The sequence below is a fragment of the Ammospiza caudacuta genome, chromosome 8, assembly GCF_027887145.1.
Source record: "Ammospiza caudacuta isolate bAmmCau1 chromosome 8, bAmmCau1.pri, whole genome shotgun sequence".
NCBI classification, from domain to species: domain Eukaryota; kingdom Metazoa; phylum Chordata; class Aves; order Passeriformes; family Passerellidae; genus Ammospiza; species Ammospiza caudacuta.
Window position 1 is genome coordinate 23605493 of NC_080600.1, and position 288358 is coordinate 23893850.

The window sequence follows — 288358 nt, forward strand, 5'->3', positions numbered from 1 at the left end:
ATGTACACCTGTGAAAAAACACAAAGACTCGGCAAATACAGATAGCAGGTTCACTTGCTGGCTCGGACAGCATCTTAAGAAAGAACTATTTAAAAACACAAGAGGTGGTGTTATAATGAGGAAACCATGGAGAGCAGAAAGCTTATGATTATTGACAGAAGTTGATTAAGAAATGGATTATTGTCTGTTAGGATGTTGGAATATCTACTGCTACCATTATCCTACGTATCTTTATGTAAATTTCCTTTAATTGAGGTATTCATTTACAATCATTATTTTCATTGGTAATGTGCTTTATTTGCATTTGAAAGCAAAAAGAGGAAAAAAATTAAACACAACTGGCTGACCCCTACCATGTGAGAAAGGGTTTGCTTTCTGTCACTCTGACCCAAATGGATTAGGGCCAGGAAATAAAGGTCAAGCTCTTACCAGTACCCCCATGTGTCACATTTTTATTACATGGAGTTTCCAAGAAAAATATTCCAATTTGCGTCAGTAATTATTCGTTCTTTATGCATTATCATGTCAGTTTCTGAGTTTATTTTGAATTCAGAAATTACCTTTGAGTGCCAGGCCTATTAAAAAGCAACCCTTTGTGAAATACCCGTCAGCAGTTAGATGTGATAGATTTTGTAGCTGTACATGCTCTTTTCTCCCTTTTAAGAATTTCCCCTTCTACAGCAGTCCCCCCATCACTTGAGTCATAAACCACCAAGACCATGGTTGGATTATGCTCCTTTGTGGATTTGCAAGTAAGAAGATGTCTGAGGGCTGTAATTGCTAAACAGTGCACAGGGCAGGTGGGGCTGGAGCCACTCTCTCCGTGCTGTTGGACAGCACGAGGTACAAGCATGCAGCGCCGTACCCTGCGTGCTCCTCTAACACTGACCACAGTGAGAAGCGTGCCGTCAGGTTTTAGCCACCAGCCACATCAGAGAGCTCTCTGTCCTGTGGGAATTAGTCTGGGGCAGTGCTGCACCTCTGTAAGAGAGGAGGCAGAAAGGTGAGGGTCCCCTCCAGCCCAGGGCTGCCCAGCCCCACCACACTGCAGTGGGGAGACATCTGGGGGTGCCAGGGATTCCATGGGCACAGCTACAGCTCTGGATGCAGGGCTCCAAAGATAAGCTGCTAAAGTAGTTTCTGGTTTCGCAATTTTAATGATAACTTTTTAATCTGGTCATTATTTTCTTTGATTGCTAGTACCTTGACCTCTGGTGACAGCTGCTGCTTATGCCTGCTAAACTTTAATGCAGGCTACAGTAAAGAACATTATGATTATTTGAAAAGGCAGAGTGTAATGCATTTCAGATTAACAGTGAAAGAAAAGCTATTGAAGTTAGAGGTTCACTTTGCCATATCACTCTATGCTGCTTTCCTTATTATCAGTACAAAAAATGAAATGAGAATAGCACATCTTTTAATTTCCTTCTACTATTACCTCTTGATTTGCATTCAGAGCTCCCAGAAGAAATACTGCCGAATTCAGAAGTAGTCTATTTAAGCTGCATGGTGTTTAAAAATTGCTGGAAGAGGTTAAGGTGCTTTATATTATGCAGTTGACCTTACTAAGAAGCTGTGTTAACAATTTAGATTTATAAGTTTGTTAATTTTTTTTTCCCAAGCAAAATTCATTATCTCTTTTTGTACCCCTGAACGTTAAATCTTTTGATTTCACTCTAACTTATTTTGTAAGATTTTTAAATTATATTTAAACTTCTTGTACTTAAAAGGTTGCTTTGCCAGTGTCTCTGAAAAGAAACATTTTGTTTCTGTCTCTCTTTGTACCTGGTCTGAAGACACTGTGTGCCCTCACAATATTTTACCTAGGAAGAAAGAACCCAAACCCTCCATCTGCAGAGTCCTGCAAATACATTAGAATTCTTTTATCTGTCACTATTATATCTTTGCAGCCGAGTGGGTTTGAACAAGATGCCCATAGAAAATATTTTTAATTTTGCCTTTACCAAACAGTTGCAGCCTCCTGGTGTACAGGATTTAAGCTTCCCTGGATTTAACCTTTCTTTCCTGCTTTTGTCAGCACTGGGCCTGGTCATTGAGAAAAAGAAATCCTAACAAAATAACAATAGTGAAATGTGCCAGGGTAGGGAGAGCTGTACCCTGTGATTCTTTAGGCTCTGCAGCCCTAAACAGAGTTTGTGTTCTCTACTGCTGCATCAGTAGTAGAGAACACATGGCCAATGGTGGAGCCCTGTAATGCAGAACATTTTCAAAAATGCCCAAGGTGTCACCACCCTGGCTCAGTGGTCCCCAGCAGTGGATATATATTATGGACACTGCCTCCTGGTCATATCTCATCTGAAAACTCATACTACAGTTATGACTCCACCAGTAAATAAAACAGGACCAGGAGCTCTGGGCCCTGAGGCCAAGCAGCAGGGACCAGTCACTGCATGGCCTGTGACCCTCAGGCATACTCATCCTGATTAGGATTTAGAACAGGTTTATGTTCGTTCAGCCTGCAGTGTTGCAGTGAGGAGGGGGCTGTGCTGTAGTGTTTGTGCTGTTTATGCAAATGGTTGAGATGGAGGTGCAGAGCACCTTGGGTCCCACTGGAGGACTGCGGGGGCGGGACAAAGCCAGGACAGACAGCTCTGTAGTTTCCCCTGGAAATGGCCTGGCTGCATGATCCCCCATAAGTAATGGCTGGATCCTCTGCTGCAAAGATAGCTGGCATGGGCCAAAACCAGACCAAGTGGTGCACCTAAACCAGGATGGCCATGAGCAGAGCAGGGCTGGGGATTGCCCAGCGCCGTGCAGCCAGGCCTGCAGACCGTAGGAGAGTCAGCAGCAAGGCGGTGCCCTCAGTGAGGCAGGAACAAGCTGTGACTCGCAGCTGCCAGCACAGGGTGAAGTCAGGATGGATGTTTTGACATTTCAGTGTTTCTTGAGCTCCTATTCATTCTCCACTCTAGTGCAACCGTCGCTTAGACTTCCTACAGCTAGAGCAATATATTGGCAGCTGCCTTCCTGTTGTAAAGTCAACACAGGGAGCCTGGGACAGGTCCTAGAGCCAGAAGGTAGTTTTATTCATCTAATCTCTAGGTATTTAGACAGTGATTAGAACCATAGCAACTATCTGAGCCACTTGAATTAGTTAGATACAGAGATAGCAACACTTGTTATTTATACAGCACTCTTTATTGGAAAATTAAAAAATGTCAGATACCTGTTTCATTGAGTAGGTAAACTGCATTCATTTGTTGACATGGAGGTGCCATGAAACCTCTCTTTGTATCACTGGGATACAACTACACGATAGAGACTGTTGGCAACAAATACGTAAAACAGTTAGAAGTTCTAAGGAAAAAAAAAATAAACCAAGGGGATAAAAACATACTAAACAGATGAAGAATTAGTCTATACGCAGAGCCAAGCCAAAACTTGGCAGCTTTATAAACCATCTAACATAGAAATAAATGAAAGTCCAAACAATAGGAACAAACCTGGAACAAATAAAATCATGAACTCAGAAATGTTACCAATTGATTGCAAAGATAAAAATGCCTGTTGAATTCATTGTCTCCCTGTAGTTTGTTCTACTGCGTACTTTGCTTCTGGGAAGATTCTGCATCTGAAAAAGCCATATGAAGTATATTCATCAAACAGCAGAAATGGAAATAAATATTTCTCACTTGAAATGACAAGACACAAATTTGTCTCTATATTATTAGCTGGTTTTCCTCTGAATCATCTTGAACTTCTAGTCAGACAGCAAAGTTAAAATAAATTATTTCATCATGCTGCAGAATATTTCTTAACTGTGTAATTCTTTCCTTTGCAGAATGCAGGTACCAACAGATTGTGGTTCTGTGTCAGCATTTCCTCAGTGACTCTCAACTTTTGCAGAATTTATGTTTTGACTAAAAGAATGTAATTATTTTTATAGATAAAAAAATTTGTATGTGTATACTGATTCCACACAGTCCTGCTCAATGCCAAAAATAATATGCTCTGTGTCCAAAGCAAAATGTAGACTATATCAATGAGGTCATCTCTGAAGCTTAATTATGAGATAATAGTTGCAGCTTCTAATTTCAGGCTTAATAATTTTTATGACATCCAGCTTCACAGCGCAGGACCAGTGTGAATGCAATAGGAATCGTCATTCCCTTGGCATGCACTTGGCTGCCATCTGGGCTTGCCCAGCAGCAGTACAGCCATCCCCAGGAGCATTCAGGAGGGGAAAGGGCACATGTCAGACCCCCCTCCCCTCATGGCTGCAGGCCCTGAGAGACCTCCCCATGGTCATCGAACCCAGAGGTCTCTCAAGTGCCCTGTTAGCCAAGGTCTTGAGTTTGCCAACCTGAGGTAAAAACCTGCCCGAGATAAGATAACGTGTAGTGCTTACATTAGTGACTGAGAAGGACAAATTAGTTAGATAGCTAAAATTAAGAATATATCCCTCCTTTATTTAAACCATTCCAATTTAAATGTTTTCTCCTAAGAAACAAATGAGCCAACGAGGCGGTGGTGTTGCGTCACTGCCTGACCGTCATCACCGCGGCAGGGATGGATCTGACTGGCTTTAATCTCATCGTCCATCTCAGTGCACGAAGGCCAGCTGTGGGTTTGAGGCCCAGCAAATGACAAGCCAAGTTTGATATATCAGCCAATTAGCAGCATTGGTATTTATGCAGGACTGAAGCTGAAAGTGCAAATAAGGCCAGTGACTAAACCTTTCCAGCAATTACATTTAATAAGGTACTGCATGTTATTTACAGAAAAGATAGATCACACAACTTCTACATGTAAATGCACAGAGCGTGAAGACAAAAGCTGTACTCTCATAACATGCTAAACAAAAGAAATAAACCAGAATTATTTTGGCACAATAACTATTACATAAATAAATATTCTAGAACATAATGAATTGACATTTATTTACAGTCTATTGAAAGTGCAAACAATTGGCTGAAAATTAGGATATTTGTAAATGTGTAAGACCAGAAGATGTGTTAACCAGCCATGATTAATTCTAGCTGAAGTTTAAGGTTTTAATGTCCAGGAAAATATTCTCTTGAAATCCATTTGTGCATATTGTGCTCTTTTTGAACCAGTCCTTTGCTACCTTTAATGCTATTGATTTTAATGACCTTACTTTTTAACTGAATTTTGTAAAAACCTGATTGGTAATTTAAAAAGAAGGAAGTAAAATGTAAACACTGATTAAGCTATTTATCATTCAAATATTTTCAGTCCTGTCAGTTTTCTGAAATGGCCACACTGCTTGTAGTAGTAGACAGTATGATTAAGACTGGGAATTTTTCTTAGTATTTGTTGTATTTAAAATGGAAATATTTGTAAGTCTTCTCTGAATGGAACTGTACCTTGGACCGCTCTTGAACCTACATTATTTCATCAGATCCTTACATCCATCTTCTGTTGAGGTCAAGAGCAGCTGAGAAAGCTAAACTGACGATCAGTTTTGGTCCTGACCTGAAGTATAAATCATAAAATACAGGTTCTTAATTAGGGAGAAGAACTCACTACCTACCTTAGAACTGTTGTAAGTTTTTGTGCATTTCCCACTAACTATTCTATCTTTTGCCTTTATTTAAAATCTGTATGAGATATCACTTACTACACCTTAAGATGAATTAATAGTTCACAACATGGCCACCATACACCTACAGTGCATAAATTCTTCCTCAGCCAAAGTTCTCCAGCAGGCTGGAACATTGTGCGTTGCCTAAGACCTTATGGTATGTTTTTGCTTATTTTTGTAGTGGCAGTGCAGTAGCAGAGAAAGTGAAGTTCTTAACAAGTGACCTTGAGAGGATAAAAGATCGTTTCTCATCATTGCTTCAAATGTTTATGCTCGGCGCGGTTCCAGTCGGTGAGACATCTGTGATAAAGTTCTCTGGTTGTCAATCACATTTAATTGCCGCACGTAGCTCCGAACATCCTGATGGTTTTTATTAGTTAGGGCTGCATCAGGATCTGGTGAAAGAGAAATGATGTAGGATTGATACACATAAATGGACAAATGCCTGAACAAAATGCACAACTCCTTACCAGCTGTCACAGGAAAGACTAGATCCTGGCGAGTTAAAAAGGAAATATTTAGAAATTGCTCTCTTGGAAACCTTTTCTCCGCATCTGATGGTCTTTCTGGTTACTACCCCCACAAATTAACTTTTCTTTTGGACATCCTTGGCTACATTTACTAAAATTGATGGCCCTTGGTTATAGTTTGACATATCACCTTATCAGTCATTAGCTATATATTATACAGCTAACAAGTACAATTTAAAGCTGCTCATTTGCTTTTGAACCAGGAACTTTCACAGATTCAAAATTTTGTAACCGATTTTAGCCTCTTTTCATGCAATATTCTCATTTTAGATATTTGTATCAATGTAGTGCTTAGTGGCTGCCCCATTCAAGCCTCAGAATTCACTACCTGTATACATTTCTTAACCCCATTACACCTACTCCAGCAGCAGTTATGGAATACTACTGAGTTAAAGTCTAAGTATCTTCAGCCCCATAGGAACAGCTTACAGTGTAATGTAATATGTGTTAGGTAATTTAAATTCAACTAAAATATTATACTGAGACATCTACATTACATTATACATACACACACAAAACCCAAGGAATTTAGATCCAGTAGATCTAGATACTGACATTTTGTTATATCATGTATAATGAAAATCTGCTTCCATTTCTATGTATGTGGAGGTCTCACTTGTGCTTAATACACCAAAATTAAAGACACAAAGCCAGAAAAACCCAGATTATGGATGAAAAAAAATCTTTCTTAATTTCTACCGTTCTACAGAAATTTGTACAGATCTTCTACAGTTAAGCTTTGACTCATATGGAAAGAAACTATTTTTATAAAAATATAGTTTTATATTATTCTGTTGTTTGAGAAAGAGGAAGGGTACTGTGAGTCAAAATGGATGAAGTGCTGAGGAAATGCCCATGTGACTGAGACTGACAGTGGAGCTCAATGGGATGAGACCCACAGAGAAGCCTGTTTGACCATACAGCTCTGTCATCTTAAATGGCCTCAAGGAAGTTCTGGTAATTATACTGACAAACAGGTTTTAAATTCACCGCCTTATGCAGTTATGTCATTTACAAAGGTCATGTCTCCAGACTGGTTTCATATTAAAACAGCATTTATCCAAGCAACTATTTGTGTGCTGCTGCCTGCTAGACTTATTTCAACCACTTCTGAATCCAGTGTCTAATTTCAACTGGCTCTAATGTGACAGATGGGTAGAGACCTCGCAGATGTTTAGCTCTTTCACATGCATGGAAAAGAGATAGAGGAGAAGGGGTTTATTAGAGCTTCCTGAAGGATATTTCACCCTGTGAAACATCACAGGATCCAAACATGGAAGAATCACTGGAAAGCAGGCTCTTCAGTTCTGGTACACACAGAATTAGTTGTAATTACTGTAGCTACTGATGATAATGCTGACAGTACAGGTGTTGTAACACACTTACTGAAAGATTGGCTTCGGCAGAATTTCACTGTCCTGACAGTGTTGGCAATCATGCGCTGGAAGGAAAAGATGGGATGCAATCAGAGAACAAGCACTGTATTTCATCAGCATTCAAACGAAGCACCTCTGTGCCTGAGTGTGAAGACACATGCCAATAAAAGCAGTCATATGAATGAAAATATAATTTTAATGCTGCTACTTTAATGTATAGGGTGTGATTTGCATTTACACAGGCTTTAAATAAGCATGAGTATAATTTACATGCGCTCAGAGAACTCTTTCCCTTGCTTGAATGCTGTAAAAGGACCTAAGTAAGAATGAAAATCAGCCCCTTCAATGTGCATTTCTTTGATAACATCTTACCATATTGAAAAGTAAAAGGAATACCATGGAGTATATACACGTTAATTTAAAGACTATCAGCTCCTAACAGCAAGGCCATTTCTAGAATATATTCAGCAATTAAAGAGCTTTCACCTTTTATACAAACTTGAGTTTAAAATGCATTCTCCTGGAAGCTGACAGTGTAAAATTAAGCACATGAGGGTGATTCCACTGGCAGAATGCTCGGTTCACAGGTGAGAAGGCCACTGTCAGTACTGTGGCCTGCAGCCAGGTTTCATAAACAGACCTGTTACACAGTGTTACTTTGCACAAGTATATCTCACTCAACCTGAAAAGTGGATTCACTTTTGGTGGACCCTTCTACTGACCGTTCACCAAAAAAAAGCAGAAGTCACTTCAGTCCTTCTTGGCTGTGCTTCCTCTTCAGCAAAAAAACCTCCATCATTTCATTCAATTCAGTTTCAATCAATACACTTGCTGTGATAAACCAGATGTTATTTTACAACAGATTTTAAGAAAATAAATTAAGGTTATTCATACAGCAAAACATTAGTTCTGGACTGTAGAAATTTAACTGGTTTCTGTGATTAGCACCACAGAAATAATATACCCACCAGTATGGGGCAGAATTAGTTGTTCTACATAATGTCAAATAAACTGAAATTTCAGCAGTTAGCTAAATAGTTTGATTCAATCCCTGTAATAAGGACATTTGTTTCAGTTTCTTTTGTTTAAAAAAAGTAAAGGGAGGAAATGCTGCTCCCTATCAGACTCTAATGTCTGTGTTCCAACACAGGGACATCTTCTAACGCAGCCACTCTCACCAGGCTGCTTCAGACATTATGGAAAATTTGTGTGAGATTAACAAGCTAGTTAGCCATAAGCTCTCACAAAATGGAATTATATATCTCTTACTAGTGAACAAGAAAGCCTGGGGCATATGCTCCTCTAAATTCATTATAATCTTAAATGAAATCATAATTATAATCTTAAATGAAAATGTTACAAATTAACTAAGCTTGTGAAATCTCTTATTCCAGAATGGGAAGCACCAATGTAAGACATCCCTTACACACACAATGGATAATCTCACACAGTTTAATGTACCATCGAGCATACAAAAATGCGTTGGTTGGTCAGCGTAAGAAATGCTACTGATATATGATGTCCTAAATGTTTGTGGATTACACCTCGTATTAGCAAATGAAACTGATCTAAAATATGCTATTTCTAAAACACACTTTCCCAAATGACCTAGGGAATCCAGATCTGGATCTGCTATGTTGTTCCTAAAGTTACATGTATCTACATGTATAATTCAAGTAAGTGTAAATTTTATCCTAATGTAATTTTCATACCTCTTCAAGCCACTATTACTATGCAGATTCTCTAGGGGACTTACCTTGCAAACATCCTCACAGGTGCTTAGCATTAAGCATGTGAATAAACTCCACTAATTCAATGGAACCTCTTAAATACTCAGGGTAACTGGGCTGAGACCGAACATAATGCATGCAACAGTGTCGGTTTTTCAGTCTAACCCAATCAAATCTAAGTCAAAACAACACAAGCATATAAAAATGACTGTTTCACACTTCTGCAGCTTCATATTTGGCTCTGTAATGTGATGCTGTTATTTTGGTTTATACCAGTTCAAAAAATACTCATCTACAATAACTGTTTCAAGGAGAGATCATAAAGCTGAACTGCACCAGCCAACACAATGAAGTTTCAAGACTGTCTATCTTCAAAGGAAGCTTTGCTAAGAACACCTCATTTTCAGGAAGATAGCTAGTTTTGCTTGACATGCTTTCTAGATGGATTGTTAATACACACCCTAATTTTTCATACCCGTAAGTATTTAGGTTGTGAAGCCTCATCTCATAATTATCTTTGGAGTTATCATTATTTACCTTCATATGTGAAAACTTAGATTTATCCAAAAAAGTGTTCTTTGGAATAATTTTACTCTTTTTTCTCTTGTGGGGAGTTTGTTCTCAAAAAAAGCAGAACATCCAGAATAATTACTGTAATGCAGTACTGTACTGAAAGAAAAAATATGGGTATGTGGTGAAGGTTTTTAAAAAAGTTTTTGCTATTTTCAAATTTGCCGTTATGTGGGCCCTTCTAGGCAAGGAAAAATAGAAGTGGCAATGGACTTGTCTGACTTCTGGTTAAAGGCTGAACTGCCTGGCTTCCTTCAGTTGGCTGAAAGACTTCATTTTAAAGGGTTCCTTTGCCTTTTCCTGAGAATGATGTGATTCTATCTGTGCATTCAGAATTATCATGGCAATGATGAAATACAAACAAATGAGGAACTGAGTGTTAAGGCTGAATAAATGTGGTCCAAAGACAGCATCACAAGCCAATGGGGAGATTCTGAAGCATTATGTATCTTTGAAGAGCTCTTTTCACACTACTTTTTTTCCAAGTGTTGTTCTACTGTCTCATAATGTCTAAGCTCCTAACAGTTCCTTTTTGTAAGGTACAAAGTGAACAGAAAAACAGGTTATGAAACAAAGTGAAATTTCCATTCCCAAATCTCGTAGATAAGTTAGATTGTCTTCTATTGATGCAAGACAACTAGAAACATGGACAGAAAAAATGTTTAGATGGAAGTTTAATTGCCTGCTCCTTACAGTTTTTCTTCAAATAGAGGATTACCTCTAGTCAATGCCTGCAAAGATTAACCTCTGTTTACTCACAGTGCTAAGCAAGACCACTATCAAAAAGCTATACAAACCTAAATTTGGATCTTTCTGAAATAGAACCAACTGCATAATATAATAAATAATGGCTACTACCAGCATGCTGTGTATACACAACAATACCCTTTCAAGTTTTACAGTTTGGAATTGTGGCAGCAGGCCAGAGCATTATCTTCTAATCCATTCCAAACCCAAGTTGCTAAATATTATAAATATTCATATATGCTATTGAAAACTACTAAGGGCTTTAGTCACACACTTTTTGCATAATCTTTATGTTCCAAAAATTAAAGAATGTTTGCCCCCTTTTTTTGCATATGGATAAGAGTGTGAATTCCCTTTTGTTCATCTCCACAAAACCTGAAAACAAATATGCACAAATTCTCTAATCCTCTTTTCTCACCTGAAGGGTGAAGAGGCTCGACAAAAAGAAGTATCAGTGGTCAGGACCATGGCACTATCTTGTGCTGCCATGGCAGGTCAGCACTTCCAGAGCTTTTTCCTGACTTCTGCTCCCTCTACAGGTGTTATTCCTGACATAATGCTGGGTAATGTCATATGGACAAGGTGCCACAAAAAGTAATCTTTGTTCAGGCTCTCTGATGATTTAAGAAATAGCACTGATAAAGTTCCCAATTAATTGAATCTTCCCTTTGTCTATGAATACAAAATTCTGTACTAGCAGTCAGAGTGCAATTACGCAGCTGAGGTTATAAAGAAAAAAATCAGTAAGTGGTCAAGAGTATGAAATATTGCCTGTTCCTAAGGAGAGTCGTGCTCAGTACTTTCCTCACTTTCCTCTCTCTTCCTTCCCTGCCAAGACCTAATTCTAGGAAAGTACTTATAAATTTTTTCTAAATATTTAGTCATAAAAGCAGTGTCACTTAAATGGTGTATATTGCCATGTACCTTCCAAACTAAAACTACAGTATTTAAAAAGCTTTAAAAGGTTTGCTCCTCTGTAATAAATATGTCTTCAGTTATTACATAGATGAGTCTTCTGAAGGCTCATTTACAACTAACATGTACTATCAAATCACCAGGGGAGAAGAGATGTAGGTGGTTTGGTATCTTGTCATATATGCCAAACTAGAATTTACATCTGAGCAACACCATGGTGGAAACAGCTTCTTGCAGTGAGATAAGTAAAAGTCATTCAATACTTCTCTTAAACCATGTCTTGTTTGCTAGTGAAGACAAAGCCTTACACTACAATGACCAGTAATTTAGTAATTTAGTAATTTTGCCTACTTATTGAAAAATACATAAATAACATTTTCCAGACTGGATTTTAAGGCTTCATGCAATGGCATGAGTAAAGAGCACAAACACAGTGCAAATACAAAGACTAAGAGCATACCTATTTCTGACATGTTCAGTACTGTTTACCCACAACTGGTACAAACCAAATGGGTGTGTTTACAAACTTCCCTCTTTACCCATAGCTGTGACTTTGCCACATGTGGTTACTCTCTTCCCTGGCTAGGTGTCCCTGTCCTCCCACTCCTCACAGCCTCCTCCAGATAAGGCATCTGTGGGGATCAGAAGATGGGGAAGGGAAAGAAAGAGCAGGCAGTCACAAAGGCAGCAGCAGGTAAAGCTCAGCAATGCTCTGCAGAGTGATGTCCCCTTACTACTGCCAATACCACAGTTCTGTCACTCCACCACTGAAAAGATCAATAGATAGGAAAGAGTAGCAGGAAAAAATTGTCTCAGTCTTTTTCTTTGTTAGCTTGAGTTGCTAAAAAAGACTAGGCTAATGTGGCTCAACACCATCTGTCTGTTTTTCCCTTCTTCCCGAGATAATTTTGTTCAATTTGAAAAAAGAACCCAGAGTTTTCAAACACAAGAAAGCTCCTACCAATTTTCTGTGAAAACAGATGGCTGTGGACAAGAGAAAGATTGTGTAAGTGCCCTCCTGTCTCCTTCAGGAAAAAGGCTGTAGTGCAAGTTCCTATGCTATTACAAAAGCCTATTCACACAGAATTCCCCAGCCATGAAGAAACAACACATGCCCCAGCCACGAGGAGAGATCTGAGCAGAGCTCAAGCAGCCATGAAACACAAATGTTTAGGAAACCAGGCCTTGCCGTTTCTGGCACTCAGGGAGCTCCTGGCTCAGACACTGCCTGACAGCTTCTGCATGTTTTAGGATGCATCATTTAATATAAATAATAACAGAAACATTGCAAAACAGGAAAGATTTAAAGGAAGCTGCTTCAGCTGAAGAGATGCCACTAGATCAAACTTCTACTTTTGGCTGCCAGTTACAGGAATAAAGTTGTCAGCAGCACATCAGCTGTCGGGATCAGGGCTCTGTGGTGAGAATGCAGACGTGATGCCAGAGGCTGTTCTCAGTTTCATCACTATGCTTACATGGGAGTCGGTGGGACCCACCTCCTCCAGTGGCAAGTGGCACCACCAGTGGCAACTACCCAGATATTTTTATTCGTAAACTTTAGCAAGCATAAAAGTAAACAATCTTCCAAAGAACCAAGATGTTTCAGAAACATCAGTAAGAGTGGCTCCCAGCAACACTCTAAGGAATCTCCATCTGCTTATGACAGAACATCATGCAGCAGAACAAACAGACAGCAGCAACAAATGGCAGGACATGATTCCTATGAAAAAATCTGGTTCCTACTTTTCTCCTGAAAATGGCAGAGTAACATCACAAAAACTTGGGCTTATACTTATTTAAAAGAGAGGAGAATTTACCTGAGAGTTATCTGGCTGAGTGGTCTTGTCTTCACAGTTTAATATCTGGCAATTATGTGTGGATATGACAGTTTTAAGCTTAATGCAAGTAGGCGGCAGCGACTGAGGTTTAACAGTAGGCTTTTCTTCTTTGCTTGACCTGATGACACATGCAAAAAGCTAAAAACTGCCAGGTCCACAGTAGGATTTGAACGAATTATGTGGGTGGAATTTGAACACAGGTTGCTCTGAACAGCTACGGGTTGAGAAAGGCAGTAAAAGCACCTAGAAGCATGCAGAAGAGCTAGTGAAGAACAATAAAGAGACGAAAGATATACTTGCAGTAAGGCCTGGAGAAAAAGCAGAGTGAGCTTTTAGGTGGAATACCAACCAAAGAAAGGCTTAGAATACTAAAAAAGGAGAATGTTTCCCTTTCTGGTGAGTTGAGGAACATGAGACAGTACTGATTCCATTAAAAATATGCAGCATCAAAAATCTTCCCATTCCTCTCCTAATGAAAACTAACAAAACTCAGATTACTGGTACTACATTCTTGCAGTATTAAACGTTATTTAAAACTTTTCAGTGCTACTAGTAAACTCTTTTTCTGGGGGTAACATTCTTTTGAAGATAAGACAATGTGCAGACTAAGGTAAAGAGAGTAGACCTGCAGAAACTTAGATATAGATCCGTTTAAGCTGCTATAAAATTCGCTCTTGGCTTTGGGAGTGCCAAAATGTGGTACAGAGTGGTGCAGAACTATTCTTAAATGACAAGCCTGTGTTGAACTTCTGTCTATGGCAAGTGCTTACAGGAGAGCTCCTCCCTCAGGTAGTGGCTTTCACACAAAATGAGGCATAAAGAGCTTGAAGCACGGAGCTCTGAGGCCAGTGGATGTACTGGCTCTTCTGGCTCAGGAGGTGTAAACAGGCCAAGTGAGGTGGGGATGATGGAGCCAGCCACAGAACCATGGCTACAGCAATGCAGCTGCCATCCATTCTGGTTTGGAGGTGTTCCAACCAAGTCTGAGATCCCTTTTGTGTTCCCCAAAGTATTTACTATCTATACTGTTGTTTCTATACCTAATTAAAACAGGCAGTGCAGAAAAAAAGTCCTTTTCTGCAGGTAGCATGCTCAAGGCCTTTGGAAGGAGATGGCAACACAGTCTGCATATGCAATTACAGAATGCCATTATTGCAAAGTGAGGTCAGGCCCTCACTCAGGCATTAGCACTGCCATTTACTTACAAAATGTCTCATCTTAGTGAAGGGGTATTTTCAACCAAGGACAGAGGCTGTCCTGGAGCTACAGATTAAAATCTAAGAGAATTCATTCAGAGTGATGATCACTTTCCTGTGAAGTTTTTTAAAGAGCTTAAAGCACTCCGTTTTCCCCCTCTGCAGTTATCAGTGCTCAGAGGGTCAGACAAACGCCTGCACAGTGCAGTGGAAATAACTGGAGTTATGTAACTCCAGTGGAATGGAGTGGTTCTGATTACTGTACTACTAAGAACAAGCACATGTAGGTGCCAGAGGAAATATGCTCTAGCATGGCTGCTGAATGGCTGAGAGGAAACAGCCTCAAGTTGTGCCAGGGGAGGTTTAGATTGGATATGAGAAAAAATTTCTTCACTTTGAGGGTGGTCAGGCATTGGAATAGGCTGCCCAGGAAGGTGGTGGAATCACTATGCCTGGAAGCGTTCAAAGAGCATGTGGATGTGGTACTCAGGGACAAAGTTTACTGGGGAACCCAGTGGTGCTGGGCTAAGAGTTGGACTCAGGGATCTTGGAGATCTTTTCTAACCTTAGTGATCCTGTGATTCTACTATTGACTGCCAGAGCAGTAAGTCAGGTTTGGTTTTCCTATGCAGATGCCATAGCTGGGTTTGGCTATGCAGGTTCTCAGATACAGGTGTCATTAACCACACTAATGAGGAACATGATCTTAGCAACTAAGAAAACGTCTTCTCACTGCTGAGAAATTCAAGTTTCAGTTGAGACTTCTGCAATGGAAGGTTGCCTGCCTGCAGTTTTTGACAATGGTATTTGGAATTATAACAGCTTATGTGCAGGACTTATATCAGATTTGAGCATGATCTAGCCTTTTATCATTGATTTTCCTTTCCAGTAGGAAAGCAATCAAGCCACACACATCTCCTTTCATTAGTGAAGGGAAAGAAGAAATATATGTTGTGCAAGTTCTTTGCAATGCTTTTTTCATTCTCCAAGGAGCAATGCAGAACTATCCCAGCCTGAGGCAGTTCAGGCCTGTTTGAAGGAACAGCATTGAAAATCACAGGTTGGTCCCACACTGTTAAAAAGTGTCTCTAACAGCTCTGCTTCCTGTCCCTGATGCTCCCTCTCCTAGGAAATATTTTGGCTGTGCATGCCTCAGTGGGCAGTTTGTTCTCCACCTCTGTGAGGTTTTCCAGAAAACCAGAGGCCCCAGGCTCTGTGTACAATGCAGGCTATTTTTGCCAGGTCTTGGTCCTGCCTTCATTCTCCCTAGCCCTGAAAGTCACTGTTGAGAAGTTCACTCTTGAAGGGGTGAATAGGGAGGTATTTTTAAGTTTCCTTTCAAATACGTCATACATACCATTTTCTCGAAGTTTACTAGATTGTCAGTGAATGTCTTGTTTCCCTCATGAGTAAACGTCATGTCTGTATAGAAATAAAAAACACATAAAAGCCCATTTCTGAATCATGGCCATACAAAATAGCAGAATGTTTTATCTACCCTTACAAAAATTGTAGCAGCTGTAAAGTAAAAAATTTAGGTTTTAATGTGCAGCATTTCTAAGACTAATAAAATTGAGGTATGATATTCAGATGTACAAAAGCAGTTTGTCTTGTCTCTGTATCGTGCTTTTCATAATGGAAAAAGATCATACCTCACACTGAGATTGATTTTTGCTTCTTCTTGCTGCTACTCTTATCCTTCAGATATTTGACAAATAGCTCTCAAGTTAATGATTCTGGTAGCATCCAAGCTTACCTTTTATAAGCAGTGGCATGAAAGGAATTATTGGAGGGTCCAATTTAGCTACAGTCAGTCTGTAGGCCCTATGGTTTCTTGATGGATCCTTACAAAAAAAGAGAAATCAAATAATTACTAATATGTATTATTATATATATCAAGACACTATATACATTAATTTAGATGTCATGGTATTTATTAAAAACATTATTTTTTTCCTGTGACTTTAAAAGTGCATCTGCAAATTCAGACTCCTTTTATCATTCTCCCTGACTGGTTACACAATGAGAATGCAACCACTAAACACAAACATTTTTTCATGCCAAATACCTAGGTTAGATATGATTACAAAAACATTCTTCATAAAAGAAACAACATATTTTTTCCTCCCTCCTTACAGCTGCAGATCCAGTTTTTCATATGTTGTAGCAGTAAAATGTATTGCCTGGAAATATCCAGGTTGAGAAATAGCATTTCCCATATGTACTATTGGAAAACAAGTGATAAAGCTTTTCTGAGTTCCCAGATTAACTTTGAGTGGTACATAAGTTCTCTCAGAGTAAGTTCCTAAGAGTATAATTTATTAGTCATACATACTTGTTTTAGCAGCTCTAAAATGGGATCATAAACTTCTTAAAGTCAAACAAGGACATATAAAATGTTCTGAATCAAGGAATTCAAATCAGAAACTGAATTATCTCAGATTGTGCATAGAATAAGGGATCTATTGCTATTCACCATTAAGCTTTCAAACTCTGCATAGATCTTCTTGAACTTGCTTGGGAGTTTCTGTTAAGAAAAACAAAAATAGCAAACCTTAATTAAATCAGATCAGTGCAGTAATTTTACTGTAAATGCTAGTTCCTTCTACAACGCCCTAAGTCAGGAAAGTGCTCTTTTTTTGCCAGATATTTCTAACAATGTGCTAATCTAAAATACAACATGTTTCCTAGCAACCAGATTAAAAATAGAGACGGGACCAGCCATGAAACCTGGATCCTGATTTAAACCCTGACTTGAATTTAGTCCTTTGGGATGTTTAGATTCAGATTTTTGTTTGGCTCACATAGCAATCACTGAATTCAGAATGTAAGGGGAAATTCATGTGGATGCTTTCAGGACATCCCTGATTATAGCCTATCTGAAAATAAAATTTACACCCAGCTTGCATAGGGGCTGATCAGTTTAATTATTCATACCTATGATGAACTGCCCTTGCAAACATTCATATTCAGGCCTGGGCATTTCCAGGAGGTTTTTTTTGCTCATGCTGATGCATTTATTAGTAAAATTTTTGACATGCTCAGCAGCAAAGGTCCTCCATCACTTTCTGGGGTACAAATTAATGAAAATTTTTTCAGTCCACAATACCTACACAAATAAATAATGGTCACTTGATCATGCAATGATTGAGATGAGATGGGCTTTACTAAATACTTTCTTTCCCCCTCATGCATAGTATGTTACACAGATTAAATAACTTTACTCTAAAGACTATAAGATATGTTATAAATTGGTTTCAAAGATCACTGTAATTTTTCTTATGTACCATCAGAATATGTCAGTTATTTTTAGTAAGAAATTTCTCTGTATTTGCTGAGTTTTTTAGACTACTATTAGCAGTGGATAACATTAAAAATTAATAGAGACTTTATAGTGCAGAAATTATTTCTTGCAATACTTTCTACATTTGAAGTGTGTACCCTGGCAAGCTATTTACACTGTGCCACAGCAAGGGCCTAATTTTTAATGATGTGTGTCAACAACTGTGTGCCTAGTTTGCATATGCATGCAGATTAGGTATTTGTGAAGTAAGTGGTATAATTGGACATTTGCACCTGCAAATATCTAATTTCTGCATGCAACTAATGTAAATGCATGAAATATAGAAAAAATCAGGTCTTGGTATGTTTGTCTTTAAGTATTTTCTGTATATATCTGGCTAAAAATCAAATTGCAGAAATTCTCTTGTTAAAGCAACTGCTCTACAGAACCAGAGTGTGATAACATTTCCATGATCTCCACATGTACAAATGATCTGTGCCCCCCCTACCAGCTCAAACTTAGTGTTGATTTCAGATTGCTGTATGTAGTATATACATTCAATTCCTTCTTCTCTAGTCCTGTACTGTCTCAGCTCTCCCAGCTCCTCTCAGTAGCCACCAATAAAGGATCATTATTTTGAGAACCAGAAAATCTTTACCAGTAGCACTGATTTGATATGATAAATATACTTTTGAAAACAGGACTGGTGTACCCTCAGACATGTTAGTCTGATCTGTGTAAGAGCACATTTTTAAAGGTGTTCAAATTTTGCTTTCAGTTGCATCAATAACCACAGTCATGCTAATTATTTTAAATTTCTAATGAACAAAATGCATGCACATTTAAATCTGTACTGCTTTTGATATCCAGTATGTTCTCAGTGGTTACACTGTGCTGGACACTGCACCCTTTTTTATAACCTCATACAAAAGAGCAAAGCCACAGAAAAAGGTGGAAGCTCTGACAATGAAGACCAAACTGCCAGTAAGCCTGGAAATGCATGTCAGAGAGAAAACCAGAACTGGTCCCACATTTTAACAGGGCAACAGAGTCCCTGTGGAGATCAGAAAATAATATGTATAAACAGAGGATGAATTTAAGAGAATTATTAGTGGAGTGATCTCACTGAACCACCAGTAAAGAGAAGGCACACAGAGGATGGGCTGACCTAAGAGGTTAGCTGGCTAGCTTGCTCATCCTGTTGGGCAATAGGAGCCACTGTTGTCACTCTTGTTAACTCCTGTGAGTATTCAGCACATCCATGGGTGTACTATATTGTCTTACTAATAAATACTATCAGCCTTAGCTAAGGCTTATGGTCAGGAGCTGAATTAGTAGCTTTATCAATAATAAAGGCCCTATTCACATTTTTCCTAACTACAAGCACAAGTCCCTCTCAAGCTTCCTGGAATAGGATTTTAGCAAAGACTTACCTCCCACGTTAATGAGAGACGGCTCACAGCAACATTGCTCAGTCCCATAATAATAGCGAAAAAGGAATTCAGATTTTTGTATTCCTTGCAGCTGAAACACAAAGGGCCAGGTATTAAGTTGTATATATCAGTCAGAGCAGTACTTAAGACAACCTTAAGAGCTGAACCCAGGCATCTAGCTTAGAAGTAACTGAATTTAAGCAGTCCTGGCCAGCTTGCCTGCAGACACCTCTTCACCAATGTGCAAGCACTTCACCACACTCTGCAGGCTTCCTTCCCTTCCCTCCTAAAATGACCTCCCTTCTTCTACTTCACTGGGTGCCAGCTTCTGCAAGGAATTCTAGTCTTTCAACCAATTCTCCACCCAGATACACAGTCCTAAAACTGGGCTCAATTCAGTCCCAAGGGATACCAGAAACAGTGCAAACAACTGTTTATAACTTCATTTGCTGCAAAACTTGCTGACAGCTCCTGAACAGCTAATGAATGCTTGAAGCTCTCCTTAGGCAATCTTCATTGCAGTTTACAGGGCCACTGAGTCTTCTTAAAGGGAGGAGACCAGCTGTCTAGAGATGCCCCATGCAGGGACCTCTCCTGCAGTATAGGATTTCTATTCCTTATAGATTCTGGGACTTCTAGTATGTTTCAGGAAAAGAGCAGCCATTTGTTACCAGCTTCATTAAAGAGGTCCTGGTCAAAAGGAGATCCAGGTCCCACTCCATCTCTAATGCACAGAAGGATTTTGCTATCAGTCAGGAAAAACTGGAACATGTAATTGAGTGCTATGGAAGATCCAACATGCTATATGAAGGAGTAGATACAACCTGATGGGCACAGTCAACACAACTGCTCAGCTGGGTCTGTATCAGTGGCTCACTGACTCAATAGGAAAGGAAGAGATAAAACAAAGCCTATCAGGAAAAAAACTCACAAAACTGCACCTCACTGGGTTTTTGCAAATAATCTCTTATTTTTCTCAACTGATGTGCAAACAACATCCAATTTCAGCACCTCAATCTCTGTTTCTTCAGCTGTGAGTGGCTTTCCTTAGGAGTTGGTATTGAGACTGTTGGGGCTTAACATCTCTTTCAGTGTCATGGCCGGTGGGTTTGAGTGCACCCTCAGGAGGTTTGCTGATGACACTGAGCTGTGTGGTGCAGTTGGCACACTGGATAGAAGGGATGCCATCCAGAGAGACTTTGACAGGCTTGAGAGCTGGGACTCTGTGAACCTCATGAGATTCAACAAGGCCAAGTGTAAAGTCCTGTACCTAAACTGGGGCAATCCCAAGCACAAACACAGGCTGGCTGAAGAATGGATTGAGAGCAGCAGCCCTGGGGAGAAGAACCTGGGGGTGCTGGTGGACAAGACTCTTACATGAGCTGATAATATGTGCTTGCAGCCTCAAAAGCCAACAATGTCCTGCAGCAAAAGCACCATGGCCAGCAGGCCAAGGGAGGTGGCTCTCCCCTGCTGTTCTTGTGAGGCCCTACCTCCAGAGTTGGGTCCAGCCCTGGAACTCCAATATATGAAGGACATGGATCTGCCAGAGTGAGTGCAAAGGAGGGCACTAATGTGGTGAGACACTGAACAGCCTGCCCAGAGAAGTTGTGGCTGCCCCATTCCTGGAAGGGATCAAGACCAGGTTGGATGGGGCTTTAAGCAACCTGGTCTAGTGGAAGAATGGGCTGTTCCTGCCCATGACAAGGGGGTTGGAACTTGATGATCTTTACAGTCCTTTCCAACCCAAACTATTCTATGATTCTGTGATTTACCAAGAAAACTTTTAAAAGATTCAATCGATGATTCTCGTATTTTTAATTCATCATGGAAGCTCTTAGCTCCTCTGAGGTATCCTTAGCTTCAGACAAAATTAGTACAATCATCTCATCCTACTGACTTCATGATTGCCACATCATCCTATTCTCCATCATCCACACCATTCTATTCTTTCTGTACTTTCATTTTTCCAGATTTGGATGTATTGAGTGAGTGAGTCTTTGAGATCTCGGCCTCACTTGTGTCTGCACCGTGTGAACACTGAGCATGTGAATAAATGATCTCTCCCATATGCTGGTTTGTCTGTTGGGAGATTGATGCCCTCTCAGATCTTCTGGCAGAGCTGCTCACACAAATTCTCCCACATCAGATTAGTGTCAGTGAGCAAGGGTAGAATGGATAAACTCAAATGCTAAAGCTACACCAACTTAATCTACTAGTACAGGTCAGGGAGTGCCTCATTAGTGGATCTGAGGGGAGATAAAGATGAAAAGCAGGCAGGATAGGCTGTCAGTGATAACCTCTTCCCTAAGCACAAGTAAATCCATAAAGAGATATCTGTCCACAGCCCATGACAGGATTGGGAATAAATTATGGCAGGCTTAAATAATTAGTAACACACAGCACTAGTGCTCAAACAAAGTAGGCAGCTGTAACTGTATCTGCAATATTTAATTTGAATCCATCTTCATATTTAAAAGGAAATGTTTTGCCAAATACCCTGTTAAGGAATACAATTTGACATTGTCCCAGTTAAAATCCACATAGATATATGATATTCTACCTCAGGTACTCAGTAAATCCTACAGGGACTACTATAAATAGCTCAGTTCCAGATAAAGGACCCCTGTAAGGCACTAGAAACAATGCTCCATCACTCTACTACATATAAACTCCATGTAAAATGTCAAAAAGTGGATGCTCTAAAGCACCACAAAGCACCACCTAGAGCAGAGGTTCCTCTGCCTCACAGAATGGACTGTACCAGGAAAATGTCCTTGTTAGGATGAATAGCAAACACACACATACACTCTCTGGTCTCCAAAACAAACGTGTATGTGGTTAAAGTCTCTTTGTACTCACACAAGCATATTCATCTTGCCATTTTCTCTACAAACACAGTTCAGAGATTTCTCACAGGCTCCTTGGGCTTATAACATATGCACATGTACACAAAGAATGATTTTCAAAAACTGAATGAAAATGTCTGAGTACACTGATACACAAGAAGGCTGCTAAATAGCCTGTGGATATATCTACAAAGAGGAAATACACACAAACTGCATTTGCAGACATCCATAACAGTATGTGCAAGCACATCCCAGAGGGACTTTCTTTTACAATTAATATGGGAAGAACTCACTGTTGGAAATACAGTTAACTTCTCCCCTTTGTTTGAAAGTTTATTCCTACAATAGCTGGGGAAAAGAGATGAACCTGGTAACCTCTACATCCTTTTCCAGCAGATGCTGAGGCAAGACTGGCTCCTGGAACTGAAAGCACATGTGCACAGCACTTGGAGCCAGCACTTGGCCTTGTGCTTGCCTGCACAGACTGGGAGCACACATCAAGGGTGCATGGGGTGGCAGACACAAAATGATGTGCCTTCTGCAATGATATCTGCACCTCAAGCCACAGAACTGAAAAAAGCTTCTCAGTAGCAGTTATCTTTGAAAATGAGTACGTGCAAGGCATCTTGTTACCACCAGTCATGCCTAAGATTAATAGTGCAGCACTGAGCTGTTCTCCCTGAACACTTTTCTAATGAGTCTAGTACTTCTAGGTAGGGTAAAGTTCTCATTAGGTCTCAGGGATCTTCACAGGCAAAACTTCCTCAAAGATATTGCTTCAAGGTCTGGGCTTTTTCTCCTCTCTAACTTCGGTGCACTTTGTGTTTGTTTTAGTGCATGTGTAGCAGCTGTTACCATGGCAGCACTGCACAGAGGGCAGCAGCCTGGCAAAACTTCCCAGGGCCTTTCCAGCGGCTGGAATTAAACCTGCCCTCTTGGTTTGTACAGAGGAAAATCTTGTGCTTTGGATTTCTCTGCTTTTAGGAGACAAAGAGGACCCAGCAGAGCAGACTGCTTTTAGCTGTTTATTTTTAGCATTGTAGTGATACCAGAAACATGGAAGTAAACAGGAGGTTGTCAGGCTGTTGTAAATAGCACAAGATTAAACCCATGACTCGGAGGAATTCACAGTCTAGGGCAGTTTATTAAGGAGATATTTAACGGTAATTTTTAGGATACTTGATTTCAAGTGTTTATGGAAATTATTATTGTATCTTAATGACCACATTTCAACATTTTCTCATTTCATGCCTGAGATCAGGGCAGACCCCGACGTCTGTGTGGGTGCCACTGCCCTCTCCTGGGCACAGCCCGCCAGGCCGGCAGCTGCTTCCAACTCCTGGCTGTGCAGTGAGATAATGGAATATGTGGTGCGTGTATTTTTAGAAACTAGAGAGGTAAATTCTGTCCTCTGTTCTAAATATAAAACTGATCCTGCATGCCCACCATCAGCTTTTTTAAATCTTCACCCTTGACCAATTGTAATCCAACTGCAGGGCCCAAAGTAGATCCCAGAAGGAAGCTGGTACTTGCAGAGCAGGGTGTCCTGGAGGAAGGAGCCACACTGATCCCCAGTTTTGATGGGAACACAGAGTTCAGCTACGTGCAATTACTAACTGGGAGGAGAGCAGCATCCCAGCAGCAACAGTAATCTCTTCCTTTACACAACTCCATGTAATGATGCAAAAAAGTTAAAATCTTGGTTTAACTGCAAGTAACAACATCTCTGTTGGTAGACCTGCCTAAAGGCTTCTAGCTACAATGCCCAGAGCTATAGACAAACGCTACAAACCTCTGCAAACTGTTTTTCAGACATCAATAAATACACCATGAGCTGGAAAGGGAGAGTGTAACAATAATAAAAATCTGTACCTATGCAGGGCATGGATATACCCCTGCTCCCTCTGAAGTCAGTCACTGCTCTGCTCTTGACTCTTTAGGGAGTCAAGGCTGACATCTCTGGCATGAGGGTTGCAAACAGTTTAAATCTGGATAGCAATACAGGAAGACAAAAAGAATGCCTGCTATCCAGCCTCAGACCCAGCAGTTAGTAACAAGACAGGACATTCATATTTTGCATTTTAAAAGTATAGGAAAAAAAAAATCTCAGAATACAGAATCCTTGGGGTTGGAGGGGACCTCTGGAGATCATCCAGTCCTACCCCCCCTGCCAAGGCAGGGTTACCTGGACCAGGTGACATAGGAATGTGTCCAGGTGGGTTTTGAACTATGGACAGGGAGACTCAATGAACTCCCTAGGCAGCCTACTCCAGTGCTCTGCCACCCTCAACATGAAGTTACTCCTTGTGCTGAGGTGAAGTTTTAGTTTAAGGGCCTTGCTCCTCATCCTGTCACTGGGCACAGGACAAAGGGCCTGGAACTATTCTCTTGGCACCACCCTTGAAGATATTTGAATGTATGGATGAGATCTCCTCTCAGTCTACTTTTCTCTAGACTAAACAGGCCCTGCTCTCGCAGGCTCTCCTCCTATGAGGGATGCTCCAGACCTCATATGATCTCTGTGGCCTCCTTGTCTCCTTGTCTCTCTTGTGCTGAGGAGCCCAGAACTGGGCACAGCATTCCAGATGTGGCCTCACCAGAGATGAACAGAGTGGGAGGAACACCTCCCTTGACTTGCTGGCCACACTCTTCCTGATGCACCCAAGATCCCACTGGCCCTCCTGGTCCCCAGGACCCACTACTGGCTCATGGTCACCTTGTCATCTACCAACAGTTCTAGTCCCTCTCTGCAGAGCTACTCCTTAGCAGGTCAGCCCCCAACCTGTGCTGCTGCTTGGGGTTACTCTTCCTCAGGTGCAGGACCCTACTCTTTGTATCATCAGCAAACTTGCTGCAAATCCCACACAGAATGAAAGTCACATGAGTGTCATCATCTCCATGCTCTCCTTACATCTCTTTACTCTCCCCTCTTGGTTTTCCCAGTCAGGGAAATTATGAGAATGGTTCTCCTGAGCAGAACCAGAAACATTTCTGTTCTCAGGAAAATTAGGCTCAATTTTGTTAATATTCACTAATTCACAAACTAGTATTTGCTAATGTGTGGAAGGGTAAATGAAGGATTCTTCTAATGAACTGAAATATATTTTCTCACAAATTTGATGTGTAAACATGGCCCTAAGAGATCACAAATCAAGGAGCAATGGAAGAGTAGCACAAAAAAGAATATGTATTAACAAAGTTCTATACAGCCCTATAAGAAAACAGACAGAATTACCAAATACAGAATGTTTTAACCTCTACTCTGTGTGGCTGTCTGAAAAGAGAAAATAAAACCACATTGACTATACTGAACCTCACTTCCAGTTCCCACATGATTGCATACTTACTGGGCTGCTATCTTAATGTATTTCTTTAACAGCTGAACACGCTTGCTGAGTTGAGAGCAAAGACAAATCTCGGTGACCACCCAGAACTGAATTTCATTGAATCTTCTTAAAAACAAGTCCAGATTTGCTGTGGTCTTTTTAAAATTGTGCCTTCCAAAAGTGTGATAAATCAATTCCAGCTAGGAAAGAGAAAACAGTTTGGAATTCTTTTTGAAGTTGTGTTTCTTCAAGGAAAGAGACTAAGACTGACCAGGTAAGTATCCAGCCTGAATTTGCTCTGCAGTTGAGTTTACATTTATAGCAGCACAGATGACAAGGACTCAGGTTACAAATCCAGTATACAATAGCTGAGGCATAGTAAAAGTGTCACTACAGATTATATATAAACAGCTTAATACCTTAAAACAAACAAAAGTAATTCAACAAGCAGCACATATCCAGAAGTCGTCTAACTTTATTTTTCTATTTTGCCTATAAAATTAAGAATGTGTTATACTTTCAAAACTTGTAGGTGGCTTTATTGCAGAATTTTTGAAAATCAAGTTTAGAGAAGGTTTTGGAAATAATGCTCAAAGCTACAATGTGCAGTTAAAACACTTTTTAATAGATTCTAACCTGCTGAATAGATAGATCCTCATACCTCATGCACACAGTTGAAGAGCTCCCAGTCATAAATTGTCATCTGATGTGCTAAGTCTTTGGAACTCATCAGTTCAAATGTTCCTACTGTACCAGTAGATGGTCCTTCTTGTTCTGGCAATGGTGCCTACAAACAAGAAAATATTATAAATATAATTTAGACATATTGTTGGCGTTTTCATTCTATTATATTACTAACTTTTTTTTTTTCAGTGTGACCACTTTCCTAATCAAGTTTGTAGTAGTAAAACTGAAATTTGCTTTTAAACACAGGTATTGGGTAATGAGCAAAACCAGTATCCAGTATGCACAGGATAGTCAGGAAAAGCTCTTCAGAGACACTGTAAGAAAATAAACCAGACTGTTCTCAGTGTGTTATTTTTAACATTGTTCTAAAATTTGAATCTATAATACACGTTGTGCTAACTAAAGCATTTGTGTTTGTTTAGGAGCATAGGTCTTTCCAAAAAAGTTTTATGTTTCCTTTTTCACATGCACAAACAACTAGGCCACCAAGGACAAGCCAAATACTTTTACATATTCCTGATTCTAATGATGAGAATTGCTACATCTAGCATGCTTCAGAAATCTGCAGTGATTGCAAGATCTGCTGATCACTTATAAAATAAACCTCATACTTTCTCTTTGACAGTACACAAATTTGATGCACAATTTGTGATTGCAAAGTCCTGGCTAGGCTGTTTAAAATGATATAAACACAGTCTTATGTGAAAGAACCAAGTACAAACCATTTCTGAAAGGCATTTCCATGCCACCCAGCCAATGAGACGTGATCTATGATTCTGCACACAGGTGAAGTGTTAAACAGAGATTTAAAACACGGCTTGAGATAAGTCAGATGTGAAGCAGTCTGTGGTACATATCAGGGTGAAGTGTTTGAGCAGCACTGCTAAGACACTGCCAACCAGCCCCGGCACAGGGAGGGTGAAACACCGGCAGAGGCGCCGGGAAGGCGCGGGCCAGCGGCGCTGCTCCGGGAGAGGGCGGCAGAGCTCACACACGAGCATCCCGACCCGGAGCTCACCCCTTGGTCACACACGGGGTGATGGAGCACGAACTGACAACAGGCTGCTTCCCCAGCACAAACTCACTGGAGCCTGCCAGAATGACAGACCTTATTTAGATGCTGCAATATAAGAAATGAGCCTACTAAATGAATCCTGTTTTATATAAGAGCAAGGTACTAGCAAAAGAAATCTCTGACTGGATTAATACATCAAAACACTTTCTCAGTAGCACATAGTGTCTAGGGGTTTTACTGCTGTATGCATTCTTGTTTTGTACTCTAGGGAAAACTTTCCTTTCAATTATCATCGTCATACAAACCAACTAAAAAAACTTAACTAAATCACAAACATTATCACCTTAAAAGTTTCATCTATAATTTAAAAAAACAGTACAGAAGTATTCTCTAAAAAATCCAGAGCAGCCATTAATATTACAAAAAGCTGCAGATTGCTTTGAATTGGGATTTGCACAAACAGAAAATTTCTTTAGTTTATGACAACATATGAAATAAAAGTACAGCAGCTTTGTGTAGAAAATTCTAACTTGTGGAAATCTGTGGAAAGAGAACTGCCTACAGATTGAAAGATGTCTTTTTTCCCCCCATTTGGAGATGAACACAACATAGCTGTTACCATAACAAACACATATTTTCCTATGCTAGGAAAGAAGCACTTAGATGCAAACTCACAGCATATTTGAAAACTCATCTACCCAGAACAATTTTCACATGGGAATTGCCAAATGTAATGTGCATAAATGTTCATGAACAGGAAGAAGCCAGAAACTGGAATGTGAAAGGATTAAACTGGGAGGCAGCTAAGGCTGTAACATTTTTTGATTTGTTTATACCTCTTCGAAAAAATGCAGCTGATAAGGGGTTGTAATTTGCTATGCAATGCTGAGGACCATTTTTAAGGTGCTGAATTTACTTCTGTAATTCTTACTGAATTCAGTCTAGTTGATGAAAAGTAGCACATTGCAGCCCTACATCTTAGAGCTCCCTGCAGCACTTTGAGTACTTGATGCATGGTAAATAGCACAGGAAAAAGGTACAAAAAGCCAAGACAATTTGCTGCAAAAACTATGTGTACATAGACAATGCAGAGCCATAAATAAGTACCCAGCACAGTTTTACTGATGCAACACCCCTGCTTTACAGTAGCATGCCCCATGAGGGTATCTACTTGGCAGGATTAATTAACCTTAAGGGAACACCAGAATTTAATAAGCTGAACAAGAGGTATCTCTGCATGGAACTACATATGCTGGATGTGCATTCCCTGGTTACTAAATTGAAAGAGCAGCAAAGAATAGATTTTACCATATCCATAAAAGAAATCAGGCATACATACTAAGTGGCTTGTTAAAAGCATACAGGAGGCTGAAACAAGGCTAGGAGTAATAGAGTTCATGCTGACATGACTTGGCAATGACATTTGTTTTTAATGAAATAAAAGGAACAAAAAGTACAGTCAAATCAAACTCTATAAAAGCAGACCCCATGGAGTTTGCAAGAATGACTGTATAAACTGTAAGTACTTATGAGCAATTCCACCTAAGAAAAAAACAGACTTTCTACCATGAATATTTTCTGTGCTTCTACTTAGAATTATCTCAGATTTTGACACAGTATTTTGTGGGGATGAGAAATAAAACAAAATTAAGGAATTTACTGCTGGAATCAAATCTCCAGAATGCTTTAATTGATAACATTTTTCTTAGAAAATATATCTCTATGACTTTGAGGAGATAATTGTGTAATGAAGAATTACTGCATGTCTTGGTAACAATACTCAGCTCTTCCTAAATGCTCAGTGTGACAGGGAGAGTACTGGAACCAAGTTCTGTTATGTGGATCAGATGGATGGATTTCTGGTCTACTTTAGGGAATTAGAACATCAGCTTGTTTTATTTTCAGGGCTCACCCTACTGCAGTGTGACAAGCCCTTTATTGTGAATGCTTCTACTAGCTTTTATGTGAAGTGTGGAAATGCAAAGAGGGCCAAGTGTCCAAATAAGCCAAAGCCCTGATGTTCCTGAGCACTGCACACTTACATACCAGAGCATCGAACTGATCCCGAGGGCAGGCAAACAGCCGGCCATTAACGCTCAGAGTGGTGAACACCGAAACATCGTGAGGCTTGAGCACAACCTTTTCTGTAAAAATGAAACAAATTATTACTTATTACAATTACAGCAGGATTGATCTACCAGCTGCACACATCACACTTCTGGGAACAAATTTTGCCCAGTAATTCAAGTATTCAGGATACAGAATAGAAGACAACAAGATCCTCTTTACTGAAGAAATGTGGTAAGGTCAGCCCAAACCCGTCTCCTACAGAACCAGAATCCCAGTCCCAAACTGCACAGACAAGTCAAGAAGCCTGTGCTGCTATCACTAGACACTACCTGCAAAAATTAAGCCTCATTAGGGAGTCCAGTCATTTGTTGCTGAGCTGCAAGCATTTAGATAGATGTTCTTAAAAGAAATTGCTCTGGAAGGCAGTAACTGCTCAAGGAAGTGATGGCAATGAATTACAACATTTCTAAAGAGCATCACATCACAGGTAAAGAAAAGATAATAAAGTAAATTACAAAACAGTCTCTTCCAGAAGATGTTGGTGGTCAGCAAATCTGACAAAAAATTGCTTCAACTGCAAAAAGTAAAGCCGCCTGGTGTCAGTTCTCAGGAAGTGAGCCATTTTTGGCAGGCTCCACTGTTTGCAAAAATGCCTTCCAACACAGCTCCCTGACCCTCTGCAAACACTAGGTCTGTGTGTTTGGCACTAAGTTGCTCTTCAATGGTTTTCATGGACAGAGCAGCCAAAATGGTAGAGACCACTGCCAGAATGTTGGCCCTGTAGTGTTTTCCAACATTGCTGATTCCCGAGTTTAGTATGGATACCTCCTATTTCTGTTGCTAAAAAACTCTTACAACAGCAAAGAAAAATCAGGGTAGCCGTGCTCTGTAACATGCAGATACACAAGATTCTCCACTGGTCCTGTCTTCCCTGTGAGCTGCAGTCTGTGCCGGCAGTAGAGGAAGGACTTGCCTCCCATTAGGACTTGTGTAAGAGCTGAACATGTACACGGGTATAAAACCTTGACTGAATTTTGGGGTCTTTCAATCCCTCCAAAAATTCTGCTCCAGCTGAACTGAGGAGTGTTTAAGATGATGCAGGTACAGTACCTCCTCCTGAACTCATCTTTACTATGATGAGGCCTTCTCCAGAGCCCAGCTTGTCTGCTACTGCACTGATCACTTCCTTCACAGAAGAAGACACTGGCACACGGATAGTGGTGTAGGTTTGGTCTATGCAGTACACCTTGAACAGAACTAAAGAAAAAAACATTGCACAGTTTATTCCACGTGTAAAAACCACTCATTTACCATACAAATTACTCTCACTTCAGTAACCACTCCTCACAAAATGAAACAAAGAAACAATAAATCACTACACAGCCCCCCCCGTCCTCAGATGCTCTACAATTTCTACTACAGAAATCTCTGATTTCCCAGAGTTTTGGATTTTGGATTTTTAGTGTTCAGGACAGTGCCTGTCCTGTGAATGAGAAAGGTGCAGCCATATGAACTGAGCAGTTACTGCTGTCTGGACAGACACAAGAGATAGTATTTCCCTGGCAGCAGGAACTGTTTCTCTCTTTGTAGGCCTAGAAACACCACTATGGACAACAGAAGCTGCATGACTGGCAGGATGTCTGCTGTTCATATATAGTTAGTTCCAGCTTTAACATAGTTCTTCTAATGGTCTGATTTCTGCCACCAGCTTTCTCAGCTACATGACCTTGAATTTTGTTGCCTTGTTTTTACTGCTGCTCATTAGCAAGAGCTATCCTTTCATATCAAACATGTTGAAGAAGTAGCTGTTTTAGGTGAAGTTCCACAAAACAACCATTAAGAGTACCTTATCAGTAATCTGAAAATTACATTCTGATACAGTGATGTAAATTCTACCTTAATCTCTTCAGAGAATCAAACAACACCAATAGGGCAAACCAGCAGATTTTGGTTTTTAGGCTCGATTCTAGATCCACGGTCCATGGCGTGATTATCTGCTCCACTCCTACCTTGCAAAGAACAGCTGTACATGTTAGCTCATAGGGGAGGCAGAGGCTCAAACATGACCTTCAGCTTCCACTCTTTATTGCACTGCCATTCCCTGCAGTAGTATCTTATTGGTTCTTCTCTGTTTTGTTCATTCCTTATTTTAAAGGTTTTTACATCTTTCTCCAAGGAAGCAGTGTTGGATGACACAGGTAACTAAGGGAAAAGACCAGGAGCACCTCAAACCAACAACAGAGAATAGTGGGCTAGCAAAAGCAAAGGCCAAGCTCTAAAATTCTAGATAGGTACTTTCATTTATTTTTAAACCATTTTTTGAGACAAACAAATTTTTATAGATGCCAGTGACTCAAGAAAACTTAGCAGAGAAGAAACTCACCCTCATCACTGCCCCTGATAGGCTGGCGTTTCTGTGCTCTGTCATCACTTGTGTTGAACAGCTGCAGAAGAACTTTGTGCTGAAAATGAATCGTTCAGATTCACAGTAGTGCAAGAATAAACATGTGGTACACAGGAGCTACAGTACATCTCTTATCAATAGCAGGAAAAAGAGTAGCAATGCAAAATTTGACAATGTTAAAAGCTATCTCTCAATGTGGTTTTTAATATGTCCATGATTACTAAAGAGAAGATGCTTATGAATTTGCTGTGCTTAAGATTTTACTTGAGAAAATTAACAAATACATTTTCTTACCTTCTTTTGTGGTGCTTTAGGTTCTTCAGAACTATAAAAAGGTAAAGCATAGAATATACAATGAAATATTGCCTGGAAGATTTTGTGTACAAAATCACTTATAGAACATGGACCACTTGTCAAACTAGCATATAAATATAATCTTAGTTATTTATGAAAGGACTAGATTATACCACAGTTAATCTATGACCAAGGTAAAAAAAATATTACGCAAAGTTCATGTAAGCATGAAATAAGCTTCTGTCAATCTCTCAGTAAGGTTATGGTGTTTGCAAGAATGATGTGGAAAAGAGGGCCATATAAATTCATTCAAATAAGCCTGCATGCAAACTTTCAATTTCATATAACTGAGTGTCATTCACAAAGTGGCTTTTTAATAGATATAACCAATAAATTTTCTTCATCAATTTACTGAGAAAAAGGTTAGGGGAAGGAAAGAAGCAAAAACTATGCTTACATTTGCTTTACAATTTTCTCTAGCTCTGGAAGTTGCTCCTTTAGTGCTGCAATCATTCTGGTATCATCTGATACAGATACATAAAATTCCTGTAAATGACACAGAATAGTCTTTAAATAACTATAGGGGTAAATGAGCAGTACTCAGGAGAGAGGATTATGAGATGACATCTGATAGCTTAATGATTATAAAGAATGATAATCTGCATAGAGGAACACATGCTGGGCCCAACCCTCTATTACTTCTACTTGTTTATCTCCAGCTGATTTAAAGCAAGAGTTATACATGCAGAAGGGAAGCCTGATGAGGCTCCTTAGCTCACTCTGTAACCACCGGCTGCTTGTGTAAAACCTGCATTTTCACATTGTCAAGGAAAAGGACTAAAAAATCCACAAATAATCCAGCATGATAGGTTTTTTTATTCATTGCTGTTGTAGTCTTTAGGGCTTGATTGGCTCCTGAGTCACTGACTCTAATCCATTAAAGTATTACCCACTTTTAAACCTCCTCCATCCTCTTCCTATTACAGCTGCATAAAACTGTCCCCAAGAAGGATCTCTGTGCCTGCAATTAGTGATTGCTCTTTAAGTTCAGGACTAATGGAAGTCTATGTCATCTCCAAAGCTTGAAAAACTTTCCCATGTGGGTTTGTGGGGTGTCTACCACTCCTAAAGACCCTCTCTATTCGAATCCCTCTGCTAAATCTTAGATTCAGTTTTAAGCTCTTTAGGACAAGAACTTTCATTCAGCCAGTAACATATGGCATTCTGTTACATAAACACCATATATAATAAGAATGGCAATCCCAATCATTTAACATGGCATTGGCAGTGCATTCTTATCTTAGAAATCCAAGGATATGGCAGATACCACAAAGAATTTACAAGGGTTCTGAAGACAAATATCTTAAGTTCCAATAGCTGCAGCACAGCTTTCATTCAAATGAAAAGGACTTTTGGTTCTGTAGAGTGGCAGCCCTCCAGCTCCTTCCTGGCACACCTCAGGCAGGCATAAACAGCCCTCCAGTTCAGTCTGTAGGGCCCCTGAACCATTCAGAAGAAAATAGTAGAAAAAGCAAATTCAGCTACTGCTATAACACAAGCTACCCGTACAATGCTATGAAAGGGATCTGCAACACTATTTTCAGAGTTCCAGAGGCAGGCAATGGTTCAAACACTGTTGTGGTGCCTTCACTGTCTGCAGCCAAACCTGACAAAACATCATAAACTGAAATAAACTTTGCACCTTGAAATGATCTCTCTCATTTCAGTGATACAATGATTCCTTTATACCTCCAAAAAGGCCATTGCTGCTTCATCTTCTTGCAGTAAATCTCCATATAAAGCAGCCCACTGCAGAACCAGCCGAATGACTCGCCGTTTGTTGTTGAGGGCATAATCCATCTTCTCCTGCTCTGTACCCTGAGAAGGCTGGGCATGATAGGTGCCCCAGTGTCAAGGAAAACATTCAGTGATTGAAAATATCAAGCCCAGTATGAATTCACGAGCACTGACTTCCAACAAACCACTTTCAGGATGCTCAAACATAACTTTCCAAAATACACTGCTAAATTCTGACATCCACTAGCATAAGAATTTGCAAACTTTTCATGTTCATACTAAAAAGTAAAATGAAAGTGAATTTTCTGAAGAGCGCAGGAAGGATCACAGTTTCACCAGAGAGATGGTTGCTCTAGGAGAACAGAAGAGAAATGACACTTGGAACAACAAAGAGGATTAATCACGGAGACTGAAGAAGGATATTTCTCCTTGTTCCTTTGGAAACACTTGAAGAAAAAGAAAAATGTCACTTTGTGGTCATTAACAATTCCAATTTTCCATTGGTTAGGAAGACCACCAGAATGAACCACCAGTGCTATTCCTTTTGTTTTTACAAGGTATTGCAACTCAAAATGAACTCAGTCCCATTAAGGGAGGGGGACTTTGACATTTACAGCCTAAACTGACTATAGAAACACAGGGTAAAATAATAAATTTTGTAGTAGCCTCATTGTCATGAGGAAATCAGACATTTTCACTATGTCAAATAAAGTGTATTTCAAACACAATACTTTGTGAAAGTTATTTTGTGATGAACAATATGAAAAAATGGGAAACATTTCTATGACCTTTTTAAAGACAAAGTGTCAACATTACAAAACTACACAAATAGCTAAAAGGCCAAAAGTAACATTTAGTGAAAGGAAAAAAACCAAGAAAAAAAGTAAAAGCACAATGGGCAATAAATTGAGATAATTCGAGTCTTTAACCTGTGTGAAAATGAAGTATCTCCAGAAGAAACAGGATATGACAATTTGTGTGTCTATTTCTCACTGAAAAAAGGTTAACAATATATATTTCAACTGTTCAGATAAACTGAGAGCTGAGTGGAAAGTAAGCACCGAATGAGTGCAGTTACACCTTAAACTTTGCTTCCCAGTTACCAGATTTCTGATTCTGGACTGCCAAGAGTAATGCTATTCGCAGTTACATAGTAACATGTAACATTAAAACACTGACACTCTCCCTCACAGCCACGTCCAGCATCCTTGCATCCTTCCAAGATGAACTTTCAGTTGCTGTACCAAAATATTTTAAAATACTAATTAGAAAATAAAAATGTTAATGAGGAATACAAATTATATAAGGTATTTATTCTAAGCTTCTAATTTAGAAAAAAAAAATCTCTAACAATACTATTAATAAAATGCAATGGGGAAAAGTACCTATTAAATCACACTTTGAAACGATCCTGCGGCCCAAAGCCCTAGGGTGCTCATTTGACTGACAAACTTTCAGAAATCTGCATTTTAATTTTATTTGGAAAGGTTTAAAATTAGCAGAGAACTAAACATGACAGTACAATTAAGGCAGAAAGGCAGAAGGTCATAAGAAGTAAATAATTCATTCTAAGTTATGTGCTCCAATACCTTAGGGAGTAAGTTTAATATTCTACAGAGTCATTTTTCTCATGCCATATTTACCTTTCAAACACTATAATTATTTAATGTATTTTTACTTTCTTATTAACTGACTCACCACAGGCACTGGTAATTTTTCTGTATTTTTACTGCTCATTTACATTGATTTATCTTTTATGAACATTATCACAGGGAAATTCAATGAAAGGTTCTCACATTTTTATGTGATCTTCAGGATGCAGCTTCACTACAGACTGCAATCAGAAATAAACTGTGATGTACACTTGCAACAAGTGTCAGATAATTGCCAAATATTTATCAACACCAATATGGTTAGAGCTCAATATATACATATATTTCTAATTTTCCCTAGCATATGCTAAGAAATTGAAGCAATTCTGAAGGCTGTTCTTCCCTGTATAGGAAGACCCAGCTATAGCAGGAGCTGTGCAAGATCATTGCTACAACAGAATGCAAAATTTTTGGTGGCACGATGGTAAAGGAGAAACGTGCTGAAGAACTATCATCTACAGAGAGCAAAAGAGGAGTTTATTCTTTCCAAGTATTTGGACAGTGGTACTTTAAAGGTGCACTCTTGCACACATGATTACACACAGGCACTAACCCAAGGTCACTTTTGGAGTTGCTGCTCTATTTCAGGTTTTCTTTCAGGCCTTGTCCTGCCTCCATCTGACAAACTGTAGCTCTGAGAGTTTGTCCATTTCTATGCTGTGAAGAAGAGGGGAAAAGGGGGCCTTGGTCCAACACACAGGACTTAGATCTGATCCAGGATAGTAGAGCATGCTTTGCTTCCCTATAAAACAAAATTTGTTTTTTTTTTTTCATAATGCAGGATCTATTCTATAATGACTGAAAAAGCCTTGGTGTGCAGAAGGACAGGACAGAATAGGCATGGAATCCACAGCAAGCAATAATGTTACTTGGACAAAATCGTGCATCTGTCCATTCTGTTCAGGATTAAAATAACTTACAAATGACTGCTGTAAAAGAAGTATAATAATTTATACTCTGTACTATGCTTGAAAGCACTTCAGTGGTCAAGCTCTACTCATACTTGCATGCTGCCAGCTAAAATAGTATCCTAAGTGGGTGTAGGAAAATAGACTTGTTTTGATTCAAAATTGGGAGCTGAAGTAAAAAGTCACCGACTGAATCAACTTTTCTTCTTTTTCTGTTTTAATTTCCTCATTGAGCATAACTAATCTCTCCTTAGTCTCACAGCACTGGCGAACACTTTTGTAGCATGATTTTGCTCCAAAAAGATGAGCTTTGTTAGGAACCTTTCAACTCTAACAATAAATTTCAATGGTACAATCAACAAAGCACAGTTAGCTTTTCCATATTCAGAATGAACCAAATAAATAATAATTCAGCTCCAGGAAAGCTAACACTAAAGCAGTAGGATACCAGTTACTTCCAGCTCCTCTCTGAAAAGAATTAACACGATGCTTGCCATGACCCACTGAAGACCATGGTCTTAGCATCCTCTCCAGAACAGATTTCATCACAAGTATTTATCCTTAAGTGCGATTATCCTTAACTTTGATTACCATAAAAGCTTTTCCCCTCTAAAGAATGAGGTAATTTTACTTATGGGTCTGATTTTCCCAGTTGTTGGATAGAGGTATTCAATTATAACTGTGGAAAGAGAAGCCTGAATCTCAAATGGACTGACAGAATAATACGAGCTAAGTGAATCAGGACAAAAAACCCCAAACATTAAAAGTGTTGCCCTTTCTTCCCCCCTGAATGCTGTCAGCAACAGCATTTCATAATACTTTTGATATCCAAAACAATGTGATTTTGGAAATGTGTTTGTTTCAGGTGTGCGAACAATCTTCTGCAGACCAGTTTCATGGGTCCAAAGGTTTTCAAAACAATTACTCTCCTCGCTAGGAGTAACACAAATGGATTCTCAAGCTTTCCAGACAAGGACACAATGCTCTATTTTGTGGTTTCAGGAGGTGAGCTTTCCCAGATGTCACTCGCCCCACTGAGCTTGAAGGAAACCACTTTCACACCATTGCGATTCAAAACAAATAAATAGGGAGCTGAAGTTATTATACCCCTGTCAAAATTCTATAAAACAGAAAACATTATATGTTTATTTAATGTTCCCAGTCACTTGATAGCTTCAAGTCACTGTGCACAAGGAAAACTCTCTAGGTCCAACAGCTCCTCAAACTAAACAATCTGCCAGTAAGTGACAGATGGACATTTCACAGACTCCTGTGAAACATGCAGAGAGGATGAGAATCATCCCCAGCTCTCAATGCTCCCCACTATTAAGATTTCATCTCCTAGTATTCACATCCAATTGAAATTTCTTACAGTTTGTTTGCATATGCTATAGACTATTATTACAGATTATTACTACTTTTTCATAACAATTATGACAGTGCCTAGGAACTACTTACCCACTGCAAGTTCAGGCAGCCTCTTGCTAGAGGCAGTTCACAGTTTGCAATCTGTTCAGTGGACCACTGAAATCACTAAGCCATAATCCCAGTTAAAATGTAGATGCTGTAGTTCAGCAAAATCCAAAAAGACAGGGAGGATACAGGAAGAGTAACCCAAATTTTTATGTAAGTTCACATGTTTGGTGGAGGGACAGTACATTTATTTCCCTTGGAACAGCAATCAGCACAGGAAATAGAGAGTTTTCATGGTCTGTACTGTATCTCATCATGGGTAATACACTGTCCATTTCAGAGTTGTTGAGCTATGCACAGCTGCTGGTCAGACACTGAGAATCTACTCACAAGGCACAGCCTCCATGGGACAAGATGTACTTCCTGACAGAGGGAATCTTCACTTTCATCACTGACAGGTATAATGGCTAAAACAACTTTTCTCTTAAAAAAGGATATTGTGCCATCAAGGCTGGGCAGAGCTGACTATTTGGCATAAAAACACAGTGCATCATAATAAAATCATTTAAAACAGAATCTGTGAAAAAAAGAGAAATAATATAGTCAATTAAACCTCTGCAAACAGCTAGGGGATTGTCAAGGATGAGATTTCTTTCACCTGAATGATCTTATTAGCCCTCTGCAGATAATAAAGTGGTCTTTTTTCACTTTCTTTGTAGGCATTAGATACAAAAAAGGTTAAGGAACAAATATGAGCTAAAATATTAATCTTTTAGTCTTGTCTGCATGAATTTTATTGCATTAATTTTATTGTTAACAGGTATTTGTCCGGGATCAAAGAGAAATCTGGGACAGCAAAAAGCACCACATCTGTGCTGAAGTGAAATATTTGGGTATATTTCTCTGCAAGTGTGGAGTTCTATGCAAGGAAGAATTTGGCCTTTCACACCTGGGTACCTAAAAAGAGCTGTAACATTTGGCTTTAGGAGTTACAATACCAGGCAGCACACTTAGCATATCCCACACAGGAAAAGGCAAATAATTTCATTCTTTGCTGATTTCCTAGCACTGAGTAGAAGCCTAAAAGAGGTAAATGGACAGTCAAATTTCTGGGTTTATTTTGATTCAAAGGTATCACAGCTGCTACATTTACATTAAAATGTATATGAACAATATGACTGACATTTCTCTGGCAAAACCCATCACAGTATTTTTTCTGCTAAAATGACCTGTGGTAGTGCTGGTGCAAATCCCAGTTTGCCTAAACTTTGTATTTGTTACAACGAGAAGGATTTATAAAGCCTGGCTGCAGAGGCCAGAATGAGTTTGACAGGCTTATATGGAATCACTGAGAAACAGTGAACACAATACCCCAGGGTATTATTTCTACAGTGCAACTTCTGAGATAACAGAAACATTTACAAACATTGTAAGGAATGGCAGAAGAAATACGAACACAACTGTGCAATATAATATTACGTCATTGCTTCCACCTCCCATATGAAAGCATCTCTCAGTTGACAAAATTCACCTCTGGAAGGGCAGCACTTTTTCAATGTAAGACCCAGAGCAAATTGGTTTTTAAATACTCTTAAATTAAAGGAATGCATAAACAAAAAATTCCGTTTTCCAGCATTCTGTGATCCTATATCCTAAAACTAATTTACGAATTGTGACACATTATATTGTATTTGGATATAGGTACAATCTTGTCACTAGATGTTTTGACAAAAAGTTTTAAAATATTTTAAAAATAATTTGTTTTGAAAAATATATAATGCGTGCATACTGCAGATGGCAAACTTGTGATTATATGGCTGCAAGCATGAAGGAGAATACTCTGCTTGCAATTCTAGTAAACAGGTATCTATGAAAAGGATCGCTTTTATTTCTGTCTTTAAAGTAATGGAAACATATACTTTAAAAGGATTTCTGTAATTTTTCACTAATTCCACCATTTATGCACCACTATAGATGTTTCTCCAATACCGTGAGGTCAATCACAGATTAACTGGATTTAAGAACACTTTTGAATATGTACTTAGCAGACATCTATAGTGCAAAAAGAACTTGCAAAAGCAATGTTACGTAGTTTAATATGTAGGTCTGTGCATTACTTTATGAGAATTATGAGGATTTTTTGTGTCTGATTCTTCAAAAATTAAAGTACTTACTAAATTGTAAGTCTGCAAATATCTATATCCCTAGATGTAAATTCTCTGTTCTCTTTACACTAATGAAAAGCAGCCCACTAAGTGTAGATGCAGCAACCTGCATTCTTGGGACAGAGTTCATGCTGTGCCAAGTTCTCCATTGAGTAACAATTCTTTTCCCCCTGCATATAGGAAAATATCACAAACACAAAATTTAAACTGTGATATTTTAAATGTGATGTGAAGATTTGGGAATACTTATATTAGCACAATGTAATGTCTGGAGGTATCAAGCTATTTCACAGTGACCTCCAGAACAAGGGGTACCATTTCTCATGGGGTGCTCTGTCTAGGCCTTATGGTTGTGCCTAATTAAAGTCATAAGTGCTGGTCTGGCACCTTGGAGGATTCTGCTGTTCTACTATGACCTTAAAGGACAAACACAATAGAGCAGGCTTGGAAAAGTGGATTCCTATTTTTAATTCTGAATTTCCTTAACTCTCTTGGGGTTGTTTTAGAGCAGCAGACAGTTCTTCTGAGAAAAACCACCACTACAGGGGCTTTTCAAAGCAGTATTCCCACAGCAACTCCACCTTATAGGGTAATAGTAAAACAGCTTCTGCCATGTAGGTACCTGTTGCTTCATGTAAACTTGCTTCAAGGCGCATAGTTTCTAGAAAGTGCTCTAAAATTTTCTCTGGGGTTCCTGACATCACAATATACCTGAGGGAGAGAAAGGAGCAGTTAGCATCTCACAGCAAAAACAGCTAATCGAGAAATAATTGCGTACCAGCAAGAAGATCAGGACTGCTGTGCTGCTGTGTGCCAAGCTCCTGCTCTGACCAGAATCTCTGTGTGTTTAGGGCAAAACCCCTCACAATCTTTGCTGGCTTCCCCCCGTAAACCTTAACAGTAACGTTCTCCACCCTGCCCAGGGATGAGAGACAGCCCCCTCCCACACAAGCACTTCAGTATAACACCACCACAATCACACCACAATCAGCAGAGCTGCAATGGTCCAAACTCAGAGAAGTACAAGCAAAAATGCTCCTCCACTGAGAATAAGTATCTGAGTAACAACAGCAATTTGCAGTCATAAAAAGGTCTTAACTATAGTCTTAACAGTTTCAGACTCACTATGAGCCTGAAATAAGAACTAATGTGTATCAGTGTCAGAGCAATGAAACAATTTCCTTCAGCATCTCTGACACAGGTTGGTCTGGGAAGGTGGGGGCAGATAATGAAATAGCACACTGTATCCTCAAATTTGTGCAATGCCTTGCATAGCTGAAGTGTTTCAAGTAGATAAACTGAGAATTGTACCATTTCCTGCAATTAGTTTAGTGAGGTGAGAGAACTAGTGCAACAGCCAGGTTTTTCTGCTTCATGCAAAAACACTGGCAAGATTTTAAGTACCCACAGAATATCATATGATATTGGAAAACTTGTCCTGTCATCTTTTTTTTTCTCTTTTCTCATGGATCAGATTTCTTTATATTTCCCTTCATTCTTTCAATCTTTGCTTTTTTTTTTCTTTTTTTTTTCTTTTTGGAATTCAACTGATAAAGTATGAAACTTAAAAAAAATAAAAGAAAAAAAAGAAAGAAAAAAACCCTGAGAAGTGAAGATACTCTGCTCCTGCTGAGAAATAAGTGGTGGAGCTGAGCTCCTGGGAGCTCCTCCTCACTTTGAGCACTGACCGTCACAGTTCTTTTACCTGCCAACCTCTTTGGAAGAACTGTATTGATGTCCCAAGAACACAAACACTTGTTAAGCCAGTGCACATTCTCACAGAGACACTAACCAAGTATCTAAGTGAGTGAAGCAGAGAAATCACAGGTTGCTGTACTCTGAATATGAAAGTGGAAATGAACAGTGAAGTGACTTGCAGGGCTGCTGAATTCATGCTGCATGAGTGTGATCACCCATAAAGAGTTAGATAAGTGATAACTTCAGAGCCAGTCCTCCCAAGTGAAACTGGCACTGAGTGAAAGCACAGCTCAGGGAGCTGGGTAGGAGCTCTGTCTCCTCTGTAGAGAAGGCAGTGGAATCCAAACTGTAACCAAAGGATCTGCTCCCAAAATTAAGATTCTCCCAAGGCCAAGATGAGAAAATTAGCTCTTTCCTGAGAAGAGGTGCCTAATAAGCTCCTCTTTTGAGCAGTCATTTTCAAAAGTACTGAACACTCCACTAACACATTCCAGTAACACTTGATTTCTGGAAATCAAGAAACTGGTAATTTTGGTTTGGTCTCTCAAACATCAATGTAGCCACTTACTCTATTTCCTAAGGGAAAAAACATTGTCCTCAGACCCAGTGAACTGTGAAAATTTTAAACATAAAGACACTGCCAACAAAGAATTAACAAAGAATCCAACTGGTGAAAAGCAGACAGTGAACCTTCAGGGTAACTTCCTCTTTTGGGTAACTTATGTCTATTGGTCATACTTATCAGCAAAAGCTCTCTTGCTGGCACACTTATAGTACCCAAAACCTGACCAAATGAGTAAAATATTTACAGAAATGAAATTCTGAACTTTACCTGAAAATATTCCTGGTATGTAAGGCCTAACTTACTCACAAATATCTCTGGCTATTTTTATCAAATTCTGAAAAAGAAAATGTTAAATAATACAAGTAACACCGGTGCAAAGAGTTTGAAAGGAAGGCAGTGTTTCAAAATGTTCAAATGGAACTTTCACTTTTGGAAGCATGAAAAATGTGTCAGACCCAACAAAAAGGATTTAAACCTATGACCAAGTTGCTGTGCATTGCAGTTGCTGATGCAAATCCACTGGCTATGGTCAAGTTCCCCTCATTTGGGCAAAGAAAAACTTCTGTAAGAGTACACAGTTACCTGGTAGCATAGATTGTTTTTCTGGATGTTTTAATAGATCAAGTGAATAGAAAATAGAAAAAATAGAAGTTCCTGAAAAATGTGAAATGTCTATATAAAATGCAAGGAATGGCTCATGCAACCTTCACAGATCTTTATAAATCTTTGCATTTAGTCATGAAGTTAAAATAAGTATATGAAATCCCAGATGAGAAAAAACCTGTACCCAAAGTATTGCACAATAAATTGGCTCTTTTTTAAGAGAAAGTGAGGTTCAGGGTAAAGGATTCAAAACTTGTTGAAATTGTTTGAATGCTTCAGAAGAAAATTGTGTATCCATTTGCAAATAACCCATTTACAAAGCCTTTAGGGGTTTTACCAAGGTTTAGAATGGTAATAGCCTCACTCTACTCTTATCACAGTAGTATCCAAACAGAATTGTACTTTTTCCCTTTCAGTAAGAAAGGAAAATATAGTTAATATTGTTATTACAGTGCTAAACTATTCTGTAAGATAAGCTCTGCAACTTTCGTTGCATGAGATCTTTGTACTGTATATAGATTGTGCATAGCAAACTCTTCTTAGCATCTAGAGCTCAAAATACAAAATAAAGATACCTGCACTTAACAATAAAATAATGTATTTTCCTCTCATCTCTTACACGGTAACTCAGATTAAGAGGGTTTCATCAATCTCCATGCTTAGTCTATTTGGATGCTGTTTCTTGAGGTAAGTATTTACACTGAGATCTTCAGGGAATTATTGTGCAAAGACATAGAGCTGGTGTGCTGCTAGAAATGGATATATTACTGAGTATGGGACATGTGCTGATGACTAAAAAAAGAAAACCTTTATATGCACTGCAGTCTTCCACCGAAAGGGAATATGCTATTGTTTGGATAATAGTACCATTTTAAAAGGTTAATAATTGTCTGACATTTGCACTACTGAATGAAAACATACTTGTGCTGCGGCTGTGAATTTCCTTGATTAGAAATTCTGTTTCCTGCTGGGATCTTCTCCAACACCAAGACATCTTGGTCATGTTCTTTGAGTCTTACTGTATTTGCTTCCACATCCTGCAAGACAAGTTATTTTTAATAAATGTGACTGTACTTGATTTGCCTGATTAGTTACTCTTAACAAACTGCATGACTTTCAAACACAAAATACTTGTGTTGGTTCTTTCCCTCTGTATTTATTTGTCTTTATTCTGTTTTTCTCACAGGCAGAATCAAGAAGGAAGCACAGGCACCGAGGCAAGAAACAGAGAACTGTGGGAGAGATTAGAGCAAGAACTATATTAAAAATTTCCATTTTACGGAGATGTCAAATTTAAAAAAAAAAGTTTGCTGGAAAACAGTCTCTCCCCAACTTGCTGTATATAATGTCGTCTCTACCCCACTTATATGCAAATACTATTTTCTACAATCTGACTTTTCTCTAAAATAAAATAATAATAAAAAGAAGAAATTAGCATTTAAGAATAGAAATCTTAGCTCAGTAAACTGTTCATTTCTACTACCAACTCAGAGTAGAAAAAGAAAAAAGTTAAATATAATGTGCATTCAAAAAACACAGGTAAAAATTAGTAAGACCATGGGCTTGGATCTTCTTTGAATTATAGACCAAAGCTTAATCAGTTTTAAGTCTCCACAGCCAACCCAGCCTTACTCCCAAAGGGATCCTCTTTCCCTTTGGTACAGCAACCACAAGTCATTTTTATAGTGGAATACCCTTTCTGGACTGGTTTTATTGCTGCAATACTGGGCATATACAGGTTAAAATACAGGACAATGCTAGTTTTGACTTCCTCTACCATGAATGACCACAAAATAGCCTGAATTTACAGAATTAAGTTGGACTTTGGAACACATTTACCCCAAAATGAGCAACTGTCAAATTAGTCTGGGAATATCTTTCTAGAGTTCTCTGATAAAGGCATCTGTAACTTCTGCCATTTGCCACTTGATTCTGCCCTGAAACTCATGAATTTAATGTACCTGACCTGACACTGACCTATGTGGGAGAAGGGGTGATCTTGTTTTTTATTAATATTTGGACAGAATATCACTCAGAAATCCTGAACAGCATGAGGAAAAGCTGAGCAGGGCAAATGCTAGATTATAGAATGTGAGAGACAAGATTCCATTTGATCATATTTTCATGTCTGAGCTGGGAGCTGAGAGAGGAAAGGTGATGAACATATTCTTTATGTGACCTTCTAGATTGTCTCATCTCTGTTCCACGATTAGGCATACTACAAACAAGGTTAACAATATTAATATATTCATAGAAATGACAGCCTCTAGAAAAACTTGCAAGTTCTGATATCACACTGAGGGCTGCCCTTCCCACTCTTACCCTAAGGATCCTGTTGAAGTCCTCCTTATCTACTCTCAAGAAGTGGCAGTTGTCTTCCCGCAGAACAATGGATGCTGCTCTGGGAGCATCATTCACAAGTGCTAACTTGCCAAAATCATCTCCTTCGTGTAGAGTACATACCACACCCTGCACAGAGCAAAACATTTACATGCAGAAACCCATCATTACTCTGGATTCTATTGAAAATCCTTGTACAAACACTGGACTTCACAATCAAACACCAAAATAAATCTATTTGGCAGGAAATCAACAGCCAAAATAATGACTAGGAAACAATACTTGATAGCTGGTTATTACTATTACTAAAGAGAGGCAAGAACAGAAAAGAATCAGCTTGTTCCCTGAAATTGCATTCAGCTTGAAGGACTCGTCTCTTCTCAGCCTGCTGAAGACAGAAAGCTGTTGACTATTTTGTTTTTTATTTATAGACGCCCTAAAAAATAAAATCAAGTTTGCAGAATTAACATGGAGCATATCTCCAGCTGTTGTACATCAGCAGTGCTCTGTTTCCTCCAATTCCCAGTAACAGAGGATCTGGCCCACCCAGTGATGTAAAAAACATGGCTAAATATGTGTTACTGAGGAACAGACTTAACACTAGGGCCCCTGTGCTAGATTTTGGTGAAATGCTTTGTTTTCAAATGGAGGATTCTCCGTCACTGAATGAGTGAGGAGTGGGGTTTAAGATTCAAGGGATTCCTTTGTACCAATATCTTTTTTGTTTTGAAAAATCACTCTCATAAACAGGAAATTTCATAAAGATGCTTTTTGGTCTATGGCTTAAGTAAAATGAATAGCTGGCATAAATCTGGAAGAGCTTCAACCAACCTGAGAACCACCAGTCACAAAGCAGTACTTTTGTCTGACATGCATGAGAACAGTTATTCATCCAAATGCATGACAACACGGTGGTAAAGGGATGGGGCAAAACCCCCATGAGAGAGAAGTCTGGCAATCCACCAAATTCCAGCAAATTACTTTGTCCTAAAGATACTGATGTAACTCTGATGGATTACAGTCAGAAACTGAGTAATATATCCCAAAATTATGGAGCAATCTACTGGAAGTATAATCAGTAAAACCATTGGATCATTTCTTAATAAAATTACAATCTATTTGTTTTGTCAGACAAAGCAACTTCACTCTAAATTAAACTGTATTCCTTCAAAGTTTACTCTTACAATTTCGATAATAACAATCATACAAAATAGCTTCTGAAAAAAATACCTTGCCATAAATGACTACGTTTACTGATCCCTTTAGGATAATGTACCAAGAAGTACCTTCTTCTCCCTGATTAAATACTACAAGAGAGAAAAGATTTTATGGTTAGAATATAATTATTCAAAATATAAATGGGCCAGATTCTTCACCCAATAAAATTCAAGATAACTCTACAGTCATATAAATGTCTACCTTATAAAAGGGCATACTATGATTTTAAAAGCAACTGCCTTCAGAATTTAGAAAAACAATTCATACCCATATTGTTATGTTATAACACTGATGTGAAAGTTGCTTTTCTTTTCTATGACAGCTCCAATAACTACTTTATCAATATGTCAGGTCATCAATTACTATTAGCACACAGGTTGGATCCCACTAGTAGCACCATGTTCTAATCCAGTTCTCTAGTGACTGTAAAGTTAATATTCATTTGCTAAAATGTCTCCGTATTAACATGCCTGAGTAATCTACCATTTTTAATCCTTTATTTTGTGAAGGAAGATTTTTTTTTTTAAATACAGGATTATATTAAAATACATTTTAAATAGAGATTGGTCAAATAAAAAATTCTAGATAAAAACACACCCAAATTTTAAGTGATACATACACTCAGCCAAGGAAACAGAATTAATTTTGGTATTGTCCCTGCATTTGGTAACAGACTAAGCTATCACTTATTACCCTAGGTTTTGAACATGAAGTGACAATCAAGTTTGAAGAATGCATCCAAGTTTTTCTCTTGTCATTTAAGCATTAGGAATTTATATATTCACAGCACAGGTAAGAAAGAGATCTGACAGGATTCCATTTACTTACAGACTGTTCCTGCTTTGGGATGTGACTCAAAAATGAGGACACCTGCTAATTCCCGTTTTACCTTAAAATAGAAAGAGAAATTATAGTTATTATATGTATCTCATTCCTCCTGGTGATGAGGTCACATAACATAGCCCCGTTGTACTTTCCCTCCCTCCGCATCATTGATCAGTTGTTGGTCTGCTTCACTTGATCTCCTAATTCCTATTGATTGGCTTTACAGAGCTACAATTCCTGGCTCCAAATGGCTCAGACAAGGGCATCTTTAAGATATGGGTCTCCACATCTTTCTTTGTACACACACATGTGAAATGACCATCAATGATTAACAAGACAGGAAGTTTCAAATTGTAGTAGTTAATCTGTTACCGAAGATAGCTAGAGATTGTCAATTACTGCATGGAAATATTCCTGTTCTCTCCTGAGGAATCTGGTTCAGACTGACGTAAGTCTGTGCTTCTGCTGTGTCAAGCTGTGAGGCACAGCCATCTGGACTTGCTGAGTCCCCTCTCTGCCTGACAGCTCCCCAGGCAAAACATCTAGCTCAGTACCTCTTCCAGGAACAGGACACTGCCCTTGGTGTCAGCCAGCCTCCTGCTGGGTTTGTTTTGCCCTCGGTGTGATCAGCTCTGGCTGACTGGGCACTTGTCTCTAGTGAGACACTGCCTACAACTGCTTTTTGCCACTGTAAACACTGTGTTCTGCCACAAAATATCAGTAGCACTAGGAATCTTGTATGATCCTGAGTTCTTATGTGTTTTATGTTTCTCTTCATACAACCACAAGTCTCCAAGAACTTAGAGGCCAATTTCCAAGCAGCAGGATTCACTTATTTGGAGCATGTCAGCTGGTGACAAGCCATTTTTCAGAGGTACTACCATGTAACTTAATCATGCTAAATACAGATCAAAAGCTGGCCTCAACATCTATTTACTAGTAGTATTTTCACACCACTGTCTCGCTTGTTTAAATTAAAAAAAAAAAAAAAAAATTAGGCCACGAAGAAAGACTTGGGAAGGAACTCTCATCTTAAATTCTGGACACAATCCAAATGAGAATCTGATGGCTGCATCTCCTAAGATGGGTGTAAAAATTTGGGCACTGATGTACTTAAAGGCACCCACCCAACCTTGGTGCTCAGGCACCAAGGATAAACATATCACATCAGCCACCTCTCCTAGAACTCCTTCCTGACAATCAGGGGAAAGCACTCCCTTTTTGAAGCCTGGAGAAAAAGAGAGATAAATAGAGGTTTCTTAAAGTACACCGACCAGTGAACACAGAGGCATGCAATTTCTGTAACACTTAACTCACCAAACTCCTTTACAACTTCTGCTCAAAGGCAATGATACTTTCATAAAGCCAGAAAATACAACCCCATTAGCACTGTTCTGCACAAAGCAGAGAGCATTTCTATCCATTTATGTCCTCAGATGTCTTTTCAGTTGATTCAGTCACTGGCCTTTGCTGTGAATGAATTCACTTGATGAATCCCGAGGTTTGACTTGTTTTTAACACTGTGTTATATAATTCTTCTTCATTTGTACATTAACTTCACAGGCTTCTCTAGCAGGAATTAGTTCACCACCATGAGACTTGAGCTTTATCCATTTTAATTTCTATTGCTTGTGGCATATCAAGAAAACTTATTACTTTAGGAATTATGCCTTACTTAAATTAAACATTTAATTTCCTTTCAAGTTGATTGGTCATTAATCTTCTAGTTCATAGAAGCAATGCTATCTGTTGTTCCTCTGAAGATTTCCTCTAAGCTAGTCTTGGTTTCTGTCTTCTTCTTTAGTTCATGATGCACGTAATAAGCTGGCATTTCCATATTCTTACTAAAAACATGGAATCATCTGTACTTCAAAATGCCAAGTATTTTTTGCAGTTTGTATCACTTTCCATACTTGCTCCATATGGTACTTGCTGTGGTATCTGACCTCAAGTCTGATTTTCTTCTGAGCTGAAAATATTTTCTATTTCAAATTTTTTTGTTCTGGGTTATGTATTGAGAATTTTCTTCACTCCATCTCAATATCTGTTTATCCTGGGTAGTTTCTTTTGTTTAACTTTGAAAGGGTCATTTCCGGATCTTACAGTAGTCTTTCTTTAATTACTCTTTTCTGTACATTCCAGGGATTTTTAAGGCTTTTGGATGTTGAGGAATACATCTAGTGCAGGTACCTTGGTTTGCAAGCTGCAGTTTGTCTGCAGACTGAGCTCTGTGTGGGAGCCCAGAGAGACAAGAGGCCATGGACTGCCAGCCCTCTTCAGAGCAAACAGCACAAGCGGCACCAGCCACGTGAAGGCACACTGGGAACACAGCAGGAGCACAGGACACAGGAAGAAGGGTGAGACTTGTGAATGCTTGGATGGTGAGGGGATAAAAGCCCAGGGGTTTCTTTATTGGAGATCCCTCCTCAGAGGCACCAGCTTGAGCTGTTTCTGTGTTGCAGCACTGTGAATAAATCGTTTTATGGAGCAAGACATACAAGGCTCTGCTATGGGAAACCTGGGGTGGAAGCAGTGAGGAAACCTGGTCTGCTTGTGTGAGTGGGGGATGTGCAGGAGTCCAGCAGGACCTGCCAGGTCACTGGAGCTGCCCCCTGTGAAGGGGCTCCAGCCCCAGCAGTGACAGTCTCTGGTGCTGGGAGTGTGACTGCCAGAGTCTCACAAATGGTCAAACTGGGAAGTTTCCTTAACACCAATGTAATTCAGATATCAACTCTGAATGCCTACTCTTTTTTGACAAACATAGTTCAGGTTTTTATGTTTGCATGGAGTACTATCTTTCTGTAAGGCAGCTTCATAATTAGCTGCATCTGTCCAAGCTGAGAACAACTGAAAATAAGAGATTCTGAAGAAGGTATTGTCAAATATGGATCTACTTTCTGACTGGTTTCCTTCTTCTGAAAGCATCCACATCTTATTGCTACCAATTAAAGTGCTATTTAGCTCGTTTCAGTTGTCTGCACAGTGTATGATGAGACTTTAAACAGATGCATTCTCCTGTCCATTCCATTTATCCTTGATTCTCTGTGCTGTTCTTGACCACTTCAGGGAGAAAGTGTCTGATGAGATTTCTTTCACTCAATGGCAAACTCCAACCAGCAAGCACTGCACAGTGCACCTTCCTCCACCGTATAATTCCTCCTCCTAACTGGCTCAAGCCAAGACTCCCTACAGAAATCAATTCTGCAAAATTCAGTAGTACCAGTGCCTTCATTTACACAAAGATGCCAGACAGTGGCATCTGTGCCAAGTGAGGGGCTGTGTAGAAATACTTGAAGGGAATTATATCTGATACTAAATAGACAACCTACACCTGCACAGTGCTTGGGTGATTCTCACAGATGGAATAAATTCTTTGCATGGAAAGTATAAATGAAAATGGTTACAGGCTCTCTAGCTTTAATAAAGTCAAAAGTCAAACCAGAAGTAAAAATTAAGCCTCCCTTTAGGTGATGAGTTATAATTTTTAAAATTACTTACTGTGGTAGAAAGGTGAGATAAGGCCTTAATGTGGAGAAGTTCTTCATATATAAATTCTAAGTCATCTACAGTTCTCTGGCCAGGGCTATAGAGAGAAGATAAAAGGGATAATTCAATGCAATAAATGGTGAAATAAATACTGCACAGAAGGACAGAAAAACACAAAATGCTGCTGAACAGTCTAGTAAAGTGTACATCCTCACCAAACAGGGACTGAATGATGTTTCTGGCTGGAGGACTGAAACACACAAAGGATGGAAGCTCTGTGAATGCCACCTGAATGACACTGAGCAGCAGCCATGGCAACCACCTTAGAGAGATCCTGATTAGGCAGCTTTTCTGATTAAATCAAGTGTTCTATATATGTATAAAATGGTCACATAAATCAGAAATGGTACATAAAGATTTGTTCCTTTCAAAAGGACTCCTGAGCGTGGGGCATGCACTATTTTTCACAAGCATTACTAATTAGCTGTAGCAAACACATTTGTAGTGGTTTGTAAAGGAGGTGTGAACTTCTGCTGAACAAACTGGAGATGCAGCAGTGCATCTTGGAGAACAGCTAACGACTGCTCTACAGTTAATGCTGAGTGCTGCTGTTTAGCCACAAAGGTAAATAAGAACCACTCAGTAATTTCAGCTTCTCTCACTGAAAAATACAAGAAGCTTGTGCTAGAGAAGAATTATTCCTTCATCAATGCATTGATGAAGGAATAATTCTTCTCTAGCACAAGGAGTAGTAAGGAGGCTGGCACTGTAGCTGAAATAATTCCATTTCTGTAACCTACCCAAAATTTTCTGATTGCTAAGGAAGGGCACAAATACTGTGGGGACTGCACTGTGTCAGAGATGCTTTGGAGGATCTAATAAACAGCACACAGGAGGAGTTGTGGGAGCTTGACAGTAACTCCCAATCTTTTCTCACTCACAAGATTCTCTTCAGTTACAATATCTAATACAATATTATTTTCTAAAAGAACAATTTCTCCTGTCATATAATTTTAGACAGCACATTGGAATGACATACAGACACACAGGAAGAAAAATACCTTTAAAGCATTATTTCAAGCTATTTTTGTAGGACTAAGTCCTTCCAAACAATATGGTATAGATTTGTGAAAAGCAGATTACAAGTAATTAATTCAATGGGCCAAGAACAAAAGAAAAGAGCAACAAAGACATAAGGGAAACGATGAAAATGGGATTCAAGAGAGGAAATGGGATACAAGAAGTCCAGTCTGAGGGCAGGAGTTCCAAATGAGAAGGTTTACATGCTCCACCATTACAACAAGCACAGTTCTAAATCCTGCTGTCTGCAATGTCTGGTGTCAAAAGAATTAACAGCACAATTGAATCTTTGGACAGCTCTAAAAGAAAAACTACAATGATACAAGTTTTCCTCCTAAAATGTCAGTATTACAGGAGACTAGCACCTAGAGGATCAGGAAAGCCCTATGAAGAAATACTGTGCTCTACAGATTTTCTGCCTAGTCACCTCCTGATTCAACAGTCTGTCTACATCTTGTGTGAGACACAGGGAGTAGCCAGCTCTGTTACTCTGGAATTATACTGCATCTTTTTACAAAAGTAGCTGGATGGAGACTTCTTTTGGATGAAAGAAGTACTGAAGAAGTCACAGAAAATATAAGGAGAACTGACATCTCTGCTAAGCAAGCTTTATTTTTCTTCTGTTCTTCACTTACCAATGACATGCATTTATTATTACCCAAATTAAAGACAAATTTAGACTACAAATAATTTTGGATTAAATTACTCTTTTCTCATACAGAATCAAACTATTAAGGGAAAACCAGAAATTGGTTTGGTACTGCTATGCCCTCTAGTGACTCAAAATACTCCAGTTTCTGAATCTGGCTTGAAATTACAAGGCTGACCCTCCTAGTGATTTATGCAACCATCTTAATTAAGTACAGCATAAAACGAAGCCAGTACAAGCTAGCTAACAAAAAGTAAGGATTTTAACAAATAATAGGGAAGTAGCAACTTTAATTTTATTACATGCTTGCAAAACGAGTATGTCTTGGAGAATATAGTGTAACAAGTTAAGAAATTTCTACATTAAATCAAAAGATAAAAGGATGATGCGTTACTACATGAGATCTCAATCAAAAAGACAAAAGGACACACTCTTCTTTCAGCATGTCCATTTGCTTCCCATGCTAGCACATTGGAAGGACTGACAATCTGTAGCAGATATCTGTACCTAGTCTTTACTTCTGTTCCTGCAGATGTCACGTGGAGAGATATTAGGCATCACTGTGTCTTTAAAACCTGTGTGGTGACCCACTGATGTTGATTTGTAGGATCCTGCTGTGTAAAGACCTAGTTTCTGCAGGGGACACATTCTAACAGCAATAGCTGGTTATAGAGCGGATAATAAGTGGAATAGGTAGGGAACGAGGGTACACATTAATGGACAGAACTCAGGTGATATTAAGTGATCAATAAAAACTGTTCAGTGCTTGGAGAATTTACCAAGGTCAGAGACATCGAGCTTCTCTGTGACTAGGATGTTGACAACAACACAGTACTTTACCATTGATAAGCCACATACGTCAAAGCAGTATCATTGATTATTTTTATTGTACAGCTAACCAGAAAATTCTCAGATAATATGAACAAGGGAAAAGATCAGAGACCCCATAACATTGTGATTAAGTGTCAAATGCTCTCTATGAAGAAAAAATGTGCTAAGTGAAGCCACTAAGAACATATAACACAGATTTATTACTTCAGTCACACTGCTAACTTACTTTAGGCTAGGGCATTAAAAAGAGAATGTAATCCATAACATTATCTGAGCTAAATACTATTGTCGGAGCATTACAAGTCTTCCTTTAAAGACTCCTGTTATTATTGTGTTTAGCTTTGTATTATAGCATCCTATTAAATTAGGGTTTACTATCAGGACATATTTTCATACTGAAGGGGGGGGAAACACTTAGGGAGGAGCTGTATTAATTCTACAGTAATTTTTACAGGAACTTTAGCAAGGTCTGCACCTGTGCTACAGCCATTATAAGGAGCAGAGAGCTGTGTTTGCTACTCCACAAAAAGCTACTTTCACATTCAGTATATGTGTTTCCAAAGGAAAAAAAAAAAACACAATAGCAACAAGAGCCTGCCAAAAATTTCCCTGAGCTCTATTCTGTTTTTTAAACTATAGAACATTCTTTCACAGTTTGACAGTTAAAATGCTGCAGTTAATGTAATAAACAGAGACTTTTTTAAGTTGGCTGTCAAAACAAGTGACACTTTTTGTTAGAGATTTTCAGATTTTGAACAATAGAAAGTACCTTTCAAAGCAACAGCTTCATTATACAATCAAATTCTCCAAGTAATCTTCTCATCAAAGAATATTGTCTTATTTCTTTCAGGGTAATTATCTGAGTTCTGCAACCTCTCTGGAAATGGTTACTGTTATAAAATGCAGCTGTGTTGGCTTGAAAATTGTGGGTCCTGCTCAGGTCAGCTAGAGTCAGCATCTCTGAAGCCTTGACAATTCCTTTGAACTTTTGGCAGCTGTAACAGTGTCTAGTCAAAACTAGCAGGACTCTGAGGATTCATGGAGATTTTAACAGCTTTGCTACAGCTCAGTCCAGGGAGGATTTTCAACTAACAAAATCATTACGTATGTACACTGAATACTAGAACAGTAGTTAATATGGTCTCTGGCAGTACAAGGTTACTTCAGTGAGCAAAGGGCTGCAAAAATTATCCACTTTCAGCGATAGGGAAACATGTCAGATGATATCAGTCTTGAGAAAACCTCTTTCTCCTCACTATATTCCATGAAAAATCTCATATTAGTATTCTTTCAGGTGATGCTGTGCAAGTGACAATACAGAGAGAAGAGCAGTACTTTCCACAGCATCCTTCCAGCCTTTCAGTACTCTGTAAGCAGTCCAGATGATAATCAATATTTATCTTGCTATTGTAAACTTACACTCACTGTTCTGGAAGTCATGACAGAAAGCAAATGAAGCAGGCAGCCAAAACCCATGATAACCAAAAGGGAAATTCATAGAGACAACCTGCTCAGTTAGCTGAGGCACAGGACAGAGTGCAGAGAAGCAGGGTCCCAGCACACACCTTTGCTCAGACTCCAATGACTGGTGTCTGCTAGAGGTGCAAAAGCTCACATTTTCTGCTCAGTGGAGAAGGCACAGGACATGTCTGCGAGGGTACAAGATCTCAATTCCATGACTCCCTAAGGATGTATGCAAACACTCTGCTCTCACTCTGGCTTGTCCATGTATTTTGTGTGACAGGGAGCAAGTGCTCCTTTGGTTGTATTGACTAGATCTCTAATAAGGAGAAGAAATAAAATGTATACTTCAAACCTATTGCTGCATGACAGGGTTTCCTGTTTATATAAGCACAAGTGTTTGATGGCACTTTTTGAAATTCAATGCTTTTAGCAAGTTTTTGGAAAAGTGCTGTTGAAATGAGCTTGTGATCTAAACAGGAATGGAGCCTAGAAAGGATACAGATGGAAACAGAACAGGAACAAGCACTTGGGTTAGGTGATTCAAAAATCTTTTACTCTGAAAAGTGTTCTCACACTGTAAGCAGGGCCCACTCCTTTCCCATGGCAAAGACAAACTTTTACTCCCTGAGTACCTTCCTGTCTGAGTACCTGAATGGCCCCTTACTTCAGTGAAGGTGAGTTTAAGTTATTCCTTATTCTCAGTGTGTTCAATTAGCAGCAAAATATGTCTGCCATGGCCACTAAACCCTACCTGCTTAACGCGTGCCTTCAAGGGAGGGTCAAACAGAGTTTATACTGGCTTTGAAGTCACTATAAAGCTGTCTGAAAAAAGGCTGATAATCAATGTAGGTTTCTCTTGTTTCCATGTCACAAGGAAGACCCATAATATTAACTCATTATTCTGCTTACAGTTTCCTGAGAATCATCCTCATATGCGCATCTGGCCCAATCTGAGAGAGAAGCAGCATAGTATCCTGTAGCTCCTCATCACACTCCTTTTTCTCCTCCTCAGTTGGCAAAGGGGCATCTTCATGCTCATCATCCAAAAATCGATAAAATAAGTACTTGTCTTGAAAGTGGTGTTCCTGGTCCACTGAAAACAACACAGCACATCAAATACTGAATGCTCCTCCATGAAGCAAACCTTGTTTGCTGTGTAGTATCATGTTTGTTACAGATAGATTATTTAAGAAGGGAAAGAAAGCTACAGAAAAACTCTAAGAGCATGAAACTATTTCTCATGTATGCAGCTTGAAGGGTACACTTTTAAATTGTGTACTACAAATACTATGCAAAAGGCTTCCATATAAGTGTGTTTTGGGTGTGTATAAATACATGCATACACATGTATATGTTTTTTTATTAGTTCTGTTTTTTTATTGCTTGAAACTATTTCATTTAATCAAACAAATGACACTGGGAAAAATGGTTATATTATGAATTTCTAAAAGGTATTTTCTAGCGAAACAGTTTGCTCTACTTATTTAGACAGGCTGAAAAAAGGTAGCAAAAGCAACTAAACTCCTTGTGATGTACCAGAAATGTGTATTATCAAGGTATAATCCCAGGGGCAAGTCCATTGATCTGTGTCCTGGTGGAATAACTCAATGCATGAACTGCCAAGAGAAGACCTCTAAAGTAACATTATGATACTGCAAACCCCTGGTCTTCCAAAGTAAGTCAGAGTGATGTGTTGAGTTGGATACTGTGATGCAGCTTGCATTAGCTTTCCCCGGAGAGTTCAAGGGAATATATGGTAGGAATTCAAGTCAGAGCCCTTAGGGTAAGGCAGCAGTGGAAACAATCTGCCTTCTCCCTGACAGAAATGGAATTTTCTCCCTGGGATATGGGAACCACAACAGATGATAAATGCAAGTTTACTGTAATAGAGCTACTCTTCTACATTTAATAAAAATGTATATGCAAAGATTCAAATACGAATATTGCTTTAGAAACCCACTCTTTTTGAGGGCTGTAATATCCTGTTACCCACTAAACCCTGCCAAATGGAAACTGAAAGTCAATGTAAAATGCAATCAGAAAGCTAACATAAAATCACAGATTTCTGCACTGGAATATCTGGTGTGCTGAATCCCCTCCAAAACCAATGCAAATCATTCCAAAATTATGAATCTGAGCAAACACAAACACTCATATTCACTTCAAAATACTGCAAATCTTTGATGAAGGTTAGTTTAATGCATGGTAATACATCCCTTGGTTTTGGCCTGAGTGCTACCCAGTTTTAACAATATAAGCACAAGCCAGTGTACTCCTAAGTATAATTAGACTATCATTATCAATTGTTCATTTATGATGCAATATGATCATAAGTTAAAAAGCATACTGGCAAGATTCAAATAATACTGCCTGTGTGTTGCACTTGTACCTATGAATGAACAGGCAGCTCTGTGGCATTTATTTTAGGCTCATGATGCCTTTCTTTTTCATGAAAAAGAATACAGAGGTGTTGATGTCACACACTGCCCATATTTTCTTCAAGATAGTGATTTTCTTTATCTTACCATGGTTAAGAACACCTTCTTCCAGCAGTACTTGCCACATGCCAACAGCCTGGGTTCGTAAATGGACACAAGGACTTTGTTGCATCATCCAGTCAACTAGCTCTGTCCCCACACAGCACTGCCTGAAGGACAGATAAACAGACAGGAATGAAAAGGAAGCCTGCCAGGAGAGAGACTGCACACAGTAACTGCCAACAACAGTGATATCTTAAACCTGTACACAGTTAAATCTCCCTGCAGAAAACCCCATGTCACCATCTACATACACATGCTTGAAATACCAGTGAAGGTGTCCAGTTTTAAGAAGATCACCTTAGCAAAGAAATGTTTTGGGAAATGCAGAATTCAGAGGATCTATTTGAGCCTGTGACACCTGGTACAAAACCTACAGCACCAGTGCAACAACCTCCAACCCAGTACTCAAAAGAAACCTCTGGATACCATGGGATACCAAAAGCCTCATGCTTCTCAGAATGTTGCATGCAAGCAGAAATTTAATACTGTAAAAGTTATGCCAATGCAGCCTCCACAGGAACAGTGAGTGCTATGAGGGTGTTCCTGCATTTGTAATCAAATTTCTGTCACACTGTATTTAGAGACACTGGTTTTGGTACAGTGTTCTGAGGCTCTCTCATGTGAGGTCTTGGTAACCTTGCACCTCCTGACTGACCCAGAGGCAGAGAGCAGGTCTCAAGTTCTGGAGAACAGCCAAAAACGATTAAAAAAGAAAAAAGCCACAGGGTCACTTAGTAAATTCCTTATCCTTACACTCCCTAATTCAGCAGAACAGTAAGAGTTTTCCCAGTTCTGTGTAAGAGAAAATGGTGCAGTTGTTTGACCAGCACTGTTCTTCATTTATCATATATGCTCTTCTGTTATTCTAGACCAATCAGCAATGTCATATTGAGACATATTCTTGAATCAACTCACAAGTGCCAAATACCTTTGTATTTTAAATATATTTTGGACTGAAATATGGAAAAATCAATGTATTTATTTCAAATGAAGATCAGCAACATATTGATTTACTATTTAGAAAAAGACACACTCAGAGATTTAAAAATAATTTTTACTTAAAAATTCTCTGAATAATGAACTAGGTATTTGATTTAAACATTAAACTCTAAAACAAACAGATTATTTCTTAAGCCAATAGTAGGCAGATCCTGACACCTTGCAGGCAGATTTCTTTCTACACGTGCCATTGTTATCCCACTTCAGCAAGACTGTGCTGCCACCAGCAGGAAGACAAGAGAGTCTGACAAAACACTGGAAAAAAAATTAAATAGAACAGCAAATCTGCATCAGGAATGTTTCTCACCAGGTGAATTTTCAGAACACCACAGTGAGCAAGACTGCTGTAGCAATCAGTACAGGAACATAATATATTAATAAACTTTTCTGTTATCTCTTACTGATATACAAAGAGAACAGAATCTTCATTTTAACTTGGTACTACACATAATATTCCAGCTAACTATGCTATTAACTATGCTTTGGAAGAGTGTTTGTATGTGAACACTCTGTTCACAATCACAGACTCAATTTCCAGTCAAATTACTTCAGAAAGGATTTACCAGGCCCATTAAAGACTGCATAACATCCAACTCAAATAGCATCACAGAATAATTTCAGACCTTTTGAGACCTGCAAGTATGGTAAGGCATACATGACAAATCAGAGAATGGCAGGCATAAAAATTCAGAGACCTCCATACAATCAGCTCACACACCTGTAAGTCTTCAGATGGTATTTACGATCTCTTATCATGTGAGGAGCTCGGGACAGAATTGTATTTCGCAAAATCTTTCCAGCTCTAAGGATCTTTTCTGAAGGAACCTTGGTGATCATGGAAAAAAATAAAGACCAAGAAACACAGATTTTAAACTTTCTGGAATCTCTGTACTGCTTTCTGCAAAACAAAACACAAATGCTCTCCCTCCTGAATTAAAAATCCTCTTGCACAGAAGCTTACTTTTTAGAGCAATGTAGTATATATTTGGGATTTTAAATTTCACATACTTCTCACATCTAACAGAAAGTATCACTTCAGCTGATTCATATTACACTGTTGTAAATAGTTATTTCTATTTGTCTAGTGGCCTGGCTCTACAGCACACCTGTGTTCTATTACCTGTGTAATGGTTTTAGTAGGATGATGTGGGATGTGAGGATCAATAAGAGGTGTCTGAAAAATAAAATGAAATTAAATACATTTTTTAAGGTTGACCAGAAAAATAAAGACTAAAGGAAAAAAAATTAACAAAAAAGCTGTAATAACAAAGAATAATGTGGAAGTCCAAGCTCTGCCCAGGACATAGGAATATATAAAAAGCTTCTGAACACATCCTCCTAAAGGCAAACTTGGTTGTTGAGGCTCAGCAAATTAAAACAGTGACATGACATGTGAAGATGAATAACAAATCTGTGCTAAACTTTGTCAAGTACTAATGAAATGGGTAATGGCTGAACGTCACGTCAGATCTGAGCACACACAGGCACAGTTACCTCTTTGCCCCATACAACAGCGCTGCCCCGCACGCATCTGCTCTGCCATTCACCCCCCCACCACAGAAATTCTCTCCTTCTTCAGCACCTTTTTCTATTCAGCTCTTTTCTCCCTTACAGCACAGCACAAGAAACAGGAATGGAGATAGAGATCTTCTTCCTCTGTGTTTTCTAAATTATCACCAGGCTGAGCTGGCAACCCTTTTATAGCTGCTCTCTGAAATGCAGAGGCAGGCAGGCAACTCGCAGGGACCCAGGCAAGGACTGGGGCTGGCAACGAAAAAAGGAAAGAACAAAGCAAGTGGCTTGGTTCTACAAAGGGAGGAGTGAAAGGAAAGACCATCGGGGCTCTACAGGGGAGAAGGGGATGAGAGAAATGGGAAAACAGGCACATAACAAACAGGTGAAAGAGGGAGACAGGGAGCACATGGCACAACACAGAGGGAAAAGGAAAGCGGAAGGTTAAAGGACAGTAGAAACAGAGACAAAGGTGAGCAAGAGCAAACTTCAGCAGCCACGTGAGGATGATGGGCAGACCTTTGGCTTGTAGGGCCTGGTAGTTACAGCATGGACCAAACTCACTTTGAGTGTGAGATGTCAGGACATGACACAAGGGCTGGCTTTGGCCGGTGCTCAGGGCTGGCTGACAGCAATCAGGCTGAGTAGAGCCCTCCCTCAAGGGCAAGACTCTGCACCTCGGCCCACAGCAGCCACGGTGCCCGCGCAGCCCCGCGGCAAAGCCAAGGCAGCCGGGGCAGGATCAGTCAAACACACACCAGGCACTTCTGGGCTGAGGAATTGGTTTCCTTACACTGGGCATCTGGCCATTAGCTCCCATGGGATTTTAATGATGTGACACAGTCCTTGCACTTACCAAACAGGGCTAAGAGCTAAAAATGCAGCAGGAAACTATGGTGGGAAGGGGAAAAGCATATGACAGAAATCAATAATCTTAACATAGAGGCCTGTATATGGAAACCAATACAAAGTTCTTGTTTCTATTCATACCTTACAAGAAATCTCTGAAAAGGCATATCAGTACAATTAAAAAGGGATTCCTGATTTTCCTCATTTATTAAGTCAACAATTTTTTATAAACACATTTAAGTTCCAAACATTTCTCTTCAGCCAGAAGAGCAGTAGCACATCCCTCAATATTTCTTGGTTTCTGGAACTGTGTGGAATCTGCTCTAGATGGTCTACATTTGCAGTTAACATAGGCAAAGAATAGCAAAATCTTTTCAAAGATGCTTCTAATGAAAACAAAACCACAGAATAACACTCTCAAACAGGTACAATATCTTCAATCTAGCCTCCAGATTTTAATTCTAGTTAGGAATATACTTAGAGGAGAGATAAAATATATAAGACAAAAAATATAGGAGATTTTTAGAGCAACAGACTAGCAAAAACAAATGCACATTTTTGTTCTTTGGAGTTTCAATTAAGTTTAAAAAAAATGCATAAACTTATAGGTGAAAAATTTACCATGGATGAAGATTTTTTAATAAATCTCCCAACCTAATCAAAACAGAATATAAGACAGCATTTGGAAGGAATCTGATTCAACCCAAAAAGGTGAAAGCTAAGACACAGCACAAGAATCTCCAGAAAGCAGCAGGAAGGCTTATTCACTGACATCCTGACCAATACAGAAGGATCAGCTGCAAAGATTGAACATAACTTGGGTGAAGGTGATCATGAAATGATCCAGTGTCAGAACTTTACAGAAGGAAGAAAGAGCATCAAAGTGGACACAATGCACTAGGAAGAAAAGTTTCCATAAAAACAGAATACTGATAGCTATATTCCTGGAGTGGGTCATGGAGGAACAAGTGTGAGGTAAAAGGAATTAATGGGAGCTGGCAGTTACTTAAAGAAACCATATTAATCATACATACAATATATACTAGAACTTAACTAGAAGGTGAAGTAAAGACTTTGCTAAAGAAAGAGCTCTTCACTCATACACAGAAAGGAGAAAGTAGGGGGTCTAAAGCAAGTATAAATTGAATAACAAAAGACAGAATTAAAAAAGCAAAGGTATTAAATGAAACAGACCTGCCAAGAAATGTCAGGAGGTACAAAAATATTCCACAAGTACATTAGTAGTAAAACAAAGAAAACAAAGAGCGTTGAGCTGCTGTTTAACAGAGGGAAATCTATTTACAGGTGGTTCAGGAAGGCCAGAAACTTTTGATTTATTTTTAATCAACGTTCATTAGAAAGATCAGTGGCAGAGAGATGGTTAATATCCTGAGTAGTAGAGTGACAGGAGTAAAATCTCAACCTTGAATAAAACCCCAAGAACATAAATTAGTTGTTTTCAGATTGGCTTTGTAGAATTTCATGCAGGAAACTTGAAGAGCACGAAGAAACTTAGAGGGTTGCAACCATCTCGGAACCATCAACAGCCACTCTTGGGGTCTAAGGAAGGCAGCTGAAGACAGAAATATGGAAAAGGAGAAGCTGAAAAAATGCAGATATCAGCTTAAAGTCTTCCTAGAAAAAGTCAATTTGTAAGCACCTGGAAAAGAACAGGGAGATGAGTCACATGTGATGTATATTAACCAAGAACAGATCATGCCACACTGATCTAATTTCTTTTCATTATCGAGTAGCAACATTGATAGATTAGACAAGAAGTAGTAGATTTTCAACCCTTTAGTAAGGATTACCACTTTCTCATCAGATATTCTGTTCTGCAACAGTCAGATTAAATTCTTAAAAAACAGGTACAAAGTCAGCTGGAAAAGTGCATTTTGAAATCAATTACCAGTGAAGCAAAGTCAAACTGGCAGTCATACCAAAGGTCTGTTCAAAGCAGCATTCAAGAATATATCACATCTGATAACAATAAATATTGACATGGGATGAAGCAGAATACACCTTTATTGATTCTGCAGGAAACTTCAGGATGGGAGGCATTGCACATACATTACAGAATAGGTTTACAATATGAAACAGTTGTAGAATTGGTCTAAAAATGATGCCTTTATGTACAGAGTGATGACTACATTTCTGAAGCAGGTGGATCCGCTAAATAAAGACAGGGTATGGAACAAGTGTCTTAGTGCAGTACCACAGAAAAGGAAAAATGGTTTATAATGTTTTAAATATTTAAATATTAAACACAACTGATTAACCAATGCCATACTTGTGTAAAAGCAGCAAATACTGTGGTGGAATGTAGTAATATATTAGATATATAATGGTGTTTTGCTTTAGTCAGCCTAGGTAAGAAAAGCAGTGTGTCTCATCTGCCCATTTTACTCCAAAAGCATCTAAACCAGCTGGAAAGAATTTAGAGGAAAGCAACAAGAACAATCAGAAAGCACAACATAAATAATCAAAACTGTTATTAGCTAACGAAAAGGCAAATCTTAGCAGAGGTGTGATTAAAAAAGTCTTCTGATTTAAAAGACCTTTGAAAAGGAGAAAGAAGTGGCCCAGTCCATCATGCAGAGATCAGGGAATAATTTAAATTGCTCTAAGAAAGATTCAGTTTAGGCATCGCTGAAGCTTTCCTCGCAGTGTGGACAGTGAGTTGCCAGAGAAATCTGGTTCCTCAAGGATACACAAGGAATCTGTTAGGAGTGACACTGCTATAGTGTGCATGTGGCTTGGGGATGGACTCAATGCTTTCCTGAAGTAGTTTTTAGCCTCACTACATGGTACTGTGCAATTTGTGAGGACAGAGGTGATCAGTGACAGAGCTCCCGGGGCAGTGAGCCTGGACAATCTTTGCTCCCGAGGGACAATGACATCCAAAAGACATGCCCAGCAAAGAGCCCCCAAAGCTAGAGCCTTTCAAAACTGCTGCAGTGAGCTCTGGCTGCACTAGTGATTAGTTGAAATGCAATAAAATGGAAACACAGGGCTTGGACTGAGTTTGCTACAGAAAGGCAAGACATATTTCAAAGGCAGAGCGATGTAACATCAGTTAGTTATTAGGAGACAACAGGGTTCCAGCAACAACTTCCCAACAGAAAAAAAATGTATTCTGTAAGGGACAGACACAGATTGGCTAAAGACCAAGATTGTTTTGTGAATCTTTACAATCCTGGATCTTTCATTAAGGATTGCTTGGAAAGCACTTAAAAAAAAAAAAAAAGGGAACTCCCCCTTTAAAACAGCAGAGTGTGAGGAGAGTGTTTAATTGACTTAACACATCCTGGTATCTTTGAAGAATTAATGAGACTAAAGTACATACATGTGGAACAGAGGTCCTTGATGATCCCATTTTTCAGGACTTCTGAATAAGGGAAAATTTATCAGGCAAAGAGCTCATATAAGCAATCCAATTACAATAGTTTACAAACTATTATGCACCTCCTGGCCACAGGAGTGACCAGTCTAAGTGCTCTTAGCTTTCCTTCAGTGTGAGATAAAGCAACACAGCAACACCACACATAGTTTGCTGACCTTCCCTGTAGGGCAGGAGGTCATATGGGTCTAGAGGGTGGAGAAGGGAAAGCTGCTGGTGTTGGTAGGGGAAAGCAGAAAATTATTATGAGAAACTGTGGTAAAAAGGCTTTTTGCATTAACATTGAAAAACTCCTTATCTGTACATTTATGGATTCACATTTGAGCCATTCAAACAAACCCTTCACAAAGCCAATCACAAAACTCCCTATTTAAATTGGGGTGAAGCAGAGAAAGCAATAATTTTAGCCTCCATTCCTTTCAAGATTCAAATATTTATGCATGAGAGCAATATCACAGATTTAAATAGGACTATTCATGTGTATAATTTTATGCACACGTTTAATCTGTGGAGAAATAGGCCTTAGATTTCAAACTACAGGGCAAGGCCTGTCTTTATTTTAGTGTTTCTTACATCACTGAGCAATATGCAGACAAATAAATAATAAAACGAACAACAATAATAGTGACCTACTATGAGATCTGTATTTGTCAACTTATTTGATTCTGCTTAATAAAATCCAAGAACATCTCTTACAAAAATAGATATCTCTATTCCCCTTGTTAAATAGCTGTAAAGGGATGTCTCTGAACCTTTACATATGAATGAATACTTTAGATCTACAGCAATTTGGATCAGTAAAATCAAGTGATGAAGGGAACTTAATTTACTATTCTCAAATGCAAACATAGGATATGTGTATTGCAAAGAACTAAGGTGAAAAAAGTAAAAGCCAATGAATCAGGTTTTTTTTCACATGACCTCAGTGTAGCTCATCTCTGAACAGAGAACAAGTTTCAGTATTGACTGGAGTTAACTACAGCATGTTACCAGGGTGATCAGATAAACCTGTGCACTACTGTTGATCCCTTTATTTTCAGCTGGGGAACTGAAAAGAATTGCAAGTGACATCTGTTTTCCTGCTGGCTGCCAAGGGGATCCAGAACAAACAAAGGACAAAAGCCACACGCACATTGAAAGGTGTCAGCAGCAACAGCCACCTCACTAAGAGAGGTCTGTTTGGTTTACATCCTCAGTATTTACCACTATTGGTGATTTATGGTCTAATCCAAATCCTACTGAAATCACAAGGAAGTCCCTAATTGATTCAATGAATTTTGAGCCAAGCCCACAGCATCTGATTCTCCTAAGTGTTTCTCAGGGAGCAGAGCATCTTTAGCTCTTACTGGTTCCAAATGACTCCTGATGCCTTCTGACAACTGATGTTTTTGAATATCTTTGTATACATCTCCCAAAAGACTTCTAGTGCCCTACCTGGTACACATAGGAAGAAATAAAATATACAAAAAAAACCCCATTCCCACAATATTGGCAAAATCATAGCCAGCCAGCAGGATACAGCTGACAACAAGGCAGAGTCCCCACTGCCCCCCCACGCAACACCACCCACCTCACCATTCTTTCCCAAGCTTTTGGTAATGTCATCTATTTGTGCTGCTTCAGAATAAAGGCAGAGATAAGAGTTCCAAAGATGGTGTAGAGATGACTTTTTCCAATACAGGCCATTATTTCCAGCACTACAGAATAACCATATAACAGGGATAAAGTTGAGCATACAGTATCACAGCTTTTGGAGTGTATTTTCAGCTGGAAAGCAGTCTTGGATGGAGTATCTTGAAGTTAACTCCATTGGTCCTATTTCCAGCTGCAGTGAAGTGTCTATGCAGACTGCACCAACCTCTGCTAGGATACTACAGGGAAAACAATATCCTTATTGAATGCAGATTGCTGAACATGAGAGAAACAGCTGACCAAAGATCTCATCATAAAAAGGTCCTTTGGAAGACATTTTTGTCAAAATTTGAAGGAAAATGTAATCATTATTGTAGGAGTTCCCCTGAGAATAGCCCGGTTGGTCAGAGCATGGTGCTAATAACATCAAGGTTGCAGGCTTGTCTCCATATGGGCCATTCACTTAGGAGTTGGACTTAATCATCCTGGTGGGTCCCTTCCAACACAGAATATTCTGTGCTCTGTGACTATACTAACTCATACTGGATCTCTGGAATAGCCCTGTGTAGAATATGCTGATATATTGACCAATGCTTGTTATCAGAAAACAATCTATGTGATGACCCCTAACTCCTGAGGGTGAATGGTCCATAAGAAACCCTGGCATACATTCCCTGCCGTGGGGACTTCTGATGGCTGGGACATGAAACCAGCACTGAGCCCTGGGTCCCACCCAGACTGTCATATTTAATCACAGAGCCAATCACTGAATATTCTGAGTTGGAAGGGACCCACAAGTATCATCAAGTCCAACTCCTAGATGAATGGCCCATACAGGGAGATTCACCACACCCTCTCAGAAAACAGAAAAAGTGGAAATAGAAATGCAGTCATCACTCCTATCATGTAAACAATTGTAAACAATTCATTCTCCTCTTCACTCTCCCCACAAACATATGCAACAGCTGGGAGAACCAGCCTGTGCTTCACAAGATAGCACCAGCACTCAAAAAAGCAAAGTACCTGCTCACATCTCCTAATTGGAAAAGTCCGAAACTGACAATGGCTGACCTCATCCCAGGTCTGTAGGGAACTTCACAATTAACAAATACTTGGCAACTAACAAAGGACAAATTATCCAAAAAGATCACTTGTTTTAAAAGGACCGGTCTAGACAGTCTCAAATTGTACTACCAAAGGATCTTCAAGCCACCCATGCTCACGGAAGACAACTATTCTAATTTCTTAACAAACATCTGTAAACAGCAAAATGGGGAGAATGGAAAGGTACTAATGGATGAACACATAGTCACAGGATGTTTGCAAGATTAGGGAAGAAAATGATCAAATTTAAAAAATCTTCTGAGTTTCATAAAGCTTATAGCACCTGTAATCTAAAAACTGATAATCTAACTACAAACTATCTAAACCAAACAAAATAGGCTAGTAGAAATTGTCAGGGCCAGTGGTTAAAGACAGCCCAGTTTTATTCTGGTTTTTTTGACTGCATGACCTTACACAAATCACCTAATCACAGTGTGTTTCATTTTCCTCTTTCTGGAGAGAGGAATACTAATAATTTCTACCTTTGTAAAATGCTTTGAATACTGTCAGCAAATGAGCTACTATCAAAATATTCAGAGTAATGATGACTGGTTTAAAATCTATGTTCTTTAAATGTAATACAATACAATAGTGAAGACTATGCTGTATTTTAAAATACATTCTAAAATTGCTTTTCTGTAGTAATCTACATTTTTTTAATAGCATAAACAGGAAAATGTGTTCTTTAAATTCTTAATATGCAGTATAGCAAATTTATTTTAGGAAGTTAAATTGAATTCACATTATTAACACTTCTACAATGTTTCCTCGACAAACTATAAATGTCCTTCCTTTTAACACAAAATGATTCAGCCATTACCAAAAATGACACTTCACTGTGAATGTCAAAGGGAAAAAGAATATTGAAACAGACTATGACCAGTGCACAAAGCCCCCCAGAATATGGCTAATGATGTCTTATTTTCCCGTCATTTTTCTACTTCTCTGCTACAATGAAACAGCTGCTATAACTACACTGCCTGCATTGAATAAAATGTCAGAAAATGCTAACTCTGCTGTGAGCATTCCCAATATTCTGGGAGAGGTGTGACTACAGTTATCATAACGAGTTTCAAGCCAGTGTTGTCAGGGTTTCTCTCTGCTCCTGCATTTCTTTAACCTACAAAAGAATAAAACATTTTTTTGTCTCTCATGCAAACTACTGGTTTCTTTGCGTCCATGGTTTTAAAAGTATGCTTACCTGAAACTGCTTACTTCTTTAGAAACAAGTTATAATGACAAAGACTTTAAAAGTACAATAAATACCAGGCAGCAAGGTTTCCAGTTTTTAAGGCCTGTCTCTCATTCATGATCTAGGCACACAGCATCTATTCAAAAGACAACCTAAGGGATGATGAAGACATTTCTAGATAACTTTTTAACTTTGGCAAGCATACCTTCAAGATTCCCAGAAGGTATTCTGTCTAGAAAACAAGATTGGATGGGCTCTCCTAGATTTCAATTACATCCAGATGCCAGAAGTGCCTTCTGAGGATGAGGTAGTGAAATTTTAGGTTAAGTGATTTCATGTCAAATATAAGGGCACCAAAACCTGGAGGTTTGAATTATGAGTGAAACAGTGAACCTGTTAAAATTAGTGGCAAAATTCTTGACTTCAGCGTAGTCAAAACATTACCCAAGTGAGGCAAGAGGACTACTGCCTCCTGGGTGACAGCAGTTTATGTATTGTGTGATCCCCATTAGTCATTGCACCTCTGAGTGTCTCAACCTCTCCATGGTAAAATGGGGACAACACTGTCTACTCACAACGTCAGCAAATGATGAGAATAAGCAACTGAAAACACTGCTGAATGCTGCAACTGGAATCCTGGAAGTCTAGTGTCTACAAATTCATGCTGGGAAACTTAAAGTTATTTTGAACACAGAAAGGAAGAGTCATCAAAGTGAGACATTGAAGGGCTACCTCCTGAACTCCATGGGGAGGTCAGCAACAAGGTAAAGCCTCTGGCAAGTGGGCAAGAGAAGTTAATTTAAACCTGTTTTGTGCTTCTTCTGGTGACTTCATGTTCCTTATTCTCCAAGTTCATGACAGTGCATTGTGTCAAAGTACATGAAATGAAGAAACATTGAATGAGTGCAGCACATGAGTCTCAGAGTCCAGCTTCCCTATCTACTCCTCTTTCTTCTTTCTGTTATCTTCTTCAGAAATAATTTTTTCTTAAAAATACAACTGAGAAGGAATAATCTAACAACATCCACTACAACACCTTCTGATGTTCTACTTCTCTGGAGATTTTTATTGATCTATATTGATGTTTTCCATCTACATGGAATACATTTCCTAAAAAGGTAAAGGATTGTTTCTGCAGAATATGAAAATCAATAGAGGAAAGAAATCCCAAAATGATTGCTTGATCAGAACACATTTTACAATAAGCAAAAACATTCTTCTTTCAGCCAGATACTTCTCTACTTCAATGGTTTTAAGTCTTCTGTCATAAACATTAAAAAAACCCATCAAGCACTGGTTTAATTTACATATTTGTGTGTCAGTAGAAAAGATATGTATTCTGCTCTTGACAAATATCCACAAAACAACCTTCTTATCTTCCTTAAAACTTCTATTTCCCTTGGTGTCTACAAAAAGCTTGTCAAAGTGGTGGGTGTTGATGTGCTAAACCATGCTACCTACCCTATCTAATCCAAGTTTCTCAGGCTGTGTAGGAGAAGAGCTTTTTTTTCATTTTATGGTAAAATCCAATTGTGGTCTCACACATTAAACTAGCATGAAAAGAAACCATAACTGCTGTATTAGTTAATCAGTTCGTTCAGTGCTCTTTAGAGTGTCAGTAATTGCATTGATTAAAAACATACAAAGGCATTTGGAATCAAATTATTGATCTGAACAAGACAGATCAATATGCTGTTTTTCACATTAATTCCATAGTGCATTGGGAATAATCAGTAAATAAAATACTAATATTGACTTAATGTGCATCTGTGTGAACAGTAGATATTCTCTGATTAAACAGCAGATGAGTAATACTTTTAATTCCTGTCAATTACAACAAAATATTATTTTAAATGGAAAATAGTAAATATTTCATATTTGCAAGTTTGTCTTCTCTCTTTCTAATTTTCTACAGAGTTTGCTGCTGCCTAACTTGCTACTATATAAACCAGGCCTGTTCACATTTTTTCTTAATTTTGAATTTATCTCATCTTCCCTGATTAACAAGTGAGGAATAGACATTTCTAAACATACTCTGAGATGCTTCTGTTGCTAAATGAATCTTTATTGCAACTTGAGAAAAAAACTAGCTCCACAAATGCACACAGGACACTGCAGTAATTAACCCAAGATGGGTAAGGAGAGGCGAAATTACTCTACCTGACATTTTCCCCAGCTAACCACATCTCTTTACATCCCAATTCACCACAGCGTGTTTCTGAAAGAGATGACCTCTTTTTACCTCTCTCAGTATGTAGCCCAAGCTGTGTAAAATCTGTGATGTCTGGCTTTTAGAGATATCACAGAACTAGCCCCATCCTTGTGAAAAGAAAAGCGCCTATTGTATGTATTTTGTAATTTATCCCCTTTTCCCCATTTCTCTTCAATGTTGGCATTGATTTTCATATTATTGCTAAAAGTATTGTTTTCTCCAGCTGAAATTCTGTTCCTGCCATCTGTCAACAACTCATCCCCTTTCTAAACATAATCTCAAAATCTTATTTGGTTTCATTGACTCTTAAGTGACTCTTAGTGGGTTGTATAAAGGATAACAACTGTTGCATCACATTAAGCAAATAATGAAAATGAAGATTCAGTGAGAAAATGCTGCTCTAGAGAAAGCTACTATAAAGAGTGAGGATGGATAGAGCAGTACTGGAGGTTTGTGAAGACATAATCATAATTCTCCTGCTAAGGTACTGGCTTTTTCTCCATCCAGTTCATATTTAAAGTTATTAAACAAAAAGGTTATAAATAATTTTGTTTACTAAGATAAAAACAAGTGTGTCTGAGAAATCCTAATTAAAAGCAGTGTATCAATCTGTATCGGAAAAAAGCAGAGGTCTTTTTATTTTGGAGCCTAAATTAAATATTCTTTTGATTTCTTTACTATTCAACTCAGCTACATGTATTTGTATTTCCTCACTAACTGCTATCTTTAATTTTAAGACAGCTGCAACAGTGATGATAAAGTACACAAAGATCAAACACGTTCACAGTCTTGTGCCAAGCCTTCTTTCAGGAGGAAATTCACGAAGAGAATAAATAATGAAAGTCATAAATCATAAATACCTCAACAGCACTTTATCCTTAACCTCACGGGTGCTAAGAGTCCCAATTACATTTTCACCTCTGCTGTAGAGATGCGGCATTTTTGCCTCTGCAATTCTGACTTGGAATGGCTCTCAATGAGCCCCACAAACTGGACACTTGTGGTGCTATTTGTGTGCAGCCAGCACAACAGGCTTCTGCTCTTGACTAGCTAACACAAGAAAAAGAAGAAAATCATTGAACAGCTTTTTCCCACTATTTATTAACCTCTCAAATTTTTGTCATCCATATACAAGAAAAAACGATGCTGCTAAATGATCAGATCAGACACATTGATTACTTCTTACTGGCTCAGAACTATAATTGACTTTGTGGAATACCAATTTCCAGCATGCACTGCAGGACAGGCAGTCAAAATGCTCTGTGAGAGACAATATGAGTGACTAGAAAGAATCTGATTTTAAGATCACTGATCCAATTTTTCTGCCAAACTTGAGAAAATAATTACAAGATTCAAAAAAAATTCCTTTTGCTGTTTCAAATATAAGTGCCAAATGTGTTACTTGTATACGCTTGACTTGTCTGAAGACATGAACCTTGAAAGGGACTATCTTTTTTCTCAGTATAATTACCCACTCTTCCTGCCTTTCAACTGCAAGAGATAAATGGAGTACATGTGCATGTTTTTTAGGGGCTGGGACAGAATCTCAAAGAAAACACAGTCAAGAAGCAAGAGTCATCAAATGTGACTCCACAATACATATTCACAGACTGCCCTTGGCAGCACTGGCAGAGAAGGTAGCAGGCTGTGTTCTCATACAAGTGGAACTGAGTGTGATGCTCCTGTGGAAAGATGGTCCCACACCTAATTCACAGTAATGAGTACTTTACAATTGTAGTATTTTCTAGGAATTTCTGTTATTTTTTCCATTATTTAGGTTATTTATATAAACCACAACAGCAACACTCATTCAGCTAGGCAAGAGAAGTCTGAAAGAAAAATGTCTCTCTAGCCAAACAGCCTTCCCTGTGCTACCCCAAGTACCTCCACAACCCTTTTGTAAGGTTAGTCAGATCGGTCAGTACTTGATTACACTAATACACTGAAAGAGGTCAGCAGTGTGACTTAGATCCCCAACAAAATACAATTTTAACAAAGAATTACATATCACTTAGTTTTGCATATTTCTACTGATTTCTGAACTTCCTCTTTCCACTCCCAGTGTATTTTAGGAATATCGCACCAAGGACTGATCACAATAAGCTCCTATAAGAAAATTTATTAGAAACATACAAACAACCATGAATGTCATGCCTTATGATGTGCAAAGTAATCCAGCATATTTCTGTCTGACAGTCACTCTATTTTTTCTCTGACTGAAAGCTCTTTGTAGCAGAGTACTCCATCCCTGCTTTGCCTCAAAGCACCCAAAACAAACAACAATTTCATGGCTTTGGAATGCACAAAAACTGCAATAGAGTCTGAATAAAAATAAAAATAAAAATGAAGGGCAACATAAGTGGAGAGCATAAAAATAACAATGATTACACTTTAAGGGGGCTCTTCATTCAAAAAATACTGTGGAGATTAATATATATTAATATTCAGATGCAAAAGTCATGAATCTAAAAACTCACACAAGTTAGCTCAGGCACTGACTTGAGTATTTGGATTATTCTGCTGGTAACAGAGGAAGTCTCTCTCTTTCCCATACTGCTCATTTTTCAGCTTTTCATTCCTCCCTTATGATAAAACCCACACTACTCCGACTTGGATCTTGCAGGTAGTTTCACTGACTCAGAAAGCCATTGCAGCTCTCAAAGCTTTTCCAAGCTCAGTGTTCCAGTCCTGAGTCAAGGGCAGTAGCTGCTTCTGCAATGTTTTACAGCGGTGACAGAAAAAGGGAGGCTTCCTCTTTAGGAGCTGACAATTCAACTGTACTATGTTATTGGACACTATTTTTCCCATTATTCATCTTCTTCCAAGAAATAAATGTAGCAATTGTTTACATTTTAAGACTGAAACATACCTACATATATTTGGTACTCTGACATTACTACTCTTAGAAAAAAAGGATGAAATTTAAAATAGAATATTCCTTTAGGTCCTACAGCTTGAAAAATTCTGCCCTTTTTTCCAAACAGTTTAATTCATCCACCAAGAGAGGTCTTGCCTCCATCTCTTACCACTCCCACTATCATCATAGGCAATGCTATTTACTGTTAGAACCCCCACAATGAAAACTCCTCAATGAAAGAAACAGACAGAACGACCAAAATTTTTTCATCCAAATTCATGAAAGGGCTTCAGGAATCCTTGAAATCAATTAAGTATGGACTGAAGAGAATTAAGTGGTCTTGCCATGTACACAGGCAAATACACAGCAACCTGAACTAAGGATTTTCTTTCTCCACAGTGCCACGCTACTCATTCCTGTATAGTACTAGATCAATGAGAACCACTCCCCACATCCCCAGGTTTCATACTGGGGTTACTCTGGCTAGTTCTGTATTGGTCTGCTCAGTCATATGATTAGGCACAGCAGAAGAAACCATTTCCAGTACAAATTGTCATTAGGACCTCCAGAATTCGGGGTACACAACAAAACCATGAATCACAGATATTTCATAGGTTATCAGGGAGTTGATTAACGTAAAAGAACATGGGGTGTTGCAAGCTTTCCTTTGAGGTATTGCTATTCACAAAGACACTCAGAAGGGAAGTCTACAGCGCTGTATCATCTACTTGGCTGAAACTGGAGATATCCAACTTTCCCTGGCAGTTCTGCAACAATTTATGCTAAGTCTACTTAGGAAAGTCATCAGACTTACTGACAATTTTGTTTAAAGAGCTCTGCTGACATATAAAGAACTTCACATTTTTCATTATGAAGTTCCTTACTAACATACAAAAAATGTATTTTTCACAGACTCCTACTCATCTCAAATTCCTGTCTTTGTATTTCCCCAGCCATAAGCTGTCATTGTGTGACTCATTGCCAGGGCCTATATGCAGAGCCACTGCACTAGCCAAATTGTTAGAGGCTGTGATAATAATTGAACCCTAAACACTTTCACCTAGAGAAAAATGAAGAACTTGAACAGACTTCTAGGCAAATTACTTTTATATATGTAAAACTGGTGCCAAAATATCAGAGTAACCCTTAAAATTAATGGGTACAGTTAGGACTGCACAAAGACATTATTTAGAAATATTTGCATGTAGTGCTTTCATGAAATCACTTCAACAACAGAAAACAAAAGGGAATTATTTTTTAATCCTATGCAAATATTGTACAGGAGAACTGTCCTGTGCAGAACCCAAGTGAGAACAGAAAATAATGCACATGTATCACTGGGCAGCTACATAAACCCTCCACACAGAAAGTAAGTCACCCTTTAACACAGTTTTCATGTGTATGCTGGAGATAATACAACTTTCAAACAAACATCTTGCAATTGCACTTTGATAGAACAATACCTGCTTTCCTGCTCTCTCTCTTTTTTTATTTTTTGGCTCCCAATTTCATGAGCATGTGAAATATTTCCCTTAGAATTCTGCTAATACTCTATCAAAATCCGCATTTAACAATACACTGAATAGCTCAATAGGCTTTCCCTTTGACAATGGTCATCCAGGAAAAGTAAACTGAAATACAGGGAGATCAGAAGCAAAATGATTGTGTTTATTTCTAGGCAATGTTGAAATTGCAATACTTTGAAGATTAACTCTTGATTATGGCCTTCTCTGTCCACTCTAAGATCTTTACAATATAATTGCACTAAATGCATTAAGAATTAATAAAAAGAAAAAATACTGTTTTCACAATCACCCCCATTATTTAAACACATGAAAATCAACAGAGTACCTATATCTTATTGAAAATTCAGTAAAGGAAAGGAATCTCTATTTTACCACATCATATTAGCCAGGAAAGCAGACAGATGAAAAGGTGACTTTCACAGAAGTATTGCAGCACAATCTATAGGAGCAATGGCATACAAAATACCTGAAAATAAATCACTTCCAATAAGCTTCTAGTCTAGAGGATTTGGACACATTTCATGAAAAACATAAAGGGGATTTTTCAACCTGTAAGTTTCACAAACTCAATCCGTTTGTTTTTCAAATATTACTTCGTGCACAAGGGGGAGCTCCTGCAACTCTATATCAAAATAAAAACCTGCAGGCAATATAGGGAACATAAAGGAAATACGGCATGAACGATTTCAGAAAAGAATACATATTCTTCACCCAGTAGCAACAACTACTGTATGAATTTGCACTTTATCTGCTTTTGTCTTCTGTGTTCAGCATGGATTCCTCAGTACAAAGGAGATGAAAAGCATTTCCGCCTTAAAGGATGTATGCTCTCAATGAAGAGGGAGCAAACTCATCTATGTTTTAAACAGTCACTGAGGTGAAGTTGTACAAAAAGAAAGGTAGCATGGATTTTGAGGTAAGGTGTTGTTTTAATGTAGTATATCACAGCAAAAATGTATGGGAGCAGGTAATCAAAGTCTCTACTGTAACAAACACAGATAAGAGAACTTCATTAACACTGCTCAGTCAGCCCCCATTCTTGAAATACTCTGCTTTTGAGCACTTAATTTTTTAGCCTTCCTTTCAAGCAGAATTTTGTGTGGCATCTTAAGGATGTAGGAGTTCTTTCAGCAAACTGCAATATCAAGATTCCGTTAGGGAAAAGAATATAAAACTTCATCTTGGATCATTAGAAATTTTTTACTATCTACTACTTGAATAAATAACTTACAAATCATAAACTTCTCTTCTTTCTGTATATCATTTCTACGCTTTCAGGCATCCACAATTTGCAAAGGAGTTTAAGACATTTGATGATAGCAAAAAATTGCATTCAGCACCACAATCCACAAGAGAGTGGAGATTCATGCTCTCAGTGGGGCTGTGCCCTCTGTCCTTATCCACTTTAATTCCTTTATCTCCACAACTCGTTCCTCCAGCACCTTCTTCTTTCAAACTGCCTTATATCTCCAGAGCAGATGGGCTACTTCTTGTTCCTACTTGGGTACCAGTAAAGGGTCTAAAAGAACAGGGGAGACAACTCTGGCTCTCAATCATTGTCTGACTTTGTAACAGTCAAATATTGCTCTAGCAACTAAAAGAAGTCCTGGAGAGAAACCCCACATGGTTAGGCACGGAGACAGGAAAGCCCAAGCAACCCACCAGCAAACACAAATGTGGGAATTCTGTGCATGAAACACCCAAAGCCTGAGTGCACAAGTTTGCAGTGAAACTGCACCAAGCCTCTGGTGAGCCAGTTACAACTGACATTTTTCAATGTTTAACAATAAGGTTATTTTCTAGGGGCTCACAAATGGTACTCCTTACTGGATGAAGAAGCCCCAAAAGCCAAGCTTCTAGTCCAAAGGACAGGATTCCCAGTGGATAACTGGAAAAAGCTATTTAGTATGTGCTATGTATTTTCTTCCAGCTCAATGTCAGACAGGTTTGACCCATTTCAATTTAAAAATCAGCCAGGAGCATACTCTCAGCATGGTGAATTCAGCATAAACAGTGAAAAAGTGGCCAAATTGTAAGAAGACAGTCCTGTAGTGGGGAGCATCATGCAACCCTGCTGCCAGCTCTGCTGGTAATATATGGCAGCAGGACCACTAACTATTCTGTCTGCATGCTGGAACCAGGCCTCCCCTGCGTTCTAAGTACTCTTCTGTATCTTTTCCAAAAACGTATTTGAAATTATTATTGATTTTGTAATTTTGTCTTTAGGGTTGCATTCACCTCACATATGCAACTTGACCCCATGGGAATTTTCAAAAACTAGAGTGAGAGAGCCCAGTCTGTCCTAGTTAAAAAGACTGATGCTCTGTCATTTTCCCTTATGTAAGACAGCATTAAATTGACTTTGTTTCCATTCCCCAAAATATAACTAGGGACAGTAATATACTCCCTCTCAGTATTTTATGCTCAATTTAACTGCTATATTGCATTAAATGATGTGCAATAATGTAACCCCAAATGCAAATGAATTCACATTTGGTAAAAAGAATCTCTTTGTTGCTTTCTCCTAATAGAAATTTTTTTTGTAGATTTTAATGAACTAGAAAAACCAAACATCCCCATATGGTGAGAAAATTCCAAAGCATCTATTAAAAGAAAAATCTTATGTTACTCATCAAATACTAATAGATGTGACAGGAGAAAAAAATTAAGCTATGAAGATGAAACTCAAATAATTAGCAATTATGGAAAAACATCTACTAGAGTACTTGTAAAAGACTCACCACAGGCTAAAAAAGAAAAACATGCATTTCATATTTCCAGAGTGGAATACATTAAGCTTCATCTGAAGGAAATTATTTACAGTTATAAACTTCCCTGGAAAATGAAAACAACACATACACACTTTGAAATAAATGCATCATGATCAGAAGTATTGAAGACGTTATCTCTTTCTGCCTAAGAGTGCAATGTCTTTTTACCATATGAAAGATTTTGAGGAACTTTCTCTGGATGTCAGAAGGTTCCTCGTTGAGTCCATTTTTGAACACTACAGAGTAGTCTGCAGGCCTCTCTGAGCTGTATTTGCTGCCTGCCTCACAGGTACATTCTGGCCATCTAAAGCAGTCTAAAGATGTCCTGAAAGCATTTCTCTTCCCCTGGATGAATGCCCTTCCCTGATGCACTAGCCATTTTGGGAGTCATGCATCATGCTAAAAATAAGCAAAATATGCAACATCTAGAAATACAGCACTGTTTTCCGGTATCTTGATTTTTTGTTTTGAAAAGCTGCCAACAACTCTGGGAATTTGGCCCTGGAATTCCAGTAACTCCCTCATGGTTCACCAGACTGCAGGGCATGAAGGGCGACAGACATTTTGTGTAAGCACTGTAACAGTTGCACAGTTTAGAACTGCAGGAATGAGGTTTGCATGCAGTAAACAAAATACTCACACATATTTATCTCTGCTGCATTTACCTTTCACTGAACATAATTAAAGAGAGCTGCGGTCATATGGAGAAAACAAAGACCTAGAATTCATGGACCATTTCTGTGCTGCATAGCTGCTTCTGCCACATTTGCTATGGGACTGTCTGAGCGCCTCCAGGATGAAACAAGGTGACAAGTATTTGTCACATACTTACTCACTCAGCTTCTCTCCAGAGAAATGTGTACAGTGTGGGAGGGAGAAGGATGTCTGTTTTATACATGGCTTGAAAAGAAAGATAATATGGTTTGCAAAGGACTTTGTTCTTGTAAAAGTCACTGAGCAGTTTGAGCCTGCCCTAGCCAAGCTCTGTCTCCTACCCAAGAAATTATTTTGTACAGGAAGAGCCCTGTTGTGCTAGAAAAGCCCAGCTATTGGCAAAAGTATTAATCATTAAATTTTGTCCAATTTATAAAATACTTTGTACCTGAAAGCGTTTACCACCCTCAGCTGAACATCACTTCCCATTACTGCGGGGATATTATCTTCTAGGGGAGACAGATGTTTTTATCTTTTTACCTTTACCTGTTACTTCTATCTGCTTCAGAAAACACACACATCTTTTAGTTTGAATTTTCCGCCTGGTGCTTTCCTTGGGGAATCCAGCAAGATCCCTGACCTGACTTAATTCCAAGTGTACCACTGAAATGCCAATAACCTAAAGAGGCACTTAGACATAATTCATAACTGTTACATAAAATTCTTACAGAATCCAAGGTGCTAAGTATCGAAGAACAATTACTCAATGCATGGAAAAATATTTATGTTCCTACAGGAAAAGGTTGTGTCCAGAACTAGTACAGCTAGTGAATAAGGCTCTAGGAAAAGGAACTGCATACTGTTACATGTATACATTAAATAAAAGCTAAATGTGACAATTAAAAAAGGTCAGTACTCTTGAGGAAACAAGACAGACAGAGACAGGGAGAGGTGGAAGTAGTTTTTTTTGCATTATGGAAACACATAAAATATTCCTTGTCTTCATCTGCTGCTGTCAAGAGATGCTTTTTGTGCAACAAAAATACCTTTAACCTTTTAAAGACATCACACAAATGCATCCAATTAAACTCCCAGCATCTGTTTATTATTCCAACTTTTCTATTCCTGCCCTACAGAAATTCTAGAAGTTATCAATCTTTACAGCAATGCCTGACACTATTTCTTCCCACTATTAATCTATATATATACTCTATCCCACTATTGAAACTGGCACAGAAATATTCATGAGTTCTTTCATGTGGGTCCTCATCTAGAGAGGCTGAAGGCACAGAACTATTTTACAAAGGAGAGCTGGGATGTAAAGCTGCTCTCTGAACATAGGAGAAAATTCACCCTGAGCAAAGGGCCAGAACAATGCCTATGCATCAATTCAGACTCAGGTACACCTTAAAATAGGATTTGATAATGAATTTTACGATCCACTGGTCTTGTCATAGCACTGCTTTTCTTCCTTATCCTCAGCACCCTTCCAACAAAGGCCAAGAAACCATACTGTAACACAAACTTGGGTAGCAGTACACTTTGTAATAATCCTGAACCAGCTGCTTTTTTCAGTTAAATGATACAACATCTGAGGCATTCTTATAATTTGTATACTGTACTCAAATGCATCAACCACATGCTTGCATTTGCACTCACTAATTTTCAATTGAATGCTGAATACTTTTACATTTTTCATAACCAAATTCTACCCCTCAAAAAAAAAAAAAGGCACAAAATTGTGATTTACCTTATTACAGTTTTTAGAAACTTGGCAAAGAGCACTGTTTGACATACTGTCTTTATCTGGCATTCCTAAAAAAAGAATACAGAAAATAAATACATACTGTACATTCTTTGAGTGACAGTGAAAATATTTATTAGTAGAACAGCAAATTTGAGGGTTCAATACTTTGAGAACACACACATTAATCTGCAATTTTTAAAGAGCAAAACATTTATTTAGAAAAAAGTTTCTTGTACTGAACACAAAAAAGACAAAAAGCTAACTTGGGTCAAAATTTTTAAACAGCTTGTTAAGCACAGTTCTTTTCCAAAATTTAGTATCTGAAGCATGTATACAGGAGTTATTTATGCTTTTTCGTTTAACATTATCTGTATCTCAGTACCTGGCAGTCAAATGTGACACTGAGCTTGCGTTAATCAGCATAACTATGCTATTCTATACTATTATCCTGCAAAGAAAACATATTGAACATCTAACATAGGAGAAGGAATTTGCAGATGCAATTGCCAGCCATCAGATATTGTCCTGCCTGGCATCCAGAGAATCCCTGGCAAATAAATTTTACATAAGTCAAGAATTCCAAAGGCTGCCCTTGGATTCATGTCTAGAGCACTCTCCCACAGCTTGACATGTTCTCATGAGGCAGAGACATACCAAAAATTATTTAGCTATGTAATAAAGATAAGAGAGCATCATGTTTACTGCAAGCTTAAGCACTAACCTGGATTCTCCAGCAAGTTGTATAGCCCATCCTAACTAAGAAAAATTGAGACAGTTTGTTATATTTATTTTACTGCAGGACTCATGGGCATGTTCCATGGTTCATGTAACACAAGTAGTAAAATGCTTCATGACATCATTCAGTATGTTTTCATCAACAGGCCTGGGTCACAATGCAGATTTTGGTGCAGCTCTGTGTACACTTGTACACAGCTGGGAAGGCAGTTGTGCAGGTTCCAAAGCGTCTTCTACTACATGCAGTATTAATGCAGTTGTAATACCAAATGGAATTAATTTTTTAAAGTTCAATACCCAAGCCTGGAGAATCTCCATCTTCCCCTTTATTTCCTTTTCTCATTTGCTTGCCCACCACCTCATATCTAATATCTCATACTTACTGTCATTGTTGGAGCCAGTTTCCATAACACCATAAGGAGGAGTGAGAAGTCCAGACATATACTGTCGATATTTCTGAAAGACAGCAATGGCACACTCAGTCAGGTACAGATGTAAAAAGCCAATCAAGGAATATGTGCTATTTATTCTTGTGTGTCCTGCCTTGTGCTTCTCACACACACATGAGATATGAGACAATCAAACATGTCTTTACTCTTAACACTACAAGGTCTGCTTTCTTGACTGAAGTACACACTGCTGTTATTTCAAAGTTGTGCTAAACCAGTTCCCTCTTTCATCTTCCCCAAAGCATGACTTTAAGGTTTCTAATAAATCAATGTTTTACTTAGCTGTGTGATTTCCCACAGATTGTTTTAAAGCTCATTTCAAATTACACTACCTATCTGAATCCAAGCTAGAAAGCTTCTTTATTATAGGAATGGAGATGAGCTAAGGATTCATAAAAATCATGTACAACAACAGTTTTGGTGTCAGATTTGGAATATACAGGATGTAGAGTGAAAACTCTAAACATTTAAACCCAAGACACTAAGTTTGGTATTCAGAAACTACAAGGCTATGAAACACACAGACCTCACACCTCATATTATGAATATCTTCACACAAAAAATTAGCAGCTGAAACTTTGTTACTGTAAAAATAACATCCCTTATACCACCATAAGCTATGTAATTGTAACTGATGTCAGCACCTGGTACTTTTCTTCAGTGAATGCTGATGACATGATCAGTAAGGTTCAAAACTCTGTCTAAGGCTTAAGAAATTCACAGAAGCAACAAAACTAACACCAAAGGAAAAAAATTGTCCTTTTATCAAATACAAATCATTTGGCAATTAAGAAACACATTTTTGTTTCAAATCACACTATGTTACTGTCATGATTAAGGATAAAAAATTATAATTCCCTTTTGGAACTGCCAGAAAATACGCTCATGCAATAGGGGTTCTGATGTTCAGCATAAATAAAATTCTTCATACAGTCTTTTGGGTGTGCAGTGAGCTCAACATGAACAATCAACCAGCTGAAATCCATGTAGGTGTCATCTAAGCACACACAATAATTGAGACAGTGCAATAGTGCAATTTTAATTTAAAAGTTTTATCCTTTGCTCTATGGAGATGTTTGGATGTATTCACTTTAAAAATGTTGCCTGTTGAATTTTAACAATGCTTGATTTATCCCTCATACATTTATTTTTCTTGGAAATGGAAATGAAAATATCATTAATTCTAGCACTAGAGACTGAATGTCTTGCATTCTAAACAATAACAAAAGCTACAAAGATTACATTAATCTTAATAATCCAATCCTATTTTTAGACATGCTATTACATCCTAAAGCTTAGTAACATATTATTTAAATCTCACCCATAATCCAGCTGAATACTCGTAAAAGCAAATCTATGCTATATCCCTAGTCAGTCACACAAAACAAATGCTATTTCATTTGAGGAAACTCTCCTGTTTTCTTTCTCAGACCATTCAGTTCCCATATTCTGCATCCAGACCCATGCCTGAACTCAATGAGAGGAAGAACATAAGAAATAATTATTTTCTCAGTTCAACTAGTAAATCACACACATAACCAAGGGAAAAAGTAATTTTCGTTGGCCAAAAGAAAAAAAAAAACAAAAAACAAAAAACAAACCAAAACAAGAAAACAAAAACCAAAACATAACCAAAAGTGTTTCCCAAAGATTTGAAATAACATTTTATTCAAATAGTAGATAAATGTTTTGTTCCACCTTCTACTGAATTTGATCTCAAAATGTAATTTATAGATGTAAAATTGGAATTTTCATTTGGGACAAGATAAAAACAAATTGTATAAGATGTTTTTCTCTTCTTCTTCATCATCATTTAGCTGATAATAATTTCTTTGTTCTGTTTTTCCCAAAATAGTATTTTCCCAGAAATACATTACTAGTCCACATTTAAGCCACTTCTACAAGGAGCTTAAACTGTGGGAAGAGAGTAGTTTTTTCTTTTATTTCCTATATCATGTCCACAGCCATCATACACTGCATGGCATTTTTTTTCTGATTAATTCTCTGATATTTTTCCTGATTATTCTTCTTATGAGACACAACATAAAACATAGCATACAATTTCCAAAAGATATGAGGGCCCATCTTCAGAAAAAAACCCTACAGGTAGAGTAAGCCAGAATTAGATACATAACTTTAGAGGAGGCATCTAATCCCATTCAGGCACAACTCATGCTCAGGACACCAAAGTTCACAGGAGCAGACTCCCGATACATAACGCAGGAATTCGGTATCGCTCCCAAGGATGTCCCCTCTGTCACCTCCTGCATGAGGGTCCCACCCTGCCCTGGCACCAGTCCACTTATGAGTCTGATACAGCAAACCCTGTGAGCAGTGCTGCCTGTGAAGGAGCTCAAGCAGCATTAGCAGAAGAAGAAATAATTCAAGGCATGCCCTCAGAAAGCTCAGTTGTTCATACTCCTCCAGGGCACCTCCGCAAAAATGAAACTTTCTTCTATATCTGGGTATCTCTGGAGGGAAGGCTGATTCAACTGCCTACACATGGTCTCTCATGAGGATATCTCAGTGGGTGTGGGCTGACATAAAAGGTATAATTTATGCCTAAACTTGTGTCACCACATCAGCCAAATTAAATGTCAAGGGAAACTTATTTCGAGAAGTCAGGGAAACACTGTTTGCTGGGAAACCTAAGCATGCAAAGACAGACCTAAGTAATTGCATAAAGATTTGCCAGTATCAGATGGAATAATAAAGTTCCAGGCATGAGATCAGCGAAAGCTGAGATAATGAGACCTATCTTGTTACTATATTGTCTGTAAATGAAAGTAAAATTCAGTAAATAAAATTATATTCATAGGCGGTATTTAAAATCATCCTGAAGATTAACAGACAAGATATTTACAAAAGGCTTTTGAAAATATCTTCCACAGGTAGTATGAAGTCTGGAAAGGCTTTCCGTATGAAAGACAGGAACAATTATCAAATCATCATACGCTTGTTTATTACCAGAAGTCTTCAAGTTTTGTAAATCCGACATGACAGCAGTTTTTAAAGCTACATTCAATGACCTATTCACTCTGTCTTCAGATTTCTACCAATTTATAAACTCTATCATGCAACAGCAGAAATAACAGACAATTCCTACATCTAATCTGACAGCATGAGTAATAAAGACAGTATTTTTTTTCCAGTTGCTGACTGCCTCATACCCATGTAGTGGTGAAAATTAACACATTTTGACCTTTTCAACCACTGCTATGGCCTAAAGCAAAGAAGACTGGTGACAAGAAACAGTTGGGGAGAGAAGAAAAGGAAGAAACAGAATCACCCACTTGCCCTGCTGGGAAGGTGCTGTGAGGGAATGGCTTCTGAGGCCACTCGCTGTCAGGTTTCTCAGTGTGTTTCTTTGCATGCTCAAATTAAGGCTTTATTTGTAGTTAGCTGCAGTTTGTCTCGTAGGCTTTCAGGAGTACAATAGGTTTTCTTCAACCCAGCGAACATAATTAGGTATATTTTTATACGCTAACGTTTAGAAAGGCAATTACTATAATTGTGATGCAAGCTATCTCTAAATTCCTGAAAAACACTTCTAGCATACATAAGATATATAAAATATGTCTTTGGTCTTTGTGGTTAGTCCTTTCTCTTCTGCTGCTAATAGTGAAGAGCTAATACCTGTTTACAAACATTCCAGAATAAGCCAGGTACATGCAAAGAATATAGATGAGCCTTTGTTATCCATGTTCACTGTGTAGCAAAACCCCAGGCACTCTAACAGGAAAGACACAGGACTGATGAAGGGAAGAGCCCCTGGGCATAAAGATTTCAACACAGTTTCTACAGCAAATACTCCCCAAGGGCAGCAGTTCTGCAGTTGGCCAATAAGGGCTGTGCACTAAGGACCCAGGCAGTGATGGTCTGTAGCACTAGGAACTCGGGCTTCTGATGCTTCCCCACACCATGGTCAATCTACAGATCCAAGGAATCTGTGGCCAGATACTAGGAATTAAGTTTCTTGTACTGGGGACAGTTTTATAGCCCTCAAAAGGTGCTTGGTTCAATACATGATCTTATTTTTTCCTTCTTTCACCTCTAGTCACAATCTCAATCACAGTGTCATTTTTTACCATTTCTACTGCCTCCTTTTCCGCCTACCCCTAACTTTGAACAGAGAAGGTGACAAAGCAAAGCCTGCCTAACTTGCAAACTTGGGAGTAACACAAAATAATTAATTTCAGATACAGAAGTCCTAAGCCAAACATCAAGGTGACCTTTCCATGCATTTTTCAAAACCTTGTGTAATTATTTCATCAGATGCTCTTATTGTGACTATTGCCTGAGGTCTGCAAAACTCCTGTACTAGCTGTCAATACTTCTGCAATGGTTTCTCTTGGGGAATATATGCTGTAGCTTGACAATGTGAGCCAGCTTCTCTGTTTTCTTTTGACAATAAATAATTGATCACTGATGCTCTCAGTACAACTCTATTCTTCCTCTATGCTGGCAGTGAACCACGTCCCTCATGAGCATTACTCACAAGGGCATGCCACTCCCGTGGTGCACTGATTCTCCTCTTTTCTCCAGAACAATGAGGAGAGAAGCCCCTGACAGAAAGAGCCCATGAAGATTGTTGGGCCTTCTTTTAACTCATCAAATCAAATGGAGATTGCAAAATCCAGACTTTTGCCCTTAGAGTTCATACTCTGGTCTTCACTGAACTGATGGGTAAAATCTCAGGTCATCTGCCTGCTGTTTGTGTCATCCAACAAAAAGTGCCTCATGTTCCTAGAGATTTTCACCCAAAAAAATCACCCTAGACTGATTATCACACTGATAGTTGTTCTTCATCCCAATCTTGTTAAAAGGGGAAAACAAACAGCACCCTTGCTTTTGCCCAAAAGTATGCGCTGAGTTCCCCAACAGACTCAGCCTAATTCTGACTTCAGATACTGTCTTCTTCGTATGTTTACAAATTACCAAGTGTATTTCCTCTAAGCAAGTTCAATCAGAAAATTTCCATGCATTTCAGGTCAATGCCACTTAACTGGCTATCACAAAAAGACCTAACCTATGGCTGTTTAATACTAGATAAAAAAATCATTGTTTGAAGCTGGTGCTTTACTCTAGAACACCAAGTATCCTGACTATTGCTAAATGTCTGCCTTTGTCATTAACAGAATATAAACATTTGCTGTCATCAACAGCACTGGTAAGAGAACAGAACTGAAGTATTTCTGAAGGAAATTATTAAGACTTATTAGGAAAATACAATGCTACAATAGGAAAAATGTATTTTATTTCATGGAAAAATAGAAAATAAGCCATGTGAAGATCTCACCACAACTTACTGAACAGAAACAGATTGTTTTGTATACGTCACTCTATCAAGTCATTAAAATGTGATAGACAAGGTCTGAAATAGCAGAAGTGAAGCACTACTTGGTCATGTTCAGCTAAAATAACTACAGGAAATGCCTGTACCAAAACTGCTGAGTCCTGATCCCAGAATAGGTACAGCTTATGTAACAGCAGATGAATCTGCATCTTTTCCACTTATTTACCATCTTCACAATGTTTCTGCACAGCTCTAATCAACTACACTTTATTTTACACCATCTCTTTATTTTGGAGACATGTATTTTCCTGTCACATTTTCACCTAAATCAATTTATCATGCTTGAAAAGCTCTGTGTGCAGTATTTGCTTTATCACAGCACCCCCTTGATATTTCGTCAAGAAGGAAAATGCACCCAACTGTCTGAAATCATGCCAAATAGCAGACTTGGCTACCAGATAGAAAGCCAAAGATAAGACTGTACCACAAAAAATCTCATCCAAGGAAATTAGAGTATGAGCACTGAATAAGCAAATTATACAGCCTATTCTGTTCCATCTAATTTAAATATAGAAATGCCATCGTACAGCTCTCCAATTCTGTCTCCTAGAGAAATCCACTCAGGAAATGCACTTGGGTGGTGACAGGACTTGGCTGGGAGGGGTGGGAAAGATTGCATACACTTAGAAGAGGACAAAAAAACCAAATTAAGAACAAAGAGTCCATCTGATTTATGTGTTTTATTTTACTTCAACTCTGTAAACATAAAGTAGATAATATATTTACAGGAGAAAATACTTAACTGTCTTTAACATCAGGTTCAAGTTTTTGAAAGGGGATGAAAAAGCTTTATACATTTCCATATTTATTTTTTCACTGTGATATCTTTAAAATCAAATGACTATGTCACCAACAGTCCTTCAAATTTAATATAAGTTCACAAAATAAAGATCTGCTCTCCTTTCTTCCTCTTCCATTATCACATGTAGGAGAGAAGCATCAAATCATACCTAAACTGGAATCAGCTGAACAACACAGTGACAGAACAGAACCTCATTCCTCTTCAAACTGTTCTGCAACACTAAGAATTGTAAACCTGCATCTTTATTAGCAAAGCCAGCAGATACATCTCAAGAACGAAGAGCGGAACAACTCAGAAAAATGTGCTGTTTTACCATAATTTTTCTTACCACTACGGCCAACGTTTAAACTTACATTAACAGGACTTAGATGAAGCCAAGTCTAGAATCATCTTTTGGGTCAAGCACAAGAGGAAGAACAATTTCCTAATATTCCAGGTACAAAATAATTCCTTTTACCTGCAGACAGCCACACCTCTTATTTTCACATACACTATTATAATGAGAAAAGAAACAATGATGTGTTCTTTCAGATGATCTCAGTTTGCCAGACAGGTAACAGGAGACTCACAAATACAGGATGATGCTGGCTTTGTTCAGTTCCTCACCTGGGCAGCTACAGGCTGCCTCCTGCAGTTTTTCCTCTACATTGTGTGCACCCCTGACTGATCTTCAGCAGTTTTCTGGAGCAGAGCCTCAGCTGAGACAAAAAGTCATATCTCAAAGAGAGATATGGGGAAAGTGCTTTGACAGAACGGTAAATTCTGTAATTGTGGCAACATAAGCATATTCTGATATCTTCTGATAACATATCTTAGCCAACTATCACACTGGAAAAGCAAGGATTGTGTGTATTTAGCAAGCTGGAAGTCAGCAAGAACCTCTAAACCAAGTTGCTGTTTCACCCTGAGACTGCCACCTTGAAAGCACAGAAGGCCTGATACATATGACCTAGATATCTTGGCATGAATGTAATGAAACAGACTTCATCTGAAAAAATTAATGAGAAACTAGGTGTGTGCTTCTGAGATAGAGAAAAACTGGAAACCTCCCACTACAGGCTGTGTTCTGACAGTGGGCTGAAGTCACACTTCTCTGTAGTAAAATTCTCTAAGTTCACTACAAGGTCTCTGCAGTAGCTAAGTCTTAAAAATAGGTTTTAAGTGCAACTGAAATGACACAGTGGCCTTATGATGACACTGTGCACAGCAGTGGCTTTATTCATGGTTATAAACAGTTTCTTTTCTTCCCTCCCATTACAAATATTTTTAAAAGGAGATTTGAAACAAAGAAAAAGCTGGTGAGCTGATCTGTAACTCTGCTTTTCACATTTATAACCTCTGAACACAGACGTATGTTCATCTAGAAATTTTTCTGGAAGGAATTTTTTTCATCTGGAAGGAAACTCTGGGTTAAATATTAATTCCTCTGCAATCAATATAAACCTCTAAAGTAGTTCAGTGGGGTCAATCTAACATTCCTTTTGCTTCTCACAGAAATAAGCACACATCAATGTCCAATACTCATCTAACATCAAAGGCTTCCTTTTCATGGATAATTCTCCAAACTGACTGTTTCTATTCAATTGTGCATAACAATAACGAGGATATTTAATAAGTGTAAATAAGTAAACAAACAATTTCCCTTGTAAGATTAATCTTTCTTCAAAGCTTTTTAAATATTATTTTGATTACAGAGTGAGCTGCTGTAAAAGCAGTTTGTACAGCTCACTCAGGAGCACTGCAGAGAAATCAAAGCAAGTAAAATACAAAATAAGAGAGAAAACTGTAAAGACAAAGTAACAATTATATTTCAGGAAGTATGACTGAACACAGGTGATTTCTTCCAGTGAAAAGCATGTATTCTGACAGAAAATCACTCACAATCACACTGGTATCACCCAACAGGAACCCAAAATACATGGGCCTCCAATTCACCCAGCAGTCCTTGCAAAGGCACCACTGCAATTACCTTATCAGCATAATCTCTCAAAGGCCAAACTACTCCTCAAATCTGGAATCCCCTTCATGCACACTGTATTATAATATATGCGGGAATTCACAATAATTTTTCAGCTATTTTGTAATACAGTGTTTAGTTGCACTGTTTTACATCCACATTTACAGTCCAACATGTCATGGCTCTCAGGTCTGAAGTTCCCTACAAAAGACCTCTTCACAGCCTAATCTCTTTTTGTACAACAGCATCTCTTCTGAAGATTTCAAAATGTATTAAATGGGAATGACTAATTTTTATCAAACTGAAGTGCAAACATTGGTAACAGTGATTCAGCTGTGCCATAACATAAGGATTAAGTAAACTGCATTAACAAACTGCAATGCAACAGCCTTATTTGGATGGGGCATTTTTTCAGGCTTTTCCTACAGACTGACATCAGTGCAAGTGATTTCCTCAAGTGACAGACAATTTATTTTGCTGTCAGTGCTGCAGCTCTGACCTGGAGTCCTGCTGTGACTGTTTGTTGTACAACTCTTTCCTTAGGCAAAAAGTAAAGTAACAGTATTCCCCTTCAGCTTAGCCCTAGAAACATTTTCAAACTTCATGACAGGAGGGGACAGTGAGGAATGGAAGCACACAAGAATGGGAAAGAAGTAAAAAAGTCCCACTGGAAGTTAAATATTAGAGAGGAAAGAAAAAGTAACAAGAAATAAGAAGGAAAGGATTGAAAATGGGCAGAGTGCAGGAGGGGAGTGCAATATATAGCCTAAATAGACTCCTTCAACCCACTGGAGTTGTCACAAGGAACGAAGAGACTACTTCAAGGAAGAGGGCACACTATGAAAAAAAGGATAAAAAAAGAGAGAATGTGATGCAGCTTATAGATATGTGTAATAAAAAAATTCCCTCCTCTCTTTTTTCCACTGAAAAGCAATTCACAGAGTGACAGAAACAACTAGGTTGGAAAAGACCTTTGAGATCCTCAAGCCCAACCTATGACCCAACACCACATCGTCAACCAGGCCATGGCACTGAGCACTACACCAAATCTTTCCTAAATACCTCCAGGGACAGTGACTCCATCACTTCTCTGTGCAGCCTGTTCCAGTGCTCAGTAACCTTTTTTGTGAAGAATTTCTTCTTAATGTCCAACCTAAACATCCCCTGGTACAGCTTAAGACTGTGTGTTCTGGTCCTATCTGTTGATGTCTTAGAAACAGGTATACAATTCCATGACAGGCAGAAGCCTGGCTCCTTAAATTTGGCTGGTGTTGAGATAGTTTAGGTTTAAAGATTATGCAGATTGAGATGAAGAGCACACAAATCAACAAGTCTGTGCCAATTCTCCAATCACAAGCTTTTTTCTATTTTTTACTCTATTTTCCATAGGGAGGCATGCTAAATGTTTGCAATATTTTTCATTATGTCGCTCTGGGATGTAAATTATAAAGGAAAATTAGAAGAAAATATAATATGTGAGTTTTAAAGGATTAAAACAGTAAACACTAGGCAGAATCCAAACTGCTCTGTGATTCCAAAGAGTGACTTGGCTAAAGAAACGATGAAACATTCTCACAGATTAATTCAGTTGTGTAAAAAAAAATCCAAATTCTTCTAGTCACCATTTAAAAATTACTCAAATTCTGGATTTTTTCCAATTGAGTTGGACATCAAGTATATAGCCTACTTTTACTATCTGACACTTCTGTGAGGGGAGAAATTTTGTATTAAAAAGCATTGTAAATATTTTATTAAAGTATTGTAAGCATTAAGTAAATAAAAGTATTTGAATACTTTATTAAATATTTGTATTACCTGATTTTGGTTTTTATTTATTTCATTTTCTGACGGGGTGTTTCCCTCACAGTACAATATATAACCACAAAAAAATGGTAAACTTGATTTTCATTCCCCATTATCAGTTTTTATCCTAACTACCTACAATCTGCCATGTTATTCATTATCAAGATTAGAGCAGCATTTGAGATATGCAGTGGGACTCAGTATTGAAGATGCACTGTAGAATTTCTTAAGTGAAAAAAATACTAAGGAGATTTTAAGGCTGAATACATGACGAAAAGAGAGAAATGAAACAAGAGGAACATGAGAAAAATGGAGACACAAGATAATGAAGGGTAAACTACAGAACTGAACCGAATAATAATCTTTCCAGAAAAAGAGAGTATACAGAGAATAACATTACATCAGTCTCCTTTGTCAAATAGAGTCCTGAAATCAGCTTAACTGGGGGTTCAGCTTTGCTAAGTTCTACACACAAAATAAAAGGTCAGATCCTGTCTCCCTCCTCCCAGATAGAAATGTCAACAGTGCAGCTAGGGGCAGGATGGAAGCAGGCAAGTGACACCGCACAAAAGATGCAGAATGGCACAATTTAACTGAACTCAAGATGAGAATGTTTCACCAGAGATTTTTCTTCACATAAAGCGAGTATGATTACATCAGAGCATGAGCTAACTGAGAACAAGAAGTTCACAGCTTTGGCATTCACTGTAGGACAGACCTCCAAAGGCTGAAACAAAAATGCCTTAGGAAACTCTTTCCCATCTATTTATTACACTCTTGCACTGAAGCTGTACCACCACAAAGGGATGCAACTAATAAAAAAAACAGAGCCAACCCTGTCCCAGACAGAGTTTTAACTAGATATAATCAGATTCAGAGACACAGCTGTTAAGCTTACATAGGACTACACAAATGATGATTATGATGATGATGAGGATGGAAGACTGCAAACAATCACCTAGAAGAGAAAGAGCAAAGGGGTTGCTGAAGACTCACTAACAGATCTTTAAAGTTAGCCACATACTATCAGTGTAACAACACAGCAGTTCTCCAAGGAAATTTAGGAAGCATATTCCCCATCAGAGGGGCAATGAGTAAAGCTGATTCTTGCACTAAGACAACTTCTGTCAAACTACTAAAAGATGTCCTGAGTGAAAAATCTGTGCCATTTAGGTTGTCATTCTGAAAGATCTGGCTTTTACAAGTGTATTCTAAAACTTACATTTGGTTTTATAAGTTATCTATTCAATAGACAACTTACTAGGAACTGATATAATTTTCTGAACTTTTATATTTCCATTCCAATGGAGCAAACAGCCATTTCTTCTGGGTTTCCCCTTGCACCTGGCTAAAAATAATTTCATTAGCATATTGAAATCTCAACCAAACCACCAGATGGACAGATTTCATTAAATCAGGGCACACAGTAATAGATTATCAATTTTGGAAGTAAAACATCGTTCTAGTCCACTGTTTTCAACTGTTCACTTCTTATATATATTTGTATTTCCTGCTCATACTTTATGGAAGTGTGTTTCATTTGTTTATTTAAAGGATGAAAAAACATTATTAAACACATCAGGCAGTGCTGGGGAGGCCCCAACACCTGCTTCTCATGAGCCCTGGCAGTTCTTTTTCTGAACCAATTGGAAATTATGTATTACAAGGAATAATATTTACACAAAGCAAACAGCAGTACTAGATAAATACACAGTAAAATAATGCTCATAAATCAGGTTAGCTACAGCAATAGAGATGTAATTCAGGAGATGTTTTCAGAGTGTATACTAGTAGCAGAAGGATGATGGTGGCCAGTAAAGCTGTTTCAAGCTACCAGAAGATGAAAGCCAAAAGTGACAAGACTTTGTACTCAACTGACACTCTTTGTTGGAGCAGCAGTCCCAGCAGACAATTTGATTGCCTTTTCTCTAACTTTCACAGAGCTGTTTTATCTAGCTCTCTTACTATAGCCCCTAAACAGTAAAAAGAACAGTGACACACATGCATACAAAGAACTCCTAAAGTAGTTCTGTCTATAGCAGAAAATGCTACTAAGAGTTTGACCCAAATCAACTCTGAATTTATCCGTATCTTTTAGAAACTTCTGAAAGATAAAAGATTTATCCCCTTAAAACTATAATTCTCTGTGTCACATGTTAGGCTTTGCTTACTAATGAGAATTAGTATGATTGATGTCTTCCTTTACTGTTCTCTCATGCTTTGCAGTAGAATGGTCAAACCTCTGTAGCTATGGCATCTAGAGCCAGTTTTGTGGTGGCCCCTGGCCACACATCCCAGGCCATACTCTCTTCCTGCATGGACAGGTGGCAGAGTTCAGTGTGCAGACACTGGAACAGCAGCACAAGACACTTGGCTATTAAGCAGTACAGTGGTCAAAAAACTGCTCCTCAGTACCTGACAGGAAAAAAACTGTAGGGCAAATAAAAGGAACCTCTAGTCCAGGCATGGCCAGGTGGGCCCTAGGGTTATCCACTAGGGGCTCTTCAACTTAATCACTGTATTTAGTGCATCACCACACTTGTGAACCCAGCCCAGCAGAATACTACTGAATTAAGTGTTTAGTATTTGTAAAACGCTTCAAGATACACATACACGTAGTATTATTCTGACATTGCATTCCTTCAGGAACAAATACCACTGTCCATAACTGGGCTGGTATCTCTTTAAATCTAGACCATTAGAGCTCTCCTGAGAACCCCATCAGTGTACAAAGAACCACTCATTTGATTATTGTACAATACAAAACCCCCTGCATATATCCACAATGATTATATATTCAGTACAATCCCTTTAATGTCAGCACATCAAAAGTGTTTCCGTTGAGATTTTGCATTCATTTTCACATTCAAGTGAGTTTTGTCTTGCCTTCTCATCTCCTATACTTGATCTCTCTCTTTAAACTTGGCATTTCTAGCAACCTCTCCCTGCTAGGTCTTAAAAGTAGATTCTTTTCTCTGCTCAATAAGCAAGAGAAGAGTATATAATTTCCTACTTTATGTACAACATCTGGCACTGTAGAAAGAACTAGTGCAAGTCTTACAAAGGCAGCAGAAAAAAATAGCTGAGAATCCTCCTATATAGAAAACAACTCAGCAGCACTGGCTATAACACCTATTAAATATTATATGAAAGGTTAGTAGACTTCCTGGGAGACCATAGTAAAGTATGTAGGATTTGACTGCTGTATAGCAACAGAGCACTGAGAGAGGGCATTTCATCAAACACTAATACCAATCTCAATCTGTTTTTCCCTACATTAAATAAAAAATGTCAAAATAAATATGGCAGGAGTTTATGCTTCCACACGTTAATATTATGGGCGATAGCCTACACAAAGCATCTGCAACAAAATAACCTTCCCTATTTAACCAGCAAGTGAGCTGAAGGTACAAAATTTCCCAAAGCACCAGAATGACTTAACCGTGCTGCATTTAGAGCAATAACTTAGACACTGCAGAAACTACACACCAATGATGTTCAGTGAACCCAGGAACATAATTTAGAGATATTAAGCATTCAGAAACAGCTACCTAAGTACTGTGCCTCTTAAGAATCCCACTAGAAGCATATGACAACTTGGGGCTACCATGTGAGGTTAGGATCTATCTTTAACAGTACTCCAACTCCAAGAAGAGGATGATTAAACAAGGATGACCTCCTATTTCAACACAATCCTAAAAAGTAGAACCATGATGGTGAAGTTCACCTTTGCAATGACATGGCAAGGACAACTGGGACAGTGCCAGGAGTGATCTTACAGTAGCATTAGAAGCTTCATGTACTTGTCCAAGGTATTTCACTCAGTTGTCCAAACAGAAAGCAGACTGGTCAAACATGGGCCCAGTGAGGCAAGAAGAAAACTTGTTTCCCTGATTACACACTGGTAGACAGTCCTTCCTCATGGACTGTGAAGAACAAAAGTAAGATCAGAAGGTATTTGTCTTCCAGTGATTTTTAATTGCTTGAACTTTTCCTGTTAATAAAGCAATGTTGCTTTCAAAACCTTTTCATAAAATTCTAGCTCTTCAGTCATTTAACACTCATCTGTCACATGCTCCTTAAAGATGCAAAGCCTTCAGGAGGAGCCTGGGGAGGAAGTATCTGAGATAATGTCAGTGTCTGAATCCAGAACTAATCAGTCCACAGAGCCTTGATAATTGTCAGATTCTTTTACAGCCCATCTGCTAAAGCACTGCCTAAAAAGGAATCAAATACCTACAAAAGCCTGTCCAACATGTTTGCGGAAATAATAGCCAAAATTAACTTGGAATGTTGCCATGCACTTACATAAGGTCAGGCACAATGTGGTGACTTGTCAGTACTGATATTTATTCAAGTGGAATAAAGTGCTATTCATGAGCTAAAAGCCAACCCAATGTTTTATTCAGAGTTAAAATGCTTTTTCCAAAGAGGATGGCTTTTCCAAAGTAGTAAGTGCTGGGCCAATTCTGTTTTGTTTAATGTCAGTGGCAGCTTCTGAAACAGCAGCCATAACTTCAACCATTATGCTGGGCTATTCAGGGCAACTCCAGTCTGGCAAGCCAGCACTGTCTCCCAAGGACAGGAGTATGGCTAAGGGTGAGCAAGCTGGCACAAAAACAGCAACTTGGCTGCAAAAGTAACTAGAGCAGACAAGGCTCTCCTGGCTATATGGGAAACCACCAAAGAAAGACTGGGAGGAATTTCAATAGTTACAATTGCATTGTAACTAAAAAAATTCTTGTCCAGGAGCATCATAGGGACTGTATATTCATCACAGGCCTCCATTTTGCCCAAATCCAGCACAGCATACCTGTAGTAGTAACCAGTAACACTTTGGTTAGACCAATAATTTAATCTACCATGTGCATTTTTTTAATACATTCTTACTGAGCTATTGCTATTGTTCCACTACAATTAAAATTACAAGGGTACGTGATACATACAGCTGATACTGAGCACCAATTGTTAATGTTAAAGAAGTACTATTGCATAGGTCTCATTACCAGGCCATATGATCAACCCTATAAATTTCCAGGAGAACCAGCCCTACAAAGCAACAACAACCAGCCCAAGGGGCATTGCTATGCAACAGTAAGAGCTGGCCAAAACACTTTTGTGATGTGTTTTCCAAAATCTATCTATCTGAAAATCACTGAAAAACTAAGTCCCTCCCTTCTGTGTCCTTTTAAGATGTGACAGAAATCCCCAATTATTAGTAAAGCCAAAGCTACTACTTAAAATCAGGAAGTCCTGAGAGAGTAGAGGAATGAACCCATTGAGACTTTCATGTTAGCTATAGAAGTCATTGCAGCTTCACCTTTTTCTAACCTTGAAATTAAGAATAAAAGTTTTTACAAAACATTTTTAAATGTTTTTTTTCTCCCTAACATTGTAATTCCTACTTCAACAAATATCTCACATGCTAAGCTTTCATTAGGTACAGCTCTATCTAATGTACTTCTCAAGGAGTTCAAGTCAGTAATGGATGTAGTTATTCAATGCCACCCTCTTAGATCCTTTTTCCTCCCTCCTGTAGTCAATACTCATCAGCACCTAATTACCCGTATTCCCAGCTTTACAACTTTGTAGCAGACAGCGATGATATTGAGTGGCAACACACAATGTTAGCCTGTTTAGACCTCTTTTCTTAGAATTCCATTTCTGAAGAACCAGCACAAATCCCAATTGCATCCAAGCCCTTCACACCTTCCCATGCAGCCCACGGCCACAACACAAAACATTCCACACAACAACAGCCTGAGCCCTGCCAGCCACTGGCTCCTACTCCTGTGCCCAACATGTCATCTTCTTGGCCAGGTCTGCAGAGGTTGGGAACGGGGCCCTACCATGAACCGGGATCAGTGAACAGATTTGGGACTTTTAGGAACTGCCACACAGCCAAGAAAGAACAGCCAGAAAGGGACATGGCAAGTGTTGAGACAAAATTTGCCTCTGCCCTGTAACATGAGAAACTATCTACACTTTCCTGCAGTAAACCAGTTAGACATTTATAAAAGTAACCAAAGTATACTACAAACCTCTAAAAAGCAACACAGCACTTGGTTTTGTTTTCCACTGTTACATAAAGTTGTTTTTACATCTCAGAAATAAAATTTTAGCAGCCTTTCAAAGGAAACAAAGATGCATATGTAGGTACATACCGCATACATTCTACTCCATACTGCATTTTGGAGTACCTCACTGAACTGATTTAATTAACATCAGCCAGAAAAGAAAAATATAACATGAAGGTGACTCAAGACCTATCTGTATGATCTTTCTTCTAATTAAAAATAATTTTTCCACCGAAAGAAAAGCTCAAATGACAGTTGACTGCTGTCTGCCCTGAATTTTCATGCAATGTCTCATTGTCTCCAACTGTATGAAGATGAATGTCCAGAATAATCAATCATGCCCAACTGTATGTCTTTCAGATCATGGAGCACATTAAAAAAAACCAAAACCAAACAACCAAACAGTGACTGCAGTTGCCACCCATAGTGCTCTGCCTGGCTGCATGGCTGGGAGAATCCAGGTACAAGAGGTTGCCCAGATAGCTCACCAAGCTTCCTAGTTTGGAAGAGAGTCCTTGGGAGATAACAACAGCCCTTCGGTCTTTATTCTTTCATTTTACAATATCTTCTGCTGTTCTGTTTCTAATAAAAAGTCAGCAAACAACTAATGAGACAAGAAAATTAGTGAAAGACCTTCACAGGAGCCCCACACTGACCTAAGAGGCACAGTCAAAGGGTGTTTCTGGAGCCCTCTTGAGAATTATCTTAATTGTCATGAACTGTAACATTGGATCACACTACTTACAGAGGCAAAGGTAGCAATATCAAACTCATAGACACCAAATGGAATAGTCTCTTCTCTTTAAAAAGCACTATCAAGACTTTCAAACTCCAAAATAAAGTGAACAGATCCAAGCTGTGCTTCTTTCCACTTCCTGATACCCTCCTCCATGGTATTTGCTGCAGCAGACTGATAAGTGCTCCTAACAGTGCTACAGTATCTAGGTAACTGTACACTGAGTCTACCCATTACTTTCCCTCTTCATATGGACTGTCCTAGAGCATCCTCTAGAGCATATAGTAATATCTAAATATTAGGTTGTCTTTCTGATCCATCAGAGTTTAAAACTGGACAGGCATTGGGTCTCAAAATCTGAGAGTAGATTTCATCAGCAGCCATTCACTGGAATTTAAAAAGAATGCAGCAAACAAACAGAGGCAGGCAAAAAGAACAGTGCAGCGGCTGCATGGGTCACAGGTGCTCCCACCACGGAATGACCACAAATCCAGCCTCCTGGTTTTGATATGGAGCTGTCCAAGTGAGGACCTGGGGTTTTATTCCATGATTTAGAGCATGTCCTCTTACTTATTTCCAGAGAAGAAATTTAAACTGAATCTGTGGATGCATGTAAGGATTTAGTAATCTTCAGACTATCTCTAAGGATAAAAGTGGTAATGAATGTATCTAAAAATCATCTACCTCCTTGTCCTCCTCTGCAACTCCCCCTGAAGCACTAACTGAATAATTTGCCAATTAAAAACTAGACAGTACACAAGTTTGCCAGCCATTCATTTGTAAAAAGACACAGGGCACCCATTTTAATGCTGCAGTCACATTTTAATCAAATATTAATCTTCAGAGGTCTTTGAAGGGAGGAGATATGTTCTCTTTGACAAGCCAATTCTTAAAATAACTTTTTTTTGCTTTAGCACTTAAAAGGTCAAATGAGAATGCAGCAGGAAAGTCATGGACTAAACAGCACTTTCAACAAAAAGGACTTAGCAACATCAAGCAATTGTCAGAAAGCACAAGCTGAGGGGGATGGGACAGTAAGCAGGACATGCATTAACTTTTAAAGTTTGCCATTGTCCAATTGTTTTTGGATATTGTGCATGACAGTGCAGGTCATCCACTGGAGCAGGAACCTTCAGACTAGGGGCTGCAATAGCTCAATGCCGCCTTGAAGCCGAAGTTCCATGAGGAAATGTGACTTGATCTAATTTTGGAATCTGGAAAAAAGACAAACATCAGGAAGGAAGTTTAAAAAAAGTTTAAGTCCTTTCAAAGAAAGAGGAAACTCAAACCAGATAAATTCAAATAGCAATAAGTCACCATCAAGATGCTGTGATGTCTCTTTGAGAACAGCACGTAAGAATTGCTTGTACCTCTCTGAAATATTTGAGCCAGGGAGGAGGAAGTCACTACAATCTTTGGATGGGTTTAACCCAATGGTTTCCAGTTGTCTCTGTATGTACTGGTAGTTCAGACCTTCATTTGTGTACAACACACACAGCTCTGCTATGTGTTCACAGAGCTCCACACTTTCCATTTCAGACACTCCTATCTGTAGAATAACTTTGTAACAGAAGGCTGGAATACTTCAGACCCCACAGACATTTAAAGCTAACAGACAGGAGATCTGTCAAGAAAAAAGAATCTTAACAGAGGAAACTACTTCCAGCTTTCTGAGATAAAGAGATAAACTCCTAACTCCACATGAATTCTTCATACTGTGCGTGCACTGTCACTGAGAACAATTCTCTGTAGGGGCCTGCAGGACTGCTTTGGTCAATGGGGGGTACTTGATACAGCCTCACCCAAAATATCACTGAACAACAGGATCAGAAGATCAGTCAGTTCCTGTGATTCACCTGGTAAACACAAATCTCTGAGGGACTTGTTTGCTGAATCAATTATCACTTAACATGTTCCATATTTAAAAAATATTGGATCAGAGAAGAATGAAGCACTAAAATGGTTTAATTTATATTACAGGGTTTTTCATATGGGTGATGGATGCATGTTGACGTCATAATGACGCCAGAGAGCAAATGTTTCCTTCCATTCTCACTTTGTCTCTCCTCTCCTCTTCCTCTTTCCCCTCCTCCCCCCCTCCCACCCCTCTTTTTCTCTGAAAACCCTGTATAGGACTTATTTTGAGCCAGAGGAAAGGGGAAAGATAGGCACAGCAAAGAGGGCTACTACCCTCCTTCCCTCATCTCCTCCTGCACAGTGACAAGTCAAACTGTAACAGCAAATTCAGAGAAGGAAAAGGAAGAACATAAACCATTTTTAAAACACCCATTCTGAAATCTTAGAATTATCAAACATAATTGAATGGGAAAGAATTCTAGCTAGTCTTTTTAAAAGAAGAAAGAACACTGGGTTTAGGCTCTACTCCCACTATGGGTATGAAACAGGCACAAGAGTCAATGAGATTTAACATATACAAGTAGAGGGAAAAGTCCATAAACTGATCTTCTACCATACTGCCGTTACGGAACTTCAAGTACAATTTCTCCTACAAATACATTCCATAAACTTCAAACCTTTTGGTATACCCAAAGACAGTATATCCTCTCTTGCTTTAATATGCTTCAACATTCCTGTGATCAATACTGAATTCATAAAGTAAACAAGGTCCAGCTGGATAAATAAGGAGAACAAACACACCTTAGGAAGTGGTTATTTATCCTTAATCAACCCTCAAATAACATTATATCTTGTTTCTTGGAATCAATGTAGTGCTGGAATTTCATATTTCAGCAATACAAATCCATGCCTTCACCACAAGTGCTAATTATAGAGTTCAGCTGCTGCTTCTTCTCTAAGCAATTTAGCAGTGTTCTCACACAGGCTATGAGTGCTGCCAACTCACCTATATTTCCAGCTGAGTAAAGTATCTCACGCTCCCGACTGGGGTGCTGTGCAGTGCTGCTGTATGGCCTTTCAGGGAAAGCAGCAGTGAAGCCCATCAGTAGTCATATTTCTGCACCACCAAACTCCTGCGCAACCATGGTGCAGTCATTCTGTTAATTTTCCCTCTGACATGTGCATGTCAGTGCTAAATCTCTGCATCTGTAAAACACTTTTGGATCCCTGACAAAGAAGGACTCTATGCAAAAGGTCAGATGAATAACTTTCTTCGTGAGAAAAACATTTTAAGATCATTTAAACAGACATCGAAGTCTAGCAATCCGGAAATTCTCACATCTGCTGTTTGCTACCTAAACTCTGTGCTGCTTAGAGTCATGTGTGCCCACATGATCTGCTAAGCTGGGGGCTGTCTCTTGCTCCTGAACTTTTTCCTCCTGCACTTTACAATCAGTCCAGGAATGCTTTCATTTTCAGTGCTGAGTACATGAGCATGCATGTAAACAGTATATGATGGAAGTTAGTTTACACTGGTTTATATTATATAGTTGGTTTATATTCTTCTAATTTATAACTATTCTGTCCTTTATTAGCATTTCTTCAGGAAATGAAATAAACTCATTAAAATTTCAGGACTTTTTTTTTTTTTCAAAACCAACTCAGAAACTAGATCTTTAGGTTTTGGTCCTTAGAATTTAGACTGCACTTTGCCTTATATGGCAACCACAGAGTAAGGGAACCATATATTCAATTTTCATTTTCTCTAGACATGAAAATAGGTATACTGATTATCTTTAGAAAGTATCTATATCAATTTTACTTTCCCGGAGCATATATAGAGAGCATACCTCATAAAGGCTATAGTGTTTTCAAGAGCTATTTGAAGGCTTCCTGCGAGTAGCAAGCGAAACATTAACTCTCTGGAAAGACATGAAGGTTACAAGCTGAAACTCTGATGAACACTTCAGTGACACGCATTTGAAAATATAAGTAATCATTATAAGAATAAAATAACTCATCAAATCCACAGGTCAGCCAGCTTCCTGTTTCTTTGTTATAACAGGAACAGTGGCATCAGCACTGGGCATTACAGGAGAACTAATGACTAGCTGTAATTAATGGCCCTGGGCTATGCCTGAGGCAACCCACTCCTCCCATCTACTCAGTAATCCCAGGAGATCCTCTAGTCTCCTTTGGAACACTAACATCCAGTTTTTAATAAAATTCTTTCTACACCAAATTTTTGTGCTTACATTATTTGGAGGACTTTATGTACATATAAGAATACAGTCAATTAGGGAGAGCATATTGGAGTGAAAAGCAGGACCAGTGCCTTCAAGACTGAGCTCAATGGGAACAAATGTTCTCAGATAGTAAAGAATACAAGTGGGCTTGTATTTCTGATCACTTGCTCTCTATATCTGAAGCGAGAGCTATACTGCATTAACAGCTTCCTGTTACTCTTACAGTAAGAACTGTTTCTGCTCTTTCAGAAAGTCTTTTCTTCTCCCCTGCTCAACTGCCTTGTTTTGCAACACCTCACTCCACTACTAGTACTATCATCACTGCTGTAAAAATGTAACAGAATCTTTTGGTTAGGTGCTGGCATTTTAAAAACTGGTTATAATGCAGGTACAATGAGGATAATAATCATTTTAGTCACCACTGCCATGAAGTTATTAGCACAGTACAGATCTTAATTTGAAGTTAAAAAAAAAAAAGCAGTGATATGTCATGTGTTATTTTATTCTCTGCCACAGTCTCTCTTCAGTTACTTTTTTTAAATCCACACCCACAAATTCCCTTTGCAAACATTCACTGACTGCCTTTTGGCACAGACAGCAAACACATTACAGGCTTTGAGCAAAAAAAAAGGAATTGACCAATCTTCTCAGGTGTACTGTAAAACTGCAATGGAGCCTTCAAATCTGGACCCTGGATATTCTCTTCCCTAGAAAAGCCTTGCACTGAAGAATAATCCATTTGACTGAGATACAATCTGGAATAATGCCATGCACTACAGAAGTTATTCTTGACATACCTCAGTTTCATGCGTTGCTAGTTATCTCTGACTGCCGAGCACCACATACAAAGTCTCAGCAAGCTCAGCTCCACACTTATATTCAAATATTCTCTACTATCAGCCTACCAATAAATTAACAGTCAGCAATACTCTCATCACATAGTACAAAAAAATTTGTCTCGTGTGTTTAAGCTTTCAGCTTGTTTGGATGTCAAACACTTTTGCTCAAATTTTCCATCAAATGCATGCAAGGGATGTCCCAGTAAGGTCTGTCTGGTCTGTGCATATGATCTAATTGAAAAGGACAAAGCTCTGACTCCTGTAGCCAAATGATGAAAATTCTCATTATTACATTCAATTTTTTTAAGACATTGAAAAATCTAACCAGGATTTGTGTCTTCCTTTGACAACAGAGATCCAGTATCAGAACATGGTACTGACTGTAACATTTTATGAATTATATATAAACACAGCAAAAGTAGTAACAGGCATGGACCAGACATATTTGCTACCTTGTTGTTTCAGAATTGTCCACAGATTACTTCAATATTAAAGCATATCCATACCACAGTCCTCTTCACTGTAAAATGGAGCTGGCAATTTTATCATCACTTATCATGGCCTGGGGAAAATTATGCATTTGTGTACAATTATCAGTTTTTCATGGCCTTTCACTGTCTGCAGATATATTTTTCTAGTGATGGTGGTGCTCCTGAGATGGTTAATTAACTTCCCCTCAAAAACAGATAAAAACTGAAATGACAGAGTTTCTGGCAAGAGAATTTCTGGCAGACGAAGCAAAGTAGGAAATGCAGTTCCTGATATAAAACAGCCCACTCTGTATCATCTGAGAGAAGGCTTGCTGCATGGGTATTTCTCAAATGAAAAATTGCCAGGGTTTAAAACAACTGAAGCTTTCCTGTTATGAGAATTATGTGCTTTACAGATCATGATAAATCCTGACTAAAATATAAGAGAGTCAGTATTTCAAACCATTTTTTTCCTTCATTGAGGTTACATTTACAGTTCAGTGAGTAGACTTGGATTACAAGGTCCTTTTTCACTTGAAGAGACTATTTGTATATATTGCATGAGCAGCATTCAAGCACTGAACAAAAAATTTGGGAAGTGTCTTCCTAAAGAAATTACTCAGTCCCTCAAGAATTTTCCTTCTATTATCCATCACACCTTTCTTTCTGCTTCCTTCCTTCCTCCCACCACTCATCATCTGTCCCAGAAAAATCATGCCAGGTTATTCAATGGCCTTGTTATCATAAGTAGTTGTTATGGTACATTGGTATGCTGAGAAATGGGGTTTGTATGGTTTGTGGTGAAAAGTGCAACCTGATTCTCCATCCCTTCTGCTGAAGTTAAACTGGAGTCATTGAGGAAATATAAAAGTGGGATAGAAACCTGGACTTTTAAAAAGATCACTGGCAGCCCAGTACTGTTGACTGGGAACAAAGAACAACAACCCCATACTACTTTCCCTGCTGAAGCTGGAAAGCTAACTGGGACACAGCCCAAGTGTAGTGTGAGAAGTCACATTATAACTTCTCCCACGGCCTTAATCTCTGTCACTGATGGTAAAGGTGAAGTCTACATTTTATTGCTCACTTTTTCTTTCAATAATTGCTCCCTCCATCTTGTAGTTATTTGTTTAGATTTTTACTGCATAAAAATCCTGGCATTGCCACTATGGGCTCTGAGCCATCTGAGCAATCTTCTTTAAATACACTAACACATCATCCATATGGTTATCCAATATGTAACTATTTACTTTCCAGGATAATCAGAGGCAATAAAAACTGTTAAAAGCTTCACAAAACGTCACAAAATACTGACACCCTAATTAGGACTCTGTGATTTTCACTGAATAGCAGAGTTTTAGGCATCTGTCCAAATTATCCCCTTTTTGAACACACCTTCATTATTATGTTTTTCTTTAAAAAGACTGAAAGATCAGATGAGTGGCTGTCCTTAGGAGCTACCGATTTGAGATCACTGTAGTGTGTGCCCCAGTAGTCTGATATCATGCAGTTCACTATGCTCTGGAAGATATCCACTTCATAGACAACATTTAGAAAGCTTGAAAAGACTATCTGAAAACTAGAAGAAGAGATACTAAGAAAACTCTTTTCAAGTATGATCCTCATCAGTAGCTTATAATTTTTAATGGTTTTCAACAGAGGTTCCAAAATTTTGTAGAGGACCCAATCAAGGTATAGTTTGTTTTTCATAAAAGCTGTAACTGGTACTATTTCTTTTAAAGTCAATTTACAGATAATTTTTTTTCCCCTTTCACAGATTCCATGTTTCGCTAGAAGACAATGATATTTGCATGAGAGATCACTTTGTTGAGACAGCTACCTATGTATTCTCTTCACAGCATGTGCTACACTGTCTGAGGTCAAAGTCACTTAAAATCTTGTAAGCATACTTCTGGCAGCACCTGATGCTGTTGATCAGTGCTGCTTTATACACTGTAGCTTGTGAGCTAACATTTTATGCCAGAAGTTGGTTGTGAGCATTCCAGATGCAATTCCATGGATGGATTAGTGATTATGTAACTTGTGGAACAAATCAATGAGCTCTTAGGTCTGCATGCAAATAGCGAGATGGAAGCTTTTAACGCATGCTTTAAAGACCTGCAGTTCTTAGGTCTCTTGGGATACTCGCAAAATTGTGCCTCTTTTTTTATCAGAAGTGACTAAACCCAAAAAGGACTAGGAGGAGCAGGAGGATGGAAAGCCATGTAATTTCTTTTCCTGGCCACAGATTTCATAAGCTTTGGGATGGGGACACAATATACTCATTGCACCAGTACAGAAATTGACTCTCTGCTATCATGGAACTTGAAAGGCCTCTTCCTGGGGCAATACAGTTTCCTTTTGCCACCAACAGAGATAACAGAGGTCAGACTTTCAACTTCAAATGGAAGATGTATTATTCTGTAGACAGAAAATGAAGAAATTATATTCAACCATCCCAGTTTGAGTCCCTATGACTGTCTGTTTCCCAGGACAGCCTGTTGTTTGGGTGTCATGCCACCATAGGACTCATGCTGCTTTAAGGTTTCAGGCCCTGCCTTGGCAGCTTTGGTTGGCAGGAGATTTTTCACTGAACTCAAATGTAACAAGAATATTTTTATGCTGTTTTCCTAAATATCATAAGTAGTAGCAAATTCAGTATGCTGAAATTGGCATCAGGAGCTCCCTGCAGCTCTGAAAGTGCAGGTATTAGTGTCCATTAGCACATTTTAAAGCACAAGAAACTACTTAGCATAAATTTATTGACTAAAACTGAAGGTGAAAATGAAGACCTTGTTGGAGTCCAGTGAAAGAGCTTTACAAGTAACAGTGAAACAGGGTAACAGACTGACAAACACAGAATTTCACTCTGGAGGAGGAGGTTGAGACTTGTCTTGTCCAATGGAAAGTTCATCACAGCCATATTCAGCCCACAATAGACTTTTGTCTCTTCAACTGAAAATGAAACTTTAAAAAAGCAGTTACCTAATTCCAATTTTGTCATATGCACTGCAATTAATTTAGCATCTAATTTAAGTGTGACCACATTATGAAATTTCACAGAAACACATGGAAGCAAATGTTTGTTTTAAGATCACAACATCAACACAACTATAGAGCATCTTAGCAGATATAAGAATTCTAACTCTTCAGAATAACTTCAAAACAAGGGAAACTACTTGTTTGGTTATTTTCATCAACCTGAATAATCTCCTGCTGTTCCAATGAACACAGATGACAGAAAAAAAGGATGCCTTTATTTCACCAACAGAAGCCTAGCTCCATTAAGAGGAGCCAGACTGATTATATTACTCTGTCACGTGTAAAGAGAGTATTTCAAAGAACAAAACATAGGAATCTCTGCCATGAAGTTGACAACTTAAGACCACATTGGGTACACTAGAACAGACATAACAAGATCAAAGAAATCACCATTCGTCTTTGCTTCCTGTTGCTGTACAGCTTTCCTCTCTTTTTATTATTTTCTAAGTCAGACTGCTAAAGCTGTGAGTTCCCAATGGATCCCCTGCTTCAGGAGCTAAGTACAACTGAGGGCCTGTATGATCATCCATATGCACATTTGTATAAAAATAAACTCTCTACTTGGTCCATGTTTCATCTGCCAGTTGGCTAGGTTGTTTATTTATTCTGCTGGGAAGAATGAGCACCCTTTTTGCAACACAGCTTTACCTTCCCTCTTCTCTATTTCCATCCATCAGTCCTGTAGGAAAGTTGCAACTACTAACAGGTAAACCTTTTGTTTTGGCTAAGATCTAAAAAAAAACACCTGTGCTACAAAATCTGAAACTGGCCCATACGCTGACTATTTGAGGTCTGTGAAGTGGATAACAGCCACACAACTATCCCTGCATTTTTCAATTGCCACAAAAATAAACCATTTGAAGACACACTCATACAGGCTGCTTCTAAGCCTCCTGCCAACTATATTTGGGCACAGTTACAATGCTATAAAATAAATAGATGTTGCTCTGTATGTTTATACCTACTTTCTCAAGTGCCTTTCACACCTCCTTTAACATATTTTTAATTAGTTTATTTAAAGCCACTTTCTTTCTCTAGAAACAAGTAAATAAATACAGAAATATTAGTGGATTTTCATAAATGCTTCCAAATTTCCCTTGCTTTCAGACTGCACAGCAAGACCTGCTTTGGGTTTCCCTGCCTTTTTGCCTAAAGCCATGAGAGACAGCCTGAGATTCCACATCAATAGCTTTTACTACACATTTTTTTCTCTTGAGGCAAAGCATCACCTTAACATCTGAACAGCAAAATTCCACCTTTCCTTTTTATTTTCCCATGCATTATTTAAACATGCTGCTTTGAATTCTACAATTAGGATACTCCTGGGTAGTTACAATCAACGTCTTTAACGTCAGGTACAGCAGGAAATGTGTACTCTCCAGGATAGTTTCACACATTTGTTTGCTGTACAGTAGCCTCAATTTAAATATGATAATCTAATTCAGTAAAAATGAACCGAAATCAGATTTACTGCAAAAAGTTTTAAAATTTAATTTTCAGACTAGCAATCAATGCTTATTCAGTTTTCATCTTATCCCTGCCTTCCCTTTTTGCAGATGCTTAAATGACACTAAATTAAACAATTGCACAAATTTTTAAAAATGCAGGAAAATTACCATCTGCACTAAATTCATGAATAAAAAGGTCCAGATAAATCAGTCTTTGTAAGCACTTTTCTTAACAGAAAAAAATTTATAGAAAGCAAAAATTCTTACAGTAAAAATAAATTTTTTTAAGATAATTTTGAAACATAAGATGACAGAAATTATAAAGGGAGATCTCACTATCATCTCATTCAAAACCTTCCTCAATTCCCAGAATATGACTTAGAGGATTAAATATTAAAACATCTTCAAAGAAATAACTATGTTGAGACGCACAGCAATAAGCCCATTACTATTCACAGACATAAACAGTATCCAAGTATTATCTGCTTAGTATTAAGCTCCATTGCAATTTCCCTAAATCTATGCAAAATAAAAATATACTCTAGTAAACAACAACAATTGCAACAGAATGAAACCAACAAAAAAGGAATCTTAAACTTACATTGATGTGTTATTATAGGTCGTGCACAGCAAGTAGCCCTAAGGATACATTTTAGGTTTTTTATCCATGCTCCGTTCTTGTTGCTGATGTGACCACTTAGGCACATGGTCAAGTTGCAATCAGCTTCTCTCTCAGTGATGTATGAGAGCTGTGCTGATTTATCTCGTCCTTCTGCAGCAGATTAGCACTAATGTTTCTGCTTCTGTATCCTACCTCTCTTCAGCGCAGACCCTGCATTATCATTGGCAATCCGAATTAAAGAGCCAGTGAACGTAGCACAATTTCTTTTCTTTCTGAAACCATTGCAAAGCAGGTAGTCCCACACAAATAGAATATTTTATCCACTGAGCCTATTTTTTAACACTTTTGGCAAGAGCAGTAATCAGAGATGCAGTAGAATGGTTCCAGTAAGTGTGCTATAGTCTTCTAGTGATTTATTCTGTTAAAGGAATATTCTGCTATGCAGAGGGCCCTAGGCAAGAGATGTAATGCAGCGACATTTCAGCCAAAACCATGGGATCTTCACTTTGTAACACAAAGGCATTGTGCTATACACAGTGAAACTCTAGTTTATCCCAAAGAAGTGGACAATGTGAAATTAATTCACACAAACAGGGTTTAGGAGAAAAAAAAGCAAGTTAAGTGCCTTCTATGTTAAAGGTACTTAATATATAAATTGATTAAGTTAAAAATTATTTCATTGCCTTACAGTGTATTCATTTATTACAAAATCTTTCTTTTTGCCTTAGGATTGATATATTTTACACTATGGGATTGGTAAATTCAACTATTAAAAGTATTACAAAGAACATGACTAAATCTTTTTGTTACTATTTTCACTTTGCAGTAAACACCTACTATTTTAGCAGTAAAATACAATTGTTAATTCATTATCTTTTCAATTCAAGACACCATGAGACACAGCTGTTTAAATTTTTATAAGGACTTTGACAAATATTTAGGAAAAAAATGGATGTCTTAGACCATCTTGTCTTGAAAATGTGAGCATTCTGACAAGTCTGCTCACTGTCAAAATGACTCACATCACTGCTGTTCCTAGCTGCTACTCTTTCTGATCATATAAGTATTTCTCCCTGCTTTTAAGAACCAAATGCCATACCTGAATATTAAACAAGAAATGTGTGCTGCTTGAACACTAGCAATATTTGAACAGCAGAAAAATTCTAGCTATTCATAAAGACCTATTCAATGTCTATTGTCAGTATTCATTTTTAAAAAACATTATATGGACTGTTGTACCCTAACCAGGAAAGAAAGTGAAACTGAATCAACTCATTACTTTATAAAAAATGCTAAAACAGAAGACTATTTTTGCTCTAATATGGAAGTCTAATGTGGTCACATCCATTTCAAAGTGCTTTCTGGATTACACATATACCTGCCACAGGAGCACACAACCTTGAAGACAGAATGTAACAAAGACCTAAGAACAAGCATTAGCAGAGTATTTGTTCAAAGGCAGCTTTAGATCTTGGTGTGGGACTGCATGAGACTACTTCAAGCCTCCCCAGCTTTCCTCCTCTTTTTGGTATGTTGTTGATAGGGAATGAAACGCATGACTAAAGAAGGGCATCTAGAAAAAGTGACAATCTCCTGAGGGAAGGTATGTGAAAAAAGAGCTTCAAGGCATCCCCAGCACTGAGTGGGCAGCACCTGGCCATTTCATTTGCTGTACTGCAAAAAAGGTACTTAGCCTTTAGCCTGAAATCTTTAAATCTGGCGTACAAACAGCATTGCAGCTTCTACTGCAGATGCACATAGAATCATTCTACAAAAATCAACTCCACTTCAAACACTACCATTTATATTGAGCCCAAACTCCTATCAGAAGTTTGTCTGGAACCTCATCATTCTGATGGTTAGAAAGAAATTTCTGATGTACACTTAAACACTCAAGCTGCTTAGTACCCATCTGATCCTGAGCAGCACCATGCTTTAACAGTTTACACCCCCTGAATGGTGGTCTTGTCTACTTATAGGCACCAACCAAATTCCAGATCAGCTTTCACACCAACAAGACTAACCCAGACATGTGCTTTTATCATATAAAACAAACAGTCCATCTCCCTTACCACTGCAGTCCTTCTCATCACTTCTCCCAGTTTTGAGTTCATGTCTTCTGAACCCTGGAGAGCAGAACAATATACTGTGTCCCACTTGGACTCAACACAAGAGTTCATTTTGGTAGACCAAATAAACTGTGGTTTTAATACATGGCCCAATAACATGTAAGCCTCCTGCTACCTTATCTTCAGCTAAAAGCTATGTATTTATCTATAATGAAATTCTGACATATATGAACATATTGGGGTGTGTTAATATGTATTTTCTCTGCTATACTACATGAGACCATGAAGTTGGAATTTACATATGTCAGTGCTGGTTGGTGTTAAGTGCTTATGGATGTAACATTACTGCTGCCCCCCCTGCCAAACTCCCAATTTTTACTGATACAACATATTGGTTTGATAACGTAACTTCCAGTTCTGTGAAAAAAGTTGATTCCACAACTATTCAGCAAGGAGAGGAAAGAATAGCCATTGTATCACCGTTTGCCACTAAAAAGCATCATCTGCTCTTTCCAGGCTCCAGTGGTTTCCTTAAGTGTTACACACAAGCTATGGAAACAACACACTAATACTCCAAACATGCAAATGGATTATATGTATTTCTACAGGAAATTACTCAAGGCAATTGAGAGTGTAAAGTCAAACAAATTATCATCTATAATTGAAAACATGCAAGTAACTTTTAATTAAACATCACTCCTCTACTGAAAAAAAAACACACTAGAACTCTACTAAAAGGGAAGATAGCTAATAAGGAGGGGGAAGTGGAGGGGAAGGAATGAACAAAACACTGTTTTGTGAAGAGGCTGTCGTTCACAAAAAAAAATTTGCAAAGCAGACTTTTAAATGCATTTCTAACTTATTATTGATTCAAACCCCACATCAATTTCAAGCAAGGCAGGCAAATACAAAGTACCCCTCCATCTCCCTGTAGCAACTACTTGCTGACCAGTTTCACAGATTGTTTTTTGTGAGTTTTCATTCCCACATTAAAAAGCAGAAACTTCATACTAGTAATATTAATTATTTTGTTACATAAGAAGGGAAAATACAACTCATGGTCTCCTCCAGGATACCACAACCACTTATTATATTTTATTCCATAAAAATTAACTCAATTCTTATCCAAAGACTTTGTCCAGTTAATGGATACCAGGAAAGGAAATTCACCTGCCATTTTGAAATGATACTCAGATTAACAGTATGGATACCCACGTATAATAAATGTCTTGGAGAACTCTTGTGTTAGGAAAATATGTATTCCTACTGTTGCTGGGGCTGGAAGCAACAGCAGTACTTCCTTTGCCCCACATCTTCCCATAACTTTAGTGCGCAAAGTTGACAAGAATCCACTCAAGTATCAATACTTAATGGGCTGATTGATAGCATATATCAGTCCTGAAGTTGAATATTCAGAAAGTGTAAAAGGCGGAAAAATCCACATTCTCTTGTTAAAACAGGAAAAGTCTGTCTCTTAGAATAAAATTACACCAAGTATCTTTTGTATATGAGGACAGATGCAGATAACACCCTCTATAAGGCAACTCCAAGTGGCAGATGTATGCAAATACATCAGAAAGAAACAAAAATGAAAGTTTTGATGTGAATTTCTATTATAATCTCAAAGCATATAGTCTTTCAGCCATACCACAGCAACAGCATAAGTAAATGCCCCAGATATTACAGGCTCAGACTGAAGTGTAGCTCTTCCTTGATAACACATTATGTAAAATGGGTACAGGAATTAACTCTGCTGCTGCATCAGTGTATTCAGACATATCTGCTTAATTGCCTACACTTCTACTACATTTCACTCCTTTAGCTCTGCAGAGCAAATGTGCTAAGAAATACTAAGTGACAGCATAGTTGTCACCACCTTTAACAGTGCAAGAATTATTTCCTTACTTCTTCATGATTGCTGGTTACCTAGTAAGACCAAAATGCCACAGATAAACCTAAGGAGAAACACCCAATAAACCCTTAAGCAGAGCTCAACAAAGCTTCCATTAAATGCTAGCAGGAACAGAAGTGACAAATGCAGAAAGAAAAACCGTATTAATAAATCTGTGGAAGGGATAGATACCAGAATACTGAGAAACGACAGCAGAAAGAAAAAAGGCATTTGAAAAATGTTTCATCCTTCCAGAGAGGATATAGGCTTGAAGGGTATTGGCAGAAAGGAAGAAAAAAGAAAATAAGTCTGTACTGAGCTTTTAATCTTTTCTTAATTGTACTGAGAGTCTCCAGCATTATCCCCAGAGAGAATTAAGTATAAAAGACTAAGTTACTCAAACAAGTTCCTTTATAACAAATCCTTTCAGAACAGCATGACTTCTTTGAAGGACTCAGTTTCTGAAAGATTAGGTCACACAAAAATCATATTTTAATGAGTATTTTTATTATACTAAAACAAAATTGTACCTGATTCCACTAACCCGCGCTCAGGAATATGTGGATAGGGTTCTGTGGTAATAAACAGAATAGAGCTTGTTTGTCTGTTTTGGTTAATACTTCAAGAAAGGAAGGATTCGTAGTCAAAAAATATATTTTTCAAAGGTCAAGAGAGTGGTGGTATGCAAAATATAACAGAAACTACTTGGGAAATGGTCAGAGGTTAAAATGTCATCAGGTTGAACTATATCAGTTCAGTATTAGATACAGGATAGCAAGGTTTCACTTTAAATGCTTATTATTTATCACCCTCAAACAGCTGTTATATAAGCCTGGCTTAAAGCTATGTACAGCATCTAGAAAGAAAACAGTATTTTATCAATGTAACTTGAAATTAACAGAAGTAAAGTTCATTCAGAAGATTTAATGTGTAAACTTTTAATTGTGAGTTTCAGGTTTCTTTCAACTTCTTCACTTGTGATTTAACTGAGAAGGTATTTTAAGCAGAGTTCAGAGCAAATACACACTAATGGTCGTATGTAATCAGGCATGGGATAAAGGATAAAGAAACCAAGCTATAAGCACTACACCAGACTGATGGTATGAATCCACATATTCTGCTAAACCACTGATTTCAACAACAGCCTGTAATAGAAATACTAGATGAAAACACAAATTTTATGAACATCTAATTAATGAGATAGTTCAAAAATACATGGAACACATGCCTTAAAAGGCACCACATCTTGTGTGATGTTCTTCAATATTTGTGGCATAAACAACTATTCACCAAACAAAAAATATTTATCCATAAGCAGACTTGCTTCCATAAATCCCCTTGAGATTTAAACATTTCTGAGGGTCAGGAGGACCTTTCACATTCCTGGTGAACAGATTTCTAGGAACTTTTTGGCTCACTGAATGAATGGAATTTGAGCAATACCCACTAACCATGAGAACTGTAACTGGAGTTTTACTGCTCAAATTGAAATGAGGATTGATTCAAGAGCAAGCACATGGACTATTTGGGTTTTTTTTAAATCTCTTTCTTTTCTTGATATCTGGGACTGGCCATAATCAGCAAAGATGACAGGCTGAGCCCTGTAATTCTTATTCTCTGCCAGAGGAGAGATACTCCATATTTAGGTCTTAGTTTTCTATATCTTCCTTTTTAAGCGTACCTGAGGGATGCCGAGAGTTCGCAAGGCTTTGATATGACTTCCCTCAGTACTGGGCTGACCATTGTGTTAAGCCCCCCTGAAGTACTTAGGCACAAAATCATTTGAGGGATTCCAGCCTCTTGCTCTCACATTGTATCAGCTGTATCAGGGGGTAGAAACTGCTACAGAAGGGATAAGGCTAAAGAGAATTGAACACTACCGTCATCAGCCCATGCTGCATATTATACAAGGAGAAAAAAGCAATTAGTAATTACCTGGGTTGAAATCTCACAATGCTCATTGATTTCAATATGGTAGTATTTCACCATGGATGAAAAGAAGGGAGGAACCAGGCTAAGGTTTCTAATAATCACTGAATTCTGATTATGACCAGGAAAAGGTATTTATGAGCACTGTACTATCTAATGCAAGCAAAGAGCACTCTTCTTTTGAACCCATTTATTAATCCATATGCCTAAACTATTCATAATGTCTGGGGTTTAGCTTCTTTTAAGTTGCAGAATACCCATTCAAGGGAGTACTCACTAAAAATAAAATTTACATTCCACTGAATAGGACCTGTATGTTTCATTACTCTTGCTACATGAAAGTGAACATTTTTAAAATATTTTGTAAAAATATTTTTTAACTACACCACACTGTGGGATTAAAAAGGAATAAGACATACTATGATACAACAGCCTTGCTTTCAGCTTGTGCTAATCTGTTTTAAGATCATCCACTACCACAAAACTCCTTGTCAAAGATCGCTAATTTTTTTTAATGCTGCCAGGTTTCAGCTAATGGATTTTTAAAATGTAGATATTAAAACATATCCATTGATCCAAGAAATGGTATCAGATAATTTGCCTCACCCATAATATAGTACAAAGCAGAAAGCAGCCATTGAAATGCAGAATGCAAGCACGCACTCTGTGTAGCAATGCCTTGGAGGAACCTATCACTTGTATCAATTGCCATAAAGCAACAAAAATCTCAAGCTTCTAAGGGCTTGCAATTTCTCTCAATAACCTGCAAACTAAGAGTAATAATAGATAAACCTCTATTGTAAGGAAGAAAAAGTACAATTCATCTGAAAAGAGACAAAGGACATAGATAACACCAACCAGAAGGTCAGAAAGGGTCCATCTCTGAAATAACCCATTCAAATACAACAGCACACTGAAGGGATGGTCTGTGTTAAATCCAGAGGTTGAGAAGCGTAAGCAAAGCCCTATGCAGCTGATCACTTTGGTATGCACTTCAAGGCTGGAAAGGGAAACTGCCAACCACAAAGAGCTAGAACAAAGGTCCAGGCAATCTGACACAGAAGTTTGACAAGGCAAATCTAAATTTGCATTGTAGCATCTACATACACAATACATATTAGATACAGAGCAGATTATATATGCACACATATCTGAAAAAACATAATTCTGTTAGGCTTTTTTTTCTCTCTGTGACAGAGGAGAATGAGACATATTTGAGAGCAAAAAGTATGTCTGGGAAAAAAGCCAGAATCAATTTTATAAGCTTCAAATGTTATGATTCTTCTAAAAGACATTTTTACTTAATAAAAATGAACTAATGAAAGATCAGAAGTTTTTTCCTGAAGTATTATTCATAGACTCCCAGTTGTGTTTTGCAATATATGTTTTTGCCATTTAGCACATCATGCTTAGAGATACCACATTTAATAATACAATCTGCTGAGGATGAAAAACATTTTCTTTGCTAATAAAAAAGCTGGTTATAGAAAGTGCAAGTTTGGCAGTAAAGCTTCCAAGAAAAATTGCAGCCTGAAAAACACCTGCAGACTTTAAGTGTATACATTTCAGTTTGTCAGATGATTTTCTGTAATTTAAATATTTTAAGAATCAATCAAAATACTTTCTTTTCTTGGAAATCAGATGAATTAACTTTACATCTAACCATGATAAAATATGGGAAAACCAATAAAGGCATTACTTAACAGGGAGACTGACATGTTTCTGGATGTTTCAATTCTTTTTTATCCAAGAAACAACCTCAAATAAGTCAAGCTTTCTGCAATATTATTTAAGATCTTTTGAAGTGCTAATGAACATATAAGCATTTATATGGAATGAAGATAGGAATGACAACATATTTTTGCACAGTGTCTGGTATAATGGGATTCAACAAAGGGTTCAAACAGATGGTCATTATTACAATGATACAGAACAGCACTTGCAGAAATGACATGGTAGGATGGCTCAAGAGAAGCCAAATCTACACAGTCCTATTCCACTTCTGCACGGTGATCAGGGACAGAATCACAAAATGCTGCCTTTGATATAGATTCAGAATAAATCAGGAGACGAAATACAAATCAGTTGTAGGGATGACACACAAGAACATGCACCAGGAAAGTTTGCTGCAGAGAGACATGAAGAAGGATCAAGACCTTTCCAACCAGCATTTTCAGTTGCTTAAGAGGCATCTGAAGCACCACTGACTGTCACCTTAAACCAAGAATAACAACAAAGAAAGAGACACTCTGAGTTAAAACTAACTAGGTCTTCTCCAAGAATTCTGCCTCATGGACAATATTGAATATCATAATAATAACACAGTAAAGAATCTGAAACAGAGCAGACAATTACCAGTTATGAATTTTTCAGTCACAATGTCATTATTTAGCAAAGGACTTATCACAGCAAGACTCTCCCAAAATGCTTTTACACTTTCATCAGTACATATCACGCCAAGGGAAATGCTGCATAACTGAAGTGAAAAATCTTGTTCCTAGAAAAGCTTTTCCATTGCCCATGGCCAGGAAGGTTACCTTAGGATATAGACTGTCATAAATACTGTTCACAAAATCTGTATCTATTCTTAAAATATGAAGTGTTTAATATAACCAAACAAAAGCAGCAGTCATCATGGTGCTATGCTGACAAACATGGCTGGCTCTGATGTATGTTTGGCTCCTGAGGGTTAAATGCTGTTTCATGCTCATTAAAATCTGCTCTACCAGAGAGAGCATCACTCGTTAAAATTAGAAATGTCTGAAAAAGCAAAACAAAAGGATGAAAACTAAAACCATATTATGAAGATGATCAAAACCAATGTAACTGCAGTACTAAAGGCCAGAATCTGCTCCCATGTAGCTCCTCATGTAATAAATCAGTTGTGTTGTATTCATTTGAAATATGTTCAATTCATACCAGCAAAACTGGGAGCACTATCTGGCACTTTTTCTTGGTATAATAACAATTCTGGAATCTTTCCCTGCTACTCACTTGCATGCTTTCTCAGTATTAACACAATGTATGAAGGTGGGATGTTAGCTATTTTCACAGCTTTGCTCACATCTAGCCAATTCTGTGTTTACTGTCATATTCTAAAACAGGGCACAGGGATTTTTTTTATATTCTTCCTCCTTCCATGTGTTCCTATAGAAAAAAAATCTTGCCTAACATCACTTCATTTTTCAGTGTCTCTCACACTAGCTCTGTGTCTTTGCATAAAAATTTGTATTTGTTATCAGCTGAGATTAGCAGAAAACATAAGGCAACAGATTCCACACACTTGGGTCCTTCTGATGCCTTAAGACTTAGCTTTTATATTTTTCAGATCAGTACTGCTTTAGTATATAACTCTAAAACTCCACAGACTCTCAGCTACTGTTCTCCCATTTTATTCAGACAAACCAATTTCTCTCTAGACCTGAAATTCAAGGACACCTCACTTTCTCAGGCACCAAAAAATGTAAACAACAGTGAAGTAGAGGGCAAACTGGGGGAATGTGACTCCATTACCTGAAGCTGTAACTGGATAATTAACTTCTGATATGCAAATAGATCAAATTTATACCCATCCAAAAAACCCGTGATAGTTGTCCATCTTGGCTGTAGTCTCTGCGAGCCTCCTGCACTGCCCAAGGTTCAGCCTTTGAAGGCCTTTCAATAAATACCTACCTTTAACTCTGCCTAGCCTCTGTTCTAGGTAGCCTCTCCAGGCATCACTTCCACAACTCTCTTCTGTCTTGTATTCTGTATCTGATAACATGGAATAATTCTTCCTTATTCTGACAAGATGACTATTTGGGAGGTTGGTGAACACAGTATTCTGGGTACATTGAAAATGCAGGCTACCACAATTTGACCACTTTCACGTTTCTCAAATAAAATCCCATTAGAGAGACAAATCATCAAGGAATCATTTGAGCAGTCAATGGAGAGAGTGACATGAAGCGGGTAAAGACAGCTGAGTGTTCCATGACCACCTTTTTATACTTTTGTGGGTCTCCAAGCACTTCACTATTTTAAATCACATGATCACCCATCCTGCAAAGCTAAATATTCTGTATTTTATTAGCTGTAGTTTTATACCTCTACTATGTTTGCCTATGGGAAATCAGTAAATGAGGGCAGAGACTTCTGCAATTGATTACTGGGCAATAAACGGGCAGAGTGGTACACCATAAATCAAGGTGATAGTTTAGGGGCTGGACATTAATCTGATTTTTTCTTTGATTCTCCTCTTCCAATATTTCATTTCTCAGATCAAATTTAATCTCTCACTCAAATGAACTGGAAAGAATTTCTGGTTTGTAGTACTCATTGGTGAAAAGGTATATTAGAAAGTACTGACATTTATGTGAGATTCCTAACACGCCTTAAACACACTGAAGTGTTCAGGAGCCTGCCAGAGAAAGAACATTGTCATTGAACAATGCAACATGAATTTTCCAACAGCTTAAGGCAAGGCAAAGGCCACCTCTGAACTGCTGCCTATTGCATTACACAAGGTTACATGCAGTAACCTCCTTTGACAAACAATGCACTTACAATATGACCAAACCGATAAAAATTAAAATCCTTCCATATTTGTTTTCAATGTATTTTTACGTGCCTTCATAATTCCTACTGCTATAATTCCAGGACATAAAATGAGGCATAAAATGATTTTATACCTTGATATGAGAGGTGTGATTAGATATACCTTAAAGTGACAAACTGATATTCCATACAAATATACGGAGAGCTGTGGTCCCAATTCTGATGAACTCAAGCATTATTCAGAAACCCCACAGAATAGTGCTATAGCATCCCCTTTCATACATGTACTTCCTACATGGCATTCCAATGAAATGGCATGTAAAACTTCTGTTCTGACAGACCTGGTTTTAAACTAGCTCATTAAAACCTAGTGCTCACAGTGCTCAGAAAACAAAGGGGGTAAGATAGCTGCTTCTCCCAAAGCTATCATTACAGAGCAGTTCAGTCTGCTGAGGGCTACTGAATTAACAGCAGATGGGCAAAAGCAAGCAGCAAGTTATCAAGTTATCACTACAGTTTATCAGTTTACAAGATGTGTAAGGGCTGCTGAATAGGAATTAAAAAAAAAAAATTATTCTGACCTTACTGACCTTATGGGGGCCAAGTCTCCCTCTCTCCAAAGTCACTGCATGCTGAAGTAATAGCTGTTCTTCATTACTCAACTGTTTCTCAAGGCATGTTCAGTAACTTCTAACACAGTCCACACAAAAGGAAATCGGTTATTTGTATGTTATCCAAGGAAGGCTGAGTAATACACCACAGTAGGAAAGACCTCCAAAAATAAGTCACCTCTCAGCAGATTCACTCCCTTCCTGTCTGGGTTTGAATCAGTTTACAAATGCATGAAAAGACAAAGCTCAAGGATGAATTACGGAGAACTGTAATGATCACACTGCTCAAATGCACTCATTTCCCTCCGACTCTGTTTAAAAGAATCCAGTTATTAGGGGTGGAGCAAGGTAGTGCTCAACAGGATGTGCGTGACCAGAGCTCCCCATGCGTAGCCTTCTATTTTCATGTCTATTTTTGGATGTATTTTCCTTTGTGCTTTGAAGCTGTTTTTTGGGCGAGGTAGCTAGCACCACAATCACTTTACATGCTGAGGAAGGAAAGCAAGCCCTCATCAACACAAACTGTAGTTTTTCCTACAGATCCATAGAGTATCTTGGAAGTCTACAGCGTTGTAACAGTAACGAATTACTTTTTTCACGTTTTTAGTGCTCTTCAGACACCAAAGCCAAGGACATTCGGTGCACAAAGGAACAATCACCAGCGATTCCCATAACCTACTAGCTCTTTATCAGGAAACAGTGTTCAGCTGTGTGAGAATTCAGTGTGAGATTTCATCATCTTTAATCCGCTGTAACAGCGTTGATAGACAACGAGTCTCCAAGGATGAGTAAGCAGAGAAGATCAACAGATGTTCCCCAACAGGATGCTACTTTAACAGACACAGTCATTAGATAAAAGACTGGCTCATTTTAACTGGTAATTGTTGTTATCAGGACAATGTCATTTGTTTTGACCAGCATCCCCTGACTGATAGAAATGAAGGTCACAGAAAATCTTTCTGCACTTAAAGGGCTGACTGAATATAGGGCTGCATGTATTACAGAAGGCACCTTACTGTATTTTTACAAAGAATATCCTATCTTTTACTTAAAAAATATTTAAATTTAAAAAGCTGGCAGACTAATACTAATTAAAAACAAAAAAAGGTCAGTTTAGTAGTAGCTATCTCTTTTTCTTTCAGGTATAGACCCAACTACACTAGTACTCATGGAAATTAATACCTTTGCTGTATATTGCGCATTAAGTACATCAGTAAAACATATCTAATCTGGGAATCATTATACCAATACCATTGCTGCTTAGAGCAATACAGCTAATACAGGATAAGTTACTTTTCAATTTAAACAAAACTCAGAGAAGTCTGCAAATTCACAATACGAAGTTTCAGAGATACTGAAAATTCTTTCTAAACTTAGAAATAATTAAAATAGATAAACTTTCTCTCAAAATCTAGTTTCAGGATGTACACTAAAAGTTTCATAAGCAGCATAATGGATATGTAATTGTCTTTCAAAGAACTGCATTGATATAAAAATATTGGCTGCAAATGTGAACTTCATCAGTAGGCTTCAGTATTAACAAATTTTTAGTGTTAAGAAGGACATTTCATAGCTTTTACTCCTAGCACTTCAGATTAGTTGTACAGAAAATTAAAGCCAATACTGAATCTATTTCTGTTGTTTCATTTTCCAAGATTACCTTCACAATCTAAAAACAAGAAAAAATACTTAAAATTGCAGTATTGGATTTTCTTTCCTCTGAAGGAATAACTCTGTTATTTGGTTAAAGGAGTTTTGATTAGTTATTTCTCTCAAAAGAAGGAAATAAATTTCCCCAAAAATTAATTTCTTGGGGAAAACCAAACAAATTAAAAATATCATATATTGTATTTTTACACTTCTATTATTAATTATTAAAATTCTACACACATAAAATCAGTAACCATTTTAAGAATACTAACCCTACAATTTATTTAGGCTGTTCTTATACTGCAGTATTACATTATTTTGGCAATATTTTACTTTTTTTTTTTTCTGGATAAACTACTTCTTTCATGAATTAAATTCTCATTATGTGGACAGTTGAAATTTGCCCACAGTAGATTTTACAATATCTGGATTGTAATGAACCAACAATTGCCTTTCCCCATTTTTCCATGGTACCATATGTATTAAATATCTGTGATCCACTCTTGACTTTGTGTGGGTTTTCACTAAACACAATTAAAAACAGAATGACATGTAACAATAACAGTTTCCTCATACAGACTTTATCACAGCAAAGATAAATGAACCTTAGGATAAAGCAGAAAGAACAACGCAGCATCAAAAACATAAAATGTCTCCCTTTAGAAAAGTATTTACCTTTCTTCAGGTAACAACAATACTAACAATAATATAGAACTGGTGCTACTGTTGGGAAATTTTTCTTACATAATTTTCTATCGACTTTAAACATTGTCTCTTTATCACACGCTAGCTGCAGTTTATGCAGACTCTGGGATTAGCAGGTTGCAAGGAAATAAGTATTACCTTGAAAAAATGAACAACTTTATTATATCTGAGACCAACCAGCAAAGTTGTATTTCATTGAACAATTTTCCACTCACTGAGAGCACAGGGATAGCCTCCTTGAAAGAACACACAACAAAATATATGAGAAGTTCACTGTAAAATGGCACAAAAGGCAAAGAAGCACCACAATCCAAACTGTGGTCTCTGACTGACACCTGCAGCATTTGTGATGTGTTCTACAGCTCAATTTCATAAAGGCTGCAACACACAAGGTGTATGCTAAAGCTGCCTGTGATCACTCCAGTACTTCTAACACATATCATCTTCCACAAAAGCATCTATCATCAAAAAATTCAGCAAATTCATCAAAAGTGCTAGAAGTTAAACTGTATTACAGTTATTAAAGAGCAAATTATGTTGAAATTATTTTAAAAACAACTTTAAATATAAAATTCAAAAATTTTTAGAAGGGAACCTCCACGTCTCCAATAATCCTGGTAAGAGAACAACAATCTCTGAAAGCTTAGCAGGAAATTTCATATGCATGAGAGAAATGACTGTGCTTATACCAATTAAAAGTGAATTTTTACAAAAATGTTACCAGAGAAACCTGAAATTGGATTTATTCCACCCATCATTATCTTGTAAAGCACTATCCACATTATCAAATTTCTGACTACTGACAAATGCTGCATATGTTAAAACAGATGAGACCACTGGCATATTTCATCTTTTCATGCCAAGGCTTAAAACTACAATGCAGCTGCTGTAGCAAAAAAAAACCCCTGTGAACTGCAAAAAAATATTGCCTTGTCAGATTCTTCAAATTAACTGCAAAACTTCAGTAACTGTAGAAATTGCCAAAACATTTTAATTTCATTGTAGAACCTGCCAAAAAACAGTACAAATCCTGGCTATGCAATTCAAAGAACGATTATCTGATACTGTCAGGGCATTCAGTGGCAAGCATGTTTCACTCACACAGTGGTCTTCCACGGCTTGGTAATGCTGCACCATTAACTGTGCTCAAGGTAACATATTGTCAGGCAGGTGATGAAAGTGCCATTTCCTCCATCAATGTAGATAGTTGGGGATCTGACGTTTTTTCTGATACTGACTTCAGAACTGCTTCAGGACAATTATTTGCAGTATAATACTGCTCTTTCATAGGAAAACAAATAAAAAAAATCCATCCATCCACAGTTAGAAGCTGAACTAAAATGTTAAAACCAGCACCTATTTCTTAAATATAATTAGTGTCCCTAGACCTGCAGCTTTAGGACACTGTCACACTATCTGGCAGCTCTGCACAACACCTACAGTCACCATTTCAAACAAGCTGGAAGTACAAATTGGCAATGGTGTAGGCCAGGCCAACAGGATGCCTTCCAGTTCCCCCAACACTTTTCAAACCAAAAGCAGTGCTTGCAAAATTGCAAACAGATTCAAGTTCAGTAACTTTCTGCAGCAACACGTTAATGAAGTTTTCTCTGCATGGATACCAAAGTAGACACACTACAGAATGAAGAACCTCAGCAGTATGTTTTCCACAAAGGAAAGTTTTAAGGGAATTCACATGTAATCAGTAAGTCAATTTTTAAGTGATCTTGATCCATCTGCAAATTCTAAACCCCTTACAGCTGGTGATGAGACAGGAGAAAATGAGAATAATTTAAAATTTCAGAGTATAATAAAAATAGACTGTCCTCATAAAAGCTGGCAATAAAAGCAAAATTAAGGCTAAGAGAGCAACACCTGCAGTATATAAATAAATTCTACCAGAAATTCTACCACCTAAGTTATTTCATTACAAGAGGCCTATAAGAAAGAAATACAGGAGTATGTAATCATACATTATATGAAGCACGAAAGAGAAATGAAAACTTTCCTTTTTTTCCAAACTAATTTAAAATAATTATACTTTGCTTATGATATAAATGTCATCATACTATGCGGTGATCCATCCTGGAGAGGATGGGCTGTGGGCCAACCATGCAGCAAATAACATTAGACCCTGGACACTACAAAGCTAAGATGAGAAATCTCTAGTAAGGTTATGGTGAGAAGTGAAGGAGAAGAAAAAGATGATGGGAACATTACGCAGATTAAGTTATTCCTTATAAGGTTATGTTCTGAACCCTGCCGTCTGATTAGTTAATCTTGTGCTCCACATAAGGTATTGTTTCTGTTTCTCTCTGTTCATTGGTTCCCTGCCCTCAGATAATGTCTATATAAGGCTGTGTTCATACCTTTTGGGGGTCTTCTAAAGGAGCTATGTACATCTGTGCTGTTTATGCTTTGTGTTGTGACCTTGCGTGCCTCCTTTTATCTCCATTAAAGCTTCCCATTTCTAGCCCCTTAGTCATTCCCATCCCTTGTTTTATTTTATTGCCACACTCCCAGCTGATTCCATCCCGGGGCTGCACATGCCAGCAGCAACAAGGGCTCATCCAACATGAGATGCAACAATACTATATTACAAATGCTTTCAAAGTCAAGTCATTTTTTTCTGCATTAACTGCAAATAAATCTGAACTTACCTCCCAAAGTGCTTTGAAGTCCTTCTGCTCAATTCGAAGGAGTTCACTATGTTCCCTGGTAACAATGGTAGCATGGCGAGGAGTGTTATCCAGAATGGACTCTCCAAAGGCAGTTCCTATTCCAAGAGTGCATATCGTCACAGCATCCTTTGATTCAAAAAAAAGGACACATTAAATGTTTCAGGATGTTTTGAGAGTTTTTGTGTCTTATTTTTAATAGCACTGCCTTGAGATCCTTTTGCAATCTACTTAGAAAGAAATTTAATTTAAGCATCATCAACAAAAAAATCAATATTCTTTTAAAACAATATGGGAAGTTTTAACATAGAAACAAGTGGGACTTCTATTCTCTATATTTCTATATCTATTTCTATATCAGTTGAATTAGACATTTCTAAATGCAAATCTGAGAACACAAGAATCACTTTCATCTTTACAGAAACCTGTGATCTCTGTTAATCTACCTCTAAACACCGCTGATGATGAGATCTTTAGAAATGTCAGAGATGATGAGAAGGCAACTAGAATCAGAAACGCAATCTTGGAAAAGAAACTTCTGTCCTTCACAAGCTACTCTCATGAGAAAGAAAATTCACCTGTTATGTTTTCTGTTCTGAAAATGTAACTTTCAATTATAATATCCTCTTGTATTTATATTGCGTTTCTCTATTATACAAGCAATGCGCTTGTACTGTTGCACCAACTTTTGGCCCTTCTGCTGAAAATGCCAGCAAATCTTTCAATTGTTAATGGATGCTTCTCAATCAACTACCAGACCAAAAAAAAAAAAACTTTTCACATAAATCAGGGATTTCAAGAAAACTATCAAATTTCAAACAACCTGGAAAAAACGGATCCATGTACAGAGCCATAAGAAGGTCCCAAACAAGCAGCAAAGTCCACTTCAAAGGAGTCTATATGAGCACATGCCATTCTAAATGATGTCTAAATGAATCTCCCTTGGCCAGGAACTCCTCTGTAGTAGTTCCAATAAAAATTTTGAGCTACTGCAGACCAAACAAGTAGCCATTAAACAACTTGCTTGAATCAAGATCTTTAGATACATGTTCTATTTTCAGCTCAAAAGTTGCTTTGTTCCTCATCACAGGCTTGAAGCTGAACACTCACATGTCTTTTTTCTGAGATGAGCCTTATCTGATGGTCTGTTAAGTAATTTTAAAAATTAGCCACAGCATAAAAAATTTAAAATCATACAAACTGTACTTAACAAAGGAAAAATATTGCATATGCACACAGAGAATTACAAATAAACATATAAAAACACATGCTACCTTTACTTGATACAACATGAGAAGTCTAGTTTAATTCTAAAATGTAGGATTCATGCAAAATCAAAGCAGAAACGTTTGTTATCCTCGTGGCTGATAATCCAGGAGAGATGCATGAATGTGTTTCAGCACCATTTTCTGTTTTCAGAATTGCCCTGCTTTTCTTTCATGCATGGAATAAGTCATAATAGGCAAATATTATTAATATAAAGTTAGTAGCTTTGTAATTGCAATACACAGACAAAAGCCCATAATAGTCCAGTTCCCTGAACCATAGCAAATTGCTCTTACACAGATGTTACCATATAAAATTGTGTTCAGGAAAACAAAATCACTTATGTCTCAGAGAAGATCTAGGAAAAATTTACCAACTGTCAGAAATAAATTTTCAAGGAAGGAAAATAAGAACAGATTTTCTTTAACAGAAAGAATAGTCAGGAATGAGCACCTTGGCACCTAAATAGAACCCTCTACAAACAGACTGTAATACAGTTTATACACTGAAATCTGCCTTCCCAAGCTTACATTTCAGAGCTGAAACACTCTATGCATGGTACAATACTCACAATGGCATTCAAAGGATCTACAAAGAAAATGAGGTTACTGCTCATACAAAATTTGATCTCCAGATATACAATACTTTATTCTCAATCCTATTCAAGAAAGTTCAGATAAAAGAGCTCTGTTCAGGACAGGACAGCCAAACAGCCTGGCCTAAAAGAAACTTTTCCTGTAGGTAGATCATATATATTGTTTACATCTTCTAACTTCTCACTCACTCCCCTCCTTTCAAAAAATAAAACTCATTTTAAACATTTCACCTTCTCTGACTGTTTACAACCCTAAAGAATAATCTTTAATGACAGAACAGACATGAGAAGCAAAAAGGATAATTGTTGGTTAAGAAACTATAAGATAACTTCTGATGAGGCATTTAAGCTTAAGAAATAAATTAAAACTGTGGAGTGTTAGGTCAAGAGGCTGGAATGGTCCTATCTACATTCATTAAAGGAAAATCCAGGCTTCCATCCAATGCCTTGTTAAGGATGACCTTAACAAGAGGCTAGATGGAGCTAAAGAATAAAGTAGCTATTTATTAAAAGGGCTCCATGGACACACCTTGGGCAGTACAAGAGCCCAGCCAGGACTACACCCAAAAAGAACCAAAATGGTCACAAAATGGACAACCAGTCACAAGGTCTCTCACTTTTATAAGTTCTAGTCCATTGGCATATTGGAGGTATTTGTCCAGTTATAGCTTTAAGTTATGAAGTCCCATCCTTCTAGTTTTCCTCTCTTCAGTCCACCTTGTTTATGCTCTCGGGCCTGAAATTTGGATCAGTTGTCCTTGGTCCCAAGCTAGAGGAGGAATTGTTTTTTCTAGCTACTCTGTGAAGAGAGCTTACCATCCCTTAATATGAAGCTCAGAACTACACACTAAAGCAGTACAGACTCTGAAAAATATAAAAGCTAAAACCTAATGCATCACATCAAGTTATCAAGTTCTTTCAGATTTTTTCCCCAGCCATCACAGTTCTCCACAGAAATGCAGTTTCACAGCCCACTGGGGTGCAGACCTATATGCCTTCTTCGAGGCTTCAGAGCCCCATTTTCTCGCTACCCCTTGTTTATACATCTCCAGCCTCCTGGGGAATCAGGTGTGTTTCCTATTATGCCTGTTAACCTTACACTCAAGAATCTCCTGCTGTTCAGTGAAGACTTCAGGAGGACTGCTGGCAGCTCAAAACTCCCTGTTTTCTGTTCCCCTCTGCAATCCCAGAAGCAGCAGGGTGTTCTAGTGGCTGGTAACCAGCTAACATTCACACAGCTATTTAAAAGGCAGTATTAGAGACTTAGAAAGATGAGATTGCTGCCATTTCTATCTGTCCTCTGTACACACTATAAAACAGTAGCATTCAAATCAGAGGCTGCTTGTGTATTCAGTTTCACTGACTCTTACTGCCACATGAGACACATGCAGGGAATGCATTCTTAAGCCTTTCCCTCACCCCCCCCCATCAATCCAAAATATTATTGAATTTGCCACACCATTTTAATGGAATGGATGAGAATCAGAAAGAAGGCTCTGCTTTATTCCCTTCCCCATCATCTCAAGGATCATCCTGTATCCCTCCTCCTTGACTTGTGACCTTCAGTTTCTCAACCTGGCAAACAGAATTTTTGTGTGTAAATAATATCCCGGTGTCGGAAAGAGAAATTAAGAAAACAGAGAAAGACATTACTAGTCCTAGACTCAAAGGGATTGGGGACATTCCTTTGAAAGTTTAGCTTGATCAACATTTTGAGTTTATAAGGGAGCTGATGTAGCTAGATTGTTTTTGATTTCATCATTTTCTTACACCTTGCATCTTTATCTCATCTGTCAATCTGTATCACTCTAGAACGTCGTACTATCTCTATGTTTAACAGGAGTTTTGCCAAAGCTGGCATTTTGAGACGCTTGCTTATTATTACTTTGACACAGTTCAGTTTGTCCTCAGTAAAAATTTCCTTTTATAACAGAGAAACCAAGGATATACATGAAAGTAAACTATGAAGTAATTTTTCTGTTCCCTTACCCTCACTTCAGCGTTCCAGCCATTCAGACAAGAAGTCCATATCAAAATATTTCTAACAATAACACAGAAATACCTTCTGAACACACTAAAACTGCAATTTGCAAACATGTTAAGCCACCCTCTTTACACAAGACAAGGTTATTTACTTAAAGAAGGCATTATGCTTCTACAAAAACTGTGAGCAGCTTCTCTTTAAGTACCTAATTAAAATATGTATGGTTCAGATTAACTGTACTGTAATACTACATTCAAAAAAGCTACCTGCAATGTCTTAGATGTTTTCCTACATCACCTGACAGAAAAAGTGAAATTATTTTTCTATATTAACTTCCAATAAGCAAAGTTCAAAATCAAAATTAGCACAACCACAACACAGGAGCTCAGCATGAGCCAACACACTGCTGCTCAGCTTAGTACATTAGTTCAGCTAATCTCTGTGTTACAATGGGTAAAGCAGTTCTCATGTTCAAACTAAATAATTTTAAACTAGCTTAGGCATATTTATACTACTAACTACAGTACAAACCTATGTCACAACTTCACAAAGGTTATCTCCAAAATACATAATGACATTTACATGCTGAAAGCAGTATTGGACTACTGTGTTTAAATCCCTTTCCTTGCTGCCACTTCATCTTATCAGACACCTCCTTTGTCCTCAGTTTCAAAGAGCTGTGAAATTCTTCCATTTCTTACATGAACATCTGAACCTCTTTCTTTACAGTCATTCTTCTCAGCAACCCCACTAACTTATTTGGCTTTTCATCCCCAGCCCTCTGCATCTTCTTACAGCTGACACTGCTGTACCATCCAAGCACTCACATCTCCTCCTTTACAGCTTTTATAAAACAGGCTAATTGTTTTTTAAGTCAATGCTCTATGTTAAATTTGGTCTGTTTTTAAAAACTGACCAGCATAAAAAACTCCATCATAACATAGGCAAGATAAGCTGGCAAAACGTGCCGGCACACATTATAATTCAGCTGGCAAAATAGAGAAAAAAACCCCAGAAGATCAAATTGCTATTTGGTCTTTGTCTTTTTCCTTTTCATTCCATCATAGATTATCAGAAAAACCTTTGGGGTAAAAGGCTCTGAATCTGATTCAGAAAATCACAGTGTTGCAGAATCTGACAACATCATAACACTGATGTCATAATGCATTTATTCCCAGCTTTATTCTGAGACATCGCCAACAGTCATCCTTAGACTGTCCAGCTTCAAAACAGAGTTCAAAAATGAAACATACACAAGGCAATTTGTCAGCAATGTATTTAAGACAACACCAAACCAGGAATATCCCTAAGAGAAACTTCTATTACTAAATATCTCAACATTGGGTAGACAACAGTGCCAAATAAAAATGAAAGTCAGAATCTGATCATAACTGAGGGCAAAGACCTCTTTCTGATATATTCTATAGAGGCTGACTTTTCTGTTTATTTTGAAGGTAACTTAACAATATTTTTCTATGACTTTTAAGAACTGTATTTATCAGGGTGTTTGTTACAAACAAGTTGAGGCAAGACCAAAGCAGTTCATTACAGTTACCTCTGGAATTCACAGTGAGACGTTTTCACCCTAGAAAAAGTCCTCTTCGATCTCTTCTTGATTGTTGAATGCTCAGAAAAAATCCATTAATAGTTTTCACAGACAGCAGACTCCACTCAGGATGTACTGGATGAGTAATCCTGTCAAATCCCTGTAGCCATTCCAACGGCATATGAAATTACCAGCACATTTTACCAGCTCGGTGGGACAAAACTAACATTAACAGCAAAATTTTCTCTGGCCAAACTCTTTAAACAGGTGTGTATGTTAAATAGCCGAACACGATTTACGAAGCGTCCATTGCAGCACTGAACACTGCCCGCGCCCGGGTTTGCTCTGTGTTCCAACGCTGCCCTCTCGTGACAGAACACAGCTTTGCAGGCAGAAAGGATTTTTGCAAACCAGTGGGAAAGCGAGGCTTTATGAGGTCCTAAATATCTGTGTCTGTCTCTATTAAAGTCCTTAAAACAACAGATGTAAAAGTTCCTGTTATTATAATATCAAATAATAGCTAACGTCAATATTTCTATTTACATGAATTCTCAACTTGGTCATAATCAGTATTACTGATATTTTCTGAGAGAAATCACAGGTGTCTACATTAGTAAGCTACTGTGCAACAAGAATGTGTATGAATTAATACCTCACTAGCTACACTGAAGTCTTGATCCATTAGTACCTTGAGATTTAATTTCTAGTGCAAGACATTTCCCTACATGACTCTGTAGGAACAAAGACTATTAAGACATTTTTAGTAGGGACCAGGTGCACAATAACTTACTGCACTTCTCATGGGAGAAAGCTATCAATCACCAAAAGTGACTGCACAGAGAAGTAGCACATGGTAGCTGGTACACAATGCATTAATTCCTAGGCTTGATAAAATTTAAGTTTCCCAAGCACACAGATAACACGCCTAGCAAAATGGGACTCATATTTTTAATCAAGAGAATTGATTTTCTGTATTTACATTAACACTGTAGGCATCATCATATAATCATAGGCTAATTCAAGCTGCAAGAAAACTCAGGAGTTCATATAAAACCTCCTGTTTATCTGAAGTATTAAACAGTGTCCATAAAATTTCACATTTTAACCAACAGGAACCTAAATACCAAGTTAGCTTTCCTTCTACTAGGAAAGACAGAATAATCCTGTACTTTTACATGAGTCTACAAACTTCTAAACTCAGGTAAACACCAGCATCTGTCCTGCTCTGCTGGAAGTTTCTCATTAGCATCAGTGCCATTTATGGTATAATAGTAACAGCAGAGCAATTAGTCATTATTATGACTTTGCAAAGGACCTTTGCTCCTGGGTGATGTGATTGGAAAATGTGCTCCAAGTACCCCTATGCCTTAAGCACTGGTCATCCATCCCCAGCTGGGAGCACAACGCTGTCAACTGAGTGTGCCAGGGCTGCCCTGACAGCAATACAACACTGTATTGTTGTACAAATATATACAAACCCATCATCTGGGTTTGTAGTGAGCACAGTAGGCAGGGAGTGCTAGCAAGTATTTCAGTTTCAAGAATGGCTGGTACCAGGCCAACAAAAAAGTACAGGCAAGACTGTACAGGAACTACATCTAGGAGCTACAGGCAGGAAAGTGAGAAGGAGACCAAGAATGGACAAGGAGGGGCATGGTATAAACCCCAAGCTGGAGCAAAACCAGAGAAAATGTTGGACTCAAATAGTATTTAGGAGTCCCCACACATGAAAGTTATTCAGACAGGAATGGTAAATGCATGGGCTGCCATGTTTTTGGCAGTGAGGCTATATTCTAGGACAGCTAGGCAGTGGTAAGAATTCAGTTCATTGTTCACGTGAGAAGGAAATGTGAGGTAAGAAATAACTGCAGAATATAATTTCTAGAACTAGAATCACATGAATTGTAATTCAACAGCTTCCTACTGGCAGGAAAATGAACTTAACCTGAACAAGCAGAAAAAAATATTTACATTATATTCATTAAGAAACTAAAGTGTTCCACACTCCATCTAATGGAACAAATCAACACTCCAAAGAGATTCTTAATTTAACATCCAGATTGTGCAGATGTGTTACTTTCTGAGTAAAGAGCATTGATTCTTCACAACAGTGTAGTGCCATCTTTTGGCAAACACTGGAAAATCCTGATTGCTTTAGACATCCACAGAAAAGGGTCTCATAAGAGCCCAGTACTGTTCCAAATTGTGACAATACCAGTGACAGCCAGGCCATGCCAAGAATTGCTCAAATTAAGCTAATTATACTCTCAATCAATCTCTACTTAGTACAGTGAAGAGGCTGCTAAAAATAATATGAAAGAAGTTCCTTTTGCATCTACCATTCTACTGCAGGAAATAGAGAGACCCAGTACTCACACACTGCCCTGACTTGCATTCTGACCCAATTGCAATGGTGATGCGATGCTCAACAAAGCGAAAAAAATCCAATTTCTGCTATGAGCAAAAAACTTTCCTCAATCAGCCAAACTTTGGGCAAAGAATACAGCACCACAAACCCCCCCTACACATGCTCTTTTCAGTCCAGGTGGGGAAAATGGGTAGCAGTCTCTGTAAGGTCCTGGATAGCTATACTAATGCAAAGGCACAACGAGTCCCTTATCAGAGGTACAACCCCATGGGACATCATGGGACAATCACTGGTCTCAAACATGGGGGCAGGGAAGGGACAAGATGCCTTCCCAGAAGACTAAGCTCACAGCAACAGGTGCATGACATTAGACAACATGGATGGGAGACTCTAAAAGTATCTCATCCCGTTAGATTTTTATTTACTCTAAATTTTATAAATCCAGGAGCACCATGATACTGAGAAACCACTTTAAATTTGGGGAGAATTTGACTTGTTCATCTGTTTCTTAACACTGACTAGGTATTACCTACAGGCTTCTTGTCCAACATGGCAGCAGTTCCAATAGTCTGCTATTACTACACCACTTCCCCATTCCTGCAGTGGAGACTGCATTACGCTGTTATTAGACTGCATTGCTAGTGGGTTCACTTTGAACTTCCTGAAGAAGAACTGAATTAAATATTTCTAGAGAATGAATTAACAACTCTCCAATCTAGCACTACTGGAAAAGACAGAGGAGACTTGTCTCGCATTGAAAGCTAGATCATTTTCAGAGCATTACTCTTCAGTTTCTTGTAATCAATGGTATGATTTGCCTTCCTTAGACTAAGGACAACTAAGACTAAAAGAGACTCAGAGAAACATATACATCCTTGTGATATGACAAAATGTCTGTATAGAATGTGTTGTTACCTACCTCACCATAAATTTTATTCTTTCTTTGTACTACTGACCAGATGGTTGCATTTTACCTGGTGGTTGCTTGTATCAGACACCTTCACATCCAGTGATCCTGTCAGGACAGCATACCAATTCGTCCCAATATCACCCTGACGGAATACTGGAGAGATGACATCTTGTCAATAAGAGTTATCTTAGCAACAGTAATAAACATTTTCTCACATATTACTGCAATACTGCAGTCACTGCTGGCACCATCCAATTTGCTATATGAGATTACTTATTTACAATTACAGTAATACTTCCAGTGACACTGGAAAGCACATATTTTAGTAAACTAGTCAATACACTATGGAAACAATGAAAGCATAGAACTGCTTCACTCTTCTCCCCAGTTTGCTTCTGTTCTACTGTTCTCTTAGTTAATTAACCAACCAAAGAAACAAAACAAACAAGAAAGTTTTTCAGAACAATGTCCCTTTGAAATTCACAATCATCCAGTGCAGACACAGCTACCAATGAATTGAACAGCGACTGCAAGACTTTGATGTCCAGGCATTCCAACTGTGTGATTACAGAGCATCAAAATCCCTCTTACTCTAAGTAAATTTCAGTGCTGCATGCCAGATTTACCTGAGGTGTTTCTGAGACTTTACTAATACCACAGGTTTTCATCAGCTATTCCCCTGGTATGCATTCCCATCACAAGACTAACACTTATTTCCATCTCAGCTTCACAGACCAAGCACAGGTGTGCACCTACATCAGGCCCACGGGCTGCCAGTGCAGGCACAGAGCTGCTGCACCTCTCAGCAGTTTGCAGCTCTGCAGGTCTGGCTTGTGCCAGGGAGCCTGGAAACCACACACTATCAGTGATGTGCTGCTGACACACCTTTGCCCCTGGCAGCACAAAGCACTGGCAAAAGCAATCAATAACACATTTACAGGAGAAGAATGAGGCTTAAGTCCAATGACTGGCTTGTAATCTTTCAACAGAACAGTGGTAGAGTCCTACATCCTGCTGTATGCCCTGTTACCATAGATTCACTACACACTGTGTTTGTAGAGCAAGCAGCACTTTAGTCCTGCCTTGCCCCATGACTGTGACTGTAAGCATTCCACTGATTCTGCTCTCATGAATCTCCCACAGACAATCACAGTCTAACCCGCAAGTTTATCTACATAAAATACATAATCCTATGAAACTGTCTTACATGTGATTCCTTTTTCCAGATTTTCATAATATCCACAGAGACATATCTGCTGGAGAAGGTTTGGATGAAATTTCTCAAAAGCTTTTACTTCTTTCAGTCGTGTGACTATTATATCTACATCTTCACTAGAACGTTCCAAAGGCCTGCAAGAAAACAAAACACAAGGGCTTAATCAGAGAAATATCTCCACCTGCATGCACTGAACTTAAAAATGTTTGCATTAAATATCACACCATAATATAAACAAATTAAAATGCATTTTACGACTACATAATAAACTCCTTCCAAGACATCCTAACAACTGCCCTTTATCAACTTGAACATGATTCTTATAATTTCAACACAGGCAGCATCCAGAAGCCCACACAGCACCAAAGTCTCAATGCAGCATCACTGTACAAGTATATATGATGATACAGTCCTAATACTAAAGATCTTAGAATAATTAATAGCTTTAGGTTTGTAAGAAAACATAACAAACAGATATCCAAACACACAAGAGGTCCATGGAATCAGTGCCCAAAACAAATGTTCTCTATGTGGCTAAATGGAAAGCATTAGATACCAACAGTAACTCTTACATCCAGGCTTCTCTTCTGCATTTTACTGACTATAAACTGACTTTCCTCTTCTCACTTTCAAGGAAGAAGGAAACCTTTAATACGCATATTGTCTTCCATGAAGTGTCTGTATCTTAATGTTGGACAAATTAAATATGCATGCAAGAATCTTAATTTTTCATCAGTAACACTCATGAATTTTAATTCCAATATTTAAAATATTTTAAACATTTGACAGCAACACCTTTTAAAAAAAGCAAGATTTCAAGGAAAATAAAATTGCAGAACGCTCTACAACAAAGCAGCATGTAGACCAGCAGTTGAGCAGGTTCAGCATACTACTACATATTTATGAAAATAAAGTGAATTAGCTCCATAACACACTTTAAATGTGATTATCAAATATTATGAATCAGCAGATAAGCCAAACACTAGCTGACAGCATTAGAAAAAGAATTATAACAGACTACATGCAAACCACTAAGGACAGAAAGAAACAGAATTTTCCTAGGACGTCATACTCAATCAGATGAAGAAATTATTCATGTATAAAGACATAACAGAAAGAGAGATAACTGCTAGTAATCATTAAGCTTATTACTCACTCAAATGTTGCTAGTTAATTTTTCTGACAAAAATGTCCTTTCCACCAATGGATGGGCTTATAATGAACAGAAGTCAGATAGCTACAATGAGCGAAGGCTAAGTTCACAAATACATATCTTTATTCACCTTATTGTTATATTAACAGTGTAAGCACTCCCTCCAACAAGATTTTTTAAAGATTCCTCTTTGAAATCAAAGACTTTAAGGAATCCAAATCTTTGTCTCTGAAGAAACCCAGATGCTACTTGCATTGAATCTCAGTATCTCATCTTTCTTATTAAATTATGTCAAGGAGTGATTAAATCTCTATTCTTGTTTATACTCCAATTTACCCTTATTAACTACAGATGAGAATAATAATTCTCTGGTGTATGCACTTGCTTCTACATCACAGTGACATTCTCTTACCACTTCAAACTACAATCAACTACAATAGCTCTCTTTTGAAATATTTCATGTAAGATTTTCACCCATTTCTTTTTTTCTCGACTGTGCGCTAGCTGGCAAGTATTAATAAGCATTAACTCTCTTGTAAAAATCCTTTTAAGAAGATTAGGAGGTGCAGCTTGCAGGCAGATTCAAAATCTACTTATACAAGATCCCTACCCAACTACACTAACTCTTGAAACACTAACTACCTTAATTTACAGACTCTCAAAAAAACCAGCAAAACCCAACAACTCAAAAAGGTGAGATCATTCTCACCAGTTCAAGATTCAGTTGTTGGTTGATTCAAAATCATCCAGTTCAAGATTCAGCTGTTTGGTTAAGATAATTAATTCTTATTCATAAAAATTAACAAGGATTCAACTTGTCTGACAACAAGATGCCTTTGGATTTTTTTCAGAGGTCCTGGGAAATGTCCTCAGTGTTAAGGAGTAAGGAATTACCAACAGGTTTCCCAAGGTGAGGTGGCCCTTAGGAGCACATGAAATTCTGTCTGTGGACAATTTCAGACTGCAGTGTAATAGTAGTATTAGTAGCGCTCAAACTCATTTCTACTAAGTGTTCATAATCTATAGCAATGAATCTGGTTTCAAAAGCCAAGTATTAGTTACTGAGAAAAATGTACCATGGCAGCATTAACTGCTTTTCCACAGGACTGCAAAACTCAGGCAAAGTTTGACCATTTTCTACAAAGCATCTTTTAATAAAATTATCATCATGGTAACTTACAATTATCATTAACTTGACATTAATTATCATTAACTTAACATTAATCTATTTATGATGCCAAATTTTGTTTTCTGTTTCCTAAGTACAAGCTCCCTAACCTGGAACATAAACAGTCTGGACAGAACAACATAAATTTATTTCTTCATCATAGCTATCTTACTGTAAACTTGTTTTTGTAAAGCATAGTTTGGAGTAATACTTAAACAGCTAGTGTTATAATACAGTCCTTAGACAATTAATGACTCAATCTATTAATAGAAAAGTACTACTGCTGGCAGATGGAGAATTATTCAAGCTTTATTTTCACTGCAATCACACTTTAAAAAGTCAATTGTATTAATCCAAAAAGGAACCATTCCCCAGAACACAAAGATATGCTACAAAAGTCAATCCCAAGGAATATCCCTACACTCCCAACATGGCTCCAAAAGCTCCTGGAAAGACCTTTCCAGATACCTCATCAGATTACCTATAGACAGCTCTCTGTGATCACCACTGTTGTTCAATCTCACCGAGCTTGGCCCTCCTCTGCTGAACTCCTGCTGCTGCAGATTTATTTCTGTTCTGCTCTGTTATATTGATGCTGATGCTACTGAAGTATCCCTTCACTGCTGATGCTGCAGAGTTACAATCTCATATCCATGAGCAAACAAAGTCAAAAAACACATTTCAGTGGGTCTTCAGCTACCACTTCATTTTCTGCTAAAGCAGAAAATTGTCCTGTACCCAGTTCTGAAATCTCAAGACCAATGTATGGAATTAGGATCATAGGTTAATCTAAAAATATGAACAAATATATTAAATCAATTAAGTTTCTCCAGCTCTCATTTGATAGATGTATGAGCTGGAGTAAAAGCATTTTAAGGCAAGTGAAGCATCTCCCCCCTAGACCACCCCACTCAAAATAAATTTTAAGTCAAACTGTGCGGACATCTCATTTCACTGCAGCCAAAGCCAAGGGGGCACTTTAAAAGTTGCAAAGCAAAGCTACCAAATAAATTATTAGGAAAGGATGAAAAGCAAGAGTAATTTATTTTCACCACCCTACAAGCCTTTCTGCTTTGTTTGACCCCAAAATGCCTTCTTATTTATATTACTAATTTGCCTCTTCAGAGCATGGCAAGTTATTAGCTGGCAGTAATGTTTTCACATAAGACATCATCTATCTTCTGCTTCTTCAATACAACACCCCAGCATACATATACAAGTGATAGCATCAATGCTAGTTACATATTTCTATTAAATTATGTCAATAAGAGATTGATTTTACCCCTCCTTATTTGGATGTGAAGATTTCAGGAGCATATTTTATAGAGACAAAACAATTTTCTTGACAATGTCTGCTTGACTAGCTATGAAAGGCAATTATTAAGAAAATCTGCCCCAAGTCTATCCTCATAAGGCTGTTAAGCTCAACATGAGTGCTGGCAGCCCTGAAAGCCAGCCACATCCTGGGCAGGATCAAAAGCAGCATGGCCAGCAGGTCCAGGGAGACGATTCTCCCCTTCTGCTCTGCTCTCACGAGACCCCATGTGGAGCCCTGCACTCAGCTCTGCAACCCCCAACATAATAAGGACATGAACATGCTGAAGCAAGTCCAGAAGAGAAGCATGAAGGTGACGAGAGGGCTGGAGCTCCTCTCCTATGAACATAGGCTGAGAGAGAAGGCTCCAAGGAGATTTTAGAGCACCTTCCAGTACCTAAAGGGGCCTACAAGAAAGCTGGAGAAGGACAAGACATGTAGTGACAGGTCAATGGGCAATGGCTTTAAACTGCAAGAGGGTAGGCTGAAATTGGATATTAGGAATACATTTCAAATTCTGAGGGTGCTGAGGCACAGGAACAGAGACACTATGGATGCTCCATCCCTCGCAATGTTCAAGGCCAGGTTGGCCAGGGCCCTGAGCAACCTGGTCCAGTGGAAGCTGCCCCTGCCCATGGCAAGAGGGGTTGGAATGAGACAATCTAAGGTCCCCTCCAACCCAAGCCATTCTATAATTCTTCTTGAATTTTTAAATGTAAACTACTCAAGTTCAAAGTTCAAATACAGATAGAGGATAACTGTTACAATTCTTCACATACACAACCTGGGCAAAGTATTTCTGCTCACATGTAATATACATAGCTCTATAAAAGAACCTATTTTGATTAATTATTTTTAAGATTAAGTATTTGAATGTTTATGTAGGATGTTACGAAAGACTTGTTAACCTAGAAGAAAGAAACAAGTTGGAGTTTTTTAATTTGCTTTTGTTAACTTAATCTAGCTATAAACTATTACTTTCTGTTACCATATGTCCTTTTCTTTAGGTTCTTTCTCATAGTGGGTTTGACATTTGAGAAAAAAAAAAAAAAACGAACAGATGTGGTTTTACCTTCTTTGACAAGATGCCTCTAGCAGTTTAAAATGTTTATTTCTATTAAATGTGTTCAAAAACCTGAATCGTGCTCCAACTGAATGAAAGCATTGAATTCCCTTCCCTTGATCTTGTTAACTTTTTAAAACAGCAGTATTTCAATTCAGACAGCAATGAACAGCCCACGAAAGATGAGCAGATGGATCTATTTCTTCCACTGTTGAGACTGTAGAAAACAGCTAAAACACTAGAACAGACAAGTAAAACTAGTTCATCGCTGGGTTAAAACCAAAGCATCAATGCAAAGATGCAAAGGCAAACTCTATGAGCTGGAAAGTACCAGTAACCTCTACCATGGGCTATTTAATGAATTAATAGTACTTTAAAATATATTCAGCTGTGAAACATGAGCAAGTAGACAGCACCAAGGAATGTCAATTAAAACCAGATCATTTCGGTACTTTCTCCTGTCCTTTCTTCTGCCCTTTCCTGACATGCAGAAAAACAATGCTGTAGGACGCAGAAAAATACCAGCACCAACACAGCATCTTCCCTTAGCGAGAGCAGTTCAATACTGCAACCCTCTCCTCCACACAATGCTGTAAGGAACTTTGACTTTTCATTTCTCTTTGAGAAAGGAAAGTTTAAGAGTGGAATACCAGGGATCTATCAAAGCATTTTAGACCTTTAGTAAGCCACTTAAATGCTAACAATAAATGAAGTTACTTTTAATCTGAAGTACTTTCCACATAAGGGTTTACTTCAATGGCAACAAAAGATAATTAACTTCCACCAAGAGTACTTTTCACTTTTTACAGTGGTATTACCAAATCTGTTTTCAACACTCACAATTCAGATGCTCTTTCCCTTGTCATGGGAAAAGCCTCATCATGAGGCTTTTAAACAATAATCACATTACTATTCTTTTCTCTTGAATGTCATTTTAAGAGATTTTGGGATTCCAACTCTCATCTCCTCTGACAAAGAGGAAAAAGAATTTTAGTTAAAAACTGTTTCCTAGGATTCTTACACACCTAAATAATTCTGGAGTTTAGATTTAAAAAAAAAAAAAAGGCAACACAAAATTGCCTGTGCTTAGTTTTCAGTTAATTACTACTGTCACCTACACTCAGAATCCCTGGGACAATCTCTCAGATCCTGTACATAAGGTACAAGAAACACTGTAGATAATCCTGCTCTACACAGGTACGGAATGGCCAGCCAGTTAAATGCAGACTGACTGGCTGCCAGCCGCAGGCAGACAGAATTTGTTAGAGTGGAGTTCTGTCTTCTTTAGTGAGGACAAAAGGAAGGCAAATATAGGGGACTCTCCTTTACCTACCTCATTATCATATTTATCAATTAAATCATTTTGATCAATACACTGAAAAATTATTGGAGAGTTAAACAGAGCAATCAAGTGTGCTCATTTCTTTACATACCCTCATGTATCAATTATACATCCTTCCAAAAGATCAATTCTTAGATCTGTATATACAGTGGAATGGCAAAAGATGTATTTATTAACTGGTTATATTCATAAAGATTTCTCTCAAGTTAAAAAGACACTACCTGAACAATATAGATCTAGTAGCAATTAGACTCTTTTCCACCTTCATTTGCTGTCTACAAAGACAGAATAATTCAAGAGAAATCAAAATACAGAATTACACTCCTTACTTTGCGAGAATCTTTATGTATTACAGATGCTTTGTAATCAAGATGTGACTAAATCTTATTGAATTAAACATCCAAATTTCATAAACATAAACTGGAGCTCAGGGCAGTTAAAATTCCATTTGATAGAAGTAAATCCAGATGAAATTACATTAACCAGCACTGCAGCTTCATAATAAACATTGAAAGCACTTTAATATGAAGACAGACTCTGAGATACACTGCAAATGAAATCTGTAATTGAACAATATGCAAGTGATGATATCCCTCAATTCAAACTCTGGCCACCACTATTCACCAACACCACCATGCCAAATGCACCTTTCCTGATTTAGGATCTGCATTGTAACAGCTAGTGGAAATTTAAAATTTACAGCAATAATGAAATAAGTTTTACAGATTTACATTTGCATGCATTTTGACAACTGACAAATTCAAAGATGAAAGGGAAAGTCAGTTCAGGAAACATTCATGGATATTGATAAAGCTGCAGAAATAGAAACTGATCATGCCAAATACAGAGCAGAAAATACAGCACAAAGGAAGTATCATTAGAATTATGAGCTTTGTTAAATGCAGCAAATTGTAAGATGCAGACAAAAACAGATGTCATGCTAGATAAGAAAAATACTTGTAATTGGAAAATATCTGGTGAACACCTGACTTTGAGGGCACAATTTCAATTCGCTGGTTTGCTGTTTTTTTAATGCCTTTTGCTGGAATATAGAGTTTTGTTATAAAAGAAATTTAATCTGCTCAGAGTATAGGATTTTAGAGATCAAATCCTAATAACACGTCAGAAAGAAGTCAGGCAACGAGAGTTTAAACATGTTTCCAGTATCATCTGATGAAAGAGAAAACCTATAGGTGTACATGTAGCATACCAATCATGCAGCCACTTCACAAGACTACCAAGTAAATTTGAATGTATCATGTCCTAACTGTCCAATGTGCACATACTGCCTTGCTCTGCTGGCTATGACAATGTTTACACACACTGTGTGTAACTTACTGCAATCACACGTAATAAATGGAAGCCGATACTGCAAATTGTAAACCAGAGAGCAAAAATAAAACAGCTTGCTTAAAATACAACTCCAGCTCTCAGTAGGATTTAATTCACATATCTGATGAAATGCACAGACCTACAAACAATTATTTTGGTTTTTCTAAGAAAACATGGAAAGGAAAAGGCTTTTTTATTATTCATCAAAGACTGCACCTTTGCACTGAACTAGAAAATGAGGCGCATGATGTGGAAAGATAACTCTGTTATTCATCGCTCTCAGAAGACTGCACCCTCACAGGAGTGCTGGAAAACACTTGGGCTGTGTCTGTACAGCTCTGAGTTTCCACATCCACTGCAGTGCCTTCTGCTGCTATATCCCCACACAGACTCAATCCAAGCACATACCAGCTTAGTCACACAGCACACAGAGAGAAAACACGAAGCACAAAAGCCAACCGGAACTGCAGTGCATGTCCATGATTTTGTTCAGATGCAAACTACATGAAAATGGGGATATTCCTATGGATTTGTAACAAATAAAAAGCAAGGGAGGAATTTATATAGAAGACAGTGTAAGTTTCACCAATTGCACAAAAATATATTTTAAAATAAAATAGCGTCATAATGCAACTGTATTCATAATATTGCCTGATTATAAATTTATATCCCGTTATCTTTGACATAACTAAAGATTATAGTGGATGACAAGCATTTTCTCTATTTTTTCTACAACAATTCTCTCAGAATATCAATTCTTTATTCTAGCCTATTGTATGTTCACAAGGGATCCCTTGTTTACTCTAAGCAAACAAAGCTTGTATCTCAAATATATGTTACACTGAACTAAAAAACCAAATCCTGATTCAAATATGTTGCTGTTATGTAGCTTCAATCTGAATTTACATTCAAATCTGTGGGAGGAACAGGTCTGAGATACTACCCAGTATGTACTATTTCAGATTTTTTAAACATAAATGATGCAAGACTAACAAGAATGACAAGGTTATAAAGACTCAGTATGTACCAGAAGTCCTTGAAAAGCCCATTCCTATTTAAATAATCTATAAGTCATTAGGCAAAGATCATAACATTCTTAGCACAACAGGCCAGTGAAGTTACATGCTTTGCCCCGTGATCCACTCCTCCAGTCTGTTAAGGCACTGAAGGTTACATTTAATTCAGAGAAACACCAGCTGCCATAGCCAGGTATGAAATCCTGGGATCTCTAGCAGTTGTGCATGCTGTACATCCCTAATAGCTTGTATCTGAATCCAATTAAAACTACTAAGTGAATTCATAAATGGGACCAGATTTAGAGAAATAATAGTTACATAAAAAATACTTTGTCTACCATTCAGTAAAGACACCATCAACATGTAAATTTCCTGTTCAGATGGTTTTTTGTGTAAAAGAACACATGAGAATAGAGAAGATATTCTTCCTAAGTTAACTGTACACACATGCATAAATCAGTGATCCTCTTTAAATTATGTGCAGACATACAGCAGAAAAGTGCTAAGATTAGAGGGGTACTTCTGCTGCCTAAGAAATCAGCGTAAGGCAACTATTACTTCAAATGTAAAAGGACTGGTTTTCTCAAGAGAAAAATTACTCATATGTCCAGGTATAACCAGGATGTACAGTTGCTCACTGTTGATCTCTCCTGCAAAAATTAAATATTCTTGATAGAGCACAGTGTTCTGAAATTTTCCTTACCTTTACACTTGTAACTTTATATATAAATACTGTCCCATGTATTTGATTTTTAAGTGTGGATCTTTGACTTGTGGCCAGTAACTACACACGGAAGATGCATGGACAAAGCACTGGTTGTCCCAGCCCACAGTACCCTACATAGTAATAACATTTCTTCTGTAACATTTTGGCAGTTCTCCATTTTTATATGCGCTCTAATTTTAAATGTTAGTAGTTCCACTTTGACACATGATTTGGGGAAAAACCTGAACAACAAACAAAAAATACATTCATTTCTATACATGATGTATTTTGCTATTTCCATTTTGATTTTTTTCCACATAATTATATTGCATAATCCATATTTTAATTTATTTCAATTATCTTTGTTGAGGGTCACTTAACTTTCTAAAGCATACCAGTTTTAGAACTGTTTTTCTCCTGGAAATATATTAATTGACTTGAACATATTAAAACTCTATTTATTATTTCGTAAAAACACATGGTACTCTATAGAGAATTTACTCATTAAATGATCCCATATTCACAGAATTCACACTTGGGATAGAAAATGCTATACAATTTTTAAAAGGTTTAAAATACATAGACATTGATAATAATTCAAATTACTGCACTGGTAAGATTATCTATAGAAAATAAATACACTTTAGAAACACAAGTGTGTAAGTTAATTAAAAACACTATGTTTTTACGTGGAAAAACAGAATAAAATGCATATGTGTACTAGCTATAATCACAAAGCAGAGCATAGCAGAGATGAGGAAAAAACCTACAATCGTTCATGTTATGGGTTTCTCCTACATATAGGCTGCCTTCTGGGAAAGGGTAAGGCATAATTCTTAAGAACACTTGGAACTGATTCCTTCCACTCCATAAGTTGGTGCTACTAGCTTACTCCAAGTAACAAAAAGTGAAAGTTTCACCTTAATAGCTCTAATGAAATTTGTGTTACAGAAAGGGTCAGCTTATTAATTATGACAGAGAGATTTCTAAGTTAAATGTCAGACATATGCTTACTAAATACATTGTCTACTCCCCAAGGCTACGTACGTCATTAAGCCCTGAATTTGAGTTCACAGTTTGAATCCCAGAGTGTACTGCATGTAGGAAAACAGAAACAAAAGGATCACCAATCTAAAAGTACTGGGACTCATACTCTCCTTCACATCCGCTCGACGTCAGTTTACAGAGAGGCCTCACTTTGGCTCTTAGCTAGATTACCATCAACAGTTCTGCTTGTATTTACTTTATGAGTGCTTTCAACGTTTATAAACGTTATTTGATCTCTAAGAGGTCACGTGTTGCAGAGGAGGATCAGTGTCTGTGGCAGGTGTCTAGAGTGTCTAACCCAGAAGTTCCATTGACTTACGGTTTGCTACCTGGACTGTTAAGGAAAACCTAATAGTAAGTGCAGTCCTACAAGACTAATAGTTACCGGAAAAGGGGAGAAACTATGAGAAGGGGAAGGTCCCCTCTATGTGCACAAAGGGTTCTCCCCACAGCACAGCCCCAAATTATGCCACCTGTCAAAAGCTGGCTCAGGATGCTCAGCTAACTGCCATGCACCACGCAAGGGAATTCTCTCTGATAGCTTTCTTTTGAGCTCCACAGGTTATCTGTGGTCTACATTTTTGTTAACTAAATTCCTAGACCACAGGAGACACAGTGAGTGTTCAGCCATTAAATGACTTCTGAACTAATCCAAGAATCAAAGCTATGAATACAGCAAAGGGCGTTCAAACCACCCTCCACGCGACTCGACATTGCGAGACTCAGGGCTGCAGCACGCGAGAGAAAGCACCGCAGAGAATTTCTAACGCTACTTTTTTAATAACAATAATTTGCCCCTATTTTTGGCAGCGCGCACAGCAGCTCTGAGCACACGTCAGCCAGCCGTGCCTGCCGCCCGCGCGGTGCCGCCGCCCGCCTGCACCTGACCCACAGCCCGGGGACAGCCGCGGGCCCCGGGCCGCCGCAGCGGGGACCAGAGGGACTCGTCCTTTCCCGTCCGCTCTGCGACGCTGCTGGGCGGGGGCTGTGCGGCCGCTGCGGGAGTGGGCGCGGTGTGCGGAGCGGAGGGGAGGCAGCGGCTGGGGCGCCGTGGGGGCAGGTGAGGGCGGACGAGGGCAGGATGCAGCGGGTCTGCCATGGCCGATACGGCGGGGGGTCCCCGTCTGGCAGCCCCAGGCCCTCTCCCCGCCGGAGCTCCCCCTCCTCCACCACGTGCAGTATCTTCCCGGCGGGGAGCAGCATTCCCTGTGGGGACTGCCTGTCCCCTCCGCTGCCCGGAGTATTTCTAGCTCTCATCCTTGCCCGCCGCCCTGGCTTCCCCCAGGCGTTTTCCTTCCCACCTGCACGCTCCTTATGTAAGGCAGGATCTGATGGAGAGCGGGGATGGGGGGGTGTCAGCGCAGACACACACACATACATTCACATGCAGCCACACAGCATCCCTCCGCAGCGGCTCCTGGGAAGATGCCGATACCTTTTATCCAGGCACGCGATCCACTCGCCGGAGGACGAGGAATGGGAGGCGTGAGCGGCGACCATGTTGGACCGGGATCAGGTTGCCGTGCACCCGGCTGGCGGCGGCTCTCCCCGCCCGCGCGCCGGTCGGTCGGTCCGTCCGTCCGTCCTCGCTCCCTCCCTGCGCGCACGGCGCGATGGGCTCGCCCAGGCCCCGCCGCAGCGGCCGAGCTGGGCCGCCCGCCGCCCTCACGGGTTCCGACCTGCGGCGGCCGAGATACCCGGCCCCGCTTCAGTACAGCCGGCAGGGAGCGGCCCAGGGAGGGGGCGGAAAGAAGTCACTCCCCTCCTAAAAGGTGGATTCCCTGAGCTCCTCAGTGCCCGCACCTGAACCCGGCTTAGTGATCCCTCCCCTCGCTTCACCTTGACTTGGTTTCAATTGGAGGGGCAACACAAGCGTTGTAATTGCCATAAGCAGCTCAGGAGTATTTCATCGGCGCTCCAGAGCACTGTCCCGTCCCCCCGCCCCCAGTAATAAATGCACAGCGGGTGAGTGAAAGGAAGGTGCAGTCCGCATTTCAGGATTTTTCCTGGACCCTTCCTCCAGTCCGCTGTCATCTCCCATGAAACTATGTGCTAAGCTCTCATTTCTTGTACGTGAAAAATGAGCTGGGCAGCACAGCCTGTGAAGAGGATTTGGCACTTGGAAGGAACCCAACACATAGCATGAGAAGGGTGAGTTTAGTGTACAGTGAAACACGCCCACACCCTTCTGTTGTGTGTGTGTGGCCTGCAAGGTGTAGGGCTTTTAATGATACTCATGTGTATGTGATTTTAAAACTGATGATGAAAGGAAGGAATTATGAAAGGAAGGAAGAACAGCAGTTCTCTCTGCTTTGTAAATTTTACATTAAATATTTCCAGTGAAATATTTTTCTATAGATTGTTTCAGGTTCTAGATAGTATCTTCCAAGTAATCAGTTTATGAGCATGAGCTTCCACTTACAGTCAACACAAATTGCCTTGAGTACCTTTTGAGAAGGGTAGGAGGCTCTACGAATCTCAGCTGGATGTTTGGGGTTACAGATAGATGATAGCAGAGTAAAACTCAAAAGCGTGCCTTCCTTCAGGCTCATAACTCCCCTGTGCTCTACAGTGTGGGGACAAATTATTAATTCCAATGGTGATCATATGCCAGTGCCTTTCAGATTTCTCCATGGGCTATGTTCTCTACCCTCTGTTGTGATTTCTTTGGTTGTACCAAGTAATTTTTTTAAATACATGTGCTACTTCATATTTCACATCTGCCTTTTAGTTGGTTGCCTTGCTGCCACAGCTTCTTTAGCACTTTAAAAGAAATAACTTTTAACATTGGGATACTGAACAGTATGATGAAAAATCTAAGGAAATGTATCTAAAGATCCCTTTTGCTAAATGGATACAACTAAGAAATTGTCATAGCAGAGGAGAATGTCACAAAAGGCAATTCTTTCCTTTTACCTCAAAAAAAGAAAATTAAAGTACATGCCAGAGGAATAGAAGAGGCTTCCAGTTAGTGAGATCAAAGCTGCAGCTCTTCCTTTGCTATCGTCCATGGGGGAGAAAAAAAGATAATATTTTGCATCTAAGTAATCAATCTACTTGAGGAAAATCAATGCTATTCATTTGCCAATATGCAAGTGTTTGAGAGCCAGTAAAACCAGAGCTTGAAAGGTAAGCAGCTCTAAATTCTCAATCAAATTAATGATTTATAACACAGTGCGTACATGACAGATGAATCAATTAAACTCCCTAAATTTTTACTTCTGTTATAAAACGTTAACATTCACCAGAGCCGCGCCCCGGCCCGGCCGCCAGAGGGCAGCCGAGCGGCGCCGCCTTCCTTCGGGAGCGGGGCGGCCGGGAGAGAACGGCGGGAGCGGGGCCGGGAGAGAACGGCGGGAGCGGGGCCGGGAGAGAACGGCGGGAGCGGGGCCGGGAGAGAACGGCGGGAGCGGGGCCGGGAACGGCGGGAGCGGGGCCGGGAACGGCGGGAGCGGGGCCGGGAACGGGAGGAGAGGGGCCGGGAACGGCGGGAGCGGGGCCGGGAACGGGAGGAGGGGGGCCGGGAACGGCGTTAGCGGGGCCGGGCGGTGCTCGGAGCGATTTCCAGCAGTGCCGCTTCTCAAAACCCACGTCGGTGCCGTGACCCTGCCCTTGGCCCAGCAACTGCCCTGGGACAGCGCTCTGTATTTAGCAGTACTTGGGCTTCCAAGGAACGCAGTGCGCGTCGGCAAAAAGGGGATACTGCTCACGTGCTTGGCCGTGGGCAGACACCCCTCAAAGATGGATATCTTTTTGTGGAGTAACCATTAAAATAGACTTCAACACATTATGGATTGTGTAAGTTAGACATGCCCAGAGTGAGCCAGGAACCTTGCCTGCATCCATACTTCATTCGGAAGTGTCCCAATTAGAGAACAATTAGAGCAAGACAGTCAAAATTAACTCTGGCGTTTGTATTATGAGTAATCATGTAGCTTTCTAATTAAGACACCAGTGAAACTTCTCAGAGAAACTTAGCAAGGAATAAATGTTTGAGTAGTTCAGATATTAGCCTGTGTCAACCAAAGAGTCTCCAAACTGCATAGAAATGTCACAAGCTCCTGACTATTGAAATCAGAAATTCCTGACCGCAGGACAGTCCATTTTCTCTTGAAATGAAAAGTACCAAATAAGCATCATATATCTCACATGACAAGTCAAATAGAATACAGATTCTCCTGTGACTCTTAAGAATTCAGACCATAACAAGCCTAGGAAATGTAATTTCAGAGTACTGGCCTTATGTTAATGGGATCAAGTGCCCACTCCCTTGTGACAACATATACTAGAATGAAAATGCTAAAGCACACTTCATTAGTTTATACCCTGTACCTCCTCCTGCTGCCTCACAGTGCTCATTCTTAAACTATGCACTTGTATGAAAAAATATTATTAAAAAATGTATTTGAGATTTAATTTCTCCTTGTTGAACAGAAGGCTAATGGGACTTTTTAGAATCTGAGATGCGATTATGCAGCGAAAAAATTAAAATGGCAGCTGCTTCCAAAGGAGATTGCTGCTGAGAAATGGAGAATCGCCAGCTGAGGTATGTGAAAGATCAGTTGGCCTTTTTAGTTCCCACAGTTTAGGAAGGAGTTACAGGGCCATGCTCTTAAGAACCCCTTAAACCATAGAAAACAAAAAATTAGCCAGCCTGCAAGTTATGCCATGCCTGTAAGAATAAGAGTTCAAATGTGTAGGGTCCAAACTGCTATTTGCATTATGGGACATAAGGCAAATCATTCTGAATTTAGTACTTTGCCTATTTCTTTGCTTTTTCTGGCCAGTACAAATACTCATTCCCTCACTTTTACTAAAATGCAGCCAATGAGATCTTGCTTAAGTTTTCCAGAAAAAAATAAATTCTCTTCAATTCTCTTCAAATTTGCTGTGAAAAATATGAACCAAAAGGCTAAATCATAGTTGTTGGAGCTTGAAATAAAATTACTTATTGGGTTTATTAAGATTACACAGTAATAGATTACAAAGAAGAGCTACTGTGGAAAACTCTTTATACCACTAATTATACCAAAAACTTCAAGGAGTTTCAAGTAACTGCAGTAATAATTTCACTGAAGCTGATTTTAAGCATGGTGTATGGAAGCCAATTTAAATAGTATAAGTCCAAAATGAGCACATGAATTCTACCTCAAGCAAAGTCTTGGGAGAAGGATGGAGACTGACAGGACTGTGATCCATATTTAGAATAGAGCAGCGCCACATTCAATGTGGTTAGGGTTGTAGGAACCAAAATGGTTCAGTTGTACACACACAGCACCCGTGGGCTTCAGAGGAGTGATCAGCCTGTAGTGGAATAAAGACACAGAAACCTGCATGTGAGTTCTTTTAGGTTTGTATGCTGTCAGGGCTGCAAAAGATGTGATGATGTACATACTTTAAACCAATGCATGTATTAATAAAACTGCCCTGTAGAGTGACATAACAATTCTCCTCTTCAGTGCTAAGCAAAAAAACCAGCATACAGTACCCTAGAAAGAGAGTTTCACAAGTAAGGACTTCCTTTCCTTCCTGCATCATTCTGTGTTCTGTATTTTTCTTGTTCCTATTCTTCTCACTTACTCAGGATAACTCCCCAGTTAGTTCACAGGAAAGTCTATTGAAATAAATAAACAAGCTTTAACTTAGTCACAGGAGTATTGTCAAGAGTAATTAAGAGTAGCTAATGAAGTATAGTTCTCTGAAGATGCAATGCTTTAATGCATTTAATAAATGTTAATTTATCATTGTTTTATTATGAACACATCAGCATACTGTGTTAAAACAAAATTTTGTATGCAGAACCCAGGACAACATAAGGAATTTCAAGGTGATAAATATAGAGAAATACTTTGCAGTTGCCTAAGATACAAGGCAGGCTGGGCTCAGACTGCACTGTGACCTTTTTCAGTACAATATTTGGGAGACAGTACAACTTGGTGCCACACTGGAGCCACACAGGCTGCTCCTTGTTCTGGGAGTACAGGGCAGACATATCAGTGCTTCTTAACAGACCCAAATCAGACTGATCAGCAGGGGCTGAATCACAGGCATGATGAAGAGGGTCTGGCTTTGTGCCCAGTCATAGGAATGGGATTCATGGAGTGCTGGGCTGGCTCTCCACATATCCACAAGAGCCTGACAGGTTATTTCAGCTCCTCACTGCCTGAAAGCAGCTGTGCTGCCTCTGGGCCTGACCCTACAAGTGTTCATTTAGAACACAAAGCATGCACTTGGGAACTCCAGTGTGCCTTGTCCACACTGCGTTGTCAGCTCAAATGTCTCACTTTCTCTGGAACATACTTACCATGGCCAACAGAATTAATTTTTAGATTGTAATTATTCAGTCATTCTTTCACCCAAAGTACAAAAGCAGATGAAAATTCTTCTTGTCTATATGTCTACTTTCTTATTCCTTTATCCTTCCCTGCCAGCTTTGCTATATTTCATAGATTTTCATCAAAGGCTGAAAAAAAAAGTGGTTTTGCTTACCTGCAGAGCCAGATGAGCATATTTTAACTGTTCAGGCCAAGTTTTATCTTCACAACTTAGTGTCAGTTCACTCTGCTAGATACAGATAGATACACCTTCAAACCCAAATCTAATTTCAACATTGCTTGATCACTATGGGACATTTACTCTTCCTGCTCTGTTCCCCATTTCTCCTAACTTCTCTTCAGTTCCAGAAGTCAAATGTATCTATTTTTTTCTCAATTTTTTTTTGTATTGATGCATAGACACTTAAAAAACAAAGTTCTGATGCAATGTCAAGACTCTGATGCAATGCTGAGATTCTTCTATTTATTTCTGTATGTGTATTATTCATGAGATATGGGGCATAAAATCATTTGACTGCACTCTCTCAGAACTCCTTTGTGATAATTCACAAAACAACCTCTCAGTAGTAGACACTTTTATTTATGTGACTACCACACCTCCCCTTATAATTTGAGGTTTTCAAGGGCAAAAGGAATGTGTTACTTCGATTCCAGGCAAATAAAATTTCTGTCATGTGGGTGAAAGGTGTTTTCAACAGCCTTCCTTCTCTAGCTCCCAATGTCTCAGCTGTCACACTGATTCCTTGTTTGCAAAATTGAGAGCTGTAAAACATTATACATATCACAAAATAAGCACTCCTAGAAAGCTCTGTGAATTAGTCCTATATAATTAAGACATGTAATTTAATTAGACTTTATATGAAATAATGACTTGTGATCTGCAGTGACTAAAGAAACAAGTCTTTTAATTATTTTCTGTAAATTCTTTCAGTAAAAAAGATACACTACTATGAGTGCAATTCAGATCAAATTCAAAAATTATTCTGGTGCAAGTGATTATTTCAGAAATACATGCAAAGAAAGTCCAGGATATTTAATAAGTCTGAGATTTCCTTTTTGCATATGTGTTCTTTACTACTCTAAGAACAGGACTGTAGTTGGCATCCCAGAAGTGCTATAATGAAAGCATTCAGAGCTTTTTATTTACTTCTACAATGCAATACAGTCTTCTGTAGGTAAAGATCATGCATGACACACTTTTGCACTTGACAAGTCATTTATGTAGTAATTAATTGTGCAGCTTCATATACATTCAATGCAGCTATTCCATTCATCACAATACAGTAAACAAGTTAATTCTTTCTGCAACATTTGGTTCACAGGATTCCAGATTTAATTTTTCTAAGAGCCTGCTGGGGGCACCAACACATGCCCATAAAAATCAAATTATGATATTTGGCAATTGAAAAAAGAAAGACAAATTTAATAATTTATTTATATTTATAAATTACACGGTACACCTCAGGTTATATGTAATGCTTATAGTCTTCTTTTCACAGCTTGGAAAATACACCTACAATGAATTTGCTTGCAGGCTCATACTTGCAAATAACTCACACCAAGAATGGCCTGAATAAAGCACAGGCATCTCTAGTAATGCATTCTGACTGAGAAAAAAAAGGGTGAACCAATTAGCAAGTTGGGAAAAAGAAGCTGCCTTGACTGTGGGCTGCCTCCTGGTTGGTACAGACAGGTGGCATTTGTTGGTTCAAAACCAGAGTGTTGAGTTGTGTAACAGGAAACCCAGCTACAGCAGCCACATAGTTGAATAGCAGTTGTGAGGTGCTACTTCATGCACGTAAAAACAACAGGAGAAGACCTGTATGGATTAAAAATGTGTTAATGACACCACAGTAGCATAAACCAAATAATTCCCTAGTTTGAAGCAGGGGGGCTTTTTTCACATATAAGTTATATTGGTTCTAGAGAAAGGCTACACAAATCTGAAAGCTTTAACCAGAGACTGGACAACATATAGCAAACTTTTTACAGAAATTCTGTTTTTTTTGGTGTTCTCTTGTTTTCCTGATGAAAGAAAGACTCCACATTTCAGATGCTTCCTTGCCCCCTGAGAGTTGCAATGTTCAGCTGCCTAACAGCAGCACATTATCTTGAAGTGCCTATTTTTCTAATGCCTCATACATAGTGGAAGGATGGAAAGAATAGATAAACAAAAGCAAAGAATAAAGCAAATAGGAGGCCAGCATAAAAAGAGGGTAAGAGTTGAGCAGCAGACTGGAAAGAGATTGCTGCTGAGGAGTGCATTGTCTTTAAATTTTTACAGGATCTCAATTTCTTGAGATCTAAGGAGAAGAATCTTGCTATGGAGAAGAATCTTACTGAGAAAATTTGATGCAGATAAAGAAATGAAATTAAGTTATCACTAGGAAAGTAACAGGAGAGAAAGACCTCTTAGACACTAAACAGAAGAAGCTGGGCTTCTTGCAGCAGCCAAGAAATGCAGCACGGAAGTACCTCCTCATTGATGTAATGGCTCATCAATTACCTCCTACTTGGAAGTGTTCCTGAAAAGAGAAAGAAATGTGACAATTGCCAAAAGTTTTTATTATCCTCACATAGCCACACTTGCTTCTGATAAGGCAGGGTATCATTGCTGCATTTCATTATTCAAAAAGTGCCTATTAACATTTTTTGACATTTGATTTTTGTGCACTTGTTCTACTTCTAGTCAATGTAACCTGTTACATTATTCAATCACTTTTATAGTTAGGGGTTTTTTTTGCCAAGTTCAAGTGGAATTCCCTGCACTTCAATTTGTGCCTGTTGTCTCTTTTCTGTGTCTGGACATGCCTGAGAGGAGTCTGGTTTTATATTTAGCTCTAGCCTCTAAGTCCATCCTGTTGGGTTTTACTAGATTTTAGACTTCACACTTTTAATGTTGTTCAGATACACATCATATATGACAAAAATACTGGCCAGCTTTCCCTACTGCATATGAATATTTCCTCTAGCAGCCAAGTGGGTGCCTCAGAGGGCTGGGATGGAAGAGAATCTCTGGGGACAGTTCACTCCAGGATTCCCTGTGATCATTTTGCTTTCCTGCAGGATGGGGATGGGCTAGTTCTCAGTGCAGCCCAGCAATATTGACCTCAGAAGACCTTCCTGGCATGCTTACAGACCTCACTGGATATTCAGAATATCCAACAGCCTTCAGGCTGTCACAATCCCCAGGGATGATTATATGATACAGCCCCATCATGAGGGCTAAAATTGGTCAACCTATGAGCCATGTACTCATCAAAAAATGAGTAGGTATTTTTTAGAAGCACATGCACCTATTCTTCTCCTTTTCCTCCTTGGCAGACCTCTGGAAAGAGGAGTTCATAGAAGTACCTATGTTTGTTCTCCTTATTAGTTTAGTCCCTCAAAATAGCTACACTTATAAGCACACCTTTATCAAAAGGTTTTTAAACAATGCATTTTAAAGGTTTGAAGCGTTTTGCTACGGTTATGCCTTTTACAAAACAACCTAGTAAGTTTCCTGGGGTGAAATCAATGTGGATCTGGGATAAAGATACTACAGGTCTTTCTGAATGATTCCAGGAAAATTCAAAAAAGCAAGGCACTGATTCACTTATATTGTTGATCTTTTTCAGGTTTACTTACATAGAACATTTTAGGTTTTGGGGTTTTGAGTGATTTAGACTGTATAAGCACACATTGTCTGTGACTAACCAATCTCATTTCATTTTGGCAGAGGGACTGATTTTTTCTAGGCTTTCTTCTTACTGGAAGAGATGATGTTACAGAATACTTCTATTGAGAGGATAGTACACAAATCCCCCAGAAATGCTTCAGTTAATATTTGCTACCAGATAAACCAGGGAGATATGCAAATTGTACAAATTTACAAAATGTTAAGGCATTTTTTGTTTTGCCTTCACTAAGCCAAGAACAATGGTGTCATCTTATTATAAACTTGTAAAACATTTAGATATTTGAAACTCACATAGTTCTGGGAAAGAAAACTATGAGGATAGCATGCCACTGTCCAATTACAGCAATATATGTATTGAAATAAAAATATTTAAACAGATGTTATAAAAGACTCCATTTCCATTGTACAGCATAGGCACATCTGCTCTACTTTAAATACTTCTTATCCATGCCAAAGAAATGCTATGAAGAGAAAATGTCTTTTTTGTGCTTTTCCTTTGAGTTTACTCTATGTGAATACGGGAAGAGTCTTTTCAATAGGAAAAAAGGCACTGATTGTAATCGCAACATTTTGTGTTTGCCCTACAGCTGCCATTTGTGACTAGTATGGAAATCAAGTCCTGGCTCTTGTTTTCTGGCCCCTTTTAAAAACCTTGAATATTTCTAAAATAATATTGGGCAGGAAGGAAAGGAGGGACAGCATTGTGCAAGACCAAACTAATATTAAAATGCTGCAGTGCTACACTCACTTCCTTCCAAATAATTTTCAGGCATTAGCTGATTTGTATTGTTCTTCACAAAGGAAATATGTGGTGTCACAGTATTATCCCCAGTGGTGAAGTGCACCTATGCTGATGTTTATGATACACATTTGTTTTCAGGATGTGCTTGAGTTTTAGTATTAAGGCCTTGAGCACATAAACTCCAGACTTAGCAGTGGAGTGGTGGCTTTAGAGTAGTAACTTTAATTACTTAAAAGGTAAGGCTCTTACATTTGCTCACTGGTGAATCTGGAAGACTTAATACAGCTATATTTAGCAACAATATTTAGTAAGAAGCATCCATTAGTACTAAGTATGTGCTTTAGCAATGCAATAGTCTCAGAGCACTGCAAGAGGCAGTCTTCTTTCCTTGAGCTGCTTCTGTTACAGACCCATCACATATTCCCAGATGACAAAGGTGCCCGTGTAAGTTTATCTATAAGATATTATTTAAAGCTAACAGGGCACTGGAAGGAGAAAACCTTGAAAGCTTCTGTTTTTTACAAATTCTTCTGGGAAGCAAGCATGCAGCAGCAGTCTGACAGGGGATCCATAACAAGCTAGCAGCTCTGCTTCCGTATGGTTCAAAGAGCCCAAGAAAAACCCTAAGGGATACAGAAGTTTTGCCATTAACTCGAGTGAGTCTGAAGTAGGAGTGGAATACAGATGTTACACCCATGAAAGTTATGCAGAATTGGCTCTACAGATCCTGTCAACCATAAATTTGGGTGATAGAGACAACATTGCTAATCACTATCCTGCATGGGGTTTTGGAGAAAGTGAATAAAATCTTCAATTTGTCACCTTAAAGGCTTCTGGGTACAATATATACAAATATTTGCTTTGTAGGCACAAAACTTGCCAGAATTTTGTTACTGTTTACAAGCATTCCAAGAGTATTAATGTGCTTGGTATAAATTACCCTGTTGCGTGATGCTTTTGCACTTGCAAATGCTAGGACATGAAATCAGAGGAACTAATATTATGCTCTAATATACTTTACATGTTCAATTATTTCAAAAGCACAGTTTATGAAAATTATACTCATTTTCTGGCAGAAGAATATTTATGCTGTAGCAGGCACCTCAAATATAAGACACTGTACACAAGGAATTTAAAAGTAATGGGTTTGTACTTCACTTGTCAGCATTTGCAGTGCAAGAAGCTTATGAGATTTCTATCTCTTCTGATAATACTTTCCTTCTGCTTCCTTTAAATTGTTACTGTGCCTTAATTTAGACTACTGCCTTATGACCTTGGCATTTTTGTTTTCCTAATTCTAGTTTTAACCAAAATCACTGATCTCCTCATGGTGCAAAAAGTAGGATTTGTATGTAATCTTAACAACAGCTTTCTAGATTTCTCGTAAATTAAATAAAAAAGGAGCTGGATGTGAATTAATTTGGATGTGTGACCAGGTGACCATATGAGCAACGTGACCCTTTGTAGAAAGATCATTATTATTATTCTTTATGTTTTTGCTGTTTAATATTCCACTGCAAGAAAAAGAGCTGTTCTCTGTTTCTATCAGTGCAAAGTGAATACCTGTTACCTTCTCCAACATTGCCATAAAAATAATTTGCAAAGTTAATTCCATTCCTCAGTGTGCATAATCCATGTTTTAATTCTTCTCTCTATGACCATAATTAAATTTAACTTTACAGACAGTAGACAGAAGAATGAATACTTATAAGTGAACTGCACAGGTATGTATCAAATGAAAAGAGTATCTGACTGAGAAATGTGTTGAAAAGCTTAGGTTGAAAATTCCAGAAATACTCTTCAAAACAAAGTATCCAAAAAGAACTTTATTCATTTTTGAAACTGGGCTTGTTCAATTCCTGCTAAACAGAAAATCTTCTTAGACTGGTGAAGTTAAGATAAATCTAAATCAGACTTTGTTTGAAAGCAGATCCAGCTATCAGCTCACAGGCTGCTGGACAAGAGCCTGTGGGAGGTAGCTGGGCCTTCGGCTGTCACCCAAAATGTTCCGACTAAATTGTCATAAAAAATAAAATTATAAAAAAAAAGTCAACCTTCTTTCCTACCTTCAAAAGCAGGGTTTAAAAGTCTTTCAGTAAAAGATTTAACTTTTGCAAGTAATATGGAAACCACAAAAAAAAATCTGGAAACATAGCTGAAGGAAATAAATCTGAGAAAATAAATGCCTGTGGCAATGTATGGGGCAATGGAAGTATATTCCTAGATTATTCTAAGCCAAATGCTCTTACTTTACTTATCATTCCAGCTGTTGTCAAAGAGGATATACAAATTATTTTTAAACACAAGCAAAGAGTAATTAACACTTCACGTTCTTTTCTGAAGATATTTACACATGTGCAGCATTAGATAATTTGAGAATTCCTTCAATTTCAGTAGTATAGAGATGGTCAAATGTATATATTCTGAAGTCTTTATGTGGTATGGGGTGTTATTCTTATTTTTTCTTAATTTCCTTTCAAGTTTTTATTGTTGTATCACTATAAAAGTAATGGCTTAAAAAGTGACAACAAGAAGTCTCTGACATTATTGTCCACTTTTTTAGGTCCAAATGTGAAAGGTACTACAGACAGTAAATCTACTTATCAGTGATTTGTAAGCATTGTAGGAATTGAAGTTATTTAATTTAATAAATAAATCATCTCTCACTGTAGAAAAGGATGGTCTCTAACTATAGCCAAAGGCACCCATCCTCTGAAGAGGGTACACAATGATTAGAGTTTCCATGGTGTTAGATTAAAAGAAGTCAACAAGATGCACAAACTTGACAACTATCAGACTAAGAAATGACAAAATAATTGAACCAATCCTAAACTGCAGAATCATAATTAATGGTTAGTAGTATTTCCTATGCAACTTACTTTTCTTTTTTAAACCAGTTTTTCAGATGTAAAAGAAGCATTATATTGATATTTTTGGGGGAAATGTCAGGGGGATTTCAGGTATACTCCAGTGTGGATATAAACACATGGCTTTAGGAGTACTGAGACTTACGTGAATGAATTGGTTTGTTTAAGAAGGAATCAGTGGTATTTTTCATTGATGTTTTTTAACATAACTCTCATAAGGATTTCTTGCAACAAATACCAGCATATGGACCATAACAAATTTTGCTGTGAAAGATTCTGTCAGGCAGTGATTAATATGCTCAATATGCTGTAAGGTATACTACCTGTTCATTCTTCTCTGGTTTTGTGAAATTCTGTACTTGCAGTTTCTGATCTTTCCCTGGATAAAGTCCTGCGTTAAAAAAAAATATAAAAAATGAAAAATATTGAATTTATCATGACTAAAAGGAGCACAATTTAACCACAGAAAGCTTCATGAAAGATGATTCATGCTCCAAGAAAGTTAGAGAATGTTGGAATAATTTGTATATTTTTGTCTCAGACACAACTGTATATATTTATGTAGTTCTCACTGTTTCCGTTTGCAGATAAAAAATGTGATCATATGATCCTTTCAAGATAAGCTACCACTAATTTTAAACACGCTGATTAATCTGTTTCTACTTTTCAAAATAGTATCTCACAGGATTTTACTGTACTGGATGCAGTTCCTTGAGTTGTGAAATGCTTCCTGGGACCTTTTCAAATTCCAAAGATATTTTAGTCCTAATATGCATGTGTGATATGTCATTACACCACTCATGTTTATACATTTTTGCCTGTATGTTGTAAATAGATCCATTCGCTCCTTTTACATTTTGTGTTCTTGCAGCTCTCTGAACTGTGGAGTTGCAGAGTTGCATCAGCTCAGAATACAACCAAGTCTTTCGTTACTTTTTGACTCCTAATTGCATTTAAATCCAACACATCACTTAAGCTTCAACTCTGAGGTTGTTTTTAACTCGTAAGATTAACTTTTCCCAGAAAAGTTAAGAATTTTTTTCCCCAATTTTTTGCATGAAAATTTTGCAGCTTAAAATGATCACAACAGCAGTCATTGCCAGTCCTTACCTCCAAATATGTCCAGTAAGAAATGGAGGCGTTCTTACCATTTAAAGTTTCAGAGCAGATGGAGTTTGGCTATTCTGAGTCAGGGTCACAAGGTTGCATATTTCCCTCTGCTCAAGCCTTGTAACACTTGGTGAGCATTAGTCAGATACCAGGCTTCTGCGTGTTGCCCTTAGCAGTGTGGCTGGAAGGAAAAGTAGCTTTTTTGGTAAACTAGAGAGAGAGCAGAGATTTGAAATTGGCGTAAAGTCAGCGTCAGTCTCCTGAGGCCATTCGTGCAGTCTGGCTTCTGCCAGCTAGTATAGCAAACTGTTCATGTTTGCTTTTGAACTTTGTTCTACATATGTCAGGCTAGACTATTAACAGCTGAAGAAATGGACCAGCCAGTGAAAACTTTTTGTAAATTAGCTGAGCATGACTGTGCTGTTCAATATTGACTTTGTAACTTGGCGATGCTACCCACTGCTCACATGGAGGAGGTGTATTGGGCATCCACTTAACAGTGTATGAGTTTATAAGATTACATAGGATCATAGCACATTTGTAGCTGTCAGGAGCAGAAACTAAAATATTTTCAGTGAACACCATTGCCAACTAAACAGAAACGGTAACTAGGCAATGCAGAAACACCACTTAGGTTGTTCAGGACTCAGAAGCACAATTTACCAAATGTCTTCCTCCCCCCAGCCCCCAACTGAAACGTCTGTATTTACTTGGAAGCTTTATTTCACTAATGTGCAACATGTTATATATAAAAATTTAAAAAGCCAATTTGAAACTGAATCATCGTCACCACAAATATCAGTGGAACGGTTTGATAATGCTGAATCCAGGCACAACCTTTCCAAAAACACCAAATAGTTCCACATGATTATAAAGAGAAGATAAGGAATTAATTAAAGAAATGTTTATTCAATTACTTTTTTTTTTTTTAATGAAACTGGCTTTTTACTTAGAAGGACCCTATCACAGGCAATGGCAGTGTTATCATCTCAGTAATACAGACTTGGATATCTGTGCCTAACACCATAAACCATGACTTGAATCAAGTCAGAAAAACTTCTTCCCGATATAGTAGCACTGGCACTGTTAAGTTCTGTGGTCATGGTCTGTTACTTTGAGGCAGAATGGTATGCAAAATGTTTCTCCTGGTGTTTTTTCATCCCTGATAATCCTGTTCCTTCTCCCATTTCTCTGGGTTCCACTGGATGAAGGAACATAGCAGAGCTACTGTTCTGTGCTGAGCTAGAAATTTTAGTAGAATATTCAGTATTATACAGGACACAACTTTTCTCAGAGACAGGATGGTATTTGTCCTGGTTTATATCAATGAGCTGTATAGGCATTTACTAAGAAGCTGAATTTTCTACACCTCTCAACTATGAAGAGATCTGGACAGTCGATAATACATGCTCCATGAGAATGCCATGCTAATTATCCCATGAGTCATTCCACATTGAGTTTATAAATTTTTACAACCTGCACCAATATTTCAGCCTCTCTCTTCAGACAACTAAGCAAAACAAAGCAGTGAAAAATACTTTATAAGCTACTAATCACCAGTGGCTTAAGGAGTAGTGTTAAGCTCACAAATTCACTGAAAAAGATAAGGGCTGCACCTCAAATATACTTCTAAGTTCAGAATTTTAAGCAGAAATTAGGTCACCAACTTTGTGAATTGCTGCCTTGGAATATGTGAAATGTTCAAGTTAAAAAACTTCATAATGCCAATATGATGGGAATTCTGCAAGGTTGTACCTGTTAAATGCATTTCATCACAGCACTTTAAATCTAAAAATACCAGGAGATCCTTAGATCTACAAAAGAAGTGTATTTTGCTTTCCACAGATGTTACATCAAATTAGCTTTAATGTGGAAAAATACATATATTTGCTTATGAAAATGTACAGTTACTGCTTAATTGTTGAGGGACTCTGGTAGACATTTTTCATCTTTTTAAAATGGAAATAGATGAGATTTTCCTTTGAAAAATATGTATCTGCCCACATGGCTATATTACACACTCTTATTAAAATATCCTGGGCACTTTGGAAGCAAAGACAATGTCTCTGCCTTCATCACCTTAATATGTAACAAGGATACTGTATCTCTTTCCTCAGATTGTCAAGATACAGAATGATAGATACATTCAAATAATACTTACGTAAATCCTTAATTTGCTGTTATAATTACTTCTTGGAGCAGTTGTGGAGTTTGGATTTCTATAACAATTTTTACCACAGTTTCAGATTAAAAAAAAAAACCAAAACAACAACTAGTTTTAAAAAATATAAATTAAAAATATCTGGTTTAGCCATGTTTTGAAACAGACATTGAAAAGGCATCATCTTGATTTTCACTTAAAAAAAGGAAATTTTTTATTTTTTAAAAAAATCCATTTTAGTCAACCATAATTGTTTTAAACAGTTCTTTAAGAGTCTGACCAACAGAATGAGATACCTGAGCTATCTGGGGTCCTGTGAGCCACCTCACGGCTTTAGTGCTGACCTACATGGATTTTGATTAGTTTACTGAGATCCCCAGTTGTATCTAGCTATTCTCTTTTCTGTTGGAGAATGCATGTTTTTAGGCATAGTAATTAACCTTACACAGTAATTAACCTTACCCTTGTTCTGTAGTAATCATATTTGTAAAGGCTACACACATTACACCCCATCACTGAGATTTCCCACTTACAGGGTTTCTTTTGTACCTGGGAGAGGACAACTCCTTTCTATGCTCTTTTTATTCTTGTCATTGTACCTGTGTAGGACAGGTACTTAACATGAAGGCTACTAAAGAGACAACTTCTACCCTTATGAGATAACATCCCCCTAAATGTTGTTATTATAGGTAAAAAGAGCTTCAACAAAAGCAAGCTAAATAGGCTGTTTCTTGGCTGAGCTTGTTAAGAGGCCTGCCAACAAGACAAGGAAGTCTCTGAATTGTAAACAGCACAAATGAGAAATAAAAGAATTACAAGCCTAGTGTTCTCTTCAGCCTGTCGTCCATCCTCTTTGGTTGCAGTCCAGCAGCTTTTTGGAGGCTTCTTTTCAGGACAATAAAAGTTCTCTTTCTTCTACGTCAACCAAGAGCCACATTTAGGTTAGAAATAATCCCATGAGCCAAAATGTTCTTTGTATGCCTGCAACCAGTACGTATGTCATTCAACAAACTTGAGAAAAGTGGGTATCACTCTTATTCGGCTTGAAAGCAGAAAACACATGTTAGGCCTGGCAGGTTTCCTGATGCAGGCCAGAAAATAGATACATGATATCCCAAACCCTTTTGAAAGACAAGGAAGGAGAGGGAGGAAAATATTTTTCATATTTTGTGTATCAGACCAATCAATAATGAGTTTCAGAAGTTCCTACTTCTTTTCAAAAATCGTATTTTTGAAGTGAAATATCTTCTAGATGTTAAGCCCTGAGCAGAATTATTGTTTCATTCTGGTGTTCTTACCATGTGAGATCTGAAAACACATTTACATCTTGTATATACCTGGCAAGTATAGACTGCAAAATTTCACATGATCTGAATCCCCATCATCTGGATTTGAGACCTGTTTGGACCACTTAGCTTTTTGACTCTCAAGCTAAGGGATTTCTGTTCATGGAGAGTGGAGCTCAGGTGAGAAACACTGCTTGGTCTCCTCCTGCTGAGCTGCTTGAGGATGTAGTTACAATGCCACCTTGGGATCGTGTCCAGTACCCAGTAATGACAGCTGTTTATTACCATGCAGATCTCAGAGAGTCCAAATCAGAATGGAGAAAGGCAGCTCTTTGTAGGACTTATCCTATGTTCTTGAAGAATCTTTTCAAATCAACAGCAAATAAAGTATGATTTTTGTTCTCAGAGGAAATGACAAAGTTTAAATGCCTCAATAGACTACATATATATATCAATATATTTATACTTCTTTGCAAATATATGATTGAAGTCCCCCTTGAGTTACAGCACCAGAACAAAGCCCGCTACATTTATAACAGCCCACTCAAAGCTGAAGAGAGCTCATTTGATCCTAGTTAGCCATAAAGAATTTATTTTTCTCTCATGTGTCATGAGTTTCTTTTATTCAGAGTATTCCCATTTCCCCAACCTTATAACCTGTTCCCTCATCCTACGTGTCAAAGACTGTTGCTGCAAGACTTCCAGTTTGAACCAGTCCCTTTGCCCATTTTCTCTCTTTCAGGCTGCTGGGGCACGTGTGTTCCTATGAGCATGGCTGAACCATTACATCTCTGGGACGTTGTGACATTGCAAAGTGGGTGAGTGTCCTGAAACTGCCCCTGCCCATCCATTTATCTTCCAGCACAACTCTGAGATCCTGTGCATTAGAATAGTTTGCTTATCAGAACAATATTCAGCCCTGGGTGCCCTTTGAGTTGATCACGTGAAAGATGCTGTTAAACAGTTTTAGAGGTTTTCTCATGCGTTACTGTTCCTGGAAATGCCTTTAGAGAAGGAGGATAGTGGTTGTGTGTGTCATAAGGCTTCAGAATCTTTTGCTTTTCATCTCAGTCCACTGGCCAAATAGAAATGAGTCACTTCATTGTGAGTATCCTGTCTCCCATTGCTTTGTTTAGGTTTGCACCTACTTCTTCCTGAACAGAAAAAAAAAAAAAAAAAAAAAGGAAGAAAGAAAAAGGATTAATCACACAAACATGCTGGTACATGTTTGTTTGGTACACATGGTACACAGATGATACAATGAGAAATTAAAACACTGTTCTCACTTTACTGTCTTTTACTACCTGAAGCACTGTGTGCTGGGACTAGTTCTTGGAAGGACTCTTCCCTTGCTCGGAAAGTGGTCAGCCCAAGGAAGGGAGAAGAGGCTTCTGAGCAGCACAGGGCTTCCTAAATTGCACTGAGAGCATTTAAAATGCTAATTTTCTGAAGAGTAACTTTCTGAAGAGTAAATTCACTTTGGGAACACAAAGGAAGTATACTAATTGGCATCAGATAAAACTCTAATAAAAGACAGTATCCATAGAAGGACTCTCTAAGTCTTGTGTCCTTTCCTTATGTATTCAACAATTTAGAATAAGAGAATAATATTATTTGAGTATGTTTCGGTATTGTTTTCCAAAGAAAATTAGAGCTGCAACAGGACCTTTTCATTTCTTTTGGGCAGGGTGTCAAGATGAAAAGCAAAAGGTAAGATTCCAGGAGCTTAGTGCCAACACCATACTTTCATAAGTACTAATCAAAATTGTGACAGGTACTCCATAATAAGCACCTTTCCATGCTTATGTTCATTAAACAAATATTTATACCAGACACTGTTGAGAAAAGGCAGTCCTTGATGCACAGTTCTTCATCACTGTAAGTAGTACAATCCATTACAGAATTTATTTGATTTTGTGGTTAAAAATAACCAGAAAAATTATACAGCACATTAGTTTTTACTTTTTTTGCTGAGATAAACCAAATAGTGAAGCAGTTAAAAGGCTGTGATCAGAGCAGAATGACAATCAGTGATGCTTATTACTCAGATGAGTGTTTTGTGTATAACAGTTCTAAAATCTAAGCTGAAGCTTTTTGTGAATGCTGTTCCTGCTCTGAAGCAGCACTGTTCTCTCCCACACTCTCTCAGGATTGCTTTGCCACCACTGTCTTACAGTGCTCCCCTCCTACAGAGTATCTGGTCAGTGGTAGCAGCAGCTGCAGGAACAGTGCGTTCAGCATGCCAGACTGAAATTCATGTTCCAGGAATGTCTCCTGGGGGGTTGAGCAATTCAGTCAGATTCATAGTTAAAAGCCTTTCACTGTAACACAATTACCCTGCAGTGGAGAAGAGGAATGGTTGGCATTTGTTTGCTACAAATGTGCCTTGCAAAACCCACTATTACGAAATCCTTCCTTGGGTGAAATTTCCACTGACAATGTGATGTACTTCTGCTAGAATGATAGGCTTCTGCGTTGGGAATATAAGGGGGAAAATAGAATGATTAAGAACATTTTATATGGGTTTCAACATCCATTTTCTCAAAAATATTAGGGGTTTTCTGTCTGAAAAGTAGCAACTACAGCTGTCCAGCAGGACCCAAACAGTTCCAGAAAGTTGTGGTTTAGGGGCTGTTTAGAAAAGCATTTATATTCTTTTTTTCATATTCTGGCCGGTTATCATAAAAAACACAGAAAGTCATTGCAAAGAATATGTTATCTGCCTTAGGTAGGTGGGGCAGTCTTACTGGTGAAGTTACAGATTTAACTGGCCTCTAGCCATACAATTTGCAATTTCTATCACATATTCTGCACTTCTGGCTTAGACTGAGTCATGGCCTGAAACAAGAGAGGAAACCACCACTGTCTGGCCAAACTGTCACATCTTGCAGTAGGATACTGTGTATTCCTCTGCCTTGTGATCCCCACCACTGAGACCTAGTCTTCCAGCCACTGGGGAATAAAAGCAAGTGTATCCAAACTTGGCCCTCCTTAGACCACCCTTCTGCCTCCTGGTAAGTGAAATCTTGCACTTAGCACATGGGGCAGAGAATTGAAGCACACATATGCTTGTGGGAATTGTGTGATACAGGGTATGAAGAAAAGAGTGAGAGAGAACTGGGATGCTTTACAGATAACTTGTGATAGAGTCAAAGATGATGACAGTGTCTAAAGCTTAAGAGGGGGCTTAGGGAGGAGGTAGGGGCAGAAGGAAAGGGAAGGGGAAGGGGTGAGTTGTGATACAAGAGAAAAACTGGAGGGAAGAAACTGTGAGAGGTAATACAGAGAATAGGAGAAAGCTGTCTGGAGATTAGCTCTCAAGAGGCTTAAAGTACAGAAGGCAGTTTTATATCTCAGGAAACCAAAACTAAAATTTTACCACTTTGTGCCTGTATTCTTCAGCCAGCTGTATGACAATGAAATAATTAGGTTTATTCTCAGGTTACCTGGATGATTCTGCCAGATTAGACATAAAGAGAGAGCTTGATGGGTCAAATCTGCACAAACTCTTCTGGGTTTGCAGAGTTTCAATTCTAGTTCTTGGCCTGATATGAACTCCCTCATCATGTAATTTGAGCAGTGTGAAATACAAAGCTCATTAATTCAGTTGAAGCATTATATACTTCATCTTGCCTGAAGAAGCAATCTCATGGCAGCATAATTTCCCTGCTTTCCATAATTACCATTTTTGGAGTCCAGAACCAATGTGCTTTCAAAAGTACACTCTGTAAGAATTATACAGACAAGGTGGTCAGTACACAAAAAAGAGGCATAGACTTTCCAGACCCATAACCTGGGAACAGAACAAAAAAACCCTGATATGATAGCAAGGTTGCTGGTCTGGACAGATGGAGAAGATAGAACATCAAAAATAGAAGGAAAAGATACTAAATTTTTATAGTAGATAGTAAATTTTTATATAGTCCAGGTAATAGTCACAGACACCATGCTCTTTTCTTCCAAGCTGATACAGGATAGTATTTGCATGGTTTAAGTTTAGTTAGGTTATTAAAACAAATGCCTTCAATTCACAATGTGAACACCTCTACCTACTCCAAAGGTCCATGTGAGACTGCACTGATTTGAAATGCACTGGGCAGAGGTGATTTCAGGAAATACCTATCTACCTTTATATAAGGGAGAAACAAGAGAAACACAAGAAGTAGGTGGAAAAAAGTAAAAACATGAAATATAGCCTGAGATAGCTCTAGTAAAATGGTTGTTAGAAACACTTCCATACATTTTGTTCTAAAACCTGATGATGGTACAGGCAAAAGAATTTGTTTGTTGTTGTTTAGATCCTCCTATATGCACATAATGAAACATTCAAACATTCTTCAATGCAGCTCTGTACAGAGATCCTCTGCTCTTATCATGAGCTTCTTTTCCAACAGAAACTGTTTGCAGGATCTCAAACTCAGGGCAGCCACTTAGGCCAAGAAGCAATAACAATAATGAATAGCTTTTTTATCCTTCAAAATGAGTCATGTTGTTCAAAAGGTAAGAGGGATTTACTCATAATGGACAGGCAGTGATGAATCAGCAATTATATTTTCAACAGACTGTCAAACAAACTTCAATGAACTATAAGAATGAATCTGTACTGATCTCATGGAAATATACAAAAGGAGTTGTTTTTACATTATTAGAAGCAAACACATTACTCCGACCCAAAAGTATAAAAGAGACTGACGGGCAGCCAAGTCTCTCAGCAGACAAGCCAAACACATTTCTAAGCCCTCTTGAAGCTGTCTTTGCATTCCTTCCTCAAAAAACATTTTTAAAAGCAGTTATCCAGATTTCTTTTAAGTAATACACTGCCGTCATATAGATCCAGATCACTACTACTAAATGCCAAAACCACAGATACTCCATTCTGTGCTTCCAGAAATACTTGAAAATGCATCAAATGTTAAAAATGTTTGACATTGCAAAGTACCAGATGATTAGTTCATCTCAAGTGAGTTTTCATCAATCAGAAGGTTTGCATATAAAGATTATGGGGAAAATCTTTAAGACATGATATCTGCCTTTGTAGTACCTAGTGAAGACTAGCCTTTAGAGAGAGAGGGGGAGAGAGTTTTGTAACACCTATAGATATAATATAGGTAAATCCCTGCTATGATAATCTTCACCTTCTTCTGGAGTCCAGTTGATTTCAAAAGATAGATACTAAAGATACATAGATACTAAAGTCTATGTATGTAGGCTGGAAATATAGAATTCTCTCTGTGGATACAGAGAACTTTTCCTTCTACTTGAGGAAGAGCTGTGTAAGACTCAACTGCCTGTCATGCAATTCTCTTTGAGACTGAACCAACTTTTGTGCCATCTCTAGCACATTTTAGTCAGATGAAATAATACATTTATATGTATTGACAACCTTACAAAATGTCACAGTTTACTTTTGTATAACCATGAATTTATAATTTGAAATTCAGTAACAATTTAATATTTTTTAGGCTAAGAAATACTTTTCCTTCTGAAATACAGGTGAAGGAAACTTTTAAGGGGCACAGGATATAAAAATATTCTAAGAAACATGGATGGAAACACATCCAAATGACACTCAGTCAAGAATTTCTTAGATCCATCCAACTATGGGGGTTAGATTTCAAAGAAATTAAAATTCAGATTTATATCTGACTGAACAAAATATGTAGTGTTGACATCCTGCTTAAATTAAAAGGCACTGAGCAGTCTCCACCAAAACAAATGGAAAATGGAGCCCAGGCATGGTAGCCTAAGACAGGCCAGCTAAGACCCAGCACTTTTGCCTTTACTCTGCTTTTTTATCCCATAGTATGGAATACAACAAAATGTGTTTGTGTGTGCAGAAGCCTATATTAAAGCATAAAAATATATGTCTGCACATGGTTATTCTTTACAATAATTTAACTATAATACACTTTGTTCTACACTTTAGCATTCTGGCTCTGTCTGCCAGATCAGAATATTCTGTGTGATTGCATTGCTTAGAAAATGACCAAAAAAAAGCAGCTGGAATCTCTGGCAAGTCATATAGTGTTGCTCACAATAAGCATGCAGAAGGTTAAAATTAGAGTCAGAATTTAGTTTTGACATATTTTAAAAATAACTGACATTTGTCCTGGGAATGTACAACATCTAGTGTGCATTAGAAAGATCTTTCTACATCTGAGCACATTGTAGCAAAACAAAAAGGAAAGCTTCCAACAAGCCAAAAAAGCAAACCAGCAACATGATCTTGAAATGCATAAATAGGATAATAACATGCAGGGCACAAGAAATAATCCCTCTGCTCTGCTATGTATTGCTTAGGCCACAGCTAAAGCACCATGTCCAATTTTGGGTATTTCAGAATGGTTTCTGTGTGAGTGGACTAGAGGCAACATGGTAACAGTCTTAAAGGATATAAAAGGACACTGTAAAGGAATAATATAAGTGTGTTTCCTGTCTCTATTTTGCACAGGGCAAGAAGTAATAAACTGGAAAAAATTTAAAATTAGATACTACTCTCAACACAAACTATCCCACTTTCCCCATTAAAACCAGGAACTCACAATAAGAATCAACACACCAGTAAATAAAAACAGTACTGCTGCCTTCCAGTTATATTCATATCTGGTTTGGTATGCATAGATGATGTTGCACGTTTAGCTCAATAGCCAGCCATGAGAATAGGATTTCTGTCCCTCCAGAATTCTGGGGATCTAAAACTGCAAGCTGAGCTTATAGAATCACATTAAATTTTGCCCAACAATTAGAATGGCAAAGAATACTGCACAAGCATCATAGCTAAAAAAAAAAAAAAAAAAAAAAAAGTGCCATTATATGATTATATGTATGTCGTGTAATACCATCCAGAGTAGGCTTCATACTGAAAGAGCAATAAATCCACAGTGTTAATCCAGGCTTTGCAATTACTCTGTATGGACTAGAATAACTTAATTTCTTGAATAAGCATTAAGAATAGGAAGAATAGTAACAGGTCATATTGATTTTTTTTTCCTGGGTTTTTGGATTTTTTTGATCTCTTGCCCTTGCTTAACATTATACAAAGTTTGCACAAATTTTCCATAAAAATAAGGCACTGGTTTATTTATTGTGTGCAAGCAAGTAGCCATAAATGAATCTATGACAACTATCTGAGTGTCATAAAATAGTATTACATTCAGCTAAAAGTGAAAATCCAATTGAGTTGCAAATCATATCATTATAGTGATTAAATCCATGGCTTACCTACCTAAGCCTATATTTAAAATTAAATATTTCTGAATTTATGTAAAAGACTTTGAGCAGACTGTTTAACAAGAGCAAGCAAAAGCTTAGCACACAAAAAAAAAATGCTGCTACAGCAGCCTGTCACCCTTCAACCAGCAGCTTTATCATTCACTAAATTCTCTAATGCTTTTTCCTTCATTCTAGAAATAGAGCTGTAGCAGCATATTTCACAGCAACACTGCATCTGTACTTTAAAGCATGAGTTCATATTCAATTTTTCAGAAGCTGAGCCAAATTTAACCTTATTTCCATATTTGTACACCTACCACTGTAACTGAGATAAAGAAAATGAAACAATTTACCATCAGAAAAGTCTTGCTGTTTTTCTCAACCACAAAAAGCAGTGAGGTATGATGCATGAATGTCCCAGTTCAACTCCCTGTGCTGTTTAGTCTCATTGACCTCTCCCCACTCCCATGGCAGCCACATGGACTGAACAGTCCCTCCAGAGCAGGACACGTTCCTTGGGAATTGCGAGGAGGGCACGCAATGTGCCACTGCTTCATGGAGCCAGCTCCAGTCTGGGTAGGAACCACTTTCCTCTGCAGTCTGACATGGCTCATATGTGATGAAGAGAAATGCACTGATTGTGAATTTCCTTCTAAGTTATTGAATACTAAGCAATAAGCAAAAAGAAATTTACCATAAGGAATAATCAGTGTCAATAGTCTCTAAAAATAGTGTATAAGAATTAGCCTAGTTCTTCTGGAACAGAAACATATTTTTCATTCTTAATCAAATGATTGCTTTGTCCAACTCATCATTCAGCTGCTGACAACAGCAAATACTAAGTATTTCAGGAAAAAATATGCAAGAAAGCCCTATTGACAACTATAATAAAGTACCTGAATCTAGATATTTTCCCTTTCTAGTCCAGTTAGTTAATATTTACAATGACATTTATTTTTATCTTGTCCAAAATATTTGTGGCTGTTCTTAATATCCTCTGCTTTGTCCTGATAATCTATTGGGTTTGCAGTTGTCTTGAACAAGTGAATAATTCAATATATTTATGTGTTGCATCTAAAATATAATTCATTGGCTTCAAAATTAGGTTCTAAATCTGTGGTGCTTCTCTTTCATCTCTGCTCTAAACTTGAATTGGAAGAAGTACTAATTAAAAGTAGCAAATCATCTTATTTTTTATACCTCTACAATACCTGTTTGCTGATCTTTATAAAGCTGCAGTCACAGATTTTCAGCTCCTCTTATTTGGAAATCTAAACATCTTGCTTCACATTTAATCTTTTTTCTTATTTTATCCAGCTTTTTGGTAATACTTTTTAAATTTAAGTGTAGTATTTCAGAGGTAAGTAAAATTTGAGATCTTTGCACATACACAAGAAACTTAGTGGAACAGATTTGCTGAGCAAGCTAGTCAGCTGCAGAGCATCCAAGCAGTGCTTGGGGTATGTTCACCATCCAGTGAAAATGTCCCATCACAGGAGCCCTTTTACCTCTTAGTCCAGAGTCTGATTTATGTCACAAAGTCTACACATTAGGGAGATGAGGTTTTCCTGGTAAGTACCTGGATGTGCATGACACTATTGCATGATGAGTAAATACTGACATATTGTATGATGATACAATTATATGACTACTAAAGTAGTTTTGTAGAGGATCATATCCTATTGTAGCTCCACAGTTGCGAGCAGGGAGATTCCAGTGTTGCAGAGTACATGGCTGGGCTAAATATTTTCTAGGGGGTGTGATGTGCATGTTCTCAGAAGCACAGACATTTCTCTGAGCAAAAAGAATGTGCCCATTCATTTTCTTTTCAGGCAGCTTACCTTCTAATATCCTATCTACCCATCACCAGTCTTGTTTAGACTTGTACAAAGTGTGTGGGGATTTTCTTATTGTGTCATCAGCACTTACTATAAGGAGCAGAAGGCAGATGGATTTGAGGTTGGCTGCATGCTACAGAAACCAATATGCCTTAACCATGTTGTCCCAATGGGCTGCCTAGACCTCAACAGCTCTTACTGAAGTTCATTTGAACTGACAGAGCTCATGCTTTTAAATGGTCATTAATAGATTATTGTATCTCTTTGTACTGCACGTTGAGATAGTACAGGCCCAGTTTGCCAGACCGATTGACTGATACAAGGCTGGTTTTGTACACCTTATGGTATATCAATAATCCAGTGGTTGCAACACTTCTTGCTCAACTCAGGTTCCAAATTAATTTTTTTACAGAGTAATTCATGCCACCTGGCCTAGAAAAGATGTAATAAATATAGTAAGGCTGAGATATGTTGCATATACTTAAACCCTTGGGAAAGATAGCACACCATTTGGAGAGATTATGCAAATTGTCTTTACGCCTTTCTCCTACCAAATGAAATACTGATATTGATACATTTTTGGCATGAGCTGCAGCCAATGTCAAAGGACACATGTAAGGACAACAGGGATTCTGTGCTGAGCATTTAAAAGATTTTGCTTTACCTTCTAGACAACTCTTCAGCAACACACCTGATTTTCAATGAGAGGCTAATAACCTGGAATTTATAAAAAAAACCCCATTTAAATGTATATATTTATTTTGAAATTACATGAAAATTATAATATCAGTTTATGAATATGGTCTCAAGAGTTTTCACAGTCACCTGAAAAGTCTCATACTGGGCAATAGCTTCCACTAAAAATGGAATCCCTTCAATACAGCAATATAGTTACAATGCATAAGAAAGAATGACAGAGTGGAAACTTGCAGCCAAGGAAAAAATTGTTATACATCTTGTAGGCAGTTCAAAGGAACCACATCAGGACTTGTTACACTGTTGTGAGCATATATGCTTCTTGTGTACAAGATACATCTTAATTCTTAACTATTATTAGCTGTAAAACTGTTTCTACATTTCTAGGAAGTCAATACTGCTGAAAGAGACTGTTTCCCAAATGAGACAGAAAGTATCTCTAGTTACATATTCTGTATTTAAATATTAAAAAAAAAAAAAACACTTCCCTAAAAATTCAACACTTGGTATATTTCCAGGAAAATTTATTTTCCAATTTAAAAAATTAAATTTCTTAGAAGAAAATGTTATTTTAACTACAAAAGGAGCTCATATCTAAAAAGAATTTTAAACAGTGAAAATCACCTGAACAGTTTACAGAGCTGGCAAAAATATCTGCTTTATAAATAATAAATTCTTTTTGATAAATATTTTTCATCCTGAAAACATGTTCTCAAGTCCATGCTACAAAGAGCAGATTATAGTAACCATTCTGGGTTAGAACTAAAAATGAAACTACAACTGTTTTAATTGTCATTTTTTAATCTAGTTTAATCCACCTCTAGCCAATGAATTTAAATAACAACAACCAGCTCTTAAAGGATCTTCTGATGAAAAGCTAAAATCAGAATTACTGTTAGTGATGAAATAAGATTTCCATTTGGAAATAAAATAATTCTTATATATCTGTGTTAATCACTTGGTATTGGTTTATTTAATAAGCATGCAATTCATGTCAGTTTTAGGGCTATAATTCCCTGGAATGGTAATGCTATTGCTGAAATACGTACATACACACATACACACACTCACACTCTTAGGTTGTTTCATCTGGGTATATGCCTGTAAATGGTGAAATATAAATTCTGTGTGACCACTGATTTAGTTTATATGCAAAACAAAATCATGGTTCACAGAATCACAGAATCCTTGAGATTGGAATGGCCTCTGGACACCATCTAGTCCTTCTCAAAGCACGTTCTAGATGGCTCATATCAACATACCTCTAACAGATTCACAGTTCTACAAATTCTTACTTTTTTCACCTGTTACAACAAAGGCCTTAAATCACTTTTTCAAGCTATTTCTCTATATTGAAGATAAGTGCCTTGTAAATCTTTCACAAAGCAGGCACTCAGTTTCATTGGAACACATCATCTATTGAACAAACTAATCATATTCATTATTTTGAGCTGCTCATAACAAGAGATCCAGCCAGAGTCAATTTTGCTATAACATTATTTGAATCCTTCAGTCTACACAATTCATAATTGCTTATTTATGCTTTGATTTTGCTATGCAATCTTGGTATAAAAGCCACATCCTTTCAAAACCAAGATCTATTAACGGCTTAGTTCACTGAAGATACACAGGCAAAACAGCAACAGTACTGGACTGATACATTACTTTAAGTAATGCAATAAATGCTCTTCACAGAGGATTTTAATATTTTTTGTAATACTACAACAGGCAAATACTAGTCAACAAACTAAGGTTTCAGTTTTCCAGCATCAGATAATAAATAATGTTTCCCGTTTCTCGGTTGTTATTCTTGAGGTTCCTTCCTCAGAGCTCAACACAGTGATGATGGGATACTTCCTCTGCAGCAGAATGGCAGAAGGGAATATAGGTTTCATATGTTGTACCATACATATTGAATTTTTTGCAATCACATGGCAATCACCTTTCATTGTAGTGGAATTCCTTAACTGGGCAAGATTAAAAGTGAACTGTCTATATAACAAAGAATACTGAAGCAGAAAGAGTGGGAGGAACAGCAGAAAAATAGGGAGCATAGAGGAGGAGCAGAAAAATATCAAAAAGGGTTGTGGAGCACATTGTAGAAGAGGGTGAGAGCTCATCAAATAGCCCTCTACAAATCCACTATATTAACCAATTTCTAGGACAGAGGGTTAAGTGGTATTTCTAGTTCTATTTTGTTACTCAAAGAAGCTTCCTATATCATTAGCCTCTTTTAACTATAGTAAAAACATCATTGCAAGGGTTTGTTGTGTTTGTTTTTAGAGGAAAAAAGAATGATTGTGAGACATCAATACACATGACTATTTCTTAAGCAATGCAAACAGCAATATTTCTCTAAATATACGAAAAACTTTAATGGAAGCATCTAAACCAGTAGACTTTGTATCTACCTTCTTCGGAAAGAAGGATGAACTGGCTTGGCTTTGCTATTCTGTTAGGCATATTTAAAAGGAAGTAAAGAAAGGAAAGTGTCCGAATAGACGTCATGAAAACTAAGAAGATAAGAAAAGTTGAAGTTCTGAAAAGAACCCTTTCACCAAGCCTGCTAATAAAGACAGTCCATCTCTTCATTACCATGCTACTCATCCACCTCTGTTACTCTGCACAAAAGGGAAAAAAGCAGTCTTTATAGTTGTACATGATTATATTTTCCTTTTGTATTGAGTTCAAAGTCCTTTCTAAAAAAGCAAGAGTAGATTGCTCACAATGTAATGGGCCATTCCCAGGAAACGAAAAAATGGCCTTAAGGTTTTATATTAATACAATAGGTTATGTATAAAACAGGTTTTAAAAAGTTAATGCATATTAGCTTAGAACAGCCATATTTTAACACTGTGCGACTGAAAGTTCCAGTAGAGCAGATGAATGAAACTACAGAAGAAAAAAACCCGCTATGACAAAGAGATAAAGGTTTAACTAAAAGGACTCAAATCTATATTTCAGGTGCCTCTTTACCTTCCATCAGGAAAAGAGTTATTAGGAGTAATGAAATCAGAGATAGAAAATACAAAAAGTTTTTAGATCCTTCTGTGCAAGGCGGCGACACCGGCCTTTACTTCTTCACTTTATAATGATTCCTTTGAGTTGTGGTTCTGAAAAAGCTATGAAACATCTTCCTGTTATTTCTTTTTTATCTTTCCAAACACTGGCCAGGAATAACCCCATCCTATTCTTTTCTTGGATTTTTGAAACACATATTGACTGTAATGACTATAAATTATCTGGTTAATGTGTTGGATTTATAAAAGTGTTAGAGCTCCTCTACGCTGCTATGAGGTGTCTTTGAGTAGGTGCAAGGCAAAAGAAGAATCTAACTTCTTCCATGCCTGCTTCTACTTTAGGCCACTGCAAATACTAACTTTAGAAATTTTTTTAAGCTAACTGGATTTTAGGACAGTCTCACCACATCACTCCCCACCTGATTAACTGTTGGCTCTCTCTTCACCACCACTAGCAGTAGACTGCTAGCCAACATCACCTCTACCAAATACCTCCCCCGTGGTCACCGTCCTGATGGTCAGTTTCTGGGTGATAATCTCCTAATCACAGTTTTTAAGATTCAGATACTAGGACTTCTACAGACCTCGGCTACAACGTGGACATGTAAAAGAAGCAACTGTTTCACAGCTTTGGTCACTTACTGTACTGCACTAACCACTCTAAAGCTGACACAAGCACCAAACCAGTAGTTTCCACCTCATCATTGCACACTGCAAAACACAGGAAGCCAAGTAATAAACCTTGTAGTATCTGCATCTTCAGCCCTGATCTGCACACCTGGGACTGTAATTGAATGGCTTATGTGCTGCATGACAGAAATAAACAGGTACTACAGAGTTATGTATCCTTTCCATCAACCTTTTTATTCTCCTAAACAATTGGAATAAGATCAAGGTTTTGGGATGAAATGTCTTAAGAAACACTATGACCACCTCTTCTGACCTCAAAATTTTCTTCAGATCATTTGGGTCTGTGCAGAGCCATGACTACCAGAACATAAAAAGAAGCATTTCAGTGTCCAGAGAGAAGTTTCTGGTGGAAGATTACAGGCTCTGGGTTTTCTTATCACAAAGTAGCCATCATATTAGAAAAATTTTAAAAGACTTTTTTGGTCAGCTCAACATCTACTACATAAACGAAAATTTCAAAATTTAAACAAGTGTGCTCTTCCAACAGTTCCTCCCATCCCACTTAAAATGCAAGTCAAAAAGTATAAATAATTTTTAAAAGTGCTGCCAGTAGTCTGTTTCCAAGCATTGGCTGGCCTTATCTCTTATGATGGCCATTTCTTTGCTGACGGCACTCAAATTATTTAGATATATAGTACTTTTTATGTTTTCTGACACACTTTGCATTTGACTAGTTATTCCTGATAGAAAAGTGATGTGTAAACAAAACTGTGAGCCAAGTTAAGAAGCAAGTATGCCTATGCTAGTGATGACCTCAAGGAAAGGGTATTAAAAAGCCACAGACTTAAGTACAAATATATCTAGTATAGATCTAAAAAAACTTAAGAGTAAAAGACTTTAAGAGTTTCTGCTCAATATCAGCAGTTCTGAGGAGAAATGGTATTTGACCTTCTTCATCTCTATAACAGTAGTTTCATTTATGCTATGGTTCTTTCTTGTGGTACCAGTTAGAATTGAGACTACTTTAGATCTACACTATCTGGCTCTGTATGCCCACCATGGAAAGCCAACAACAATCTCGTGCAGTAAAAAGTTTAAAAATCAATAGTACTGGAAAATTGAATTTGGGTTCTTCTCAGACACGTATTATCAAATTGTAAACATAGTACCAAAGTGAGAATGGCAGGAGACCTGATCTCTCCCCTACTTTTCTGAGTGGTTTCATTAATCCAATTTTTCTTTGCACAAATGCACCTGGAGAGAATCTTTTTATTCCTATGAATAAAGCATTTGTATGCAAATAGAACATTCAAATGCAAATGAATGTATTTGCACAAGAAGCACTTGCCCACCTGCCACAGGGCCTTGGCTTTTCGACTTTCAGGGCCAGGGTGCTCAGAAGCAGAGAGTGAATAGGAGAATAAAAATGCCAGCAATATTTCAAAAGGTGAATGGTCAGTCACTGTGAGCAGCAAGTGGGAAGGATAACTCAATGGTGAAAAAAATTAAGAAAAGTGGAAGTGTGCAAAGAAGATTATTACAACTGTTAACATAAGGCACATACACAGACCGCCACTACCCAGACCTGAAGAAGTGGCAAACTAGAAGCAAGGAAAGAGGAAGTACTATAAGTGAAATCAAGGCTTTTGACAAATTCCTTTCTTTGCCTTTTTATTTAGAAGTTATATATATATCATGCAGGGATGTAATCTTCTCTGAAATAATGGAATCTTATGACACTGAGACCCTGTTGATGAAACCTGGAGAGATTCTTAAAATACCAGAAAACAAGTTTTTTGCATTCACGTATTTCCATTATTTTTCCTTATACAAATTATTAGCTCTTAAAAAATAAAAATCTTGTTGTTTTCTAAAATTCCCTGTGCTCTCAGGATCACTGCTATGCTGACTGCATAGGGCATGAATCTGTTTCACCAGGCCAGTTTGGACTTCTAATAACAAAAGTTTGAAAGTCAGTATTGGAAAGATCTGAGAGTAGTACATCATGCAGTTGAGGATCTGTATCCTTTAACTCCTTATTACTAGAAGCAGCAAGACTATTCAGATAATTTCTCAACTGTTTCTCATTACATCTTGTATGAGCCAGGGAATTGCAGCATATATCCCAAAAGTCTATCCCAAAGACAAAACAACACCAAAACCCCATTGCCCTGCCATGGCTCTTCAGGAGCTGGTTGTTGACATACACATGCAGCAGGTGGATTTTCAGTAAAGCATATAAATCCTGTACAGCAGACTAAGGGAATAGCTTTTTGGGGGGCAGAGCAGCCTGCCAAACTATGCCTGCTAGGTGACTGAAGCATTGAATCTCACAGGAACCCTCCTAGACCTAGCTGAAGATTTTGGGGCCATACAGCCCCCAGAGATTTTTTTCCTTTTTAATTTAAAATGTGTGATTACCCCTTACTTTCTGCCACCTGTTCTGTTTATAAACTTCTGCAGGGCCCCTCTCTCTGCTCTAATTTCCAACAAGCTGTCATGTTGCCCTAACCCATGGGGCCACCTCCTCCCTGAGGCATTGAGATGACTCATGTGCATTCATGTATGCAGAGTGGCAGCTGGCCCTAAGGCCAACCAGGATTGTGACCCATCTATCAGTTATATGATTTTCTTGAAATTCTGAACCCTGCTAAAATAGACAACTCATTCAGAGCTTCTCTGCTTAGTAGTATTTCTGTCATTTCCTTGATTTTTACAATGGTTTCTGGAAAGCTACCATTGACAAAAAAATGTATGGAAAAACTTGGAAGTCCATTAAAATTTTCATCATTTCAGATTCAAGACACCCTTACTTCTAGGAACGCCATGTACAAATTCAGGGAGTTCCCTCAGGAAAAAAAAACTCATTCTCTCTGAAATCACAGTCAGCTAGCTACTACAGAGTAGCCATCCTTACCCACACACTGCTCCTCCTCTCTCTTCACTTTCCATCAGTTTGCCAGTCAACAATGCCTGTCTGATGAGTACCACTTAATTTTGTGTTACCAAACCCTCACAAATATAATTTCAAGTAGTACAAAGCATGGTCTCAGTAAAGGTTGTTTCAGGGTGTTTTTGCAATTCGGAAGGAGGCTCAGGTGATGAAAGCAGTCCAATTACATTGTATGAACTCATTTCTCACTGAAAATATCAGTTTGATGATTTTCTTTGTGACTGGAACAAATACAAGCTTTTAGGGCTTTCTGAGAACCCAGACACCACAATATGATCAACAGGGGTAAACCACATGTGATACATTTTTCTCCTCCACTTCTAGCTCTGAATGGGAAATGAAGGAAAGAACCTTGGCAGATTTACTGGGTGTCATAGGACTTCTCTTTCCCTGAAACGATCAGTGCAGGATTTCACTCACTGCCTCTAGAAGTATGTTCACACAGGCTTTCCACCTTCACACACATTGTGAACTTGAACAGCGCCTTGATTAAACATTTGATTTCTTTCTTCCTTTCCCCAAACTGATTTAGATCTTGGTGCCTACACAAAGTGCAGTGTTAATATATGTCATGCAGCCTGTATAAACCCACAAGAATCTATCATGTCATCTTTTGTGAAAATCTAGTTTTAAACATCTTATAACCTTAAATCTTAAAATGTCAACATCTGTTAGAAGCATTGCCTGTTCACTGGCCTGCTGCCTTCTGCTCTAAGCAGGGCTGAGGTTACATGTCCTGTTTTTGTGCCCAGTGCTTATGCTGGCATGATCTGAACAGCTCCTGCTCAAATCCCAACTACAACATTTTATTAAACCATGCAGTTATCACCATAATCCCATATTAGGGCCTGAGGAACCTAGCTGTGACAGTAGGGTATATTTTCAGTTCAAAGCCTGTAGCCAGAAGATTACTAAATCCCCCAGCTGTGAGAAAATTTTCCCATCCCAGAGTCAAATCAGTGAGAAAACACACAGGTCCCTCAGCCTCCTCTTTAGGATGCAGTCAAGTAACTTATTCCACATTTTCAGACTGGTAAAATGAATTTCCCTCAAACCTTTAAACCTACCACTTTGAGGTTTTGCATATTCTTCAGATACTGGGTTAAAGATACATGACTTGGGCATTTTACACTCTCTAGGCACTCTCTAAGCACTACAGGAAAGAAAAAAACTTTTCACCCCATTTCAGAGTTTCCAAATTTCTTATGCCTTCCTCTCCATTCACCTAGTAATGCTTTGCCTTTGTGTAAGGGCATTACACAGCACTTCTCAGCAGAATTTATGACCCTCAATGAATAATTGAATTCATATACAACTTAGACACTCAAGACAGTTAAAAGAGTAGTCCCAAAGGCAAACAGTGATGTGCTTGCACCAAAACAGCACAAGTACTCCAACAGCATAATGGTAATAAACAAAGTTGCCATTCAACCCCACAAAAAAAAATTGCACGTATCAACAGCCTTTCACAAAATGGGAACTAAACCCATGAGTGCATTTCCAAAAATACATGCTTGGAGAGATGCCATAAACAGCAGCATCACAACAGGGAACTAGAGACACTTCCAGAGGTCCAGTATCTCTTATCACACATACCACTGCAACAACTACTCAGTTAAGGGCTTGGAGAAAATGTCATTTCTCTTTGCAGGGGAATAAAGCACATACAAAGTAAATTCTAATTCTAAGACTGTTGAGAACAGAGGGTAATAAAGCAATACCTATCTTCTTTCCAATTCCATAGCTACTTAATATTAATGAGCCAAGAAAATTCTTGCCATCCATTTTCAAATGTTCATTCATGTTCTGCACTTTGTACCAGATCCTTCAGCTACTTGCAGATTCAAACACTGCAAGGGAGATACAGTTACTTGTGTCTAAAAGCAAAGAAATAATATAGTGCTTTAATCACAGACCATCCCTAATTGGAAGCCATAAATGAATGATCTATACCTATACTACAGCCTTTCTTGAGAAATGTTGGTTTTTTGCCAAATTATAATTTCAGTTCTGTGTAGACTATATGAGTATCTACAGTGCTTTAATAATCTATTTGTATATACTTATTGGTAGTTTGATGGAGCACGTTCTACAGCGTTAATTAAAAAAATCAATCTATAGCTCTTAAGTACTTTACCATGGAGTCATAAGTACCATTTCAATCAAACTTATTAATGGGATTTTTTTATTTTTGTGATTTAATGCGCTATGGCGGTTCTACAGTATATTTAGCTTTCCCATGTGAAGCTCATAAACCAGAGAAAAGAATGGTGATAACTTATGCCACCACAGAAAAATGTAAAAGAATATAAATTGGAAATGCATGCCTGTCAAATACATAGATGCCTCTATTGAGTTTGTTTTGTGGCTGTGCTTCTAGAAATATTTGCTACAATTACATAGCTGGGGCAGCTATATGCATCATCTTTTGCTGGTTTGGGAATTGTGTTCTATTTTGGACAAGACAGGCCATTTGAATAAGTGGCTTTAGTGTCTTTCTTGGTAGACAGCAATAATGGCTAAATTATTAAGTCCAGGAGATGGCAAAAATAACAAGTCAGTACTAATTATGAAATTTTTAGAGTATCATAGAATAACGATGGCACACAGCTTTTGCAAGAGGAAATTATCCGGTTTTGGTATTCAATTCAGATGCCAAGCCCCAAATTTGCTTGTTTGATTGAGCTGGCACTCTTTCCTCAGAAACTAGAAAAAGCTTCCATTAGCTTTCATTGGCCTAAATCAGAAACATCTGTTAAAAGCACAAAACACTCATTGGTTGAGATCAACAGTCAGAAAACTGCACAAGGGCAGAATCTTTCCCCCAAGGTAGGTGACAAGTCAGTCATGTGCCATCATTACTCTGCATGTCAATATTTCATTGAATTCCTAACTCAGCTCAAGCCTGTGTCTTTCTTTGAGCTCTCTTAATGATATTTTAAAATTAAAATTCAGCAACCTATACATTTCTGTCTTCCTTCAAACTGGTGCTTTGTTTTTCGCAACAGCATACAAATGCATTAGAAGTTTCAGAAAGCTAAGGGAAAAACTCAAACTCTTTCAGGCATTCAGAATAGCTGCAATACCATGCAAACAAACTTAAATCTTCATTTTTTCCATCTCATGCTCTTCTTTTTTAGATACAGAGATTTGATTTAGAGCATTCTCTGAAATCACTTCTGGCTGCTACAGACTTACCAGGTCCACATTATTGCTGGTTTTGAGGAAAAGAACAAGGCCCCCTCTACAGGTTTTAGCTATATCCCACTGCAAATAAGCACAAAATAGAGGATTATTCAGCATGTAGCTGTGAAGTGTCCGTGTTAGGGTATGTTTGTCCGGCTGTGCTAATTGCATCCAAACCCCCATGCCCACGCTGCTACTGGCACTGCTCCATCTCCACATTTATTATAGCTCTGCTTCCTTCCCTCTAATAGCTTCTGGCATGTTCTCCAATCCGCCTATTTCTAATCCTGACACCCCTTTGCCAAACTGTGGAAGCAGCTTGGGGAAAAGGAAAACCAAAACAAAGCAGCCATCATCTTCAGCTGAAACTCACCCGCGTGCGTGGCTGCTTTCCAACATGTCTGCCAATGCCTGGCTGCCACAGGAACTACTGCAGGAGTGGGAAAATTGAGGAGAAGGAGCAAAAATACACAACAGGCACAGAAATTAATGTTACTGGCTTTAAAGGCAACAGCCATCTGTTTTCCTTACTGCCTGGCAGCATCAGGAGCTCCCTGTGGTGAGGATGGAGATTTGGCAGGTTTCCGTAACCCTGTTGAGCTTTTACTGTCCCTACCAGCATCCCCTGCTGCTTCTCTCCACACCCTCAGACCAATTATATTTAGACTTTTTATTGCAGCAGCAGTGCCCACACAACCTTATACTTATGGGCACTTTAATCACCAACACCTATCCAAACCAGCAAAGTTCAACTACTGCTTAAGTATGTCATTTCTAAATTTGGAATTAATATGATTTTGCAGCCATGTTGCATCCAAATAATAGAAAACATGGTTTTAAAATGTAGCTGAGGCAGAGTTTACTCCTGAGAAAAATAACTTGATTTAGTTTTGTGATAGCATGGTCTTACCTATATTACCAAGATGTAAAGAAAAATTGTGTTATATTTTCCTTCTGTGGCTGCCATTTGAGTTTTTATTTGCATAATGCTGCTTTCCCAGGCAGAAGGTTGCCAGGAAAACAGAGCATGAAACCTGTCACAGAAATGCAACAAAGAGAATTTGGAGGCTTTGTTTGCAGTAGATCTAAACTGATTTCAGTGTATTTCATTGCCATAAAAATTAAAATAGACATTTTCTCAGTGTATAAGGTTATTATTAATATTTATCTTCATTGTGTGTCAACTTTAAGCAAAAACAGCAAGTAGTAGAAAAATACAGCAGGTAAAAGAATGAAAGAATAGACATTGGTAATAAACCCAGCTATCCATAACCACAATCTTCCCTTGAAGTAGCAGCTTTTTAGTACAGTTCTTCAGGGCTGTTTTGGTTCTCAGTTATCACAGTTTTAATATAACTTACAATCACTTCCTCGAGACTTAGTTATCCGGATTTTACAAAGCGTTATCTGCTTTAGGAAAAACCAGAGTGCTGCATACAGTAATCTGTCATGCAAGAGCAAGAGCAGCTGGTGTAGCTTACATAAAATGGCAAATTGCCCAATGCAATAAAATGTAAGCATGTTCATAGCAAGAGCAACTATTGGCATAGAACAGATGCCAAAATGTATTTCTATTTGGATCACAAATAAAATTATCTGTTTATCTTCTGTCATAATGAAGATAAAACAACAGGATACAATTTCCTTAAATTTGGGGGTGGCAGATTCTCTTCAAAATTTAGATTTTGGGGTTTTTAAAATTTTATTTCACATATATTTAGGGCTCCCAGTTACGTGATCTGAGTTATCACATAGACCTCAGCAAGTCAAAATCCAATTGGTTAGTTTATCTATCACCTCATCCCCTGAATTGTGGTTTTAAGTGAAGGGTTGTTTGGCTTTTTTGGGGTAGGTTTTCTATTCTGTTCTGGGGGTTTTCTTACATAAAAGCAGAACATGGAATCAGTGAAGTTTTTTTCTGGTTTTGGTTAGGTTGTTTTGGGTTTTTTTAAAGAAAGGAGATTGTCCATTCAAGCATTTAGTACCTGTTTCAGACAATTTATTCTTTTTCTGCTAGTTGTACTGCAATAGCTTTAACCACCAGGTGTACTTGGATCACAGATTACTAAATGCTCTGCCTGCGTTACCAGAAGCACATTGGAGGAAGGCTGGAATTAGGCTGCATCCCAGCTGCACACACAGTAGTTGACAGTACATCCCCTGTGAGAGGGATGAGGGGCAAGACCTGCTTAAGACATCTGAAGCTATTGAAATACAGACTAAAAATAGTAGCAGTGATCTCCACCACATTGGGACCCACTCTGTTCTTGGACTTAGCAGCAATTTAATCACTGACTGCAGAGGGTACAGTTTGATGTGCTGTTTTCCATACGCCTCCCTAAGAAAGGTGATCTTACGGTTGTGTACTCTAGATGCCATTATAGCGTCACAGACATCTTTTGTGGAAAATCCTTTCTTTAGGATTTTTCCTTCTTCTGGGAAGCTGAGACCCCAGAAGAAGAATGTAAACACTGGTTATCTGCTGCTGTGGAATGCAACAGGTGCAGCTGTGATTGGTCTTCTGTGAGTGTTTGGATTTACTGACCACTCACAGGAGAGTTTTTCTTGCTTTCTGCCTGGACACACAACTATGTTGATGGATTCCTATTCTATTCTTAGTTTAGCAGCTTCTGAACTTGACTCTCTATTCCTATTAGCATGGTAATAATGTAACTTATATCATAAAATAATAAATCCAGCCTTCTGATCATGAGATCAAGATTCTCGTCTATCTCTTCACCCCTGAGAAGCCCTTGCAAAGCCATGCAACATTATAGGAGTTCAGTAGTGCCTCCTGTTCTGAAGGCATTTACGAATCCCCCGTAAGGCTGTATTCTCTCTATTTTTTCTCTTGTTAAAGGATTATTTGTTCAGTTTGGTTCTACAAGAGTATCAGGTTTCCATTTTCTACTCAAAGTGCCTTGTCAGAAATGATTACTGTTTCAAACAATTAGTCCCTTATAAGCCTTTGTTTTCTTGTCATTGACAGCAACGTGAGCTACGGGCCCACAAATTCAGTTTTACAGTCAACTCTGTCTATAAGCCACTGATATTTGCTGAGGAGTGAAATCCCTCCATGGGTCCATATTAACAGGTATGAGATAAAAGGAGGAGTTAGGGAAAGCAAAGTGGTTGCTTTGGTTAAATTTTTGCGTCTTTTTGTGGACAAAATTGTAATAATACCAAAGCTTAACATCCTGCCTTTTGCACAGTGGTAACAGCAGCAGCATGGCCTAACTATATGTGACAGCCACAATGACTCGTTGTGCAGTGTGTTTAATGATCTGTGTTTAATGAGAGCTGAGACACTTCCTGGACACTGTCCATGACAGTCCTTCTCTGAGGCTATAATCAAACATTTAATGTGAGAAGAAATCCTAGAGCAAGTATTTTCTTGCTCCTCCTGCTGTGACTAGGAACTCCCCCAATGTGAATGTTGGAATGACCCTGTGAAAAACAGAAAATAAAAGCACAGCAAATGGAGCCACCTTTTTCTTCTGAGTGGATTAACCCAGCTTCCTAGTTATGATAGTTTTAACATTGATAGTAATAAGGACTTTCTTATTTCTTTTAAGGTCATATACCTTCCATGAACAAATACCCATTTTAGTGTCACAAGTGAGCAGGATTTAGGATGTAATGCTTACCTCTTCCCATCTTCCTTCTCCTAAATTTCCTAGTCAAAAACATTCTAATAGTAAGGAATCTACAAGAACCTATTTGTGGATTGAAACCCACCAACAAAAGGAGCACATCAGTCCTACTCTCAGTATCTCCAGAGTGCCACCAAGTCATTGGGAAGTGAATAGTACCTGGAGAAAGAAACTCACTCTGCAGAGAATACAGTTGGGTGTTTTTTTAATTATCCCACAGGCATGAGTTCCAACACATTTGGGTCTCCTCCAGCTGTACATTGAACACCTGCAAAGTACATCAGAGCCCATCAGAGCCTATGGACAGAAAGTTCAGACTTTGTGCTTTGCGAACAAAAAAAAGAGGGAACAATTTAGCATGAACACTGTGGTCTAGATTGTGCTTCAAAGGTGTTATGTTTGCCCAATTATCCCATCATAAAAAGGCCAAACAGTATTAAAAGTAGTAACAATTTTAATTAAATAGTTTAAAAAATATATAAACAAGGGATAATTTGGTTCAAATAATAGCGCATAAGCAAAAACAACTGCGGGGTACGGAGGGCAGGGTTCAATGATCCTTGCCACTTCACGTACAAGCTTGCCAAGTAAAAGTCACCCCTTATATGCCATGTGTCAATGCCATCTCCTCCTATTTTTGGTTCATCACTTTTCTGTCTCTGCCTTCATTGCCACCTTTACCACGCATGCGCCACCACTTGGTTTGGTGGTCACACAAGTCTTTGGGGGTCGTCACTGATGAAGGCCCTGTAGTCTTCTTCATTGTCCTTTAATTCACCTTTGGGTTACACATGCGCACCAAGCCAGTACAATGTAAGCCAAGACTAACGTATCACTGCATCTACATATCAAAGCAATAAGTCCCTTATAATTGGCATTTTCTTGGACCCAACCAGGTTCTTGGTCTTTTTTAGCAACTGTATCTTCAGCTTCTTTCCTGTGGTCCTTGAGAACATCTGCTGAGAAGGGGGGGTGGGTGGAGCCCCCCTTTCCCTCTCTTCTTTGGCATTACAACTTTTAACTATTAACTGTTTTATTATTCTCAAATATTAATTACTGTATCAATATTGATTACTGTTTCAATTTATATCAGCACGAATCATACCTATTTATCACAGAGGCTTAGGCCTCTCTGAGTTGACAGAAAGAATGAGTTGTTCCACTGGTTTTTTGGCATTTTAGCATAGATGCCTCCTGAGGCCTGAAAAGCATTTCTTGGAGCAGCAACTACCTGGTGGGTTCAGTGCGTGCATCTTGAATGTGGCATTTACTGACAGAACCAGCACATCATGCTGCAAAGGAATGGGGCTTGGGACTTTTTACCTGTCACCTTCAACAGGCTCAGAGCTTTTCATGTTTCCCTTTTCATGCCTCCTATGTCATGGATCCTGTGTAAATTTGGCCTTGCTTAGGAAAATTATCACTCCAAACAGAGACTCCAGGGAGGAAACATTCCTTGAGCTCTCTCTCTATCCTGAAACAATAGAATCACTAATAGAGCTCCCAGCTGCTATTATAGTTTTCATAATATAAACACCTGCCTGCAACAATGACACAACCTAAGTAATAGACATTTGTCCACTGTACAGCTAGAAATTACTTTCCAGCACTACAGAACCAGGCCAATTACAAACAGGTAAGCTATAGCTGAGAGAAAGGGTAATCCTATTCTGGTCTGGCAGCCATGCAGATGCATATATGTTTTTTAAATGGTCACCTTAGCTCTGCATTAAAGTTGGTTTGAAGCCAATAGTTCATTGCCCTAAGAAATTGCATTCCTTATGGGTTAATATTTCACTTGACAGGAATCCTTTCTGGCCAGAGATCAACTATGCAAACAGGTTTGTATCTCATTGTTTCCAGGAACAAGAGTTTTTCTAACCCTTTTCAAACACAGCTGAATCAAAATATATACTCCCCACTTCTCTTGCTTCTATTTAAATCTGTAACTCCAGGTCTTCTATTGCTGTCCTACAACAGGCTTGTCACTAACAAAGAGCTTGACCTTACTGTTAAAAGCTGCTACATCAGTCATTGCTCCTTATGTCTTACCTTACAGATGGTGGGCAATGGAACAGTTTGGATTTTATGCTCCTCTTTCATGTGTTACTATTGTCTCCCTGAAGTCTACTACAAGGAAGTGCACCAAAAACTTGGGAATTTTGCTGGAAACAGCAAGACTGGGGGAAAAAACCAGAACTGAGTCAGAAAAGCTTGTAGGTGAATCAATAACAGGGAAATTATAAAATGTATATTGACAATGGAGTTTGCTTTTAATAATTTCATAAAATGCTTGCTTCTTTTTGAGTGCTTTGAGTCTCCCAACATCAAACCTTTACTAGAAAATGTGTGTGGCAAAGATAAACAAGACTGCTTCAACATCTTTCTGGGCAAAATATACTTCACTTACAAAAATCTCAGTTCAACTCTTTATGCAGTATTGAGATACTGCTGCTCTTCAAAAACATGCATCAGCCATTACACAGCAGCAACTTCACTCAAAAGCTAGGACAGAACAGAATCACTTACAAACACATTGATCATAAATACTACTGATGCACAATAATAGATCAGAAAACTTTTCACATATTAACTATTCATAGGACTAATCTCAGAATACCTCTTCAAAGCACATTTAATTACCTGTCTGGTGCAATAAATCAGTGATGGAATTAAAAAAGGAGTCCTGAATCCTTACCCACATAACTACAGGCAGGAGTTCCCCATGCACACTCTATCAGTGAAATCAATGAAAGTTGCGCCTTCTACCCACCTCAAAGGCAAGCAGGTGATAACTCAGAGCATGTTGCTTATGTCCTCCTGTACCCCAGTCTCCTGAGGAAGCCACAGCCTTCCATAGTATGATATGCATCAATCACATTATAAAAACCAGTCCCTCAGCCCTACAGCAAAGGCATGTAGGTTATGTTACAGGAATTTGAAAGTATTCTGGGTCGCTCAATAAGACTGTTTCTATGGATAGCAGAGCTTCAAGGTGAAGGAAACCCACTGTATGTCTCACTTGCCAAACTGAAAGTGCTTTTTTGTATTTGTGTGGCCTTCTTGTAGCATCAGGTGTTTATTAACTCTAGTGTTTTCAACCACATCTGCACAGAGTGCTCTAGCTGAAAACAAATGCAAATGAGCAGAGAGAAAACATGTCTAAAGTGAGCACTGGGGTGTTTATGCTGTACCTCACACATACCAAACAAACAAGTCTACCCACTTTTTGTTTGCTGTTTACCCTCATGCAGTATGTGCTCTACAACTGTCCTAACATGTATTGGCAGGTCTGAGAAAGACAAAGAAGATTCTTTGCTTCAGTCCATGTGTACCATACATTAGACCCTTGCAAAGCAAAGCAAAAAATGAGGCTTCTGATTTGGCTATACCCTGCTGACTTGATTGTGCTTCTGCTCTTTTTCTACTTGTTTTACAACAGAAAAAAACCACACAACCAAAACACTGCCCCCCCCCCCAAACAACAAAAAACCCCACAGAGACAGAGCTTCCCAGTTTTGTTTAGGTTGAAACAAAGGAGGGGTTTTTTTATCTTTATGAATTAAGACATGAACAAGGACTACACAAATAAGAGTGAAAGAGCAGTATTCGGTTCTCCCCTGGCCTTACTTCCAGACCTGAAAGGACCTTTCTTTTTTAAATTCTTGGTCCTGTGGAAAAGGAAATTTTAGCTACAGTTGTTTAGTTTCATAGTGGCCAGTATGAAAGTACTGCCATACAGTTGACTGAAACATTCACACCTAGAATGAAATTAAATTTGTTCCAAAAAATGCTCCAGGATGCTTTATCACTTGAGGACCAGGAGTCAGATCACAAAACTCACTGTTCACACAGTAACTCAAAAGCAGCAATAATTCAGCTTTACAATCCTGATATACTTCTAAAATAGTCACTTCTAAAATATATTTTCCCTTTGGACTGATTCATTTGACCATTCTACAGAGCTTGTCGATTTGGAGCACTGGGTGACTCCACATGGATACACCTGCACAGCCAATTAACCACACATGTCTGAGCCAGGCTTGGCACATGGAGGTGCCCCTAGGATGGAAACACACAATTACAGGAACTCGGGCATTACTGAAATGAGTTGAAAACAGAGGTGGAGCTGAAACAAGTTTTTAAAAAAATGTTTACGTGGATGAAAGGGCAAACATTAAAAAAGCAAGATTTTGTACATTTTCACAGTGGAGGAAAGCAAATGAAAGGGTTTAAAGTGGAAAATAAAATTGTTAATTTTACAAATAAAAGTTTATTAACATTATTAAGTTGCAAAGGAGCTAGTTTTAAAATTATATATATGTAAATAAAGATTAGTAGAAAATGTTTACTGTTTGAGTTAGTCAAATCTTGCTTAGTGACAAACTTATGAAGTCAGATTAACTTCAGAAAAGATGGCATTTATTTATAAATCAAATTAATTTGTAGTTTGTTTACTAAAGATTTTTATGCAAATAAATACAAATAAACTGTCCTGGTTTATTAACACAATTTGAAAAACTAAATAAAGTCGTTAATGAATATTTTAGAAGGTTGAAAAGCCAACCCAAAACTTTAAATATAAATTAACTCAGGTTACAGGGAGATGTTGTTACAGTGCCAGGAATTCAGCATGAGGCATGAGGAAGAAAAATAATTTTTGTACAGCAAAGAAGAGAATTTTAGCTGCATAAATGCTATTGTTTGTTTCTTTCTTTGTAAAGCAGAGAGAAACCTCCTGAGGAGCAAAAAAAAAAAAAAAAACAAACCCAAGCCTTGAAACCATAGTTTGTATTGTATAGAGTCAAAAAAGCCAGGACAGCTGGGGTCTGTGCAGAAGAGTCAGTGCTGTCTGACCTGTTTTGTGCAGCTTCTAGTCCAGACCGATGAGGTGCAAATTATCTGTGCTTCAGAAGTGTGCACCAGTGCTCTGCCTTAGCTATTATGCACTGACTACAATATTTGGGGGGCAGGTGTTATTTTTTTTCATGTAAGTGTCATGTTAATCATGAGAGTGGTGCCAGCTCACCAAATCTTCATCATTCAAAAAGTTGCTGTTTTAGGGAAGGGATAGCAGGTTTCATCTTTGTCCAGGATGAGGCCTCTCCTGAGCCACAGGACCTCATTGCAGGAGCAATGCTGATGGGCTCCAATAAAGGCACTTCAACCCAGGTGCATTTCTGGTCAATGTCATATCAGGAAGCAGCAATACCTTTCTACCGCCTACTTTTGGTGGCAGAGAGAACCAAGAAATAGTGAAAAAGTCAAATCATCAGGCAGGACTGTGTGAGCAATGAGAAGGGGCAGGTGTGAATGCTGATCACTTAGGAAACAGTACTGGGATAGGAGAGAACATTTCTGCTACAAAATTTAGATTGAACTAAGATCAGATCATCCTACTGGTATCTGGAAAGGAATACCTGCTACAGTATTTAAAAAGTATTTAACAAGAACTTTAAAAACAAGATCTTTCACATGAATTGGAGATGCTCTTCTAGCCCTAACAAATGTCCATGGCTGGCATAGCAAGCATTTTGATTGGTAGTTCTTTATTTCAGCATAACTTGGCATTGTAAGAAATTTTATACGTATCTAATACGAAATTCTGACCCTTAAGAAAAGTAGTAGTGTCATCCTAAACTAAACTCATCATCTTAGAAGATTTTCTTATGTCTAGTCCAGGCTCTTCATAGATATGGTATCTTTGCTTCTTTTTTTACCTTCTATCTAAAATCCTTCTCTGAAGTCCTTTCAGTAATGAACTGATTCACATATTTTTGTTTCTTTCTGAAATATCTCAGATTTTGTTTCCAAAGTCAGGAGATATGTTTGAGTTGCATTTTCTTCACACTCCCCTTCTTGATTCTTTTGTTTCTTTCAGCTTAACATTAAAGTTCTCATAAGTTCAGATGAACAGTTCACATTAGCCTATTATCCCATCACTAATAGCAAAGGCCCGGGGAAGAATTAGGCAGGGCAAGACTTTAGCAATGCTTTCCAAGACGAACCTCTCATTAAATAAGAGTCTTTTTTACATTAAACAATTTTCAATTCACCTACAATTTACTTGGTTATTTTAACACTTGTGACTGGAAATACCATAATGATTTGCAGGAGCAAAATTCAATTTTGTTTTCTTTCTTCTATTTCAGATGTTCTACTTGCATGAAGAAGGTGCCATTAAATTCAAACCAAGATACCATAAGGTTAAGAGGTAAGGGTTTGAGAACTAATGCTTTTATCTTATTAAACTGTGCTCTGAGATTAATGTTTAACATCTTATAGTTCTATGATTCATGTTTGAATATATGACTCAATAATGTCATGACTCAATAATGACATTTGAACTATCCATACAGCTTGAAGCCCAGTGTAAAAATAAGTAAAATACGATGAAATTAGTGACAAACAAGCAAAAAGCAACTCAGAGTGTTTTAGAGGTTCCCTTTTCATATTGTAATGTGCAGAAATACAGAGAATGGCACGGCAAGAAGACGAGTGGGTATTTTGATTAGTTTCTGCTACAGCTAAGGAAACCACAAAACCACATCAATCTCTAGCTTGCTCAACCAGTTACAACATAAAACATTTCTGATTTTGTTTCTAGAACTCCAAACCACAAGAATTAAGAAAGTTTAGCTTATTTTCAGCAATCAACTTACATTGCTTTCTGGACCTCATTGACATTTAAAGTAAATGTCTCAGTGCAGCTCTAGGGTATGACATGAAGCACGCCATGCAAGCACTGGTACTGTGTGTGCCTCAGGAACTGTGAAAATTTAATTCTGACTATTTTCTAAAATTATTTCTGATTCCTGCAGGAATCAACATATCTCCTTGCCATATTTTATGTCATGCTTCAAAGGAAAAAGATGGTTATCAGTGCATTTAAATAATCAAGTTTTATTTTCCTGTATCAATTGCTTCACAAAGTAGACAGTGAGTAATACAAATTGGGGAAAAAGATTGTTCTCTGTTCTTGGCAGTTCTTAAGTGAATATGTATAGCAGGGCTGATGACTACTGATCTGGAGATAATGTTGTTTTCTTTGCTTAAAAGGTGTACCATTACCCTATGCCTATGCTTCTTACCCAGTGGCATGCAGCAGATACAGCCAAGCATCCATCAATCCCACAGGTTTGGAATGCTGCTGAGATAAGGAGGCAGTATCTCAGCCAATCACCTGAGAGGTCTCAGATTCAGTGGTTTTGTCCAGCCAAGCCTCTGAATGATAGTGCTGACCCAGAAGGCATCCTGAGAGTTTTCTTAGCAGAGTCCACAAAGCCATCTCAAAGCAGCTACGCAAGATGTTCCAGGATTCTTTAGGATCCCTAGAGCAGGAACAGTCACCTGTCCCGGTCATTGGAGGACCATGGACTGAAAGCAAGGCTGACCCATTGAGAAAGTTTGCCCCTCTCCAGTACTGATGATACAGACAATCCCTCCATGTTCTGCTGTACTGGATATGCAAGCTGCTTAACAGCTGCAGCACAATCAGAAATCCAGGAACATATGAAATGTTTTCTGCATCTAAAAAAGTCTGAACCTTGAAGCATAATTAAATCTTTCTGTAAATGGAAAGCCAAATAATGGCATTTTTCTTTGAAGCAGATCAGAGTCAAATAGCTTTTAGTTGTAAGTATAGCAGTATTTTAAGTCAATCACTGCTGCCTTTAAACTGAAAATAACCTAGAAACACCTCTGTGTTTGACATCTGTAACAAAATGAATGCCTGGTTAGCATTCTTCCTGCCACAAATTCCATCAGTTCTTCTTTTTCCATCTGGCTATAAAAGCAAAAGTTATGTAGAAGTTAGCTCATTGCACAAAACCAGTAGTCTATTGACCCAATACATGTCAGGAACTGATTTCTTCTCCATTTATGAATCTTTTAGTGATATAATACGCAGATTGATTGTATATTCCAGACGACTATATTACAACCAGTATTTTGTGTGGATTCATGATCTGGTAAAGAGTAATATGAGGAAAGTCACCATTATTTAGGATAGCCAAATCCAGGAAGACATCAAAGACTATCAGAAAGATTTAATGATGGAAGATGACTAATTGTGAAATGTCTAGGGCCTTCAATTACTCCTATGGATCAGTAGGTACATGACGCAGCACAAAGAATCAGTTCTTAGGTTTGTTTGTTTACTTAGTAAGGGACTGTCTGAAATGGTGGCAATCTGAGGAATGTCTATGACCTGTTTAAAAATGTAGTCTGGGCTAGTCCTCCCTTTGGATGGGATTTCTAGGGAAACAGATAGACCTCAAATGGCAGTCCTGCTACCCTATCACACTCACTTCTTAAACCGTTTTGCAAAATGTTTCATCTTCATTACTCATCTATGAGAAATATTTTTGAAGTCTTCTATTAATCATCACTAGAGTAAATAGGAGCTTATTTTCTTCATTGTTCAAGAAAGAAAACATTTAAATCATTATGTCATATAACAAATTATCAAAATGTGTTAATTCATCTTCTCGTTCCTTACAGAAGCATTCAGATCATCTTCTATTGCCAAAACAACATCTTTCAAAGGACAAAGATCATTTTGGAAGACTAAAGCTTTCCTAGTCTAAGTGTCTAACTATAAAATATAATTGAGTACTCTATAATAAGTCAAAACCTAAAAGAAAATATTTTCTGAGCAATTTCCTGGGAGCTCTCTTGATAATATGTTCTAATTGAGTATTAAAGTCTACCACATCAATTGTAATCTGTGGAATTGTTTTGGCCCAGTAGCACTATACTTTTAACATTAATGGATAAGTCCTTAACTATTAACTTTACTATCAGTATGTTATTTAAAATTAAATACAAAAAACATGAAGGAGAAAACTTAAATGCCCCAAACATTTTTAAAAATCTAGTTCATAAAATACTGACCTTCACAAAACTGAAATTAGGTTTATTTCCAAGGACTTTATATTTTAATTTCTAAGAGCTTATGCAGTATTTTATGAACTAAAATAAACTCCTTTGATGTCATAAATGTAGTTTTCTGATTAGTTTTTTGTTTGCTTTTAAAAAATTTTTTAATCAAGCAGAATTGATTATTTAATAGGCATATGAGTCCATTTCTGAGCTTTCTTGTTAGAAACAACTCTGGAACTTTGTGATGAGGAGTGCTATTCAAGAAACACGTGATAGGCATTTAGCTTTCTAAAATGTGCAGCATGGGAGACGAACCAAGGCAGGGTAATTGCAATGCTTCCCAGGCCTTTTCATTTGAAGACTTCCAATGCCTGTTGTGGAAAATCTCAGCTTGGCAATTTTCCATTTCTGGAATAACTGCCTCATCTTTCTTCATTGGACATGCTGCCTTCCCTTTATTTCTACTGTAAGCCTAGCTCTGAAGCTCCTCAGATTTACTTTCTTTACCTTGTTTCTTATACTATTAATATTCATAGGTCCATGCCACTTAGGTATCTGATGTATATTTCGTAAAGGGGAAAAATATGCCATAGGAAATAAAGACATTTATTTTAGCATGCCTTTGATTTAATCTGCTTGATATTAAACCTCTAGATGGCTTTTCTCTGATGGGAAAGTGCTCAACTGCAAATTTAGCAGTGCCTTTGTCCCTCACCATGGTGAAGCAGAGGCACCCTGGGCTGTCACACCTGGCTCTTGGCATGGCAGAAATGTGTGTGCTTCCATTGCTCTCAGAGGACTCTACTGCCCTGTCAATCTTCCTGCAGCTCTACCTGCTACTTCTTTGTTGAAAGGGAACCGCTGAGGGTCACTGACCCATGGTTACAGGCTGTACACACTCTCCTTTCCTCAGGATACCAGCAAGCATGGGTTTTTCAGAAATCTGTCTCTTTATAAGCGCTTCTTTCCACTTCCTTCCTCAAGGACATGATAGCAGCAATATTTGTGCAGATGCCAGAAAATTTAGCTGGTGCAGCCAGCATGCAGACTTCTGTGATGAAGTAACTGAAAGCATATTCTAAATTCTACATTCCCATTCTGCTGCCACTCTTGAGCACATTTTTAGTTTGAACTCTTCCTGCATGTGCCTTTCTTGCCTAACTAGAGCCTTTTTTGACATCTACAATTATTGCCGTTCTTCTCTCTTATATAAATTACTGATGTCCCACCATTTACCTCCCATAATCTCTAATTGTGTTGGAAAGCTGACCCCCAACATCTTCACCAGGTGATCCTTTGTCTTCTGAGTCCACTTGTTACAATCAGTTTCTCTGACACAGCTATTTATTTAGCATATCCATTTTAGTGCTCAGATAAATCTATTTACATGTTAATGTCTCATTCCTTCTACTACCCAGCTCAGACAGGCACTGTGTATTTTTCGGTGCCAATGTGTGTCTCAAAAGAATTAACCCATTGACTCAAGATAATATGAAATTAAAGTACTAACTTGGTTACTCTTCACATTCTATAAAAAGAATGTTATGCATCTGTCCTTCCAGCTCAATTTCCTTGCAGCCCTTCAGCATTATTCAGCATCTCAGAGCTGTTTGGAAAAGAGATTGTACTTGTTCCCTTCTACCCAGATATTTAATTGAATTCAAAAAGAAACATATTTAATTGAATTCAATCTCCATCATCAAATATCAGCTATACTAAAAATTTTTGTATGGCTGTGCATTGCCTAATGCTTAGCAAGCTTCTTGTGCAGCTTAACAGAGTTGTCATATGGCCATGGAATTAGTTGGAATTCTATTTCTCATCTCCTGGGCCAATTTCTTGCACAATCTGGGAGAGATTCTAATCTCAATTTATGCTAGAACCAATTATAACACTGTAGATATTTTCCAGGACAAGATCAGATTTTGACTCATTCTTTTATGTTCTGTGCTTTTTTTATTTCTCCCTTCCTTTTCATTACAAAACTTTGTGACATAGAAGCAAGTTATAAAACTTCTAGCTAATGTGTTTGGAAAATTTTATTCAAAGCAAAGTTAGTTCTTAAGTAATTGCGCATGCATACTTTTATCCTATGTGCTTTGAATACCAGCATTGCTAACCACAGAAGCCTACCTAAATATATGTTAATTTGTAGTCAAATTTTATTTTAGTTACTAACAAAAATAAGTGATTTCCTCTATGCCATAAGCAGCACGCTATAAAAATTGGAGTTTGTGGATTTTATACAATCCCCCTCCTTTTCTGTATGCTATGCATGACTTCCCAGTGGAAAAAACCCACAAAAATGATTGATTTTCCAACAACACAGAATTTTTTTATATATATATTTTTATATATATACACGTGCATCTATTGTGCAACTTACTGCTTGATTAATAACATCAATTTTACTTTTTCCCAAGAAGTGGGATAATTTGATTTAAGTCCCTAAGGGTCTAAGTCTTTGTGAGAACCATTTTGAACATTTTGGTCAACAAATCCAGCTTCCTGCATTCAGGAATTACAACTTCAGGCATTATGATGCTCTTGAAAACCCTTCCTTCCCAAGGTACTCACTAGGCCTTCCTATCAACTAAGTCCATTCACCTTTCACTTTGAAAGGTTGTTTGTCATTTAATAAGGAAATAGACTTTTAAATAATATTTCTGAACAGGGTTCATTTTCCTTTGCCCCTTAGGAACAAAAGTAGGAATTGGAATTGGCTTGGTTGTAAGATTTCATGTTGTTCTTTAACCAGCCTTTTCAAAGCAGAAGTTACTGCTGGCAATCTGATTAATGGAATATATAGAATACATCCCATTCACTCCCCAGTTTCCAAGAATTGTCTGGATTTTGTTTTCCAAAATAAAGAAGAACTGCAGCAATTCACACTCTTGTTCATTTCCACACATAGAGAAGCCAAAAAACAAGCTAAATAAAACCATCCTAAATTGGACCAATATTATTCCCATTTACACCCTAGAAGTCAACATGAATGAAGCAGGAAGCAGAAAATAAACCACCAACAGTAATAATTCTAAGTGAGTAATCTGTTTGCTTTCGTTTTCTATATCCACCCATTTTCCTTGGTTTTCATTTGCTTCCACTTGGTATCCAATTTATGGCATGAACACATACAAGTCTGCCTACTACATCCAGACTTCACAGCATCAACTGATCTTCCCAGTACTTGTCATGCAAAACAGCACAAAACATCTAGAACAGACCATTAGTTGCACCTGCAATTCCCTTTTAATCACTATATGTCTTGCTAAGTCAGTGAGCACTCGTGAAATTATATTTTTCCCTGGGAGGGGGCACTTTGCAAAGATAGCAGGGAAGAAAGATGAGTGATATTTTTCAAGAGATAAACACAGGTGTCCCAAACAATAAAATGATGTTATCCTAGATGAAATAATCTTACAGTGCTCTTTTTAGTGAACTAGCTCTTTCTGGAGTATTTTGTGGAATTTATTATTTCACTGCTACAATACTTAGGTTAGGGAGCAAAATCACAATTCTTCTTTCCTGGAAATGAAAAACCAAATAGCAACCATTTCAATGAAATCATTCAATGTTCAAAATGTTCAATCTAACTACTTAAAGAGCCTCCACCTTGGGGAGTGGTACAGCCAGGCTCCCAGAACTGAGTGGGAATCTGCCATTCCTGTGTACACCACTGGGCAAAGTGGAAGGGAGAAGCAATATGTGTTGAAATTTGAAATAGTTTCACTAGAAAAGCAGGGTCCTTGTTCAGGCTGGTCAAATATTTGCTATCAAAGCTGTTCTTCAATGACAGATCACTCTCATTAACTGGTTGGTTGGTTGGTTTGGGGTTTTTTTTCCTTAAATTTCTGTCTTACCTTTGGAAAACTGAGTTTTCATTATTTACAAAAAAAGCCCAAACTTATGAACATAGGAGGTTTGAAGTAAAAACTGAAAACCATCCAAAATTTTTGCTGGGAAAATAAAGGCCTTTTTTGTTCATGCCCATTCCTTGCCTTTTTACCACTCCATGCCCAGTTTTAGAGTTAATAACAAATATAAATCTTTGTTTAAAAATTAGTTCCTGTTGAAAATTGGTCTGTCTACAGGCAGAGACTATCTAATAAATATTTTCCTTCTACTTTTTTACTATTTTAATAATTTGCAGTGAAGTTCTCATTTATTGAGCAAACTGTGCAAATATTGAGCAAATATTGAACAAATATGTTTTATTAATTGAAAACAGATAATAAGCTTTACCTCTCTAGCATGAGAGTGAATAAATGTGCTTCCTTGAAAATTAATCAATTATATTATGGAGACCAGAATCCAATCACAGCCAATCACAGTCTTCAGTGAAAGACTATCATTTTAGGGGAGTCTGGGACCCCAGGCATGAGAAGAGATAGCAAGTATCTGAAAGGCACAGGCTGGGAGACTGACCATTGCTGAAGCTTTCTGAACATACAGAATGGGGAAAACTCTGTTTGTTGGAGCTGTGGACGAGGATTTGGCAGTGCTTGGAAAGTGAGATGCTCAGAACTGATCAGAGAGTTTTAGCAATGAGTTTAGAGTATCTTAGATTTGTTTGTAAGGAGAATGTACTGCAGCAGCACTGGCTTTGCTTCATGGCCTAGGTAAATCAGACACATGAATGTCTTGCATGATAGGAATGCAACAAAACAGCCAAAGCAGACCTTCTGTTCTTCATCTTGGGTATATATTTTACAGAAAAGAAATATTTATTCAACATTTGAGAGAAGAACAGAGCAAAACTTTAAAGATAGATTAAGTACCTAGGGTTGTTTGTGTTGTTCCAGAACCAAAGAAATAAAAAAAAACTAGAAAGGGTGGGTTTTAGAGTTTTGTTGGTTTTTTACCCCAGGTAAATGTCCAGTGTATGTCAGTGAGACTTTTGGTGTAAAAATATTTCAAGATTTAGCCCATGTTACATTGTAAAACTGTAATTTTCTGTCATAGCAATGAAGTGGGTTTAATGTAGTGTAATTTGGGAAGGAAGGACTTCCCACAGGAAAGGAAGGAGTTATCTCTACATATTTGTAAACATGAAGGAAATTTATTTGATTGATACAAAGTGAGGGTATTTCTACATACTGCATCTATGTGAATGTTTTCAACATCTGACTTAAATGTTCTAATAGCTACTGCCCTTAGTAAATCCACATTTAATGCTTTTAAATATTGCCAGCAATACAATTAACTTTAAATGAAACGTGTTTGTGCACAGGTATGCATATATGTAGTATATAAATTAATTTTGAAACATTTATTTCAAGGCTTACAGTAAAATATTTTAGGATACCTCTGTATGAATTAGAACTTATTTTAAATGCAGATATTTCAATGTGATGTAACTAAATCAATCCCTGCTTTTTAAACTCACATTCTGTTAAAAAAAAAAAAGGTTTTTCTCTTCCGGGAAATTATTATCATTATGCACTTTTGTTGTGAAGCATCAAAGTGTATTCTATCTTGAAAAACTTTTATGAAGAGTAAGAAATATGATCAGCAAAAATAAAGCAGCAGACTAAAATATAATAGTGAAAATATTCTCTATTATGTGTGAAATAAGGAGCTATGCTAATGCATACCTTTAACCAGTTTGAAAATACTTATCACTGTATGTAAGTGCACGTAATGTCCATATGCAAATTCTTGTGTTATAAAGGCTCAATTCTCCATTCTGCAATTGGCTCTGGCTGCCAAGCAATATGCTAACAATGAATTTCATCTGCTTTTATAGCACATCTGTTAGTGGTGGATGACAGTCAATTGGCAGAACTGATATTCCAAGCACTGGCACAAAATCAACTTCTTTTCCCCCTTGATCTTATTAATTTCCTGGTGGTTGAACATCCCAGCCTCCCAAAAATGGTATCAGTTCATACTGGCCTTCACAACAGAGTGACATTACTGTAGTTTAAGAGGATGAATGTATTTTGAAATGAACTAACAGGATTTGTTTGAAAAGGAATGATCAGATTACTTACTACGGTCTGGAAATGTTCAGGTCTTTAAATGAGGCTATATCTGCTGATGTGCAGCACTACTCAATTTAAATACAAAACCTGCTTAAAGGAAAAAAATTCAGGGACAGGGTGAAGAGGTCAATGTATATTTCCACCCCTGATAAAATACATGAAAAGCACATGGAAAATAAGGAAACTTCACTAAAAGCAAGTGATTACTGACTAATCTGGTGACCCTTCCTATGATGGATTTACAGCAGTGGTGGATGAGGAAAGAAAGACTGACATCATCTACCTATCAAAAAGCACTTGACACTGCCCTGCACAACATCCTTGTCTCTAAACTGCAGATATGTGGGTTGGATGGATGGATGGATGGATGGATGGATGGATGGATGGATGGATGGATGGGTTTTGTTGGGTTTTTTTATTGAAGAAGATATGGTTCATATGAGGAATGCCAAACTAAATGCAGTTGTATAGCACAAATGTGGAAGTCAATAAAGCCTAGGATTTCTTGGAAATAAGCAGATCACACAATTATCAACAAAGATTGTGAAGTGTTCACTTCAAAAAAATTATAAGAAATTGAACACATGCTGTATCCAGTGCTACTCATTATTTCTCCATGCTTTACTGATTTAAAAATATGTCATACAAAGAACAATGCAAAGAAACCCCAAACAATCAAAAAAACCCAAACAAGAAAAAAAAGCTATGGCTCTTTTTTCTTTTAAAATTGTCCCCAAAAAAGGGTTTTACTTCGAAAGGTTTTTTATTTCTCCATAGAACAAGGTGTTAATGTTAATCACCTTGTTAAACTCCAAGCTGGGATAAAGAAACCCTCACTGGGCATATTTCTTCTTCTGCAACACATGCATGTAAACAATTGCTTCTGGCATGGAAGTTCACTGGAGGGTAAATCAAAATAGAAGTTTGCTATCAACATTTGGTTTGCTTCTGTTAACATCAAACCAAACAAGTTTGCAAATTTTGTCTTTTATTTATCTGTATGTCCTGAAACACTGGAGTCACAGGAGGGGTGACACTGGCTTCTTCACAAAACACCTCTGAGTGATGGCATTCCTTCCCCATGATCTGATTGAGATTGTGGCCTTATATGCAAGGCCTTAGACAATATCAAACAGAATATTAAAATCTAATATTTTCTAATCTTTTGACATGTGTTTTTAGATTTCAGGCATTTTTCTCATGTTTGTTCCAGTGCTATAAGTGAAATAATTTCATGCCAGATAAATATGCTGACTTTAGTGTAAATTCAGATATTCATATAAAAATATTTTAAGATTAGCTTGAAATGGCTTCTAAGTAGTTCTAAAATAAACCTATGACAGAATAATAGCTGTATTACCTGTAATAGTAAATCTACTACTAACAGATCATAGAACCTGTACTGTGCTGGAGAAGTATGACTTGGCCTGACTTACCCTCATTTTTGAGCATGTTCTAATAACATTTGAGCTGAAGTGAGTTGCAGACACTCTAACCCAAACAGGTTTAACAGATGGTACAATGATGACCCCACACTGTGGTCTAGACAGGTGAACAAAATAACTGCAAAATAGAAAGAAGCCTCCAGAGCAAGATAAAATACAGACTTTGGTGAAGACGAACAATGGGACTCTGGGGTATATAAGAAATTTATACATTAAATTTAAGTATGTTTTATAGAATAATAGTTTTTCTTGAGATGTGATGAGACCACATTGATGGCTGCAATTGTTGGATAAAGCAGAGGTTTGAACAGATTTTCAGACTTACTGCCTACACAAACTCTGGATCTCCTCCACAGTCCATAAGTCCAGCAAAGACAAGCCAGAGATAACTACTGACTTTAAATCTACTCGAAGTGCTTTCTTTTGCAAGGATATTTTCCAAAACTGGCTTTATCCTAAGCAGCAAAATCATGGATAGAAATGACTGGCATGAAACATGGTGATTTTTTTCTTTCTATGATAATTTTTTCCTTTAAAACTTTTATTTCAACAGTTAATCATTTTTAAAAAAAAGTCTATCTCTAAATTGAAAGTTTCTCATTTTGTACCTTTAATTCAATTAATTTTGAAGTAAGAAGAAAAGTATTTTTGATTGTTTCCTGGTGCCTAGCTCAGGGCCTGAGAGGCAACCCACGGAGAGGTGCAGTTAGTGGACAGATTACAGGGTGCAGAAAATGTACAAAAGGCCATGGCTGATTACAGGTTTTTTCACATGAACTTCATCTTGACAAATGGATGAATATGTATTTTTGTACTAATTTGAAGAAGCTTCAAGTCACAGTCTTATTTTAAAGAGAAGATGGCTCAAAGAATTCCTCTTTTTTTTATATGTATGTATTTAAGCACAAGAGAAACTTTGTGAAGAAGCAGAATAAGAACTTTTTATGACTACAAGCTTTTGTTAGCTAGGAATAAGCTAAGGAGAGTGACGAACAAGCTATGTAGCTCTCACCTTGTGACATCTAATAAAATCTTCAAATATAACCACAATGGCACTCAAATTTAAAGACAACACTTTATTATTGCACTCCTATCCTGTTCTCTTTCTAAATTTCCCCATACCCAGAGAGGGTCAAATTTCACCATAGTAGTGTCTGGGAGCGTGGCAGAGCTGTGCTCATTTCCATCACCAGAAATGGGTGTGAAGGAAACTACACCAAACAGAACCAGCTCAACACTTCTGCCTCAGTTTATGAAAGTGAACTAAAGCTTTGTGGCACATAGAGAAGCATGACTACAAAGTGAGGCCAAATATGCAGAGTCTGATTCCAGTAGAGTTAACTTGGTCATATTTTGAACATCTGTGAAGTCTAATGTGAATTGAATGTTAAGTAAATCAACGTATTTTATTAGTAGAGCATGGCATATTGCCATTTATTTCAACTCAACTTCTTTTCCACATCACATGCCTTTTCATACATACCTGAAAGATGCTATTTCTAGAATAATTTCCAAGGGTTTTGCTATGTTTATGGAACTGGTTCTAGTCTTTTCTCAGAAAATCTGGGTAGTTACACCATGTGTGCAAAGCTTTCACAGCAGAGAAAAAACTATGAAATCAACATGAGTGAAACAACACGGAGATGACTCTGGTCAAGTTTAAAATTCCCTCTTTAGCCTGTACTGGGGAGTCTTTTGGGTTGAAAGACAGATGCTGAAAAATAACACTACAAGTCAAACAATTAAAGTACAAATAGACAAGTTATTGAGCATTTGTTACTGCAGAGCTGAATGTTGCCTAGTCCACATCTCAGAAATAATTTTGGGAAGAAACATAGAAGGTAGGAAGCAAAAAATATTTTCTGACTATTACTGAAGTTAAAAAATGGGCAGCTACTTGGAAATGCTCAGTGGCTTGGAATGTCAGCCCAAGCACTGGGGAATGACTTCGTGGAAAGGTTTGCAGCCAAAATCATCCAGTGCACATCCGTGCTTCCAAAACAGATCTTCCAAAAGCATGCTAGGTTATTGTGTGACCTGCAAATAGGACACACATGCACATATACAAGGACTTGGGTTTTTGCTGACAGTCTAAGTCTCCTTGGACCTAAGTCTTCCGAAGTCTCATTAGGACACCAATCTTTGAAAGGATTGCAAACACAACATAATTTACACTATTAGCACACATTACCACAGGGCTATGATCTCCACCTAGAGCTGTAGGGACAATAAATGTATCTGAGCTAAATTGTGCCTTAAGGCAAATACTCTCTTGATTCTATGTCCTTCCTGTTACATCTTGTGATGTTTTTCTGTACTCATCTACTCATGCCATAAGACATCCATGTGAGCAGCTCTGTGGTTTTATTTTCATGTTTAAATCCAGTTGCTGTAATCAGCTTTTTTGTAACCTAAACTGCAGTTGTTGTGACCATACTAAAGTACAGCTTTTCAGGCTCAGCCTGTAACTCTGCTGTTAGAGGTTTAAACCTCAATGTAGAGAAAGTCTATAATGAAAGTGAAGCTCTCTTTCATTTCCTATGATTCAGCATAGCTGTACTTGAGAATTACCCAGTTTTGCTTCCTGTGCTGTGACATTTGAGACCTGCCCTTTCCAGTGGAAGGCTATGGACTTGCCAGCTCAACATTTTAGATGGTATCACAGTCATGGAAAACCTCTGCCTTAGTGCTGGCTTGGAGGCAAAGATACACCAAGTGAGTATGTGGAGTGGCTTTTAAGGACTCTGCTCATGAACCTCATCAAAATCATGTTAATTTCAGAGGCAACATGATTGTATAATTATCTCAGTGCACTTTAGATTAATTGACAAAGACATTCTTCTTGTTTAAAGTCTTATTGAAAATATTAAGACTCATGGCGTAAAGAGGTACTAAATGCAGACACAGAATTTTTTAAAATCAGTAAGTTGACTTCTGACCACTAGTTGTACTATATTACTACTTAAATGAAGACACAGAAAGAAGTGTTTTGTCCCTTAAATGAGAACATCCTCAGTAAATTTTGCTGTAAGAATAACACTAAGAATTATACAGGAATGATCTTTTTAACAGTTTGTTTCTAAAGGATATTTAGTTGAAGGCCCCTCAGTTTAGTAGCTATCTCTCAATGGTATTTCCTGCATTAAAAGTCCCTGTGAATAGCCTTTCATCCTTCTGTTCCAAAAATCAGAAATACAAAACAAGCTTTGCAGGAAACCAAATTCTGGAATAGCTCTAGATGTGACACCTAGGAAATCAGCCAGTCTGATTCCAGCCCCTGTGATAAAAGACACTTCAGCCTACCAATAAAAACACAAAGTCTTTGTTTCTCTTCCCAGGGAGTGCTGACATGCATCTTGAATATGTCTAATTGCATCAATAGTCTGTCAAAGTGAATCCCTTAGTAGTAGCTGCTGAAACAGTGACAACCCACCAGTTGCTAATGATGTTTTTAAAACTGTTTTAGAAGTGACAAGGCAAATGTCTGATAGCAATTTTCAAATTAGATCAGATTTCTCAACTAGTGATTGTCAGGTCTTTCTCCTGTGCATATGCAGTTAAGGCCTTCTATTCACCAGGTTCTATTCTTTCAGTCATCTTAGAATAGCATTCTGATTGCTTCTGACAGATCACCTGTTTGCTTGGATTGGGGGAATTCATGTTTCTTTTTCCCCACTTGCTTTAGGCCTTACAGTAGGAAAGACTTCAGTCATAAGTTTGCTATTTCTTGGTACATCTGGACAATGTATTATTGAATTCAAAACCTAAATTAAAAATAAGGGGGGAGAGGGGTGAGGTTCAGTTTAAATGAAATGCATTTTTTAAATTAAAAAATAAAATAAAATTAGTTTCTGTTAATGCAAAATGTCTTCTTTAGTCTAAATGTATCGTTTTATACATATTTTGTCCTGTTAAATTTTTTTTAATGAGAAATTTATTTTCAAAATAAAACATGAATGTTTTGATTTGGAAATATCAAAATAAGCTCTAAATTTGGCTAAAAAATATTTTCTTTGTGGTGTAATTTGTATCTTATATCTAAATTCTGTGTTCTATTTTATCTCATCTTTTGTTTTCACTTTTTTTGATATGATTATCATTTAGATTTACCTACACAAAAATAACTGAATTTTTAACAATTAATTTGTTTCATGCAATGTTTTTTAACTTTTAATGTTTTATTACTTTTTTCTATGTATATGCTAAATCTAGATGGTGTCAAGCAATCTTTGGACTGATGGAATTTCAAAATACTGCCTTATTTATTTGAAAGTATTAATGATTGAAAGAAAGAGCTCACCTATCTGTAAGATTATGCTTCTCCTTTTTGTTTTTTCTAATATAACTAATACTTCAATATGAAAGCTACAGAGAATGCTTCTGGTTTGCTTTTAAAGTGCATTGGTTTTGTTTTAGATGGCAGTCTAAACTCTAGGCTCTGTATACTTCTCTCTTTGCTTATATATAGCTATGATTTAAGAAATACTAGGGAATCTGAATATTACAAATAAGATACCCTATTTGGACTTAGTTTCAAAGCATTTAAGGTCATCTCTTATCTGAAAAATACTTTAGGTATGTTATGCAAACATAGAGAGGCATAGTAAACACTTGGGTTTTGTATAGAACTGCTTGGTCAGACAGAAACCAGTGTTATCAGACTAAAAAATTGTGCTGTGAACTCTAGTATTGAAGTAGCCAGTGAACCTCCCAATGTGTGTCTCTTGGCTGACTGACTTTGGCTTTAAGAAAGATACAACTTCAAAATAAGGCTTTTCTTGTGACTAATACATTCATCAGGTTTCAGTCCTGTGTGACTTATACAGGATTATCTGAAGGCTTATAAGGGGTGATCTCTTGCTGTAGCATTTCCTTTGACTGATCTTGCAAGGTCTTTCTTTCTCCTCTCTCCCTCCAGGTCCCTATTTTTAAGAAGCTGGTAGGAATGTAACTATTGTTGAAAACTCTCAGCTGTGTCAAATCTGGTTGAACCAGTTGGCCCATTTTCACAAGTCCTTGCAGAGTAGGAGACAGATGCAAACAGAGACTGTACAACAGCATGTTTCTTGCACTGGAAATCAGTTAAATCAACAATAACCATAAACTTTATTTCTTAAAATCCTGTAAATCCTGTAAAAGCTATCCCAACAGTACTGCAGTTATGAAGCTGGAAAATGCACTCACAGAGTTTTGTTTTCCACCAGCTTTCAGTGGGGTGCTGTTACTGAGATTCCTGCCTCCTTGTCAGGCTGACATCTGTTTTTTGTGCTTGAGAAACCCAGCATGGTCTTGAACCACCATTTCAGACAATTATACAGTGTGCTCACTGCTTTCCTCCCTTGTTCTTTTTCACTCATGAATTTGACAATGTAGCAAGTGAGCCTGATGGTTTGGACACTTCAGGAATGGGGCTTGAAAGGGGAGGAAACTCTCCTTCTGTTCAGCCTTCCTGGCAATAAATAACTGCCTTTCTTTTTTAAAATGCAACTTTGAAATTCAACTGCCAATATTTCACTTTGAGGCTCAGGAGATTCTTGAGACTTAAGAAACTCTTCTACGTTTATCTTCAACATGTCTTGGAGCTGTAACATAGGGAGTTTTGCTCAGTTTGCAAAGACCATTAGCAACATGTGCTGGCAGGCCAATGCAGGTTTCAGTGATGTTCCACCAACCTTCATTTAACATTCGTGGTTCTGTGGCCAGAAGATGTGGTCAGGGTATTAATTCAGGACATTTCTGGGGAACAGCATCTTGGGTGGGCTGTAGGAGGATGTAATAGAGCTAATTATTAAATTCACCTTTCTGCAGGGAGGACCTATGAGTCTATGAGAGAACAGCAAAGAAAATACTGATTTATTAAATTTAATCCAGCAAGGTAGACACTGCTGTATAAGTCACCAGAAAGGCCCCTCTCTGGAGCTGTGCATGACAGGTATGTTGGGGAATGAGAGAGGGCAGCCCTTCTTTGCTGGAGCTCTTTCTAAAATTCCATTTCATATCCTATGTTTAAAGTTTGCTGTGACATATATACTACTGCAATGAGAGAGAATCAGGCAAGCTGAAGACTTGAGTCCTGAATATCGATATCTTGTTTATTCACTGCTCCACTAGGATAGTTACTTGCACTAAAAATAAATCTTACTAAGGTTTGCACTGATAGTGATTTTTTTCTAGATCAGAGTGCTCATTATAGGATATATATTAGATAATTGGTCTATAAAATAAAGCATCCACCAGTAAGCACAGCTCTATCCAAAGGGCTTTTTCTATATAACTTGGCTCAGCTGACCACAGAGTGGGAGAATGGGAAAGTCTCAGGAGTCACAACAGCAGGAGAAGACAAGAATAAAGCTGCAGGATTAGCTGTGAGTTATTTCAGCTTGAACCACTGCATTTGTTTTACCTGTGCTTCTGGAATGTGCTGGGGAGCAGGTGAGGAAAGAGAATCAAAACCTGCAGTAGGCACTGATTCACCCAAACCAGTGTGCCTGCACTCACGCTTTGCACACTACTCACACCCATTCACACTCTTGCACACCCACTCACAGTCACACTCTTGCACACTACCCACACTCTTGCACACTCACTCACTCTCACACCCTTGCACACTACTCACACTCTTGCACACTTGCTCACACTCTTGCACACTCATGCACTCACGCTCTTGCACGCTACTCACACTCACACTCTTGCACACTACTCACACTCATGCTCTTGCACACTACTCACACTCACACTCTTGCACACTCACACTTGCACATTCACTCACACTACTCACACTCAAACCACTGTGCCTTATTAAAATAAATATTAAACATGTATGTCATCATACACAATCTTGAAGAACAACACAAGGATGTCTCAGGCTTTCTTCATGGCATGCAGTAATTGTCACATTAGCCAGCACAATTTGGATGAAATTGAGTCAAATTTAATTAGCTCTTCTTTAAAGCATTTCTTCACCCACAACACTTGTAGTCTTTAGGATCCTGCTGCACAATTGTAATGCTGTACACAAAATGCTGTTAGGAGAACCCCATTTGAGATCTGCCCAAGTTTACCATCACATTCTGTAACTCTTACCACAATGGTGCTCTGTTTTTTGTTTGTCACTTTCTTCTAGGGTATCTTTGCATCCTTTTTCATGTATGACAGGCTGGCTGGTCCAGCCCTTAACCCTGGGAAATGTCTTTCATGGATTTGACCATATTTTGATGTTGAGCTTTTTTCCGGCAGATTTTTGTTCCATATGTGTCTGCAGTCATTGCTGCATTGCCTTTACCAAATTACTTGAATCTCTTCAGCTGCTCTGAAACTTTTTGCTCCTCCTTTATTGATCAAATTTTATTGACCATTAAATACAGTTTTGGGTTTTAGTTCTACTTTATTTTAGTGAAGAAGTGCTACAAAGCAATGAATGTAAAATGCTACTTTATTATTTTAGTTTTGTGTTTAACATAAGTAGTCTTCTGCAATTACAGCTTGCTTTCTTAATTCTAATAATTGAAATCACAAAATTACCTGCCAGACTTACAGAAGGTGCTCTATTTCAAATTCAAAATTGCTGTTTGAATTATACTGAATATGACTGAAATACTTCCAGAACATTTTAATTGTTCCTTAATGACAGAAAAATATTTTCTTAAAATAATCTTCTAATCTTCATTACCATCACAACTTCATATACAGCAACACTTTTTTTCCCCAAGAAGACTTTGTGCTGCCAAGCTTCCCATTCAAATACCTTTTTTTTCTTAAGCTTAGGTAACAAAATGTAGATGCTTCTTTCTCAGTGCAAACCATTTGCTTACTCATTGTTATTTCATCATCTTTAAGGAAAGTGCCAGAGACTGAATGTGTAAGATAGTCTTCCCAGGTTTTATTGCACTTATTCACTATGATGAAATCACAAACTACGTCACCTTCCCAGACTTATTGCTCAAAATCCGGAGGTCTTTATCTTGAATCCTTCCCACCTTTTTAATAATTGTTTCAATAAAGAAATCTATTTTTTCTTTCACATTCACATTCCACTCATCTTGAATGCAATTCAGTCTTTCTCACTAGAAAACCCAGAAAACTGACCTAGATAAATATTGTCCTTCCTAAGCAGAACAGCTAAGTAAAATAACCTGTATATTTTCCTAATTAGGATGGGAAATCGTAAAGAAATAGGAGTCCTTTGATGCAATTAAATCTGTTTTCAGGATTTCTAATTACAATTCCTGCTTTCTCATTTATGGGAGAGTTCAAAACACAAGAGTACCTTCCTGCTCCAATCTCTTTAAGCCAGCACCCAGTACAAAGGCCACGGGCTCTCCTGAGCGTGGTTCAGAGCTGCTTTGGGCTTTGTTTTTATGTTGTTCCTGAACTCTTGCCATTTTTCCTTTGAATAGTCTCCTATACACTGCCAGGTTCCCTGATCAGAATGCAGAATGTTATCTGCCCACAATGCTTAAACTGCTGAGCAACCCTGTACATACCTTTGGTTTGTGAAAAAAAACATTTGCTTAGTAGCTCCTTGTAGACTATTTATTGAAAGATGGTGGTTAAACCTTGCAATTTCAACCCAACCTACAAATGGTATATGAAGGACCACCTCTGTAGCATGCAGGAGATCACCTCTGCATATTCTTGATAAGGCCTACATATTCAAAATATGAAACATTTGTTGCTCTTACAGTGAAACTGCATTAAAATTGTACTCAAAATGGTGTTACCAAGTGTATGTAAGACTGCTAATGGCAGACCTTGGTGAAATTCCACCGCCCTTGTAATGTTTGAAAAGACAGAAGAAAGCCTGAACAATGTTGTCTCTGTTTTGGAAAGACTGTTATATCAATAATAAGATTTATTTTATTGTAAAATCATTATTAGGGTAATTTGAAACTGTATCATAGATTTTAGATCAAGCTGTGAAATATCATAGTATAGATGTTAGATCAAGCTTGTGACTCCAAGTTAAGCCAGAGTCAATTAGGATGTCTGGGAGAATGTATAAATTTCACCATAGACTTGAGAAATAAACCAGTGAAGCTTTTTTTTTTTTCTCAAGGAGCTAAGTATTTAGTCTTCTAAATAAATGTTACACAATTTGCTGTCAGGTGCCAACAACAGTTGCCAGGTAATAGGTAACTACCAGTACTCTTCTTCTGTGCTCTTCTATTAATTTTGTGTGAGTTTTATTCATATGGAAGGAACTGCAATCGAAATTAAACAGTCGTCCAAATCCAGTCTTTGATAAATAGGTTGAAGCCAGTGCTTTTATTTGGGCTAAGAAACGAGAGAACTGAACGTATGGAACACTGCTTTCTAAACTGCGGTTATTACTGCCTGGGGCTATCAATGATGAGCAAGAGTTCCTGGCCTTGGGGAGCTGCAGTGACTTCCCGCCCGGGGAGCGTGCGAGGGAGCCCCGCGGGCTCAGCCCCGTTCCTGCGCGGACACGTCAGGCTGTCCCGGGGCAGCAGGTGGATCCTCCTGTGCTCTGACACCGACCTGCTCGGGAGCGGCTAACACCAACTCGATTTTTGAAAGGAAGAGGGGGAAAAGGAAAGGTTTGGCACTGTTGTTACTTCAACTGTCCGAGCCTCGGTCGCGGCAGCTGTCGCTCTCCGCACCGCGCTGGCCGCCCGGGTTTGAAAGTAGCGCGCAGCATCACGGCAGCTCGGCGCTCGCCTTTCTCCAGTGTCCCTCGCCCCACTGTCTCCAGCTCCCCCGGCGGAAGCACCGGTGAGCGCTCGGGGCGCACCGACGCTGCCCCGCGCCGGCTCGCCTCGCCGACATGGTATCACCCGAAACCCGTATCCCGCCATGGCGTGGTATATCCCGGCGCGGGAGGCGCTTCCCTCGGGCCGGTCGCGCCCGCCGCCCCCAGCCCGTCTCTTCCGTGGCGCTGAGAGCGGAGCAGGGGCGCGCCCGCCGCTCCCTCTCTTTGTGTGCGAGCGAGGCAGGGAGCGCGCGCGGGCGGGCCCGAGACACAGCGCGGAGGAGGGCGCGGAGCAGCGTGAGGCCGGGGAGCGGCGCGGGCGGGCAGGCAGGCGGCGGTTCTGAGCGCGCCGCGGGGGCGGGAGGAAGGTGGAGTGAGGAGAGCGGGGCGGCGGCAGGGCGGAGGGGGGGTGGGAGGGAAGCAGAAAGAGAGAGAGGAAAGGCGGGCGGCTGTGGCGGCGGATAATGATGGCGTGGTGTGTGCGGCCGCTGGGCGGCTGGGAACGCTGAGGGGAAGGAGGCGCAGGACCCCCGCCCCCAGGTAGGCTGGCTCGGAAAGTTTGGGGCGAGGTACCGGGGCGGCTCCGCTGCGCACCCCGCAGGCCCCGCGGCGCAAAGCGCCACCACGGGGAAGCCCCAACTTGGGGCCGAAACTCGTGGCTTCCCCCGTTGCGGGCGGCGCGGGGAGCCCGGGCCCCTCCGTCCTGCCCCGCCGCGGTGCGGGCGCGCGGTCCGGCCCGGGCCCGGCCTCCCCCGGGCGGCAGGAAGGGCTGGCGCTGCCCTCCCCCGCCGCCGCCCGAGCCGGCCTGGCCTGGCCCAGCCCGGGACGGCCCTTAGCGGAGGGGCGGCAGCCGGAGGTTGCGGGGGGGCCGCCTGCCGCCGCATCCCTCGCCAGAGCCGTCAGGTCGTTGCGCGGGGAGCAGCTGGGTCCGCGCGTCCCGGCCGACACAATGGGCTTTATCCCGCAGAGAGGTCTTGGGCTGCGATTCCCAGCCCGAGTTTTGGATTCGTGTCACACGCCGGCGAGGCCCCGAGTTAATGGAAACTCTCTGTCTCTCTGCAGATGGCTTTCCGGATCCCGCGATCCGCGCTGGGGATAACTCCCGATGTGGCCATTCACGCGCTTTGATTTCTTTCTCTCCACGTAGCGTCCCCTGCGCTCCATTTCAATGCGAGCAGGGAGGCTGACTGAGTGAAAGGCTGCTTTTGGGATCTTCTCTGGGATATACGCTGCCTGGTGTTGGAGGGTGGAAGCTTTGTGCTAGGGAATCGTTCTTCCCATTCTTCTTAAGGAGTGGAGGGAGCTTCCTCTTCAACAATGATGAAAACCGAAGGCAAGGGGGAGAGGACTTTAAGAAGCGCTTCTCCACACCGAAATGCTTACAAATCTGATTTCCATGCTATCAAATGCTCTTTTGATGGTGTAAACAATCCTGACAACGCTTCCAACAAAACAGGCTTGCATCAGAAGCTGAGCACCTCTTCCAATGGAGGGGGAAGTGACCCGCACAGTCGAGGCAGAGCTGCCACTTACGGTAACAGAGTACACAAGATCAAAAATATGTTTCTGCAAATGGGAAGCTCTTGTGAAAGCAATCCACCGGCTGATACTAAACGGGCCACGGCAGCAGAGTATGGATCTTCTCCAGGTAGTCCATCTTTTCTCATTGTCCAAAAAAATAATCTTCTTAATACAAGTACCAGCCCCAGTGGCAGTCCTGTGGATTCAACGTCTGTGTCTTCTGCTGCTGACAAAGTCATCCGTAGCAATGATGAGGCAGACTTGGACAAAGTAGCCCTGGCAGAAAAATTTTCAGAGACCAGAAAGCTCTTCGAGAGAAATATAAAACAACGGAGCTCAGTGGACAGATACTTCCCCAGCAAATGTGAAAGAAGTGAAGATAAGAGGAGACATGGTTCAGCTTCTGATTGCAGCAATGTGGTGGATCACTTCAGTTTTAATACAGAAGCAAGTCCTCCAGTTGTACTGGAGAAGGCTGAAAATCAAAGTAATGAGGAGTTGAAGCAGCAACATACTAACAGTGGTTCCAAATCTTCCTTCCTGAATGCAGGGCCCATTTCTAGGAGGCTGGAAAGCTTTCTGGGTGACAGTGATACTGAAGAAACCAAAGAAACTTCCAAAAATGATAGTTCTCCAAGTCAGGACCCTTTGAGAGGCCAGCAGACTTTGAATTCATCTGCTGTTGCTGAAGGATGTCGGGAGAAAGGTGCATTCCCCAAAGCGCCTGAGATCTGCAGAGATGAGCCGAGCAAGGCACTGGGAAAAGACAAAAGAGAGCAACTGGTACTTGAGAGAAGCCTGTGGAATATGGGCAGTATGCCTGCTCAGGAGGCTCAGCAGATGTCAGATAGTGTTTGCTCCTGGGTTTCTCCCACAGAGGTGACTTGCACAGAGCTAGTTGCACAAGATGAAACCTCAGGGCATGAAAAAAAAGGTTTGGAGAAAGATCACGTTGATGAAGAGAATCAGAAGCTCACATGTGATCTACAGGAAGGGAAGAGAAGCAACTATGCCTTGGAAGTGGTAGAAGAGTTTATGGATGGCAGCAAGACCAGATGGGAAGAAGGAGATGGGATGTCTGTAAGAGATGGTCCAGCTCCACAAGTACAGGAGGTTCTAGAGCAGGAAGAGGGTACTGAAGAAGAGGAGCAAGTGTTAGAAAAGCAAAGTGAGGACTTCAGTGATTTTGGAATAGAGAATGCAGCTTTTGATGATGACAGGGACACAGAGCCAGAAAACCAAGAGCCTGAAGGCAGAGAAATTTTGGAGGGAGAGGAGGACTATATGTATGACAGCGAATATGAGGAGTTTCCTGGACTTTCTGAAGAGGAAGATCCAGCGCCAGACCGAAAAGTTAAGTTCTCAACAGCTCCTATCAAAGTAAGTACATTTGAGTTTTCTTTTTTCTTTTAAAATTGTTTTGCAGTCAGAAATACTCAGGAAATAAATTTTGGGTATTTTGTGGGTTTTTTTAGGTTCTAAAAGCATTTAAGAAGTGTAAGTTTATAGTTCTTTTTCAACACTAAGTATGAGAGAAGTTACCACTTCAGAAAACTTATTAGTTAGTCTCAAGTGATTTCTTAATTACAGCTGCTTCATAAGATAGTGTAGTGAAGCACATGAGATCTTACTTGCTGGACTTTTTCAGCAGCAGATACAAACACCTTGACCTTTAATACTTTAATTTTTTTAGAATTGAGGCATTGCATTAGGAATTATTATTTTCAGTTTTCCTTTTGGCACAAAAGTTTAAAAAAAAATCCAAACACCCCCCCCCCACTCGAAAACTTTGATATTCAACTTCAGACTTGTTTATGGAATGAACTATAAGAAAAATATCAAATGACTGGTTCTTGTATTTTAAGATTCTAGAATTCTCTCCAATAATAATCATATATATGTTGTTTGGCTCTAATACTGATAAGGTGAATAAGCCGTAGGAGTGTTAACTTGATTATTTTGGAGTTATGAAGTTGCAGAAGTCAAAGTTATAGGGCAGACTGGCTAATGAGGAGTAGTGTAAGTTCTAACTTGAACAAATTAAAAAGACTTATGTGTCTAATCTTCCTCCACCAAAAATACCCACAAAATAAGTTGCTCCACAACTCAAACTATGTTCACCCATAGTGAACATAGTCTCTTTCCAGATTTGAATAATTCTAGTCTCTGTTAAACTTTGGAAGGAGAATTGGGAGACATGGACAAGTGTAGAATGGGGGACTGTACAGACTTTCCTCAGAATGCTTCTCTTCTACTATCACATGATTGAAAGAAATAACTTTTAATAAACAGCTTTTACATTTTGTTCTTAGAGTCAGGACTCATTTTACTGATCAGAGGGATGTAAAAATTCTGTTGACTCTTGAACTTCCCACAGCACAGAGCTGTAATTTCCCAGTTTGCTAACACACACTAGTGCTGTACCCAAAAAGATGTTTTGATCGTGGCAAAAAAATTTGGCAAAATGTGAGTTTTGTTGCGTGTGGGTTTTTTTATAGTCTCTCCATAGACAAGCTGACTTTATATGGCTTTCTTCTAGTTGATGTTGCTTTAATGGTGACCTGGAGCAGTGAAGGGGAGAGTGCTGCTATTGAAAACTGCATAATGAGTCTGGTTGGGGCTGGGAGAGAGCCAGAGGGGCATCAGTCCATTTCTACATGCATTTGTGCACTCAGTATCTGAGCAAAGTGCCAAGTAGAGTCTACTGTAAATGTGTTAAGTGACTTCCTGCTGTAGGCAGGGTTTTCCTGATCATTGCTGATTTCCTACTGCAGCAGTGGCCCTTAACAGACTTCTGCCTTCTTTGCTGTGATTATGCCAGACATAATTGAAAGCCCCGGTAGAAATCTCAGTGCTAACTGTGATGTTAGCTCAGAATTTGGTAACAAGCACTGCTCAATTATAGCTGCTTCTCTGAAAGCTACAGGAAGCAACCTGTCTAAGATTATCATTTAGACAATCAAGAGATGAATGGTTAGAAGCAACTGGTAGCGGTTTCCTATGAAAAACAACATAGTTCTTGCCAGAATGCCCCACTTGGATTGGCAGAATAAACTGTACTTAATAGCAATAGGGTTATTGAGATACTTTTTAAGGCCCTTAAATTGAAGCTTGTGATACTTGCCTTCCTTTATCCCCTTTCAGTGAAACTTGACTGTATCTTTCCTGCATTGGGTGTAGGGATCTCTTTCTGTGGGTCATTTTCAATAGGTTTTCCCTCTTTCATGTCTGCCTTTTTGCTTCATGTTTCTATTATAATTAGTGGGAATAAGTTCTGGTTATATGGTTTTTGGGATTTGTATTCTATAAAATAAAGAATTCCAGCTTTTTATGCTTACCCAGAACTTTCTTCAGTTCTGTATTTTTAATATCTCAATAACCTTTTAGAAAATCCCAGTTTTACCTTACAGAAGGAAATCTCTCCATCTTTCTTCATAGATGGTGCATCTTAAATTGGAAGAGAAAAAAATATCTCATCGGTAGCTAAAAGATTATTCCTGGTCCCTACCACAGCTTTGAGCTGTGCCATAGTGAGAAATGTATCCTAGTAGCTTCTTCTTTCAGCTTTATTTAGACTAATAAGTTTGACTAAAATGTGAGTGCCATTTTCAGACATTTGTAGCCACTAGAGAAGGTCTGTGATTCTTCTCCTCACAGATGTTCCTGAGAGAGGCCAGGCTGCCCTTGCATTCTTGCTGCTTTCATTCTCAATCTCTAGTGATGACAAAGAAACCATCTGTGTCTCTTGTTGTTGCTGTTTAGGTATCTGGTAGAGTTGAAGAATTCAAAATGTTGAGTGTATTGGGCAAGAAAAAGCACATTCTCAGATCTGCAGCATTCTGCAGTGAGGGAGCCCTGACCGTTGAATTTGAAATATGCAAAAGGGAGTTTGGATATGTCTGTCAGTAATGGATAGAACTTAAGGCACCTTAAAATAGCATTTATACTGCTGCAACAAAGAGAACTTGATGAATATTTCTGTTTCAAAGCTTCTAGTCATTAGTAATATTGGCAAGTTCATTGGGTAAAAGAAGGAGACTGTGGAGCTCCCAGGGGTAGCTAACACTGTTAGCACTGCAGCTGACCTGTGGTGGAGGTCTGTAATTGTTCACATCTGTAGCAGGGCTTGGGAACATAATTTGATCTGATAATTTCAGGAAAGATGGAACAGAATTACACAGTACTCTGTTGTTTTGTGTTGCCCTGTGCCTGTGAAAGCAAGCACAGATGAGACTTTTTAAAAGAAGTGTTTAAATTCCATAGAAGCTGTTGATAAATGATATATGGGATTTTTTTACTTGCTGTGGGTGACCAGACTCTCTTAAGTCCTGCTGCAGTTTGATCTTTCCAGACCCTGGGGAACATTTTATCTCAGTTCTTGTTTTCCTGGAGTATTTTAGAGAGTGATACAATACAGTTATTAGCAGAACTTTGCAGCCTGGGTTTGTGTTATGGTACATGAGCAATTTTTAGTCTCTTGTTGCCACATATGAAGCCAGTAAAGCACACTTGCAGTCCATGGTATTTGCAAGGGAACTGAATTTGCCTTTGTGTTGAAGTTTTCTGAGCGAACTGTGTAAACAATCAGCATTACACACAAGGCAAATAACATCAGGTAATTCTTCTGTCATCCCTTTATATTTCATTTTGCCTTTGTAATGTAGATGTTAACTTGCTGTCAGTTATGAGATTACCTTGAAAGGCTTTAATTAACATAAATGTAATGACTGAGTGCTGTTTGATGTTTGTAATTTTGAAACTTTCTGTTTGGAAAACAAATGCTTGTTTTCAAATTGATCTCTTGAGATGTTTTCACCTCTGACTGTGTCAAACAAACTTTGTCCTCCAAGCCTTTAATAGCACAGTGACTAACTTCTGAAATTATTTATGATCCTTAGAAATTCTGTAGCTCAGGTAAGCTGAAAAGATAGTACAGCTGCTGCTGCTGTTTGCTTCTGTTTACTTATCAGTGTTATCTAGTTTATGTTGCATGGGAGTGTCTGTTCCCAGCTTTTTGTGAATAGTAATATATTTTGAGCTGGTTTAGTCAAGAAAGCAGTTTAAAAAAGTAAACAGAACAAACCCCGAACCTTATAAAGATATTACTTTTATATTTGTCACAGCTGAGCATAAATTTGCTTCATAAGGAAACTGCAAGCAGTTTCACAGTCTGTGTGTTGTCCTAACCAGTCTTGTTTCAGCTGCTTCTGTGAGAACATGGGAATCCTTCCTAGTATTGCCGTTTGTCTTGCACATCACAGTAAAGCTGTTCTATGTATAGCTGGGCACAAATGGTGGTGGTGTTCAGCCTTTCCTATTCTTCAACGTTTTTAGTACAAAACTGCTTACTGTGGAAGTTAATGAAGAACTAAGTGAAGATAACCCTTGAATTAGATTTTGACAGCATGCCTGCAAATGCTTTTAGAAGATGCACTTTTAGGACATGCACAGATTTTCTAGGTCAATGTGCAGACTGGTGTTTTAACACAATGTTGCAGTGTGGTGCTTCAGCTTCATACAGCCTCTGAGTTTGGAACTGTTTGTTCGTGTACTTACAGTGTCCTACACAACAAGGGGTACAAAATGCACTGCCTGGTTGAAGGTACCCAAACCCTGAGTTCCTTCAGGAATTAGAGAATTGATGGCTGGTCAATTGTCAGCCATTGCTCAAGCACTTCTGTAAAGTACTTCTGTGGCACTAAGAAACAAGTATGTGATGTGGGTGAGGGTTGATGAAGGAAAACAGAGATTTGATTTGAGACCAGATTTAAACAGAATTGGCTTATATGTCGGAATAAATATTTTGTTTCTTGACAGAAATAATGTGTCTTTCCTTACTACTTTGTTTGGGATCTTTTCCAATGACAATTTGCTTGTTTAAAGTTATAGATTTTAATTGTTTTTAAGCTCTGTTTCTTAACATTATGACATTTGTAATGTAACATGAAACCAACTTCTCTTCATATTTTCATCTCAATCTCTCCACGGTGCTTTTCAGTGATTTTTCACAAAAAATAATTCTATTTTGTTCTGTCTACATCTGACACTATGGCATTCCTGCAACTTAACAATATGAGAGATTAAAAATATGGGTAATAACTGGAGGAAGAAGGTATATATTTTCACACACATTTGAAATTTTTTGTTGTTTTGGGTTTTTTTTGAGAAAATATAATCTTTAAACCTTTATTGAAAGTTCAGTTTTCATACAAAATCTTTCTTAAGTTAAATGATTATTAAGCCTAAATGCATTTAATTCTTCCCATAGGTTTACCTGTGTTACACAGTTCTGTGTTGAATCTTTCTGGTGCCTTTATGGTCCTTGTTTTTTGATGCTGTGATGGTTGTTCAGCTGGAACAAAGCTCTTTCAACTCAAGCTGTCTTTGGCTTTTTTCTTTTTTTAAACTAAACATCTTCTCGTTTGATTTTTAGTAAATGTTTGATATGTAATGTTTACAATAGTAGATTGATTTGGCATTTCAGGAGTCTTTGGATGAGAGTCCTGTGCCAGGACATGAGGCTGTAAATCAGAAATCTTAATTGGAACAGAAAAAGTAAAGAATTTCTTTTTGTGTCCTGGCTCACTGCTGGAGCAGCTGGACTCTCTACATTAATATCTCAGTGTATTTCCAACTGAATTATTCTGCAGATGCAGTTAGACAACATACCAACTGACCTGCTTAATGTATTTGATTATGCTAGAAAACTATATATATATATATATATATAAGAGTGTGTTGAGGTAATGGAGATCAGGTGAGGTTATCACCTGCCTGTCCCCACTCTCCTTTCAGTCCATCCAGCTTCGAACTTCTAGAAGTTTCACCTGGATTTATTAGGAAGGAGAGAGGGGTTTTAAAAGGTACTTTTAAAGTACTGATTGGTTTGTTTGGAAAATTAGCACTTGTATCAGAGGTGCATATTCATGGCCTCACTGATGACAGGGCTGCAGCTTTAGTTTAAGTTACTTGTTCTTTTTAGCTTAATGCTAGCTGATCACTACATATTCCCTGCCAGCATTTCCAGCCTGCACTGTTTTACTTTCTCAGAACAGCTGTGGGGAACAGGAGGGAGAAAAGGAGGTGAATATGAGGCACTTGAGGGTTTCATGGGAGATGATTAGAAGAAACACTGAGGAGGTGGTGGGGATCAGCAAAGATAAGCAGATTTATAGGAGACAAGTTCAGTAGATCAACAGTTGAAGTGCTGAAAGATTCAGTGTCTTTTCATGATGATTAGTGTTGTTACTATGTGAGAATACATTTCCTAGCCAGGTAAAAAATGAACCAGAAGTAGCTGAAACTTTTTTGCAGTTTACCTCTGGAGAGAAATAAATTAAAAAAAAAAAAATTATCCCCTTTCCATATAATTCTAACAAAAAGAAAAGTGAACACTAAGAAGGACGTCAGTAAAAAGATCCTTGCTTTCATCTTATCTAAGTACATATTTTGTAATCCTGAGATCATGAGGATTGTGCAGAGGTTTTTACAGGGTTCTTACATTTTTATTTAGTAGGAAAGTATTATGCAATATGTCAAATATCCTATTTTTCAGACATTTTCTTTCATCACCCTCTAATATGACTTGGCATAGTGAATTGACCCTTCTTTTTAGAGCTGGGGTATTGATCATTGCTAATGGTAGTATTAATGCAGATTGGTTAATTGTATTAATGCAGATTAGTTAATTGAGTTGATCTGGTACCCCCGATGACAGGGTTATTTTGTTGTTTCTTCCTAAGGACTTTAAAATACAGGTGGACTATTTTTGTGTCCACTGTTATTCTTTTGAAGTTCCCCACAGTGATTTGCTTGCTGTTTCGATTTGGTCAGGCCAAGATTTTTGTTTTGGTGAATACCAAATAGATACATGTGTATCTGTGTGCATCACCAGGGGTAAACTGTTGGTACCAAGGCACCTGTGAAATTCACAGATGTTGTCATTGAGTCACTCTCTTTATACACATACCTAGCTTTCAGAAGCTAATTTTTTTTTTTGTGCTTCCTTTTATGTGGTATTTTGAACAGTTTTTGTTCTTATGGATATATGCTACTTATTTTGGAGCCTTTCAGTCTCTTTGTCAGTCAGAGAGCATAGCCACCTCAAGCTGAGTTGCTGGAGGAGCACAGCCAGGCCAGAGCAGAGCTCTTCTGCAGATGGGGATCATGGAGTGTCTCTGAACTTCTCTGAATACCTGAAATGAAATAAAATCAGTGCTCTGAATCTGAATGGATGCTTTTCTTTGTCTTCAATATTTCTTCCATTGGGATTGAAAAATTAAATGCTGAAAGTGAATGTTTCTCCTTCTCAAGTAGCTAGCATAACCTGACTGAAATAGATGCCATTATTGTCTGTCTTGTTCTTTAGCAGGCTACAGTGTTTAATCTCCTGCAGTGAAAAACAGAACTAAAGAATAAATTTTACTGTTTTATTGAGAATTAAGTAGAGAATGAGACTGGTAAAAAACTGGTTTATTTATGATAACATTGTCCATATGAAATTGTTTGCATTGTAGATGTAAAGCTAGATTGCACTTTTGTCTTTATGTAAACTGACTTGGTTGGGGTTTTTGATGAAGTCATACCAGGCTGCAGGACCAAGGACATGAGTGTGCAAAGCCTGCCTGTCTACCTGGTTAGTAACAGAAATTGCTGTCTTGAGTGTAATTTTTTATAATATCGACCTTTGACAGTTACCAACCATTCTGAAAACTTTTTGAAGAGTAAAGGTGTGAGTATTTAAAAAGTCAAATTAAACACAGTATTTCTCTTTGCTGCTTCTATGATTGTATAGCCTGAATTGAGTTAGATCAGATATAGGCAATTTTTACTTAAAATATAGAAAGTAGTGCTAATGAAATATTAACCACATAGCTTTTGGAAGTAGAGGGAAGAATAGGATAGCAGTAGCAAGATATCTACTTGAACAGAAGAGAGATATGGTAAGAGTAAACAGTAAAGTGTACATTAGGCTTCAGTCCTACTTCAGTGCTGCTATTTCAAATGATTATTCATGGGCACTTCACATTTTGCCAGGCATCACAAAGGCCTCGGTTTGGAAAGCTGAAACTGTTTGCTATTGGGTAATTTTCCCTGAGCTTTAACTTGTGTTTTGAACGTTGGCTTTATGGAGTGTCAGTAAACAGGCACATTCAAATGAGGGCAGGTGAACCAGGGCTGTGGTCCTGGCTGGGTGTGCTCCAGGCAGGGATCAGGAACACTCCAGGGCCTCTCTCAGATGTTCAGTGGTGCTGTAACTGCCTGTGCAGGTGTTGTGAGCCTTCCCAGCAAATGCTGCAGGATTACATGAGAACTTTAACATGATGTGGATGTTGCTTCCATTCTAATTATTTGGAGGCCCTTCCAGGCAGTTCCTGATTTCCTAATCTGACTGTTTAATTGCTTTTGTAATGTTCTGCTTTGCATTAGGCACAAACAAATCTATATACTAGAAATGAATGTTGGAGTGGAGGTCTTTGTGATTTTTTTGTAGATTTTTTGAACTTTCTTGCAAGCACATGGTAAATTAGTGTTTGCCCTCTAACTAATTAATATTCTTCTAAAAGTAACATATTTAATAGACATTCTTCTGTGCTGTTAAGAGTTTGAAGCATGTGAAGGTCATGGTTGTTTTTCTGTGATAACGCTATTTTCTGTGTTGGCACTAAGATGATAGAAGAAATTTTTGGTCCTGTAATAATTACAGGAACTGAACAGCAGGGTCTTTTAGACAGGCTCTGTTGGTGTTTTTTGGGTGCGGGTCTTGTCTTGAGGATAAGCACCTTCATAAAATATGCAAACCAAGTTTTGCATCTTCACACCAGATTTTTCTGGTGTGAAGAATGTAGCTAGTTTTCTCTCCAGATAAATATATATGCTGTTCAAGCACTAAGTATGTTTGAAAACTTACCATTATGTGTTTAAAACAGTTCAATTCAAATAATTCTTAAAAATTCAGCCTTCTATCAGAACTTTCTTTGATTCAAGTTAATTGTATTCATTCTGAAGGAAAAAGGTTTTAAGTGAAAAAAACCAACCTTTTCAGCATTTTGCCATTCATTAACTTGATAGGATCCAAAAATTATTAATGTTAGAGTAACATCCTGGATATATAACAAGCTATGGGAAAAGGCTTGTGAAATTTACATGGTTTCCATGTGAAATTCACCTGTTTTCCCTGTGTTGAGCCAATAATTTTTGTTGGCTAAAAAATATATTTTAAAAATACCAGTTGCGGTACTAATAATTTTTAAATCTCTAGCTTGCAGTGGTTTCTGAATAGTAAGATTAGAATTTCTTTTGTCTGCAATGCATTTGATTCATTGACTAAACCCTGCCAGACACAGTGTAGGGATGAACATGTTTAGCTTTCTCATCAGTCTTCTAAACTGTGAACTTACGTTATTTATTATCCACATATAAATGTTACTTCTGCTACTTGGCAAGAACAACTTGCTGACCAGTTCTGTATTTTCTGTATTAATAGCAACATTTTTTTCTCTCTCATAAAAGATGAACATAATGTTATGATTCCATGTGTACACAATAAAATTTCTGTATTATACCCTTGACTCTTCAGTCATAGTTTTGTAGTGTGCTTTTACTTTTCTTTCTGTTTTTCCAGTGTTTGGCTTCTGGTTATAAGTTTTACTTTTCTTCTGTTCTTTGTAAATTAATGTTTTTCCTCAAAATTATTTTTCTGAAATTTGGAGAGGGGTGTCTTGTTCTTACTATTTGGAAGTAGGTCTGTTTTCTTTTAAGTGTGAGGTTATGGTTTTTAGAATATTACCCAAATGTTCTCATACAGTTGTCAACTGTCACTTTAAGATAAAAGTATGAATTCTTTCTCTTAGTAAATTACACAGAATTTATTTCAAGTAGGCTTTTCTTAGAAAGGTAATATGCATAAATATTAGGATTCCTCATTTGCATAAATATGTTTATGCCATTATTTTATTAATAGCAATGATAAACGTCACTGGAATTTAAATGACCACTAGTTTTAAATTCTGTTATCTGCTTCTGGTAGATGAACAATTCCTATTGTCAATTTTGCATAAAAATGAGCAAATTCCATAAGATTCTAAAGTACAATTCTGTTACTTTTAAATTGGAAAAGTGATAAATAATTTTTAGAAGTTCCAGAGATATTTTAATGCTGGTGCCCAAGGCTTGCAGTGTACATAATGCTGTTGTTACAGTGCAACTTTGCTTCCCCAAATTTCTAGCACTTTATAGTGTTGTGCAAGCAACCAGTTATCCCTGTGTTAATGTCATTTTTCAGTAGATAGTAATTATTTGCATAATCTTCTGCTCTCTTAGACCACTGAGTTGTAAAGCACTAAGAAAATACAGTTGTCACTGTCTCCAAAATGAACTACTGCCATTCTCCACATTTTGCTCAACCATTTGATAGTTGAGATATCTTTTTTATATTGTAGTCATACTGTTAATACTAGATTATATGTGTATTAATTTTTATGGGGGCTTTTTTCATGCCTTGGTATTTGATTTGCCCTCAAGAACTCAGGTCTTCTCAATAACAAGTTACCATTTGTCCACTCATGTGCTTCCTTTTTATTATTAGTTTAAAATTCATCTTATTATAATTTGACTGGCTTTGGAGATGCTGCTTTTTCTGTTGGAATGAAAAATAAAACTAGGCTAGTCTTGTTCCAAAGGATGAATAATGCTTCATTAAATGCTTCTGCTGCATATCCTATTTAGTGATTTGGGGGCTGAGGAGAGTGATTAATTTAAAGAACTTGGCCACTTTTTTCTGATAGTGGTAGAATAAGACCATTTAGATGGTTTTCTTTGTCTGTTTTGCAGATTTTTTCTGTAAAGCTCATGGAAGACATGCTGTAAGTGTGACCCTTGCTGTCTTTCTGTGTCCAGTTGTTGCCTACTGGTATCTGTATGAAAGTCACAAGGAGTTTATTGACCTTTATGCAAGACTTAGGAATAACAGCTTCTAAGGAAGGTTCTTTCATTGTGGAAGGCATAAGATTTCTGAGAGTGGGTTTCTTCCTTCCCTTTCAGCCAAGTGGATCTAACCTCTCTTGCTGGACTGGCCATGCCATGTGTCTGGAGTAGTTGTTTCGCAGGTTTGGGAAGAGTTTGTGAACTGATGTCAGTTGTAGTCTGAAGGTGATGGCAGTAGGCTCCTCACAGGAAATACTGAATTATATTGGTTGCATTTTGATAATCTGTTTCAATGACCATTTTTCAGTGTCTGAAGCTACTGCTCTGCAGAGCTAAAGCTGTATACTAGTGAATGTAAATTCACAGGGAAAATGTTCATTACAGCTAATGCTGTGGTATTTCCATGATTCAGTTACCTGTTTAGGTAGTCTCAGCAGAAAATACAACAGTTGCTAAAATACAGTAAACCAGTGTGAATGAACTTCATGTCAGTGCTGCATGTTCTTGATTAGGGAGATGGCTGCTGCAGCAGCAATGAGTGCGTTTTTGTCTTACAGTGGTGGTGGATAAAATACTTAGTGCCTGCAAAACATTTAGCAGATAAACCTTAATTTTTAAGATAAATGAGGGTGTGATATTTTTCCTTTTTTTTCCTAACTAACTTCTTAATTTAAATGCAGTTAATGAACATGCTGATATGTCTGTTATATATAGTTAATTCTTCCTTCTATATTTCTGTCTTAATTTGTGTTGTTTGTTTATCTTTTATTTTTAACAATTCAGAAACTCAGCTGGAGTGAATACTAAAAATAGTAATGTATGTAGCAAGGCATTTCCTTTTCCTGGGAAACTGCGTGATTCCCTTGCAAAATCAGAAAACTACATCTGTTTGAAACACTGCAATTGGCAGATGGTGTGGGGGGAGGGAAGAAGAGAGGAAGGATTTGGTGGAATGTAGTCCTAATAAAAAAAGTCACACGATATCAAAGAGGAGCTGACTGATTTCTTTTAACTCTTTGGTGTGTTTGCAAGATAAAATCTGTTCAAGTAATTGTTTTGAAACTTAAAATGTTACTTCTGTGCAAGCTAGAAACTGTGTGACAGCAGCAGTATTTATTAAATTGATGGTTGTTTAGAAAATGAGATCTCTGAAAATACCACTTTAATTTCCTTATGGATTGTCTTTCAATTATATGGTGTTTGAAAGGAGGTGAGAAGACATTAAAAAAAGTTTTCTGTTCCATTTCTTAGGTTTTCAGTACTTACTCAAATGAAGACTATGATAGACGTAATGAGGAAGTTGACCCTGTGGCAGCCTCAGCTGAGTATGAACTTGAGAAAAGGGTGGAAAAAATGGAAGTGTTTCCTGTGGAAATTGAAAAAGGTGCAAATCAAATCTTGAATATTTGCAGGAGATACTATGGGAACAAAAGATAAAACCATAGATGTATATTCCTGGAATTTAGGTCTTGAATTTTTGTATATGTGTCTGGGGTTAGATTTGTGGCAAGTTCTGGTGAATTTAGTGAGTATTAAGTGCAGATTGTCATACTGAATTGAAGTTAGGAGGGCTACAGGGCAAAAAGGCTTTAAGTAGTATCTACATATAGAATATATTCTATTTTTTTCTCTTTTTTAAAGTTAATTTCTATTATCTTTTGTGTAGAAAGACTTGGAATGCTTTGAAACAACTCAGTATTGCTAACTGTTACATCATATGTCATGCAACTAATGTTAGATTTTTGAATCCCTTAGGTGATAGGGGTCTGGGCATCAGTATCATTGGAATGGGAGTTGGTGCTGATCAGGGACTGGAAAAACTAGGTATTTTTGTAAAAACAATAACAGATGGTGGAGCTGCTCAGAGGGATGGACGGTGAGTTTTTCGTTGAATTGATTATGCTTTTTACAAATTTCCAACTGGGCCCAGTTGATTTCATTAGATATGCTGTATACTGTGAATAAAAGTACAAAAGCTGAATGCAGCTGAGTGATTATTACATTCCTGCTTTATGTTAAATTTTTAAAAATGAGTTTTTTATTATAGGACGTTTTTGCTAAGTAACTGTAGATCTACTTGCAGCATATATATGTTCAAAATGAGCTCGTGTAGAAGTACCACAAAATGATTCATGTTGACACTCTGGAGCACCAATCACAGTTATAAATAATATAAAAAACATCGAGTCAAATACTGTGTAAATTTAAATTGTTGATTTGCATAGTAACAGAGGATGAGGAGACTATTTTTAAGCAATGAATTTCAGTGGAGTCAGAATTTATCATTGAAAATACTAGTGAGTTTTAGGTGATATTTGTCATGTCAAAAATGTTTCAAGCCAAAATACTATTGTTTACCTGATAGCTAAGCATTTATTTATTTTGCAGAATTCAAGTAAATGATCAGATTGTTGAGGTTGATGGCATAAGTCTAGTGGGAGTTACTCAGTTCTTTGCAGCCACTGTACTAAAGAACACCAAAGGCACTGTGAGGTATGTGTGTTTTCTCTGAAATAATAGTTTCTTTTTGCCATTTTTCATTCATGGAGAATACAAAACCTCAGTATGAAAATTTTGCAAAGATATTGTGAAGGCAACAGTGTAGCAAACTCATTTCCTAAGCATGTCTTAAATTTTTTTGCTGCAACATAATTTGTTCTTTTTTCCTGTAGGTTCCTGATTGGGAGAGAGAAGCCAGGGGCTGAGAGTGAAGTAGCCCGTCTCATTAGTGAGACCTTAGAGCAAGAGCGGTGTCTGTACGAGCAGCACTATGCTCATGATGATACAGAGCAGGTAAACATTGCTCATGCTCTGCTAATGGGGCAAATGGTGGAGGTTAATCCAACACAGGCAACTTGTTAAAAACAGGAAAATAAGCACTTCATACACTGCTGTTGTTAAGGCACATAGTTATTGCTTTATCACTAATCCAAAATACACTTTTAACTGTCAGCTGTATGTGATCATTTTGTGCATGTCTTTCTTAACTCTCTTTTGTGGGACTTTGATGAAGGTGTTTGCAAGTCAACTTTAACACTTACCATAGGTATGAGATGTGTATATATATACCATAGATACAGATATATACCATAGGTATATAGTAACTAGTCAAGAAAAGTTTGGCAGCTGGTAGGATTCCTTGATTGTGTGCTTTGGTTATTGCTACTACCTTAATGCAAAAGTGTTTGTGTCACAGAATGTCATGATTTTCTCATTTTGTCAGGATGATGACTATGATGATGAGGAGGAGGATACATATGAGTCACATTTACGTGGAAAATCTGTAGAAGTTTTTGATCTTCCTGAAAATGAAGATATTGGTTTACTACTGGATATGGATTCAGCAGCGTCTCTTCTTAAATTTAAAGAGGTGTTGTAGCAGTTTCTTAAATATTCTTTGTGATGCACTGGGGAGCATCTGAAACTTGTAGGATTTGGATATAATCTCCTTCATGTTCCCTCTCGTTGCTTTGGGGTTTTTTCCCCCAGTGTCTCCAATAAATATCTCTGGTAAATGTCCATTGAAATATAGGTCTTCTGTAATTTTTTATATCCAGTTTCCCTATGCATATTTACATTAAACAATCTTTTGATTTAAATTTGAAAAGCCCTTGGAAACGGGGGTAGAACCCAGCCCCAGCTCGGTCCTTGTTGTCTGAGTATTGCATTAGATAAATAGGATGCTTTTCTTAGTTCTCCTGTGGCCCATTGGCTTGTGCTTGTGTTTGCTGCCCAGTAGAATGGCTTTAGCTGCAGAGGGCATGCGGGTTGTACAAATATGCCTCTTCTGAATAGTCTCAAGTGTTGTTGTTAGAAGTTTTTCAGGAAGACAGGAAATACATATCTAATTTCTTGGTTTAGTCCCTGCCGTCTTCTGTGATATCTGTGTACATAAAAGACTTGATTCTGTAGATAGGCATATTTTTGGCTTGGAGAGTATTTTTATGGTGTGTTTTTTGGAAGGAATGGATTTGTAAACCCAGTAGGGCATTCCAGACTCTGAATCACAACTTAACATAATTGGAAATAGTACGGTTCTCTTTTCCCAGGGTTTTTATAAAGGAGCATATTTGCTTTATTCAGAGCTGTGGGATTTAGTCAGGGACTTAAATGGTACAGACTTTGGCATTTAGGAGTCCAGGCTTCTCTGGCAGATTTAAGTGCCTGTCATTTTCACTCTGGGAGGAGAAAAATATACTGCAAAGAAACTGTTTCATCAGATGGTATTTGCTGCTACATCAGCTTATTTTTGTGTTGGTATTGGATTGGTATTTTGCAGATCTCCTAAGTTTGTTCTTGTTGCCATTGTCTCTGTCATTCCTCTTGTCATTGAGGAAGTAGAAATTGCAGGCTGCTGATCTCTAGAGAACATTCACAATTTTTCTAGGTTTGGAAGCATTGCAGCAAGCTGAAGCTTCTTAAGTGCTGTATTTACTTGGGATACAATTATAATCTCATGTAGAATCATTACTGTGCTGTTGCTGACATAATCTAAATGAAGAATAGTCATGGATTCACCAGTTGTAATTTGGGATCGGTGCAATGTGCCTTGACAAAAAGAAAATTCCCGCAGGGTTACAGATGTAAAGAGAGATATAAGGAACAATTAATACTTGTTAAAAAAATCTTTACATTTGGCTTAAGTGTAGTCTTTTTGATTTCTAATAATCCTATGAAGATTTGTGGTGTAAAAATACATGGCTTAATTTTAAAATAAAGCGAACACATTTATTTTTCAGTGCTGATTGTAAAAATATTTAGTACTGTTAAGTTTTTCCTTTTTTCTGTGTCCCAGTTGTCATCTTAAGTGCATTGCTGCTTTTCATTACTCTGGCACATTGAAACCTTATCATAATCTTTTCAGCTTAATATATAGACAACAATGGGAGATTTTTTAGGGTGGTTATGTACTGGGGAACTTGTTTGAAGTTTGAGTAATTTTTAATTTTTTTTTAAATAAAAGCTTATGATGACTTCTCCTGTAAATGACAAGTAATTAGGTTGACTTTATGCCACTCTAACAATGGTTTGGGGAAAAAGGGTATCATGGAGAAATATTTAAAGCTAACATTTTCAAATGTAATTTTGTGTGTGCTGATACAGTTTTTTTCATCCGTTCCAGCTACAATTAAAACATGCAGTAACAATAGCTGAAGTGAATCAACTGAAGGAGAAAGTAAGTTTTCAAAGAATATAATTATTGGTAGTTTGTGGTATTTGTATGGGTGGTTTGTTTGGGGGGGGGTTGTTTTGTTTTTGTGGCTGTTGATTTTACCAGGAATAGGCTGAATGCAAAAGGCAGCAATCAGTTTATGCCTCAGGCACTCTCTACTTTATGCTGGACAGACATTTCTAAGCTGAAGAGCTATGCTCAAATTAAAAATAAAATAAAATAAATCAACCAAACAAATAAAGCCCCAAAAGTCACATAAAACAACTAGAAAAACCCCCCAAGTCTCCACTTTAAAAGGAACACTTCAGTATTACTGCTTAGAGTAGCTGAATACTGTGGAGAGCTGTATGAAACAGCTCATAAACACATAAACAAATATGAGAACATTATCAGTGGTTTGAACTTGTCTTATTTGAGAATAGATTTGGTCAGACAATTGTTTGTGGCTGTCTTTCTGTTACCAGAAAGTTATTTCTGTTATCCTCTTTCCCTCCTCTAATTTCTGACCTGGTCTGGCAAAGTGTTTTTTTCCAGTAGTTTTGTTTGTTGCTGAAGATTGGTTCAATGCCTCTGCTTATTCTGAGAAAGTGTTTCTTTTTCTTTTTTGCTGCTTTTTCCACTGATGCAGATTTATACATGGCCTTTTTCTGAAAATACTGTGTGTGAGCAAGCAGCTTCATTTATTCCATTGCCCTTCTGTGCTGCCTTGCTCAGAAATGCATATCCTAGGACAAGTTGCAGCACATTGCTAGGAGCAGGTAGCAAGTGAAGAGGGCATAGTGCTTCAGGTTGCAGTGATTCTCAGTAGCAGTAACTATTGGGGTATTTCATGCACTCTGCAATTGTTGAGGCAAGGCAGACAAAGCTACTTAGGACAGCTCCCTTTTTGATTTCTGACAGTGCTCCTCCTCTTTCTAGTATTTTTGGTATGTGCCCCAACTGGATTGCACAAAAGCTGTTAAAGATGTTGGTGTTAGTACAACTTACGACCCCATTTTTAAATTCAAGAAATTCTTGGTCCTTTCAACATCCTTGTTCCATTGGCAGGTGATCTTAACTGGCTTCAAAAGCAGTGATTTATTTCCTCAGTGGAAGTGGTGTCCCCAAAGAAGGAGGCATGGGTATAAACTAAGCTATATCTTGCTTGTTCACTCCTCCAAGGCCTGGAGAGCTTCACATGTTAACATACCTGTGTGTAGTGTGGCTGCTGTCAAGCTGAAGGGTTGGCATCCCTTTCCTTTACTGAGGGAATATTTGGTGCTTTTGGACATTAGCTCAAGAAAAGGAAACCCTGCACGTGCCATCATTGATTTGGAAGACCAGTGTCATATGAAGTTACCAGGGAAGATCAGGTGGTCGTGTTATCTTTATTCAAAAAGCTATAGGTAACAAAGTAGTGGGACAGGGAGCTTGTCTTACACAGGTTAAAATTCTTTATCTGCAGTTGCCTTTGAAGGTATTCAAAGTAGGCCTCTCCAGAGATACTAAGTTCTGGTGAGATCTTGAGCAATATAAGCTAATAATACAGGTCTTGGTCATTTAATCTGTCTAGAATGATGCAGTACAAATGAGGAAGCAGTAAAAGACTCTTGGGTTTCAGTTCTTAACTTGATTAGATTAGCAAGGGTTGGAAGAGTTGATGTGATTACTTTAAAAGTTGTGTCCTGTTTTCATATTACTGATAAGTATGTAATCATTATTAGCTGTTCTCTACATGTATCAGCAACTGTTTTTTATTTCATCTTTTAGTTTAGATCAATTCATTAAGTATTAATCTTTTCAGTTAAAAGTTGTTGAAGCAGAAAAAAATGAATGGAAATTTAATCGAGCCCAACTGCAGCAAAACTTGGATGAAAGCAAAGAGAAAATTAAAAAGTTGGAGACCTACTGGTTAGAGGCACAAAATTTATGCAAAACAGTAAATGAGCGTCTTAAAGAGACTCAAGAACAATGTGATGCCCTTGAAAAGAAATACAACAAGGCCAAGAAATTGCTTAAAGACTACCAACAAAAGTAAGTACCCCAAAATGCCAGGTCTCTATGTATTGGTTGAATGTTTTGTGCAACTTGGGGAAAGCTGTCAGCAATACCTAGGGGAATAGGATTTGCTTAACATATTCTCTTTTTATTTATTAGAGTGCAGGGAAGAAGTGGGCTACAAATGCTGAATTATTCCATACCTTACATCACCAACTTCTGGAAAGGCTCTCTGAAAATCTTGCTGCTGATTTTGATTTATAGCTAAGGAAAAATTCTTTAATATTTCAATGACAACTATAAAAAAAAATACTTAGAAACTTAGTTTAAAAGCTGTAATGCATATTTACTTTTTTGGAAGGACTACTTGAAATTTGATATGAGGTGTTAGGCAATATCTTTTGCTCTTTGTGAAAAACCCTCAGCTTGGCTGACTTCAGTGTTCCAGATAGAATAGGCATCAAAGGATGTTTCATAATAGCCAGATACATGTGATTTAGTGTGAGTTAGGTACATCTTGTAGGAGGAGTAAAAAGAATTTTGAGAGAAACTGAAAGTTTGGGGATATGTGTCTAGCCCACTAAAATGGCAGCATGAAAACAGTATCTTCAATCTGTTAAAGGATTTGGGTTTTTTAGTGGAGGTACTATTGTTTATTAGATACATCTGTGGGGGGCTTCATCACTGTTATGTGGTAGTGTCTAATTGTTCTTTGATCTTGTTTTATGAGGAGGTAATTGCAAAATATTTGTAGATGTGTCCTGATAATAGAGAACACAGCTGTTGCTTTTGGTAATTGCTGTAAGTGTGTAATACTCTTGTTCCCAATTTCTCCACTTGCTACATACTTTTAAAGGCAATTTATTATGATCTTTTGCTCTGTAGTCCACATCCAGAAATGTTACTTTTCACAGTACGTTTTTGTGCTGTTTGGTGAGCTTTTTAAAGGTCTCCTTTCCCCTCTCCTCCCAAGCTTATCCACATGGAAGTTCAAAAGTACGTGAAGATGACTGCTAACATGCTGCTTTCCATTTCCTTGCTGTTTAGCCAATTCCCATTACTTGTTTGATTATCCCTGAAGCTTTTGCATCTGTTGTAGATGTTTTATGCTTATTTTCTGGTTTTGTATGTCATTTCATATGATGCAGGCAAAAACAGCTTTTATTTTTGTTTCCTTCTTGTAGTCATTGTTTCTTTTTTGTAAAACGCAGCCATTGCAATTGCTGTAGGATGGACCAAGTAGAAACTTGAAATGCAATTTAATTTCCAACAAAGAATTTTGCCATAACTTTTGGAACAAAAATATACTGTGTGTGCATGAATCTTTGTGGAAGAGAGTAAGATGTTATGATTTGAGTTGGGCATGTATTTCAGGCTTAAATGCATATGCAACTTGCCGCTTTTAAAATGAGAGATGGTTGTACCTTTGCAGAAAAAGTGTTGCCATGCATCCTTTTTCTGTCCAGAGTAAGTCACAGTCATCTCTGCTTTCTTTTGAAGACAGTAGAAGCATACAAATAGATATGTCATTTTCTGACATGATAAGATTAATGAATCACCTATACCTTGCAGACTGATTTTTGTCACCATTCACTAATGGAATGTTTTTTAGTTAATGCAATTGTGCGTATTTCTATTTAACATCATTTTCTGCATTTCTGTATATTACTGTTTCATAGACATGTATATATTTCTTTCACCAGAGAAATAGAATTTATGAAGAAAGAAGAAGATCATTCAAAGCTACTTGAAGAAAGAGACCAGAAATATGCAGAACAACTGAAAATCTATCAGGAAAAAGTAAAGCAGTATTATATTTTGAAATAAACTTCTGCATTTTTGGAGACATGTATCTCACTTCTGAATTTTAATTCTTGCAGATTTCAGAGCTTGAAAATAAATTGAAAGCATATGAGAAAATGCCTTATGTGTTTGAAGGTGGCAGTTTATTGGAAGATGGCTGTCAAAGTCCAGACCAATCTAATGAACAATCAAAGATTAAAGAAGACAATGAAAAAGAAACCAAATCAATAGAAGAAAGAATAAATTCTTTAGATATGCTGGTTTCTGGTAAGTAGAATAAATTCTTTAGATATGCTGGTTTCCTTATTTACACTTAAGGAAAATTAGGAGGCGTTATATGTATAGTGTTTTTTTTTGTTATTAAGAGAAGTGAAGTGTTCCCTGTTTCCTTCTGACTGGGTAAATGTTTTAGCTGAGTCAGTGTGGATACTTGAGTTTAGGTTCTCCCAGCATTTTCAGTAGAATTGTAATGTATTTCTTAGGTCTTGTGGGAAAGAGGAGGTGGATGGAGAGACAACTATTTTAACAGTTCTTCGGATTCTCTGTTAGTTGAACTACTGATGGGACTAAAACACTGAGATATGTCAGTTAAAATCCCATTTATTTCAAGCTATAATTTACAGTAAACTTGCTGTGATTTTTTGTCTCAATTTTATGCACAGAATGTAATGAAATAATCAGATGGAGGTTCCAATGAGAATGAAATTTTAAAAATATTTGGTAAATTCTTACTTTGTAGAGAGTTTCTATCCTAAAGAATGATGTTAGGAAAGCACATCTGGGGCACAAATTTTCATCTATTTGAGAACAGAATTCAAGTATATTTCAAATTAAACAGAAATTGCTATTGCCATGTGTAAAATAGTGCAGTATAATATGAAAATTATTTTCATACAGTAATGGTTAATAGGTAGAATAATTCCAACTTAGATTCTGAATATTTTTCTGGACAGGGGGTTGGTGAACTTGCCTAGCAGTTTTTGATGGGGTTTTTGTTTGCTTTTTTGAAAAGTATGTGTTTGTTGCAGATTTTGATGCTTTTGTTGGGGATACTCCCAGATTAGACACCAGTGCCCACAAAGCAAAAGCTCAGCTTGCTTTGAAAGTAAAACGCCAGCCACCTTCTCGGTCAAAGCTGAAAGAATCTCTTGGGGGTGCACAACAGACTGCAAATCTGCAGGTACTGACACTGGTGATCATGTACTCTGGATACTGACCAAGGGTTGAGTTTTATCTGTATTTGCAATTGTAAGTCTTCTCCATGCTTCATGCAGGCTGTGCCAAAGCATCCTTGTTTTATGCTGCATCAAAGGAAAAAAACCTTTTAGGGTTCATGACATACATGGGAACTCTGGCGTGTTTTTGTGGCACAGTTAATTTGGAGTTAGCAAAGAACTGTGTGAGCTTGTTCTGTGCTGCTTCTGCTTGCTGACAGATTTTGATACAGTGACATGTTGAGAAATACACTAATTTATCTTGTTATGCCTTCATCTGGAACAAGTCAGTTACCAAATTTCTTCAAAAACTAAAGAGTTCTGAAATGCTTCATTTTTCATAAGTCATCATTTGAGTTCACAAGAAGTGTGCCAGTAAAATGTTCTCATGTTTCTGGAAAACAACTGGAGAATTCAGGTATAGATAGTCAATATATGGGAGAGCCTGTAGTAGAAGGAGGACGCTGAACTAATTTAGTGAGATTGAAAACTGGCTGCATTGAATTGGAATGGCTAATGTGTACCAGAACACTTCTGATTTGGCTAGAAGAAGTTTACTTGGGATGTGCAGAAAGATGTGTATAGAGGTGGGTAACACATTCTAAAATCAGATTCATGTGATTCAGATGGTATCCACAAGTATGTAAGTTCAGAAAATTTCCTGAACTGAGGAAGTTTGCTTAGCACATCCTTCCACCCTGGTAAAAGAACAGACAATAAATGAGTATATGTCATGTTTATCAAAAAATAACTTTCAAATGTATTGAAGGATGAAGATTCAGAAGACCACGTTCTCAACAGAGAATCTTCCTCTATGTACCTAACTAAGACCTTAGAAACAGGTGAAAAATTATCTCTCCCATGCCTGGAGGACCCAGATCGAAAGAGTGAAAAGCCTGAGAAAAGAGAAAGCACAGAAAGTCCTCTGGAGTCAAGCCCTTCTGCTTCCACACACTCTTCTCCAGTACACAAACCAAACAACGAAAATAGCACAACCACCACTCGGTCACCTCCTCCTGAAGGGATGGCTCCAAATTCTCCTCAAGGGTATCTCAAGAATGTTAAGCAAAGGGAAGCAAAAGGGAAAGGGAAAGAAGCCAAGGGTAAGACTTATGGGTTTATTATTATTTTAATTCTTCAGGATTGAAATTTTACAAATTTTAGATGTAATCAGTAAAGGTCCTAATACATTTTTGCAAAACACTTGCCTCATAAGTGGCAATGTATTGGAGAGTAAGTCTGATGGACTTCCTGATTCCCAGAAAACTTCATTGTTGCCTTTGTGCTTCCAGACATTATGCAGGTTTAAACAGGATACAGATTCTGAGAATTGTGGGAATTACCACATTACTCATCATGCTGTTTTAGGATATTTGTCACTAGAAGAAGGTTAAAGGTATTATAATCAGCCTAGTCTCTACTAGTCATTATTTGATAGGAATAGTTGGCATTTTTCTTATGAATAAGTGAAAAAGGGATCTAATATAATCTTTTAAATGTTTGATATTTTCTGTAATCAGCTAGTACAAATTTATAAAGACAGATGACTTGCTGTCTCTGGTTTTGTCCGAGCTGTAGGGCATTCTTTTAATACCCTGAAACAAGATTTGTTTTATACTGTCCTTATTTTTATGTGTCTATAAAGACTCAAACAAAAAATAGTCTAAAACAAATGCCACTTACTAAGACACATACCTAATACATCTATGATTTTGCTTTCTTTTCTACAGTTTTTTTGTGATGGCAGAAGCATTGTAAACTTTTTTTTTTGTAAATTTGCCATGGAATTGCTAATTAATTCAGTACATGAGGATTGGTATTGAAAGCTTGCTCTTTGTGAACAAAATTATACTAAATGCTGTTTCTGCCAGATTGTTGCTTTCTAACTGTATTTGAATGTTTGCCTATTATTTTATTGAATTAATCCTTTCTTGCCTATTATTTTATTGAATTAATCCTTTCTATTACCTTTTCACCCATTCATTTATCAGTCTGTATTTTAACCTACTGTGCCATATTTAAGAAATTACCTCTTTCCTTAAAATACTGCCTCTGGAAATAGAGGTGGAAACAAATGTCAGTATTAAAAATAATTCTTCTGGTTTTGTATTCAAGCTGATAGGAAGAAGAGCCAGTTTAATAGTAGTTATAATTTGTTGGATATTATATATTTAGCAAAAGTGCTTAAGTAATTAGCTGAAGTTTTAATTTTCATCAGAAACTACTGATTAGATAAGCAAAAAAAAAAAAAAAGGGGGGGAAGCTCTTGACTAACCAGACTGTCAGGTGTGTGAGCTTTGAGGTAATCCTTCCTGAAATATATAATGGTGTTTGCTGATGGAGTGATGGGTAGCTGACCTCAGTTTTGTGTACTGAACAGGATTTTTGGTTTTTATGGTCCTTGAAGGAGTCTGTGTATATCATGTCAGGAGTTGTTTTGAAGGTAGAGCTTAAAATTTACTTTGTTTCTCAAAATGTGAACTGCATCTCTTTCACAGGTAGCTAAGTTAGGAAACACATAATTTGCAACACAAAATGTATTTTTTTTTTTTAATCTAGTAGCCTGAGAATGTAAAAGTAAGTACATTTAGGACTTGCAGTAATCTGTCACAGTCCAATGAGAAGACATCATGTGGTTTGTGTCACTTAATTTTGCATAATAATTGAGAAGTTGGTATTGAACATGCTTCCTTTGGCAAAAAATTGGGTCCTAAGAGGTTGTATTCCAGTTGTGAAAATAAGAGCCTTGAAGGAGCTTCAAAGTCCCAGCTGTTTTTTCAGAATAGCCACATTTGTATGCCATTTCCAGTGAACTCAGCTTGTCAGGAGCTCTCTGCTCTCCAGGGACTGACCATTGTGTTAGGCACAGCTTCTGGAGCAGGCAGCTTCTGTATGTAGCCATGTGTGCAGCAGCTGGCCTGGGCTAGGTGCTGAACCAAAAATAATACCAAGGGTGCATCTGTAATACTGCAAGAGTAATAAAGAAATACTAAATGCTGTGTCTTATACTGGTTATGTGGCTGTATGTTTTGAAGTTGACATTTTGCAAAAGAAGGAGGTACTTCTTTCTAAACCTGTCATAAACTTTTGTTTGTAATTCATTGGAGCAAAATACTGTGGTAATTTTTACCTTTCTAGACTGTATGGAATTACTCTTTATCAAAAGGAATATTTTTAAGTAGTTGTCAGCAAGTGTTATGTTGCCATTTTTCAATGGCTGGTACAGACAGAATGATGGGAAGATGGCACAGACAATAACTTAGGCTGGCTGATATGGCTGTAGTATTTTCAATTATTATCTGTGTGTGGGAATGGGAGTTTTAACACTGTCTCCCAGGTCATGGTATCTGACTTACAAACTTCATCATTAGTAGCTGAAAATTGCAGGTATTTTTACAACAATATTTTTATTTTTCACCTCTCTATGAAAACAGAAGAAAGGAAAAATGAAGACAGGACAGCAGAAACAAATGAAGGAATTCCACCAGGGAAGTCCAAAAGGAGATTTCCAGATTTTGGGTGAGATTTTACATGTGTTCCTTCAGAAATAAGTGTTGTTCTGTGTTACTTTTGAGAATATTATGTTCTCTAAATAAACAATGTTGAGGTGTCCAGTAATGCTACTTCATAACACCTTTGAAGATGGGGTAAAGCTTGTTGAAGCCAACTAACATTAAAGACTTAGACTAGTACTTCAATAAATGCATCATAGTGTATAACATAAAGATTAGCTGATTTCACACACTGATAATGTACTTAGTGACTGTGCTCAAGTTGCTGTGCATTGCTTAGGAGCATTAATGTAGCAATAAAACTGTGGTTTTCCTCCTGGTTGTATCCACTGTATGCTAGGCTTCTTTAGCTATTGCTGTATTTATTTTGGTTATCTGTGGCTTTTGAAAGGGTACTGTCATGCATAATCTGCAGAATTATGCTTTGTGTAACAATACAAATGTGGCTTTTTGTAACTGTTGAAGTCAATGTGAAAACTAATTTGCTGATTTAAAGAAATGTAAATGTAAGTGCTTTATGAAATTTGTGTTTTTTCACTTCAGTGGATTGCGGAAATCTGGGGGGAAGGGTAAGAAGCAAGAAAAAGAAAATATAAGAGGTTCTCTGGATAGCAGGTAGGTCTTTTGTTAGTTTATACATACATGCTGCATTCCTTAAATTTGTAACCTAAGGATTTTTTTTAAACTGTCATTAATGTTTGATCCTAAAGTACATTCTTTTATAACAGTGGCAAAATTCTGTGAAGATTTAATGATACAGAGATGAGCCTCCGATCTCACAGAAGAGAGTAGAGGAGACAACCTTAAAACTATTTTGCTTAGGAAGATGAATGTTGAGTAAATCAAGTTTGCAGTTACTGGAAATTATTATTAAATTGTGTGAAATACTGCAAAAATTTGTGTTATTATATAACTCATTATTTCACATGGATATTTTAAGGCAAGCATCAGTTTTCATTTCAAGTATCAGTTGTGCTGTGAAACTGGTAAAAATAAGTGGTGTGTTTTGAGTTTGTTCCTGTTTTTAGCGGGGTGGTTGTGTATTTGAGGGGTGGGATGCAGTTTTTTGCTGTTTTTATTTAAACAGAATTTCATCTGCTTATCTCAGAGGTTCCCGAGAACTTTTGGATGACTCTGGCAACTATCTATCAGCATCAGATTCAGATTCCCCTGCTCCTACTTGCATGCCTTTCTCTTGGTTTGGAGACAGCCACAAAGAGCCTCAGGTTTCAAGTAGCAGTCTGCAGGTTACTCAGAGTGGGCAGGATGGTTGTGAGCATGGTCAAGACAAGAACAGAAGCAAGGTAAAGATGACTAATTTGTGCTTTGAATGTTTAAGTGTTGCATTTTGATGAAGTAAAAATATCAGTGGTTAGTGTGTGTAAGCCTAATGATTTAGTCCTTTACCACATCACCTCTTACAAACATTGCTGGAGCAGTTTGAGATACTACAGCTCTTACAAGGAGGAATTGTGAGAGTGTTGTGTTCCCTCCTTCAGCTGAAGCTCAGTAGAGCCTATTCAGGCTGAAGTAGCATCTAAGAAAGAATCACAAGGCATGTTCTTTGACTGGTTGGTAATGCTAAAAGTAATGCTAGTTTCAGGAAAGTATAGTTTTAGAGGTCTAATCTGTTTTCCAGATGAGTTCATGGAGGAATTGTGCATAAATAGAGGTCAGCTGTCCAAACAGTTGGCCAGCCAGTTCTTACTGTACTGGAATGTAGGATTGGAGTACCAGACAGGTGGAGGAAGATAGTATCCTACTTTTCAAATATGGTACTAGATGCCAAGAAACACATCTATAGGACACTTTCTTCCAGGCTTGAGAGTAGCTAATAATCTAATAATTTAGAGCCTTTTAACCAGATCTTGAAAATGAGGCGACACAGTTCAGTCTATAACCATAAAGTTTAAACTATTTGAAAGGAACAGCTTTAGAAACTAAAAGATGTAATGTGTGTGCTGTCTGAATATTTGGTGAAATCTTTTTCAATTTAACACCATTCCCAGCAATTTTACTGACTGTATTCTTGTTTCCTTTAAATTTTGTCAAATTGAAAATTACAGTTATTTGAGTAAGGTGGTTTATTCTTGAGTTTCACACTTTTTCTTCACTTTGGATGGCTAAAATACCCTTTCATGTATTGGTTTTCTTCTGTGCTGTTAGAAAGAAAGGAGTTGTATATATGGAAGAGAAACCTGCCAGGTTTTAGTCCTTGAAGTCACTGATATTTTGCAGAGATTGCAGATAACAAGTTTGCTTTCCATGTTTCCAGATGGTGATTGCACTAAAATGCTGTTGTAATACTTTTCTTAAATACTTTGTTTCACGAGTGTAAATCTTCAGTCCCTGTGATAATGGTAAATTGTCTGCATACATAGTTTTAAAAAGTACAGAAAGTGATTTTAGAACCATACAGTAACACAGGAACTTAATAAGAGTATGAATTTTTTAATCTCTGAAGTGGAACAGTACTTCACAAACTGCTGCCCAGTGTGCATCAGTCTTGTGTATTTACAGCTCTTGCACTGGTTGCTACTCTTGGAGCCTGCAGTGGCCAAAAGATGTTTCTGTAAATAACCCAGGAATTTGGAAGGTATATGCATATTCTTGGATACAATTTTTGATTAAATAGTAATGCATGGCTGGTCTCTTGATAGGCTGTAGTTGGTCTCCTAATAGGCTGTAGCAAAGCTGTGCAGAGTTGTTTCCTGTATAGCTAAGGAATCAGTGGGTTTGTCATTGATTCAGAGGAACACGTTGGTCCCCTCTTCGTTGCTCCTTTCTATCTGATTTGAATAAGTTTTGTAAGCATAGTAAAAGTCCCACTGCTGCATTTCTACTATAAGCATCCATAATGTGCTTAAGCAGCTCCTAATGTTTTCATGTACCTACCATATACACCTACTTTGGGCAGTCAAAAAGTTAGATGTTACCAGACTAAGTGCTCTTTTCCTTCCACATTGTTGTGAAGTAATCGTTTTTTCTTCTTTTCTTTTTACTGAACTATACTTCCCAAGATGATTACTGTATCAACCTTCCAGCTGGTTTCTTGCCTACTGGATTGGGATTTTTTGTTTCCTTCTCATGCTCCAGTATGTAATTGTTGTTTGCTGCTCTCTTGCTGCAAACCAGCAGCTGGAAGATTATGCAAGTCTCCAGCTATATTCTTGCTTTCTAAAATGGTAGAAAGCTGATCCCATTGAAGAACAGATTCTCATACATTCATTAATCATAAAATCATTCTTTTCCTCTCCAAAGTCAGGCTGGTTTCACTTTGCAATGTTTGGGGTCTTCTGTAAACATGGTGATGTGACAGTGGTTGCTGCTTCAAATGAATGACTAATTGTTGTAGATCTGAACTTAGGGTTGATAATTACATATGTACTGTTACAGGGCTTTGGCTTTTTTTGCCGTGAAAAGATATTAAAACTAACAAAGAAATGTGCTTGACCACTCAGAAGTGAGCCTTGTTAATAAAACAATATAAAAGCAAGAGACAAAGTCATCTTCCCAGAATTCAAGGGAAGAACACTCTTTTTGTTGATATTAACTCAAAATTTATAAATAAAGAAATATGTCATAAATATAGCAATAGCATTTACTCCTTTTATGTTTGTAGTATCCAATGTGATCTTGTGACAGCATTTCTTAAACAGGAGGTAAAAGTAGAAAGCCTAAAATAAGAACTTTGTCATTTAAAAAATCTCTGTGGAACCAAGTCCTTTGCATTGTGTATAATTTTTGTAGTTGTGTTTTAGCATTGATGGTGCAAGGAATATAATTACATTCCTTATTACCTGGTTTCTGGTTTTGCAAAATTTGCCTCTGAAAGTTACTATACTTGAAATGTTTTTGCTTTCTTAAAATGGTTCTGAAGTTAGTTTTAAACTTAGAGTTTGACAAAGTAGTGAGTCAACTTCTTGATCTTTGTGAAAACAAAACCACAGGAACTAAAATCCTCTGTGCTTGCAGACAGTTCTTAAGTTCTTATTTAAGAACTTAATTTAAGTTCTTAAATAAGTTCTTGGTGTAATTCTGATACGATACACACACATACATAGTGTTTATACTCATTGTTTTTCCAGAATACTACTTAGCTTCTGTAAGTGTGTGTGCAGTCTTTCATTTTCAGTGCAAGGAAGAAGAGTGGTATAAACTATATCCTAGTACCTTAAATGATAGGAAGCATACCTATAAAACCTCTTCTGTCCAAATTCTGTGCTATTCAAGAGTCAAAACCCTTTGCAACTGGCTCTAAATGCTTAAAAGGCAATTACTCCTATAAACTGATTAGGAGCAGAGGGAGGAGAAAATATTGCAACTGGTGCTCAGATGCCTTACTTTTGACTATATTTTTATTATTGTATCTTTTAGTTTAGTTTGTCTGAATTGTTCTTGATTTTTTTTGTAAAAGAAGAAAGAGTGAACTGAGGGCAGCTAAAAGAAAAGCTCTTAAATAGATTTTCAGTTTGGGTTGAAGGTAATTTGAGAATAAGTTGATGGAAAAAGTATTCAGTTATTTCTGGTAAAAATTTTTACATCTAAAAGACTGAAGAAGACCTAAAATTTAATGTAATTATTAAAATAATCTACATGGTAAATAAAATACCATTTCTCAGTCAAGAAAAGTACTACACAGAGGTAGCAGGAAAACTCAGGTTGAGGGGGTTTTATGTTTGTTGTGTTGTGGTGATGATGCCTTTTTTCTTGAGCTTTGGTGTGGTGTTTTCCAGGCTGAAAATGTGTATCAATAATTTAGAGTATAAGGGAGTGCACTTAGAAAACAAAAATAGAATAATCCAGAAAACTGAGAGTTCAGGTGAAATTGAAATCAGAACACAAATACAGAAGTGATAAATGAAGGTAACTGCAAAAATGTAGTTCTCTTATACAAGCATAACTAACTGAAGAAAAATATCCTTAAGATCAGCCTTATATGGGATCTCAGGTTATTTATGCATGTAGGGATGTGGTATGGCATCCTTACAAAGTGTAATTGGTTGATTAGAGACTTAGAGAACATTAGAGGAAAATACTGTTAAATAATTACTTACTGTTTGTAGGCAGTAAAGAGTAGTGCTGAGACATAAATCTTTAGAAAGGCAAAAGTAGGAGGCATTTGTTGGCAGCATTATTTTTCACTCACTAACACAAAATATTCGCAAGGTCACAATCTGAGTTGGAAATGAAGGGAATCAACAGAACGCTACCTTCTGAAACACATTCATGGTGTTTGTGGAGGTTTCAGTTTAATGAAAGTTCATCATGAATAAGTCCAATAAATGCATTTTAAATTGCTTCTCCCACAGTGTGGATGCCTGCTGAAAAAGTAACTGATGCACTTCCTTGTGTATTCTTGGGGATATTGCTTTAAGTTTGTTACTGCGTTTCTGAATTCAGAAATTTAACAAAAAACAAATCAGATGCTTGATACAGTTATTACATTTCATATGTATTCTAATGGTAACAGAGTCATACTATTTTTTTAATCAAAAATTAGAATGTCACCTAATGACCTGCTTTTCCAACAAGTGAGTTAATAAAACATTATTTCCACTTGTTTGCAGAGTAGAATTGTCATAGATGATACATACCATAGCAAGCCAAGTTGTGAACTTTCAGGGTTAGTGACAGAACCAAATCTGTCAGGTCGTTCACACACTTTAACCTTCTCTTCAAATGAGGTGAGTTTCAAAGTGTGTATATGTGTGTTGTTGATGTTGTTGTTCACACTATGGCATGTTTCATAGAAACAGATGTGTGTAATGTGAAACTAGATGGCTGTTCCATATTTGAATGTTGTAGAGCACCCTAAAGAAGCTGTTAAATGAGCTAAGGACATGCAGTAGTGGATGACAGATCAGCCTGTGTGCTCTGAGCCTAGTTATATCTTAAAAATTGGAATGACTAACTGATCATAACTGTTCTGTTCCACTGATTTAAAGTAACTTCTTGGGTGAATGAAAACTGCAACATTGTTGACTTCGCCTTCACATCTTGTGCAGGTTTGTTTTAAGATAAAATTTCATATCAATAAAAAAAAAGGAAAAAGTCAGAAAACATGGTGGTTCTGATATATAGGTAGAAATTAGACACCTGAAAGTGTGTCCATTCCCCTGGAGAACTAATTCTTTTGGCTACAGCTGAAACCCAAAGTCCACACTTCAGTAGCATTCTGAGATACTGTCTCTTTTGGTGTTTGACTGATGGACATCTTAATAAATTGAATCCTTTAGTTTAGGAAAAGTCATTAAAAACAGAACATCGTTATCTTATGTAAAATGAATTAGAGGGCTTGCCAGACTGGTGGTTCATGAATGTAATGGGATTTTTATTAGCTGTCTTAAGTCAGTCATTGGTGAAAATCTTACCATATCCCAGTAATATGTAGAAAGTCACCACAGTCTTACAAACAATGTTATAAATTCACTGACATAAAAATCTGAGGTGTCAAAAATCATATAAATAGTTTACAGGTTGTAGTAGTGGATTAAGTTTTTGCAGAGTTTTTTTTGAGATAATAGTGTTAGATCTAATGAAAACCAGAGGAACCCCAGTTAATAATCTATCTTTGCAAGTACTCCCTGCAGTTTTTTTTAATGGAATGCTTTGTGAATGGAATATGTGTTTCTAAAACTTTCAAGGAGTATAAATTATAAGGCTTTATTATAGATGTCTTCTTGAATATTGTTCTTTGATCAGTATTACAAACTTTCAGTAAATTTTGGATTCTAAAACTAAAATGAAAGCAGTTTATGACTAGTTGTCCATGTGTGAAGTGATGATTTAAGCCTCTTTTTATTATAGATGAGTTCCAGTGTTCTGTCTAATTCATATGTTGCTTATTGTCCTGGTTTTGCATGACCAGTGAAAGCTGTTTGTATCTTTTCGGTAATTACATTGAGTATCAAGGGCCTACTCTGAGGAGAACAAGGAACAAACTCTGAACTGTTTCCTCATTTGGAAAGCAGTATGTGTGAACAAAATACATAGTTCTGTTCTTTGGAGTTTTTAAAGTTTGTAGTCTAGATCTGGGAAAAGTAATCCATCTTACAACATTTTAGGGTATTTCAAATCACAGAATCGAAGGGGTTGGAAAACGCCTCAGAGATCATCAAGTGCAGCCTATGACTGGACTTGAACACCACCTTGTCAACTAGACCATAGCACTGGGTGCCATGTTCAGTCTTTCCTTAAACATCTCCAGGGACAGTGACTCTGCCACCTCCCTGGGCAGTCCATTCCAATGTTTGGTCACCCTTGCTATGAAGAAAGACTTCCTGATGTTCAACCTGAATCTTACCTGGCTAGCTGAAGACTATGTCCTCTTGTCTCTGGGTGCCTGGGAGAAGAGGCTGCCCCCCTACCTGGCTACACCCTCCTTCCAGTGAGTTGTAGAGAGGTCCCTTTGAGTGTCCTCCAGGGTAAACACCCCATCTCCCTCAGCTGCTCCTCATGGGAATTGTGCTGCACAGCCTTCATGAGCTTTGCTGCCCTTCTCTGGACCAGCACCTCAATGTCCTTTCTGAACTGAGAGGCCCAGAACTGGATACAGCACTCAAGGTGTGACCTCACCAGTGCCAAGTACGTGACAATCACTGTTCCTGGTCCTGCTGGTCACACTATTCCTGACACAGGCCAGGATTGCCCCTGGCTTTCTTGGCCACCTGGGCATGCACTGGCTCATGTTCAGCTGTTGTCTACCAGCACCCCAAGCCCTTTCCCACTGGGCCACTTTCCAGCCACTCTGCCCCCAGCCTGTAGCACTGCATGGGGCTGTTGTGGCCAGTTTGTAGGATCCAACAGTTGGTCATGTTGAACCTCATGCTCTTGGTCTGGCCCATCCATCCAACCTGTCCAGGTCCCTCTGCAGGATTTTCCTACCCTCCAGCATCAATATTATCACCTAACTTGGTGTTGTCCGTGAATTTACCGAGGGTACACTCAATCCCTTCATTCAGATCACCAATGAAGATACTGAACAGGATCCTTAACTTAAGGTCTTACTAATTTCTGCCTGATGGTTGTTGTCCAGATGGGTTCATGAGTGTGCAGGATGAGTCGTGCTAGCCAGTGTAACTCCAGCTCTCAGAGGAGTGGGCTGTTGAGCACTGCCTTATAAATCCTGGACTTGGAAACACCTCTTGGACACCTACCTAGAGGCAGCTCTGAGGGGTCTGCCTCTGCTGTGCAGGTGCTCACAGGCAGTTTGGGCGGGTGACTGCCTGCTGAGAGTTCAGTTGTCAGCCAGCTAGTTACAGCAGAGGCACTTCACTCGCAGATGGTTAGCAAGCCAGTGGGTAATCCTTCTAATGTTCCTAATATGCTAAATGGGGTGGTGGCAATGGTGTTTTCTTGGGCTTTATATTTTTATCTCCAGAGCCTTTATTTGTTTTCTGAGTCACATGCACTTTTATGCAGGAGCACATAGCTTTCTCACGCTTCCATACCTTAGAAGTAGTTTTAGTTCTGCTTTCTGAATTTGCAGCTGATCTCTTTCTTGTGTGTGTAGTGGCTGTTTTGGGGACTCTTAACTTCGCTGTACAAAAACAACTTGGCATGTTCCTTCTGCCTCTGAATGGACATTTGAGAAAAAAAAAAGACGCAGAGGTATTATTTAATGACCAATAATCCTTACTCAAAAATTGGTGTTCTTCATCTTATCCTCCTACAGTTTCCCCTTTCCTTTACTCTGAAAAATCGTCACAGGTTCTTTCCCTAGTGTAGTAGTGAAAAATTCAAATTTTCTAGTATTAAATATCTGTGAGGAGATGATGTCTGTGTTTTAACACAGATTCAGATGTTGCTACAACTTCTGGTTTTAGGGTTCTGTCCTTACCAATATGAAGTAAAAGGAGTTTGTTAGCAATTGATGATGCTGAAGCTGCAATTCATAGCTAAGCCTGTAGAATCCTCCATAGTGCAGCCTGTTAGATGCTCTAATCTGTGCTGCTTGGACAAATTGGTTTAGAGAGTCCTCAAGATTGTGTCGGGGGACAGCAATTCTCTGACAAAATGAAAGAATCTGAGTCTCTTTCTTTTTTGACAAGAATACATCTTCAGGTACTTTCACTCTGAAATTACAAAAGGGAAGTTCTTGCATGGCTTGCACAGATTCAACAAATCTAGAGTTCTAACTGGAATAAAACACTTCACACATTTTTTCATGTAAAGGAGATATATAGATACATACACACCCCTATCTGAAATGATAAAAGTACATAGACATATTAAAAAATATGTATGTGACAACAGTATATTTTAGTATTTCTTCAGTGCCCTTCTCTGGGCCTGTTCCAGCACCTCAATCTCCTTTCTGAATAGAGAGGCCCAGAACTGGATACAGAACACGAGGTGGCCGATAGACCACACATGAAATACAGGTCCAGCCTAAAATGCAAAGTGTTTCCCCTTTTTTATGTACTATTCATGAACACTTGTTAGTATGAGACAAAGTTGCCAATATATATTTTTTTATTGCAATATCAGATTGGGGAAGTACTGTTAGGTAAAATTATTTAAAATAAATGTGCATTTTTAAATTCCACTGCTAATTTATCCAATTAATCTTCTTTGTATGAAGCATTTCAAGCTTGATAGCTTGGATACAAGACTCAGTTGTCTTGATACAGATGCTGTCTAGAGCACTTCAATCTAATCCTCTTCTAGCGCCCTTTGCTGTTATTTTATGCAAATTGCGATTCTCCCTTCGCACATCAGTAAGGCAGATGTGTTCATTATATCTACATAAGTATTTTGATTTGGATAAGGAGTTCATTTTTTAAATAAATATTCTGATTGTTCCCACTTGCCTTACTTTGATTTATCTCAGAAATCAAATCAAATGTGCTCCTACAGTGGTCCTGCTACGTTCCAGCTGCTAGTGGCCATTGAGTCTTTGTGATCAGACTTGGGCTATTTGGAAGTGAAAATCCTTTGAAATGGTTGTAGTGTGGATTTTCAGACCTCAGCACAAACTATTCAGCTCTACAAACTCATTCCTATTTTTATGGATTGCCTCTTAATGTAGCCACTGTCCCTTGTTTCACAGACCAGGGAAAGCAAAACCATTTTGAATTATGTGTAGTCCCTTATATTGGAAATTTGAAAATTCTGTGTTTCCCCTCGTATGTGTCTTCCATCCTGAGTGCTCAGATCCACTGTGTTGTAGGATCAGATCATGTCACAGGCTTATGTGTCACTGTCTGACTTGTAATCACCACAATAATTTTGTTACATCAGTCAACTCTCCCAAATATTCCATCAAATAAGCTGGATTTTGTGAGATCCCTTTGGCTGGCAGCTGTAGTTGTTCACCTGCGATTTAACATGATCATCTCTCAAATCTGTAACTAGGAAACTCCTTTTGTCCATGTTTTCTGTTTACAAATGCGTGTAAGGCCTGCTGGAAAAGGGGAGCATGTTTTCTGCAGTGTGCAAATATCTTGAATGAGAAGTCTGCAAGTCTAATGCAGCCTGTACTCAGTCATGAGCTGGTGAGAGATGATTCTGGATAGTTAATAAAACTTCAGTTAACTGATGTTAGTGATTCAAGTACCACACTGGAATTACTTCTCTGCAGACACTGAGCTCTGTTGTGTAGCTTTTCTTTTGTGATGAAGTAACAGTGCTTCAGGACAAACAGCAATACCTTTTCCCCTTGGAAGCAAAATGAAATTGAAGCAAGGTGCCTCAAAAGCTCTGTGAGCTGGCAAACTATATTTTCAGTGGAAGTCTACAAGCTGCTATGTTTCTGAAATGGACATCTTTTATTTGGGCAGTCCTTATACAATATCAACCTAATAGCATTAGTTCAAAGAACAAGCAGTCTTCTCTTCACAAATGTACAAAATGTAATAAAACTGTACCTAGAACACTCACCAGATTTACTGGCTACTAGAATTGTTTTTATTCTGGATTTCCATCACTTAACAATAATAATAGAGTTGAAGTGCTTCATAATTCTTTATGCAGTGTAAGGTAGCATCTAACATTCAGATAGAGCTACCTTAACCAACTAACTGAGGAAGTGTGTTCCTTGTTTGGATAGGTCCAATTTACCATTTATGTTCTGTTTCTGACTTTGTGTTGTATGTTGAAGTGTCTTGTTTATAGTAAATTAGGCAAACTGATCTCAAGAACTTTACTTTTGGAGTAGAGCATGTGTAAAAATGCACTTTGTTAACCAAACTCACCTGACAACTGGAATTCAACATACAGTCAAGTAAAATATTGCTTATGGTGACTTTTCTCAATTGGTTAGGCGTTGGATGATGAATTAACAACAACAGGAAAGCAAAATCAGTGGCACAGTAGACCTATTTCTGAATGGACCACCCAGCAAGTGTGCCACTGGTTAATGGGAATGAACATGGAACAGTATATCACAGAGTTCACAGCTATGAACGTAGATGGACAGCAGCTGATGCAGCTCGACAGTGAGAAGCTGAAGGTATGTGTACATGCCAGGATTGATTTGTAACTGTATAGGTTTCACTGCTTATTTAGACATATTTTTAACTTACAAAGTCAAATTTCCTGGTTCTGTGGCTTTTTAAGGGATGGTTACTCGCTCTTGTTATTTTATTTTGAGTTGCTTTTGAAATACTCAGAGACTGTATAGTTAGATGGTAATTAGTAATTGATTGTAAAATTAAAGGCTGTTTACAGTCAGAAAAATAACAAATATTGCTTCCTTGAGGAAATGAAAGGAAGCATATTTGTCCAAGGAGTCTTGATACATCTGTCACCAATCTCAACTAAGGTCATACCAAAACAAGTTCTGGCCAATTGAAATAGAATAGCAGGATCCCGTTTTAGAAATCCGTTTCTTCAATATTTCCTCTTCAAATGGGAAGGCTGAAATCTTAGCTGGTGACATTTAAAATGACTCAAGTTTTTTCTTGCCATATTGCACCTGGAAGCTGTAGTATGTATGCATCCCTTATAGTTCTGGTAAATTTTTGCAGTTTTTCTTTCTTGTTAGATTATGAGACTGTATTATGGACAGGCAAGATGTGCAGCTAGAAGAGGTTCATTGGTCAGCTCTGGCGTAAGGCCAATTATTATTAATGATTAATAGCAGAACTTGAGGAGCTTAGGGGGAAAAAAGGTGTTCTAATTTCAGCCTCCAAAATATGCCTGCATTTTAAACAGACATGTAACACGAAATGTCCTGCTGTATAAAATCGCGTGGGCACAGGGAAAATACCAGTGGCTGGCCTGTCAGTGCTGTCCCAGCCAGCCGCGGAGCCTTGGGCGCTGTGCCCCGAGCTCCGTGCGCGCCTGGCGCCGGGGTCGTGCTGCCACCTGCCGCTCGCAAGCGCAAGCGTGCCGGCCGCCTCCTGAGCCGCCTCCTAATAATGCACCTTAAAGGCCTGCAAAATTACAGAGTTGTTACCGAGTAAAAATTCCTCGTGTGCAAAAAGAGCTAGGAAAATATCTGGACACTAGAACCAATGATGCTATTTTCTGGGAATTCCCAGGGGTTTACATGTTTGTAAAATGCAACATGAAATTGTTACTTTACAACTGAAGAGCTAGCCTTGGTTTTCTTACCTACCTTGTTACCCAGATGATTATTTGCAATGTTTCTGTGGCCCTGAGTCTTTATTTTTCAAATAAACAGACTATCTTGTCGAAAAGTGGATAACACTTTCTTATACTGTTAATGCACAAGCATTGTTAACAGTGCTGTTGAAAAAAATTACTGATGAGGTTTTGTTTTGTTTTCTTCCTTCAAAGGCTTTGGGAGTTACCAGTCAAAATGACCGATCAACAATAAAGAAAAAAATTAAGGATATTAGAAAAACACAGGAAAAACTGGAAAAGCAGAAGGAAAAGGTTCAAAAGAAGGAGAAAGAAGTTCGCAAGACTGGCAGAGTTGTGGCCACTCTTGAATCAAGCTGCTAAAATGACCATTTTATTTTAGTGCAGACTTGCCTAAACTGGAGGAAGTTCAGCAGATTTGTATATAATTGTACAATTGAGGGAGGAGGGAAAGTGCAACAGTTTAACAGTTCAACGTGGTAGGTGGTTTTTTACTTTTAATTGTGGTCCCTCCCCATTACAGCCCAGTAAAATGAAATAATGTTTTCAGTATTTTTATTTCTAGTTGACTCTGCCTGTACGTACTAATGGACAATAATTTAACTTTCTGCCTTAAGTAATATTTCTGCTTCTAAGGTGTCATATGCCCTTTTCATTTAATCGATGTTTGTGAAAAGTAGAATACTGTTTTAAAAATCTTTCCAGTATTAGTCAGCTAGCATTTGATAGAGTTAAAGGTGATAGAGGGACAATAGAAAAATCCTGCCAACAAATTCAGTCTGTGACAGTCTGTTTATCTGTTGCCACTAAAGATGTATAGTAAAAATTAAGTTTTAGAAATGGCAATGTCAAATTAATTTAAAAAGAAAGCATGTATTTGGAATTTAGGATTATTTTAATTCTTTTACTTCCAGAACTTCATTCAAAGTTCACTTTAGTAGCATATCATTTTTCAATTCTATGTGTTGCAATTTACTGAGAAAATAACAAGAAATACTATGTAGTTTTCACAAACTACATATCCTAAGCATAATACTAAGTTTTCTGTACACTACCATATGGTGTTGGGACGAGGTTTAAGCCTATAAATAAGATCCTTTTTAACCTATTTTTCCTAAATAATACATAGTTTTATAGATTTATGCTATGAATAAGATCAATTTGCAATACATGTATTTCTCTTTTCTACATGCGAAAAGATTTTTTGCGGACCAAATTTATATATTTGCTAATTTTAAACAATACTGTTTTTCAGACTTCAAATACTGAGGGAAGAATTGTAGGAAAAATTATCACTGACACCCTGGGTTTCTGCCTTGTATTTAAATGTTCAGTTGTAGACTACAGATTATTTCTCTTTAAAGGAGGATTTGATTCTTGACATAGCTTAGAACATGACTTGGTGTTTTGTATATTTACATACTATTTTCTAGACATACTACAAGAACACTTCCTTAATTTAGATTATTCCAGAAACATAGACTAGATTAAATATCAATTCCACCCTAGAATGGACTAGAACAAAACTTACATAGCTCGTTTATGTGGACCAAGTTCTCCTTTAAATCTATGGACTGTTTTTCATTTTAATTAAATGAATGAACTTCACTGTTGGTGTTTCACATTTATTATTTTTTTGTATAAATGTCTTAAGAATTTCAGCAAAAGGACTGCGTGGAAATGCTTCTGCACACTAAGCATTTCCAAAATAAAGTTTGAAAATCTTGGTAATAAATACTTTTTAAAAGATATTATATTTCAGGTTTATGCATTATTTGGTCAAGATTTAACTTATTTACTTTGTTTACAGTAGATTTGAGTTGTATACCAAACTTACAGACCTTGAACCAAAGAGGAATGCTGCCCTACTGATGAAAGAGAAAGGAGTTAGAAATATGGAATCATCAAATGCTGAGGATCTCCCACGTAAAACCACCATTTAATTAAGTCAGTCAAGAAAGCTGAATAGAACACAGAATATTGCTAGAATCCCATATTACCTTTTTTCTTTAAGCGTACTGTTGCACCCTGGGAAGAGTTTTCTCCTGAAGGAGACTGGTGAAAATGATGGCTTCAGAGGTTTCCCTGTGTGCAGAGCTGTGACAGGTAAGGAGGGGCCACAGCAGGGATGATAAACTCCCCTGGCAGCTGAGCATGAGAACACTGATTATCAGAGCCCACAGCGTTTAACATCTGGCGGATATTGAACAAGAGGGCTGGATGCAGTGAACAAGCTCATTACCAAGCTACACAATCACCCAACAGAGTTTCATTTTCACAATAGTTTTAATGAATAGATGCAGCAGTTCTTTCAAAAAATTAACACAGACCAAGATTGATTAACTTTACACTGCAAGACTCAGCTAATTTGCATACAAAACTATTAATCTCAGCATTTTTATAGTATACTACTTTTCTGTAGTGATTCACTTCAACTTAACCAGTGTGCTCACAATGACTTCAGTAAAGTAATGAAAACACTAAACACAAAAGTTGTCTTCTGCACTTCTATTTAAAGCAAAAGTTACCAAAGTTCAAAACTTTTAACTATGATTAAATATTGTAAATCAAACCACGATGCATTTGTGTTTTCACCACAATTGTTTGGGGTTGCAGGCAAAGAGATAACTACAAATATAATTATATAGCAAGTTGCTCTGGTAATCAGAATTCAATTGGTAGTTAGCTGAGAACATGAAAGAGACTTTATTACAGTAATATCTAAAATACTTCATAGACTTTGCAGAAAACAAACTGTTAGCTTTTCTTCAGAAACACTGCTTGTAGTTGTCCGATGTTACTAAAATCAGTTTAGTTAGTTAAAAGGTTTAAAGGCTAGAATGCTCAGCTTCAGACCTGATTTTTTAAAAGCCCTTGCTGTAACTTTCAGCTTTAGTTTAGCAAAAGCAATAGCTGCAAGTGTCCCTGCCAGCATTCGTACAGGCCCCATTTTACGCTGTGTGGCATTTCTCACATCCTGTTGCAGGGCCAGAGAAGAGAACAGCTCTTGGTTCTCCTCACTTGTAGCCCTACAGACTGAAAGGTGTGCCAGTTATCAACTCGCATCCTTGCAAGGAAGAATAGGGGCCTCAAGGTGCCCACAAGCTTGAGTGGAATAGGTAACCCTACTGATCTGGTGGCAATTAAGACACAATAATACTCCCTCAGACTGTCAGTTTAACTGTACACAGCCCAGTCTGTAATGCACTTCTATTAAAGTTACCTACAGTAGCTTAACCAGGGTATAAACCATTTTGTTGTTTTGCAGAACTTCGCTAGGGAAATAGCAGGTGATAAATCTTGAATCTCACTCAGCTGCAACTACAGTAGTATGACTTCAATTTCCAACATCCTACCTATCCCCTTCACTTGTGGTATCTCACCTTTTGCTCTGCACAGAGATAGTAAACTAGCAAAAGCTAGGCCTATTGTTTCTGAGATGGAGTATGCATGTCTGCTGCAGAACAAAACCCACAGAATTACATGCAGTTTAATTAACTGAGAAAAGCATTGGTTCCCAATGACTTTAACTGCATCCCTCCAAAAATGCTCAGGAATGACAGGGATTGAGGTGCAACACAGATGTATATGATTTGAACAAAGCTCATATAGTAGGTGTTAAGTTGAATTCTTAATTGGAAGGACTCTGTATCTGAAATGTAAGATTCATTCCCCTCTCTCTCTTCCCCTTTATGTTCTGATTTGTCTTTGATTAACATATTCTGGTTATCATGTTTATGTTATAATGTGACTTCCAGTTACTACAAAGACGAGGCCAGAAGCATATCACAAATGCAAAGGTATTTTCAAAAACTGTTAATTTACTTACTTTACTTACTCCTGAGAAGGCAGTTTATACTGTCAAAGTAATAGAGATGCCCTATTACAGACAAATTTTAAGAATCTGTTTATTAAAATAGTTTCATTTACAGCTGTACCTGACATACCCAACTCTGAGATCTTACAGATGCTAGAATGTTGATACTGCATTTTGGTATGACCTATAGAAATACAGCAAATGCAAGACTAACATTTCTCTACTGTACACAAGCCAATGCTGTTTTTAATTCACAATGATCAGGGTAAGGTAAGTTTTTCACATCTATTATATATTCACATTACAACCAAAGAAATAGAACTGATGCCACCACATACCTGAGATACATTATACCAGTAGTAGAAGTTAAAAACGCTTTTAAAAAACTTTTATCCCTACAGAGGTGTGATTTCTACAGCTGAAAACACCACCTTGATGTAGGCAGTGTATGTAGGCAACATATCTAACTTTGCAAAATTAAGCTTCAGCATGCTTAAGATAAAAGAAAGTGCCATACAGTTTCAAAGGTGTAGCAATGAGCTCAGTATTTCTTACACAAATTTTTCATTAATCTGTAGAATTTTATAATGGAAGAATGTTCCAGTGAGCTTTTTTAATAGTTTTTCTAATAAAATTATTTTTAAGTAATACAAATTAATACCAGATGTGATAGCCATGGCATTGATCCCTATAAAAACCAATATATTGCTCCTTTGACTTAGCTCTGAAAGCAATCATAAATAGAAAGTGAAACAAATGAAGTATGACCTTTTTTTATATGTGCATGTTTGGGGGTTTTGGTGGCTGTTGTTTTTTTATGTCAGAAAAGCCTCATTACACTCAAATTTAGAATTACTTTCACATATCAGAAGTGGCTCAAAATCATAAATCAGGTCTTCTAAATTCCCTTTACAGACAAACCTACTTAGGAGCTGCTGAGGAAAGAGCTACATACTCCGAAAAGTGGTCATGTCCTTTGGCTCACTGCTTGGCACACACCAGTCATCAGCTTCATGGTTTGCTTTATAATGTTTCCAGGCTGCTTTGTTGTATACAGGGAGTCTTTCAATTGATTCTGTTGATAAGGCCTGTAAGGAGAAAAGGCTCTAGCTGATGATTCTTTTCAATTGAAGTTACCATAACAGAACAAGGAGTTCCATTAGCAGTTCAGATTAGAGCTGCTGATAGAGTAGAATGTTACATCATACCTTGATGTAAATAACTGCATCTGTACCATAGCCTTCTAAGGAATACAGTTTCAGGTCTCCTTGGAAGTACTGTGCATACAGACGTGATATGGGTAAGCCATAACCAAATCCAGCCTGATCAGGAGAAAACACTTCCATTAATTGCATTAATCAGCAGCATTTTCTGTTTAAACTTCATAGGTAAAATAGACAAACTAAGCATGATGTTTGACAGTAACAGGAGTTCAGGTGTTAACTATTATGCCCTCCCCCAAGCTATTATATACCCCAAAACCAGAAGAATGCATGAATGATCGTGATTATGAGAAAACTCTTTGATTCCTTTGTCAGGCAGGGCTGGTAGGTAACACTTCTTGCATTATGGCAGCTTTTTGAAGAGATGCCGTTGGAGAACACACTGCTGTGTGTCTGCACCACACTCATGGAGCTCCTAATCTTAAGTACTCAGAGTTCTTAAGTCAAATACACACCATCATCAGAATATATAAAAAAGGTTCAAGACACTACATCTGTGACTTTGCAGCTTATACTGAAATTCTGCCAAGCCCTGGCTGCAGTAGCAGGACAGAGCCCATAAGTGTTAAGTGTGATTTTTTTTTGTTTAAATACTAAATATTTTGTTTAAATAGTAATTTTTGTTTACATTTTAGAGGTAATCTCAGTGAGTGTACACGACACTCCTCTGTAAAGATCTCATGTTTAGTAAGTTGCAGAGTCATCTACATGCAGAACTACATACATTTTTAAATGATGCTAGGTGGGAGAATAAATACAGGAAAGCTGTTCAGAGATTCTAATTTCTGAGAGCTTAGGCTTCATTTCTTGTGCATTTATTACACTCACATGAGACTAAAGAGGATTCTTCATATGCCCTCTCACATCTATGTACCTTCATCCTTGCTAGGGCTTGGTACAATTGACTACACAATACAAATTAACTATGGCCTTGATCTAAAGTCACTGCTACAATTATTCTTCCTTTCATTCGGTGGCTACAAATATAATTCTGAATCCTGCTCTCACTGGATTGTGCAGCATAGCTAAGTATTCTGCTTGAGGTGGCTGATTTTTAGGTTTAGTAGAGAAAAAGAGAATCTTGAACAAATTTAAATAATTTTTGGTATTTTATGCCATTTTTCAGTTATTTTTTGAAAAATACTTTAAGCTTAAATTAAGTAAAATTCAAATATTACTCAATGCAATATCTATAAAATTAGCATTTCATAGCTTTAGCTAAATGGTTTTTGTGACAATTAGACCTATCCAGGATGCCATGGTATAAAATCTTGCATACCAAAGGTGTAGCTCGTGATGTCTCAACACGAGGACGTGGTGCTGTTGAATACATATAGTTGAACAGTCTGTCAATTTTCCTCATAGGAACACCACCACCACGGTCACTCATCTGCAACAAGAAGGAGCATTTAGCTTTATATCCCTGAATACATTTTTATAAAAGACAGCTTCTCTCAAACAATAAGCCAGAAAAAATTACGGTAAAATATTATTTGAAGGTGTAAGTTACAGATTTTCCTACTAAGTTACAGATTTTCTTTTAATTCTCATCTTCAACAATGACCAAAGAGTAATGAATCCTTCCCTTTCATCCTTTATTCAAACCATTAAATAAAATACTGCCATAAGAAGCATTCATAATCTCTTGGAGAAAAGGAAATTCTGCTTGAATTGTGCATTACTTTTATCTTGTTCATCCCACACTTTTGTCTGAAGTCACTATCTATACCTTTTGGCAAATGCTAGGTTCTCTGTGTATTTTATCTTTATTCCTCAAGAATAGTGCCATATTTAAATATCATTTACTAAAATCTATTACTTGAAGGAGTAAGTCAAAGGAGTTATTTTACTCCAGTTTAGTTAGACCTATGAAAAACACAGTGCTTGCAGCTGGTCTTTGAAATCAAAGATGGGTGTTGTACAGAAAAAAGAAGCTGCAAACTGTACTTCAGGAGGTTTGTTTTGTGTGGAATATACAATATATATTTCCCTTTCTTCAGTTCTTTCAAACCTGTATAGCTCTGTCATTGTCACTTAGAAAATGTTGATGTTACAATTGTACAAAGATGCTACTTTAGTCATGGTTGCTTCTAAGCTAGGCAAGACACAAGCAAGTGCAGGATGCTATTGCAGACCCCTCAGTGTGACTGCAGCCTCTTCACGAGGCAGTATGTGAAATCCCATGAAGGTTTTTCTCTTACAAACATCATCACATACAATCTGTTGATGGAACCAGATCACCAGCTCAAGTTACTAATATGCTGCTCATGACAGGAAAGGAAAATCCTAATCAACATAACTTTCAGACTAGTAAAAAAAAAAAGAGTACCTTCACAGTTAAATCCTCATTTCCCAACGTGATTTGTACATGAATTGCAGGATAAATGCCTCGATCAGCATGATGTTCCATGGTAGCTCTCATTGCATTCTGTAATTTCCAAGTACAACTTAAATCCTATTCACTTTGTATATTAACTTAAAATATCATTTAGTAGTTATTTTTATCATGTATTTAAGAATCAGAACAAATGTATATTGGTTTAGAATGGGTTTTTTATATTCCTAGTTTATTCAGTATCAGTATATATTTAGTTTATTAGAATATTAAGACATCAAATATTTAATTTTTTAAAGGAAATGTGAATAGTTTAACGTACAGCATTTGTGTTCTAGAATTCTTTATAATGCACATAATACATGCAATATGGCACAAAGTTCAAGAAAAGTCTAGGACTAAACTGCTGGAGAAAGGTCTGTAGGGCATGTTACGTATTCTACCAGATTTGAAAATACAAATTTATGGTATATCTAACTTGCTTCATTAACTAATGTCTTCATACATTTTAAGATTTAAGCTGCCTATTCAGAAGGTATCCAGTGGCTGGGTTAAAGAGATACCTCTTCCAAAGCTGTTCATTTTCTATGCAATTATTGTTTCTCTAATAGTACAGGGCAGCTGTGTTGCTGCAGTCAAATGGCAATAAGTTTGCACTTGCAAAAACACACAGTGATCTAGAATCAGTTTGAAAAGTCAAAGCAATACAGACTCAGTAAACAAAGATGTAGGAAAGAATTGTGTAATTAATGGTAAGTGCACAGACCTTGAAAAGTTCAAAAACCATGTGATAGAGATGTGATGGCACATACACCACTTGCATAGGCTGTCCTGGTGATTTAGCTGGAGAGAAGAGAGTGCAAATGACTAAATGGCAAATGAGATGTCTTTATTCATTCCCACAGTAATTCAGAATGTGAATTTGTATTGTTAAATTTAAAGAAGGAAAATTTAAATAGAAATCTTTTGAAAAATTGCATGTTAATCAAAGTCATAATCAAGATTTTCAAATGTTGCTTGCTGCTTTAGAAATTAATCTTAAAACCAACTATGGGATCACTGAGTAGGGCATATCATACCATGTTTTCAAACAACCTCCTCATAGGTATCACAAAGATGGAACAGAAAGTCTTGTATGTCTTTAATGTGTCACAAGAAATGCAGAGAGGGTGAGATGCAGTAATGTCAGGTGAAGAAACATGTAATCTTAGCAAAGGAAGGAGCCTGCTAAAATTTGTTATATCAACAGCTGTAGAATCAAAAACTTCTACTCATGTCAGTTTTCTGATTAAAGGGAGGAATGGGGAAAGCATTCTGCCAGATTTAAAAAAAAACCAGTAGATACAGAGAACACATGAACTATGTGAAAAGCAGAACATTTCCCCACCAGTTCCTTTGGAAGAAGCCATTATGATGTTCAAGAGTATGCCTTGTCCACATTCACTTACAATTCAACTCTTCAAGGATAAGTTCTGGAGAGCTCATGTAATATAAATCACAAAGGCTCTTGGCATTTTCATAGCCATCTATAATAAAGAACACAGGAAGTTACGTTTTCTTTTTCTCCTTTAGAATCTACAAAAATAAAATTTTTGAAAGTACTGTGCACTCTCAGGGAGATTTGTACTTTTCAGAAAAACTGCATTTATAGGAAAAAGAAACAAAATTGTATTTCATGTCCAATAAAACTTCTGCTCCTGGTAGGCAAGAACAAAACAATACATGCATATCGGGATGTGTATTTACTCTTAGGATGGACTCCCATGTAAGTTTTCAGGATTCTTATCATCTAAATTTACCTTTAATAACTTCAACAACATTGCAGTTAGGATCGATGCTTCCAATATGTTTTGGATGAGCTGGATTAATTTTCCCACCAAACAGTAAAGCTGCCAAAAAAGAAAACATAATTTAATATCCAGTGTAACTTTATAATTTTAGTTTGTGTCTTCCATTTTGCTAAATAAAAAATTTACAGACAATCTATAACTTCAGTCCTCACCATACTGAAAAGCCTACTATTAATAAATATTTTAGGAATTGTATGAAGAATGAGTTATAAATGGCAAGGCAAATAGTATACTCCTAAGTGGCACCTTAGTACATATTAAGCACTTAAAGGAAAATACAGCTGGCATGGTACAGACATCATTTGCCCTCCTTTCGACACTTACAGTGTTGATTAAGGAGCATTCTGATTGAAATGCGACTCATGTAGAAGCGGTCTAAGAAATACTGCACGTTCTGGGAGGTGACTGGATCAATGCCAAAGCTCTCCTTGTATTCTATCACTCCTTGAGCCATCGTAGGAATGACATCATTGTGGCGGTTCCGGATTTTTATCACAGTGTCTGTAAAACTAAAATGAATTCATTGTTACTATTTCACTTTCAAGGGAAATTCATCCTCCAGCAAACAGTGCCTGTCTACAAAAATGAAGACTTACAAAAATATCACATCTGCCTGCTGCAGGAAGAAGGCAGGTCAGTGTTTTACAGCACATTTCAGGTGACTAGCACTGAAACAAACAGTAATTCACTATTTTGAATGTTTATAAAATTATTATTTATTTATTATCTTGATTCAATCAAGAGAAAGAGAAAACTGTGCTAACTGTTTTCATGCAGAACAACCCATGCCTGTCAAATGGCACTTTTGGTCAGCCAGGACAGACCAGAGCATTCTGTAGAATGACATTATGCTGAAGTGCTTAATTTCCTGGTTTAATGTACCCTCCTTTAGGGACAGGGGATGACATTGCTGCAATTCTTCTGTAAAGATTTGAGATAGGAAATTTTACTTCAGCTACTGTTTTTCTGCCAATTCTCCAATACAATATTAACAAGATATATGTGATAGCAAAGCTTTACCTTTGAACAGTCCCTGAATCTTCTGAGCTTTTGTCCTTAAAGTCAAGAATCTCCTGAAGACTTTGGACATACCTTTCAATGAAACAAAGAGGATAAAGATCAATTCTAATATGTCTCCCCAGATCTCTCTGGTTAGCAGTTTGTGGACTTCCAATGTTGCATTTTTCCAAATCATTCTGTCTCCCTGTGAATTTTGTTAGATTCCTTTGAATCCATTTATGATGTTTTCTTCCAAAATTTCCAGAGCAATGCATACCACAATTTAATTAGAATGCATAAAATATCATCTTTGTGGTTTAAACCCAGTAGGTGATCACTTATTTGCAGCCCCTGCGTGTTCCTGTTAGTAGAAAAATGTTTCCATTTGTGCATGATTTAAGTATTTCTGCCATCCCTTTCCTTAGATACGTATTTTCCAAGCTGAAGAATTCTATTTGGTTTCTCCTCACGTAGAAATTGTTCCAACCCTTTGATTATCCCTCTTGGTCTTTTCTGTTCAGGATGGAGCTGCATGCAATTCAGGGGAATAATGGGCTAACACAGTGGTACAATTATATTCCTACCCATTGGTTATTTAGTTCCTAATACTATTTTCCTTCTTGCCATCAACTGACATATGCAGAAAAATATTCCCAGTAGCATCAACGTTTCTTTTTCCATTGTAAGGAAGCAAGCACACAGGAGAGGAGGTTCTTCCGTGTTCTACTTTGCATTTGCCCAAATGGAATTAATTTCCCATTTGATCAGTGTCATCTAGTATCATGAGAATGTAAGCATTTGTGTTTCAGTAAGAATTCATTAAGCTATCTTCATTGATAGCTCTTTTCATATTCAGTCATCTAGTCAATCCCACTTACTGGCAGATTTTGGCAGATAACTTTAAAAGCCTTTACAGAAATCCTTGTGCCTTTAGCAGTTGCCAAGCAATCTCTTTGTTTTGCTTTCATCTTTAAAAACTTTATGCCTAAGTTCCTTACTTGGAAGCAAACTTTACTTTTCAAATAATGTCTTTTTTACTTTAATACTTCCATGTTCTCTCTGTTGTTTTATGTTTTGGCTTTGGGAATTTCCTATTGCTTTTTCTTCATATTTTCTATACCTTTACTCTCAGTCTGCAATAACCTGTCTTGTAAATGGTTTCTGTTATGTTTTGCAAACATTTTGTGCCTTAGTTTGCTTCTGTTGTTTTCTTCAACTAGCTTCTTCACTATGAGGTAAGTTCCCTATTAAACACTCTTCTGGTGGATTTTTTTATTAAAAAAAAAAATTGATTCCTCATACATGAGTGTGTGAAATACTTAATGATTTTTTAATTCCCTTGGGGTTCTCTAATTGCTCCTTAATGCTTTTTTCCCACATCTGTAAATTTAGTTTCTGATCACACTGGTATATTTAGCATCTCAGTATTAATACATGATGTTCATGCACCAAGCCTATGAAAGTCCTTTCAATAGAAGAGAGTGACTTCCTCCCACCTGTGTATCTGCAGGAGGTCACCCTGCAAGGAATGGAATGTCACTGTTCTTACCAGCTCTGCACCAGCTGAACTGAAGGTGTTCTCAGGAGGTTGTCTGGAAGCAAGCTGATTTCCTTCATTATGTTTGCCAACCTCACCGGCAGCTCTTGTCGCAGAAACATAAATGAGGTCTTTTCACAAGCATTTTCAGACCCTAAGACCAATATGACATCAGAATGAAGTCAATACTATGGCAGAGAACTGCACAAAATTAATTTCTTGCATAAGAGGCCTATACCTTGATTTCAAAGCAGACTCCACCAGGCTGTTTCTTTCATGGCAGCAGCCCACTTGTATTTCAAAATATATGGCATACTGAAACCTTCCTGTGGCAGTAATGAGAATCTTCAAGATATGAACAGAAACTAATGCAACAGTTACAGACCTATACTGTTCAACTTTAAATATGGCTTCTATCCATATTTAAATGTATATTGTTCATTTTATTTGCAGTAAACTCTAACCAGCACTGATCCAACATGTCATTCTGAGCATGTCAGAGAAGCAAATGAAACCAGCACAGGCAACTATTTATGAGAAGGATGCTTGAAAAGTATCACAGTCCCATACACCCTGTTTTTCATCGCTGATCTTAGTGAATTACCATAACTCATCCTCAAACACTTTCAGAAAATAAAATCAGTAATAGAGATCTCATTTTCAACTAAATCTGTTATAGTTTAAATTCAGTCTTACAGGAACAGAAGTCAGGTGAACAAATTCACATGAATAGTGAGAAAGAAATTAAAGTAGGACAGCTACTCTGCTTAGCCATTAGGATACTGCTTAGCCATTAGGATACTAATACATTTAAATTTTTACATTTTTAAAAGCTGGAAGTGAAAATACTGCCTCTTTTGATAACTGACCTGTCCTTTTGTAAGAACAAGTGTCATCTGTGGGGGTGGCAATTAAATGTGGTTATTAAAATCAAGACCTGCTTGTACTCCCACAAAGCTTGTTTTCCTAGGTGAGAAAAGAGGGTGCAGCATGGGGAAGAGACTAAGAAATGCTGCACTTCATTCTCAGCCAGACTTCTTTCTAGACTTAAAGACTGTCACATAAACAGCTTCTGAACTTCTAACCTGCCCATCTGCTGCAGTGGAGTGTGTACTTCAGGTCTGGTGTTTCACAATGTGTATCTCCTACAAATGAACTCCTGTGTTACTGCTCAGTTCACTCCTTCCATTTGGCAAGGGGAAGTTGGGAAAGAAGATCAAAGGAAGGGATGAGGAAAGAAAAAAGAAAGCTGGGACTGCCTTAAACATGAAAAATCTTCACCATATAGAGCAGTTTACTTTAAAGCATGCAGACTCAAACACAGTGATGAAGGAAAGTCAGTTAGTTAAAAAAGTGAATAATTTACAAGAAATTCCTCCACAATGGCACTTACCAGCATTAGGCACTGTCTACACAAGATCTCTGCCTAGAAACCTTTCATTCTTCTCCCTACTCAGATTGCACAGGCATGACTATTACTGGCCTTTCCCTTTTCTTGGGTAAAATTCCAAGAACAAATCAGATTGGAGGTATTAAAGTGTAAATGCAATTGTTAAATGCCTCATACACTCACAAAATTACATTTCACAAAATAGTTTTTGTATCTGAAGGCCTTATCTTTGCAATTTTGGGTCAAATATGGAAGGCAGTATAGAGCAGGAAAATTACTCTCTTCCCATGTGCAGCTACAGTCTATATCTAGGCAAAGAATGGCTAAAACTCCTACAGAAAATACTGTGGTCTTATAACCCAAGACCAGACCTGAATTTGCTTACAGAATATTTCATTTTTTTAAGTTAGCTTTACCAGATTTTATTATTTCCTCTTTGACCCACTCCTGCAAAAGGAGCAAAAAAAAATCCTTAAAGTAAACACCATCAGATTATAATGGCTACAGAATGTCTTACAGAGAAATATTGTGTCTGTGTTGCAGTCTTTGTTATTAGATTTTACTCTCTGTAAAGGATCTCTAAAGATTAAATCTGTAAGGATTAAATCCTTAAGCAAAAGAGAGGAAAAAATATTGTAGAAGTTTTCAAGACTATTTTTACCTTATGTTCAGGTACTAAGAGCAAAAAAGTAGCCTATCTTTTGACACAAGGAAATAGTGTGCCTTGAAAATAAACATCGATTTTATGGTAAGCGTTTTATCAGTAATGGTAAAATAACACAAGTCAAAGCAAACTCTGAATTGCAAGGTTCTTTGCTTAAAAGTACAGTGGCAACAGAACATATGGTGAAGTTCCTGTAGGAATCTGGAGTTTTAAATGTCAGATACATTTCATTGCACAAGTGAAACATTGAATAGATGGATGAACTGATAGCAGATAATTGTGAGAAAATCTTGTTTGTAACTCTTCCTGCTTATACAAAGTCTTGGATTCTAGGATTAGTTGTCACTTAGGTTTTATTTGCAAAACTATAAAAAGCCATGAAACTATTGACTAGTTAAATATATAACATGTAAACATGTATGCACACCAAAGTGCCTTGGGTACAGAAACAGAACATACTATAGAATGGTTCCAACCTCAGGCTTTGAAAAGATGTCTCAGTGTGACTTACACAACCTTTCTCTATTTGCTTTGAAGCAGAATAGAACAATTCCTGTGATCCCTTTTCTTTCCAAGCTGACAGTCAAACCTGGAAGCATTAGAAGTGGTTTTGGCACTGAGTGTAACATTGAGAATCCTGTTACTGATTTACTCAGTTTCAAGACTAGATTCCAAACCTCCAGGATGGCTCCCGGTGTCTGCATCCTGTTCCTTTTCTCACACACCTTTTAAATCGGCAACATTTGGCTAGGCTGTTTCTGTAGGGCACAGGCCAAGTGACAGAGCAGTGATGACTGTTCCAGCCCCTCGTGCCAGCTGAGGCTGAACGCTTCACGTGTTTGGCAGATGCCTTTAAAAGGCTGCGTGCTGCTCAGCAGAAGCCTTAACCAGTCTCACCTGTCTGAGTCACTGCTCTAACGCTACCAGTTGTCACAGCTGTTCCCATCCTCTCCCCAGCACTGCGGGCTCTGCAGGAAAACACCCAACTAGCCTGCTGGTGCCAAAAACTGGAGTTTTCAGCTACATTTCAACCTTGCAACAGTCGCGGTCTCCGGGAACGAGCCAACTGGGCTCCCTTGCCCCAGAAGGAAGCAGAGCCCTTTTCTGCCAGAAACGCAGCATTAACAGATAAGCAACAGCCGGGCAGCGCTGACGGGGTGAGGGATCGTGGCCGTCCCGCTCCTCACAGGCACCTGTGGGAGGAGGGGCAGCGGTCGAGGGTGTCTCGCCGAGGACTCACCGAAGTCCAGAAATTGCTTCATGGAGAGCGGCGAGGGGGAGAAGCGTGAGTAGAAGTCCACCTGCTGCGGGATGTTGCCCGGGGCAGCGCCGCGCATAAGGGCGCGCAGCAGCCTCATGGTGCAGCTCCGTCCCCTCAGCTCAGCCCGGCCCGGCCGCCATTTCCCGCCGCGCCGCTCCCCCGGCCCCAGCCCAGGCCGCGGCCGCCTCCGCCGCGCCGCCGGGAGGAGGTGCCCGAGGGGGGCGGCTGTCTCCGCCCGGCCCGGCCCCGCAGCGGCGCGGGGCGGGGGAGAGGGCGGCTCTGAGGGAGCGGGCGGGGGGGGGCCGGAGCTGCCTGGCGGCGCCTGAGGCGGACGCTCAGCTGTCCCCGGCGCTTCAAGGGCCCGACGGGAGGAGGCGACGTTCGCATCGCGGAGGAGCCCGGCCGCGCACAGGTACGCGACGTTGCGGGTCCCGGGGCCGCCGCCTGCCCGGCGAGGGGCTGCGGGTGCGCCCTGCCCACAGGCGGGGAGCCGTGAGGGCTCTGGGTGCGGGGGCCGGGACTGCAGGGGCCGCGGCGAGGCCGAGAGATGCCCGTGCACCAGCGGCTCTCGCTGGGCACTGCGGTGCCCGGGGCTCGGCGGTGCGGGCTCGGCGCACCCGGGGCCCCCTCTCGGCCTGGGATGGAGCCGTGGCGGGCGGCGGGGACTCGGCTCCCGGTGTGGGTGAGTCGCGGGCCGGAACGGGAACTGTAGAAACTCATAGAAGGGCCGGCGGGAGGACAGAGCCTCAGCCGAGGGCATCAGGCTTAAACAGCCGTGCGTCTTCTCACTGTGGCACCTGTGTCTGCCCGGCTGCGGTTTCTTTCAGTTACCAGAAAAAAGATAATCAAACAAAAAACACAGAGGAAGAATAGGGCTTTTGCTTTTATAGATGCACTCCTGATCGGTCAGCAATGAGCACAATACGTCTGTGTTGGTACAAAAGCACTTGTACTGTGTGTCACAGTGAATCACTTTACTGCCTGTTCAAATGCAACATGTGAGGTACCAAACTGTGTATTGAATGGTTTATTGTCCTGCTCTGGTAGAAATATCTAGAATACTAACAAAAAAAGGGCCATTAATATGATTATAAGCATTTCTGATAAACTTACTGCAGTATAGATGTTAAAGACGTCTTTGACACTAGGCTCTCATCTCCATCAGATAGATCTATCAGCACAGATAAATTTTGATACCTGGTAGCTTGAGCTAGGTGCCTCAAACGAGGGACCTCCAGACAAAGAAATCCCTGGGCAATTACTATTACAGTCTAAACTGCACACAACGGTGTGGGTCAATAGCCATAACAAAGTCTGGGCCCTTCTTGACCTTCATTGCTTTGCTGTTTTGTTACTAAGTGTTTGCCATGTGGTCATTTTCACATCCTCTTAGGTCTGTTTCTGTGGTGATTTCTGTCAGTTCTGTAGTCCATGTTATAATGTGGTTGCTCCAGCTATTAATATTTAAGTAATATTTAAATTACAGTTTTGTCTATTCTAATGATTAGTAATGTTTAGGCTGTTAGTTCCAGGTTTCACTATGATCCATCTTTGACTAATGCAATATAGCCATATAGCTCAGCTTGCTATAACAATTCTAGCTACTTATGCCAAGCAAGCACTTAGCTACTTTCAAATAATATGAATTTTTCAATAATTCTACCTTTGTTTTGGTAAGCATACCTGTTTTAATAATTTAGTATTTGATACAGGTTTAACCTCATGCCTTAGCAGAGTTTGAAGGCAAGATTCACTCTGTTAGTGAGTTGGCCATAATTCACACCCAGGCACAGAGGTGTGTACATCTATACCTGTGTACAAAGTTACTCTGCAAAGTTCCCCTTGAGTTCGGTGGAATGCATCAAATCCTTTTACATTTCTCAGTGGGCAAGAGCTGCTCCTCCGGGGCTGTAGGGGGATGGACTTGCGTGTATGGCAGGCTTGAGGGGTCATGAGCTCCAGCTGATGTCCCACCTGAGAGGTGCTGGTCACACCTGCTGGGGTGTGGCACAGTTCAAAGGGCCTCTCTTGGTACTGGGTCAGGAAATGCTTGGCTTTAGTCAAAAATGTATTTCCATCCTAGCCATAAAACAAGTTTTAAAGTGCTGGAAATTTTGAGGGAGAAAAGTGCAGTAGCAGTGGTGCAGTTTCATTAGCACTGCAGCTGAGGGAGGTAACTCCTGAAATCATAGAGCAGGCCTGAGGAGGTGTGGGAGGGAATGCACCATCACAATTCCCCCATGTCTGAAGTCAGTTCAGCTGCTCCACAGAGTGACAGTGTGCTCACCTCTTGCTTCTCTGCCTATAAACAGGTTAATGTTGTGTTCCAGTTGAAATTGGAGAGAAATTTTTGGTTACCTAATTATTATGGTTTTTGCTAAATGTTAATAATATGTATCAGGAAGGCTTCTTCAAAGTGCCATCCATCAAGTTATTCTCCACACTACACCATACTGAAATACTGTTCAATAAGAAGCATTATCCCAATTTACCTTTTGCATTTCAGTGGGCAAGGTGCCCTCATGACCTTCCCTTATAATTACTGTTAACAGTAGATTTTACCCACAGTGAAGAAACATAGATAGTGTGGAATGTGCTACAGTTACCATATTGATTAAAATACAGAAAAGAAGTGAGGGTCTCCAGCCTGTGTGAACTTGCTGATGTGTGAATCAGATTTGGTTCGTGCTGGCAATGGTTGCTCCTCTGAGAAGGATAAGCAGTCTTTTGATGGCTAACCTGATCTCCAGAGGAGATGTGCTGCTTATTATTCCCAGTGCCATTCCTGAAAAGAGAGAACAACAATATCAACAGTGGATGATGCCCTGCCTTCATTTCCTTTTTCTATTGTGGATATTAGTATTCGCCCCATAAATTTATTAAATCAACTTTTCAGTATTGATTGGTTTCCTACCTGGTACCTGGGACTTGTCTGTGACATGAGAGAGGGGATGGATATCCTGTGGCATCCACTAGAGCAGTTCTGATACAGCAATCACATTAATCCCTTCAGTGCTTTGTTGGATTCCTCCCATTTACGGCTGTCTTGTTTCTTGTTCATGTTGCATTGAAATACAGAAAACATTTGATTCAGTCAGCATCCAGATGCAGTTTCCTGAACTGCACCAATACTGAGTGAGAATGAAGCAGGATTGGACTGTTTTTTTCATCTGGTTTGTAATCCAGCCATACCTTAATCTTTATGCTGCAAACTGAATGGCTTGTTCTGCTCTGGCTAATGGGGCAAACAGCTTGTCTGGCTCTGCAAGGCTTCTGCAAATACAGCTTGTTGGCAGGTTTTGCTCATTGCTGCTTGTAGGCCACTCCTGGAACACCAAGGAGGAGCTCATGCTGCTCAAGTTTGTAATAGTTTGGAACTTGTACTTGAGAATTGCTGTGCCCAAAGCCACTTTATGATGGCCTCTCAGCTGTGAGCCAGCACTAGTTTAAAGCAGTGCCTACAAGCAGTACATGGAGTCTTTGTAAACTGTTGCAATTTCTTATGGCGGCTCTGGATTGGCTTCATCTTTTAGATGTGTATATTACTGTGGTGTTTGGTGTTTCAGCTTTACAGACATGCCTTCAAAACTGGCCTTCTGCCTAAAGTTATCTTTGGACAGCAGTCCCCAGGCACAAGATGTGGCAAAAGCTGCCAGAGATTAAATAAATCATTGTGCATTGTAAGCTGGGGACCATACAGAGTCATGTAAACAGAGAGCACTTTTCTTAGAAAAAGTTGTGCAGGATGAGCATTCACAGAAGTAACTGGATGAAAGAATGGTGGATAATTCTTTCAATGCTGTTTTCAGATAAGAACCTCTCTATTTACCTGATGGTGTTTCCTCATCTTGTTTAAACAATTGATCAGATCCTGATCCATGTAAACATGTTCTGTTAGAATACTGGAGAAAATTTTGAATGCTCTTTCTCTCCTAAAACCTGTTTCTCTCATTGATGATTTTCTAGGGGCTTGCTCTGATATGATCAAGTGTGACACTGACCAGAGCTATAATGTACTAATTTCTGTAAATTTTTATGCAAACCAAAAAGGAGAAATGTATTATTTTCATTATTTTGCATTTTTCATTCTTTCATTCATGCTTATTGGTGGTGTTGAAATTTTGATACATCTGGATCAATAATTTAAATGGGACAGAACAATTCAGACCTCAAAAGAACTGAAAACACGTTTAGTTGAATTTCAATTTTATTTATTTTTTAAGATCTAATATTGCAGAGTGTTACATAGGAAGAGTTTCTTGTTTGTTAAGATGTTACTGGAAGTCATCAGTTCTTGGGTGCTGCATGTACTAGTGCTTTTTTCCTTAAGGTCCTCCAAAGTAGGTGCAGCTCAGATTAAGAAAAAAGCTTAAGTTGCTAGGTATGAGTATCCTAAGAATATTTCTTTCTTTACTTTCCGTGGTTTATGTGCTTGGCTGCAATGCCTGCACAGTCCCCTGGCCCATCTAGCCAGTTTGTGCACCTAACCTGCACCAATCGTTTGTTGTTCTAAGGTTTGTCTTCATCCTTAGGTTTTTGTTGGTAAGTTGTGCTTTTGCTATGCTAGACAAACTCTTAGGGTAACATTGGTTTGTGTGGCTTTGATCTCTTTTTTGTGAGGAGCTATGACCTTTATGGGGCTCTTCCAATTTGAGATACTCTTAGGATTCTATGGATGTCTTTTGGATACAGGAAAAATACACTACACAGCTACTGAAGTTAAGCATTAACATTTTAGGGGAGCAGGAACAGCAAAGGATTTTGTGGACACTGCAGACAGATCTCAGCAGCTGTCAGAGGTGGACTGCTGGTCCGGGTGGATCTGTGGTCAGGTCCAGCGTGGCTGTTTTCATGTTGTTCTTCCTTGCTAAGCTGGAATTGGGCAGAGTGCCTTGTAAGCAGGCTGGCAGCAATGCACTTCTCAGCTCTGTACTGGGATACTCTGTTGGACCCCACCACTTTAAGAAACCAAGCAGTATCCTGCTAACATTTCTTTTGATCAACTTATCAGTTGCATTATTTCATATGTTCCTAGCAAAAGTATTTGACTTCTTGTCCCTTCCTTCCCTGTTCCCCCAAGACACTGGGATTGAGGGATAGAATACATAGTTAGCATTGTGTATCCGCGATGAGAGGGATTTATCTTGGTCTGCAGCAGCAAGGACACTTCTTGCAAAAATCTGTTCTCTATGTTTTCTGGGATATTTGAGGCAGGTAGGGCCCTGAAAAGGTGCTGCTTGCAAACAAATATTTTGCAGAGCTAGAAAAGGGAGAAAGGGGTCTTTCTTGCAATATGAAAAATGCAAACTGCAGGTCCCCAACTCCTTCATAGTGACAATGTCACACCTTGGCTGGGGTTTAAGGCCCGTTACAGCAGCAGTCCTTTGGGATAAGGAGTTTTGTGGTGGTTTTTTTACAAGGTTAGGACTCAGCAAGGTTTATGAGCCTGTAAAAGGTGTATAGTATGAATTATGACTCCGGGGCCTGGAAAGATAGACATTGAAAGGTATCTGAGGACTGGAATAAAAAAACTAAAGCAACCGGTTCTGCAATCCCTGGAGGGAAACACACTCGTGCTCTTGCTGTGCCACACAGCCCTGCTGTCTGGTGAGGCAGCTGAGGCACGGCCAAGCGTGTCCACACCACAGGCTGGCTCAGAGCACTGCCTGCAGTTGCCTGGTTGTTTGTCACAGCTTGGTCTCCTGGTCTCTCCAGACCAACTGCTGACACGCTGGCTTTGTGCTGGGAAAAGCTACTGCAGCTGTTGAACACGAGCAGCTCCCTGGCTGTGCGCAGTCTGTGCAGTGAGGACACACTGCAGTCATGATCATCAGCACTGCAACAAGGCTGCTTTATGGGGATTGGGGTCCAGTGCCCCTTTCAGGAGCTTCTTTTACCTCATGTGCTGATTCTTGATTTGTGTTCAACTGAGCACCCTGTTGCCTTTTCCACATATAACTTATAGACAGGTGGCTACTGGAACTGAGCTGTGGTGGTCCCTTAAATTGAAAGGTATATTCTCTTATAAGGTGTCTGCTGTGCTGCAACAGTTAAATGTATGGGAAAGCATTGCAGTTTACCAACACTCTGTTTCTTACTTTGGACTATATAGAGTGTGTATATTTTTGTATAGATATAAAACACACATTATATATAGTGAACACTAAGTTTTATGTATCACATATATGCATACATTTTGGACACATACCCTATTAGAGTGCTGCACCACTGTATATATTGTATAGACTATATCTAGTACTATTATGTGTATGGTATATATGAGCATATATATATAAAGCCCAGTATAACAGATTTGCTCAGAAGTTACTATGATCAGCTACTTAACTGTTCTGACAATTGATATTTTGTCTTCTTGTAGACAAATGTTTGTGGCCAGCATGTAGAGTAATTGCTTAATAAGAGCAGGTTGAATTCTTATCTTTGAGATGTGCTGAAGGGTCTAGCAACATTTTCTGGGTCTAGTTCTGGAAGCTGCTTGGCCTCAACAACAAGGAGTGGCCTTGCATATATCCAGCCAACCTTTTTGTTTGGGCTTTGTTGCATCAAAAGGCCTTTCAGCAACAATGGGTAAAAGCATCCAGTGAGGGCTAAGATCTTAGAGGTGGAGCCACATTTTGTCTGTTGGGTTTGGGGGGATTTTTTCCCTGCATAACTCTGGCTTTTCCATAGGGCTTTTTTGGTGGACTCTCTACTACCCTGCAATTGTGTTATATCAAATTTCCACTGCTAAATAAATACAAATAGGTATGCAAAATCCTTGACCAATTTTGGGGGATGTAGCCATCTCCACTACTTAAATACTTGTCTGGCACTATTTAAGAAGATCTCTAGGAGGCTGCTTGCATGGAAGGGCTCTGGGGCAGCATGAGAGGGGAGCCGTGTCCCGGTGGGAGCCGGTGCGCGGGGCTCTGACTCCTACACTGCTGGCAATGGCAGCAAGCAGCTGAGAGCCTGCGAGCCTGAGGCTGTGCCTTATCTCTGCTGCTCCTTGTCTGCCCCTTGCATAGAGCAGGGCAGCAGTGCTGAGAGAGAACCTGTTAGAGCCTGCCACTTTCAGCCTCTTCTTCTGGGGAACTTAGCTGTGGCCACCTCAGTTAAGTATGATACAATCACTATTACCAAGACCATCTTTAATTTAAAAAAATTTATTTCACACTTCTATACAAATATCCACAGGTAATTTCTAATCATGGAATGATGTAGCTGGTATAACAAAGTTTGAGATAAAAATATACCAGTGATGTGACTTATTTTTTCAAGAACTTTAACACTGCTAAGACATTCATGTTCTTAGATGAGGGTCACAATCTGATTTTATACTCAGGGGTATTTCTCAGGCTTCTTAGCTCCTGATTAGCCTGGCTTCTGATGCTGCTGAGCCTTTAAGCAAATAAGCTGGGATTCTAAAATATATTAATACATAATTAATTATGTATTATTATCTAAAGATATTAATACATAATTATGTAAGAGTTTATAAAGTCAGGGTCATAACATACTGAGATTCTCTATTTAATAGACTCATCTTAGTTAACACTAAAGGTAACTTTTTAGGTGACCACACCTTCCAAGATTCAAAGTTAGCAGTAAAAATAAGACATTTGACAACTGCCCTCCTAGCAGGTTTTTACCCTATGAGGAGAAAAAGTACCAAGAGGTTTTTGCATAGTTCATAATTCAAGCAATTAACATGCATACTTTTTGAGCAGAATTTTGTTCCACATGGAATACACAACTGTGAACTAAATCTTTGTTCCTAAATAGTACCAAAGCTTTAGAATATGGGTTAAAAAGTAACCTCTTTAAATCATTTTCTCAGTTATGTTACAATAACCAATTACTAATAACATGGTTCTACTTTTATCAACATTCAGGTATTCAAGATGATTCAGCAGTCTCAACGTGGATCAGCTCAGATCCTGACAATTAAGGTAAGTAAGGCATCTCCAGCCTCCAAGTGCTATACAACAGCTGCAGTAGTCAAGGCCTTCTGCCGACCAGGAAGTCCTTATGAAGCTGGAAAGAGGTTTCCAAAGGACTTTTCACTTTCTTGCAGTGAGGATGAAATGGTATCTAAAACATTACTTCACTTTGGTGTCCAAACTGTTAAACAGTCCACAGTAGTATACAAATCATGTTACAGGACCTGATGTTACAAGCATCAGGAAAAGAAAGCACCCATACACATCATTTGCATAAATATTTACATTTTAGAAAGCATTGGCACCTTCAGTGATTTATTAAAATGTGGTGAAAGCCTCAGGTCTCAATTTGAAGTTCAAGCACAGAAACATAAAAACCAGAACAATGGTTTTTAAAATTCAGTAGTCTTCAGCCTACCAGTTAGTCAAAGACAATGATTTATAATAAAAATAAATACAAAAATGACTAAAATATATATATACAGAAAGTACATTTAATATTCAAGCCTCTCTTAAAAAAAAAAAACCTGTGTATATTGTTGTGAGCAAGAATCACACAATCTGATCTTAAAAAAAAGAGCCCAAAATCAAGCAACATGACCCATTGCACATGTAATTTAAGATGATGCTTTTTGTTAAGCCCTAACTACTGCAGCAGGCAAAGGTTATGACTAAAGCAGACTTGCAGGTCTTCACTTATACTTGAACAAAGTGTGATAAGGCCACTGTGTGTTTGTAAAGCACTGTGCATTGAGGGAACAATGGAGAACTCATCTTGACCTTAATCATGCATGCCTTAAATAACTAGGAAGAAAGTCAGGATCACAGGAGGATCAGGTCTGCTGTAGTGGTTTTGCTCATTTTGCAGAAAAGACCCCAAATCAGCATAATATTATCTGAAGTGTGGGTTAGATTTAAGGGGGATGAAGAGGCAGTGTGGAAATTAAATAAGGCAAATGAAGTCTGTTGAAGCCATTTTAACTGTGCAAATAAAAGCTTCAATATAAGTAGTAGTATCTACAATCAAATGGTGAATGTGTATAGTGTTCACAAGTCTAACTCCATCAGTATTCCGTTAATGAAAACCTTAACCTCTGTCTGAACTTTGTGGATAAACAACATTTTTGCCTAAGAATAACTTTCATTTTCGTTCCATTTGGTGAACCACTGTTTTGTCTCAAGGTCTTGGCTTTTCCCATCTTTGATCTGTCGCTCCTCCTTTCGAATTCTTACAGCGTGATAGCGGGGGACACTGTCTTCGTACCTGGCGCGCCGGAAGAACCCGCACTGCGCACAGAAGGAGAACAACAATTCAGCTCCGAGTTGCTGCCAAAGTACTACAACTGTAGAGGCAGTAAATTCTTCCTTCACACAAATATGCAGGTAAGAAAATTGAAAACAAAAGTATGTAGGCCGAAAATGTAGCATATTTAGCTGTTAAAATGTGAGCCAGGAGGTCTGCATTAGCTGTTCAGCAGCAGTTAAAGACAAAGGGCATGCTCTGACTATCCATGGTAATCAAATACCTTAAAATACCTTAAAAAGATTCCCTCCAGTACAAAGCTGTTAATTCATCTAATGAGGACATTTACTTCTACACACAGGAGAGCTGCTTCTCCTGAATCAAAGGTAGGTATGTTCTTCAGTGTCTTCCTGGATGATGACATGATTTACCCTTAAGAATGTACAGAAAGACTTCCAGGACATTCAAAAAAAGCTACCCTAAGGGCCTTGCTTTTCAAAGCACCCCCTCCACTTCAGTCACCTGAACTAACTACACATATGCTGTGTTAGAAACATGAGTCTTGCTTGCCATGGGAAGTCGCCCTGGCTGACACCTGTAACAGCTTCTCTGCACTCTGCAGTTTTTTATTCAAAGCCACTGTAAAAAGCGATTGTGAACATCAAAGCATAGACTAAAATTGATTTCCAAAACAAAAGGAAGCTATGGCCACAATATATAAAGATCATGAATGGTACACGCTCAGCTTTACATCCTTATGGATCACTGATCATCCTTATGGATCAAGATTCAGGTTAAGAGACATTGTGCCATCCAGCTGTCATTAGATACTGCTGGGGGTAAAAACATGTTAAAGCAAGCAAGTTTTCTTTCACAGTATTTAGGGTGCTGGATTTTTTGGTTCTGTTTGGTCAACGGTTTGGAGGTTTCTTAATATTAGAACTGAGAACTGAATTTTAAAAAAATTACAGTGAGCAAAGACTAAATCTTTAGCCATCTCAGTTTCATTAAACACTGTTTTGAAATAATTCATTAAGAATTCCTCTCCCCTCCCTTATCCCAAGCACACTCATGGATACAATATACATGGACATAAGTGGAATAAAGGTTGCTGGAAATACAAATCATCATTATCATGCATCTTGTAACTTCAGCAAAGTGTGTTCCTAGAGAAGTACCTTAGAACTTGAGTAAAACAGATGTTTCCACAGAAGTAAATTCTCATGAAAACCCTTCTCCAATGTAAGCAACATGTACAGCATGCACTAAAGGTTAGTAAAGCAAATTTATGTATTGTTGCTGCAGTCTTATCTTTGCATCTTAACTCTACAGTGTTGATTCCCATCTTGCAAGCTCAAAGACTTACTTGTAATGGTAAAGCATAAATTAAAAAAAAAAAAAAAAACTGAATCCCATTGCAACAGCTCACCATGTTTTTAAAAAAAAAAAAAAAAAGCATTTTAGACCAGGGTAAACCTCTGTGTGTTCACATGCACCAAAAGCTGAAAATCTGTCAACAGAAGGAGCAAGCAAGCATGATAGCTTGAAATCCAAAAGTTAATAGAACTTATGCAGAAAAAGCTTCACAGTTAGCCACTGCAACCATAGCATGTGCCACAGCTAGAAATTAAAAAATATCATCAGTTATCAATTACAGAAGTAGATCAGTACTATGCATCAGAAGTAAGTCTCTCTTTATCAGATGGCTGAGCATGGATCTCAGCCTTGTGATATGTGGCATCGTAATGATCTTTCTTATTTCTCTTGAAGAAACCACACTACAAGGAAGCAAGGTATTTAGTCATTTTTTGTGGACTGTAAGAAGTCAAACCTCTTAAAACTGACTTAAGTCTGTCAACTGTCTTCCCATTATCCCTTCAAGGGCCAAAGAAACCAAACTAAAAAACTCATTACAAGAACTCAGCTGTTTCTAGATCTGAAAACTTCTTGGGCTAACTTGATCTATACAATAACAGAATAGAATAACTTATTAACAGTGTAACCTGAGACTGTTATTTCAGAGATATTTTGATAAATGTGTAGAGAATCTGTTTGGGGTTCTTTTAGGAAAAGCTACAATAAAGTATGTCCATAGCAAGTGAAGGTAGCTGTGAAGAGCAGAAAGAACCCAATTACAGAAACCTGTTTGTGGACTAGTGCATGGGACAGACAAAACCACAGGGTGTAGAAGAAAACCAGTTACTGCTTTGGCCCCTTCGATACAAGCTTTTGTCTTAAACCAATGATGTATCTGTCTTTCCAGTATGATGTTTGTCCTTCATAGAACAGCACAGTTTGTGTCATCAAAGCAGCATTTTTCACTGTGTGTGCATGTGAAAAATGTTTGTATTTTCATGCACAGTAAAACACTAGTAGTTAGAACCTAACAGCCCACTCAGTATTCATTCATCAGGAGTATTAACAGGAGCAGCTGGGCATGTTTTACAAAATAAGGAAATCAGAACTATCCTAGGGAAGCAAATTGCAGCAAATAGCTCCTCAAAGCTAACTGCTGCAGTTTCACTGGGAAAAAAGTAACAGATAGGATATTCTTTGCCTCCTCTTCCTTAAATAACCTTCTGCTATCCAATAACAGCAAATACTACTAACCTATGAAAACTAAGAATGAAAGGATTGCTCCTGTTATACTTGAGACCACAAATAACTGGCATTTTTACAAAGGTAATTAGAAAAAAGATACTTAATTTTTTCTTTTGCAAATAGTTAACCATTTGTTAGACCTCTTTATTTATTTCTTTAAGGTTTCTAATATAAAAAAGCAATAATAAGAAATTCACTAGCACACATGGTTATGTATTAATACTGTGCTTTTGGTTATTTTCATCTACTGTCAGTTTAATGGTATTTCTGATGTTTTGAGAACTTAAACATTTCGAAACAGCTCACATGAAGTTTTACACCCAACTGCAGAGGCTCCCAATGGCTCTATCCGTCTGTATCAAACTATGGTCTCTGAACATTTGTCTCAAGGTTCATCTGGAGCTCAAAATACTTCCTTTTGAGGATGTGAAAATAGAAAAGTTATGTAACAAGTCTGCCCGTACAACCATTTTAATTCCAAGTGTTGCAGAACGGAGAAACTGATAATGTGTGATTTGTGCAGTTTTGCCCTATTTTGAGTCCCAAATACTTAAGTAATCTGCTATCTTGTCAGTTATAGACCAGAAAAAAATAACCAGATTAATAAAAGCTCACCTTCCATAGTAAGAATACCAAGAGTGCAAGCATGAGTATTCCAGCAATGATAGCCACTGCAATGATCCACCATGGAACCCCTGTATAAAGGGCTACTGGTTTTGCAGGAAATACAGTAACACGCACCTGCAGGACAGAAAATGTGCATGTGGAAGGAGTATTTTAGAAGGTACATGTTTAATTAGAAAGCTGCAATTTATATAGTCTTACCTCTCCTCTAACAAAATGTCTTCTACAAAACGCTTTTAAAGAAAAAGTTCCCACTGGTACCATTTCAATATGGTAATTAACTTGTTCAACCCCATTAAAGGGTAAAAATTAAAAATAATTCAAAACTCAATTAGAAAGTTAAACTTTTAGCTAGTTTTGTTTTAAATTTGTTTCATTCCTGGCCTTTGGAGATAAGGTAGAACAACCACAACCATAACGTGGTTAGCATTAAACACTGAACCTACCTGAGCAACTTCATTTGTGAGTTTAACATTCTTAGCTGCAGCAGGAACACTGATAGAAGCCCTAACCAGAATGTCAAGGTAATTCATTTTTGAGTATTCCTGTTCCAAAATAAAACACAAGTATTAGACACAGAACAGGAAAGAACTCTGACCTTTCAAGAAGGGCAGGTAAGAGGACTTACCTCTAGGAAGGTGCTGTTCCACAGCCTGGAACGCAGCACAATAGATGCCTTGCTGTCAAAACCCTTCAGGGGACACTTTATATCCACGCAGCGTGCATTCACATTGCAGCTCTGCAAATGCAGATTTCTACATGTGAGTAGGATCACATCTTCACAGATTGTTTAAACCTCACCCCAAGATTAAAAATTGCATTATATGCATTATACCTACATGCAAGAACCACTATCTGTTTGTACTGACAGCAATGGGAAAATACAATGAAGATATTATTACTTGCTTATTTTAAGTAACTATGCAGATATTCTTTCCTAGTTCTTCCTCACAGTCAATGATCTAAATGTTTGAATTTTAAAAGCATCAATATTTGGATGTAAGATAAAAAGAAGGGAAAGGGATAATTTCTTTCACTCTGCCAAACTCAGAAAAGCCCTCTTTCGAGTGCTGAGGGAGGTATCTGACAAGAATAGAGCTGTTGCAATATCCTTACCAAGGTCTTGTATTTTCTTTCTGAGAATAAGGAAAATGCCTGGCCGTCTGTAATCTGCTTCTCTGCAACTTCACGCTTTCTTCTGGAGTTATGGGATTCCTACAAAGAAGAAAAAGTAAAAAATGAAAAAGCAGTTTATCGTAAGAATCTTTTAATTCATACAAGCAGAGAAACTAGAGCTCAGTGTTTTCTTCTTCCAAAATCAGCACATGACTGATAGCATTATATAGCCCTACTTAACTACATTTACTGCTAAGAATAGAATTTGAGATTACCAAAAGAAAGGCCAACAGACTATTTTCTTTAATAGGGCAAAGGGAGGTTTAGATTTATAAAGCTTTCAATGCTATTTCCATTTTTATTTCTAGATAAAGAGTATTAATGGTACTCTTTTAAAAAAGAGTAAGAATGTGCTATGGTCAGTAGATGCAGGGGTTTTTTTAACTGTATACTAATTACACTCCAAGTTAATATTAACTAATACAATTATCTGACAAAAACAGGTTTATGTGCATGCAGTTTTAATGGTGGAAAAGAAAAATTCCTCCCATATAATCTTAAGATTATATGAAGAAAAAAATACAGCTTAAGTTTTAGGAAAAAGATTTTGCTAGACAGGCACAATCCAGGGCTATGAAAATTGCTTCTCATTATAATTGTTATAAATAAATAAATTTAGGTTCAAGTTCCTTGTCTTCAGAAAAAGGACATGGAATGCCCCTAGGCTGGGAAGATATTTAGTGATTTGTTGTTTTTTGAGTAAGAACTCAGACACTTTTATTACTGAGTAGTTTTCAATAATACTGATGAAATTTGTTAGAACAGTCAGCAGTTTCATCCTGTGTAAGAGCCTATGACAGCAGTGGCCATTGCATAAACAGTCATTGTGTCATAGCATCTATCCTTTGGCATATCAGCCTCATGAGCTGTTAAGAATTCTCCTGATAGGCTTATTCACAGATAATTGGCCTGGTATAGTGCTTGTGAGCTGCTTAAGATAAAAAGTTAGAGGCAAGCTCTCATGCCCTACTCTCACTTGCTGTGGGGTGCTTCCATGTTGTACTGATTCACCAACAGAACACAGGGTAACGTACCGCAACACGCAAACTGTTGATTTCACCCTCGGGTTGACAGGAGACTTTTTCCAAGCCTTTGGAGTCTATTTTCATCAAATAAAGCAGCCATTTGCCATTAATAATTTCTTTTGGCCACTGGATATCCAGGGAAGCAGTGCCAAATGTTTTCAGTGGTCTGCCCAAGTTAGTTACCTATTAAAATAAACCTTCTTTAAACCGTGAAATACTTTTCAGAGGGATTTTCTTCCTGAAAACATTATTGATTTGGACAAGCTTTAAGCATGCAGCTAACAGGAAACTTAGATCAGATGAAAGGCAGTCAAAATAGTACAAAGACAAAGCATATACTAAAACTAGCATACTTGGGGAGCAAGTAAATACATAGAAGGATTAGAATTCCCTACCATGAACTTTTAGTGGTTGATTTTTAGAAATTAATCTTCATGTGAAATGACAATCCAAATTTAGAGTTAACAAATCAGTCAGTTGCGTAAGTGAGGCAAACTGCAAGTTTCTGATGAACTCTGACACAGAGAACAAGCTCTTACTCTTGTAAGTCTGAAAGTGTTTTCCCAACCTCTTTTTTATAAAATTGATAAAATATCAACACCTAAAGAAGCTTTAGTCCACAGTCAAACTGCATGTTCTGAACAGGAAGTTAGGTTTTTGGGCCAAAGAAAGCAAATTCCATTATACTAACTTTTAAAAATACTCATATGCATAAAGCAAGAAGCTGTGCATTTGATTAAAAGCAGCTGTTGGCATCAATCTAAATTACTCACTCTGAATTCATACTCTATGAGGTTTCCAATATCATCTTCAGATTTCACTGCACTCTCACCAATGATGTTACCTCCAAAATATACCTGAGAAGGCTTAGCAACTCTGTTCAGGTGGGGGTGGGAAAGGAGAATAATCAGATTTTAATGAGTCTGAAGCACAACTGTCCCCAGACCCCCCCAATCTGTCATGCTATCAACACTTACCCAGTGACTGATAAAAGCAATTCAAGAACCACTTTAGCACTGGCTGTAATTGGAGTCAAATTAGCTTGAGTGCTTGTTCTACAATGAAAAGGAAACAATGGTGTTTATTTTACAAATGTAGTGGGTTTCTCTCTACTATTAAATTACTTCCATGAATCAAACAAATAAATTCAAAACGTTTACAACTGTATATCAAAGCAAAGTGCAGGTGCACGCACATGAAGAAAACTTACGTTTCCAGCTTCAGGTTAATGTCTAGGTCTGTTGTATCAACATTAACCTTAGTGGTACTTAAGATCAGATAAAAGGTTACCTAAACAAGAAGAAAGATAACGAAATACATGAGCTCTTTATAAGATATATACATGAGCTCTTTATAAGATATATCGATAAATGAAATGTTATAGAACATTTCAGTGTTAAGTTCTAGAGTTAAAAAGACAGATCCAAATCAGATTTCCAGTTGCAACACACAGGACCTTTGGATGACTGAGGTCAGTCAGAACGAGATCTTACATTACAGTAAAGTAAGTGCAACTTACATTAGAATTTCTTTTGAAAGGATTTCCAAGTTCACACTCTGCTTGAGAGCCATTTTGGTTAGCACCACATGTCAGCTGTTTTTCCTGATTGAACAGAACACATTTACAAGTAAAAATATGCTGGAAATAGTTTAAATTTTTCAGTAGTTTTTCTCTTAAAAATACTTACAGGGTAACTCCTCATCTCTCTGAATGCAGAGTATGTCAGACTGTCTGGAAAAGTTGCAATTAGTTTGGCTTCATATGCATCTTCACCATCTTTTTGTGGATTTTTTACATCAGATGGATTGTTTGTCACCGTTATTTCCAGGGCAATATCTTTCTGGTCTTTCAGAACAAGCACTGGCATGCCCTTTTCACTACAGAAACAGAAAGTACAGGGTTCTGTGCATTAGGAAAACAAACGTGTATGCAAGTTTGCTTCTTATGATTGTTTATCCAAATACAGTTTCCTCATATTGGGGGAGAACTCTAGTAAAACTATGAACATGCACAGTCAAACTATGAACATGCATAGGTTTTTTCCCAGTCATACAAATCAATACTACTATCAAGGGCTCTGTTTGCCAGACACAGAAAAAAGCTGCTTTCTTTTCCAAAATCCTCTCCTAAAAGTTCTTTTAAGGACTTGTTAATAATTTGAACTTTAGAAGTGCATTAATCGAGACTTACAGTGGTAAATAAGTAAACCTGTCTTCATTTCCCTCTCTCGTACAAAACCGGTACTGAAGCTTAAGGTTGCTGTGACATTCATTGTCTTCTCCACATCCTTCTTTTAAGAACTCCACCTAAATAACACCAAACCAATTTTACCACCTGACACACAATAGTAGCTTAAAATCAGATTCCTGAAACACACTGAATAAAGCAGCTATATGGAACTCACAAGGCACTTTCCTGGACAGAGTTCAGATTTCAACCTGACTTAATTCTTGAGTTGAGTTTTGCTTTGTGAGATACAGCTCTTGATGCTGGTTGTTCAGAACTTTAAATGTGACTAACAAGCAGAGTTAGATAATTGTAAATGAGAGGTGCCCTTATTATGAGAAAATACATCTTTAGTGTGATTCTCCAATAAGCATCAAGGAAATGAAAATTTTTAATGGGGTTATTCCCTCCCTTCTATGTCACTGCTGCAACCATTGCTCAAATGCCATTTCAGCATCCTAACCATGGAAGAATTAAGAGTGAACATTATCTTTTTATGTTGGACAAATATTCCCAACAATAGACAATGAATTTCTATTTTTAATCAAAAGTACATTTCCTCTTAAACTTATTGGGGAGAGGGAAGAAACCAAGGAGCTATACCATCTTCACTTGTTGCAGAAGAACACAGGATATAGTTTGTAACATGTTGTAAGAAGTTCAGAACAAAATATAAAATAATAATCCAATAGTTACATGTCCAGTGCCACCCCAATTATTTCCTTTGGACATAATTTAGTTTTCTACAGTCTTTAAGTTATTTGTAAAAGTACAGATTTTTGTGAGTATTATATATCAAAGGCTTACTTTTGTGGTCTCTGTTTCAGATTCATTTGAATTTAGAATTGGTATAAGATCTGGAAGTGCACTCTCTTTTCTCTTGGATGGTGACTCCAGGCCAGCAATTTTAACACTGACTGATATTGGAATGGGACGTAGCTTATCTTTAATCTTTTCCTGTCAAAATATTTTAAATTGCATCATTAGTGTACAGTGCAGAGGAGAAAAAAAGCAACACAAAGATGAGCTGTACTTTATATAAATTCAGCATTTTCTAAACATGCAGGAACACAAAGAGCCCAGTGCTATTGTCCTTTTTTTCCTCTGGTTTCCCAATCTGACAGTTTGTCTCACCATTAAGAATTCCTTTGAACCACAGACAATAATTCAGGCAGGTGAAATTCACACAGCTATAGTAAAATAACACACTGGAAGAGGTTTGAGTAACATGGTCTAATAAAAGGTGTCCCAGCCCCTGGCATGGGAGTTGGAACAAGATGATCCTTAGGGTCCCTTTCAACCCAAACCATTCATTGATTCTATTCTATTCATAAATTAAAGTTCTTTAATCTGCTGTGGTCAAAAGCAGCCTTGGAGGCTGACTCATTCCTGCTGAGCCATGGTGAGGGAATCTGTTTAGCCTCTGAAGCACTTCCACCTCTAGGAGCCACTACAGAGCAGCCAAATCAAGAGAGCACATACCAAGCTTTCTTGTCCTGCCCATTTGTCCACTCTAAAACCCATGGGTTAAAATTATTTTCCTGAACAGTCACACTATAAAAATCTGTAACAATTATTTCTGTTGGAAGCAGCTCTCCATTTTTGGCACTTAGTCGCTCTCTGTTGTTCTAAATTAGTTCAGCTCTACTGACCTCCAGAGTGTGCTGCAGTGGCTACAGTTTTTATCCATACTTTGCAAGAAAGGCAACAGGAGGAAGCAGCATGTGTGCAGAGAATAGTAAACTATGGTGGGTTTCTATTTTTGAAGTTTTATATTGCATATGACTTTGAAATTAAATACAAAATTACATACAAAGGTTCCTTCCATGAGGCTGCCAAAAAAAAAGAGCATTCTTTTGTTTGAAGTGGATCTAAATGAAAGATAAACGAAATACTCTCCCTTACCTGCAGTATAAGCTTTGCAGTGACACACTCCCATGAGTTCTGTCCCCTGAGGGTTGTACTTGCAGTGAACTGATCAGAGGAGTGGTCCCTGAAGCGCACCCTGGAGGGCAGGCCCAGCTGCCGCCTCTCGTTTTCCACTTCAAACGTGTAATTGATCTCTGTGTGAAAAAATAAAGTAGGTCACTATAAAAAAAAGAACCATTTTAAAAAGAACTTTAATTGCACAAGATATCATCTTAAGCATTATTCTAGAAGACTGTTCCAGACAGTGCTGGGCTTCACAAACTGTTTTCAGTCATTTAAAAAAAAACCAAACTTCTCCATGTCAGTTTTGTCCTGCCACAGTTGAGGGCCAGGTACCCCGTGTGTAAATCTAAAGAAAATTTCTAAATCAAATCCTATTATTCCCAAAGTAAAGCGTTCCCTTGGGCATGGGGGCTGGCTGGGGGAGCTGTAATTGCTGTATGGAGCCAGCAGAGGGCTGAGCTACCCGCTGTAAATACCCCAGCCAGAGCCAGCACGATTCTGAGATCAAGATACATTGGTAATTTCAACACTGAAAGCAGAAGTGTGACTAGAGCTGTCCAGTTGTGTGCTGAGGTATGCTTTTCTAGTTCTGAACTTGGTGCATCTTTTAATGATTGCTTCACCGAGCTAATTCAGTGCTGCACAGATGGAAACAGCACTGAGTGTGCCAAGGCACTGAGAGCTGTTTCAAACACTTCACCTGCTAAAGGACCAGCACTCCTTTGGGCATAGCCGTTGGATTTTAAAAGTAACTGAGAAATTCAAGACAACACAGGAGAAAAAGGGTCATTGGCCTAAAGTTCTTCTCATTTCCTCTCAAAATCCTACACAGTTCTCCAAGAGCTGTAACAGCAGCATTGTAGCAAGTGCTTTACATCTTTATGGCATAGTCTTCCAGTCTTCTCCTATTAATGCAGATTTTTTTATTTCAGTTAATGATTTCCACAAAACCATTGTCATGAATACAGGACAGGTTCATAGGGTAAGCCTCCAATAAGAAATAATACTCACTAAGGATGTATAAAATTGACCTTAAAAAAGGATTAGGGATTCTCTAAAGCAGCACTAACCTAGAGAAGCAAAATGGTTTGGGTCTGTATAGAAGCCATTTGCTCACTGGCAGTTGTATTACTTAAAAAGCTTTAGTCTGTCATCCACAGAACAGCTTAACACACCAGCATGGCTCTAAATACAGACTGTGCAACAGCTGAGCTTAGCACTGAGTCACATTTTAAATTTGTCAGTCACTGTTGAGATGACTCACTATAATTTGAGTAATATGTTTCCATGATGAACTCTAAAGAAAGAAAAAAAAAAAACCAAAAACAAACCATGTGACAAACAGATCAAAAATACTTATCTTCAGAACTTACTTATTCTTCGATTTAAATCTCTAGGGTTTGCAGTATATTTAAAACATGCTTTCACATCCATCCTGTAAAAAGTGCCAAGAAATTAGTATTAACTTTTATTAAGGCATGGTCCAACAGAATGAAAAGTTTCAACTGATCAATCTTATGACTGTGGTATTTACTGCTTACTAGACTGAATTATAAAGCAAGAAAAAATGGTTAATAAGCAATTCAGCATTTGCTGTCATGTGTCTATTCAAGACAAGATACTTGTGTTAGAAGTCTGAAGAGGCAAGGTGACATTAATTTTCAAAAATGAACGTTATGAGAAGGACATATTCCACACCTTGTCTTTAGCACAGTAGGCTGAAGAAATTCAGAAGTCAAAATGAACATATGCAGATACATTTGCTTAATCTGCATGACTCCCATATCCCTTCACTTAAACATGATCACTGAATGAATTTTGACAGTAGAAAGCTCAATACACCAAGGCTTCTGATAGAGGAATTTCTTTTTCCATTTACCTGATTTCACCATGGTCCTCAGGGTTCTTTTTCTTTAGATCAATTCTATCAGGCTGTACTGTAATGTTTCTTCTAATGCTTATCACAGGCCGAGATCTTCATTTGGGGGAAAAACAGGGAATAAAAAGAAGATGTAAAAAAAGAAGTTGCTTCTGTTAAGATTAATTAAATAAATAATGTGAATAACAGATTCCCTCCACCCCTGCACTGATTTGCAACAAAGACACTTCAAGAAGCACAGAGTTTGGCTTTGACACTGGTTAGAAAAAACCTGAAAACTATTAAAGCTAAGCAAAGGTTACTGAGAACAACTACAGATCCTGAGTGGGAAGCAGGCTACACTAATGTGATGTTGTTGTTGTTTTTCTTTACACTTACGAAAACCAGAAAATTCAGTGGTGGTTTCTACCACCAGTAGTAATTCAGCCCCTGGGAACAACTATAGGTACTACAGTTCATTCAGGTTCATGTTCACAAGAGCTTTAATTTGGAGCCTGGTGGCTGTGGGAAATGATATTTCCTGCTTCCTCTGCATGTAGGCTGTAACCATACTTCTGCCTGACAACTTGTCTCTTCTCTTCTGGAAGGGAGAAGACATTTAACATGAACAAATGAATGAGGTGATCCTGTTCTCATTAAAGCATCAAAAGGTTGTTTAAAATAGCTGGTAAACCACCTGCTCCACTTAACTGGGCCACTCCTTTTACTCTTTGTCACCATAAGAGGTTTTTGTTCTCACCTTGGTAAAAGTTTTTGTCCTGCCTTTATCAGCAAAAGATTAGAGCACCTTCTGAGCAAGCAGAATGCTAAATAATCTGACCAACTCCTCTACCACCTACTCTGTTCTCTTCCACAAGCCATGTGAGTTGCTTTTCTTGGGCACCGTTCCAGTTATTTAGGAACATTACTATTATGTGCACAGATACTGTACACCTTAGAGATGGGAGCATAAATTGTAGTGAGGGCTGTTCTTCCTGAAAAGTAAAGTTGTTTGTCCCAAAGCCCTGGTGTAATTAATTAAGGTTCCATGTATAATACCTGTACACATTTACAGAATCTGACAGGGAACCAACAGCAACATCAGGGTAGGAATTTTTATCCAGGTCCATATTTCCAGCAATAGAGTAACCAAAGAAATTGGTGTTTGTTTTTTCACCATCAAGAATCTAAAAAGCAAACAGACATTTGAAAACAATAAAGGTAAAATAAGTAACAACTGAACTGTCTTACAGTCAGAGACAAAAGAGGGAAAAAGATACAATGAAGCAGGACCTGTGAAATAGGATCTCTGTGTTCAGTTCAGCTAAAGGATACTGAAGTGCCAGGACGATTTGCTCTTCTTCCAAGAAGTTACTTGGCAATAGCAGTGAGTACCAGAAATTACTGATCTGCTGAGAATTTATGTTTATTACATAATGTTTATTATCCTCATGTTTATTTACAGTATTTATGGACTATGAACACTTAAAACAGAAGAAGCATTCTGTAAAGTATTCAAGCAGTGTTCTAG

General features: G+C 38.1%; 4 protein-coding genes and 2 long non-coding RNA genes across 13 annotated transcripts in view; 2 read left to right on the top strand and 4 right to left on the bottom strand.

Annotated features, from left to right (window-relative positions):
* Positions 1-3226: 3226 nt before the first annotated feature.
* Positions 3227-145713, bottom strand: RAPGEF4 (Rap guanine nucleotide exchange factor 4). 3 transcript variants are annotated; one of them, XM_058809900.1, is made up of 31 exons: positions 145489-145713; positions 133903-134045; positions 132760-132848; positions 124009-124155; positions 80637-80709; positions 79522-79586; positions 59183-59236; positions 58781-58887; positions 57049-57170; positions 55433-55616; positions 50512-50596; positions 47017-47077; positions 46201-46277; positions 44953-45099; positions 43552-43667; positions 40387-40475; positions 38098-38176; positions 33579-33729; positions 32287-32375; positions 31830-31860; positions 31515-31593; positions 30242-30388; positions 29108-29205; positions 26021-26146; positions 25381-25559; positions 19185-19275; positions 16945-16995; positions 16225-16312; positions 15826-15890; positions 7483-7537; positions 3227-5961 (listed from the first exon to the last, which is right to left on the bottom strand). In XM_058809900.1, exons 1-31 carry the CDS (start codon positions 145551-145553, stop codon positions 5834-5836), a joined length of 3081 nt encoding a protein of 1026 aa, XP_058665883.1. In that variant the 5' UTR covers positions 145554-145713; the 3' UTR covers positions 3227-5833. The 3 variants fall into 3 exon arrangements, with proteins under 3 accessions (XP_058665883.1, XP_058665884.1, XP_058665885.1); XM_058809901.1 differs by lacking the exon at positions 59183-59236; XM_058809902.1 differs by lacking the exons at positions 58781-58887; positions 59183-59236 and having other exon boundaries at positions 57049-57166.
* Positions 145714-151996: 6283 nt separating this feature from the next.
* Positions 151997-158068, bottom strand: LOC131560968 (uncharacterized). The gene is made up of 3 exons (XR_009275035.1): positions 158000-158068; positions 152864-152913; positions 151997-152207 (listed from the first exon to the last, which is right to left on the bottom strand). It is a non-coding gene; the product is annotated as an uncharacterized LOC131560968 (long non-coding RNA).
* A 53808-nt stretch (positions 158069-211876) lies between these two features.
* On the top strand, positions 211877-252843 carry LOC131560444 (neurabin-1-like). Of its 2 annotated transcripts, XM_058809164.1 has the most exons (19): positions 211877-211985; positions 212508-214346; positions 226143-226275; positions 226647-226767; positions 227280-227384; positions 227564-227684; positions 228115-228261; positions 230014-230067; positions 231848-232077; positions 233745-233841; positions 233922-234111; positions 234873-235024; positions 235828-236161; positions 238493-238577; positions 239114-239185; positions 239679-239874; positions 244141-244257; positions 249837-250025; positions 251318-252843. In XM_058809164.1, the coding sequence occupies exons 2-19, from the start codon at positions 212763-212765 to the stop codon at positions 251483-251485; spliced, it is 4095 nt and encodes a 1364-aa protein (XP_058665147.1). In that variant the 5' UTR covers positions 211877-211985; positions 212508-212762; the 3' UTR covers positions 251486-252843. The 2 variants fall into 2 exon arrangements, with proteins under 2 accessions (XP_058665147.1, XP_058665148.1); XM_058809165.1 differs by lacking the exon at positions 244141-244257.
* Positions 252844-253389: 546 nt separating this feature from the next.
* Positions 253390-266378, bottom strand: PDK1 (pyruvate dehydrogenase kinase 1). The gene is made up of 11 exons (XM_058809956.1): positions 266178-266378; positions 262896-263037; positions 261368-261439; positions 260672-260856; positions 260297-260386; positions 259946-260023; positions 259264-259340; positions 258492-258590; positions 257442-257552; positions 256148-256261; positions 253390-256027 (listed from the first exon to the last, which is right to left on the bottom strand). Exons 1-11 carry the CDS (start codon positions 266293-266295, stop codon positions 255887-255889), a joined length of 1227 nt encoding a protein of 408 aa, XP_058665939.1. The 5' UTR covers positions 266296-266378; the 3' UTR covers positions 253390-255886.
* Positions 266379-266498: 120 nt separating this feature from the next.
* LOC131560427 (uncharacterized) lies at positions 266499-275521 on the top strand. The gene is made up of 3 exons (XR_009274983.1): positions 266499-266610; positions 274094-274150; positions 275377-275521. It is a non-coding gene; the product is annotated as an uncharacterized LOC131560427 (long non-coding RNA).
* The window catches only part of ITGA6 (integrin subunit alpha 6), a 42273-nt gene continuing 27287 nt past the window's right edge, over positions 273373-288358 (bottom strand). For 3 of the 5 annotated variants that reach the window (XM_058809125.1, XM_058809124.1, XM_058809121.1), the window contains 17 exons: positions 287887-288014; positions 286849-286944; positions 286343-286404; positions 284943-285100; positions 283845-283994; positions 283002-283117; positions 282499-282688; positions 282330-282413; positions 282021-282100; positions 281788-281865; positions 281584-281686; positions 280820-280993; positions 279726-279824; positions 279238-279348; positions 279056-279154; positions 278601-278726; positions 273373-275428 (listed from right to left, as the gene is read on the bottom strand). In XM_058809125.1, coding sequence (XP_058665108.1) covers positions 275270-275428; positions 278601-278726; positions 279056-279154; positions 279238-279348; positions 279726-279824; positions 280820-280993; positions 281584-281686; positions 281788-281865; positions 282021-282100; positions 282330-282413; positions 282499-282688; positions 283002-283117; positions 283845-283994; positions 284943-285100; positions 286343-286404; positions 286849-286944; positions 287887-288014 — 2013 coding nt within the window. In that variant the 3' untranslated portion in view covers positions 273373-275269. Of the gene's footprint in view, positions 275429-276832; positions 277163-278600; positions 278727-279055; positions 279155-279237; positions 279349-279725; positions 279825-280819; positions 280994-281583; positions 281687-281787; positions 281866-282020; positions 282101-282329; positions 282414-282498; positions 282689-283001; positions 283118-283844; positions 283995-284942; positions 285101-286342; positions 286405-286848; positions 286945-287886; positions 288015-288358 lie in introns of those variants that run through there. The other 2 variants (XM_058809122.1, XM_058809123.1) reach the window with 2 other exon arrangements.

Excerpts from the sequence above, each read along its gene's own strand:
- RAPGEF4 (XM_058809900.1), bottom strand. The coding sequence starts at position 145,553 with ATGGTCGCCGCTCACGCCTCCCATTCCTCGTCCTCCGGCGAGTGGATC. Across the intron at positions 50,597-55,432 it reads AGGATGATTCTCAGGAAACT|CCCTGGCCAGAGAACTGTAG; the intron begins GTAAGCAGAATA and ends TTCTCTCTATAG. Across the intron at positions 19,276-25,380 it reads TACATTAAGATAGCAGCCCA|CTGCAAGGAATACAAAAATC; the intron begins GTAAGTATGCAA and ends TTTGTGTTTCAG.
- LOC131560444 (XM_058809164.1), top strand. The coding sequence starts at position 212,763 with ATGATGAAAACCGAAGGCAAGGGGGAGAGGACTTTAAGAAGCGCTTCT. Across the intron at positions 227,685-228,114 it reads CTCATGATGATACAGAGCAG|GATGATGACTATGATGATGA; the intron begins GTAAACATTGCT and ends TCATTTTGTCAG. Across the intron at positions 228,262-230,013 it reads CTCTTCTTAAATTTAAAGAG|CTACAATTAAAACATGCAGT; the intron begins GTGTTGTAGCAG and ends CATCCGTTCCAG.
- PDK1 (XM_058809956.1), bottom strand. The coding sequence starts at position 266,295 with ATGAGGCTGCTGCGCGCCCTTATGCGCGGCGCTGCCCCGGGCAACATC. Across the intron at positions 258,591-259,263 it reads TGGTTTTTGAACTTTTCAAG|AATGCAATGAGAGCTACCAT; the intron begins GTCTGTGCACTT and ends TGGAAATTACAG. Across the intron at positions 257,553-258,491 it reads ATGAGGATTTAACTGTGAAG|ATGAGTGACCGTGGTGGTGG; the intron begins GTACTCTTTTTT and ends TTCTTGTTGCAG.